Consider the following 256,810-nt stretch of genomic DNA (forward strand, 5'->3'; position numbering starts at 1 on the left):
GCCTCTGAGCTTATGGAAAAGCTGTGCAAATCCACAGGCAGATGGCAGTAAAAAAAAAGTAGCTTGGGCTTCTGCTAGGCCTGTTGCCATAGCAACGGGGGAGCCAAGATACTGTCTGGCCCGCTTGGTTGAAAGGGAAACAGGTTCAGCATTGGCAAAGCTAAAGAAGACCTAATCCTGTCTTCTGTGAAATCTTCTTGCTGTGCTGTTTGCTCCTGAGTATCTGAATATTTGCACTCGCGATTTCAGCATTAGGCCTCCCTCTACTGAGAGCTACCTGTGCAAGGCCTGAAAAAGTTTTTTAACCTTCACAAGGCTAGTCCAGCGACTCACGGGATGATGTCCAAACTAAATTGGCCTTTTTTTAACTGATGAAGGTGCCACCAGTTATTTTGCAGTGGCTCCTATGAAGAAGGCATTGCAGCCACATTGCTCAGTTGGTTATCTTGAATCAGCGACAGGTGCTTGTGTATAGGCCTGTAATTTAAGGCTACCGTTCTAGGCACAATGAATTGGAATGATGTGCCAGGAAATTTCATTTCTGCAGACAGCAGCTAAGATGTTAAACAGGTGTCTGAACTGGATTGTCTGTCTCTGTAGCTCTCTAACTTACTCTGCTCTTTCTCCAAGGCACTCATGGTAGAATACGTGGCATTATCAGATTTATCCTAATATGACATCTCTGAAGTAAGTTAAACTCGGAGTAGACTTGCCCAAGTACACAACACAGTAAGAATTGGAACTCCCTAATCTGAATGCAGAATGTTACCCATCACACCAAACTGGTTTCCGGTTTGTGTGTAAAAATGTTTAGGGTCTGATTTTAATATCCAGAGACAGTTGTATGTTCTGTTCTATCCTGGAAAGAAGAGTCAGGGTTCAGTGTAAGAGATTTGTAAAAAAAAACCCTCCCAAATTCAGGCCTTGGGATCTTCAGTTATAAAAAGTATTAAGGCTGCAGAAGGGCAGAGTCTTCTCTGTGTGAGATGCTGGGGAAAGAGAGAGAAAAAGAGAGAGATGGTCAGTCAGAATAGAATACAAGCAGTGGCGTACCGCTAATGGAGGACACAGGCCATTTTGCCACGTGGGAGGGCACTGTATGCCGGTTGGGTCCCCAAGCCTGGCCTTTCTGGCGGCATGGTGACCCGGCTGGCACCCGGTGGCTCCCCCCGTGCCAGGGCACTGCTTGCCGGCTGAGCTGTTTACCATAGGTGCAGGCTGACTCCCTCCCCCTCCCCAGGGAGGATGAGGAGGGCAGGAGCTGACCTACTGCCGCAGTGCCCATTCAAGCCATCCGCCATTCAGCCCTGCCCTCGGTGCCCTGCATGCCCCGGGGAGGGCAGGAGCTGGCCTGCAGGGAGACCAGGGGGTTGGGGCTCATAGCAGGCAGACCAGGTGGGCACCACAGTGGCAGGCCGGCCCAGGAGCTGGCCTGCTGCCACGGCACCCATCTGAGTTGTCCCTGAGCCCTGCCCCCCCTTCCCCCGCTGGGGCGCGAGGGTGCTGGGGGGGCACGGGGAGCCGGTCATGCCCTTGGTATGCCACTGAATGCAATGATCTGCCTTGGTATAAAGCAGTTCAGTGTTAATACTCGCTCCAAAGTACACATGGTCCCTCTAGCTGTGCAGGAAGAAAAACAGGTGGCATGTGACTGCATAGAACAGTGATGGTGAACCTTTTTGAGACCAAGTGCCCAAATTGCAATCCAAAACCCGCTTATTCATCACAAAGTGCCAACATGGCAATTTAACCTGAATACTGAGGTTTTAGTTTAGAAAAAACAGTTTGTCCTGAAGCCCTTTTTTGGGAGGGTTTAATCTGGGGTATTGCTAATGCCATTTTACTGAATTACTGCTGCGTTTTAAATATTTAAACTTTTAAACTTACATTTTAATTTAATGGGGTTTTGTTTATATACTGTATATGGAATCCATGTTGTACACCGCCCAGAGCCCTTTGGGGATTGGGCGGTATAGAAATCCCATAAACAAACAAACAAACAAATAAATAAATAAAGCGCATATTACTCAGGAGTAAGCTTGGTGAAGCAACCGTACAACACTTCGAATGGGTGAATCATGACCCTAGGAGGGTTTACTCAGAATCAAGGCCAGCCTAGATATGTGTGTGTATGGGGTGTGTGTGATTTTCTGCTCCCCCACATGACGAACTCTGTGTGCGCGTGCCCACAGAGAGGGCTCTGAGTGCCACCTCTGGCACGCGTGCCGTAAGTTCGCCACCACTGGCATAGAACTTGTGTTAAAAATCCAGCCTGCCAGCACAGAGCCTCTTCCTAAGTCCTGGACTCTTGTGTTTTCCCACAGAGATAATACAGGTAGTAATCGAGGAAGGGCTTTTTCAGTGGTGGCACCTTGCTTTTGGAATGCCCTCCCCCTTGAGACTCACCTGATTTACTTTACTGGCCTTTAGGTGCCAGGATAAAATGTTTTTACCTGTGGTTCTAATTGAGGGGTTCTGTCTTTTATAGCTCGTTTTATGATATGCTGGGAGCCCAAGGACTGTTTTATGATTATAATTTTAGGGCGTGGAGTGTCATTCCATGATTTATTCTAATACTTACTTACAATTAATACTTACATTGTCTTTTTATTTTATCATATTGTTTTTAACGAGGCAAGCCTCCCAGACCAGGTCTCCGCAAAAGATGCACAGAAACATGTCTAAACACAAGAAATAAATTTTTCACAACTCGTTACAATCCTACAAATGTAGGAATATTATTTTCAAAGGTCCTCAAAACTCTGGCTGAGAACCAGATCCAGGAATCAAAACAGTCCATCAAAAAGTGAACTGGGTTCCCAGCAGGAAGGGGGTGCTTTTGGACATCTTGAAGGATTCTCTTGTTTTGAGAGACTTTTTAAAGTTTTTTGGATCCTGGTCATTTTAGCAGAACTTTGGAAAAGGGTTCCCCCCCCCCTCCAGAGTGTGTGTGTGTGTGGGGGTGGGGGGGGGGGAATGCAGCAAGCAAATCTACCAAGGGAAGGAAGGCCCTTTGCTTTCCCTGCCCAGCTCTTAACCGGGCGAGGGCCCAACTCAGCATGGCGCACGTGCTTTGCTCTCCCTCTGCGGGGCGCTGGCGAGCACGCAGCGGCCCGGGCATTTGCAGCGGCAAGCCGGCTTTGGGGCTGCGGCTTTATTTGTAGTCGCCCGAGTCCGCTGAACTCCGATTGCAAAAGAGGCGGCGGGTGGGCGGGCCGAGCCAGGTATCCAGCCAGCCAGGAGCCCTGGGCGAGGAGGTGACCGCATGCACAAAGTCGCCGCCGCCGCCGCCACCGCCGCCTAGGCTAGGCTGCAAAGCGGTCAGCAGTTCCTTCCCGCCCGCGGCCTCCGCCTCTTCTTTGCGGCTTGCAAGAAGGCTCCTCCGGCAGTCGGAGCCCGGCCTCCCCGCTGGTGCGGCAGCATTGCAAATGGCCAGCCCTGGCTGCCAGCCGATGGAGGAGCCCAGCCAGCCGCCGCGAGACTCCCCGCAGCCCGAACCCGCGTTGGCCGAAGCGCAGAAGTGGATCGAGGTAAAAGAGCAACATCGGGGGGTAGAAAAAACCCTGCATTGTCTGCAGCAGTGACCCCCCCGGCTTGTAATGCATCGGGATCATTGCAAACCCCCCCCCCCCTCCCCTCTGCAGTGGGGTAGATTTGCAATCGGCTTGCGAGGGCTGAAACTCCCCGCCTCTGCCGTTTCGGCTCTGCTGGTGCAGAGTTGCAATCGGAAACCCGGCGCAAAAGGTAGCCAGGGCTGGCGGGGACTGCAGCGGCCGGTTAAGCCGGTGGCGCACCTCACCGGACGCGGCTGCGAGGAGGATGCGTCTCTTTCCACCTCCTCGGTCACCCTCCCCCGCCCCCGTTAATCTCTTAATCGCATTTTGGCAACGAATTGCGGGGCTGGCGAGTCATAGCCGTGCGTGAGAGCAGGAGGGCTGTCATCGTCACCGGAGGAGGTGTCGGGGGCGTCCGGGCTCCTGATTGATTGATTGATTGGTTGGTGGCGATCAACGGGATGCTCAGACGCAGGCTTGAAAGACAGAGCAGGGCTGCCTGTCGACATGAATTGGATGCACGTGGGGACGGTGGAGAACGAACGAATGTGATAGTTTGTGCGGGGTGTGTGTGTGTTTCCAGTTCTGTTTTGTGTATTTTCTGCCTCCTGTTGCTTGATGGTGAAAAGAGCAGTTTCTCTTGGGGGAACACGGGATAGTGGGCCTTTATAAGATGATCGTTTTAGGACCGATTGGGATTGTCAATTTCAGGTCTCTCTGTGTTGGGTAACTGACAAGATATCTGGTCAGGTAATCAGTCCTTGTTGCTTCCTGTCACAGGCCAGCGTAAGGTAAATAAAGTAAAGGATAAAACATATTACCGGGTAAAACAGCAGATATGTATCCACAAGGAATCCAAGCAAAACCTAGTGGTAAAAGGAAGTTGAGGGGACACAAGGTATGGGGGAATAAAGAAAGCAGAATAAAAACCATAAATACTAAAGGAGGAGAGAAACATTACAATTATAAAAGGGGGATCAACGTAATAAAGAATAATGTTGGTAGTTTGAAGGCTGTAACGATCCAATCCAGTTATTAAGCCTGCTTTATTGAGCGGATCATCCTGCATCGTTCTTCAAATGCAGCTGCAAAGGCCTTAGTCATATTGTGTGTTATGTCAAGATTGGTATCTGTGAGCAGCATGGAAATATAAAATTGTTCACTGCAGCCTGGGAATAAAATATCTGTGTTGCTGAATTATACAAAGAACTCAACTGGCTGTGTTCGAGCCCCTGCGGACAGGCCAAATTGCACCTGTAGTTGGCAAAACTTTGATGCGCCAGGTTTTTTCGTCAGAAGTGGCTGCATTTCTAGCCACCAACTGCGTAGTGGCTGTCTTGCCATTCTGGTGGAAGGCTGGTTCTGGGTGAGCTGATTGGCTTCTTTGTGTCACCAAGAAAACAAACACTGTTTGTGTATACCAACCCTAGTCTAGTACATTTCCTGAGTAACTGACTTGAGCTCTACTAGATGCACAAGGGCAGTCATGTTTGTTGTTCATACACCTACTCTACACATGGGCCCTTTCCTCACTTACCTTTGTCCAAGGGTTGCTTACTTGCCGCGCCAATTCCCAGTCGCAGCGGCATCCCTGGTAGCGCGCAGCCTGAACATCCCCGCGACCCCAGCGGCTCTGCGGCGAGGAGTCATCAAATTGCCCTTTGCAAGAAGCGCCAGGGGATGCCTCCGCGCTGAAGGCGCTGCAGCGTCGAGGCGGCTAACTCGCTCGCCCCTCTTTGCATTAGGAGTGCTGGGGGACCCCGCGCTACTCTCCTCAAGTAGCGTGGGGCTTAAGGTAAGTGGGGAAAGGCCCAGAGATAAAGCAGCGAGTAGTCTAATTTTAATGTCAACAAGTTATGTGGCTCTTGAGCAGTTCCTCTTTCCTATCTTTTGGTGATGGGTGGGAAACTAGTGTACAGATACATAAATAAATAAAAATAAATATTACTGCACTTTTGTGTCAGCCTGCCGTATTTTAGATATTTTGGTACTTGAGAGAAAAGACCTTAAGCTGATATCGAAGGCAGTGAATATTCGATTCCCCTCACCTACATGCCCTGAAAATGGGGTCTCCTTACTCTATAAATGAACGTTGCAGGCACATGTAAAGCAAATTATTCCCATTGCGGCTAGTTTAGAACCTGAGTTCCCTCTGCATTCCACTGTGACTTCCAGCGATCTGTGGTTTCACTTCATACCAGGGAAGAGGCCCAGTTTTTGATTGATAGGTATGAGGGTTTATATATGGTATGATCATGCTGAAGGATCTGTTAGCCAGTTCTTCAAGGCTGCAGGTGTTTCTCGAGACTTTGCTGTGATGTGGGACTTTTTTTTAAATTATCAACAACTGTTAAGAGGTGATGGAAAAGAATTCACAGCCTGAACCTGTTCATGTTTACTCAGAATCAAAGCTTCACTCAGCGTTGCTTACTCCCATTTAAGGATGAAATACTGTTGGTACTCCACTGGTTTGGAACCATGTGATCCGGCCCGATGGGTCATCTAATTATATATTGATATCCATTTGAAACTCAAAATGGACAGTTTATTAATGAGAGCTAAATGAGAAATAGATCATGAATATACACCTCTCCTCCTTTGCAAGGACTGTTCCAGTTACTTATTAAGGTACCAGTTTGAACCCCCAATGGAGATTTGTTTGGTAATATAGGCCATAATTAAACCTCCTCTACATGAACTTTTACCATTTACGTATAATATTGGGGAGCTAAGTTTTTCAAAGTTTGGTTTAGGAAGCATGAAGATGTAACAGATTTGGGCTTCTTGGTGTTAGGTTAGCCAGTTCTTCAAGGCTGTGTTAGATTAGAAGAGTCTTCCACGTACTCATACACACTTAAGTAGCCATGTTGATTCTCTCCCTTCAACAAGACCATGACCCCCCCTCTCCCCACAGCTCAATATATTGTTCAGTTTTTCTACCAAGATGCTGTTTATCTCCTCCAGGAGCAGCAGTGGCGTAGTGGTTAAGAGCAGGTGCATTCTAATCTGGAGGAACCGGGTTTGATTCCCCGTTCTGCCACTTGAGCTGTGGAGGCTTATCTGGGGAATTCAGATTAGTCTGTGCACTCCCACACACACCAGCTGGGTGACCTTGGGCTAGTCACAGTTCTTCTGAGCTCTCTCAGCCCCACCTACCTCACAGGGTGTTTGTTGTGAGGGGGGAAGGGCCAGGAGGGGGGAAGGGTCAGCCCCTTTGAGTCTCCTACAGGAGAGAAAGGGGGGATATAAATCCAAACTCCTCCTCCTCCTCTTATTATTATTAATTTTAAAAAATCTTTTCAGAGGTTGGTGTCAAAGAACAAATAAACAGTTCACACGAAGGAGCAAATGTACGGGAGAGTGCTGAAGGAGTTACTTTGTCAGGGACTTACAGATCTTGGGACACTCTAAGTACCCTTCCATTTGGCAGTCGCATCACTGATGAAGTGAATCTCGTGTCACCTTAAAGACTAGGCTAGCATTAAGCTTACAGGGACCAGCCACCACAGATGTCGGAAGGAAACTCCACTCCACAAAAACTTTTAGTAGAATAAAAATTTGGTAGCCTTTCAGGTATCCTGCTGACTGTTTCCAGCAAGAGACTGGCACGGCTAGCCTTCTTAAACAGCTACGATGCACACAGCAATCCTGAGCAGTGTGGAAACTAACATCTCTGTAATCTTTAGGAAGACACAGCTTGCACAAAACAAATGTGAAACAAACGTGCATTTGTTTTCCCCAGAAATGCATTCATAAAGGCCTTTCTGAACAAACAAAAAGAAGATATCTATCAGTTCGATGCTATGCCAGTTTGGGCTAAAGACCACCCAACTGCTCTATCTGAATAGCAGGCAAATGATTCCACATAAGTTAAAATACAAAGTTCAGTTGGTATCTATTTTAAGGCTGGTTCAGGACAGGCAGCTATTATGTTTCATCAGGCACAGCCCAAAAGAGGGTGGGTGGAGACATGCAACCCTCAAGGCACTTTTGACATTTTAGGCTCTTGAACAAACCTCTGTTATGTCTTCTTAAAAACTGAGGAATCCCCAGTTCATTTGGATGCATCATGAATGGGCCCTGAAGACTAAGCCCAGTGAGGGAAGACTGAGGGACTTGGGAATGCGCAGACCAGAGAGGACGAGGTTGAGGGGCGGGCGCAGTTTCTCTCTTTATTGAGGCTGTCACTTAAAGGAGGGCAGGGGGCTGTTCCCATTGGCAACAGAAGACAGGACTTTCAATAATAATAAGAGTTGGATTTATATTCCCCCTTTCTCTCCTAGGAGACTCAAAGGGCTTACAAACTCCTCACCCTTCCCCCCTCACAACAAACACCCTGCGAGGTAGGTGGGGCTGAGAGAGCTCAGAAGAACTGTGACTAGCCCAAGGTCACCCAGATGGGGTGTGTTGGAATGCACAGGCTAATCTGAATTCCCCAGATAAGCCTCCACAGCTCAGGCGGCAGAGCTGGGAATCAAACCCGGTTCCTCCAGATTAGAATGCACCTGCTCTTAACCACTACGCCACTGCTGCTCCTGGAGGAGATAAACAGCATCTTGGTAGAAAAACTGAACAATATATTGAGCTGTGGGGAGAGGGGGGGTCATGGTCTTGTTGAAGGGAGAGAATCAGCATGGCTACTTAAGTGTGTATGAGTACGTGGAAGGCTCTTCTAATCTTTTTTTCTCCTCAAAGAATTCTGTAGAGGAAAAACTGATTTTCTGATTCATTAATCATAGTATGAATACTTGGGTTTGATGCTGCTGTCACATTCACCTGGACACAATCCTATTTCTGTGGTCCTTCTTCCCTTCCTCTGCCAAACTCGATGGAGCAGAAGCACTCTAGCTGGTCCTTTGTGACTTCAAGAAAGAAGAATAGTTGATGGGTGTCAGTAGATTGCTGCCCTGACATGGATAGCCCAGGCAAGCTTGATCTCATCTGATCATGGAAGTTAAGCAGGGTCAGGCCCGGCTAGTATTCCGATGGGAGATTTCCTAGTAATGGTGAGACAGGCAATAGCAAACCAGCTCTGAACATCTTTTGCCTTGGAAATGCTACAGGCTCACCATAAGTTAGCTGTGACTTGAGGGCAAAAACAAAACAGAAAAACAAAAACAAAAAAAACCCAGAATTGCTGACTGTATTGTTGAAGGCTTTCACGGCCGGATTCAACTGGTTGTAGTGGGTTTTCTGGGCTGTGTGGCCGTGGTCTGGTGAATCTTGTTCCTCCCCTCCCTTGCATGCCACCCCTCCCTCCCCTCCCTTGCATGCCACCCCTCCCTCCCCTTCTCTCCCTCTGCTAGGGTGGGTGGGCCATCTCCAGATGCCGGGCCCCCTCCCCTCCCTTGCATGCCACCCCTGGACACAGTGTGGAACAGACTTCCCTCTTGATACACCTCTGAAGATGCCAGCCACAGATGCAGGCAAAACGTTAGGAATAAGATCCACCAGACCACGGCCACACAGCCAGAAAACCCACTACAACCAGTTGAATTGCCAACATCGATAGAAAATTAGCAATTTGCAAATCAATTTGGTTGAAAGGCTGGCTATAGATCTACATAAAAATATTTCATTGTTCTTGAGTTTAGAACTGTAGTCCAGCAAAGCATACAGCTGTGGGCTTGAAGTCTCTTGAGGGGGTCATGGCTTTGTGGTTGAGCCTCTGCTTTGCCTGCAGAAAGTCCCAAGTTCCATTCCTGACATGTCTAGATAAAATAGATTAGGTAGGTGAAAATGTAAAAACCTTGAGATGCTGGAGAGACACTGCTGGAGTAGGGAACGCTGACCTTGACAGACCAAGGGCTGAACTTGGAGTAAGGCCGCTTCTTTAGCTGACAAATCGTTTTCTGTGTGGGTGAACTCCGCTTCACTGAGGGACTGAGCTACTCTGAAAGGTCTGAGATTTGGTGTACTCCTTGGACTGAATGGTGTTTGGACAGGCAAAGTATGAGAACAAGTGTTTGGTTGCATGTGTAGATGTGGCCACAGGGATAACACTTTTGTGTGGGGTGTGCGCCCTGACTGAAGACCTCATTCCATACTTTGTGGGAATTTACAGGAAAGCGTGTGACGCTAGTTGGGTTTTAACGTAGTTGGAATTTTATCTCACTGTTCATTAGTTTTAAATCATGGTATTGCATGTCCACAGTGAACATTCAGTATTGTGTAGGATAAAAGCTGCTGTAAGCTATGAGGCATAACCTCTGCATTCTGTTCTGGATGTACCAAAAGCTGGTTTCTTGTGGCCTTATTTATTTATTGAACTCTTCACTCCACCTATGGACCTATGATAGCCTACAAAAAGTAAAAGTCAATCACAAGAACAAATTCACTTAAACCATTAAACAAACCCTAGCTGTAATGGCCCTCCTTGAAAAGGCCGCCATTGTATAATTTCTGGAACTGCATTAAAGAGGAATTTTCCTAACTTGTTTCGTGAGACTATTCCATAACAACGGAGCCACTATGGAGAAAACCTTCAAATGGGCAGAATCCTGTGCACCTGACAGGGGACAGCCTAAAGACCCTGACTGGAAGTTTGAATTGGCTGCCCAGATGAATATGGATACAGATACTCCTTCAGAGGTCCTTAAACGGAATCACTTATGCTTTTATTAGAACCTGGTCACATATTGGCTGCCAGTGCATGTGCTGAGAAAGCTATGCGATATGTGTGCTCCGTCACATTTCCTTTCTGATTTTTACAGCGTGCATGTGATTTAACTTGAGCCTTCCTTTCTCTTTTTTAGGTATCAGTTTCCTGGCACTTGTTGATTCCATAGATAGTTGGTTTTAAGGCAGTGTTGATTCTCCCTCTGACCATTCTCTCTTGCATACGTGAGGTCTGGACTGCAGTCACTTGACTGGAGAGAGAATTCAGTTTGAAGCATCCCACCCCGCTGTTTTGCCATGCACTTCCATTGACGTTTTTCAATCCACCCATGCTTCTGCAGGTCAGAACTGATACACACATTCTAATTGGTTTTGTCAGTTGGCCACCAATGGCAATAGGGAAAGTTTTCCATAGCTGCTGGCTCTCTCTCATTATCCATTGGTCACTTGGTTCAAGAGAATTTTACAAAGTTTGAAATAAGAAGAAGAAGAAGAGAAGAGTTTGGATTTATATCCCCCCTTTCTCTCCTGCAGGAGACTCAAAGGGGTTTACAATCTCCTTGCCCTTCTCCCCTCCCAACAAACACCCTGTGAGGTAGGTGGGGCTGAGAGAGCTCCGAGAAGCTGTGACTAGCCCAAGGTCACCCAGCTGGCGTGTGTGGGAGTGTACAGGCTAATCTGAATTCCCCAGATAAGCCTCCACAGCTCAGGCGGCAGAGCTGGGAATCAAACCCGGTTCCTCCAGATTAGATACACGAGCTCTTAACCTCCTATGCCACTGCTGCTGTAAGTTGACTGAGAGCTTCCCGATGTTATAGCCATGCTCCCTCCCAGCGAGATGTTCTCCACTATAAAATCTAGACTTTTTGAATTAGAACATCAGGAATTGATGGCTCATTCAAAAAAAGTTCTGCTCTCCCCTCTCCCTTGGCATCCCATATGGCCGCTTAGACGTGGCCAGATATTTGTTCACTTTTCTGATCCGGAGCGCCGACGTACCATCACTTTGTCCAGATGCAACGTGCTTTGAGGGATGGAAGAGACTCCAAAACACCCCACAGCGAGTATTTTTGCATCTGCACACTGAAAACTGCAGAAGCTGTACACCGTGTTCTGTATTATTGCCCCCTTCATTATCGGGCCAGAACAAAGTTCCTCTCAACCTTATTGATGGGCTGAGAATGCTGGCCAGACCAGCCGAAGACTGTTTATCTGTTAAACAACGAATCCAGTGATTCTCTAGAGCAGTGATGGCAAACCTTTTAGAGACTGAGTGCCAGGGGCGGAGCAAGGGAAAAGTGCGTCTGGGGCACATGTGCGTCCTGCACCCCTGCCACGCCCCTGCCTGCCCCTGCCCTGCCCTGGAACGCCCAAAAACACCCTTGTTACACCCCTGGAACACCTTTGCCATGCCCCCGCAGGGTCACATACCAAGTGAGTTGCACACCCCTCGTCCCCTTGACACTACGCCACTGTTGAGTGCCCAAACTGGGGCGATGGTGCGCGTGCCCACAGAGAGGGCTCTGAGTGCCACCTCTGGCACCCGTGCCATAGGTTCGCCATCACTGCTCTAGAGCAAACGGTCAGGTTTTTATGCATTGTCATAAACAATCTTAATTTTGCTTTGTATTTTGTCTTTCAATTTTTGTCTTTTATTTTAAATCTTTGTACTATGCCATTAAAAGTTATCTTAAAAAAAAAAGATTGAGAGCTTCTGGTCCTCACTCTGCATCAGTACTTATTCATAAAGTACTCTTCCCCATAATGGAGGCCCAAAGCAGCCTACAATACTGTTCTCTTCCATGTTATGTTCTCTTATCCCTTTTTATCCTCATAACCGCCCTGTGAAGTCACTTAGGCTGATTGAGAATGACTGGCTCAAGCTCATTTAGCAAGCTTCGTTGGCAACGTGCAGATTTGCATCTCAGAACTTCATCTGACATTCTAAACATTTTACCTCTGGACTAGGTCTCTAATAGTCCTTGCTGGTACTTATAGGCCTATTACGGATTGATGGTCTGTCCCATGGTGAGTGTACGTTTCCTTCAGGGCACAGTTTCCTTGACAGATGCCTTTCCCCCCCACACGCACTCACTGTGCTGCAGATATTATTATCCCTGCGGTTTCCAAGAACAGAGAAACTGAATATTTTCCTGCCTGTGCAGGGAGAACAAAGGAATCCAGTGTCTGTTTCTCCTGCTTTGGACTTTCTGCTTTCCCCCACCTTCATGCAGGAACATTTCTGCCCACTCCCAGGCCGACATTTTTGGAGGAACGATGGGACTAGTTTTTTTTAAATTTACACTACCATTCTATCACAGCAGCTATATAACATTAAAGCAGCCAATATTTTTTAAGATGATTGAAAAAAAGGCGGCAATGAAGCCAGTGACTTGGACGCAGGTAGAGGCAAAATAGCAGCCAGGATCGGAGCAAACAGTGGGGTCTCCTCTGTGCAAAGAGAGAAACATGGGGAGATCCCACTGTGGAGCAGACAGCCTTGGGATAAGCACTGCATGCATAATGGGCCATAACAGTACAAACAACCCACTCATTTCTCTGTAACCCATAGGAATTCTACACTGTATTGAGGGCCCAGTTTTGCAAGTCGTTTTGCCTGGTATCAACATCTTGGGTGTGGTAGTATGAAAGCATTCCTCGGCTGTTGCTTTTTCTTCTATATGCATGGTGTACAATGAATGACCTGTATAAATTGAGCCACAGAGGAAAATAATCAAATAAGAAGTCTAGTGAGGCACTGGACATACAAAGAAGGACAAAAGAAACCCAAATCATTATACGGTGGCTATCAAAGAAACATGTACTGCTGATGAATAGGTACATGTGTATTAAGTAATGTGCAATCTCTATTACATAAAAGTACAAAAACAGTACAAGACTAAACATAAGCATCTACATGCTGTAAAACAAGTAATAGGTTTACAAGATAATAGTAGAACAACAGTGCATGTGAAGAACTCAGTCCAAGTCAGTCCTGGGTAAACAAAATCATTTCTTTTGGGATAATTCATTTGAAGATCACCTGTTAGTTTTATAACACACATTAAGTCTTACTAATGTCGTAGTGTGAATTGGAGGTTCTGCATCTTACTGTATGTAGGACAATAAGCCACATGTGTAAGCTGGATGTTCCTGCGGTTGCTTACTGAAGACATTTCATTGATGATGCTGGTTATAATGTCAATTTAAGGGAAAATGGCTGTCACTTGAATGCAAAGTTTACTCTTCCAGCCTGGGTCTACCCACACTTCCCACTCAACTGGAATGTATTGAACCCATCTTGGGTCATACTAGTCCCGTGGTGGCGAACCTTTGGCACTCCAGATGTTATGGACTACAATTCCCATCAGCCCCTGCCAGCACGGCAATTGGCCATGCTGGCAGGGGCTGATGGGAATTGTAGTCCATAACATCTGGAGTGCCAAAGGTTCGCCACCACTGTACTAGTCTGTTCCATAAGCTCACTTGTAGATGTGACTCAAGGGAACTCTGGTTGGGGGCAGTTTGCACCTATTGCTGGAAGCTTTCAGTCTGCTGTGTTTTGGTTTGGGTTAAGTGTAACCCGGTAGCTTTAGACTGTAAATCCAGAAACTTCCAGGAGAGTCAGCATGTTAACCACAGTGGCAAAGCATCATTTTCATTTGTTGAGGAGGTCTCCAGGGTATATTAGGAAACTCTAAATTCAAACAGCCATTTAATCTTTGGGTAAATGCTGGGTTGTGACAGTAGATAACCAGATGTGGTTGAAAAAAATGACACCGGTGACCCACCTTTGTTAACCATAACCTTTAAAAAAAACAAAACACCTTTCTAGTAATAAATGCATCTACACTGTGAAGCTTTTCTGTTAATGCAGCCTGCATTATTGAAGGAACAGGTATGGATCTCCTTTCCATTAATGAGTCTCAGTTTCACGGAAAGAATATATCAGCCTTGAGAAAGTATGGTGGGGTTAAGATAACAAAATCGTTAATCTCACATGATGTATTTGGGGTCCTGACCTAGCAGATGGAGAACAGAATACAGATGGGGGCTTCTCCAAGGACATAATGCAGATCTCTCTCTCTCTCTCTTTCTTTCTCTCCCCGCCCCGCTGGACATGCTTCAGTGTAGCTGGCCATTTTTAGTAAGCCAAAGACTCTTTGCAGATCACTACCATGCATCTAGCAGCCTTCTGTTCTCCCAGCAGGCAGTCTTATCCTAGCTGGACCAGACATGGTAAATAAAGCAGGAGAAGGGGACAAAGTGCAAGAATAAGCAGATGTCAGAATACAAAACTGTATAAGCAAACTACAGTCTCGTCCATTATGGATGGAATGCTTGCCTCGGGGCTCTTCACTGCACAGTGGGTTTGTAGGGCGGGTCTCCTTGTGTTTCTCTGTTTACATGCGAGGAGGCAGTTCATAGCCTGGAGTGCAATTTGTCTGCTGAACTCTGCCAGGCCTCTGGCTCTCTTAACTCTGCCCATCAACTCAGCCTTAAAGGCACAGATCTCATCTTACCCAGTAGTCCCAAGATTGCTGGCTTTGTGAAAGCTTTTAAATTACCGTCACGACAATATTGCTGTTATTGCAGTTATATCAAATTTGTAGTCCTTCCCAAGAATAATCCCTTGTTGTGAAGGACATTTTCCCCCATCATGCAGCAGACACCTTGTGCATGATTGGCCAATGTCAACTTCAAAAATATATAGTTCACTCTTACCTAAAGACTGGTTTTGTAATGTAAATTATACAGAGAACATGCACTGTGCCACAAATAGTCATCATACAACTGTGTGCTGTGTGAAAAAAGCAAAGTCGCAATAATAGAAGAATGCCAATGCTCCACACTACATGAACCCATGCTGAAGTTTCAGTCTGTGGAGGAATGCCAGAGCTCTAAGACCAGCAGCTAGCTCCGTGGTGGCGAACCTTTGGCACTCCAGATGTTATGGACTACAATTCCCATCAGCCCCTGCCAGCATGGCCAATGCTGGCAGGGGCTGATGGGAATTGTAGTCCATAACATCTGGAGTGCCAAAGGTTCGCCACCACTGAGCTAGCTGTACCTTCTGTTTTTTTGTTCAAATGCTTTTTCAATCACTTCCACTGCTTACAAATTACATATTCTGGATATAGAGCTTGAAAAGTTCATCCTGTAGCATTGGAATCTTGATTTCTTGTCCTCAATATAAACTTCAAATCCTCAATATAAACTTCAAACAACGTATCTTTGAGACCGCATCACCCCATATGTCCCGGCACGGCCTCTCCGTTCAGTGGAGGCCAACTTATTGGTGGTCCGTGGCCCCTCGATGATACGGCTGGCCTCCACGTGGGCCAGGGCCTTTATGGCTCTGGCCCCGGCCTTAATGGTGGAACGCTCTTCTACCAGCTGTCTGGGCCCTGTGGGATCTTACTGAATTCCGCAGGGCCTGCAAGACGGAGTTGTTCTGCCGGGCCTTTGGAGGAACCAGCCGCTGATGATGCCCCCCCCTGGTCCTTTACATCTGGGCCCCCTGCCATCTTGGGATTTGCCGTTTCTCCCTTGTGAGAGAGGCTGGACGCCACTTTATTATGTTATTATGATCAGTCTTCATTTTTATCGCTGCTTTTAAAGGTTTTAGCTGTTTTCTTTTGTATGTGACTATTTGCTGTACACCGCCCGGAGCCCTTTGGGGATGGGGCGGTATAAAAGTCTAATAAACAAACAAACAAACAAATAAATAAACAAACTTTAAATTTATCATCTTGTATGTATGGGTCAAGCCAAACGGTTCCACAAACCAGTCAGCAGCCTCTATACATATAGACCAGGGGTGTCCAACTCTGGGGCTTCAGACGTTTATGGACTACAATTCCCATCAGCCCCTGCAGGGGCTGATGGGAATTGTAGTCCATGAGCATCTGAAGCCCCAGAGTTGGACATCCCTGATATAGACATACCCTTTTCAACATAAAGAACCAAAGAGATGTGGGCATAAATCTTCCTCATCTTTCTGGACCTCCTTTTAGCTCAAATGCTCCACGAGGTTCTAATGCCTCCCCCTGCTTCTGATTCTCTTGCAGCAATTTAGAATGTAACTTCGGCACCACTTTCGTCTAAACTATTATCATCTGCACTGTTAAACATAGCACTTTGATAAAATAACATTTATATCACCCCGGACAACTGTTAGCAAGACTTGACTTTTTTGTAGGGTTGCTCCCTCCCCAATTGAAAGAAGACGGCAAGCGCAACTTTACAAAAAAAGCAAAGTCTTGCTAATAAGCTTTCCAGGGCGAGGTAAATGCTATTTTATCGAAGTTCAAAGTTTAAAAGTGCGGATGAGAACGGTTTAGAAGATGAAAGCGGCGCTGAAGTAACGTTTTAAAACGCTGCAAGAGAATCTGCACTTCTTTGAAAAGCGGAACAATGCTGTTGTGACTTCTGCCGAAGAGTGCAGGACCACACTTCATTCTTTATGTTGAAAGGGGTATAATGCAGGAGGGCCTTGAACTATACGAAATGGTTGCCCATTATAGTATCCCAGCCTGAGGCCAGCATGGGAAAGATAAATGGAGTAAAGCATTGGATTCTTTTGGGAGTCTCCCTGCCCTCTGGTCTCTGCATGTGGAAGGGGTTGGGTCTGTGCCTGTATTAATTTTTCCTGCTGAGGGCGATCCAAAAATGAACTCTTCACTTGTTTCCTTCCATGTTTATGCATTATAGTGAGGTAATTATGTGTTATGTGTCCATCCTAAGTCGACTTCCACCCTATCTTCTGACTCTGTTGACTTCATTGTGTGTTAACACTGCTTAGGATTGCACAGTTGGTCTATTGCCTCAAAAGCAAGTCCTGGGGTCCCTTATTGTCCTGGGTCCAGGTACAAAAATGGCTTGTGACTCTTGCAGGTGGGCCCTAAGGCCAGAGTGAGTCCACAGAAGTGAGTAAATCTTACTTCAATCAATCTTAGGGTGTTTTTTTTTATTTTAAACCTCAAGAAGATTCGATTGCACTTGCCCCTTTAAGTACTGCCCCACCTGGCAAGGATGTAGGTAAGGGAGAGTTCTTGGGTTCAACTCCACATTACATGTCCAAAGCTCCACCCCCGTTTGTGTTTTTTTTGTATTTTTTAATGTTTTTCTGGTTTTTGACCTACAGGGGGCGCAGTTTTTAGGCTAGCTGCACCAAAATTTCAGAGATTTGCTGGGAGACTCTCCTGATGATGCCACTCAGGTTTGGTGAGGTTTGGTTCAGGGGGTCCAAAGTTATGGACTCCCAAAGGGGGTGCCCCATCCCCATTGTTTCCAACAGGAGCTAATAGTAGATGGGGCTACCATTTTGAGGGTTCATAACTTTGGACCCACTAAACCAAACTTCACTAAACCTAGGTGGTATCATCAGAATAGTCTCCTGCTGATACCACCCAGGTTTGGTGAAGTTTGGTTGAGGGGGTCCAAAGCTATGGACCCCAAATTGGGTGCCCCATCACCATTGTTTCCAATGGGAGCAAATAGTAGATGGGGTCCATAACTTTGAGGGTCCATAGCTTTGGACTCCCTGAATCAAACTTCACCAAACTGGGGTGGTATCATCAGGAGAGTCTCCTAAAGATACATGGAAATTTTGGTGCTGCTAGCTTAACAATTGCACCTCTGACAGCAAGCACCCCCTAAATTTCCCCAGATTCTCCTTTTAAATCCACCTTCTTCGGCATGGATTTAAAGGGAGAATCTGAGGTCCCCAGTTTAAACATTGAAAGTGATGCTGTTTCAGGGTGGGGAAGAATCCACCCCAAAACAGCATCACTTTCAATGTTGTTTTAACTGGGGATCCCAGATTCTCCCTTTAAGGTGGATTTAAAAGGAGAATCTGGGCTCCCTAATTTAAACACCATTGAAAGTGATGCTGTTTGGAGGTGGATTCCAGCTTCACAGCGGCTGCTCATGGGGGAGGGGAGGCGCAAAACTCAGATTTTGCACCGGGCTCCATTTTTGCTAGCTACACCTCTGCCCGGAGGGGAGGGCAAAAGGGACTGCTGGCTGCCATCTTGGAGCCCAGCCTGTGGGGGGGTGGGGTGGGCGGGGCAGGGGAGTCTGCAATCCCTGGCCTTGGAGAGCTGCTTTTATAAGCACTGAGGCTGGGGCAGGGCTTGGGGAGGCATGGCCACGTCCCCAGGGGTGGGTGGGGGCATGGCCCCGCCCCCGAGCCCCCCCATAAAAATCTATACTTACGTCACTGCCACCTGGGCAAATCCTGACCCTCCTTGGAAGAAAAATCAGTGAAAGGAATTCCCAGCTGCCTCTAAGGGATACTTCCAGCAGGAGAGAAAGGCACAGGAGGTCGTATGGGGAGTGTCCCTCTCGAAGGTAGTCTGGTCTCAAGCTGTGTAATGTAGTGAACTATAACCTTGAAACATCAATGTTGGCAGAGTGAAGGGTTCTGTTTTTGTTTTAAATTGGGATAACAGATGGCTAAAAAAGAGCATCTGTAAAAAATAGTTCTTTCTTCCGCAGATTTATAGGAAGATAATACAGCAATAAAATTGCATGTGGTGCCTGATTAATTCCTGGGAGCATTATTATCTTTCTTGAATCACACCTCCTATTCATGCCTTATTGTCATGCTATATCCTTGTCGCTGGAACTTTTTGTTAAGGTTTCTCGGTGCAGGAATGGCTTTCCCATGGGCTAGTATTCCTTAGAAAGGCTGCCAGTTGATAAGAACGCTTCCTTAATGGCTACAGCGGAGCAGCAAACAAGCCCTGTTCTCATCTTGTTTTTACATAGCCGCATATGAGACTGCTTCCCCCAGAGATTTATATTGGCCAAAACAGCAGAATCTTAAAGGAAGACTTGGCATGTGTGTTTTGTAGAGAGGGTTTATGCTAAATCAACTGTGTCTCAACCTTGAGGGCTGGTATGGGGGTCAGTCTTCTTAATCGGAAGTGATAATTCTTGTACACAAAAAGCATTCCCCTGTGGAAAACAGTGTGCAGGAGAAATTCCATGTGTCGTGCTGCGTACGCATGCAACCAGAGACAAATGTTGCTTCTATTATGTAGTAGATTGTAATAGCACATAGGATGTGTCACTTGTGTGGACAGTGGTACTCAGTGTACAGATTCATACTTTGAACAGGTGATGGATCACGAGTGGAAAACCACAATGGAAATTTCTTGTTTATGTATAAAGGAGGAACATGTGGAAGGAGGTAGTGAACCCCGACTCGGACAGTGACTTCTGCAGGGCATGTTTGAGCAGCTGCAAGCTGCCTTTTTCAAGAGAAGAAGAGTTGGATTTATATCCCCCTTTCTCTCCTGTAGAAGACTCAAAGGGGCTTGCAAACTCCTTTCCCTTCCCCGCTCACAATAAACACCCTGTGAGGTAGGTGGGACTGAGAGAGCTCAGAACAACTGTGACTAGCCCAAGGTCACCCAGCTGGTGTGTTTTGGAGTGTACAGGTTAATTTGAATTCCCCAGGTAAGCCTCCACAGCTCAAGCGGCAGAGCAGGAAATCAAACCTGGTTCCTCCAGATTAGAATGTACCTGCTCTTAACCACTACGCCACTACTGCTCCTGAACTATAGCCAATCACCAATGGTGTCATAGAGAGGTCTTACAATCAACGCTGATGGCCTCCCTCCCCTTTTTCTACAACATCTGTGGACCCTGCCGTCCCTCCTCCCCTCCCCCTCTTTTCTTTTCAGGGGATTTATTAGTAGGACGCCATCGATATATATATTTGATGTTAGAACGCTGCATTTTAATAGGGTTGGTTTTAATATATATAGAACCATTATTTAATGATTATTTAAATCTCGATGTTATTGATTTTATTGTGCTCTATCTATTTGTTTGTTCACCGCCCTGAGCCCTCCGGGGGAGGGAGGTTTATAAATATAATAAATAATAATAATAATAATAATAATAATAATAATAATAATAATAATAATAATAATAATAATAATAACCCTGTTGATTTCCTGTCTTTTTTGTGAAGGGGTGTTGGGACCCTTGCAAGAGAGGGCAATGGCAGCAGGCAGCAGGCAGCCTTCCAATGAGACAGTGGCGGGGTTAGTGAGGAGTTCACAAGCTTCCAGCTCCAGTCTTTGAAGAAGAAGAGCAAAGGGAGAGGGAGGAAGAGTTGGGTGAGCCGGAACCTCCTGCTGTGTCCATTTTAGGCCACATGGTCATTGACATAGTACTGAGATGGGTAGAGCTGAGATGTGCCCAGTTACAGGTGTGTGTATAAAGTGCCATAACATCACAGGCAATTTATGGCAACCCCGCAAGGGGCTTTCAAGGCAAGTGAAAAACAAAGGTGATTTGCCATTGCCTTCCTTGGAGATCTCCCTTCCAAGAATTGACCCTACTTAGCTTCCAAGATCCAATGAGATTGGGTTACACCCAGTGGTGGGATCCAAAAATTTTAGTAACAGGTTCCCATGGTGGTGGGATTCAAACTGTGGCGTAGCGCCAATGGGGCTGGGTGGGGCACGACGGGGGCGTGGCCGGGCTTTCCGGGGGCAGGGCATTCCTGGGCGGGGCTGTGGCAAGGACGCTGCCGCTGCGCCGGTCCTTGGTCAGGAAACGAATGCACGCAGGCACAGGCTGCCACGCACGCCGGCGCACCTCCTGCTAGACTGCTTCAAGTTCTGCGCGCTACTGCTGAGAGGAGGGGCGTAACTAAGGCAAAAATCACGTGGCAAAATCACCAATTAGTAACCCCCTCTCGGCACACACAAATAATTAGTAACCTACTCTCGGGAACCTGTGAGAACTTGCTGGATCCCACCTCTGGTTACACCATGCTGTCTTCCATCCCTCCAGGTACAGGTGCTGGCAAATTTGTATTGGCACTTAAATGGAAGTGAAGACAATCATTTTGTCATATTGAGCAGGATACCACCATGTTATGATAGTTCTGTGTCATGACACTCTGTCTATTTCTGATCTTTTGTTCTTGGTAAGTGTGGACCCAGCTCTAAAATAACTCTTATATGTTTGAGTCATCATGACCCTTTGCATATTTGCCTTTTGAATTCAGGGACCTATTATGTCAGCGATCAAGCGGGTGTTGCTAAAAATATGAGGTTTGGGTCCCCACCAATGTTTACCGGCATCTATGGAAAAAAAAATCTCTATTGACTTTGAGCTTGAAGTCACAGGCCATGATCTAGCCCAGAGTTAAGCACCCTTAAGCCAGCTGGCTTCAATAGGATTTAAGTACACATAACTCTCATTGGATTGTGGCCACGCTTCCTATGTTTGGGAGAAAAATTGTCCTAGACGGTGGAGTCATGAGTTCGGGCATTGACGTTCAGAATTTTTCTTCCAAGTGGCATGATCGTAAGGCTTTAAATACTTTTTAGAGGTTGAGTCCAGTTTACAATTTCCTTTGTTGGAATAAAACTGTCGTGGGGGAGATTGTGGCAATTGTTGGGTATCTCTCCTTGTCAAAATCCAGCTGCAAAGTGCATTGAAAGTGATTTCGAGTGCATTATTCTGCATGTGCGAAAGTGCCCTTTGTTGATCATTCTTTGATCGCTGTAAATTTTGACGCCGTTTGGCTCTTTGCATGTGTTTTAGTTCTGGTTTAATGTTGCATTTTGATGTGGTTTTTTTAATGATTTTAAAATATGGTTTTGTCATGTGTGTTTTAATTGGTTAGCTAACCAGAAATACAAAGCACTGTAACTAATGAGACTCAAACATATTCTCCAATATGTACAACATAATATATTACAATAAAGTAACAAAAATAAATAATAAAAATAAAACCAGTCTTGGGTATTAACTGGATAATGTACAATACAGGTTCTTCTTGTAACTCAAAAATTATCTTAAAGTTTTTTTTAATAGCTTTGCACAACAATTATGTTTTTCATCTTCTGGAAGACTACTGCATGGGAACCTCTTTGTTTTTGGTTCACTGATTGAAACTCTTCATACTTATTCCAAAGGTGCCAATCAAGCATGCTTAGAAAGTGGGCAGGGGCAAATAGGACTTTTGCCCAGCAAGCCTTCTGATTGGGCTCTAGGAATTTGATTGACTGGACACATTTTTTAAAGGCTACTTTGGCAGCAGTTGTCACGACAGCACGAATCATCTTCATTGTGTGAATAAAGTTAATCCTTGGCAACCATTTTGTTTCTGGCTCCACCTCCTGCAGCAGCCATTTTATGGCTGTGCCCATCATGCTGGAGCAGAATTCTGAATATGATTATAGGGTCAAAAAGGGGACACCAGCAATATGTACTGAACTGAGAAGTGAAGCTGTTTCCCTACCTTTTTTTCTGGTTTCCACTTGGCTTGATTAAATGGAAAACTCCACTTTGGGTGGCTTTCTTGAACCCTCCTGCTGCTGGCTACCATATTATCCCTGATCCTGCAGATGCTTTCAGGGATTTTACTTGACATGCAGTGGGGTTAAGCGGGGGGAGGGGACGCTTTTTGATCAGTATATGAGGTCAGGAAGGCACCCATACGCCTGTTGCTCGATAGAATGTATAAAGCAGGATTATTCAAAATGGCATTTTTATAAAGTGATGAGATTATAGTTAATACCAGTGGAATTTTAAGAAAGCCTTCCTGTATTATGCTGTATTTATCACATTGTCTTCTAATGTTGTAATCCAGCTGTGTTGCACTGTCTACGACTCTAGTGAATGGCCCTATTGCATTGTTCTCCAGTCCTGTAACCCCCAGGTTACAGTCTCTATTAGACTGTTGTTTTTAGTGCAATGTTTGCTAATGTTCAGAATTATTGTGGAGTAATTATTGGTTGTATATATTATATTGTTTGTGAGGGTATATGTGTGTTTCGTAAAGTCACAGCTGAATTATGGCAACCCCATATAGTTTTCTAGGCAAGCGTTCACCTGCTCCTCATCATGACCCTGGTATTCCTTTGGAAGTTAGCCATCCAAATACTAATCAGGTCTGATCCTGCTCGGCTTCTTAGAACTGACAAAGCCCCTTTCTGTACAAATCACCTAAACGTTTACCTCCGTAAGGTGTTTCCCCCCCCTTCTTTGAGTTATTTGTTGAATTGATGCTTTGATGCTTCTTGCTGCAATTTTCTACAGCACGTATACTCAATGCTTTGAAGATTTTTACCCCCCAAACATTGAAAAACAAACAGAAATGATGAAAATAAACCTGCGCGTGGGGGGTGGGGGTGGAGTGACTTCAGTGACGTGATAAAATGGCGCCGAGGAGGAAGTTAGTGAATGGCACAGAGGTGAGGAAAACACAGTAAATAGATCACTCAGCAAGTGAAGACATTTTGAAAACGTTTTAAACCAAATCATTGTTTTAAAAGGGGATTCATTTAAAACATTTTGAGGCTGGAAATAAAACACTTTTGGGATGTAAGCATGAAAAAATGATGTGGAACTCCATGGAGCAAATGTTTTATCTCATGCCTCAAAATGTTTTTAAAGATTTGTGCGGGAAGGGCTAGCTTGGGACTATCAGGTACAGTTCTTTCTGCTGTTTTAAAAACCTGCAATCTGCCTTGATTAAGTGAGAAAAAAAGAATTATAAATGAAGTCACAGATATGTTACACATGGGGATCCCTGCTCGTTCTTAGAAATAAAATGCTGGCCAATTTGTTATGATCCAGGCCCCACTGACAAGGAGTGATCCCTTTCATGGGATAAATATGCAGTTGCTGCTCAAATTGTTGTCTGATTTAAAAAAAATCAACCATATGAGCATTTGTATGATGTCTAGCAGTGGTTAAAACCAGGAAAATGACCAGAAGCTAAGTGAACTGTGCAGTCTGGAAACAGACAGGGAATCTTTTGGTTAAGCAAAACAGTTGCATATGTTATCGGTAGCTTTGCCAACATGTTGATTGATGGGAAACATTAAGAATGAAGGATAAGGAAACCTTTTCCTGTGGAAAACATCTGCAACGAGACACACCAACGATTGTGTTGGGATTGAGAAGTAGTCATGGCAGTTAAACGAGAGAGAATTTAAATCCACAGACTTTAGAAAAGAAATGACATCTTCATGCCTGGAGATCTCTATAATATATAGATTTGACTTGCAGTGCCATAAAGTGCTGTAAAAGCATCCACAAAACGAACGGGGATACCTACAAGCGTGATAGTTAAAATATCAGATTCGCAGGATCCATTTCTACACTCTGCCATGAAAACTTAGCTTGGGTCTTCCCTTTCTCTCACACAGGGATGTTGTGGGTGGGGGGGAGGTCACATACACTGCTCAGAACACTTTTGAGGACGGGTTAGGTAAAAATGTGCCAAATGTTTGTGAGTTCCCAGAGTGCGGCTGCCAATCAGAGTAGACAATGATGATGATGATGTTATCCATTCAGTCGTTCTTGACCCTTGGCGACCCGATATGCAAACTCTTTCCACATTTTTCGATTAAGTTCTTCTTCCTTCAGCTGTTTGATGCTCATGCCTGTATCAGCTTTTATGGTATCCAGCCATCGTATTCTTTGGTGTCCAGGTCTTCTCCCGCCACTGACAAGTCCAAGCATCATAGATTTTTCTAGTGAATTTGGTCGCATCGCATGACCAAAGTATGTAAGTCTGAGCCTGGTTATTTTCCCTTCTAGTGATGTATCTGGTTTTATGCAGCTCAAGACTTCTGCATTTGTCACCCTAGCTGTCCATGGTATGCGCAGTAGTTTTCTCCAACACCACAACTCGAAAGCGTCTATTCTTCTTCTATCGGCTTTCTTTATAGTCCAGCTTTCACACCCAAATATGGTTATGGGGAAGATGATGGCTTGGACTAGCTTGTGCTTGGTTTTGATGCTGATGTCTTCTTCTCCAAATTTTATCCATGCTCAGCATTGCACTACGTCCTAATGCTATTCTCCGCTTTATCTCAGGAGTTACTTCTCCATTACAGTCAATCTTTGATCCTAGGAAGATGAAGTCCTGGACGCACTCAATGTCCGCATTGTCAGTGCTAATTTGGGCCCAATCTATGTTAGCTGTCGTCACGATGTTTGTTTTCTTCATATTGAGATGGAGGCCCATATTTTCGCTTTCAGTTTTGATCTTCACTATCAACTGTCTCAGATAGACAATACTGATCTTAATAGCGTAGACAATACTGATCTTAATAAAACAATGGTCCACTTCACATGTGACCTCATAGAAAGCATTACAGTCTTCATCAGTGTAGCGCAGGTTCTTGTAGACTGAGCAGGGAATGTCAGCTTCTAAATCCTAGGAGATATGCCCGCTGTACCCCTCAAGTAGTTTTCTCAGGAATAAAGCAAACACAGTTACTCTCACGCACGAGCAACATGACAAATTGGCAGAGTCTGAGTCCCATCTCCCGTCCCGTCTGGTCCCCCCCAGTCTGACTGCATTGGAGCAATGAGTATGACTATCCAAGGCTGATGGATAGTGATTGCTGCTCACTTCTTCCTCGCATTCTGATGGCTTTCCTCCTGGTGGAAATTTTTCCGATTTCGGGCAGCGTGATCTATCTGTGATGCTTTCTCCCATGGGTGTCTGAGTTGCACATGCAATCTGATGGAAGCGCAGTGCTTAACTTTTATTACTGATTTTAGAGCTGAATAAAATTCCCTTGAGGATGAATTGCCAGTTTTCCAGTGCACCTCTTCAGCTCGCATTCTAACTAGCTAAGGGAGAATCCACATGGTTTCACTTGTTTATTTTTCAAGTCTGTGTGTAATGCATGGCAGAGAGAATGCATGCAATTTGCAACTACCTGCATGTCATCTGGGCATACATTGGCACCCTTCTTTCAAATGGTATCTTCAGAGGTTGGTGGAAGCAGCTGGCAAATACATTGAGTGAGCACCAGAGCAGCAAGCGATACCAACCAACTGGGAGAAAATACACCTGTGCCAGTGTGACCCAGAAGTCTAGTTTGGTATATCAAACAATTCTGGCAAGAGGAAGGGCAGACATTTACTGTTTTGCATGCTCAAGCCATGCAAGAGATCAAGAATAACCCCAGATCGCTCTGATGTAGAGAATTTCACACAGCAGCGTTTACCCCACAAACCTCCTGTCCCGCAACAAAGGCTATACCTGTTCCAGGAGGCAGAAAGGGGTGATTGGAATCAACCCCACCAGCAAATGATAATTTGTTAGGGAGGGGGCATTCTGGTGCAGCTGTCATACATCTCTGCCTCCCTCTTTACCAGCTTGCATATAGCTGACTTTCTCCTGTAATCTGTTGTGGAAAGGTCTTCAGGAATATAACGTTCTGGAGTTTTGGCTGTGCTTGCTTTTTCCTTTTCTGTTTGCTTAAAACTTCAGAGGTCACTCTTGAAGAATCTTTGCACTTGCCAAGGAAAATATATGTTACACTGTTTTCTTTGGCAGGTGCAAATATATATATATTATACACACACACACACACACACACACACACACACACACACACACACACACACACACACACACACACACACACACACACAACCTGACATAGTTCCATATAATTTTTCACCATCTAAGAAGGCTTTGGTTTGAAACTGTCATACTTTTAGGGTAATGCTTGCAGTGCGAGGTCTGGGAACCATTTGGAGGCTAATGGTTTTAACTGGCCAAGCAATCTGGGTGCTGCTAAAAGTGGATGTCGCGGCTGTTCGCCAGCGATCCTTGGCATTCAGAAGGCTCAAGATAGGCATATCACAGCTGGGTTGCTTGAAAATCCATGCAGAGCAGAGGACTGGTTGTGGGAGGAGGCAGAGGAGGACGGGTGGGTTTAAAAATAAAATAAAGGCAGACAGCCTGCTGGACTTAGTCATACAGTCGTGCCAAGTGGAATCCATTTTTAACCAATGTAATCAAGCCGTGCAGTCACTTACCAGCTTAAGTGAGTTCCTTTGCAGGAATATAATTGTTCTCTCCAAGGAGATTGGCTTGTGCTTCTTAAAAATCTGGGGGATGATGTTACATTATATACTATGGGGAAATGTCAGGTGAAAACAAGAGTACATTTGTGGGAGGAAGTTTGGTTTTGTCTGGAACAGAACCATCTTCCTGGACTCTTGATTCATTATCAACAACTTTTCAGAGTTTCTTCCATGGAAAATGGAAGCTTTTATTCTGATCGTAACGTTCTGATAACCTCACATCCTTTAGAAGGGTAACAAGGGAGAGTTTTTTCAGATTAGCCTTATTATGAACCACAAGTCGTGGCCCTGGCTGCATGCGTATGAAGGAACATCCATTATTTGTATTTGTTTTTTGTAATACAGACTTTTATTATTCATTATTGTACTATTGTTCTCTACTAATTTAATGCAACTTTTATTTTTGGCTCAAGTTTGGAATGATGTGTAGCAGAGGCGTTCCTCCCATTGGGCAAAGTGGGCAGTTGCCCGGGGCACCCCCTTGTGGGGGGCGCAAAAACTGCAGGTTCATTTGTGGGATTTTTTGTATTTACGGTGTTTTTCCGTTTTTGGCCTGCAGGGGGCGCAAATTTTAGGCTAGCAGCACCAACATTTCAGGGATTTTTCGGGAGACTCTCCTGATGCTATCACCCAGGTTTGGTGAGTTTTGGCTTAGGGAGTTCAAAGTTATGGACTCCCAAAGGGAGTGCCCCCATCCCCCATTGTTTCCAATGGGAGCTAATAGGAGATGGGGGCTACACTTTTGAGGGTCCATAACTTTGGACCCCATGAACCAAACTTCACCAAACCTGGGTGGTATCATCAGTAGGGGCTCACGAAGATACTCTGAAATTTTGGTGCTGCTATCTTAACAATTGCACCCCTGACAGCAGGCACACCCTAAATTTCACCAGATTTTCCTTTTAAATCCACCCCCTTCCTGCCAGTGCTTGTTTTCTTTCTTTCTTTTATTCTCTCAATGCCTAATAAAGGTGATTGTTGTTGTTATTATTATTATTAAATCCACTCCCTTCGGCATGAATTTAAAGGGAGAATCTGAGGTCCCCAGTTTAAACATTGAAAGGGATGCTGTTTCAGGGTCGGGGAGAGTCCACCCCAAAACAGCATCACTTCCAATGTTGTTTAAACTGGGGACCCCACATTCTCCCTTTAAGGTGGATTCCACCCTGTTTGGGGGTGGATTTCAGCATCACTCTTGACCTCCACATGGAGATGAGGGGGGGGGGTACTTCAGATCTCCACATGGAGATTGGGGGCAGGGTAAGCCCTGCTCACTGACCCTCAGCTATGCTTTGCCTCAAACTCCCCGGGGAGTTCAGGGCCAGGGCACAGCTGTATGTGGGGGGGGGGGGGTCCAGTGCCCAGGGTTTGTCTTGGGCGCCATTTTATAATGCTATACCCCTGTTTAAAAATGGACTCTTCGCCCTCTTCTCCTGTTAAGTGCTAAGCAAAACCAATTTTTATTAAATCATAGTAAGGGGGTCTTCTGGTGGTGGTGGTGGTGACCTTTAAAGAGAACAGCAATAACATTCAAAATATTTTTACCAGCTTCAAATACATTTTGCATTATTTTTGTACATTTATGTTGACTTTTGAAATGGGTGGCTAACATAGTAGTAACTGGGTCAGTCTGCTAATGGGAGTGATGGATTTGCCATATCTGGCTTCAAAAACCCCTTTTCCAGCATGTGGAAGGGCTGCTGGTACCCCATTCCTTTGAAGTGAATTGCTTTTGATAGGGAAAACCAAGGTCCACCATACTTGTGATCTTTTAGGTGGGAAAAAGAAATGGGTTGTGAGGAGAGTGGACTAAGGGTAGGATCTTCATTCCTGGATCACGGGTGTTTTAAGTTAGTAGTTTTCAGTCCCGTTTTGGATGTATATTTGCACATTCTTAAGCATTTTTGGCAGCCGTTCCTTTAGTTGCATTTGCATGCATACTTTGGTAAATAAAGGAGTTGTTTTGCGAATGAAGCGGAACATGGTCCTTTGGTCCCATGTATACAGGGTACAGGAGCCGCGTGGCGTAGCGGTTAAGTGCTTGCACTGCCACTCACACAGTCAGGAGTTCAAGCCCCCTGTGGGTCAGATATCCTGGCAGCTGACTCATGGTCAACTCCGCCAGCCATCCATTCCTTGGTCGGTAAATGAGTACCTAGCACACAAGGGGTAAAGAATAGCCGGGGAAAGCAATGGCAAACTACCCCACAAAAACGGCTTGCCTATGAAATCACTGCTTGCAGTGGTACCCCAGGGTCGAACACAACTGAATGGGAAACTTTACCTTTTTTAAATACAAAGTAATGTGTTGGAGAAAAAGAGTTCAAGGTAAAATGCTAAGTATTGCTCATGGCTGTTGTAGATCATTGTTTGGTAGAGTTCTTCTTGTGATGTTAGGCGCTTATATAGAGCTGTTGCATCATAGGTGTGAGATAGTGAATGGAGATCTGTCATTAGGAGGAGGGAGAAGTCTGGTATTGTGGGTTTCCATAATCGAGGAAACTCCTAGGGGCAATTTAAATGCATAAAGGTTGCCTGGTCACCTAGCGTGTCATCGCTGGTGAAGGTGAGAGCCACGGGTAGGGTGGTATGAATGATCTCTTTGAGGGTGGTCATCTCTTGGTCATTCACAAATAAACATTATCCAGTGTCAACCAGCCCACTGGTATTGATGTGTCAACCAGCCCACTGGTATTACTGCTGTTGCCTACATTGTGAAAAATCTGTGTTTCACTGACGTGAAAAACAGAAGCTTTGCTTTTAAGAGATCTTGAAGAAATCCCACTTGTATGCCTGTGTGGCGGGGGAGGAACGTAGTTTTCTGTGCTGAATATGTTGCCTTTCCAAACATAAGCAATTATGTGCCAAGCGTGTCTAATAATTTTATCTCTTTGACATTGTATTAAGTTAACATTTTCCCCAGTAACAATGATTCACTGGCATTGATGGCGTTCACCAGTCCTGCCAGTAGAGTTCTAGCCACTTACGGGGCTATTTATCGTGGCTTTTAAAGCTGCAGCTCTCTTGAAGGCACGTTGTAATACTTGGTATCTTTGGAAGTAGAACAGATGGGTTTGGGGAGGAGAAAGCTTGCAAGACATATGACTTCGTGTTGTGTGGGCTTAGAAGATGTCTCAGTTAAAAACCCCCTCACATTCTGAACAATTGCAGGATCCTTGGGATGCTTGAAACTTAAATCATTAATTATCTGAAAGTAGAGACAGTTTTTGTCAATCTAGTGAAGTTGGGGATTTTTCCCAGGTGCACTATTTTGACAAAAAACTTTAAAACAAGCAAAAAGTTCCCATGAAATTAAACAAATTCCTCAGGAGAAATTTGCATGTTAGTGCTTGATGCTGGATTGATTCAGATCCAACAAACTAGCCATGCACTTTTTTTAAAAAATATGAAAACAATTATTTATAACAACACATAAAAATAGGAAATTATTAAAAACATATAAAAACAGCACAATAACAGACACACACATATGTGTATGTATGTATATGTGTGTGTATATGCATATGTTTGTACAGGTATTGGTATATATATATATATATATAATCTAATAGCATTAGAATGGACTTTAACATTCAGTGAAAACATGATACAGATTTGAGAGCACCTTCCATATTACTTATATCATCTAATAGTCCATTATCAGGTAGCATCCGCTGATATATATCAGATTAACAATTACTTGTAGCTTTACATATTGTCCCATTCAATTAATTCTTCTGCATCTAATTATAAGCCCATTTAGTGCTGCTGCTGCTGTTCTCACTATTATTGAATGATTCAGCAATATACAAAAATATAATTCCGACTTCTCCTCAAACACGTGCTTTGATTCTCTATTTACAAGGGTTGTTCGTTTAGCCATTGTAGCAGATGCTTTTGCTTTTTCCTTCCAAAATCTAACCAGGTACTCTCGAGCCTCCTTTTTTCCTTCCTTTCCTCCTCCTCTGACGTCCTGTGGCTTGGGCTGCATCCACCTGTTGACAGGTATTGTGCAATGATTTGAATTTACTACCATGGAAAATCCATGCCTACCATGGAAAATCCAGTTATGAATGGTTACTACAGCTCTACCATGGCACAATGGCCAACGATGGGTGGATCCAATATGAGCTCGCCTAGCCTACAAAACAGGGTGGCAAATAGGGTTGCCACCCTCCAGGTAGCATCTGGAGATCTCCAGATATTACAGTTGATCTCCTCACAATCAAGATCAGTTCCCCTGGAGAAAAGGGCTGCTTCGGAGGATGACCTCTATGGGATTATACCTTGCTGACACTCCTTTTCTTCCCAAACCCTTCCCTCCCCAGACTCCACCCCTAAAATATCCAGATATTTCCCAACTCAGAGCTGGCAGCCCTATTTGCGAACCTGGTCGTTTATAATTTTAAAGCTGTTGATGGTACAGAAGGGAGCTAAAGTCGACTCGGTTCCCTTCAGTGGAGGGCGATTCCAGGCTGTCCCCACAGCAACTTACTTGACCCCCTGGAACCGAGCTAAGTGGGTGGGATCATCTTGGTGCCTGTTTCACCCCTCGATCGTGATTGGTGCTTGTGTTATGGCGGGAAACGGGAGCGTCCTTTTTCTTTTTTTTTTACAGTTTTTACAGTTTACAGTTACATGCACTTTCTGCCCTTTCTGACTCTCCCGTTCTGCGCATGGCACAAAAGCGGCTCGTGATTGGTTGAACGGATGAGGTGTCGTTTCGATGCTTCCCCGCTTCGAAGCGCTATTGACCTTGTTCCGGCAGAAAAGCGTAGTTCATAACTGCGACAAGGGGGAACTGAGACAAAACAATGTTGAGCTCGGTGGCAGTGGGGATTCACTGAGGTGAACCTAGGTAGAAACCAGTAAAACTCTGTCAGTGGGGAAAGCCCCTTAAAGACTGAAAGATCTATTTCAGCCAGTCATCTTTGCTCCTTTAGTGTGTTTCTTGGGCTGACATTTGTGGTCTTTTCAATTAACATGCAGGTGTTTTACTCTGTGAGATTCTGGCGAATGTGAATGTACATATGGCATCTCCTTTGAACACTGGTGGTACAAGTTCTTTCCTTACCAGCTGAAAAGTCAATAATGACTTCCACCATACCTGCCATCAGCTTCCATGGTTCTCCTCCTGTTATTTTATGCTTAACTTTGTCGGAGTTCATTTCCTTGTACTGTGTTGCTTGTTGGTAAACATATAAAAAAAACAAAACTCCGGGTCCCCAAGAGTCTAAAACAACCGCTGCTAGTGCTCTGTAGGAATGCTTCTCCTGTTTGCCTTTTTAGTAGAGCAGCAGTAAGTTTGTTTATTGCATCCTTGTTGTGGAAAAAATAGTTGGGGATTTTTATTGTTCTGACTGGATTTGTTGATGGAGATAGCAAAGGCATGTGAAGCGTTTTGCTTAATTGCCTCTTTGCATTTTTCTTTTTATGAAGAAAGTTCCTAGTATGCTATACTGATGTTTATAGTTCAAAATAAATGAGAGATTAGACTTGAAAGTCTTCTCTGCTTATCTTCTGACCTAGGAGAGATTTTTTGTCTTTCCTTTCAACAACGATATTTTCCCCTGATTCTGATTTTTCCAGGAACAGACTTGAGTAACTTTCCCTCTCAAATGCTTAACCCTCCTCCAAAAAGCTCTGGATGGTGTGTGCTTCCCTGACAAAAATGGTGGCAGTATTTGTTTCACTAGGTACAACTCATTGCAAAACATTCCTCTTCACATAATTTCCTCTTTAAAAAGCATAGCTTGGCTTGAAAACCGGAAAGGTCCTTTGCGCTTCTGATGATTTCAGGGAATCCTGTAACCAAAATTCATCCCCATGAATAAAGAATGAGTTTCACTTCTTCAATGGGAAAGTCTAAGAGTCGGTAAAGAAAAGTGGAAAGGTTTTGTTTATTTTTTTCGTTTGCCCTTTTTGCATGGGGGCGGGAATGCCAAGATGCAATCAATTGAATTGTCTGAATTCTCTGGCTGGATTTTGGAATGTGAAACTTAATAGATCAAAATGCATCTGTTTATAAAGGGCTTGGACTCAAGATGTGTTCAGCGGGTGAAGGTCTGTTCCTTGTCTCGATGGCATTTCGGATCTGCTTCCTGTCACATTTAAAATCTGCTTCATGTCTGGGTTTTTTGATGGTTTGCTTAATGTGATGGACCTCTTAATAAGCAATAGAACTGGAAAAGGCCAAAGTCAGGCAATACACCCACAATATAAGGGTGGGGGTTTTAATATGACACAAAGCAGCATTCATTTGGAACTTGCTGCAATCTACAATTTCATATGGCAGATTTTAGAATAAAGACTTATTGTTGGTTTTAAATACAGTCCCAAATCTCATCATCACGAAGTTTTTTGCTTCGTTTCTTGTATTCATGCAACAGGTGCCATGGTGAGGGAAGCAAAGACAAAAAATAACGTGTAGCCTTTTTGTCTGTCTAGACATGATAGATGCCCTGGTAACCCTCAGTGCATTCTGATTGCTTCTCTGTGTCATACTAGGCAAATAACAGGAAACTTTGATTCACCATTCATTAAAAAAAATATAACAATATAAAGCGAGATGAACGATCTGAGTGATTAACAGTGCCCTTATACACCGAGTTAAAGTCAATGGCTTAGAAGGGTGTTAACTGTGCTTAGGATAGTTCGTGTCCAGATGGGGCCTTCATGTGAAAGGTTAGGTGAGAATGCTGTTGCAGAATCAAATACAGCAAGTGCCTTCTTTTCAGCCTGTGTACCTTGAGAGGAGTTTCCTGTACTATACAGGGGAAACCTGTTTTGCCACTAAGTTACAGTCAAGTGGAGGTTTCTGGTTATCTCTACTCATTTATGTCCGTATGATTTACATCACATGCAAAACGTTTTAAGAGTCCTTGGTCTAAAGCACCTGCCAACTTACAGGAGACTCCCGCAGTTGCAGAAAGTTAGAGATGCAGTTGGAAAACTTGCTAGTGGAAGCAAAATGCTTCTTGACCTTGGTATGAAGATACTTGCGCTTTGAAGGCTTGGGTTGCATCAGCAGCGGATTATATGTTTGAACCTCTTTAGGCAGCGTGTGGGTGTATTATGGCTAAATGCTTCTTCCTATTCATCAGCATGGGGAGGGGGAAATCCCATTTACATATAAAACCAGGAAGAGGGCCAGACTAGAATGCTTATCCCTGATAACTGTAATTTCTTTATGTGGAAAGGTATTCTTTAACCAGAGGAGGATCATTCTGGCATACAGGATTCAAGTGGCAATTAACGAGCAGAGTCCTGAAGTACTAGAGTTAAATATACCACTTTGAGCAGGTGGGACGTCACCTGTTTAAAACACTCCCCTACTTGTCCTACAAGTAGAAAACTAACGTAGCCAGCACAGTGGCTGAAATGCAGCTGTTCTCTCTGTTGCGCCTGGGTTGGACTTTCAGGGAATTTTTACACAGGGATGTATTTAAAAATGACACCCCGCATCTGTAATCCGGCACTGGTCCATGCTACGTTACCGTCCCATGTTGCATTTATTCAGGCCTGGCGTGCACATGAAGAGTAACCAGAGGGGTAACGAGCAGTGGTAGGATTCAAATAATTTAACAACCGGTTCCGAAAGGACTCAGTGGTGGGATTACAACCATTCTCCTGGAGGCGACCTCGGGCATCCTGATTGGGTGATTTCCCAATCCATTATCAGGGAGGCAGGCACAATTTTTGTTGCCACTTCCTGTGTGGGATTGGGCATCCAATTTGCCCCAGTTCATTTCCTGCCTAATCAGGGAGTGCAGGTCTTGGATTTAGCTCCAATACTTCTGAGTTCCAACCTTTTCTTCGTCTTCTCAACTTTCCTTCATTCAGTGTACCCTTTCTGCGTGAGTCCTACCACTGGTAATGAGGTAGTCAAGTAGTGAGGCGGTAGAATGGGCAGTACCATTTCAGATTGGAAGCTCGGGATTACATTTGTGCTCAAAGTACGTAAAGTAGAAAACCAGCATAATATGTGAAAAAGTAAGGTGTGTTAATTTTTAGTTTGGAGCGGGGTTTTACATGGGGACCCTCCTCCACCATAGTCTGAAACAATAGAGATAATTATACTACATATATGAATGAAGGACCAGATCTGACCAGTTTCTCTAGAGGAGAAAAAGAGAAAGAAGAACCTTCTTTCACCGCCAAAAAGGCTGAACTGAGATTCATAGGACATGCTTGGGCAAAACAGTAAGAAAAGAAAGCAAGATCAAGTGAAAAAACCAGTTGGATCCAGCCCCTTGTCTGTGAAGTTGTGCACTCGAGGAATATTTTATTTATTTATTTATATTTATATATCAAATTTATAAACCGCCCACCCCTGAAGGGCTCTGGGCGGTGTACATTGGGCCAAACATACAATGGCCAAAACAACAATATACCAAATAAAATAAATTAGAGCAAGTTAAGACAAGTTACAAAATTCATAAAACTAGCAGCATCAATACAATATACATAACAGTAAGATTATAAAAATGTATGGCGCCCAATTCCAAGGCCGGGCGGGGATAGCAGTGTCGATTAGATATTATATTGGGCGTGCCGATGATGAAATGGCACGCAACATAGGGGGGTCCGCGGCCGGCCTCATCAAAAGCCCGGTGGAACAAAACTGTTTTACAGGCCCTGCGGAATTCTCCAAAGTCCCGCAGGGCCTGCACATCTGATGGAAGGGTGTTCTACCAGGCAGGGGCCAGGGCCGTAAAAGCCCTGGCCCGGGTAGAGGCCAGTCGCATCATGGAGGGGCCAGAGACCACCAGTAAATTGGCCTCTGCCGACCGCAGAGGCCTACTTGGGTACGGTGACCATCCGTCCCGATTTTCGCGGGACACTCACGCTTTTGCGTAGAGTGTCCCGTGTCCCGCCGGGCTTATGCCATTGTCCCAATTACGGACAATGGCCCGCAGCAGCACACTGCCTTTTGCGGCGGCTCTCCCCAGTCAGGAAACAGGGAAGCGCCCCAGAAGGCACTGCGGCAGCCGCAGTGCCTTCTGGGGCGCTTCCCTCCTGACCGGGGAGCCAAGGGCAGTAGTTTATAGCGGCGCCTCGGCTTGAAACAGGGAAGCGCCCAGAAGGCACTCCTCTGGGGCCTCCCTGTTTAACACTGGGGAGCCCGCAAAAAGGCAGGTGGTGTCATGGGTGTGTGCCTCCCACTTTCTAATACAAAAAATCTGGTCACCTTATACTTGGGACATATGGGGTGAGACGGTCACGAAGATATTGATCTGTTTGTGATCAGCTAATGGGTTTCAGGAAGTTTATACTTGGAAGAACAAGAAACTAGGAGGCCCTTGTCAACAGTCAGCTGGAAGACTTCTATGCTGCATTATTTCAGGCTTTCCCTGGCTGGATTTCTTGTTTTTGCTGCTTGCCAAAATCTACTGATTCAAGATTTCTCTTGGAAGATTCCACTTACGACGATGGACTGACTGAAATGCCAAACAGAAGTGAAGGAAGAAGGAAATGGGTTCCCATTCGTAACTCTCCTTCCTGCAAAAGCTGCGCAGTAAGATTGAGCTTTGTTTTGTGTCTTCAACCTGCTTGCCCAGAACAATGGTTTTCCTGAAGAGTCAGTGCGTGAAGAAGCAGATATTCATATGCATAGCAAGAGAGTCTCAAAGGAGGCAAGCCTTCGGTGTGATTTGTAGCAAAATCCACATAAACCTGTCACACAGTATGCTACAAAATAATTTAGTAGGGAATAGGCTGACTTAGAAAACAATTACAGTGATTGGAGAATAAAGGTAAGTGTTCAACAGGTTAAGTCCAGGTAACTGCAGTGGTCTCCAGAGACTGTGCAAAGTCAAAGTTCCAAGAACTAACAAGATGGGATGTTCCTGGTCTTCCCTGTTTCGCAGAGTAACGTCTGCTTCATCAGTGCCCATGACACTACAAATATAAATTCTCCTGGAGGTGGGGGACATCTTGCTGGATGGTTTCCCAACCCCTTCCTCAGGGAGGCAAGAACTCAGATTCTGTCACTTCCTGTGGTAGGCTTGCGTAGCCATCTTGTGCTCCAGTATTTTTCCTGCCTCAGCAGGGAGAGCAGTGCTTTTTGTGGCCCTCACGGCTGCTTTTGTAAACCTGGAAAACCCACAACAACCAGTTGAATCTGGCCGTGAAAACCTTCGACAATACATTGCCTTTTAACTATTTGAGGAGTTTTTAAATTTTGTAATTATTAAGGATGAGCATGCGTAGGAATAAAAGTACACCTTCTATTTTTTAAAAGAAATAATAGTGGACAGCCTACTTGATGAATGGGGAAGGTTGGAACTCTCAGCCAGCGTTCCTCTGATAGGTGTGTGGAGTGCAAAGCCAGACTCATGCTGTGGGTGACGAGCTTGCAACATCTGGTCTTAAAATCCTGTGTCTGTCTCTTCACCTCTGTAAATCATGCACAGGGGTAGGTTAGCCAGCTCTCAGACTTGCGCTGTTTTCAGTTTTGGAATGAGAGACTGATCTAATATTGTATCCTCTTGGCTCTGGAAGTTGCCAGATAAATCATATTGGTGACTCTTCTCCCCCCCCCCCCCTTTTTTTTCTTTTTCCAAATAATGTGTGGAAACAATAGAATGAACATCATAAAAAGTAGCAGGAGAGCACAAGTTCCCCAAAGGGAAAACGAGGAGGGGAACAAGAAGGTAAAATTAACATTTGGCTGGAGCCTTGGGAAAATGTTAGCAGCAGAAGTCCCTTGTGCAAGCAGACCGTAATCTGAGAAGCGTAAGGAGCCCTTGCACAAGGTAGCTTTGTGCTACCCGCTGTAGATTGCGAAGAGAACGGAGCTTGCTGTGTGACAGACAGGCGAGATATTGGTTACTATTCCGTCCATCTCTTTCTTCCTGCCCCTCCTTAAAAATCTTATAGGGGATGGGGGGGAATGTGAAAGAATGCCAACAGCGTCTTCGTATATCTGCCAACAAAGTGATGTGGGAAGACAGCAAAGACAACGCTCAACCGGAGCAGCAGTGGTGTAGGAGGTTAAGAGCTCGTGTATCTAATCTGGAGGAACCGGGTTTGATTCCCAGCTCTGCCGCCTGAGCTGTGGAGGCTTATCTGGGGAATTCAGATTAGCCTGTACACTCCCACACATCTGGCTGGGTGACCTTAGCTAGTCACAGCTCTCTCTCAGCCCCACCCCACCTCGCAGGGTGTCGAGCAGGAGGGGAAGGGCAAGGAGAGTGTAAGCCCCTTTGAGTCTCCTGCAGGAGAGAAAGGGGGGATATAAATCCAAACTCTTCTTCTTCTTTTGGAAAAAGGTATCCCGTGGCCTTACCTTGTGAAAGCTGCTGTGACCTTGTTGGTCATGTCATTGACACGCCTCAGAGTGGATGTCCAGAAGCCACTGGATCAGGTTAGCAGAAGAGCCGCTCATTAAAATTTTAAGAAAAACAGCCTACTTTTAGAACCATACAGGCCACCAGATGACTCTGCAAAGCCGAAGAAGAGTGATTCTGCGTGATACTTACCTACCACCTAGCTGTTTCAACTGGAGATACCGTGGGGTTGGACCTGGGACTTTCTGCATGCAACGCCAGGTGCTATCATTGTCATCTGCAGTCGCATCCCCAACTTTTAATGAAAAGTATATTTCAAGGTTTTTTTAAACTGTATTTTACAAGCAAATTGGAGAAGGGAGAAACCCTAACTCCCACCCCTCTATAGTCATAGGGAGGAATTTTAGCATTCCAGATGTTATGGATCATAAGCCCATCAGCCCCTGCCAGCATGGCCAATTGGCAGGGGCTGATGGGAATTGTAGTCCATAACATCTGGAGTGCCAAAGGTTTGCCACCACTGCTCTATAGCATAGACACAGTAGCTGAAAGAATACAAAGGAGTAGAAGAAGAGAAGGGAGATCAGTAAAAGATAGAGGTCCAGGATAGTGTGACTGAAGTTGCATGCTCCAGTGAAACATAGAAGATAGAGTGCAGGGTACATCAATTTTCAATGCAATTTCTGTCCCACATATTGTCTGTTAAAGGATGGAAGAGCTGTTTTCCAGTTCTTGAAGTACAAGATTGTAGCAATCGTAGCTGCCAACAGAGTCTTAAAGCTAAGGGCGAAACATCCAATAGGAAGGAGAGTTGAAAGAAAGGAACTGAATTCAGCATGAAGTGTTGACAAGATTGTGACGAAGTCTCTGCATCACCAACTGCTGCTGTTGTCTGCTGTTCTCAGTTGGTGAAGTTGGTATGCCGTGACCTGGGTGTCCCAGACTAATCCAACCTCATCAGATTTTGGAAGCACAGCAGTGTTGGCCATGGTTAGTACTTGGATGGAAGACCACCAAGGAAGTCCAGATTGCTATGCAGAGGAAAGCAATGGTAAATTACCTCTGTATGTCTATTGCATAGGTGTCAAACTCGCGGCCCTCTAGATGTTATGGACTACAGTTCTCATCATCCCCTGCCAGCATCATGCTGGCAGGGGATGATGGGAAATGTAGTCCATAGCATTTGGAGGGCCACAAGTTTGACACCTGTGGTCTATTGCCTTGAAAACCCTACAGGGTCATCATAAATTGGCTGTGATTTGTTGGCCCTTTCCTCCAAAAAAGTTGGTTTGGTGTCTAGGAGGAACAGAGGAGAGTCTTGTTTTGCATCAGTGTAGAAATCTACATCATATATTGCATCTGGTATGACATTTTCTTTGCAGATTCAACTAATTCAAAATTTGATAAAGTCTTGAAAAACGCATCCACACTTTTAGTTGATTTAGGTACATGTTTGATTTCTCAGGTTTGTACCTTTTTAAAAGACTAATATTTTGTTTATTTTCATCTTCTGCTTTTCTCCTCAGCAGTGGTCCATAGTGGCATATCACATCATTCTCTGCTCTTGTATATTACCCTCACAACAACAACCCTGTGGGCTAGGGTAGGATGTGATGTGATAGGCCTAAAGTAACCCAGTGAGTTTCCAAGGAAGAGTGTAAATTTGAACTTGGTTCTCTCCAGCACTCTATCCACTATGCCACACTGGCTGTTAACGTTTAAACATTATAAATATTTGGCAGTCAATGAAGGGCCTGCAGCTCCTTCTTATGAGACATTTTATCTGCCCAAGATGTACTGCACGCAAGTCCATAGTTGCTATATATGACTGATGCTCAGGGCTTTTGGTCATACACATTATCTCCCCCCTCACTTTGGAAATAGTGAGAATTTACAGTGCAGTCCTATGTAGACTTACTCCAGTCTGAATCCACTGAAATGAGTGTGCTTAGACTGGAGTAACTCTCCGTAGGATTTTACCATTAGTTATTTCCAATCTTGCAGCAAACTGCAGTTTGCCATTTTAATAGAACTGGTTTGCTCTTGCCCTGCAGACCTGGATTTCAAATACTCTTTGTTCCCTGTGAGAGAACAATCTAACCCGATCATCCCGAGAATCCCTTAGGCTTTATTCAGTGGTGGGATTCAGATAATTTAACAACTGGTTCCGGGGGGTGGGATTAAAATAATTTAACAACTATTTGTTTACAAGCACCATTTTAACAACCGGTTCTGCCGAAGCGGGGCAAACCGGCTGAATCCCACCACTGGGTTTATTCCATCTGAACCAAGTATATATTTAAGGCCTTACGCGGCCTGGGACCTTCGTATCTTCGAGACCGCATCACCCCACATGTCCCTGTACGGCCTCTTCGTTCAGCGGAGGCCAATTCTACTGGCGGTCCCTGGCTCCCTCGATGATACCGGCTGGCCTCCCACGCGGGCCAGGGCCTTTACAGCTCTGGCCCCAGCCTGGTGGAACACTCTTCCGCCAGCTGTCCGGGCCCTGCGGGACCTTACTGAATTCCGCAGGACCTGCAAGACGGAGTTGTTCACTGGCCTTTAGAGGAACCAGCCGCTGATGGTGACCCCAGCTTTTACATCTGTGCCTTTTGTTATCTTGGGACTTGCTGCTCTTCCCCCCTGAAAGAGGGTTTGAAAATGGAATTGTTGGACACCATTTTGCAAACTAATTCTAGTTATTATGCCTAGTTTTTCATTTTATCGCTGCTTTTAATAGTTTTAGCCGTTTTACCTTGTACATGATGGTTACTATGTTGCACACCGCCCAGAGCCCTCCGGGGATGGGGTGGTATAAAAATTGAAATAAATAAATAAATAAAAATATGAATGCATGATAGCAGAATCTTCTTTTGTAATTCCTTGCAATTTACCCATTCCCAGTTTGGAGCCCAATGTTGCTTTTTTGTCCTTGCGCAACTCATGTCCCTCTTCAAAAGCTCAGATTTTGTCCCTACTGAAATCATGAGCAGCCTGCTTGCCTCTTTTTGAAGTTAGCAGTGATAATTTGGTTAACTAGTAATAATAGAAACTTGTGTAATATTTCTGGCATCAACAAAGCGCTTGTTTCTTTTCACAAATAGGGACCAGCTTGAAATGTTAAAAACAAGTAGGAGAAAAAGCAGCATGTATTGACATTTCTTTCCCTGGTGGAATGTGCCTGCTTGAGTGGATTATGGCTCCGAGAGAGTGATTTTGTTTGAATTGGCTTGGGCAAAAGAGCTGCTTTCAAATCATGGACCTTTGATCCTAAGACTTTAAGTTCTTCTCAATCGTTTTGTTCTTCAAGAGGGATGCTGAGGTGGGGCCATCTGTTGCCAAGTCCAATTTCTTTTGCTGTCATGGGGAGGTAGCTGTAGTAATCTCTCGGATACGATTTGCTTTTCTTGTGGACTATCAAAGGCTCATTCCGCACATGCAGAATAATGCACTTTCAAACTGCTTTCAGTGCTCTTTGAAGCTGTGCGGAATAGCAAAATCCACTTGCAAACAGTTGTGAAAGTGGTTTGAAAACGCATTATTTTGCGTGTGCGGAAGGGGCCAAAGAAGATCTGAACTTTACCTTATCACCAAAAGAATAGACAAGACGGTTGCCCTGGGGAATTACTGAGAGGGGTTGCTATGAGCCCCAAGGAATCTGGGGTTGTCAGAGTTTTCCAGTAATACAAAAACAACAAATTCCGGCATGGCTGTGTTTTTGACAGGTGGAAGAGGGCTAGAGATAGAGGTGAGGGTTGCTTATTAGTGGACTTAACAGTTTTCAGCCACTTCTTGACTGAGATGTCTCCAAGTTGGACTCTTTCTTGTAAAATCATGGACCTGATGGCGCAGAGTACCCTTGTTCTCTTAATATACATATCAAACTTTTGTTCATGTTTATAAATTTTGGCACACATGTTCTTCCTTCCTGAACTGACTTCCCCAATTACAAATAGTCTCTTGTTATCCGGTTTGCACTAGGAAAACGGAAGCCCGTTGTTATGTCTGCGATTCACAACATTCTTTACTCTTGGCATAGGAAGTCAAACTTATTTCATACTGGATGTAGCACCTTCTAACTGTGAAGATTCTGCCGTTGCAAGCAGAATTTTTACCCCCTGCCCTTGCTGTGTTAACACCACACACAGAGCCTTGTTGCTGCCGGAAAAAAACCCCTGTGTTTAAAAACTTGGGTTACTGGATAGAGCGTTTTTTGGACTTTTGATAAAACTTCACCTTTGTCATGAGGATTGTTGCTGAAGGAAAGCTGTGTTGCTCTGTGGTGGTAAAAACAACAGAAGGTCTTTTAACACTTAAAAGAATAACAGAGTCGTGGTGTTATATAGGCAAAGAACCTCTTTCATCTTAGGTGTGAGTGTAGCGATATCTAGCCTTCCTTCCTGAGGGTTCTCAGTGCTTTGTGTATGATGAGTGACCTTTGACATAGTGGCTAAGAGACTGGTATAAATGTCTATGTCTTCAGTTCAAACCCCTGCCCTGAATATACTAGATTCGTAGGCGAGTGAACCTTTTATACTCTCCAGATATGGACTGGTACTTCTATCAGCTCCTCCTTCCAGCATGGCCAATTGGCCATGCTGGAAGGGGCTGATGGGAATTGTAGTCCATAACATCTGGAGTGCCAAAGGTTCGCCACCACTGTACTAGATGGCCTTTGGTGAGCTCTGTTTTCTCAGCCTTTTAACACAGGATATCATTAGTACTATAATATCTAATATGAGAGGAAGTTGGTCAAATCCATCACAATATGCAAAACTCGAACACCCACAGGCAAAATTGTGACTTTTGCATTCTTGAGGGCTCCGTAGGCATGTAGAGAGAACTGGTCTAGTAAACTCACCTAAAGAAACCACAAGAATCAGTGGGAAGTGCACGGGGAAACTGATTTTCTCCTGCTCCTAACAGTTCATAGAATTCCAAAAGTTCTGGGGAGAGGTTCGAAAGTTTCTCGAAGGCCAACAGCCCCTTAATGCCAGTCAATGGGCAAATGACTCATGACTAGGGCAGCAACTGACTAGGGCAGCAAAATGGGTCCTGCCAGCCAAAGCAGAGCCAGTTTCAAGCCCTTGTCTGTCAGCCCAGGCAGAGCCAGCGACAGAACCTGATGCCATGCAGCTGGGAGAGCCATCAGTCACCTCAGAGGAGCTGAGTAACGAACCAGCTGCATGAAGAAGGCAAAGACAAAGGCAGCAGCTAAGTGCTAAAAGGAGAAGTGCCTGCATTGCTGCTCGCTATGGCAGAAGGCTCTGTGAGCTGGAGGCATCTGCTTCAGAGGAGGACTGAGTCATCACAGGATCCATGTCCCATTGGCCATCTTACTTAAGCCCTGTCTTTGGCATAGTTCGGCCTGGGTGGATTGAGTGTATGTACCTGGTCTCCCTCTGACCTCCGGTTCTCAGCCTTCCTGCCTGACCTCCTGCCTGTGCCTTGACTCCGGACTGCCTGCCTGTGCCTTTGTTTGCTGCCTGCCTTGACTCTGCACTGCACTGCTGCCTGCCTTGACTCTGCACTTTGCTTGCTGCAGCCTTTGGACTGCCTGACCATGCCCTAGCTGACACCTGCTGGCAGCATGGGGATGGGGGAATGCTCCAGACCACTTTTTACAACCCCAAAGTTTAGTGGGGTGGTACCACCATCATGAATAAAGCCTGATTGATCCTGACAACAGGGCATATACTAAATGGCTGAAAGACTAAAGATACTTTTTTTTTTCAGAAAAAGAGGGAGGGACATTTTACTTCAAAATAAAGGGAAGCCAGTAAACAGAGGAGTTCAAGTTTGTGTGAACTGGGAACAGGGCCGCAAAGCGCAGCAAGGGGGATGCGTGGTTTGCCTCTTACAGCAGACAAAAGAAATGCTTTCATCTTTGAAGCCACACAAAGATTTGGTTTTGCCTTTGCCAGCTTTTGCAGGCGTGATTTCTCATGTGTGCTGAGCCAGCGGTGCTAGCCAGATGCAGCTTGAATATTTAGGTCATGTGGGCCTCTGCACACTGAATTGGTGTCGTTGGGGATAGCCCTAGCACATCTGTTTTGTCAAACCCTGCGGGGCCGAACACACATTAGTGGGAAGAACAAAAATCACAAGTATCTACTAATTACGGCCTTCTCGGTATTAAAAGAGAGATGTTGAACGTTGATTTTTTGTTGTTGTTGAAAAAACTCATAACTGACAAAGAAAATCTTAACAGATTCCATTACTTCAGCAAAATTGAAGGAGTTCCTTGTTTGGGTTTCTTGCACATTGGCATGCTTTTGGCCTCAGAGTGAGCTTCCATGTAATGTGGAAGGTTTAGAGTCGTGGTGGCGAACCTATGGCACTTCAGATGCTAATGGACTACAATTCCCATCAGCCCCTGCCAGCATGGCCAATTGCTAGAGCAGACCTGGGCATTATAATGACCCAAGGGCCAGCATCTGGCCCGGCCGGATGATTCCTGACTGGCCCCCCCCCTGCCGTGCTGGTTAGAGCCAGGGGCTTGGTGAAAGCCCCCCGCGAGAAGCCGGTTGCCTTGGCTGCTGGCTTCAAGTGGGCTTTCAAAGCCCTCGCCTAATCTGCCTTTTGGGTCTGCCGCCTCCACAATATTTTCTGTTTCTTATGCGGCCCCATGGAAAAAATAATTGCCCACCCCTGTGCTAGAGCCTGGCCAATGGCTAGAGATTTTGAGGTAGGGTTTCTCAATTTCTGCCTCACACAGACTCGTAATATCTCCTGATCGGAAATTAGTTTTTTACAAGCCGTCTTAAAATGTTCCATTCCTTCTTGCTGTGAAATCCTGGCATCAGGGGTGCTGCTATCCTAAAAAAACAGAGAAACCATCACAGTGCAGAAGTGAGGGATAATTCAAAGTATAGCAAAAAGAAATGATTGCTGCAGAGGTACCCAAGGGCCGACATGCCTACCAATGCCATCCTAGCCAGAATCACACATTTCTAAGCCAGTTGACCACTATGGACTTAAAAGGGGGTGGTTCTGTTCCTGCTGAGGCTCCTGCTTCTGCTCGATTCTATACCACAGATTCACCAGCTGATCTTGGACTAGCCTTACTCTAAGAACATAAGAACAAGCCAGCTGGATCAGACCAGAGTCCATCTAGTCCGGCTTTCTGCTACTCGCAGTGGCCCACCAGGTGCCTTTGGGATCTCACATGCAGGATGTGAAAGCAATGGCCTCAAGTTTCGCGGCTGCTCCCGAGCACCTGGACTGTTAAAGGCGCATTTGCAATCTCAGATCAAAGAGGATCAAGATTGGTAGCCAGAGATCGACTTCTCCTCCATAAATCTGTCCAAGCCCCTTTTAAAGCTATCCAGGTTAGTGGCCATCACCACCTCCTGTGGCAGCATATTCCAAACACCAATCACCACGCTGCTAGCGTGAAGAAGTGTTTCCTTTATTAGTCCGAATTCTTCCCCCCAGCATTTTCAATGTATGCCCCCTGGTTCTAGTATTGTGAGAAAGAGAGAAAAATTTCTCCCTGTCAACATTTTCTACCCCATGCATAATTTTATAGACTTCAATCATATCCCCCCTCAGACGTCTCCTCTCCAAACGAAAGAGTCCCAAACGCTGCAGCCTCTCCTCATAAGGAAGGCTTCTAGTCCCTCAATCATCCTCAAGGTTGCCCTTCTCTGCATTTTCTTTCTATCTCTTCGATATCCTTTTTTTGAGATCTTGTGCTAATCATGAACTGAACACAGTACTCCAAGTAATCGTCGCAGTTAAGCTGCAATGGCTTTATATAAGTGCATGACAATCTTTGCAGTTTTATTCTCAATACTCTGTTCTTCTATTGTCACAAATATTACGCCCATGCGTACTCCAACTCACTAGGTGAGTATCATTTTAACATTATCTTACTATCACAAATATACAAAAAATGTTTTAGTAAATTTACACTGTCAGGGAATTATGGCTATAAAACCCTCTAGATTAGGTTTTATTTCGGCAGTCCTTTTGTCAAGCCATGAGATCCTGATATCCAGAGAGAAGGACTATTTAAAGAAGAGCCATTCAAGTGAAACTTGAAATTCAGTTTGGAAACTATCTAGTGTAAGGAAAAACAGTTGTGCTCCTAGAGGAGTAAAGAAAAAAGAATACTTTTGTACAACAATTATTGGCTTGATTGTAAAGGGGACTGCCTTCAAATAAAACCTAATCTAGAGGTTTTTATAGCCATATACCCGACGCCTCTGAAAAATTTTACTTATAAAGCATTTTTTGTATATTTGTGATAGTAAGATAATGTTAAAATGATACTCACCTAGTGAGTTGGAGTACGCATGGGTGTAATATTTGTGACAGTACCTGTTGTACACCTGCCTTATTACTCTGTTCTTCAGCTGCCCAGTGTCCGCCAGATTTCATAAATGCAGCATATCAGATATAGATACAGCCTGTGTAATATTTAACTTGTCTCCTTGCCTTGCTTATCTGGAGCCAGCTGCTTGCATGTTGTTTTAGTTAATGCTTTCATATTATGGCACCATTTTGAATATGGATGGAGTCATTCCACCCGCAGCCCCGCCCACGCATGCACAGTATTCCTATTTTCATCTACGTTAATGTCGATTTCTTCACCCCTGTGAGCTTTCCAGGTTTTTCTGTTACCAGAATGACCTGAATAGCAGCAACCGCACCGTTGCTATAACGTAAGAATCTGGTTTTAGTATTCTGTGGGTTTTAATAGGATATATGCAAAATGAACTGTACGTAAAATTGCTGGCATGCGCTTGATTTTCAAGTGCGTTTCCTGTGGCTACCACGTGCCTATTTATCATGTGAATTGGCTCCATCTTTTGCCAACTTATTTTTTTAAACAAAAATACTTTTCATGAAATACATTTCCACAGTGGTTATTAAAAACAGATGTTCCTGCACACAGGCCTAACACATTTTGACTGTGACGCATTGGATATAATAAATCTATGTGACATACTCCGGACCATTTCCAATTGTAGTTATTGGCTTATGCTGGGTTTTCTCCTATTTCTTCAATATGGTGTCTACTGTAAAAAGAGTTAATTAATGAGCCATCAATTCTACATGTGTTTATCAGGCTTTTTATTAAAACAACATATTTGCAGAGTAATACTAACAGGTGTAAATATGCTCTGGGGTATTCCAGTTTGGAGGCAAGCAGCCATAACCACAAGACAGTAGCCTCATGCCATCAGTTCATCAGACAGGCAATTAACCAGACATCTAAACCTGTAGCTCTTCCTGTACCAAACTGGACTCTTACTGGTTCAGGATATTTTCAGTTGAGTAAGGTAAAATTGGCTGCTGTTAAATTTAGATAAGATTTGGGGTGTGTGTGTGTGTGTGTGTGAAATTTTATTTCAAATTAGGAATTACATATCAATCAAAACCTAACCTAATAATCAGATACGTACTGCAAAATCAACTCTCGTCATAATATTGTGCACCAAACCACCATCCAAACAAAAAAGAAAGACAAAAGAAAAGACAAAAAAGAGGGGGGGAAAGCAAAAAGAAGGAGCATAAGGGATAGAAAAAGAAAGATAAGAAGCGATTTCCAGTTAAAGTAATTTTTTTAAACTCCAAACATTATTTCCCATTTTAATTATTGTTTAACCAAATTCTAGCACCAAAGGTATGTTAACGTATTTGCTAAGTTGTTTGGTGTTGTCACAAAGCGAAAAGAGGTACACTTCAAAATCAGGCAGTTATTTACAGAGTGATGTTGCTGTATCAGTTTAGATATTGTTAACAGATCTGGACACATTTCTCAGGCCCCTTCCACACACGCCGAATAAAGCACTTTCAGTGCACTTTGCAGCTGGATTTTACTGTGCGGAATTGCAAAATCCACTTGCAAACAATTGTGAAAGTGGATTGAAAGTGCATTATTCTGCATATGTGGAAGGGGCCTCAGTCCCTGGCAAGAGATTACAAGTAACTTAATTTATACAATGTGTTAAATACTATCAGTTTTCCTAAGGAATTTATAATTCCAGTTACCGTATATACCGCGTATAAGTCTAATTGACCAGCATATAAGTTTAGGCGCACCTAATTTTACCACAAAAAACTGGGAAAACTTTTATTGACTCGCGTATAAGTCGAGGGATGGGAAATGCAGCACGGGTTGAGGAGGCATCCAGTGGGTTAAATGTTTTTTTGAATATTTATTTCAAAGAAAAACAGTAAACTGGCTCTGTAAAGTGGGAAAAGAGGGTCAATACAACAATATATCAACAATAACTTTAAAGAGTACATAAAAAACCTTAGCTCAACCAGCTTAACTAAGTTAAAACACAAGAGTTAAAAATCGCTTCAAAACTGGATTCTCATCATCATCTGTATGTCCAAAAAAAAAAAAAAAAAAAAAAACAAAACAAAAAAAAAAAAAAAAAAAAAAAAAAATAAATTTTGTGATAGAAAAAAAAAAAAAAAAAAAAAAAAAAAAATCCCAACTTTAGATTTTAAAGAGGGGATATTATCAGAATGTGTTCTGTGTTCCTACTAGCTTCCATTGTAAACAATGGGGATGGGGCATCCCTTGAAATACCAACCCCGGATCCCCTGACCGACTTCACTGGAAACCAGTCCCTGGTATTATATCATAAAGACTCACCTGATGAGATTTCAGCCAGGTTCCAGAGTTTGGTGAAGTTTGGTTCAGAGGGTCCAAAGTTATGGACCCTCAAAAGGGTAGCCCCATCTACTAATAGCTCCCATTGAAAACAATGGGGAATGGGGTCCATAACTTTGGGGGTCCATAACTTTGGACCCCCTGAACCAAACTTTACCAAACCTGGCTGGTATCATCAGGAGAGTCTTCTGAGGATACCCTGAAATTTTGGTGCCTCTAGCATAAAAACTGCGCCCCCTGCTGGCCGGCAAAGTAAAAACACAAAAAAAATTAATGACCCGCATATAAGTCGAGGGGAGCTTTTTCAGCATTAAAAATGTGCTGAAAAATTCGACTTATACATGAGTATATACGGTAGATCTATATGCCTCCTGACACTAATTATCAGAATTTCTTCACCTCTACGGTTACCCTGCGGTGAAATCTTAGCAGTTTGACCTAAAACCAGACTAAAGATAATCTACCATATGATTATTCTTTCTTCATAGGGATTATAAGCAGGATTTCCCCTTTTATCCCTCAGAAGAATCCCTTCCCTCTTTGGGTACTGAATTAGAAGCCTCACTTCCTCTCTCCTTCAGTGTATCATTCCCAAAGATAACCAATATCTTTGTGTGTGTCTGTGTTGAACTGTGACAAAGGAACACAGATCAGACCAGCTATGTCCGTCTGACAGTTCCTTCAGAAAGTAAAGCTTTCAGCCAAGAGTACAGAGTTGTTCACTCAATCTCTGCCTTTCCAAAACTCTGTACCCACTGTTCAGATTTTCTGTTCAGATTAACCATCCATTGATTAATTGGCACTCTCTCCTCCAGCCAACCAGAAGCGATCTCTCTCTCTCTTTTATGCTTCTATAGTTAACTCTTTATATTCAGATTTCTCTGATTAGGTACACTTTAGCGAAGTCCTGAAATTCATCACAGATGCCAAATTAAAAAAGCTTTGAACATCTGTTGTCAAAAGATGGTAAAACCATCCATGTAACTACATGAATGTCTTGACAGGTTCTGCCTGAAATTAGTAATTGTGGATGACTCCAATGGACGTTGTCTGCCAAACCTGATAATGATTTAAGTGGTGGTGAAGAGTGCCCATAAGTTGCTAATAGCCCATAAAATGGGATAATGATGAGAAAATAGCTTCTGCTTATACAGACAAATGGATTTGGGGAAAAAATGACTGCATAGTTTTACTATGTAAAACTAGCAGTGTTCTTGACTTGAGAGTTGGTCCAGTATGAATGGATGGGAAGAATAAAATACCAAGTCAAGACGAGTATTGTTGGACACAACGGCTTGGACCCAGTCAAACATTTTTGCTCAGACACAGCCAGTTCTCCTCCTTATTACTGCCCCTTTCCCATCTGGCTTCTGTTCATCCGGCAGAATCTTTTTATAGTCAAAGGGGAAGGTTGGGGAAGATCCCTTTCTCATTTTGTTCCCTAGCAGAAATGTTGGTTTCATCCATCGCACTGCACTGGATCCTATGACTCCTTTCCACCCAAGTTTTGTCCAGAAGAGAGAGGGATGATTTCCTTCTACAGAGAGACATTTCTTCACCAGAAGGAGGCATTCTCCATCAGAAAAAGAAATTCTAAACTGAAGGAATTCTTGGTGGGAAAGGCTCTTGGGCTCCAGCTCATTGGAAGGAAGTCATGGGATCCAACCCAGGAAGTATGATGCTTTGTTCGTGTGACATGAGCAAGACTACATGTAGTCATTTTGGGGGGAAGAGAGAGTGAGATGTCCAAAGACTGGAGGCAAGCACTGAGAATATTCTGCTGTAGGAGACCCCATTAATGGTGTTTCGTGAAAGATGTCCGCTCTTGGAGGATGCAAGAAGGCCCGCCTTTCCAATAAGATAAACAATTAAAAATATATGTTGGAAAGCCAAAAATACTGTGCATAAATATATATATTCAATCTTGCTTGTAGGAGCAGCAGTGGCGTAAGAGGTTAAGAGCAGGTGCACTCTAATCTGGAGGAACCGGGTTTGATTCCCAGCTCTGCCGCCTGAGCTGTGGAGCCTTATCTGGATAATTCAGATTAGCCTGTACACTCCTACACACGCCAGCTGGGTGACCTTGGGCTAGTCACAGCTTCTCGGAGCTCTCTCAGCCCCACCTACCTCACAGGGTGTTTGTTGTGAGGGGGGAAGAGCGAGGAGATTGTAAGCCCCTTTGAGTCTCCTGCAGGAGAGAAAGAGGGATATAAATCCAAACTCTTCTTCTTCTTCTCTTCTAGTCACCCACTATTACAATTATTTTTTCCTTTGATTGCTTCCATTTTAGTCCTCACCTAACCTCATGTCTTCCTGTATTTTCACTGAAGCAGTTAATTGCAACGTTGTGAATAAATCCAGTTTGTTACTAGCCCACAAAAGTGTTGTTGTGGGTTTTCCAGGCTGTGTGACCGTGGTCTAGTTGATCTTGTTCCTAATGTTTCGCCTGCATCTGTGGCTGGCCATGGCCACACAGCCCAGAAAACCCACAACAACCAGTTGAATCCGGCTGTGAAAGCCTTCGACCACAAAAGTGTGTTCATCACTTATGCCCTAGAAGAGGAGGACACCCCTTTCTCTGCTGGAACACCTTGCCTGATACCCTGGTGTCAATTCTTACTAATTGTAGGTGACAGTGTGGATGTCAGATTTCAAGCTTGGCTTCTTGTTGATTGGAAGGTAGCTTATTGTAGTAATAGACAGGGTGTAAGGCTTAGGTTTCAGAGACTGTATAAGAGACTCTGGCCTTGGGCCACTTGCTATCACTAATAATCTCACTGCATGTTATGTGTCTTGTTGTGTGTTTTGTGAGTTCACTGCTTGTAATTTAATTTCTGAGCATTCAGGGGCTGCTTTGGATTGAGACAATGACATACACAGTCAGTCGCCTAAAGCCTTCTTGCCCCTTCCTCCATTTTCCCAACCTAAAACAGCCTATTAGGGGAACCATGCATGCATGTATACGTTTTCCTGTTAGCATAACTAGCACCTCCTTGATCTGTACGAGTTCTGGAAAAATGTTAAGGGAAGGTTTAAGTGCCTTCTCCCTATGCACCACAGACCCAACCTGAATCTGCTCCTGGGCACCTAGGAATTGATTTCTGTTAATGCAACTTATAGCACATGTCTAGTTGCTGCAATCCAGAGAGGACATGAGAAGGTCATTTGTGATTAGGCCCTCAAACTAAACTGCCTGACAGATTTGTTGGGAGGATAAAGTGGGAAAAGAAAACTTGTGAATTGGTACCTTTCCTCTTATAACTTGCCAATGAAAAGAGCTAGAATGTATTTTTTTAAAAAGTGAAAGCTGGGAACTGTTAAGCTGTTTCTATAGATTGTTATAATGTTACTATGCTATAGCAATCTAGTTATTATTGATTTTTTCAAAGCCTTTAAAAGCCACTGATCAGGTAAGGGAGGAACATGGGCAGGAAATCCAAAAATATGCACTGTTTCCACCCGTATAGACTCCAGCAGCACTATAGCGTTCCCAAAAAGATCTTACCAAACCAGGCTTGGGGAAGATTACAGCAATGCAAGGGAAAACACAGGTGCAGGACAAACCGTAGAAGAAATCATGCCAATATTCCTGCTTTGAGTTTCAGCAATACTGTACTCTATGAAAGCCAAGATAGAACATAACATGTGTCTGGCAACAGCCATGGAATAGGCAAAATCGGTAGACCCTTTGCAACTCTGGGCGATTCCGCACATGATTAAAAAAGGTTTGACCCAGTTCCCTAAGAAGGGTACTAACCTAGGCCAAAGCCAATGTTGTTCCCCACTGCAACCAGCTTGATCCCAGCTCGGAGGGCAGAATCATCCTGTTCCTCTTCGCCGCTCCGTTCCGATTGGCTACTGTTCTACAGCCATGTTCCGTCTATCCCCACACACGTTATAAAAAAACTGCCCCAGGAATGGAGGGACAAAGGTGGCGTTTTTTGATTGGCCAGCTGTACGTATGCCCGAAACACTCAGCTTTAATTCTCTGAATGGGGGACTCCTGGCACCAGAGATTCCGCACTTTACTGGAATCGAGCTGAGTTCGAGCATGGTTCCCTGAAAAAGTAGTAGTTCCCAACTGGAGTCGGAAATTTGACCGTTACACGGGGCAAAGCTGGTACAAAACCACGTCGATCCCAGTGGTTGTGCGGAGCATTTAGGTCGATTGCAGCTTGAACTTAGGTCGATAAAGCGAGTGCGGAATCGACCTCTGAAGCATTTCTTCTGGGTTCTTCTGGGTATTTAGAAACTCTTGATTAATTCTGTGAACAGCCTCAAAATATTTGAAATAGCTTCATTATCTAATATAGTGCACAGGTGGGGAAGTACTGAGGTTGGAAGGACATGTACAGCTGTGCTCCCTGTCTGAATTTATACAGGAGGGTGTTGGCTGATCAATGTGCCCAAACTGATGCCAGTGTGGAGCTCAGTTAAACTCTCTCTTTCTCTTTTTTGATGAGTGCTAAAAAGAAGGCCAGTGCAATGCTAAGAGTCACATGCATTTTGGGGTTTCCCCAGAGCCGTCGCTGGAACTGGGACAAGTAGCAAAGAGAGTGAACAGTGATTTTTAAAAAAATATGCACACAGAAATTAAGGGAATCGCTTTTCAGGTCTTCCTTGCAGTGACTGGGTGCATATGGCTGACAGGGTTTTTCATAGATGCTTTCTAAGATGAAGCTGCCTGTCTTCGTTTTTAAGAGATGTTGGCCTCTCTCTCTTTGTGGGGAGGTAATGAAAACATCTGGTATCAACTTTACTTTAAAAAAAATATTATATATTGCCTTCAGGAGTGGATTATTCCCAACTGTGTAAACAGAGTTTTATGAAAAGTGTCCCTTTTTCGGCAAATGTTCCAGTATACATTGTCTCTGAGCTCGGGATTAACATGTGCTGATTTTGTTTGTGTGGGGGTCTGTACATAATATATGATGTGAGCAGAAACATTTGCAAGTTATTGAAAATGTGTTTAATTAAAATGTCTGAGACTGAAAGCAAAAAGAATCTTAAATGAAATGTGAGCGGTGGTTTTTCTAGTGTACCGATGACAGATAATTGTTTTGCTTTAACTGGAATTTTCGCATACTCAAGTCTTACCGATCTTTGTAACAGTTTTACGTTACTTTTTCTATCTAGCTTTTGACACAGTTTCCAAAATACGGAGAGCGGGTACACATTTTCCCTTGGTGTTCAAACATTTAAAAAGCCATGTAACATCTTAATCTATCATAAAAACATGAAATAAAACGGACATTTTAATCAGATGCAGTCTTTCTTTTCTCTTCTCTTTTTGTGTGTGTACATTCATGTACATAAATATATAGATTTCTTTATCAATATGTTGATAGTTCTTTATGCCTTTTGTTATGTGGTAATATGTTATTTTTGCTCTTTTGCTAGCGGTACAATTTTGTGAAAATTTTGTTAAGCGTTAGTAAATATTATTTTAATTTTCACCAAGTAAATTGTTGCTCATTTTACTTCTCCTGGTGACCTAGATTTAAAAGAAATACAAACTTTCTGACACTTATACTAATATTTGCCCTGTTTGGTCATTCCTTGCTTATACTTACAAGCAAAATCTGGAAAAGGAGTCTTCCACAGAATACACTGGAGCCCTTGGATTTTATGCCCAAGGCCCATCTAACTTGGGCTTACTTTAAGGTGACCAGATGGTCACCTTTGTGAACCGGGACGGGGGGGGGGGTACGCAGCGGCAAACGGCAAGCCCCAGAAGGCTGTGCTCCTGCGGCTGCGCGCGGGAGGCTGCCGCACTGCCTTGCGCCCCAGAAGGCAGTGCGGCAGCCTCCCAAAAATCGGGACAATTTGAAGAACCCGCGGGATGCGGTACAAATTGTTTAAAGGTGGTAACTGTCCCGCCAAAAGTGGGACTTCTGGTCAGCCTAACTTACTTGGAGTGTCCCAGCATTTACAGATCCATAGGGCCATTAATTGCATGGCTGTTGGTGCCCAGTTTTTATTAGGTGCTTTTAAAAAACAACAACATATTCTCTTAGATGTTATGATAAAAATGTGAAAAAGTTTTGCTTAAGGATGTTGCTGTGAAAAACACTGTTTAGGAGGAGTTCAGAATATAACCAGTCATGTGCCACTGTGTGCCATGCTGCCATCTTTAATGGTAATTCATTTGTTAAATATTTTTAAAGTGTGAAGGACAGACAGACAGAAACAGCGAGTTTTTCATGAGACGATGGTGCCCAGAATACAAAACAGCTGACTTTATATCCCGACTGCCAATCCCTAAATAATTTTTACCTTAGAGGGGTAGGGTAGTGGGCAAACTAACTGGGGCTAATGCAGCTTAATTAAAATTTCTGTGTATCTATATCAGTGGTTCTCAACCTGTGGGTCGCGACCCCTTTGGGGGTCGAACGACCCTTTCACAGGGGTCGCCTAAGACCATCGGAAAACACATATTTCCGATGGTCTTACTTAGGAACCGAGACACAAATAATTTTATGGTTGGGGGTCACCACAACACGAGGAACTGTATTAAAAAGTCGCAGCATTAGGAAGGTTGAGAACCACTGATCTATATTAATATAAACCTCGTTGCTGCATTTCCCCGAGTTTCCAAGACTTGAGAAACGTATATCATGTGGTTCTTCAGCTCATCTTGCAGGAAGTAGGCCCCCCTCTTGTGGGGCTTGAACGTGTGAGGCCTGCTTCGAGAGAAGCAAAAAATAGATGCAGGCCAATGCTGTCCAAGAGAAAGCAAAAACTTCTCGAGTGTATTTTGTTTCCTATTTATGTACTCTGTGTGTCCCACTCTGTAACAGACACTTTCATGCCTCTGACATGTGGAGCCAGCTGCTTTCCTTTCTATATATCCTACAAGTGGATTGTGGAAGGGAGCCAAGCGATCCTCTGTCAGCTCCCATGCGGGTTTGTGCCTGCCAGAATTACAAGGGCTAATAATAAAACCCAAACTTGCAAACTAATCCACAGGACATTTTACTAGGCTGTTCTGCTTAAATTCCCCTATGTGGGATGTTAATAGTCCAAGAGAGAGATGGAATGCCAGCGTTTTAAAGGCTTCCCTCCCAGTAACTTATATTGGATTTTATGTTTATCTGTATTTGAATGTCATGTTGTTCACCGCCCAGAGCCCTTCGGGGGTTGGGCAGTATATAAGTTGAAAAAATAAATAAATAAACAAATAAATAATCTGGAAATCATTCCTGTTTGCCACAAACAGGCAGGTAGGTGTTTGCAACCAACAGATGTACCCATAATGCAAATTTGGATTTATGTAATTTTCAACTCTCATATGGAGAATATCTGGACGAGAGAATGTGCAAGGGTAACGTAATAGTTTGGGGTTTAAAATTTAATTTGTATTCTGTGAGCACTAAGTAAGAAATGCCCTCCTAGGCAAACCAAAGTTTGCTAACTTTCACCGTAGCAGTAAACCCGTTTACATTTTTGTGTGAAATATCCAACAGAACAAACGAACTTTTCCCTTTGACGTCTGAAGTCAGTGGTGGTTTAGTGTCGGAAAATGCTATCTGTCAGATTTTGTGTCATGGAAGCATTTTCTGTTACTCGGGGCAACACAAGCAATCTACCTGTCAAAAACTGCTTAGTCAAGGGCAGCTGTTCTTTGTTTCGGTGACCAAGAAAAACAGCTGATGTCACTTGGGTAATGTGCATATTACACAGCTGTCACTCCATGATGAAGTAATGCATCAGAGTACATGCAGTGTGGCCTTTTCAACCAGTCATTCTACACACACCAGGATCTGCACTACGGAAATCAGGAGAGTAGTGTTAATTTGATCCCGCTAAAAGCAGGTGGCCTCTTTTTCTACAGGTTGTTAGCTTGATGGGTATGCAACTGTCAGGAGAAAGGTCACAGACTCAAAGGTATTACTGATACAAATTAAATGGTTTATTAGAAGGCACTATTGCATAATTTTTCTACAACAGTAAACTGCAAATTGAATCTGATGCATGGTACATGAATAGATATGGAAAATCATGGATACAAAACCTTCAGAAATGCGTATGTGGCTGCAGAAACGAATATGGTATACATGAACAAGCAGTGCATAAACATGAGCAAAAAGTCTACAGTATAGCTTTAAACTGGTCCCCGGTAGAGGACCTACTACCCGTTTCCCCAAATATAAGACATCTCCTGAAAATAAGACGTAGTAGAGGTTTTGCTGAAGTGTGAAATATAAGGCACCCCCCCGAAAGTAAGACATAGCAAAGTTTTTATTTGGAAGCATATCCGACGAACAGAACACAGAAAAATAAGACATCCCCTGAAAATAAGACATAGCGCACCTTTGGGAGCAAAAATTAATATAAGACACTGTCTTATTTTCGGGGAAACACGGTATGTAGTAGTGAGATGAGCCATAAACATCTAGGCATTATATGTACTGGTGAAACAAAAAATGGCAAACAATGCATGTTAGCTGTTCCAAATATCGAATAATGCTTCCTACTCTGTTGCCTTCCTGCCCTTCTACTTAGGGCACAGTTTCCCTATAAACTAGCTGCAGCAGTTTCGTAGCTACCTATCCCAGGCTCCAGGAAGGTTGAAGAGAAAGGGCCTTCACAGGCTGGTGTGCCTCTCAACCTTCAGTCTCCTGAGAATCAGGAGGAAGGGAGGTCAGGGTGAGGCTGGGCCTTTTGCAGCCCCAGAACCCAGCATCATCAAAGCAGGTGTACCCTGAGCAGCAAAATGCTTCACTGCTCTTAAAAGGAAAGCCTGTCATGGACTTCTCTATATTTGTATGTCAGACTGCACAGGGAGGCCATTGAAATTCACAAACACCAGGACAACTTCAATAAGAAAGAAGAGACTCTGAAAATCAGTAAAGCCTGGCTCCCAGTACTTCAAAAATGGACTGATAACCCCACCTGCAATACAGTGCACTCAACCACACCTTTGCATAGCAAGTTCCACCCAAACACTTAATGATTGGTTCCCCACCCTGGGACATGGACAATATACCACACTAAACTTTCCCTTTTCACTTAGACACAGTGTGAAACAGACTTTTCTCTGTGATACACCTCTGAAGATGCCAGGCACAGATGCAGGCGAAACGTTAGGAGCAAAATCCACCAGACCACGGCCACACAGCCCAGAAAACCCACCAGAACCAGTTTTCTATATTTCTCTTGGGCAGAGGCAGTATCGTGGTGGTATCCCATTTCCAGATGGAGGCAGAGACAGAAGTGTGGACTTAATTTTCCCCTCATTCATTGTTTAATTTATGCCCAGGGGACAAGAAAATCCCATACCCATATCTTCCAGTAAACCAATATGCCACTCATAGGTCTTCTCATCATACACAAGACTTGTCTTGTTTGTCAGAAGTCTCAACTAGATGTGACATCATCCTTGTGGTGGCCGCCTGAAAGCCAATGCCAGTTGGCAGTCATTTAAGAATGCCCGTCTTGATTAGGCCTGCAGCACAGCTCTTGACCCTCCCCCTTTCAGGGGCCAAAGCAGCAACCTGGGTGGGGATCATTACACAACCACCATATGATGCATAAACCGTGATCATGGGTACATAGAGAGTAGACTATGCAGCCCATCACTTTATCTGCCATGATACCAATTGCAAAGTCAGAGTGATGCCTTGGAACATGTGTTGAATGCCCTAGTTGGGTTGACAGTATTCACAGTGGCGTACCTAGGCAAACTGGAGCCCTGGGCAAAACCTGAGTTTGATGCCCCCCTATGGGCAGCCACCCTCCCCCACCATGACCAAACAATGATTTTTTTCCACCAGGTCGTTTCAAAGTCACCATCACATTATAGAACATGCCCCAACTCACAAATCTGAACACAGCAAAGGGCCATGCCACACAGCAGAGATATTTTTTTGAAAACAATTTCAAAATGCTTTTAAAATGTTTAATTACTGCAATGAAAACATTTTATGGTGTTGTATCCAGTCCCCCAATTGGGAGAAACAGCATCACTTTCAATGTTTTTTTAAACGAACTAGGGACCCCAGATTCTCCTTTAAGGTGGATTTAAAATCTGGGCTCCCTAGTTTAAACAAGTGATGCTGGAATCCACCCCCAAACAGCATCATTTTCAACGGTGTTTACACCCTCAAAGGTGTAGCCCCCATCTCCTATTAGTTCCCATTGAAAACAATGGGGGATGGGGCACTCCCTTTGGGAATCCATAACTTTGGACTCCCTAAGCCAAACCTCACCAAACATGGGTGATATCATCAGGAGAGTCTCCCAAAAAATCCCTGAAATTTTGGTGCTGCTAGCTAGCCTAATAACTGTTCCCCCTGCAGGCCAAAAACTGAAAAAACACTGAAAATACAAAAAATCTCACAAACAAACCTGCATTTTTGGCGCCCACCACAAGGGGGCGCCCTGGGCAACTGCCCACTTTGCCCAATGGGAGGAACGCCTCTGGTCACTTATGTTTGAATATTTCCTATTAAAATGGGGTTTGGGAGCAGATAGCCCTGTTGGGGCACAGCAGAGCAATTCCTATTTGCTAGTGGCAGGGGACACACTACACAGCTGCGATATCATGAGGACACTGCCTCAGACCATGTACAAAATGTCTTTTGAAGGAGACAGCAATTGCTTGACCATGCTGGGTATGAACTATAACAGATATATGTTGGGGAGGACTATGATATTTCACACAGTGGCACACTGCACTTTCTACTACACAGCCTGGGGAGTACCAAGCTGACTTACAAATGTTATTTTAGTTTTTCACATTTGACATATCTGCCTGCTAGAACAAAATTAGGGCTGACCTCATTTTCTGATGTCAAGCGGGACAACGGCTGGAAAAAAAACAGATCTCAAAAATGTCACCAGTTATTGGATCTGACAGGTAACTCTTTCTGATGGTCAGTGCAACAAAATGGCTTCTCAGCAGAAAATCCAATCATGGTGGGAAACGGATGGGAGACAATTTCATCTGGGTAGCTGAACAGAAATCACCTTGCCGTGAGAATCTGCATCCAGTAGAAAAGATTGTGCACTGGAGCCAGAACGTCAATGTTATATTTGTCCTGAAACCGCCCTCTCCACCTGTTTGTAAAAGTGGAGGGAAATGTCAGATGTATACACTAAAGATTGACATTTGTAAAGCAGTTGGGTGCTGTGTGGTTTCTGGGCTGTATGGCCATGTTCTAGCAGCATTCTCTCCTGACGTTTCGCCTGCATCCGTGGCTGGCATCTTCAGAGGATCCTCTGAAGATGCCAGCCACAGATGCAGGCGAAACGTCAGAAGAGAATGCTGCTAGAACACGGCCATACAGCCCGGAAACCACACAGCACCCAAGTGATTCCAGCCGTGAAAGCCTTCGACAATACATTTGTAAGGCAGGTTTGAGCCCCCGGTGTATTCGACAAGTTGTGCAGTAAGAGGTTTTCCTGTGAGTCTGTGAAAGATCCTTTTCCTTCCCAATGCCATGTTTGTCGTTAATATACCTAGGCAGGGAATGTGACTGATGTCAACTGTCAAAGGCACTCTGCAGGTGAACTGGAGCATTGTTTCCTCTTATTTGCAGTAGAAAATCCCGTGTTCCTGCATTCCACATGTACAATGACAGGAAATTTCATTATGTGGCATGAAACCAATGGATTTCCCTTCTCTGTGAAAGATTTTGGGCATTGCATGTTTTGAGGAAGAAATACCCAGTTTGGAATCCACAGGCAATTTCCCCTCTCCATTGTGTCGAATAGGGAACACTGTTGCCAATACAACAGAATGGCAGTATTTGCAGTAAAGAGTTGTACAGGTAAACTGGTGTGCTTTTTTGATTGCCAGTATGAGCACGCAAGGGGAGTGGGAGAGACTCAGAATGTTCTGCTCTTTGAGTTCTAGAGGTATTTTGCAGCCCTGCGGAGTTCTCGTAATAGGCAACGCTGTTCTGTTTCCTTTCATACTTTTCTCCATATTGCACACATTACACAGTTTCTAAGCCTCTTTCGACTTATTTTGACTGCATTTTTCTTTGTTGTAAATAAATCTGGTAACAGCTGCGGGCAAGAAAAGGGTTAAGATCCCAATCTTTGGTAAGTGAGCATACTCAGGAACATTTTGACACAACATCTGACAAGCAGCATTTTCTGACATTGCACCACCTAATAATTTTCCATGAGGAAGAATAGTAATCTGAGTAGTTTTTAAGGAATTTTTTTGCCCTTAGTTAGAGATGAATGGGTGGGGGATAGAAAAGGAGACAGCTGCTACTACAGTCTTCTGAAGCTCATTGGGGGTTCTCCTATGCCGGTGGTTCTCAACCTTCTTAATGCTGCAACCCTTTAATACAGTTCCTCATGTTGCGGTGACCCCCAGCCCTAACATTTATCCATTTTACAGATGGAGAACACTGAGGCAGAGAGTCTTAGGCGACCCCTGTGAAAGGGTCATTCGACCCCCAAAGGGGTCGCGACCCACAGGTTGAGAACCGCTGTCCTATAGGGTTGTATATATGTCACCGTGAAGAGAACCTCTCTATGCCTCCACCTGTTCTCTGCTTCTATGTTTTGCAAATAAATAATCTTCTACAAAGCTGTTGCAAATCTGTAGTATTCTCTCCTCCAAGGAAATAGACTGGGTAAGTGCTGGCCAGTAGAATACTATTACTCTCTGCTCAGAGAACTGGGGTGAATGTAGCACTCTGCATTATCATTCATGATGGAGGTCCATCGTTGCTAGCAGTATTTTCAATAGTTGCACAAGTGAAAGCAAGTTCACCATGACTAACTTATTATGGCATCCTGAGGCTCTGGGATAGTAGACAACCAGGAAAACTTATGGTGTCAGCAAAAGCCCTGCATGCCACGTTTGGCTGTGGCCCAAGAGAAGTAGAATAGGTGGCATTTACATCTGATCAGATTGGAGCATGCATCGGCGGGCACAGCCAAAGTCCCTGGAATAGTTGGACTTCTGCAGCAAGAAAGAGCCGTTGCAACTCGGTCAATAACTTACTTTATAAGGGGAATTTTTTTTTTAGAATAAATGTTTGTATACCTTGGAAATGATCATAAATTTCTTGATGTCCAGGTTTCGCAACCAAAATTGGATTGTCTGCTCCAATCTGATCAGATGCAAATGCACCCTAATCTACTTCTCTTGGGCTGCAGCACAACACTGAAACAAATCCCGCTTTGTGGATTTTCTCTTCTTTCACTTCACCACCTACAAGATTGTCATTAATTTTCAGATGTGGTCCCTGAATAGTAGCTATTTTGTGCGCCACTTTTTTTTACTGCAGCATATTACAAGCGCTACATATACATTTTTATTCCGTTCCTGCTCCCAGGAGTTCAGCCCACCCACCCCCCATTCGCAATTTTTGTCCTCACAACAACTGTATGAGAAAATGGTTCAGGGTCCCTCAGTGAACTTCATAGTTGAAGGGGGATTTGAGTTTAGATCTCTTGCTCTAAGGGCCTAACTAAACTGAAACCAGAACTAAGCTGCCTTTTCCATCTTGGTAGGGCCCTGATTCCATCCTGGGCCCTGCCTCTCCTCCCTTCTCCTTTGGCCTTTAGACCGGGCGCCTGTGTGTGTGTTTTTACACAACCTTTGTTGTTTAATCTGTATTTATTGTTTTAATTGCTGCTGAATTTTAATGAGTTAGATTTTATGTTATATTGATTTACTGTTCTGGAAACAGTCATGTTGTGAGCCACCTCAAGCCCTTTGGGGATGAGGCGGCCTATAAATTTAATAATAATAATAATAATAATAATAATAATAATAATAATAATAATAATAATAATAGCTAATAGCCAATGTGTCTAATAATAGCCAATAATACTGGAAAGAAACTTACACCGATCACGAGGATTTAAAGTTGAACTACGTAAAGACTCTGGCACAAACCAGTAAAGGATGGTCCCAGTGGTGAGTTGGCACACTGGAGTGCAGTGCCTAAAAGATCTTGAAAGCGGCACTTTAAAACAATTAGGCGCTGACAAAATCACCATATGTCAGCTGCAAAAGGTCCACCCTACTCGGCTCTGCACGAGCTATTATTCGTCCCGATACATCCCACAGTCCTAGATTCTCGGGACGTGCCCGACGCGTGATGTAATCCAAAATCCAGCATACTCATCTTGTTTTGCTGTGTATAACTGTTTTTTGTAATAATAATATGTAATAATAATAATAATAATAATAATAATAATAATAATAATAATAATAATAATAATAATAATAATAATAATAATAATAATAATTTGTCCTTGGGTCTTCCTTGGGTCTGACATTTGGAAGTTCAGTCAGATATGCCTTGCAAGTTCTGTGCTAAAAACCTAGTAGTTTCCAGTCATCTAAGCATCTGATTTACATTGGGATCAAAACGTACTGTGTCTCACCTCCCATCTGTAGTCCCTAACCGCTCCCCACCACTGTGCAGAACTTCCCAAACACTGGCTACCTGGGAGACTTTCCCCGTGCTGGGGGGCCCTCGTTTTTATTTCATTAAAATAAATACTTCCCCAGCTCTATTTGTGTTGTAGAGGAATTAATTGAGGAATTAAGCCCCTCATCCTTAGGAGAGTTGCTCTTCAGTAGAGGTATCATGCCCAGCTATGCTAAATACTGGATTTCCTACTTACGCTGTAAAAACTAACTACAGTTGTTTTAGGAAACCCCATGGCATGGTATCTATAGCTACGTGGAGGTAGGCAATGGCCAACTACCTCTTGTCTGTTGCCTAGAAAACTATGAGGAGTTACCGTAAGTCAGTTATGACTTGGTAGCACTTTATGCTCACACGGCATCTATATGAAAGAAGACAATATAGGTCAGTGATGGTGAATCTTTTCGAGACCGAGTGCCCAAATTGCAACCCAAAACCCACTTATTTATCGCAAAGTGCCAACACAGCAATTTAACCTGAATACTGAGGTTTCAGTTTAGAAAAAAGGTTGGCTCTGAGGTGCGTGTTATCCTGGAGTAAGCTTGGTGAAGCAACCGTGCAACGCTTCGAATGGGTGAATCATGACCCTAGGAGGGTTTACTCAGAAGCAAGCCCCATTGCCAGCAACCAAGCTTACTCCCAGGTAAAGGATCACGTTTTAGTTCTTCTCGCCCCCCCCCCCACATGATGAACTCTTCACGTTTTAGTTCTTCTCGCCCCCCCCCCCACATAGAGGGTTCTGAGTGTCACCTCTGGCACACGTGCCATAGGTTCGCCACCACTGATATAGGTATTCTTGGGGACTTGAGTGCTCTGTCTTGAGTGGATGTATGCTCCTGTTTAGTTGTTGTGGATAGTCTTCTGCTGCAATGTTCTCTTCCTTTGCCACTAGGCAAATAGCAAGATCACTATTTTCCAAGCAACTCCAAAGTGTCTAGCACGAGAAGGAAATGTGCTGACCAGTGGAGGACCAGCAGAACGAAATATGCTAGCCATGATGATATCCTTGGAAGCGACAGATGTCAGTGGGGGGGAAAAAATCTAATGTGTCTGACCGAACATGCCTCAGTGCCTTGATCCAGTTCCATAAATTCTGCGATCGCCTTCATTTCTCCTCCGTACAAGTAAATACTTTAAAACGATCAGTTGAGTTATGAAGTACCACAAATGTATCTGTTGGACAGAGGGAGGATGCTTTCTTTCTGGGAAAAGTTCTAAATGAACTGTGGCAGATGAATGTTGATGTTATGCATTTTTTGCTAAGCCGACTCTCCAGAGAGGCAGATTGCTCGAGAAAATAATATTTTTGTGCGCGTAAAAGCAGTACAGTACAGTCCTCGCGCTTCTTTCAAGTGGAACTTTTAACCAATCTCCAAATGTAGTAATAATCTGAAAGATGAAATGGCGATTGCTGAAACAGAGCACCGATGTGGTATTCAGAGCATCTGTTAAGTGCTCTCTTGCACTCAGTGAGACGCAGAAATGTTTTCATCAGGGATTGCGCGCGCTGATTCTCGTTTGCGCAAGAGATTGCCCAATCAGCTGGGCTGTTTGAATTGCATTGCGCGTTGTGTCCTGTTTCATGTACCCCCATGTTCTGTTGTCACTCTGTTACTGCTTTTAAAAGAAAATGGGGTGATGTTGCACATTCCAGACAGTGACTTGAGTTGTCTGGAAAAATTAGATTTGGAAAATGGTTTAGTGCCTGAAATAGTGTCATCTTAGCATGTTTATTTTGACTTTTAATTAGTAAACTGAAAAAAGCGTTACGTTTATACTAGAACTGAAGTATTTTAGTAGGAAAAAAAATAAAAATTCCCTATATGTTAAATTCAAAGTGTTTTTTGGAAAAAAGTGTTTGAATAATTCTTTAAAAATTTAAATTGCTATAGTACTTACTTCTCTTGTGTGTGTGTAAAGTGATGTCAACTTGGAGCTGACGTCGCAGTCCTATAGGGTTTTGAAAACCAGGGGTGTTCAGAGGTGGTTTTCCATTGCTTTCATCTGCATAACAACCTTGCAGTGGTGTACCGCCAATGGGGACATAGGGTATCCCATGTCCCTGGGTGCATGCCACCGAGCCCCGCCCCCCTGGCCTCCCTGCAGGCCGCCTCCTGCCCTCCCTAGAAGAAGAAGAAGAAGAGTTTGGATTTATATCCCCCCTTTCTCTCCTGCAGGAGACTCAAAGGGGCTTACAATCTCCTTGCCCTTCCCCCCTCACAACAAACACCCTGTGAGGTAGGTGGGGCTGAGAGAACTCCAAAGAACCTTGACTAGCCCAAGGTCACCCAGCTGGCGTGTGTGGGAATGTACAGGCTAATCTGAATTCCCCAGATAAGCCTCCACAGCTCAGGCGGCAGAGCTGGGAATCAAACCCGGTTCCTCCAGATTAGATACATGAGCTCTTAACCTCCTATGCCACTGCTGCTCCCTAGGCTCTGGGAAGGGCAGGAGCCAGCCTACAGGGAGGCTGGAGATGGAGGGTGTGGCTTGGTGGCGGCCGGCCCATGAGCCAGCCTGCCACGGTGGTGTCTGTCTGTGCAGCCCCCAAGCCCCACTCTCTCTCGGTCTCCCTGCTGGCTCCCATTAGTGGGGCACGGGGAGGTGGTTATACCCCTGGGCACCATTTAGGCCCGGTACGCCACTGCAACCTTGGACTTCCTTAGTGGTCCCCCATCCAAATACTGACCATGACCCACCCTGCTTAACTTCTGGGATCTGGTGAGATCAGGCTAGCCTGGGCCGTCCAGGTCAAGGTGCTACGTATGTCTCTTACATTGTTTAAGGAATGAAGCTGAAGGCACCACAAACCGCTGACACGTTCTTTTTAGTCCACCCAGAGAATTGTATGTGAGAGGCCATGGACATAATCAACCACAAGGTCCACTTGCCGTATCATTACTTGCATTGCTTGTGGGTGCCCCATCAGGTTTGTTTTTACAGTATGCATTCTGTTAAGTAAAAGGACACCTATAAACAAGATTTTTAGCCCTAGTTTTGATTTCATCCGCGTAGGGAATCAAATGAGCTCATAACTTGATTTTAAAATGTTGATTCATGTATGCATTTACTGCTTTATTTCCCTGCCCTTTTTTGAAATTACTAAGACATGCATGTGCTCTCTTGCATGATTCTTGCACGAGCATGTGCTCTCTTGCATGATAATCACCAGAGCAATACTAATTACAGATTTGAGATGTGAAGCATACCTAATATATTGGGGGATCTTTCCAGTGCTCCGGGGGCAAAAAGGGAGGCATGTGTGCATTTAGCTTCCTTTGCCCCTTCTGCTCAACTTTTGTGCCCAAGTTAAAGAACCTCTTTTGAGACCCATTTCTCCAACCTGATCCCTGCAGTATTATTTCCATGGCGCAGTGACTGCTTAGTACCAAAAAATAATTGTCTTAAGTTCTTCTATTTTTGTAAAGATCTGCTTATTTTAAACACATTGTGTCACTGGAGTAGAGATTAATAGACCTTTTGATATCATTTGTACATTAGTAAATTATTAAATGAGAGGCAGCCAGTGGTGGGATCCAAAAATTTTAGTAACAGGTTCCCATGGTGGTGGGATTCAAATCTTTAATGGCGTAAAATGCGCCAATAGAAACTGAAGCTGGGCCCGGGGGGGCATGAGGCGGGGAAACGTGGCCAGGCATTCTGGGGGCATGGCATTCCTGGGTGGGGCTGTGGCATAGGATGCAGCCACTGTGCCGGTCCTTGGGCGGGAAACGAATGCACGCAGGCGCAGGCTGCCACGGACGCTGGTGCACCTCTTGCTAGACTGCTTCAAGTTCTGTGCGCTACTGCTGAGAGGATGGGCGTAACTAAGGCAAAAATCACGTGGCAAAATCACCAATTAGTAACCCCCTCTCGGCACACACAAATAATTAGTAACCTACTCTCGGGAACCTGTGAGAACCTGCTGGATCCCACCTCTGGAGGCAGCGCAGTGTAGCAGTTAAGAGTGGTGGTCTCTAATGTGGAGGACTGGGTTTGATTTCTTGCTCCTCCAGATGGAGCCTGCTGGGTGCCCGTGGGCCCGTCACAGTTCTCTCAAAACTCTCCCAGCCCACGCAGATGCAGGCAATGGCAAACAACCTTTGAACATCTCTTGCCCTGAAAAACTTACAGGGTCGGTCTAAGTCAGCTGTAACTTGATGGCATATGCATACACAAATTGTTAAAATGCAAGAATGATTCTGTTTACATACAACGAATGCCTTTTGAAAAATGTGAATTAGAATTTCCCTTGCATACCAGCATCTCACATGTTGCGCTTAGTCAAACATGTCTGCTTCGCTCTTATTTTGGGAAAGAATGAAGACAAAGGCGGGAGGGAATACCAGTGAGATTTATCCTAACATATAGGATGATGCTTCTGCTACAAATTTCCCTGGGGAAGTTTTATAGAGGTATAATTCCTTCCCTCTTTGCAAAGTGCTAATGGGCTGTTGGGTCGAGTTCACAAACTTGATCTTTCAATTGTAAATAATTATAAACCAGCCCAAACTATAAACTTGGCCATCTGGTCTCTGTAATGACTTTCAAAATGGCACTGAGTACTTTGTGGAGGAACATCTGAAAAGCAACTTTTAGCAAGGGGGGGACATGTCTTCAATCTGTGGATTCATGGCAGTTGTGTAACATCCATTTCAAGTGAGTCAGTTAATTTCCCCTAGCATAAGACTGAAGTGGGCAGTGTGAACTGAGTAAGCATAGGGAAGCTGGAACGAAAACATTATAACTGCTGGTTCTGGTGGGTTTTCTGGGCTGTGTGGCCGTGGTCTGGTGGATCTTGTTCCTAACGTTTCGCCTGCATCTGTGGCTGGCATCTTCAGAGGTGTATCACAGTGTGTAACAGACTTCCCTCTGTGATACACCTCTGAAGATGCCAGCCACAGATGCAGGCAAAATGTTAGGAACGAGATATACCGGACCACAGCCACCAGCCCGGAAAACCCACCAGAACCAGTTGAATCCGGCCGTGAAAGCCTTTGACAATACATTATAACTACTATTCACTTCAGAATGGAGTTCTACTTTGGGCTACAGTTTCTAAGGCCATCTTGGTCAAATGATGAGTGTCATCCCCAACTATGAATGGCCGTAACAGCAACTCATGTGAACCCAACATTATATTTTCACTTCACTTCAACCAGGGATGAAACTCTGCCTGGGAAGTCATTGGGGAGCAACTTTGGGGGTCTTTTAAACTTCTCCTTCCTCTTATCAGCAATAGAAGCTCAGTACTGGGGAAAATCGCTGAGATTGAGGGAGCTTTTAAACACCTGACTTTACCACTGAACTCTTTGGTCATTTATGCATACACTACTTATCCCATGACTGAGAAGGAGTTGGGTTTTTTTTACTTCCCTATCCAGGCCGATCCGCCATTTTGCCCACTCACCTCGTGGTTGCCATGCAGCCTTCATTTTGGGAAGTTGCCTGCAAGACGGACCTGTTCCGCCAGGCGTTTGGCCAGCCTGGTTAAAAATACATCTGCCATGTCATCTGGCCTCCCGTGGGCACAAGGGGGGGGGGAGGGGGGTAGCCAGACGCCGTCCACCTTTTTAATAGGTTCTGTTTTTATGTCATTGGTATTTAAATTATGTTTTAATGTATGTTTTAACCTTGTTGTGAACTGCCCCGAGCACCAATTAGTAACCCGCTCTTGGCACACACAAATAATTAGTAACCTACTCTCGGGAACCTGTGAGAACCTGCTGGATCCCACCTCTGGTCAGACATCCACCAGCAAAAGCCTGATTGGAATCCTTCTGGCCACTCCTCTTTCTGGTCCTGGGAATTACACTTCTTACTTGAGAGGATGTATCCAGACATAGTGAAAAATTGCAAGAAAATGTTTCCTGAAAACTAGTGAACCTTAATGAATATTAATCATCCCAGCATATTTCACTGGGAAAGCAGGGAAAAGAATTATTTTACAGGTCTGCCCAGGTAGCTTACATTTTCCAAATTTCTCAGTTAAGTTCAAGGAATGGAGGAAGGATGAGGAAAAGGTCTTTGGTAATCAACTGCAGGATGCGGTGGCGGGCAAGCAAACACTTCAGGCCGAGGTTTGTGGGTCTGCTAAATCACATTCAGAAGCACATTTAATCTGTCCAAACCTGCTTTTGTTTAGGCAGCCTGTAAACTTCTTGACATAAAACAAACTTTAAAGAAATATCTGGCTTTGAAATGGTGACCAAAGACCACAACGTAATTTTTCATTATTAGCTTGGGAGTAAATATATCGGCGTTCTGACTTGTGGCTTGGAGAAGTGACGCCAAGCAAACATCTTTGGCTCTTATCTAAATAAGTTAGCGAGATTCAGCTAGTAAAATGAGGATTTTTCTGTCAAGCAACAGAATTAAATTAAGGTAGTGTTCCTATATCAGTGATGGCGAACCTATGGCACGGGTGCCGGAGGTGGCACTTGGAGCCCTCTCTGTGGGCACTCGCACACAGAGACCTCATGTAGGGGGTGGAAAATCACCCCCCACACACACACACACGCACCTAGGCTGGCCTGGGCCACTGAGCACGACATGCGTGCACCACGGTGGGCAGGGAGGACTCGGCTGGCGGGCCTGGTGCCTGTGCTCCGGGTGGCTGCTGCCCGAGGGGGGGGGGCGCAGAGGAGGCAGAGATGCTAGAGAGGCACAGAGCAGTGCACACGGGACTTGCTGGAGGCTAGAGCAGACTGGCAACTGCTTGAGTGGGTGGGGCGGAAGAAGAGGGAGCCAACCATTTTTTTTTCTAAACTAAAACCTCAGCATTCAGGTTAAATTGCTGGGTTGGCACTTTGCAATAAATAAGTGGGGTTTTGGTTGCAATTTGGGCACTCGGTCTCAAAAAGGTTCACCGTCACTGTCCTATATGATGAAATTATAGTAGCATGAGTGAATGTGGGTAGTAGATCCAGAAGGGGACGGCATACACTTTGGCCAATTACGGACGGAGGAGCTTACCTCCTCTCCGCCCCGTCGCGGCATCAGGGGTGCTCCTGAATCGCTCTTGCTTTCCACGGGTAAAGCCGAGAGCAAGAGCAGCCGGTGCATGGCAACTTCCTTGTACGTCAAGTTTGCCGTATGCCACTTCTGCTCCCCGTGCGTGGCAACTTCCTTTTACGTCGGTACAAGGAAGTTTGCTGCGCCGGGGTTCAGTTGCCAGCATGCATGGGAGTCTCTTGCGTAATTGGCCTTTGGGTCTTCCGTCTTCTCAGAGCGGCTCTGCAAGATCTTGTGGACATAAATGCCGTTTTCTTTGCATGATTTGGAAACCCTGCTTTTTTCAGAGCTCTTGATCACACAGGGAGATTGTTACTCATATACATCCAATGGGCTGGGCGGGGCACGGCGGGGGCGTGACCGGGCATTCTGGGGGCGGGGCATTCCTGGGCGGGGCTGTGGCAAGGACGCAGCCGCTGCGCCGGTCCTTGGGCGGGAAACAATGCACGCAGGCACAGGCTGCCACACACGCAGGTGCATCTCCTGCTAGACTGCTTCAAGTTCTGCGCACTACTGCTGAGAGGAGGGGCGTAACTAAAGCAAACATCACATGGCAAAATCACCAATTAGTATCCCCCTCTCAGCACACACAAATAATTAGTAACCTACTCTCGGGAACCTGTGAGAACCTGCTGGATCCCACCTCTGCATATGTTCTGATAAGCTTGAGGCTGTGCAGAGCGTGATGCCATCATCTCAAACCCCCACCTCCCGTGCACAGGTTCTGACATCTACCAACACTGAAAATGCCTAATTGCTGGGTTCGGTGTCTTTGTCATACTCTCTAGCATGGTTAAGCAATAAAAATTAAAGTAGTGCTGTGCAGAGATCAGCAGGCGTAACTACTAGTTGTTCTTGTTAAATTCCAAGGGATAATCTGCTGTAATTGGAAACTGAGGCTACGGGGGCCCTTGTGGGGGAAATGTCGGTTCCCATCCCACTGGTGACTCTGAGGACACCACATTTCTTTTCTTCCATCTCCAATGCAACTGTTCAGCTGGCATGTCTCATACAGTAATGATACACGTCTCAGTCCCTGAAAATTTAGTAGCCTGGTTGCGCACAAATGCGTTAAGAGAGACCAGGATAATAGCTTTATTTTACTGGGGCGGGGGGGGAGGGGAATTGGCAAGGAAAGCACTGAGTGTGTTTGTTAATTAACTGCGTGTGAAGAACATGTGTTTTCTGTGTGCCATCCTAGACCTAAGATACGTTTTGAAGCTGCATGGTGGCTTCCCAGCCAGTGTGCTTCTGGCCTTGCGATGAGAAATAAAACCTGGACTTCCTTAGTGGTCTCCCTTCCAAATACTAACCAAGGCTTCCCCTACTTAACTTTCCAGATCTGACAAGGTCAGGTTAGCTATAGTACATGGAGGGGAAAGGAGAATTGGGCAATATCTTCCCTATCCCTTCCTGATCTAGATGATGCTTCTTAGAGGCGTGGAGGGGGAGGGGGAGTGGCGCCCAGGGCAACACCTGCTGTGGGCACCCCCGTGCCCCAATACCTTAGCTGGCGGGAGCCTGCCAGGCGAGGTGGGGCCGAGGGGAGGGATGTGTGGGGCGATTCTCCGCCCCCCACGTGATCAGCTGGTGTGTGCCCGGGGACATGTGACCCCACATGTCCCCGTGAGCGCTCCACCTCTGGTGCTTCTTGCCTCAACAGGAGAGCAAAGAGGGTGGTATTTCCCAGTTTTCTCCCCTTCATCAGGACCCCTCCCATGCCTTGTTTGTGTTTTTTCCCCATCGGACGGCTCCCATGGCTGACTTTCCAGATCTGCTTTTTGGAAGTCTGGAGAAGTGACTGATGGAACAGGGAGGTTCAAAAGACCCCAAGCGACTTTGTGGTCATGATTCACGGGGCCCGACTGAATACGCTTTGTGCTTTTACAGTATGCTTTTTTAAAATGAGTGCATTGAGAACTTCTAAAAATAGAAAGGGTAGCCTCAGGTAATGCTTTCTGGTTTGGCCTGGCACCTCCCCCCCCTCCGCCCTTTGTATTATTTTGGATGCCTTTGGGCAGCCTGTCCTGACTCCACACTGGACGGCAGAAACTTTAATTAATTGATTTCTGCAGATCCTGCTCGATGTCCATCCATGTGTTAAGAATGCAACGCTGTTGTGCTTAGTTATTCTCCTTTCTCTCTCTGTCTTTATCCTCCCGGTGCCGAGTACAAGTTGTTATATAAAAACAAGCGGGCGGCAGCATAAACAGGAATTAAGGAAGAAGAGATCCCATTTCTAAAAGCAAAGTGAGAAATTGCCCTGTTTTGTTTCTTTGCATTGACACGGTTTCAGAATTACGGCTCGCGGCCCCATCGCCACTGGCATGTTACATAATGGATGAGTCTGTGCTAACAGAGGCAGCAGGTGTTCCAACAATAAAAAAGAACCAGTCATTGTTTCGGCCGGCATCTCCCCACCTCCCCAGCCCTACCCCCTACGCCCTGCCAACAAAACCTCCCTCTATCTCGAGCAGCAGGGAGAAATAAGCTGTCACAGTAACTGCCGCTATACAACATCGCAAACAGTCTCGATTGGCCGTGCAGGAAAACAAATTGCTGTGCTTTCCCGTCTCTGGCTATGTAGGAACCAATAAGTAAGGCAGTGTTTTCTGGGGCTGTATTGCAAGCCCACAGATAACTGCCGTCGGCCCGCCTAATGAAAAATTACATCCAATTATTCCCTTCATTGTGAAATGGGTGCACACTGGGGAGAATCGTGCTAAGTAACTGCTTCACTACTACTTCTTCTTTTTTTAACATGCTGAAAATCTGCCCTATCTTTGCACCAAATGCACCAAAAATGTTGTCAGGAGAGGTGGAGCAAATGTAACCCCCATGCTCAGAAGGGGTTGACCCAGTAAGGGGTGGAGACTCAAAGCAGCAAGAGGCTGCAGCAGACCTCATGTGGTTTGGAGGAGACAAGGCTACCAGACTCAGACCTTGATCGGTACAAGGTGTTAAGGGTTTCTTTTTGTGGTTGTAATGGGTGAGAGTTCTCCTGGAAACCTTCATCATGTTGAATCCTGTTCATCAAGCCCTTGGAGTCTTCAGGAGCCAACCCACTTGCAAAGAAGAATTGGACTTGGCAGTATTGGTAGACTGTAAATATAAGGACTTGAAAATGCAACCTGAACAGGACCTGTAAAGTGTAAATGTTAAATTTTTTAAAAGTGTTATTTGTTAAGAGAAGTAACCTGTTTTGTTTAAACTTAGTTCTTTGCAACTCCTTCCAAGTACTGCCCCACAGAACCCACAAGTAGAGGTTACACAAACAACAGGAGTCAGTTGATGTAGTGAGAGAACAGAAGAGGAGGAGTTTAGATTTATACCCTGCCTTTCTCTCCCCCAGGGGTGTACTTGCCAGAGAGACGTCTGGGGTCACATGTCCCCAGGAACCACCCATGTGATTACATGGGGGGCCCCTCAAAATTGTGCATGCCACATGATCAAGCCGTGGTCAAGGGCTGGGAGCCCGCATGTTCCTCTGGCAAGTATGGACACACCTGCCGACAGTAGCCTGCGCCGGGTTGCGGCAAGCTCCTCAAGCAAGGCAGGTGTGGCCTCCAATGAGGGTGTGGGGGTGGCATCAGCCAGCAGGGGGCCGGGAGCCTTCTGAGGGGCGCCTGGTGGGTCTGCAGCAGGTTGCCGGGCCCCACACCTTTATCGGAGGCTGTACCTGCCTCGCTTGCCCTCCGATAGAGATGGGGGGGGGGCAGCAGGCAGCAACTCCCAGCCCGGCACCGCCTGCTGCCGCCTGCCAGCCCCTCCACCAATAGGGGGGCACAGAGAGGAGCTTGAAGGGCACGGGTTTTTTTGCCCCAGCCCCCATTTCTTGCCTGTACGCCTCTGCTGTCCCGTAAGGAGTCTCAAGGCGGCTTGCAGACTCCTTTTGGCTTCCTCTCCCACAATAGACACCTTGCGAGGCAGGTGAGGCTGAGAGAGTTCTGAGAGAACTGAGACTAGCCTAAGCCCAGCTAGCAGGCTTCTCGCGTTGTCTCATCCGACTACCAATTCTATTGTCTGAGCCCACTTCAAGAATCTGGAGAAAAGAAAGAAAGACGGTATAAAGGAGGAAGCCGCTTCTCTGTTTTAGAGACTGAATCAATGTTGTTTCCAAAAGAACACACAAGACATTTTTGTGGCAACGATTTATGAGGGTAATGATGACTTTGAACCCTAACCTTTTTATTTGGATTTCCACATTCTTCCCAGTCAGTATTAAGTATGGTAATTCTGGCCTCAGGAAGGATTCTGTGGTAATTTAAAATCACAGTGTGGCTAATCTGTGAAATACTGTATTGGGTTCCTGGAAAAGATGGAGACGCATTAACAAAAGAGAATGAGAATCTGCGAAAGCTTGCTGTTTTGCAAACGCTTATAGGCATTTCTAGTTCCTTTTGTGTGGGATGGCTTGTGTGTGGGACAGGCTGTTGCTCAATTATTGATCATGATAGGCTATGCTGCAGTCCGCTCGCTACTTCCTGGGGAAGTGAACAGAACAGTCACAGGGTAGATACATTTCCTGCAGTAAGTAAGTCCTTCCTTGCCTGTTGATTTCAACCTCTGAGACTTTAGGTTAATCTCTGTAGCTATTTTAGTTCACCACAGCAGTCTCTTACTTGACGAGAATCTTTGCTGGAGGACAGAATGCATGTTGGACCCTTTTTCTCTGAGGCCAGAGAAATATGGAAGCCATTTCTTGCAAACCCAGCGAGGAACGGACACTGGTGTCAAGCGTGATTCCCTGTATCCTTTCTGAGACAAATGATCCCTTCACGGCTGCTTTTCATATAATGCAGGCCGAATACATTTCAGGAAGTAAATACCTTTCCTTCCTCGCTATCCGTCTCCATCAGAAACTAAACGGTTGTGCCAAGTAACAAACTGGAGTCTAATTATGCTTTGGCGCTGCTGAGTCAGTTGACTTAGCTATCTTGCGGTTTAGGAAATATTTCACCTGGGGACAGCATCTGTTTGGTTATTTGTAACCTTTTGCTTCTCTCCCCTCTCCTTTACCTTAAGCTGCTCTGGCACCTGGGGCTTGTTAGCTTAATGCAGTGGATCATGTCAAGCCTCAGTAATATGAACTGATCCATGCTGAAAACAATTGTGTAATATGGCTTTGTTTTAGCAATCAGGCAACTGCCGCGTTTGATGCTGTTAATTTAACAGTCTCTCTCTCTCTCTCTCTCTCTCTCTCTCTCTCTCTCTCTCTCTCTCTCTCTCTCTCTCTTATAACGTTTTGCATTGATTTTATTGTATTCTATTTATTGTTTATTGCAAGCTGCTTCGAAAGCCCCGCAGGGATAGTTCTAAATGGGGGTATTCCTGTCGTGAAATAGCGGCCAAGGGACACCGAATGCTGTTTTGCAAGTGAGAACTTTTTTCTGGTTGGCAGTTGGTTGAATGGGATGGTCATTTAGGCTTTATTGCCACCTGCCAGCACGGCTTGAGGGCAAATGCCCTTTGCCTCTTATTTGGTAGTTAGCATATTGGGAGTTTTGCGGAATCCTTCAGTGAGCTGGATCCGTCCCAGTGGCTCGTGGTTGCTCAGAGCCAGATGTGCACGGTCCTAATTGCACATTAGGTTTTTCCATGTATCTGGCACTCTGATTTCCAGACAGATGTCTGCTGTTGGTTCCTGCTAAAAATCTCAGTTCGATGGGGATTTCAACATTCCCCACCCCGATTTTCTGATCTGCAATGACTCCAAAGGACTGCTGTTTGTCTCATTGGGAAAAACTATAGTTACCCCATGTATGTATGGGCAACCCCCAACAGAGCAAATAGTACTGCACCAGGACTATTTCAGGTTGTGAAGACTGGCCATTGCTTTCACATCCTGCATGTGAGCTCCCAAAGGCAACTGGTGCGCCACAGAGAGTAGCAGAGTGCTGGATTAGATGGACTCTGGTCTGATCCAACAGGCTCTTTCTTATGTTCTTATGACTTCTCAGCTGGGATATATCAACGGTTGTCTGAGTGACATTGTTTGAGAAGACCCAAAGAAGACACATGGCAAAAGGAACGTTTAGTCAGCCCTCCATGAACAGGTTGAAGGAGTTGCTAGGGGGAATGCAGTTGACCTTAGAGAGTAATCCCAGAATGCTAGCGAGAGAAAGATTGAGAAATGTGAATAACAAAGAAATGGGCGCATGTATATATAAAGGCACAATTAGGTTCTCATTAGTGGGTGGGCAAAACATAATAACGGTATTTTCAGGTTTGGTTTTAATAGACCCAGAAATAGTTGAAAAATCTGAACTGCACGCCTTGCAGGCAGGTACACAGTTAAACGCTGGACCTGCCCAGGCTGAGTCCAGTTGAATGCTTAGCTTGCCCTGGCCGGGTTCGCTGTTCACCTGTTGGGGCACGTAAGGGAGGGAGGGTTGTTTTTTTTAGAAGGGTGGTAGGCCAAAGGGATCCACATATCCAGCTTCCTTTTATTGCCAGGGTAAGTTTGGGTTTCCCCCCCCCTTATCAGCTTTGCCCACCCCTAGTTCCCATAAGTATTCTTATATCCATAGCCTCGTCAAATAACCCTTTGTAAGGTTCATATTCAGTGGCTTGTCATAACTCACCCTTAATACACTACTCTTCCTGCTCTGCATACTAATTACCTTAAAAAGTACATTCTGACTATGATTATTGTTTGCAGTGGGCCAATTCCATGGTTGAAATGAAATATAGCCTGGTTAAAGTGTGTGTGTGTGTGTGTGGGGGGGGGGTATCCCAGTTGGTAAAGTCATTCAATTTTCTTGTGCGAGTTTCAATGTGATGACAAATTATATTTAGCTTTGGTTCTTGATTTTAATCATGATATCACATGAAAAGCAGCCTCTTCCTGTTTTGTTTTGTTTTTTGTTTTTGCTTCATAAATCTTATCAAAGACTTGGCAAGTAGCTCAAACGTCAATAGAGCATAAGATACGATTCACAGATTCTGTGTGTTTTTTAAGGACATAACAAAAAGAAAAGCCTGCTTGTAACTCTGGGCTCATAGGGGCTTCCTTCAAGGATTCCACACTGTCCATATAACTTAATATTATCAGTCCATCACGAGACTAGGAAGTAGATGCTCTCAGACGCATTCTATTTATCACACGCCTCGGTATCAGCCTTTCACCCTCTGTTTCCCTTTAGCAGCGCACGTGTCAAGTATAGGAGAATGGAATAAGTTGGCCTACAGCAAAGAGTGGGATTTGCTGTGCACCTGCGTTGAAGGTGGATGGATAGAGGGGATGGTGCCTTCAGTCAAGAGGGTAGGCAGGATATCCATATTTCAACAAATAAATTGCAGGACTTCGGCCCTTTGTGGGGAACTAGAAGACATGTAGCTGCTCAGGGGTGCCAAACCAAATGCATTGACGTGATAAACTGGGGGGAATATTTTTCATAGGTGCAGGGCAGAGGTGGGATCCAGCAGGTTCTCACAGGTTCCCGAGAGTAGGTTACTAATTATTTGTGTGTGCCGAGAGGGGGTTACTAATTGGTGATTTTTGCCACGTGATTTTTGCCTTGGTTACGCCCCTCCTCTCAGCGGTAGCACGCAGAACTTGAAGCAGTCTAGCAGGAGGTGCACCGGTGTGCGTGGCAGCCTGCGCCTGCATGCATTCATTTCCCGCCCAAGGACTGGCGCAGCGGCTGTGTCCTTGCCACAGCCCCGCCCAGGAATGTCCCGCCCTGGAATGCCTGGCCACACCCCCTTCATGCTGCACCCAGCCCCATTGGTGCTACGCCACTGTTTGAATCCCACCACCATGGGAACCTGTTACTAAAATTTTTGGATCCCACCATTGGTGCAGGGACTTCCATTCAAAACAGCTGCACTGGGGCTCACACCTGATTGGTCGTTAACCTGGCAGTCCTGTTCCTCTAACCCCAAACCGAAGTGGGATATATTGAGATATCATTGATTATTTTGCCAGGCATAATTTGACAACGGGCACACTTTGCTGCTCATGAATGACCTTTTTAGATGTGTTCCAGAATTGCCCCCCAAAAGACTTGTGTTGCATTGCTAGGAGTTTGTGTGCTAAGAATATACTATCTGATGAACTGTTTCTTTCAGAAGAACATTTTTGAATTTCATACTCTGAGCCTGGCCATTAGACTGGGAAGAGCGGGGTATTAAGTTTAATAATAATAATAATAATAATAATAATAATAATAATAATAATAATAATAATAATAATAATAATAATAATAATAATAATAATAATACATGCTCAAATGTCCCCAATTCTTTTTTTCTTTCTTTCACAGCAAGTAACGGGGAAAAACTTCGGAGACAAAGACTTTCGGTCTGGACTAGAAAATGGCGTTCTGTTGTGTGAGTAAGTAATATTAAATGCTGAGCTATTAAACTTGTTTGAGGCCTAAATCACAGCACCATTAGGAAAAAACTGTGGGTGATTCAGTTAGCTCCTTGGCCTGACCTTTTGAATGTTTCCTCCCCTGTCCATCAACATATTCTGGAGAAACATTTTGAAAGGAGGTTGCATTAAAACTACCTAAAGAGGAAAGCTATTTTCCCAGGCACTTATGTTTGAACCCTCAGTGAAGAATCATCCAGCCTCAAGCCAAAGGAGCCCCTTGTGTGAAGATCTCCATCTTAAACAAGTTTAGCCAAATAAAACAACCAAAGCTCATCATTAAATGTGTGACATATTTAGGAATTAGATACTCATGGTGCGCTGTCCAAGCATCCCCAAAAGTACACATACACATCTGGTGAGAACTGAGCCATTTTTGAGATGATCTATCTCTTGGCAGGGTTCAGCAAGAAGCACTCGCCAATCTCCTTTATCATTATTAAATCACACGCTTCTCTTGTTGCCTGTATCTTCATAGCTGCATTCTTCACAGCTTCAGAAACCACTTTTGGATTAGGAGCAACATTCCCTGTAAGCTGCGCATGTGCACTGTATTGGCGCTGCACGGATAAGGGGCTATCCAGAAGGGGGAGCTCTCCTGGGTTGCTCACACTGTTTTGTTAGTTCCACGCAGCAACCAGGAACTAATCGAGGGACTATTGTTTAGGAGCCTTTCACCAGAATATTTTTCCTTTGTGCATCAGGTTGTGGTGGTAGAAGTCAGTTCCTAGGGCAGTGATGGCGAACCTATGGCACGGGTGCCAGAGGTGGCACTCAGAGCCCCCTCTCTGTGGGCACGCACAAACAGAGTTCATCATGTGTGTGGGGGGGGGGGAGGGGGGAATTACCCTAGGCTGGCCTGGGCCACTGGGCTCAATTATTAGCATTAAACCTAAGACCTAGTTTTGGGGAAGCAGTGTAGGTAACCCTGTTAAGCACTGTTAAACCCCACTGATTTTCATGCGAAGAACTAAAACGTGAACTAAATACAAAGACCTGGGAGTAAGCTTGGTTGCTGGCAATGTTGCTGGCTTGCTTCTGAGTTAACCCTCTTAGGGTTGTGATTCACCTGTTTGAAGAGTTGCATGGTTGCTTTAAAGCAGAGCCACCTTCTACCACCAAGCTTACTCCCAAGTAACGCACGGCTCAGAGCCAACCATTTTTTCTAACCAAAAACCTCCGTATTCAGGTTAAATTGCTGTGTTGGCACTTTGCAATATATAAGTGGGTTTTGGGTTGCAGTTTGGGCACTCGGTCTCAAGAAGGTTTACCATCACTGTCCTAGGGTTTATCTCTCCAAGGAACAGAACTGAGGGAGTGGAATATCCAGGCAGGAGTTAACTCAAATCCTCAAGACTCCCACAGACTTTTATGAAACTGGTCTGAGACCCATTTGAGAGAGCCAAAAGTTGTTCCTAATAAGAGTGGCTGACCTTAACGGACATGTGAAGAAGTTAAGTGTTTTGAGCAGTGGTCAAAGTTGTAGTTGTAGTGGGGAGACAGCAGTGGGTGGTGCGGCCTCTACCCAATAATGTATATTTGTGCCCACAGCACCCTCCATTACAGAGTTAATGAATTAATAACCTTATCCGATTTCAGACATTAACCAGGGGTGACCCTGGCAAGTATTTAGATGAAAGACCTCCAAGGGATACCAGGGTTGTGACACAGAGGCAGACAATGGCAAACCACCTCCAAATGACTCTCCTTGAAAACCCCACCAGGGATTGCCATAAGTCAGGATGTGGGGAATCCATTACATTATAGATGCCAGCCAATCAGTGCTGTGCACATCTAGCTTTTGTTTTAGATTGGCTCAACTGGTTCCCCCTGAACTTGAATTCTACTGAATGTGCTTCCATAGTAGCTGGGTTGCTGAAGTTGCATGCATCTGTGTGCATCCTTAAGCATTTTTCCTCTGTCTTATTATTCATTCAGATTCCTAGCACTTTGGGTGTGTTATAAAAGTGCTTGTATGCGGTAATTTGATGTTTGAAACTTTGGATAGTGTGTGTCCCTTGTTGAACATCTGGCCCTTGGCTGGTTGCACATTTGGAAGGAAAGTGCTGCACGAACAGGGAAATAAGCTACTGCCGAGCTCGTATGGTTCCATTAATTTCACTCTGACCAATTTGTGGAAGAAAAAAATCCTTCTTGCCTGAAAAACTATGCCTGACCAGACCTGCTTGGAAATGCTAGCTCTTCCTATGGCAGTGGTGGCGAACCTTTGGCACTCCAGATGTTATGGACTACAATTCCCATCAGCCCCTGCCAGCATGGCCAATTGACCATGCTGGTAGGGGCTGATGGGAATTGTAGTCCATAACATCTGGAGTGCCAAAGGTTTGCCACCACGGTCCTATGGCAACTGCTCTGACGGGCTGCCACAGAACAGGAAATTTGCAGCTGATGTGTGACTGGGTGGCCAAAAGTTGAGGCAGGAAACCAAGACATGTTGCATGGAAAACCATAATGTGTAGTTTGACTCTCACAGTCTTGCATTCTCAAGTCAGCCTTGTGCCTGACTGGTTAATCTGGCAGCCTCTATATTGCATTTTGGCAGAGCTTATTCCTTTATCATAACGGAGGTGAAAGATGTGTTACTTTAAAATGCCTGTAGTAATCCTCTGATCCTTCACTTTTTTTTAGAAAAGTGAGCCAGCAAGCTTTAGTGGTTAAGAAGAAGAGAAGAAGAAGAGTTTGGATTTATATCCCCCCTTTCTCTCCTGCAGGAGACTCAAAGGGGCTTACAATCTCCTTTCCTTTCCCCCCTCACAACAAACACTCTGTGAGGTGGGTGAGGCTGAGAGAGCTCTGAGAAGCTGTGACTAGCCCAAGGTCACCCAGCTGGCGTGTGTGGGAGTGTACAGGCTAATCCGAATTCCTCAGATAAGCCTCCACAACTCAAGCGGCAGAGCTGGGAATCAAACCCGGTTCCTCCAGATCAGAGTGCACCTGCTCTTAGCCACTGCTCTTAGCCACTGTACCACTGCTTGAATATAATCTGGAGAACTGTGTTCAATTCCCACCCACCCACCCCTGGGGCCCCCTGCTGGATGACCTTGGGCCAGTCACAGTTCTCTCAGAACTCTCAGCCCATGCAGAGGCAGGCAGTGGTAAAACACCTCTGCCTTGAAAACCACAAGTCAGTTGTGACTTGACAGCATACATACACAGCACATACAAAGGCAGGGTATAAATGAAGTGGCTAAATAAATAAATATTTGTAGCAGATGTGTGTGAGAAGCATCCAGAGACTTCCCCGCATGCTGAATAGCCAGATTAGTGGGTGGGTGGGGCATTATGGTACCATGTTCCCAGCTAGAAGCAAGCAAATGAGCCTCAAGAGAAAATCGGACTGTAAATATTGTAATAACTTAATTCAAATTTCTGGTTTGAGGGTAGTGATGGAAACAGCTGAATCCTAAAGAAGTTAGCCCAGAATAGAATAGAATAGAATAGAATAGAATCTTTATTGGCCAAGTGTGATTGGACACACAAGGAATTTGTCTCCGGTGCATATGCTCTCAGTGTACATAAAAGAAAATAAAAGAAAAGAAAATATGAATATGCCTACAGTATGTGTGTGTGTGTGTGTGTGTTTATTTATTTATTTGTTTATTATTAAATTTATACACCGCCCTCCCCCTAAGGGCTCAGGGCGGTTTACAACAAGCAATAGTTACATCATAAAAGATGATAATACACTTTAAAATACAATATGTAATCATAAAAATAAACAACAGCAGCAGCTCAGAAAAATGGATAGCATCCAGTAATCAAAACTCCCTCTAAAAGGGAACAACAGAGCCCCAGATTGTTAAATTAAAAAGGGGGGGAGGGGAGAAGGAGGGGGCACCAATCAGCGGCTGGTCTCTCCAAAAGCCCAGCGGAAAAGCTCAGTCTTACAGGCCCTGCGGAATTCATTAAGGTCCCGCAGGGCCCGTACAGTATAGTAGAGCTTCTCCACTTTCACACTTAAAGGAATAGGGGAGGCATATTGGGATATTTGACATAAATTTTCCAAGCGTCGTAAAATCTCATCCAGTGCATGGGATATTTTTTTTATTTATTCAGGGAATTTTCTGCCAGCCCTCCTAGGGAACGAGCCCTGTTTAAACATTCCCTTGAAACAATTCAAAGGAGTGGGTTTTATATAAGAGGCTGCGCTTGGGGGCTCTTGTGGAATGGGAGGTCTGCAGGACTTGCCATCTTGTGTGTATTCTGCTCCGTTTCTCACATATTTGGTTCCAAGCTTGTGACCGGGAAAGGAATGTGCACTGCAGCAGCATAATCGAACTGTGAGCGCGACAGCCTTTGGAGAGGCCGTTCTTCCTCTTTCTGGGCTTAAGGAGAATGCACTTCTGTTTTTCATAACATGACCGGTTCGAATTGTTAATGCAGCTGTGCTTAGGCGCGAACCTCTTTGTTTTTTAAGGAATGATTTCATGGCTTCTGGCACAGCGATTTGGATTGACTATTACTGCGCACAGCAGTTTCCGCAAGAGCCAGAATGAGAGGCAGTTCCCATTGTGTTTCTTTGAGCTTTGCTTTGAGTTAGTGTTACTGGGAAAGAGATCACAGTTACTCAGCGTCTTTCTGGTTTTCTCCCCATGCTGCAATTTTGCCAACTTTCTCAGTAGAGGGTTTTTTTTTTTGGTTTGCTGGTGGTAGAATGTAATTGCTGCTGAGTATGGGTGCCTAAAGGCAGTAATACCGTGTTTCCCTGAAAATAAAACAGAGTCTTATATTAATTTTTGCTCCAAAAGATATGTTAGGGCTTATTTTCAGGGGATGTCTTATTTTTTTCCATGATTATGCGCCCCCCTCCCCCCCACGTGACCAGATCAGCTGTGCCGGGGAATCTGTAACTAGGCTTATTTTTGGAATAGGGCTTATATCTTAAGCATCCTCCAGAAATCCCGAAAAATCATGCTAGGTCTTATTTTCGGGGAAATCAGGTATCAGGTAAATCTAGTCACCACCTTTCAGTAGTTTTTCTGATGGGGAGGGGGGCACTGGCTTGTATCTTAGAAGTCAGCTTAGCAAAACTTAAAGCCTTCCTCCAGCCTCATTTCTGTTGGAAGAAGTTTCCTTAGGATGGAGAAAGGTTTCAAACTTTACCGAGCCACCTGATAGAATACATACCACTGGGTGTGATTCTATGGATTACTGCTTACCGTTTGTAGTAATACTTTTACATTGTGGATTTCCTCTAACTTGCTCTATGTCAGTGGTGGTGAACCTATGGCACTCTAGATGTTCATGGACTATAATTCCCATCAGCCCCTGCCAGCATGGCCAATTGGCCATGAACATCTGGAGTGCCATAGGTTCGCCACCACTGCTCTATGTCATAGGCTACCCCTGAACAAAGAATGGAGATGCACAACACTGCATCACAACATGGGGTAAGTGATATCGTACAGCTCAGACAGAAAGGGCTGAACAGATGCAGGTTTTTTTAGTGGCTCCAGGATTTGTGTGTCATACAGCTCTGCCCTGTACTACACTGGATAGCGTGCTGGATTTTTTTTTCAAATTGTCATTGAGATATGAGTCTAACTTTATCAAAGCCTTTGGCAAGTAGCTACTTGTCTAGCTCAGAAACTTGTTGAGAGATTAGACAGAAGTTTTGTATTCTCAATGAAAACTCAGCAATGAATCCATTTTCCTTACCTCCTTTAGAAACTGATTTTGGAGGATAGCAGTTGCAGCAGACAAAAGCTCCTAATCTGTACTCCATACTTGTTTGTGCTGCAATGCTCCACATAGGTCCTAACGCTTGCCTCCCCCCCCCAAAAAAAAATTCCACAGCAACAATGGGAAACAAAATGGCGGGCACAACTACAAAAAGCCAAGTCTTGCTAATAGCCATTCAGGGCAATAGAAATGCTCTTTTCCCAAAGTTCTGTGTTTGATATTGTGGGGAATGATGGTTCTGAAGAAAGCAGCACTTAAGTACGATTCTCTAACATGAAAAGAGAACTGGAACTATTTTCAGCAGCGAAAACACGCTACTGTTACTTCTGTTGCAGAACACAGATGGTGCTAACTCAGGGGTAGGGAACCTGCGGCTCAAGAGCCGCATGCGGCTCTTCTGCCCTTGCACTGCGGCTCCACGAGCTGAGCCGCCGGCCCCATCCTTGCCCGCCCTGCAGGCAGCAGGGCCAGAGCACCTCCCAGCTGCCCGCTGACCCAGCCAGCTGGGGCTGCGCCACAGAGCTTCCCCCCTCTCGCCCGCCCGTTCGAGGCGGTGACTTTCTCCGGCGCAGTCGGCGAGGCTGCGCCACGGGCTTCCCCTCTCGCGCGCGCCGTTTGAGCGGGGCGGGCGCTTTCCCGGTGGCTGGCGAGGCCGAGCTGCTGGCCCCATCCTTGCCTGCCCTGCAGGCAGCAAGGCGGACGCACCCATGCGCTTCTCAGAATGAGCAGAGTAAAAGGTAAAAAACCCCAATATATACAGTGTTATCTTTATTTTAAATGTCCAAAATTATTTGCGGCTCCAAGTGTATCTTTTCCCGTGGAAAACGGGTCCAAATGGCTCTTTGAGTGTTAAAGGTTCCCTACCCCTGTGCTAACTTCTTCTTGTTGAATGGAGTATAGCGCCTTGCCTCCTCACTTTTGGAATAAATGCTTTTGACAGGATAGAGTGGCCTTGTGTATTCAAAGTAATAGAAGCAGTAATTTCAAAACATAGATGAGTACACATGACATACTCTTCACCCATCTTCCTATTACAGTATTCAGCCCTCCCAAATAATAGCTAACTGGGAAATAAATGTTCCCTCTGTCTTAGGGCTTGGAACATAAAGCCCCTTCACTAGCTGGCTTGTGTTTACAAGGGGTGTGTGTGTGTAAAGTAGGATTACTAACAGTTTCAGAACCATTCTCTGTATGTAAACATGTAAAAACCCGTGGAGAGATTATTCAGAAATCTGAGCATCTTGAAAAAACAGAACTGTTGCAATTTAGTGATAGATTTATTTCAGGAAATGAGACCAGGCTTGAAGTCAAAAGATTTGGCACCACCATAGTTCTTATACTTCCTGAAAGGATGATTTGTTGTACAAGAATTAGAGACCAGAAGACATCTAAGAAATTATTCATTACTGTGTGGAATTAATGGAAATAAGCCCAAGGGTTCTTTTAACCCAAATTTAGAAAAGTAGACATAGCTAGTCAGACAAATGTTTATGGGATACAGCTCTAGCAACTGTGTTTTAAAAATGTACAACTCAGTTAAACACTTATTTTGTAAGATGAATGCGATTGAAGATGAACTGCTAGTAACAGGTGGTGTGGCGAAGCAGCTGTGAGTTGGGATGCTGAAATCTCTGCCACCAACACACGAGGCAGCTCATGGCAAGTCATTCCCTTTCAGCTTCTGTACTTTCTTTAAGGTGGGATAATAATGTGCTCTTTTGTGTTGCTTTTGTACAGATTGCTGTGAAGCACTTTGACCATCTACATATCTAATTTCAGTGTTCCCCCAGTCTGCAGATATTTAAATCTGCAGATAGGGGGCACACATATCCCAACTCTGGCAAACTTAGGGGATCCTCTAGGTCTGCAGAAAAATCTGGAATTAAAAAAGCAACAACTCAGGATTTAACCCCCTCCCCCTGATTTTTGAAAGAGCATTGTCTGTGCCTTTCCAAAATGGCGGTAGCCACTGCTGCCAAGATCTGGGGTTAGCCATCAGGCTAGCGGGCAGCAGACACTGGGAGCAGTTCTTGGGCTGCACTACCACTGCACCACATGCCTTGAGCTGTTGCAGAGACGGCTGCCGCCACAGTTAGCTGAGTCTGGCCATGCTGCTGCGGATGCAGACACTGGGAATGTCAACTGGGCTGCGCTGCCACAAACGCCTTGGACTGCTCTGAGAATGGCTGGACCTGTACAGTGGTGGCCATTCCTGACACATACAGTCAGGCCTGGCCAGGGAATTCTTTCCTCCCCCCATGAGGGGAAGATGGCACCCCCCCCCCTGAGTTTCCTGGGCCCTTCTTGAAAGTGATGTGAGATACTTGTATGCTGCCTCTGCTGCTACAAATTCTGGCTGGCTGCGGCAGTTCTTTGCAACATAATTTAAAGCAATCCAAACAACTGTGCAATCTGAAAAAACAACAACCTTTCCAACTAGTTAAAAGTAGCAACAGCTAAAAAAGAAGTAACCAGAAGCAGTCAACAAACAAAATCATAGTGTAACCAAACACAGAAAACAAGGGGAGGAACAAAAACCATACACCAGTTTTTAAAAGCTAACTGTATTGGGGTGGGCAGGGGGGTGGAATTGCCTTGCATCAGAAAGCAGGCAAAAGATAATGCCAGAAGCAGAACATTAGGGAAATGCTGGGGACACCACTGAAAAGACTGTCGGTTGTGATGTTGCTCACCTCAGAAGACAGCAGGATACAATAAAAAACTGGAGATGACGAGTTTTCATTTTTGAGAAGGATTATATGGGGCCCTTGTACAAATGCCAAGAATCAATAATATGAATACTTAACTCTGGCAAATTCCCTGCAGGCCAAAACGTGAAAAAACACAAAAAAATTAAAATGCGGTTCGGCTGCTGATTCGAATCCCATGGGATTCGGACGGCTCGGATTTGGACCCTGCTCGTCCGAATCCATCCAAATCAGCACAGGTTCGGTCCGAACCCAGATTCAGGCCGTCCGAATCTTCAACCCTATTCATAAAGGAGATTTTGCTCAGGAATCCAGCGTATCTGCTTTGGCAAATTTTGCAAGCCAGTCACTTACAGCTAGATTAACCCTGCTGACAAATGTTTGAACAGCTGGTTTTAATTCTACCAGTTTGTTTTAAAGTGGTAATTCACTGTTAATACCAAGTAGTCTCTTTAAAAAAGTTTAATAACTGATCAAAACAGTGCTTTTAAGTGGCATTTGAAACTGAACGTTGAGAGATTGCAGTTAACAGAAACAAAGTCTGGTGTGATCTCTAAAATTTGTAGGGAAAGCTTTCCTTCCTTGTAACTTGTGAACTGTGTTCTGTTGCTTTTATTACTAGGGAGGGTCTGTTCAAAGATACCTTGGGCTACACCATGAAATAAGTCTGAGTTATTCTTTCTCTATAGTTATAAAAAGATGTCGTGTACATTTAAAATCTGTTCACTATCCATTTTTCAGTGCAACACTGAAAATCACAAGGTTTGGTTTTTTTGTCTGATTAAGATTGTTGTGAATTTGTGAGGTGTAAATGAAGCATGTATAGACCACTATTTATATATAACGTACATATGCATTGTGGGGTATTTCGTCTTAATACATACAACATCCCTATTCAAAGCCAGTTTATTTAATTTATTTATTAATAGCACTAAAGCCCATTTTAAGGTAAAATAAAATGGGCTCTAGATGGGGGAAGGAGGAAGGGGGACCCCTGCCCCCACCTGAGCCTTTGCCCCAACCCCAATCAGATTTACCCAAGGCTGTTGCTCCTCATCCTGCCAGGTGGATCCTACTTTGTGTCTGGGTTGGGGGGATGGTGGGCGGGGAAATGGAGAGGTAGGTGCCAGACCCCAAGGAGAGTGGTTTGTCACCACTTCCCTCCAGGCTTGGCTTGTTGCTGGGGGGGAGGGTGATGGAACAATGCAGGGGTGCAGGGTGCTGGTGACCCGCTTGTTGTTTGGGGCGGGAGAAGGGAGGTGGGGAAATAGGAAGTCTGCTGCCTGACCCTGTGGGAATGGTGGCTTCCCTCTGGCTTGTTGTTTGAGATGAGGTGGAAGAGAGTTGTGGGGCAGTGGGGAGGGAGGTGCCGAGCCCGGCTTGCTTTTGGGTCAGGGGGGAGACAGGTGAAGGAACTGGTTAGAATTTTAGGGATGCAGCTCCAACCAATGGGCACCAAATCCTGTGCACTCACTGGTTGGAAGTGTTGACTCATTCCAACACTTAGTGAATTATTTTAAAGGATTGAAACATTTACATTCGGCCTTTCCTCTTGGTTCAAGGTTGTTTAGTTTTCCTTGTGGGAGACTAGAGGAAAGAGAAATAAAATGGGTTTCAGAATCAATGGCAGAATTCATTGTGGAACTTTGACTGCCAGGTTATGTTGATTACATACATGGTTTGCTAATTGCTTGGATGTAAAAAATCTTGTAACTACAATTTAATGCCAGCTTTGGAACATTTTTCAGCTCCATTCATGCGGCTCTACTGGTCAACTATTATCTTCTGTTCAGTCTGTGATCAAGTGTATCTGGTCCTTAATTGGTTAATTTGCTACCGTGTATGATTAACAATAGTTCTGCCAAACAGCTACTCAGCTCTTAGCAAATAGCCACTCAGCTCTTTGTTTCTGCAAAATACTTTTGCTTTCCTGTGCTGCTACGTAACAGCCTAGCTTGTGTGAGCCAGAAGCAGGTAGTTTTGTCTTTGTTGGATGAACATGAGTGACCCGTGTCATAAGGTGACCAATGGCTGGCAATTTTCTGAGATTTCTTAGGCTGTATATTGAGATGCCAAACCATTATAGGCTTCATGGATTTGGCTCATCTCCCGTCTGGAGGGAGACGTTGAGTCTCATTAAGGATGGAGACCAAAGTTCAGACAAGGACATTGGAAGTGGTTTTGTCTGTGTGTGTGTGTGTGTGTGTTGAGCTGTGCTTGTAACCTGCTACATTTTGTTACTTGAGATACAGTGAAAAACTAATAGAGTTTGGCATAAGGTCTGCAAAAGGAAAGCTGTACATCAAGTGAAAGCTACGCAACGTCTCAGCCAGAACGAGCATTCTATGCAATAAACGTTGAGAAATATAGTTGAAAGGCTGTAGCAGAGGTATAAATAGCTCTTTTCTACTAAAGCTGGGCTCCAGAGAGTGAGTTTGGGCCTAGCAAAAGGCTTGGGCGTGCTTAGTGGAACTGTTGACCAATTTATTTGAATGGCAGAGCCCATACTGCACTGGGCTGTATTGGAAACTCTGATCAGTATCCAAAGTGGATTTACCTACTGAAATAGGAGGAGATGAGCGCTACTATTTAGGTAAGGGGCAGTTAGCTAGGTGGTTCTTTTGAATCAAGGGGGCTTTCCCCACTTACCTTCTGCTGCATGCTACTCCGGGAAAGTAGCGCGGGGTCCAGCGGCACTCCCCACTTGCAAGGGCGGCAACCACGCAGCCACCCCGACGCTGCCGCTCTTGCACCACCTCAGTGCGCGTCATTCCTGGCGCTGAAGAAACGGCACCTTTTGATGACCCCGCGCGGGGGTCTTGGGGAACCCCGAGAGCACGCCAGGAATGACGCGCGCTGAGGGGGCACGAGAGCGGCGCGCAGCAGAAGGTGAGTGGGGAAAGCCCCAAGGTTTGTGACGGCAGGCCCACTTTTACTTAGGAGGAAGCGTTGTTCAACTCTGTCAAACTTAGTTCCCTCCTTCCTCCACTTACAATGTTTTTGAAAAGACAGTCAACAATATTCCAAGAGATGAGTAAGTGTTCCCCGCCTGCAAACCACCTGTTAACCACCCATCCTTCTTGAACCCTACACAACCCGCTTTCTCAGTCTGACAACTGAAAGAAAAGGGGTGGGAGAGGAAAGAGAGGGTATATAGGAGAGCATTAAGAATGCATTCTCTCTCTAGTGACAGCACTCCCGTGTCTTCTGCATAGAGTTCATCTGTGCAAGGAACACCTCTGAGCAACCTTGACAGTAAGTCCACAAAAGCCATTGACCCTGTTAGTCTGTCCTCCCACACAAACATATGCCAGTTATTTTGGGCATGTTAATCCAGAAAGGAGAAGAAATGCCCCAAAGTTGCTTCTTAAAATGAAGGCCTACAGAGGGAAGGGGGAGGTGACAGGTTAATGATGTAGAAAGCAGAAACGCATTTGCGTGGGCCTTTAAAAAGCTGGTCAGATTGGATGTTTATCTCTGTTTTTACTTTGCCTAAATTCTTCTCGTTCATTACAGTCATTTTTTAAAGAACGGACGGATGCTTTGCAGGGCAGATATGTGCTCATGGGGCACTCTTAAAGAGCCTTCTCTTGCTCCTAGATGATTAAGCAGCAAGGGGATGTTTGGGGAAAGTTCCTTGGAAAAATAGGAAATGGGTGACCCAGAGGTGGGATCCAAAAATTTTAGTAACAGGTTCCCATGGTGGTGGGATTTAAACAGTGGCGTAGCGCCAATGGGGCTGGGGGGGGGCACAGCAGGGGCGTGGCCGGGGATTCCAGGGGCAGGGCATTAATAATTTCTCTGTTACTGTAAAAAACTCTTACTGTAAAAAAAAAGTTCCTAATTTCCAGCTGGTATCTTTCTGTCCATAATTTAAACTCATTATAGCAAGTCCTATCGTCTACTGCCAACAGAAACAACTACTTCTCCTCTAATTGACTGCCTGTCAAATACTTAATACTTTCAAATACTTAGTTTTGTTTCTAGAAATCAAAAGAAGGATACTTTCCTTAAACAAGGAACTTTCCCATATTTCTAAAACATGTTTTTAAAACAGCCCAATGGGGAGAATGATCCCCTTTTCTACCTTCGCTAACCAGTCACATAGGAAACAACAGGACTTTATGATTTTTGGACCTAATGGAATTTCTAACGGAAAAGCAGACCCAATTAGTAACCCCCTCTCGGCACACACAAATAATTAGTAACCCACTCTCAGGAACTGGTGAGTACCTGCTGGATCCCACCTCTGGGGTGATCCCAGTACATAAACCAATCTTCGAGATGTGTAGACTGTACAGTTTATGTTTGGCCTCCCTTGGGTGCCTCCTGCCTAGCAGAAAGACCATGGAGGAGTGCAGAGCAGAATATGTAGATTGCAGAACACACACAACACACACTCCTAATTGCACAATATATAGATTTATTCAGGGAAGATCACTCTTGTGTATGTTTCCTGTGGAATGACATGCCCAATTTGGTTTTCACTTAATTTGAATTGGATTCCAAATACATATGTTTGTGTATTTGTAAGCCTTCAAAACAAATATGTATGCTTTTCTTGATTGGGTGACATTCGAAATAGGGCTTTAGACCTTTAAAAAATCAGAAATAAAAAAGCTTTAAATTGCAATCCAATGGGCAGTTATTCCCATGAAGTTTGTTTAGTACGGGAGTAGCGCTGCATAGGATTGCACTGTTAAATTTCCTTGGGTGGAGATAGGGAGATTGAATTCAAATAATACTAGAAAGCTCTGGCTTAATCATTCCCTTTTCCCTACTGTGAGGTATCTGGGAACTCTGATCATGCTAATACAAAATGTTTGCCATTTTATATTTCATATTATTGATGATTTGTATAATTATAACCTTTTATGTATTAGTATATTGTTTTAAACCAGGGGTCAGCAACCTTTACCACACAAAGAGCCATTTGGACCCATTTTCCATGGCCCCAAAGATCTACTGAGCCGGAGAGGCGGCTCCACATGCAGCCACCTCCGGTTCAGCCCCTCCACTCACCTTTCCTTCCAGCGCTGGGAGGCTGAGGCGCCAGGCAGGGAAACCCCCTCTGCCCAACAAAGCAGGCAGCCACCTGCTCCCATGGGGCAGAGGAGGGATGGCGGCCAAAGCCTGCCCGGTGCCGCCACTCTCAAGCTGAAGGAGGCATGGGCGTTGGTCAGGGAAACCCCCTCTTCCCAACAGAGCAGGCAGCCTCCTGCTCCATCGGGCAAAGGGGGGATGCCGTCTGCAGCCTGCCCAGTGCTGCCGCCTCTTGTGCTGCAGGAGGCAGTGGCGCCGGGCAGGGAAACCCCCTCTGCCTGACGGAGCAGGCAGCTGTCTGCTCCATGGGGCAGAGGGGAATGGTGGCTGTGGGGATGGCAGAGGGGTGGCGGCGACTGCTGTGGAGAGACTCGCCCACGGTACCCTTGAACCTCCAGGGGACGGAGGGCAGCGTGGGCATGTCCCTCCAGCCCTTCAGAGCAGTGCTGGAAGGAGAGGCGAGTGGAGGGGACTCGAAAAGTGGCGCCCTCACGCACGGAGCCGCCTCCGGTTCAGCCCCTCCACTCACCTTTCCTTCCGGCGCTGCTCTGGAGGACTGGAGGGACACGCCCACACTACCCTCCGACCTCCAGGCCACACAGAGCCACAGTATAAGTCTGAAAGAGTCACATGCGGCTCCGGAGCCAATGGTTGCAGACCCTTGTTTTAAACACATTGTACGCCACCTTGAGTCCAACATTGTTGCGATAGGTCGGGATATAAATCAAATAAGTAAATAATTAATAAATTGGGGAAGTGGCCAATCTTGTGAGGTAATCAAAATTATAGTAATTCTACCTCTTTTCTAAGACGTTCAGGGTGGAATTTGTGTTTGGCCCTTTCCTCTCCTTTTAATATTCTCCTCCAGGCAGCTCTGCGATACAGTATAGGCTGAGAAATAGTAACCAGGTGGCCATTGAGCTTTGTGAATGAATGGGAATTTGAACTTAGGACTCTCCACTCCAGAGTTCTCATGTCTACCACATACTGGCTTCTGGGGGGTGGTGGTGAAGCTTGGCAGCGGGTGGCACAGGAGCCAGCCTGCTGCTGCGGTGCCCATCTGAGATGCCCCCTGGCCTCTCTACTGGCTCCCATAAGTGGGGCACGGGGGAGAGTGGCGGGAACAGGGAGCCATTAATGCCCCTGGGGGGCCATTTAGACCTGGTATGCCCCTGCTGGCTTCCACACTTGTTTTCCTACCTGGAAGTGTTGCTCTACCACAGTGGTTCCCAACCTGAGGCACACATACCTCAGGGATATGCGCTGGAGCATTTGAGGGTAATCAAATTTTTTTATTAGGTTTGCTACTATGGGGGTGTACAATTTTAGGGAAATGGGTTGCCTAGGGGAACACGAATGAAAAAAGGTTGCTCGACTACATAAGCTCCTCTCTCAGAAGATATACTGTATTTATAGTGTTGCTAGTTTTCACTGTGTTCTGCATTCAGATCACGGCTGTTGCGCTCTATGTACCAGTTGCATTATTGTATTTTCTGTTCGATGTAAAAGCAAAGGACAGATTTGTATCTGAACAAGAGTCCTCCTGCTTTCTTTTCAGTTATTTTATATGTGAAAAGAGAGATCTTTGAGCATTTAGTGACTCAACAACTCTCTTGAAATAGTCAGTTTGCTTTGAAAGTAATATGCTAAAGAGGGGGAGAAATGCTGAGACTATTTTGTTGCTTCTTCCTCCTCCTGCTTCCGCATAAGCCTCCTTCTTGGTTGTGCATCGTGATGGCCTAACCACATTTTTCATTTCCTCTCATTACAAGCCTGGAATCTTTCTTTTCTATTCCTCTTTGCCTCTAGCTTAACTTGCAATGGGATGAACACAAACATTTTTATTTCAAGCAGCTTCCAATGTTTAGCTTTTGCATTAAGACCTCCAGGACTGGGCTGTTGGAGAGAGGTGTTGTTCGTACCTGAAACCTGGGAGAAATTCTGCAATTAACTGTGCAATTCTAAAGACAGTTACTCCTGTCTAAACCTGTTGCAATGAATTGGCTTAGACTGGAATTGCACTGTAAGTTTCGTAGTTTATGCATCCTTACAGATCTTCAAATTCTCATCTGTATGCCTGATTCAGCTGTCTTTTCCTTTGTGACGAATTAGGGCAATAGGATAAAGAATTAGAAATTCTTTATGAAATGGTGGCTAGTAGTATTATCATTTTTCAGGTTAGGAAAAATAAAAGGGGTATCTCACATACATGTTCATGGAACGGCCTATAGTGCTTGCAGAAAGAAATTGTCTGATCAGTCCCATACTTTGAATAAGTATGTCTGATCAGTCCCATTGTCTGATCAGTCCCATACTCCCAATAATTGCTTCTGAATGCTGTACACTGGATTTTGAGTGACTTGGGCTTAATACCGTGTTTCCCTGAAAATAAGACCTACCCCGAAAATAAGCCCTAGCATGATTTTTCGGTATTTTTGGAGGATGCTTGAAATATAAGCCCTACACCCAAAATAAGCCCTAGTTACAGATTCCCCAGTACAGCCCCCACCCTGCGCCCCTGCCACGTCCCCACCCACCCCCGGAATGCCCCCGGAACACCCCTGTTCCCTGGGTGCTATGCCCATGGGGCGCAAAAAATAAGACATCCCCTGAAAATAAGCCCCAATGCATCTTTTGCAGCAAAAATTTAATATAAGACCCTGTCTTATTTTTGGGAAAACATGGTAGTACAGTGATGGCAAACCTTTTTGAGACCGAGTGCCCAAATTGCAACCCAAACCCCACTTAATTATCGCAAAGTGCCAACCCAGCAATTTAACCTGAATGCTGAGGTTTAGTTTAAAAAAAAAAAGGTTGGCTCCCTCTTCCTCCGCCCCACCCGCTCGAGCTGGGGCCAGCCTGCTCTAGCCTCCAGCAAGTCCCACGTGCACTGCTCTGTGTCTCTCCAGCATCTCTGCCTCCTCTGTGCCTCCCCCCTCAGGCAGCAGCCACCCGGAGCACAGGCACCAGGCCCACCAGCCGAGTCCTCCCTGCTTACCGCGGTGCGCGCACGTCGTGCTTAGCGGCCCAGGCCAGCCTAGATGTGTGTGGGAGGGGTGGGGGTGATTTTCCGCTCCCCACATGACAAACTCTGTGCATGTGCCCACAGAGAAGGCTCTGATTGCCACCTCTGGCACTCGTGCCATAGGTTTGCCATCACTGCGGTAATAGATTCAATAGTGCGTGTATCCCGGTAGGCATATTGGACACAAACATCAGCTTCCCTCCACTCTCACCTGTGTTTTTTAAAAGCAGGATCCCACCTTTCTGGATTCAAAGACATATTTGAATGCCTTTGGCCAATATTACAGGCATCTCAGAGACCACAGGAATGATATTTCCAGGGATCAGGGGCAGGACTTCGGTAAACAGCTATTGAATAGCCCGTGCCTATTAAAACCAGAACGACGTACGCAAATATACTCCGTGCTCATTTATGGAGCTTGCTGAACTTGGCTTTATTAGGCTCAGGATTTTAATGCTTTTTGTGCAGAAAACACACAGGAAGAGCGGAGGAACACTAGTATGCAGTTATCACTTACGAACTTTGAAAGTTATCGTCACTGGTTAGCTTTTGGTTACCTCTAACCATTTTATCACAATGAGGGTTGGAAAGTGGAAACCTGGGAAAAATGTCTAAGCTTCTGAAATTAGAATGTTGGTCCAGTTTGGCCACATTTATGTAAGTTTACATGGCAGAGGTTTGGGGTTGTATCTGTCACTACACACTGTGTACTGTCCAAGCTGGTCCTGTCGGTGACCCCATCTGATCCAGACACATAGACAGAACGTGTTCATTCAACCTGATGGTCCAGCCATCAGGAAATCAGCTATATACTGCCTTTGCTAAGCATTTTCTGTCATCAATGAACTCTTGCTTCTCTGGTATTTAAATTGTTTCCAAGTTACTCCCATGTATTATCCTCGCAGGCACAGCTGAAGAAGCCAATGCAGTCATAGATTATAACTGACTCGTCTAATTTTTGCCCCTGGTTAATTTGCCTTCAGGTTTTAAGGTATTAAGGCCTTGGCATGCTGAGAGAAAACCTTGTGAAGTTCAAGTCTTGTGACAGATAAATTATATGACAGACTGTTTTTTTGCCTCAGGTTGCTGAACACCATAAAACCTGGATTGGTCAAAAAGATCAACCGATTGCCTACTCCCATTGCGGGTCTGGTGAGTATCTGTAACCGAGAGGTGTGTGTTGACTTGCTTGCATTCAAATGTTGTGACAGTCGTTTTCCCGACACTTGTTCCAAGGTAATGCAAGTACGTCTTAAACCTGGTCAGCATCACTTTTGAAAATTCGCTTTGCTTCTTGTGTTTCTCTTGGGAGAGATTCCAATTAGGGCTGCTGTCTGGCCAATTTTGGTCTGACAACATTTTTCCCATGATCCAACTGTTTTGTTTTTTTAATTAAGGCATGACAATGGCGTGTCTGCAGGTTAAAATATTAAAGATGTTGATATGTGTGTTTAATATTTATATAAATGTGTAGTACATGTTTTTCCTCCTCCCTTGGAGGTGCAACAACCCTTATTCCACTCTTACCTTCTCTATTCTTGTGAAAGCACTGTAAAATAGTGAATTTTCCTCTCTCTCTCTCTCTCTCTCTCTCTCTCTCTCTCTCTCTCTCTCTCTCTCTCTCAATATGTGGCTCTCATTTCTAAATTCTGGTACTTGTGTGCTGTTGCTCTTAACATTTCTGAGTGCACAATTTCGAATTCCTTGTTTTTAACGTTCTGTAACTTTCCAGGATAAAACCATCCACTCATGATATATGAATTTAATATACTGTTGCCGCAAAATGATAAAAATGACATCATGCGGAGAAATTAATAACCCAGAAAAAAGTATGGCTGAAGAGACAAAATATATAATGCCAGTCTATTCTTTTATTAGCTGCTTCATACTTCTAACACCTCAGTCTTAATCGTTAAAGTCAACATGAAAGACTGAAGATGGCCTCAAGCCAAGGCTATAACTAGCGCTAGGCATATTACATATGTCCACATAGTGAAGGAGTTGTTAGATTGCAGTGTCTTGCATCCAGATAAATGTTCACATAGCGATGACAGGAGTGAAAAAGGTTTAAGTCCATTTAACAATATTTCTTGACCCTCATCCTTTGCAGCCCTCTTCCTATCCTTCCTTTTCTTTGGCTTTCAAATTGGAATATGGGGTGGGGGGGGGAGGACCTGCCCCCCATTTATTCAGTGAGGTGTCATTTTTATTGATGCCACTATATTAATAATAGATAAATCGTAACAATAATATAGAAAATGGGTGCCTTTGTCATGTGACCTACAGTGATGCTGTGAAAATACCATGCTGAGGACTTAGCAGCACTTGCCTGCTTAGGTTTCTGGGTCAGTTGGATTGACATGTTCAGGGAATTCTGTGCTTCCCAAGCACTTCCAGGTCAAATTCAGCTCAAAGCCCATGTCATGTGAAGAGAAGGGACTTAATCTGTCTCTCCTTCCAATCCTCCCCACCCAATCCTGACCTGAAGGCCTCAGGGGCCTAACTATTGATCCTGTTGGGGGGATTTAGCACGTACAGATTGGCTTCATTTCTCCACAGCGACAAAGGATGGCTTCTCAGGGTTTTTCCAGGTTAAGAAAATGGTGCCATGGGTTGTGGGGGGAGGCTTGGGAGTCTTTCTTAGGGTTGGTCCCTAAGTGCCTGGCTAAAAGTGACCATGGTACTACCTATGACTTAAACTGCAGGCGAATCTCTTGAACTTAGAAAGGTAGTAGCCAGACAGAGAAATGTTGAAATTTGCCCCCACTTGCTGTTGAAAATGCCTGTCTCCCTCACCTCGATCAATATTTCTTCTTACTTTTGGTCTTTTGGCTAGCTGGAAAAAAAAATGTAACTAGATTATAAAGGTGCCCCTCTTCTTCCTTCTCCACGTTTGCTTTGAAGTTTTTTTCTCCTGAAGCTGTCCGATAGACCCATGCCCTGCCATACCAATCTTGTTATAACGTTTTTGTAAACTACTTTCGCTTCTTTGAAGTGGTGGGGACTAGGCAGAATACAAATAATTCAGGTAAGTGAAATCAAGCGAGGGCATCAGGCATTAGAAATAGCAATTGTGGTGAGAATGCAGGGGCGTGCAGATGAATTTCATACTTGCATACCCTCATATCCTTGAGGGGAGAGATCGTGCCTCAAGTGCCATATATAAATTATAACTATTCCTCCACTGAAACTATACTCTTTACTATGCCTGGGGAAATAAATAGCATAGACCAAAATTCTAGCACCTGTGCCTGCAAGCTTAGCTATCCAGAACCTCTCTGGGACGCTTCTTTCTTTATCGACCATCAGATCTTGTCTATTGTACGATCTGTGCTTGGCTTGGGGGAGCAGTATATAACCACTAGTGTATAACCACTGGATAGGATATGTATGACTCACTGCATCGTGCAGGAATGAAAATGACCCCTGGAAAGCCATTTTTTAAAAACTTCCTACTGTGGGTTCATTTTAATAAAATAACCTCTGGATCGTATCATCTAAATCTGGAAGGCCACTTTGGAAGAGCTCTGAAAATGGTCTTGAAAAAAATGTGAATTGATGGTCAGTAAATCAAATCCCATGCATGCATTTAATGGAATTTAAGGGGGTGGGGGGGAGCTGTCAGACAGCACATTTTGAGTTTCAGTATTTATTATAAGAGCATTGGATGCATACATCAGTAAAAATACTTCATCTGATAATTCATGGATTTTGAGCCACTGCTTTTCACAAAATTATATATGAGGTTTTTCTCTGCAGGGCCACTAAAAAGGGTGGGCTGCAAAGAACTCATATTGGAAACAGGTGGAGGTCTCTAGACATCTTATAGAACAAATTTAACTCTTGTGTCTCTGGGTGTCGTTCTAAGTATGGAGAAGCGTTTCCTAGCTGAATTCTGCTTCGAAGTCACAAACCTCTCCCCACAAAAGAATCACTGAAAGAAACAAATCTAGAGTAAAGACGATCGTATGGTCTCTACGCTAATAAGAGATCCCAGCTCAGAATGTACACATACGCACATACTGTAGCATGCTACAGGAACAGCCCTTCTGATCTAGCTGATGTTGAGTAAGAGAAAGTAGCATCTGTGGAGAGACCTCTGTGGGGTATAATTCAATAGAGTCTACCATCCACAGCTGAGGTTCTGATGTCTGTCATCTGGAGATCAGTTGTAATTTTGGGAGATCTTCATTCCCCACATGAAAGTTGGCTACCCAGAGAAATTAATGTCATCAGATGTTTGGTCTTTCTTAGGTTTTTGCCACTCTTTCACCACCCTCCTTTTTCATATGCACTCTACATTTTAGTCGCTGGAATTTTCTGGGACATCGTTGAAGCTGAGATGGTGGGGAGTGGGGGAGCTCTGCTTCCCGCTTCTTCCATTCTTTCCTCTTCTTTGCTCCCTGTTTCTCTGAGCACCTGGCTTCATCTGGTTGTTCTTGGTGCTTTTGACCCCTTTTCATGGCCCTTGCTGCTTCCACCCCCCTGTTCCCCTTTTGTACTTACATTTATCATATTCAAGCAGGACTTGTTTCCTCAAATGAGAGGAGATGGGGTTTCAAATCTGCTTGGAAATCTAGTTCTGGGGCCTGGAAGATGTTCCCTGAACTCTGCAAACTCTGCCAGGGTGGGAATGGAAAAAAAATGAGAAGTTTCCCCCCTCCCCCCAGTTTTTCAGTTTCTCTATATGGGAATACTGCACATTTTAGAGAATGCTAAAATACACACACTGTGGATTATTTTGTCTTTTAGAATGAATATAATACTTTTTTAAAGAACATGTTTTAATTATAATATGTAGTATAGGGTTTTTAAAAATTAAAGTCATTCTGTAGAATTAGAGCATAGGTGTCAAACTCGTGGCCCTCCAGATATTATGGACTACAGTTCCCATAATCCCAGCATGATGGTGGCAGGGATGATGAGAACTGTAGTCCATAACATCTGGAGGGCCACGAGTTTGACTCCTATGAATTAGAGGATGATAATTCCTGTCTTTATTGCAGATGTATTCTTGAACAGTGAACAAAGTGTAGCAGCTAGAATGTTGGAGGATGATTTGGGAAAAGCAGGTTTGAAACCCAACTTTTCCATTAAAGCTTTTTGAGTGACTTTGCAGTGGGGTGGGGATCAATGCTGTGAGCTTCTTTGGGTTCCCATAGGGGAGTAAAGCAGGGTATAAATAAATAAAATAAATAAAAGTTCAGAAAATGAGAACATGTATGACATATTTTCAAGCATATATTTGTTTAAAACGACTATACTCTGTCTCACCAAAAGATCTCAGGAGATTTTAAAATTCATCTGCCACCACTTGGACCTTCTTTCAACCATCTGAAATCATTTAACTGGAGATACCAAGAACTGAACTCCAGACCTGACCACCACCTCCCCTGCCCCAGATCTAACAAGGCTGAAGTTGATTCTCAGTACCTTATTTGCATCTCCTACTTGCTTATTCATGAATCTAACAACAATTCAAAAGCTCTACACCCTAGAATAAGGTTTAGAACACCACTTGTCATAGACTCTGCCCTGCAAAGTGACATATGATGTTTCCTGGTCCAAAGTTCTTGTGCCAGATGCTCCAAAGTGTGGCACCCCCAGAAAAATGCATATGCAGACACTGGAGAGAGCCTGCACCCCAAAACAATATTTGGACCACCCAAAATCACGAATCCCCACATTCCAAAGACTGTTTGATGCCTGCAAGAAGGTTGTCTGGTACAAACACTGATTCTGGCACTACTGGAACTGTGGTGGTCCAAGGCATACCACTGTTTCAGTTCCTTGTTCAGATCTTCACAATACAAGTTTCTTGGTGGCAACCCAAATAGAAGCTTGTGATGCCAGAACCAGTGTTTGGACCAGATGCTTCTGTATGTCTTCATGCAGGGTGGGGGGCGTGATTTGAGGTGGTCCAAAGATTGTTTTGGGATGCAGCTTGGCCCAGTGTCTTCATGTGCATTTTCCTGGGGTCCAGAGGGCAACAGGGCGGGGTGGGGCACGACACCCCGGGTGGATCAATGGCAGAGGCATGGCCAGATTGTGGCGGGGACATTCCAGGGCGTGGTGGGGGTGGGTGGCGCTGTGGCGGGGATGCAAAGTGCACGTGCACCCCAGGCGGAGTTTTCCCTCACTCCACCTCTGTTGGGGTCACCTCATTTTGGAGCAGTTAGCTCAAGAATAGGGTTTTGGACCAGGAAACAGCACTTGGCTCTGCAGGGCAGAGACCCCTAAATGTTGGCGAGTATGATTTGTGGTAGTCCAAACCTTATACTGGAATTAAGTGTTTTTAAATTGTCCTCAGTATTTCTACTGGATTCACAAACAAGGAACTAGGAAATGAATAAGGAATTGGGAAAACAGCACTTGGCCCTGCGGGGCAAAGTCCCCTAAATGTGGGTTTGTATGATTTGTGGTAGTCCAGACCTTATATTGGTTTTAAATTGTCCTCAGTATTTGTTACTGGATTTACAAATAAGGATCTAGGAAATGAATAAGGAATTGGGATCAAACTTCAGCTCCTTCAAAATCTGCTGGACCCATTTTTTCTGCTCACAGACAAATTGTTAGAAAGGCAATGGAAAAGAGCCATTTTTCTCTCATTTTCGTTTTAAAAAATGGTACACCTGAAGTAAACAGCTATTTTGTGTTAAGTCTGGTTGTTTCCAAGATCTGTTGGCGCTGACCAAATTGCCCAACTCTCCCAGGCACAAGTTTATTTGGTTTAAAGAGAAGGCAGCACTACTGAGTTGCCCCAAGCAATGGTCCAGAGGAGCAGTGTTGAGTCCTTGGCCTACTCCCAAAAGTGTCATTGATGGTTAATTGGAGAATATCCTTCTTTTGGACTCTGTTGTTTTCCCTTCAATAGACCAAGGAGCTCAGCACAACTCCTTTATGTTTCTGCCAGCCTCCAGAAGGAACATACACATTAGAGCCAAAATACTTAATTTCTTTATGAGAGGATTCTAGCACTCACCATGAATAATAATCTACCATCATCACTACCACACACAGTGCTGGGGGAAAAAACTTTCCAACAGCATCAAACTTGGGGCAAATAACCCACCTGGAAATGACCCAAGTTAGCTTGTATGGTCTTTAGTTGATGCTTCATTTTTGAAACCATCCTGTACAGACATGCTGCATACCTTTGGACATCATTCTGAATAAATTTAAACCATTTAAGTTACCAGGGAGTGTTTCTGTAGGAAGGTTTTCTGTTTTCCTTTCAAGTTTTCTTCCCGATTCTGAATAGTGACACTGTGAGAAAATGAATTCCTTGTTTCGTCCTTATCTTTTGTTGGACTGGATTGAGTGGCATTTGTAGCATTACTTCAGTTCCTTATGCTATTCCTATGGGAATTCAGACGTGTACTTCAGAGGGTGTGTGAAAAAGGACTCTGAAATAATAGTAGGAAATGGCAGAGGCAGAGTTGAGGGGCTGACCTGTTGCTGTCTCTGGCTCATGACTCTCAGCTTTCAACTGTAATGAGGAAAGCTCTGTGTACTACAATATTGGCTTGCAAACAGGCCTTTGCAATACTTGTGCATAGAAACGGGGAAGAAAAGGGTGTGTATTTAAAAAATATCTGCGCATTTTGTAAACGATGGCACCTTTGAAGAAAACTGTAGCAGAATGGATAATAAAGAAAAGTTCCACAGAAAACTAAATACTTATTAGATTATTTTCTTAGGAAGCTGATTTTGGCACAGAAATCAGCGGGAATTTGGTTAGGAGGGGAAACTTGTTAGGCGTGAGAATTGCCTGTCTATTGCGGGTTTGTTCTAAAATCTGAGCAACTGCAAATAATTTCTGTTGGTTTGCTTTTTGGTTTATGTGCGGAGTCAAAGGTATTTGCAGACTTTGTGTTTGTGTGTCAGATGTTAAATAAGTGCAAAAAATTGGTTAAATCCCATTCTAAAATAAGTGAAAAAAATCAGACCGCAAATTTCTTTGATAATAAACTACATTTAAATCCAGGCCAAAACACTAAAATGTTAAAAATTTGAACGGCCGTATGGATATTGGCAAATTATCAGGTCTTTTATTTTTGTTTTGAAAAGAAATAGATACTGGCACGGGCAGTTGTTTCTTTTAGCCGCGATGGATATCCATTGTTTTTGCTTATGGATGATGATTTATTAGGTTTTTCTTCCAGAATATCTCCCAAGTTGAATTGTTTTTGTGTTAAAGCAATTTACAGTTATTGTTAGTTACAGTTATTGTTAGTAATATTGCCCATGGCTCTCCCCGAGTGTGGTTTTATACCTTTGCAGAGAATGAACTGGATTCAGACTAAATTTTCCATTAATGGAAGGGGAGCTGTGATTTCTTGCAGTTCTTCCTTCCTGTGGCAGACCCCTAATTTACCCCTAATTTGTCCCTCATGCCATTCTTGAGGATCTGCTGTGCCCCACGAACAGCATTTTTAGAGATCAGTGGATTGTAGTTGGGGAGGAGAGGTAGGAAAATGTCTGTTCTGCTGGCAAAAGTTCTTATCACATTCGTGGAAAATTTAGTCTGTATTTAAACCAACTTCATCCAACTCATCCTAACTGCTGCTTTTATTGAACTCACTTTTCTCCTGGAGGCAGAGGAGGAAACTCTGGCACTTATCACAAGTTACAGTGAACACACGTATAATCCATGTAAAGTGCACACTGGATTATTCTTTACATGTGCACTGAGTAATTCTCATGTTACAGTCAATGCATGTATGTAGTAATGCACTGCTGACCCAGCAGCACCGTGGTAGAACGTTGGGACGCCAACGGACCTACGGCCTTCTGGTCGCACCGCACCCCCACTCCTCATCCCCCTATGAGTCACGGGTCATGAACTGTCTGGCTCAATCAATCGGGCTTAGGGACAATGGTCTTTGCCCCCCAGGTGTGAGGATTAGGCTCAGACGCTTTACGCTCCTCCGCGACGTAGCCAGGTGAGATCATGCATCACATGATGATCTCCTCACCTCCCGGCCTCCGGGCTCTCCGGAACTCCCCGGTCCTCCTCCCTACACGCTCGAGCAGAATAATAATAAAAGGTGCTGTGGAACCGCATCGCGGGAGACTCGCTTAGGAACACGACCTCCTCCGCTCCCCGGCTGCTGGCGTTTACCCCACCAGATGCTATCTCCGCCTCAGTCTCGCTCTTCTACGCTGACCATTACGGTCGCATCATGCTGGTGCCGAAAACCCAGGAATCCTCGAACCTCCACCCTGCTCACCGTCGCCTGGGAAGGGTCAAGCAATAAGTCCGGCTGGATCGGCGAGCATCCAGGGACCCCGTTCGCTGTATCGCTTCGTCCTCTGGATCGGCGTGATTCAGAGACATCATCGGCCCTCTAGGACACTCTCTCGTCCGGACGGAACACCGGTGGAAGTATGGGAGTTGAGCTTGCAAAAGCAGGGGCTTATGACAAGCACGCTGATCTAACTGGCGAAAGCAGTTTTACGCGGCAGGAGTCCCCGTGAAAGAGAAGGAGCCGCGCAAATTGGTTGAGGAGATTGAAGCTCAGGCGTCCATGGTACCCAGAGGGGGGACATTGGAATCTTAAGGACGCTGGGAAAACATCGGGCGACTCTTACGATACAGAGCCTCACATGCAGCGCCCGATGTCGCTGCTACTGACGATGGGGGAGACAATGTTTTGTCGCCATCAGCCCGTAGACCTATGGCTCCCTTTGCTTGCAGGGTCACTCTCCTTTTCGATCTTTCACCTTCAACCTCAACCCCGAATTTTCTCCTATCCCACTAAATTGGACGCCTGTCCTCCTTCTGCCCCCCCTTGTTCTTTCACCATTATTTCAAACTCTCCGCTGTTTCAGTCATTCTCCCCTCCTGCTCCTCGGCCATTTTCCGAAGCCACCGGTGCACCTTCCTCACAGCGCCATCGCATCGGCGCTGGTTTTAAAACTCTCGCTTAGGAACGTGATTAGCCGTACGATCTGCAGAAGAAAGAAACTCCTGACGGAAGACGATGCCGGAGTTCTTGCATTATGCCCCGCCCATTTCACGGATAAATCGAGGGGAGGGTGTGGCTGCCATTCGCTGAGTTGTCGAAGTACCGCCCTTTGAACTATAACATCCTCACTGAGCTCCGCAGCGACGCGAGACGAGGGAATCACCAGCCCATTACGCGGAGAGGCATGCTGGAGGCAATCGCCAGGAATCACCTAATGGTTCCGGACGACTTGAAAACCACCTTTCGGTGATGCGCCCTGAGCTTCCAGCACAATTTGTGATCTGGGAAAGCGAAGTTCCGCCAGCAATGCATCATAGGGGAGCCGCCTCGGCTGCTCTTCTACAGCAGCCGCCAGCTTTCCGTTTCCATGTTTTCGCCAACCCCAACGATCAGATTGTCACTGCTCAGGCCACCCACTTCACGATTACGTCTTCTGGAGTGCGCTCTATATAAGGTATGGTCAAAGTTTGCCTCAACGCCGCCAGCTAACCCAGAGTTTCTTCTACCATCCAGCAAAAAACCCTAAGAGCCCTATGCCGATTTTGTGAACAGGCTCCAGGAAGCGCCAAGAGGCAGGTAGATAGCTAAGAGGCCCAAAACGAAATTCTCATAAGCGCCTCGCATGAAGAGAACGCCTCCAATGCGAGGTGCCGCAGGGCAATCACGGCCTGGGCAAAATCCTGAACTGGCCGACATGCTAAGGCTTGTTAGGACATCGGATCTCCTCCGGCTTCACCAAGCTAGCTTACCTCCTCGGGCCAGAAAGCACTCTCCATCAAGCGGGAGCAGTCTCAGGATGACTGCTTTAACTCCGCGCAGACCCGACACTCCTCCGGCGAGTGTAGGCAGCCCGGTGGGGGGCCTACAACCCGATGGAGGAGGTCCTCCTCAGGAAGGAGAAGGCCACCTAAAACCGGTGCCCACGCTAAGCCAGAAAGGCTTCCCACTGGAGAAACGACCGCCTCGTCGAGGGAAAACTCCTCACCGGCCGCCTCCCCAGCCCAGGACCAAGGAGGAGAGTACCAGAGCAGACCCAAAACACCAAGGCCCCTGCCAAAACCACCACCCTCGCGTGGCAATCTCGCTTCGCATGCACCCAGGCCCATCTCCTTTAAGTCTCCCCACGAGGTCTCCTGTTAAGCCCCAACCCAGTATGATTTGAGCCCATCCCTACCGGACTATCTGGGCTGGTGTTGCTGCAAAAGGCCTCTTGCCCGTAGCCGAACAGGACTGTTCATCGCCCCGAGTAATGTCCACTCCACGCTTAATTGCTGACCCAGACCCATCTCCAGGTCTGGACAAACATCCCACAGGAGTTGCCTGTCGGAGCCATTTCGCCATGGCCAGTTGATTCTCTTGCCCCATGCGCTGTCCCCGCTGCCGCACCCAATAAAGGCTAAGCAAGCCCCAGCAGCCAACATGGCGCATTCTCTACACCACCGGCCGCAGCGTGGAAACGCTTTATCGGAGCTCCCACCATACCCTGGAGCTTTCGCCATGGCCGAAGGATGTAAGTTCAGGGCCTGGTGGACAACGGGCCGATGTTACCGTCTATCAAGAGCAGCCGAGTGGGTCTACCAGTGGGTCAATCGCTTCTGCCCGACATCCTGGGGTGGGGGAGACAAACCGCTGCAGACGGAGCATCCCGGGCCACACGCGTCAACAGCGCCCAGGGCTCGAGCTGCAGTCACAGTCCTTCCATCGCTTTAGACATCCATGTCAATCTTCTGGGGAAGGACCCCGCGAGTCAGGGTTAAAGCACGACTCTGGTCTGGGATGGGTAAAGCCGTCACAGATCATTGATCCCAATCGTGCCTTCCTCAAAAATCGGGCTTTCTAAATTCTTAAGAAAACTCGTTTCCCCTCTCCCTCCTCTTCTCCTTCTGTTTTTCTAGAATTGACCAGTAGAGGCTGGAGGGCCAGACCACGACCGGCCCTCCCTGATTTAAAATCTGGGCCCGCCCTGATACTCACAAAGCACTGTCACTGTGACAGGCCCCAGTTTAAAAAAAAGGGCTGCCGCCATTATGCCCCTAATACCCAAACCTCGCTTAAGTTATGAGAAACTGCCCAGCCTGGCAACTTTATCAAGTACCACGTTAAAAGGCCAGGCGCCAGCCGGTTCCGCCCCTTAAGGAGCCGGATGCCTCATGGGCTGCAATTCCCCAAGATAATTCGACCGTACCTCTAGCACCATCCAGCCTGCCATTAGCCACCAAGGTCCACGGTAGAGATGCAACCCTCCTTGCAAAGAACCCCCCCCTCTTTTTTTCCTTTGTGTGTGCGCGAGAAATTCCGGCTCTAATCGCCTTGATTGTTTCATTCTCCTCGATGCACCTTATTCCCCAAAGAGGCGCCTCCAAAGCCCCCCCTTTGTGTTGCTGATTAAGCATGCATACCACAACTCTATAGGACCGCGCTGTTCGTTCCTCTCGAGGCGTTTCCGGACTTCTGACGCCCTGGCACTCCTGATGACGGCTCTGAAGCCAGCTAATTTCACTCAGGGTCGCCTACCTCCTGCCACTCCCTGTCAAACAACAACAACTAAAGAAAGAGGAGTAGGCGGCCCCAGGAGGATTGCATTAAAAGCAACCTTCACAGGCTGCAAAACAAGCCTTCTTATATTAAATTCTAAACTCGGCTTAAACTGATCCCTATCTCCGCCATCGGCTTCTAGAACTGAGCCTGGCGGGATTCCGCCCCCCCCCCATAACCTGGGGAAAGGGGTGTGTGTTTTCAGTCCCTCTTCCTACAGGTCCCTGTGGGACTGGACCCGGGCCATGACAGGCCAACCCATGGAGATGGCTTCTGTGAGGAAACCAACTCCCATCCCGAGATGGAACACATCTCTCTAAAGGATCCCCTTAGCCAGCGGTCTCAACAGGGACGCTGCCGCTAACGCCCCAAAGACCCGGTCAATGACCTGGGGAGGCGTCCAAGGCGACCACCAGCCAAGCTCCTAGAGTCAGCCGCGCCCCAGCAAGACTCACCCCGAGACACCCGAGAACCTCTGTGCCGCCTTTCTTTGGCATCATCACCGCCAACCGGCGGCCACCTCATCCTTGCCTGCTTCCTGCTGCCTCCCGCCCGATGGCGGCTGCCACCCTGACGAGCTTTGCAGCCTGACCAACATCTGGGGAGCAGCTTGCTGCCGCCGCCAACGCCTCATCCTTCTGCTCTGGACAGTACCTAGGAGTCGGGGGGAGCCTGCTAAGCTTCCTGCCTGCTCCTGGCTCGCCAAAGCGCCTCCTGAGACTTCCTAGCGGAGTCTGGGCTAAGCCCTATCATGAATGCCTCATCCATCAGATACTCTAAGCAGCCTCACTGGGGACCCGGCTGCCCAAACCCTCCCGGCTGGCGCTCTCTCCTGGTCACCAAGACTGTCGCTAACCACGCACCTAACACCTGCGCCTGCATCACCGCACAGCCAAACGGGGAACCGCCCGGGCTCATTTGTTTGCTCGGCCAATTGGAACTGCACACACATGGAGGACGATTTCCCGTGTTACAGGAAATTGAAACATCCTGCTCCCCAGGGGTTGGTTCTGGACCCGCGGGAGAGAACATTCAACTACATTCCGCCCCTCACTTCCCTGCCGGGAACTCTTTACATTTGCCTCAGTCGCTCTCACCATCGCCCCACCCCAGGCTCCACCCCCCGGAGTTCGGACGCCGCCTCCGCTTCTGCCTTCGGTTCTCCTGTCGGAGCTTATCGTCGCCTCTCCGCCGGAGTTCACCTCCCCGCAACTTCCCTAGTGGGAGTCCCCGGACTCGCCTACAATGCTACATCATTGGCCGGGCTGGCCTGCCCTTGCTAAGTCCATCAACTTCTACCTCCACTGCTCCCCTGGACGTTTGGCCTCCGAGCAGCAGGAACCGCCACGACCCTAGACACCCGTGTCAGCTATTGATTACTTGTTGTTATTGCACCAAGGTTGTGAGAATGTACATAATATGTGTTGTTTTAATCTTTCTTGATAATTCCCAATTGATTCAAGCAAGCACGTGAGCAAAAGCAAAATTAATCTGAAGTATGATGTTTCTGCCCCCATTGGTGGTCAGCCCTGAGCTAGCCGTCGAGGATGGTTGAGTGCTGGCCAGCCAGCTCTTCTGCATTGGTTTAACTGTGCCTCGCTATCGGATCTTGTTTCGCTCAATGTGTGTCTAATGACACCGTAACATGTGTAAAAGCCCCCTCGACTTCCCCTTTCTTTACCCCGCAATCCACAGTTCTAATGTTACACAAGCAGCTCGCCAGCTTGACCAGACGGCGGAGGGAGACAAGCCGCCCCTTAAATCGCCCTTAGCTGCTTCGCCTCCCTTTTCAAAATGCGCGAGGAGATGTAGTAATGCACTGCTGACCCAGCAGCACCGCAGAACGCATCTTTCAACGACCACGGCTTCTGGTCGTGCATCTACCCCACTACCCCTATGAGTCACGGGTCATGAACTGTCTGGGTTTCCACCACCGCTAGGGACAAATGGTCTTGCCCCCAGGCAGGATAGCCTAGACGCCACGCCCTTCTCCTCAAGACGAGCTGCGGAGACTGCATCACATGGATGATCTCCTCACTCCCCGGCTTCTCCGAACTCCCCCGTCCCTCTCCTCCTACACTGGAGAGTCATCATCAATAAAAGGTGCCAGGAACCGCATGCGGAGACTCATGGAACACGGACTCCTCGGTCTCCCCGCTGCTGGCGATCTCCACCAGATGTTATCTCCTGCCTCGCCTCGCTCTTACGGACCACGTGGTCGACTACACATACAGCTGGATGTGTGATAATATGACCTCACATTTAACCAGCTAGTGGAATGGGTCTCTGCAACCTCAGTGGTGTTTCTCTCAGATGTTCAGATACAATTCCCATCCAGCCCCTGCGCCACCTCATGGCCAATTGGTCCATGGTGGCAGGGGCTGATGGGAATTGTAGTCCATGAACATCTGAAGAGCCGCAGGTTGCAGACCCCTGAAGTGATTCCAGGTTTCACTTTCAGAAAGTGAGCATCCAGGTGCAGGCTTTTTTTCCACAACCAGATTATGTAAAGTAATAGGGCAGGAGAATGTATGTATGTTTGCTGTAATATGTTAACAGGGCATTTGTGATTTGGCAGGGGAGATTGTTTCTTGGGTTAATCCCAAATAGCATGCACAAACAGCATGCACAAACATGTACCATTGTTTCCCCTCTGCTGTTTTTCCACTCTCAAATCCCCCTTTCCCTGTGGAAGGGAAAGATATGGGGATCTGCAGTCTGCCCAGGCTACTTTAGATTTGCACACAACACAGAAAAGAATGGCATAATTCTGCATATTGTGTGTTTGAGTCTAATGACATAATCCTACCCAGATTTATTGAGAATACTTTCCCTTTAATTCCCATGAAATTTATTACTTGGTAACTGTTTAGGAGTGTAGTGTTATTCTCTGTAATTCTTGGCACTTTGCATCCCCACTCTGTGGGTGAGATGGAATGGTAAACCCATTCCAAACTTGGACGCGGCTTTAGTGGTTTAGACTTTGTCATTGCTAACCAGTTATTTCCTATGGTTGACTCAAGTGCTAGCCTCTGAAAGGTCAGCTTAGAACCAAACCCGTAGTTTAGAACTGTGAAAAATATTTTTGCTGTTCAGCTGGAATGCATGCTAGCCTATGGCTTTTGAGAAAATAACGGCGAAATTAAAGCAACGCAGCCTCCAAATGAGTTCTGTTTTGTACATGTGCCTGCTCGTTTTATACCCAGTTCCTCCAGAGTCATTTCACAGATTTATTTTCCGTTCCATCTCTTCTCCCCCTCCCCATTTCCACTTGATTTATGACTCTTGAAGGGATGAAGCAGTCATACATGCTAAATCTTTTCCTGTTCCTCAGTTGTGCCATATGTTGTCTTCATACTCATACCTCTTATATGAAAAATGCAAAAGTATTCAGAAAAGTTTCCTTTGTATGGTCCTCCCTTGAATTGTCGTAGAAACATACCCAGTGGAGGACCTATGTCAAACATAAGAACATAAGAACTAGCCTGCATGATCAGTAACCAGAGTCCATCTAGTCCACAGCATTCTCTGCTACTCGCGAGTGGCCCACCAGGTGCCTTTTGGGAGCTCTCACATGCAGGATGATTCTTTCAGGGGATGGGGCGGTGTACAAATGTAAATTATAACAACAAATAAAATAAATAGAAATAAATGTGAAATGTAGAAGCAATGGCCTAAATGCTGCTGCTGCTCCTGAGCACCCTGGTTATTCGCTAAGGCATTTGCAATCTGAGATCAAGGAGGGATCAAGATTGGTGTGCCATAGATTGACTTCTCCTCCATAGAATCTAATCCAAGCCCTTTTAAAGCTAACCAGGTTAGTGGCCATCACCCACCTCTCCTGTGGCAGCATATTCCAAACACCAATCACACGCTAACGTGAAGAAGTGTTTCCTTTTATTGAAGTCCTAATTCTTTCCCCAGCATTTTCAATGAATGTCCCTGGTTCCTAGTATTGTGCAGAAAGAGAGAAAAATTTCTCTCTGTCCCAACATTTTCACCCCATGCATAATTTTATAGACTTCAACTCCTTATCCCCCCTCAGCCCTCCTCCTCTCCAAACTAAAAGAGTCCTCAAACACTGCAGCCTCTCTCCTCATAAGGAAGGTGCCTCCCAATCTCTTCGAATCATCCTCAAGGCCCCTTCTCTGCACTTCTTTTCTATCTCTTCTCGACATTATCCCTTTTTTGAGATGTGGCTGCGACCAGAACTGTTCACAAAGTACTCAAGTGCGGCTCGCACCACTGCTTCATATAAGGGCATGACAATCCTTTTGCAGTTTTATTATCAACTCCCTTTCTCCCACTATTATCCCCAGCATAGGGGTTTGCCTTTTTTTTCATTGCTGCTGCCACAGGCATTGAAAGTTGACATTCCCATGGAACTATCAACTAAGACGCCCAAATCCCTTTCCTGGTCTGTGACTGATAGCACTGACCCCTGTAGCGTGTATGTGAAGTATTTGCTGTGTAGATTCATCAGCTTGAAGAGCAAAAGTTGCAGTTGACTGCAGAAATTAGTAGATACTTTTTTATCTATGAACAGGGAGAAATGTAGGGAAATAAATTGTTTCTGATTATTGTTTCAGATGTTTTTAATGTAGTCCTGGCACACTGCTTATTAGACATCTTGTCCTGTTGATCAAATTGATTAACACTCTTTAATCTTGCGTTTCAATGAGAAGGCAGACTATAAGCATAGGAAAATAAAATTAGAAATAAATAGCACTTGAAAGTTGGGAGAATTAAATCTGAATTTGTTAAATCTGAAAGTCTGAGGTAGATTGGCATATTTATTGGAGCTGTGGACTTCTTCAAGAAAATTGTGTTACCATCTTCTGCAAACTCATCATCATTTCATCTTAAGAAAATACATTCAGTGTTATGAGATACCAACTTTACCATACCATTGAATCACAGTTAAAAAGCCCTGTGACATTCACAGTAACGAAGAAGAAACAGATATAATTATTATTTTCCTGTTACTTGCCAGTCATTGTTGATGTGAGATAAGCAAATATAACATGATCTATGTATATGCATTTGTGAACCTAAGTTACTTTTGTAGTAAGTGTTTATCCTCTAAATGTGACTGTTGAGAAAGGGAGCTTAATTGCTCTTGTCACCTACCCTTCCTCAGTTCCTCGGTATCTCTAAATAGGTGTCCTTGAAAAGTTCTTAGACATAATTTTTCCTCACAGTGAGGTTGGCACCCCTGTGCCGGCATCTCTGGGAGATTTGGGGAGGTGAACCTGAGCAGATAGGAAACAGTGTAGATGTTGTGACTAAGGTTGGAGATTCGGATGGTCTGAATCCAGGGTTCAGACTGAACCCATACTGATTCGGACGGATTCGGACTAGTAGGATCTGAATCCAAGCCATCCGAATCCCATCCGCATCCTTAAACTCATGGGATCTCGGATTAAAGGCAGACCTTAACAGTGTTTTCTTTAATTTTTTTAGGTGTTTTTTCATCGTGCTTTGGGCCTGCAGGGGTGCATTTTTTAGACATATTGGCACCAAAATTTCAAGGGTATCATCAGGAAAATTGTTCCAATCGAGTACCCCAAATCAGTAGGTGCAGGCTTGTGTCAGGGGGGGGTCAGAAGTTAAGGGATCTCATGGGGTGCTCCATCCCCATTGTTTCCAATGGGAACTAAGGATGGGGCACCCTTGCTGAGGTGGGTCCATAACTTGGGCCCCGGCGACCCAAACTGCACCCTCAAACTTCTTGCGGCATTTGATCGAACCTCGTGTTAATAGCATCTAAAAAAATGTGCCCCTGACAGGCACCCCCAGAAATTTGCCCAAGATTCTTTTGTTCCTGCAGTGACTTAGCTGCATTTGCTGCCAATGGGGATTTCTGGTGGAAGGCTGTGGGGTGCACATTACTTGAAGGTACAGTCACAAAATTTTCAGGGGTATCTTCAGGAGAGTCTCCTTTACTTGACACCATCCAGGTTTGGGGAACTTTGCTTCAGGGGGTTCAAGTCTATAAGACCTAAAAAGGGTAGGGCCCATCTCCCACTGCCCCTTGAAGCAAAGTTCCCCAAACCTGGATGGTGCCAATGATTCGAATCTGGTCAGAATCCGAATCGGAACGAATCCAGCTGGTATCGACCAACTCTAGTTATGACATCACAGTACCCCAACGCTGTACAAATCTTCCAGATCTCTATGGTAAAGACCATAGAGATTGGAGAACTATTTTGAATGGCACAGATGCTGTAATGTCGCTTCCAGGTGGTGATTTCACAGAACATACAGTGTTGTTTCCCCCTCAAAGCCCATTTCTTAAAAAATGGTTTAAATAAATAGATAGTTCATCCCATTGCTTCATTAATCAAGGGTAATAATGGTAGAAGTAGGAGTTTGCCTACTAAAGACCAGCAGATGGTAAGGCCATGGCAGAATTTCTCTTGCAGATTTTCATAATGATGATGTTGATGCAGACATATTGTTGGATATCGGAGATCAGTGGTGAACAACTTGGAAACCGTTCTTTAGAAAATGCAGTCCTTCCCACATAGCCCCTCTGCTCCCAAGAGCAAATTCCTACGTCCCCTTTAATCACTACTAAACAGTTTATCAGCACTGTTATAACTGGCTAACCATTTGAATTTCAGATTTAAGGGAATTGTAAAGAGAGACGTCCAACAGTCTTTTTTCATTTCAGGCACAATTTAGGTTTCATCTTAGGCTATTGGAACCTGCTGTGCCCTACTCAAAACAGGGGTTAGCATCCACCCCTTCCCCATTTCTATCCAGCCTTTCCTGACAGCCTCCCTCTACTTTAAAAGTGATAAACACCCACTTTGGGGAAAGGGAAGGAAGTATACACCAGGGCAGAGAGCTTTTTAGAGGAGATAGGCCTAAGGGACCTCTTTCTTTTGAATCACAAATCTCATCTTCTCCGGCCATAAATTCCTGCCAAGGAATATGGAATCTGTCAGGTTCTATGACTCTTGTTTCAGCTCAGAAGGAATAGCAGATTGCAAATCTCATATTTCTTCGGAGGAAGGGTTGACCATGGATGTGAAATTACAAGACAGAGAGGCCATAAATGTTTGCCCTCAGGTGGTTACTCTTTTCCTCTTCCAAAACGTTGTTCTGCTAAAGAAGGGAGGAATTGTCGGAGATGCCTTTTTGTGTGTGGGGACTGAAGAATGATTGGGGGGGGGGGTTGCATGTGTTTTGGATTTTTGAAGAATGTAACAAAGATTCCAGGCTCCTTTTCTGTTGAGATGACGGAGTGCTTCCTTCTTTATTCATTTGTTCTTAACTTTTTTTTCTAGGATGAGCCCACTAGGGGTCTCCCTTCGCACCTGCAAGCACTCCTTTCGCAGAATAACGACTTTCTAACCACTTTTCACAATTGTTTGCAAGTGGATTTTGTTGTTCCGCACAGTAAAACTCATCACTGAAAGTGGAATGAAAGTGCATTATTCGGCATGTGTGGAAGGAGCCTAGTATTGTTTAGATCCATGGTGGCGAACCTTTGGCACTCCAGATGTTATGAACTACAATTCCCATCAGCCCCTGCCAATTGGCCATGCTGGCAGGGGCTGGTGGGAATTGTAGTCCATAACATCTGGAGTGCCAAAGGTTCGCCACCACTGGTTTAGATTGACCAAGATTTTCCTAAACCAGGATCTGAAACCCTTGTGTTAAGGGAAGGGGGGGTGTCAATCCAGGGGGTGGGGTGGAGCACATTTGTAGGATTGCCAGGTCCGGGTTGGGAAATACCTAGAGATTATGGAGTACAGAGTGAGGAAGGTAGGGTTTGGGCAGAGGCGGAACTTCAACGATAGAGTCCATTTTCCAAAGCAACCATTTTCTCCAGGAGAACTGATCTCTATCACCTGGACATTAGCTGTAATCTGAGATCTCCAGCCAACACCTGAAGGTTGGTAACCTTAGCGTGTATTCAAGATTGGCTTCTTGTTTATTAACCCCACTGAATCCCTATGGGCTCTGTCACAGTGTTCTCTCTTTCTCTATTTTGTCCCATCAGGCCATCTGACGTATGGCACTCCCTGGTGGGATTTTCAAGGCAAGAGACCTTCAGAGGTGGTTTGCCATTGCTTGCCTCCACATCACGCCCTTGATATTTCTTGGAGGTTGCCCATCTAAATATTAACCAGGACTGACCCTGCTTAGCTTCTGAGATCTGACAAGATAAGGCTAACCTGGGGCCATCCAGGTCAGGGCGCTCTCTTCTTAGCACTTTATAAATAAACCACAACAGGGAAGGTTTGTGCAAACCTTTCTGTCTGTTTTGGTTGCTCTGGGTCTCCTTTCCCCTTTCCATTCTGTCCTCCAGGGCCAGTTCCAGGTTTTGGTGGGCCCTGAGCAGACGGTACCCAGGAGCCTCCATCTACCCACCACCTCATACTCTTCCTTCCACCTCCACATCTCCAGGCTTCCCACTTGCCTGTGAATCCTTCTCTCACTTGCAAGCCCTCTCACCACCCATGCTCAGTCCCTGCACTATTTGCAACCCCTTCCTCTTCTGAAGTTTAGAAGCAACTTGCCACTTCCCTAGAGATAACAGCCCAGAACGGTATGTCAGTTCTAGAATGGCCTCCTATCTGCATCATCTGACCAATCCAGATCAGAGAAGAGTTTTTTCACTCGCTCGCTTCAATGTTTTCCCTTCTGCCGTACTATGAGGTAGATATAACAATCTAGAAATATATATGTTATATATGTTATATATCTTATATATGTTATAAGGAGCAGCAGTGGCGTAGGAGGTTAAGAGCTCATGTATCTAATCTGGAGGAACCGGGTTTGATTCCCAGCTCTGCTGCCTGAGCTGTGGAGGCTTATCTGGGGAATTCAGATTAGCCTGTGCACTCCCACACACGCCAGCTGGGTGACCTTGGGCTAGTCACAGTTTCTCAGAGCTCTCTCAGCCCCACCTACCTCACAGGGTGTTTGTTGTGAGGGGGGAAGGGCAAGGCGATTGTAAGCCCCTTTGAGTATCCTGTAGGAGAGAAAGGGGGATATAAATCCAAACTCCTCCTCCTCCTCCTCCTCCTCCTCCTCCTCCTCCTCCTCCTCCTCTTCTTCTTCTTCTTCTTCTTCTTCTTCTTCTTCTTCTTCTTCTTCTTCTTCTTCTTCTTCTTCTTCTTCTTCTTCTTCTTCTTCTTCTTCTTCTTCTTCTTCTTCTTCTTCTTCTAGAAATGTGCAAAAGGGTGTGTTCATGTGATGCAAATCAATTAGAAACATTAACTCACCAATTATTCTGTTGTCCTAAATCGGCAAGTATTAGAGTCAAATACTCTAGGTTGCTTTCTATGATACCTAGCGAGCTGGATGAACTAAGCAGACTATGGTTTTTATTAAATAATTCTGATGCTACATTCTGTAAAATGGCTGCGAACTTTCTGCTGGAAATATCCCATAAGCAACAGTATGTATGAATCAACTTCATTTGTTATATGTTGCAAGCTTATATTTTGATGCGTTTTTGATGCGATTGTATACTGTTTATGCCAAATAAAGGCTAAATGAATGAATGGTATATCAGTTCTTTCCCCATTCTCGTGTTTTTCTTGCCCTCCCTTGAGTACTAGCCTTGAGTACTAGTTTCTTGCCCTTCCTTGAGTACTAACCATGATTATGCACATTTGACGGGTCAGAAATTGGAAGTGTGGTCTAATATAAGACAGTCTTTCCCCTTTAATGTAATAATGACTTTAACTGGAAGCCGTTTTGGTAATCAAAACGGAGGAAAGAGCTGAGGACTGCAATGGATAAACATGTCACTGAAGGGAAAACAGCTCTCACTGTTTCTTCTGGCCATGCTGGCACTGAGGACCCTGGAAGGGTCACAGAGCAAGCTTAATGAAGAGAAACATCTGATGGGAGCTGCTGTGGCTGAAGCCGAAACAACGTTATGAAATGCACAGCTTGAAATGTCCCAAATTCTGTTCTGTTCGCTAGGCACCAGTGATGAAAGTAGATTACGTATCTTTGCTGCTCCTCTAGTTAATCTTGGGGCTGGGGTATACGCTTTGGATCGATGTGGGAAGATCACCGTGAGGCTCTGTCTATATACGTTATAAGGTCTCATTCACAGTGGGAAACAACACCAGGGTTTTTGTGTCACACTTGCCTCGGGAGTTTTGTGACCAGCTCTTTCTGGGTTAAGTTGTATTTCTTGAATAATGAGGAGCCAACAGCAGCTCCATGATGTGATTGTAGGATGACAAAACTAGGATTGACCAGGGGCGTAATGCCCATTGGGCAAGGTGGGAAGCTGCCCAGGGCATCACCTTGTGGGGGGCACCAAAAATGCAGGGTTCGTTTTTGGGTATTTTTAGTGGTTTTCCATTTTTGACCTGCAGGGGGTGCAGTTTTTAGGCTAGCAACACCAACATTTCAGTGTATCATCAGGAGACTGTCCTTATGCTACCCCCCAAGTTTGGTGCAGTTTGGTTCAGGGAGTCCAAAGTTATGGACTCCCAAAGGGGGTGCCCCATCCCCCATTGCTTCCAATGGGAGCTAATAGGAGATGGGGGCTACACTTTTGAGGGTCCATAACATTGCCCCCCCTGAACAAACTGCACCAAACCTGGAGAGTATCATTAGGGAAGTCTCCTGATGAGACCCTGAAAGTTTTGAGACTGTGCCTTCAGAAATGTCCCCCCCCCAGCCTGCAACCTCCATTGATAGCAAAGCAGAAAAGTCAATGCAGAACAAAGATTCTTGGGCAAATTTCTGGGATGTTCCTGCAGGGGGCGCATTTTTGGACGTATTGGCACCAAAATTTCAGGGTATCATCTGGAGACTGTCCTGATGGCACCCCCAAGCTTGGTGCAGTTTGGTTCAGGGGGGACAAAGTTGTGGACCCTCAAAAGTGTAGCCCCCATCTCCTTAGCAAAGAATGGGGGATAAGGCACCTCCTTTGAGGGTCCATAACTCACCCCCCCCAAAACCAAATTGCACCAAACTTGGGGAGTGCCATCAGGACAGTCTCCAGATGATACCCTGAAATTTTGGTGCTGATACGTCCAAAAATGCACCCCCTGCAGGAACATCCCAGAAATTTGCGCAAGAATCTTTGTTCTGCATTGAGTTTTCTGCATTGTTGTCAATGGGGGTTGCAGGCTGGGGGGGCACATTTCTGAAGGCACAGACTCAAAACTTTCAGGGTCTTACCAGGAGACTGCCCTAATGATACTCCCCAGGTTTGGTGCAGTTTGGTTCAGGGGGGCCAAAGTTATGGACCCTCAAAGGGGGTACCCCATCCCCCATTCTTTCCAATGGGAGCTAAGGAGATGGGGGCTACCCTTTTGAAGGTCCATAACTTTGTCCCCCCTGAACCAAACTGCACCAAACTTGGGGGGGGGGGGTAGCATAAGGACAGTCTCCTGATGATATGCTGAAATTTTGGTGGTGATGTCTAAAAATGCACCCCCTGCAGGCACCAATAACCTGGTGCAAAAAATATTTTTGGTTGTGGTGGGGTGGCCGCCCATGGGGGGGATCATCCAACAAAGGTTTTGCCCAGGGCTCCAGTTTGCCTCGTTACGCCCCTGCCTGTGACCACAGTGGGGAGGGAGGAATAGGATTGGAAGATACTAGCTGGGAAACGCCTGCGGATTTGGTGGTGGAGCCTAGGGAGGAGAGGGTCCTCAGTGGGGCACAGTACCATAGACTCCACCATCCAAAGCAGCCATTTTCTCCGGGGCAGTGGTTCCCAACCTTCCTAATGCTGCGACCCTTTAATACAGCTCCTCATGTTGTGGTGATCCACAACCCTAACATTTATCCATTTTACAGGTGGAGAACACTGATGCAGAGAGTCTTAGGCGACCCCTGTGAAAGGGTCGTTCGACCCCCAAAGGGGTCCCGACCCCCAGGTTGAGAACCGCTGCTCCAGGGGAACTGTAATTTCAAGGGGTTCCCCAAGCTGGCTTCCCTAGCAAAATCAGTTGCAGTGGGGAAGCTACACCTGCTTTTCCTTGTGTGCTGTGGTTACAAACAGAAAAAACCCCAGCGTATGTCTGGGAGGCACAAAACATCAGTAGCATGTGTAAAACAAAGCCTCTGTATTGTTCCCTGACAAACACAAGGGCTTAATAATGTGTAGATGGACCCTGAGTGTATCGCTCAGCTTGCTTTGTGGGTTGTTGACTGTGTGTAGTGAGGTGTAACACGTGCTGATTTGGTGGCTCCCAGGAATATCAGAAGGGAATGTAACGGACTCTCAGTTTGGTAGCGTTTAGATTGCTTGCGTTTAGATTGCTTGCGTATTTCTTGGACTAGGAATCCAGCCCTGGACACCCTGCTACACCAGATAAATTGTTTATGGATTAGGCCTTGATAGTGCTGAAAAGCTGTAGGAACATAAGGAATATATTGTATACATTGGCCAGCATATGCAGAATTATCATATGGTACAGGGCTTATTTCACGCAGGGAGCTAGAATGTTGGGGAAAGGTATGACTAAGCTAAAGCGAGGGCATTTTTTAAAACATGAGAGGCACTGAAATGTAGAACACTCCCCATACACTTAGTATTCTGAAGTGATCCGTTCTTCATATCGTTCCACAAGTTTTAGTTTAGCAGTGAATGTGGGTGAAACGTTTTTTATGAGATTCTATATGTCTGGTTGTTATGCCACCCCTTCCTGCCCAGTTGTCGCTTTTGGATTTCGCTGTGATTATCTGGGTTTGATGAAATCCACTCATGATCCTCAAAAGCTTACATGTTCATTCTTTTGACAAAGCCTGCATAAAACTTCAGCTGTTAACTGATCTCAGATTATTATTTCTAATATTTTGATACTGCTGTGGTTACACTTTAACTCCATTCATGTTGTAGGTGGTGTCCCAATCTTACCTTCTCGGTCTTAGTTGTGTGTAGCTTTTGCTCTCTTGCTGCTAGCAAAGCCAGTATTGGATTGAGCTAGTAATTTTGTCCTGGTTGGCCTCAAGTGCTCTTTTGTCTATTGTCTTTTTAAAAATCTAATCACAAACTTAATTTTTCACAAAGGCCATTACACAATCTCTTCAACCATCTAGCCCTTCTATTATTTTGTGCTTTAACATGCAAACTGATTTGAAGAATTAAAATATTGTGAGGCCTTACTTTGGGCATGGCTGTTAAAATATGCTTAGGCTTCTCTGGAGAATTGCCTTGGAATGTTTTTTCTTGAAATGACAAAAACCAAAGTGGAGGGTGGGCGGGCAGAGAATGGTAGCAGAAGTGTGGGTTCTTCGTTACATACACAAAAAACTTCTGTCAGCAAAGTTGTGATGTGCAGTTTCTGCAAAAGGTCAGGCAAGTTATACATTGTTGTTCACATGGTTTATTTTATGTATCATGTCGGAATTATGATAGTGATTCAAAAAGGCACATAAGATAAAATCATTTTGCTGTGCAAAATTTAATATAACAGTTTAAAGATTTACCACAAATATCAAGGTTGGTCTGGAAATAAGATGAAAATATGCTTCTTATTAAGTAGAACAAATAGTGATGAGCAGTGATTAATACTCCATAATCTGTAGACTTGAATCTGCACTCGTTCATGTTACAGAGTACACAAATCAGGTCTGGGGTCCCCACTTCATGTAACTGGGTCCTTACTTCCCATGTGCAGGGAACCTGATTCAGAGCAGGACCACAGCATGCATGGAGAAAAAGTTTCAGCAGTGTTTTCTCCACTGAAAGTTTCTTGGATGAGAAGCTATTAGGCCTCTTGGGGAAACGCATGCGTTCTGTGGGATATGCATGGATTTCCTCAGTGGGCCAGATGACTCTACCTCCCCGCAAGAAGTGGTTTTGATTCTTTTATTATGAATGGATTGTTGAGTAGGGTTGATAGTTTCTGCTTAAGCAGTGGTTCTCAACCTTCCTAATGCCGTGACCCTTTAATACAGTTCCTCATGTTGTGGTGACCCCCAACCCTAACATTTATCCATTTTACAGATGGAGAACACTGATGCAGAGAGTCTTAGGCGACCCCTCTGAAAGGGTCGTTCGACCCCCAAAGGGCCCGCGACCCCCAGATTGAGAACCACTGTGCTTAAGTGAGGTTCCACAAGGATGGAGGATATGTTAAGATGGCCCAATCCTAGAGGTTGACAGATAAAAGTAATTTCCAAAATTGCTTGAATGACTCATTAGTGGTTTGGCCAGATGTTCTGTCAAAACCCTAGTTGACTCTTAGACCCTTTCCACACGGGCGGTAAAGAGCACCCCAGGGACGCTAAAAACAACGTCCCTGGGGAGGGATTCGCACGGCCGCTGCCACTGCATTGCAGCAGCACCAGCCTCGCAAACCCCGTGCGGCGCGAAGACGCTGCTTCCGAACCTCGCTCCCCCAGCGAGGTTTTTCGAAAGCAGCATCTTCCAACCGCTGCCGTGCGAACGGCAGCAGGCTGGAAGGCACCATTTTCCCCACACCGTCCCTGAACGCTTACCTCGTCTCCTGGCTTCCTTTCGTCGCAGAGGCCAGGGGACACGCCCCCCTGCCCTGTGACTCCAGAGCCGTCGCTCCAGCCTGCGGGGGCGTGTCCCTCTGCAACGAGCTGGAAGCCAGGAGACGAGGTAAGCGTTCAGCGGTGGCGCAGCCTGTGCAAAGGCTGTGCTGCCGCCCGCCGCCCTCCCGGGACCGTCCGTGCGAACGGTCCCAGGGGCATTGTATATGCCAACGCACCCCCGCACCGTTGCGGTGTGGAAAGGGCCTCAGAATGGGCAGCTTACTTGAGCACTTGACACAGTAGCTTCTAGATGTTTTCTCCTTGTTGCAAGAATGCAGGAGCTGGTTTAGTGGTATTTTCCATCAGAGGGTTTTAGTTAAGCAGATGCCAGAAAATACCTTTCACTTCCACAGATCCAAGAGAGCAGCTGCCAGTAGACATAGATTGTGTCAAGCTAGATGTGACATTTGCATGGCTTGGTGTTAGGAATATGTTCCTGTGATGGTCTATGGCCGTAATAACAATTGATTGATTCTTCAGTCCAAGCAATTGATGAGCAAAGAGAAGAAAGTGAATGAGAAAGGAGAGTTTCCCTCACTGACAGAAGCAATTAACTGTCATGGCATTCTTGACAACTTCCTATATAACCTTGAGGAAAATGAAGGTAGAAATGTTTTCATAATAAAGGAAAAGGTATATTTGAATGACTTGCAGGAGAGGGCAGAGGCGTACGGCGTATAGGGACATAGGGTCACCCATGTCCTTGGGCCCAGGCCACCAATCCCTGCCCCCCAGCCTCCCTGCAGGCCAGTTCAAGAACTGGCGCTACTGCAGGGAGGCGGGGTGTGTGGCGGTGGGCAGCCGTGATGCCCACGTGAGCTGCCCACCGTCGCCGAGCCCCCCGGCCTCCATGCAGGCCAGCTTTTGAAAGCTGGGCAGGGGTGGGAGGCACGCCCCTGAGCATGAGGGGGGCACCCGGAGAAAAAGTTGTCTCCAGGTGCCATTTTCCTGATACACCTCTGTGAGAGGGGAATGTCATGTTTTCCTAGTCCCCCTTTCGTTTTCTTTTTACTCCATTTTCCTTCCTCTCTGAATGTACTCCCCACCCACTCCTTGTCCCTGATCTTCAATACTTCCCACTGCTACCTGCCTCCCAGATCATCTTTGGAAATTACAGTAAAGAAAATGAGCACTGAAATCTTGCAAGTTCACCTCACAAAATCCTGGCAGCCATTTTAGATTTCCTGGGTAACCACAAACAAGTTCAGTGATATGGTTGCCTAAGTAATCCAAAACGACTGCTGAGAACCTGTGAGAGGATCTTGAGAGATCTCTTCACAATTTGTTTTGAGTATTTTCTTCTGCCCTTTTTGTTAGAAACATCTCCCCTTTCAGTATCAGATATATTGTGCAATGTAGCTGCAATGTTTATTCACACTGACCACAATCTATTTTCTTTGCTATGGAATGGCCATTCTCTTTGAAGCAGAATAAAAGTAACAGCAGAATATCTTGTTCCGTAACATCAGTTTTTTTAAAACGTTGTTGGACAAGCTATCGAAGTTGTTTACCGGAACGCTTTTCCTTCCACTTTTTTTTTAATACAACTCCGGCATAACAACAGCAAAGCCATAAACGAAGAAAACATTTAAAGCACGGCAGGCCCACTGCAGCAGGATTTGGGTTTTGTTTAGTCCGAAATCAGACCATTAGAGATTATTGAAACATAGCCTTTGGCACGCAAGGAGGAGATGTTTAATTTTAAAAGAGGAAAGGAATTTGTTGCTCTTCCCCTGAAGAGGTCATGAACTTGAGCAGGAATGAACCATTCTTTGGCAGCTGTAAATATTTTGTAGCTTGTCTTTGGGGAATAAAAACTTGGTCCTGGTAGAACAGCTACTGCCAGGCCTTTGGCCTTCACAGATCGGCCCTTGCTGCCTTTGAGGTCCGGCAACACCGGATGCAATAGATACTGTTGAAAGCTTTCTGGGCCTGCCACCCAGCTGTATAGGAGGACAGCTATCCTCACGTTGCTCTTTGTTCTATTTGCTGGAGAGAATATTGATATTGGCCAATGGTTCCTGTTTATTGGCTTTAAATGAAAGATAACATTGCTTAATTTGACACACACAAATCGGGAAGGAAAAATGGACGGAGATAGTCACAATTAATAGCCGCCCCATGTTTACAAGAGGCTTTGTTAGACTTGCCAGCTGGCAACACCCTTCAGTTTTAAGTATTTCGTGCAGTGTTTGTTTCCATCTTGAAATTTCTGCTGCTTTTCTCGTGAATTTTTCAGCTACGAAATCAAAGATGGCGAAGAGAATTCGAGGCAACTCGACTTTTTCTCTTTTTCATTTTGCCTTGCATCATCCCATAGTCAAGGCAGATTTTTATTTGCTACTAGCCAAAGGATTTAACAAAATAACAGCATCTAACTCAAAGTTTGCATCTGTTTTAATGCCGATATGATTAATTGATTAGGCTTGGACTCCAATTATCATTTTGTAAGCAAAACATCCTAAATCGCCTAAGAAAACATTTTGTTTTAGCTGTAATTGACTTTACATTTGTAATGTAATGTAATGTAAGGAGCAGCAGTGGCGTAGGAGGTTAAGAGCTCGTGTATCTAATCTGGAGGAACCGGGTTTGATTCCCAGCTCTGCTGCCTGATCTGTGGAGGCTTATCTGGGGAATTCAGATTAGCCTGTACACTCCCACAAACGCCAGCTGGGTGACCTTGGGCTAGTCACAGCTTCTCGGAGCTCTCTTAGCCCCACCTACCTCACAGGGTGTTTGTTGTGAGGGGGGAAGGGCAAGGAGATTGTAAGCCCCTTTGAGTCTCCTGTAGGAGAGAAAGGGGGGATATAAATCCAAACTACTACTCCTCTTCTTCCTCTTCTTCTTCCTCCTCCTCCTCCTCCTCCTCTTCTTCTTCTTCTTCTTCTCTTCTTCTTCTTCTTCTTCTTCTTCTTCTTCTTCTTCTTCTTCTTCTTCTTCTTCTTCTTCTTCTTCTTCTTCTTCTTCTTCTTCTTCTTCTTCTTCTTCTTCTTCTTCTTCTTCTTCTTCTTCTTCTTCTTCTAATATTACCCAGGCCTTGTAAATATCAATTTTCCTCCTTCATACAGTACAGTTAAAGTACTATGGGAGTTTCTTTTTCTGTCATGTTCCCATGCCACTATAATAAAACTGGAATTCTTTGTTAGAGTCCTTCTAAACCAAAAGGGAAGATGACACTTAACCAGGACTTGCATAATTCTAAGTGATTCTGGGTTTCAAATATAACCACGGTTTGCTCCTTATGCAAAAGCAAATACACTGTACCTGGAATCAAGGCCTTGTTTTTTCCTTGATGAGTGTGATGTTTTCAATAAATAAACCCATGTCTAATTTTTCTTTACATATTAAATGGGGTTGAGAAATATCTGGAGGCAGCGCCTGAGTAGTCCAGGGTTTGGGGAAGGGATTGACTTTCTGTGGGGTTTAATGCCATAGAGTCCTTCTTCCAGAGTGGCCATTTTCTCCAGGTAAACTAATCTCTATCACCTGAAGATCAGTTGTAATCCCAGGAGATCTCCAGCTATCACTGGAGCTTGGCAACCCTACATATAGATTGATATATACAGAACTGTATCTCAACCAGACGTCGCGTTGAATATATGCAGAAGAAAATTTCAGCTGGGAAAGCGCTTAGAATTCTCTTGCACGTTGGAATCTGTGCTTGGAATTATTCTGAATCTTGGCCTAATGTTGCACTGGAGGGCTACAAGAAATTGTAGTTTTCTTTCTTTTCTTCAGTTTATTACAGCAGCAAGCCCCATCCACAAAGCTACATGGAAAAGAGAGATGGACAATTTGAAACAGATCTGCAATATCCTGAATATAATTTTCTCCCTGGAAGAAGAAATTCCTACACTTAGCATTTGCCTTCTGTGACTTTTGGGTGGGGGATTTACTTCAGTGAAACTGGGAGCTCTCTACAACTTCATTCCTGGGTTTTTTGCAGTGTAACTGGTAGTAGCTACAAGCTTGATGTCAGCGTGTGCGCACACTGATGGTTGGCATGCCAAATGCCATAGCAATTAGTGAACTGGTCACTGCACACTGGGATAATAAAGAATGCAACTCTTGCGAAACTGTAAAACAACAGAACAAACAATGTGGTTGAAAAGGGATGGCCGAGGTTGAACAGAAGGACAGTTTAACATGGTGATCTCCCAAACCACTAAATGGAACGGAGGAAGATTTGACATTTTTCTGTCTTCATCTCTCTCTCTGTCTTTCTATTCAATATATTGAGTGATACTAAAAAGAAGATGCAAAACCATCTTGTATCATCCTATGGTCAAGGCAGATTTTATTTGCTACTAGCCAAAGGATATAACAAAATAACAGCCTCTGGTTACAAGTTGCATCTGTTCTAATGCCGATATGATGAACTGATTAGACTTGAACTCTAACTATAATTTTATAAGCGGATAACCAAAACATATCCCAAATCACCTAAGAAAACATTTTATTTTAGCTGTAATTGACTATGCATTTGTAATATTACCCTAACATTGCAAATATCAATTTTCCTCAAAAACCTCTGATAGATATTATTGACTCCAGGTTAATAGGTAAGGAAGAGTTGCATAACTTGATTCTTTCCATGTCATGACTAGCATGACATCTCAGCCCATATCTTATTTATTTTTTCAAAATCACCTCTTGGGAGAATCCAGGTGAACAAAATTTATAGCTGTCACTATCCAGGCTCAGGATAGGAAATAAATTTTAGCCTGACACAAAAAACGAGTTTCTATCACTAAAAGAGCTGCACTGTAATAAAGACTTTGAGAACAACCATAATAATAATGTAATAATGTTTTAATCCATAGAAAATTATAAACTGCAAAGCTGGTGCACTTTATTACTTCAAGCATCCTGACTGTATCCTTCTGCCTATGACTTCCTAGTATTAGACCATGAAAGCTGTAGGCCGCTAAGGAGCCTTTTCGGGTGGGGAGGAGATAAATTATTTGGGAACCTTCTCCTCAAAAGCCCTCCCTCTATTAAAAAAAAATAATTATGAGGTCTCAAGATTTTGAGTCGGCCTATTTCCTTGTCTCCTTTGTTGTCTGTTTACTTTAACTTACACTGACTGATTATGCACAAGGTGTCTGGTGCGCGATGGGGGCAAATGTCCATTGCAGCAAGATTTCTTGTATGAACAAGTTGCCTTCAAATGCTGTGTCCCCCCCCCCCCCCATTATTTGATGACTTCTGTAAGAAGAGAAGAAGAAGAGAAGAAGAGTTTGGATTTATATCCCCCCTTTCTCTCCTGCAGGAGACTCAAAGGGACTTACAATCTCCTTGCCCTTCCCACCTCACAACAAACACCCTGTGAGGTGGGTGGGGCTGAGAGAGCTCCGAGAAGCTGTGACTAGCCCAAGGTCACCCAGCTGGCGTGTGTGGGTGTGTACAGGCTAATCTGAATTCCCCAGACAAGCCTCCACAGCTCAGGCAGCAGAGCTGGGAATCAAACCCAGTTCCTCCAGATTAGATACACGAGCTCTTAACCTCCTACGCCACTGCTGCTCCTTAGTTGTAAGGCGACCAGAGATGCGTGCTAGCTGGCCTGACATGCCATGGATTCTTTTATGTTGTGTGCTTTTGACAACCTTCCAAAACCCCAGTCTGCTGAACTGTGGCGAGTAGTCAAGGAAACTGCCAATGCCCTGTGGGTCGCTTCAGAACATCCAGTTACATGTCACTGGTTGTTGACAGAAGTTCAACAACTGTCCTGCTATCTTGGCAGATTCTTGCTTGCCCCTTGTCTAAAGCGTTGCCTGCTAAAATAATGAGGCGAGCCTCGTTCTGGTGCACATGAGCTAAAGGTTAGATCAGTGAGGTGAAAGACAAGAGCAGGTGACATTTGCATGATTGAATTTCAGTCATGCAAAAGTGGAACCTGAGAACAGAATGACAAGCCAGAGAGATCAATCAGGTATATTCAGCTCCGTAATTATTGTTCTAGGACTTTTTGATTCCATCAAAACATCATGCCTTGATTGCCTCCTCTCAGTGTAGCCTAACCGAAAGGACTGCCAGAGATTGCAAAACCTGTAAGGGAAGGAGTCTATTGTAATGTTGCCCTAACAGCGCCTGGTTCCAGCTCTCCTTATTCAGAAAGCCCCCTGCTTCGAGCAGTCCTCCTTATTCAGAAAGCCCCTGCCTCTTCCAGGCCTTAAGGATTTCCCCTTTACATCTAATCCAGATTTTTGCTTCTGATTCCCCCCCCCCCCACACACACACACGTCTCCAGCCCCATGGAAACTGGATCAGACCCTTGTAATAATTGCTGCCTTCCTCATTCCTACTCATCCTTGGCTTTGGAATTGTGACCGTGCACCCTGGTCTTTTTGACTCATTTGTCATTCCCAGTCTTAATCTACATGCTGTGTCCTTTAGACGTATCTTGGATTTATTGCTTGAAGTGCTGTCTGAATTCCCATGACACCCTTGCCAAACGGCCCTTTTTGGAACTCGCAGCCTTCAGGTTGGTTTAGGTCCAGGATCCTATTGATCTTTGGACCCCAGGAGGCTATAATCTGCCCCAGATAATGTTCCAGTGCAGAAAAGAACGAGGAATATCAACTACTCTCACCGCGGTCCCGTCTCCTTCCTCCACTTCTTTAATTCTGTATTATATGAGATACACATTCTACTGTAGGCGGTAAATGTTGTGTGAGTGCTCCAATTAGTGAGAAGTGTCTGTGAGCTCCTTAGCATATTGCCTGATATCCACATACTCTTCTGATTGCACGGTTGTACTTTGGTTTGTCTCAATAAACGTTCTCTAATTATCACACTTAATTCTTGTCACCCTCTTCATTCCAATCCTTCCTTGGAGCCCTGTCACTTTCTCAAAAAGGTCCTTCAAATAGTGTGCAGGGGTCTAAGTCCAGAAATGGAGGTCTCTGTCCACTCTGAGCCAGGTGCTAAATGTCAACAGCTCCTGCCAGACCAGGAAGCAAGAAAAGCAGAGGGGAAATATCTCAGTTTGCGAATTGGCCCCGCTCTCTAAAACGTGATGTATGTACAGACCGCCAGTGTTTATAGTTTTCTCTGCAGGTGCTGGATGAGCCATGTACAAAATAGGTAACTGGATTGGGATGGTCCAGCGCTATATGTACAGGTGCATGTTTTCTAGTATGGAGCTTTGTGAAGTTCCAGTGTCAATGAAAACTGGGAAGAGCAATGAAAAGTAAACAAGACAACACATGTTGGATTGTTGAGACTATCTGGTTGGAACTGAGAAGCAGGGAATGGCTTCCCTATGTGACATTTGCTTAGAACGTGTGGCACTAACAGGACCTAGGTTTTGCATGGGGGATGGGGGGTGGGAAGCCTGATGCAATTGGTTTCTCCAGATTACTTGACCCCTGGCTAGTAGGGATCTACTGGCTGGCTGGCTGGCTGGCTGTTCAAGACCCCCCTCCCTCCATCCACCTATCTTTTGTGAGGACAGTGTTCCTAGGCTTCAAATGCCATCCTGCCTACAGTGCAAACTAGGATTTGCAGTTGGGTTACTAAACAGGGTAAGCCATGTAGGCGTGTGGCTGCCCAGCAGTAATGATCATGTAGAACCAAACCTCATTGAAACCAGTGAGACAAGGAGACTGAGGATTTTTTTTTTCAAAAATCATGGCATTGGGACTTGAAAATCCCGTGAGATTGTGCTGTTATGGTTGGCCACTTGTGAGTTTTCAGTTCCTACATCTGAGCTCTTCCATCTAACGGGATTCGCCGTCTCTCCCTCCTGGGAAGGATTTTTTAAAAATGGGGTTTTAGCGGATGCCTCTACTTATTATTATTATTTTTACTGCTGTTTTTAAAGGTTTTAGAAATGATATTTATAATTGTGTCGAGATTTCATGTTGTGCACCGCCCTGAGCCCTTCGGGGATGGGGCGGTATAAAAATCTAACTACTAAATAAATAAATACATAATAAATTAGGTAGGTAGTCATTTTGGTCTATGTCAGGGGTAGCCAACCTATGAGGCTCCAGATGTTCATGGACTACAATTCCCAACAGCCCCTGCCAGCATGGCCAATTGGCCATGCTGGGAGGGGCTGATGGGAATTGTAGTCCATGAACATCTGGGGCCCCATAGGTTGGCCACCCCTGTTCTATGTTATAACAGCAAGATCCAAGTTCAGTAGCACCTTAAAAACCAAGAAGATTTCCAGGTATAAGCTTGTGAGACTCAAATCTCTGCGAAGAATTAGATGAAGGGAGTTTTACTTCTCTAAAGCAATCTTGTTGGAAATCTTGTTAATGCTGCCAATCTCAGTTCCTGAATAATTAAATATCTTTGGTTGAAATCAAGCATTGTGGTATAATAAAGGTTATACTGAAGCTGTTTCTTTGCCATTGACTTCCATGTACCCTAGTTAGGCTCAAGTATAAGTGATAATAATTATGGAAAGAGTGGAGTGAACCCATTGCTTGGTCGCTGGTGGCAAGAATCACGGCCTCTGTTTTTCCTCCTTTGCTGTTGCATAGTTCTGTGAGGGCATGTCACAGTTCATGTGCGTTTGAATAAACCTGTCAAGAGGATGTCTTAGGTCTGTTTGTTCCTTTTAATTAAAAACAAAAACCACCCAGCCCCCCTGCATTAACAATTTGTATCTTGACTCTTTCATGTTTTGATTTATTATGTAACTGAGCTACATGTTGGTTCCAGATTTGGGAGATAAAGAAACGGGCAGTGATCCCGTTCGGGTTGTCACTGAAGAGAGACTGGGGACTGGAGATGATAATCTTTGATAACCGGGAGCTACGGTCTTTGTTTGCCTTTTTCCAGGACAACGTCGCCCTGTTCTTACGAGGCTGCAAGGAACTTGGCCTGAAGGAATCACAGCTTTTTGACCCGGGAGACCTGCAGGATGCGTCGAACCGAGCAACGGCCAAGTAAGTTAAACGCCTCTTTCTTTTCTGGAACGAGACTAGTATCTGCGCTCGGTTGGTAATCCTTGTTTTGCTGTGTGATAAGGATTCTAGAATTACAAGGCTGCTGGCATTCTTGGCACTAGTTTGTTTGTATAGAATTTAATGAGTCTATTGTAATGATTGAAATGATTAATAAATATTAATCCCCTTCCTTGCATGCCACCCCTCCCCTTCCTTGCATGCCACCCCTCACTCCCTCTCCTCCCTTACTCCCCTTCCCTTGCATGCCAGCCCTCCCCCTTTCTCCCTCCCTCCACTAGGGTGGGCGGGCCATGTCCAGATGCTGGGCCCCCTTCCCCTTCCTTGCATGGCCCTCTGCATATCCCCCCTCTTTTTGGGGGGGGATATCATCTCCCTGTTACAGAATCTAGTAATGCCCCTATGAATCTAGTAATGCCCCTATACTGAGAGATGCGGGGACTTTGAAAGGGTCCCAGTGGTGGATCGTCGCCCAGTCTTAAGGTGGATTGAACCGTGGCACCACAGCCATTTCCCCTTCTCTCTTTCGGTTTGATTCCTTCAAGAGCGAGGGAGAAAAGGACGAGGATAAACCAGGAAGGGGCAGAGAAGGAGTGCATGTAGTTAAATCATTGTTTTTTTTCAAAATGTGGGTGAGGACCCAAAAGCAAGTTAGGATTTTGTCGAAGGCTTTCAAGGCCAGAATCGGCTGGCTATTGTGGGTTTTCTGGGCTGCGTGACTGTGGACTGGTAGTTTTATCTCCTAAGACTTCGCTTGCATCTATGGCTGGTATCTTCAGAGGCATGTCATGGTGAGATGTGTTTCTCTTTCTGGCCATGACATGCGTCTGAAGATGCTACCCATAGACCCCTTCCGCACATGCAGAATAATGCACTTTCAATCCACTTTCACAATGGTTTGCAAGTGGATTTTGCTATTCTGCACAGTAAAATCCAGCTGCGAAGTGCATTGAAAGTGGATTGAAAGTGCATTATTCTGCATGTGCGGAAGGGGCCATAGATGCAGGCAAAACATTAGGAGCTAAAACTACCAGACCTGGAAAAACCACAACAGATGCTGCACAATATTTATAGTGAATATTGTGAAGCTGCAGCTTCTCACAAATAGGTGTTTTACCTGCAGCTGTAATGTTGAGCAGTCATCAGCATCTTATGATGTATGTTTTATACGTGTGTGTATGTTTTAATGCTGAATAAGTTTAATTGGGGTTTGCAAGCTGCCTTCAGTCATAAGGAATGGTGGGGTGGAAATATTTGAACAAAAAAAATATACTCTACAATGATGCTGCAGCTAACAAGATACATCAAGGGCAACGTTGCTTTTTAAAAGAAGTGAGCCAAGAAGTGAGAGGATCATCTCACGGCAAGAGTTCCCAATTGATTCTACCACTGCAGTGAACATATAAAATTGTCCTATACCGCCGTGAACATATAAAATTGTCCTATACAAAGTCAGCCCATCTGTCTGTCTATGTCAGGGGTGTCCAACTCTGGCGCTTCAGATGTTAATGGACTACATTTCCCATAAGCCCCTGCTGGCGTGGCCAATTGGCCATGCTAGCAGGGGCTGATGGGAATTGTAGTCCATGAACATCTAAAGTGCCAGAGTTGGACACCTCTATTCTATGTCATTGCTCAGAAAACCCACAACAGCTAAGTTGGGATTCTCCCTGCAGGTGGTTACAAGCAGAGGTGGGATTTAACCAGTTCTCACCACTTCTCTAGAAGTGGTTACTAATTTTTTCTGAGTGCCGAGAAGGGGTTACTAAAGCAACCTCCCTGCCCAATAGGGACTGGAGGTGCGTGTGTGTGGCGGCGCCACTGTTTGAATCCCACCACCATCGGAACCTGTTATTAAAATTTTTGGATCCCACCACTGGTTACAAGGCCAGGAGGAAGGAGGAGGAACTGAGTGAAATAGGGAGAGGAGGAGCTGGGCGGTTTGATGGCAAACTTGGATGTGCTCTTCATGATGTGCAAAATGGCCATGAAATATGTAGTTCCTTAATAGTGTACATTTATAAATATTCAACCTGAAGATAAAATACAAACTTGTTTAGAGATAGTTGATATGAGATCCTTGCGTTTGTTTGAAGAGGGGAAAGTTTCAGGCAGTTACTTGGCAAATGAGTCCTAAAAGTAAATTTAGAAGGTGGTGTCCCTTCTAAAAAAAAAAGAGTATTATTGGGTTAGATTGAGGTTTAAGTTGCCTACCCCCAAGTCTCTGGTGTGAGAACTGTGCACTGCCATTTGCAGCAATAAATATTGAGTTTGGAGGTTCTAGCAGGGGAGCACAGCTGTTGTAGACCCTTCACCGAAGAATGGTCCACTCCCTCTTTCTGGAATGGTTGTCTCTTCCACTGAGTACACAGCTTTGGGAGAGATGCACATGAAGCAGTGAGGGAGGTAGAGGACACCCGCCTAGCCAGCCAGATCTGCCAAATCAATCCTCAACATCAGCGGGGTGACAGACGTTGCAGCCAGATTGCCCTCACGTCCAAATATTGAGTTAAACTGAGATGATCTGAGGGAAGATCCAGGTAGCACTCTTGCTATGCCAGCACAAGCAAGCAATTCCAGACATTTGCTACTCATCCATCCTTGGAAGACCTGAAGTTTCTGATCAGATACTAAGGGGAATGAGCAAAGGAAGACTGATGCTATAGGAAGGTGGGTGGTACAGATGGACTTAGCAGCCACAACAAAGGACAGGTGAGAAGCCTAGTGGATTCTGAAGCTAATGTTGTGGTTGATCCTGGGTAGAAGAAATACCACTAGGACACATCTGTGGTAGCTGGTGGGGATGCGTGTGAAGGAGGACCTATCCGCACAGTGCATCAAAGGTCATGGCACTGCCGGGCCCAGGAGCTTTATGACTTTGCAAAATATTTACTATCATTTTAACATTTTGCCCAATCCAAGTCCTGATTAAAATATAACCAGCAGCATTAGAAACAAGTGCCAGGTCAAGATTGAGACGAAAATATTTGTTCAAAAAAGGAGCTTCAATTTATGGCACGCATTTACATTTATGCTATCAGTGCTTCTAAGCAGGCAGAGAAATAAAGCACTTTGTTATTGCAGATTAAAGGGGCTTTCAAGATGCTTTATTGTACTCATTAAAGGATCCTCAAAAGCTGATGGCCCTGTGATTAAACAAACCATCCGTCTGTTTAACTTCTGATCAAAACAGCAGACTGTGTGTCTCTGTATCCATGAGAGACAGAATGAATTCAGACAAAATATCTACCCCTCTCGCTCCCACAAGCACAGCAACAAACACTTTGGACCCAGAGCACTAGAAATAAATAAATAGCATTGCTTGTTGCATTTCTAACTCCTGTTCCTCACAGGTATTCTGGGATAATAGTACCGTGCGGTAAACCTTTATTAGGCACTAGCGGGGCCCGGCCACTTGTTGCTGTGGCAATTGTCCTTCTCATCACAGTCCGCGACCCACACAGATGTCCATGCAGGTCCAATGATCCCCAGCATAGCCTTTTGGGAGCAGCAGTGGCATAGTGGCTAAGAGCAAGTGCACTGTGATCTGGAGGAACCGGATTTGATTCCCAGCTCTGCAGCTTGAGTTGTGGAGGCTTATCTGGGGAATTCAGATTAGCCTGTGCACTCCCACACACACCAGCTGTGTGACCCTGGGCTAGTCACAGCTTTTCGGAGCTCTCTCAGCCCCACCCACCTCTCAGGGTGTTTGTTGTTGGGGGGTGAAGGGCAAGGAGGTTGTAAGCCACTTTGAGTCTCCTACAGGAGAGAAAGGAGGGATATAAATCCAAACTCCTCCTCCTCCTCCTCCTCCTCCTCTTCTTCTTCTTCTTCTTCTTCTTTTTCTTCTTCTTCTTTTTCTTCTTTTTCTTTTTCTTTTTCTTTTTCTTCTTCTTTTTCTTCTTCTTCTTCCTCTTCCTCTTCCTCTCCTCCCCCTCCCCCTCATTCTTCTTCTTCTTCTTCCTCTCCTCCTCCTCCCCCTCATTCTTCTTCTTCTTCTTCTTCTTCTTCTTCTTCTTCTTCTTCTTCTTCTTCTTCTTCTTCTTCTTCTTCTTCTTCTTCTTCTTCTTCTTCTTCTTCTTCTTCTTCTTCTTCTTCTTCTTCTTCTTCTTCTTCTTCTTCTTCTTCTTCTTCTTCTTCTTCTTGTGATTTTAGTGGTGACACAGGTGAGTATTGGTGTATACTTCTGCCCTTCCCGGAAGCCTTTTTGATCCTGCCTGTCATACTGGAAAGGATAATCATGTAACTCTCCAGGCAGGGTTTGGAGTTGGGACGAACTAGCCATGATCAGTTGGAGATATGTGATGTGTTTGTTTTGAAAGCTGCCACTAGGGGGCAGTTGGGTTAGGACCACATCACTGAAGAGAGCAGAGTTTAACCTTGTGCCATTTTCCGCAGACAAATTGCCCCTGAAGGTGCTGCTTACCCGAAAATGTAAGAGTTCATGCCTCTTTAAGCATAAAAAGGATGCAAAACATTTGCTGCTGTAGTTGGCAGGCAGTATGAAGCATTTGGATTGGCTAAATATCAGGAATTGATTTTCTGGTCATGCTTGGCCAACCGACCAATGGGTTAGGTCCCACGAAAGATTTCCATGTGTGCGATGCTCCTTGCAAAAACTGTGAAATAACTCCTTTCTGTCTTCTTTTGCTAGAGCACTGCCTTTTCCACATGAAAAAGACATAGTCCAAGGCATTCCTTCTGATAAAGTTTCAGAATTAAGTTAAACTAAAGAAGAAGAGTTTGGATTTATATCCCCCCTTTCTCTCCTGCAGGAGACTCAAAGGGGCTTACAATCTCCTTGCCCTTCCCCCCTCACAACAAACACCCTGTGAGGTGGGTGGGGCTGAGAGAGCTCCGAAGAGCTGTGACTAGCCCAAGGTCACCCAGCTGGCGTGTGTGGGAGCGTACAGGCTAATCTGGATTCCCCAGAGAAGCCTCCACAGCTCAGGCGGCAGAGCTGGGAATCAAACCCGATTCCTCCAGATTAGATACACGAGCTCTTAACCTCCTACGCCACTGCTGCACCATGTGAACCATTCCATTCTTCCATATGCACACTGTTTTTTTTAAATTACAAATTTCAAACACTAGGTATTGCTGCTACTGTTGCCTTGGTTGTGCCAACAGAAGGATGCCAAGTACATTTTACTTCCTGTTCATGCACTGCTGGATCCGCCTCAGTATTTTGTTCATGGTGCTCTTAATTTCCAGCACAAACCCAAATTCTTCCTCTGTTTCTACCTGTGGGCATTGGGAATTCAGGGATGGACTACTCCTTTGGAATGTTTTTTGGTACAGCCACCCATAATCTTTCTCCAATCCTTGCCAAAAGATACTGTTTGAGCTCCCTGGGCCCCCCCCCCCCCCCCGCCCCCAAGATTCTTGTGGTATTGTGTAGTCCAGCAATGTGTATGGCAGCAGTCCGTGGGGGCCACTCTTCCTTTTCTGCCCCTTCTCTTACTTAGGTGTTCCTGTGTATCCCAAGAAAATGGTGATTCATGAGACCAAATGGCTCAGAGCTTTAAGGCTATGTTTGTTGCCCTGTCTCCCTAGCAACTACACTTCATTTGCTCTTGCAGCGTTCAGAAATGTGTCCCCACCCACCACTGCACCCTCTGCATCTCAACAATGTAAACACTCTTATCTGTAGGGTCTCACGCTGTGTTTATCTAGACTTAGCTCAGGCCCTTCTGAAGAGTCAAGTGTCAGCCAAAACCACAGAAAATTGGCTGCTAGAGGAAGGTACGTTGACATCTTCCGTAATCCCAGGTTCTTCATGACTTGCTGTGATTTCCCACCACATCTTACTCCAGCTGTTGGCTTCCTGACGAGCTGTCAAAAAACAGTAGACTTCTGTCTGAGGCACTCATTCCTCGCATGAGAACCTCTGGCCTCCCATGGTCGAGCCAGATTCTACTGATCAAGAAGGCTGGTCTTTTGGCGGGATCAATGCACTCGTTTTGGTTGGAGTGGAGTTGGTGTTTGCAGACTAAGTCAAGAACGAGAGGAACTCAGTCTTGGTCTTTGATAAGCAGGTTGCCACAACAGACAAGAATGCCTTCTGTCAGCTGCGTTTGGTTTGTCAGCTCTCCCCTTTCACAGGCTCTGCTAGTCTTATCACTCTTATTTGTGCTCCCGCAACATCACTAACAACTCTATGTCCCTTGAGGACAACCTGGAAAATATAGCTGGTTCTGACTGCGACAGCTGGATTGTTGTCAGGAACTAGCTGATGGGAACACCTCTCGCCTGTTTTCGAAATGATATGTAGAGAGTGGTTTCTGAACCTTTGCGCTCTTTCATAGGGACGTATTTGCAAGACAAAATCTCCCTGTAAATCTCGGTGTTCCAACTATGATCCTCAGGTTGCCACCTTCTGGCTTCTCCCCCCAAGGTTATCTACCTGGCCATTCCTTTTCAGTAATTGCTCTCACTTTGCGGAATGGGCTCCCTAAGTTGGTGGGGAGGGCACTGTCTTTAGAATCAATACAAGCTGTGGTAGGATTCAAATAATTTAACAATTGGTTGTTTACAAGCACCATTTTAACAACCAGTTCTGCTGAATCCAACCACTTAATCCCACCTGTTGTATTTAGCATGAGTTTCAATGGCAGGCATTTTATTATGGGAGGCTGATGAAGGGGATTTCACTGTATTGTGGGTAGGGTTGCCAGCCCCACCCCGCACACTGGGGGGGCCAAGGGGCAGGTGGGGCTCCCAGCTCCAGGTTGAGAAACTCCTAGAGATTTAGGGGTGGAGTCTGGGGAGGACAGGGAACTCAGTGGGGTACAATGCCATAGACCAAGGGTATCCAACTCTGGCTCTTCAGATGTTCATGGACTACAATTCCCATCAGCCCCTGCTAGTACCGACAGTTGGCCATGCCTGTAGGGGCTGATGGGAATTGTAGTCCAGGAACATCTGTAGTGCCAGAGTTGGACACCCCTGCCATTGGCAATTGGCTAAACATCCACCCTTCAAAGCATCCATTTTCTGCAGGTAAGCTGATCTCTGTCACATGAAGATGTGCTGTAACTCTGGGGGATCCCCAGGCCCTACCTGGAGGCTGGCATCCCTAACTGTGTATGGTTTCAATTTAGAATTGTGAAGTGTCATGAGACACAAGGGGAAGATGGGGTATAAATATGACCAACCAATTTATGCGTAACACTGTATGCTAGAATCAGGGCATATGAGTACAAAGTGATAAAAGGCCCTAAAATATAGATTTAAAAGCAATGTCAGAAAAAGGTGTTAGAATATCTAAAGAGAACAAAGACATTGACGATGATTGTTGGCCAGGGTTGGGGCTATGTGATTGGTGGCACCAAACTTCCCAAAACATGCACGGGAAAATCATGGCATTTTCAGGCTGTGCTCTTTGTCAAGAGTTGTTTTCCATGGTTTGCACAGCAAATTGTGCCTCTGTTTAAGCGGAGGACAAATACCTTTGCCTCCGAACGAATGGGGAGAATTTCTGCTGTTGACTTTTCTGTGCACCTTTTTCGGAGGTTCCCCTTCCCCAATGGATGATTGTGTCTCCTTTTAGTTTTGCATTGCTTGGGCACACTCCGCTGCTGTGGTTCTCAGATTGCAGGACCTCGCATGTGAGATGTTCACCTTTTTGAGGTGAGAGAACTGCCCTAAATCATAAGTAAGGCCTGGTAAAATCTGTGCCAAACCTGCAAATGAACTGCAGCTCAGTTGAGTGTGCCAGGGTAGTTCTGGTCAAATGGACACGCTTCTGCCATCCCTGCGCAGCTGTGAATCAAGAATGTGGCAGGAGATAGATGGATGATTGTAGCCATTTAGCTGGGATCCTAGGTGTGAACTGGGTAATTCAAAGTTTCTTTTAGGGTTGGTAGATTGGAAAAAAAAATTGGCCCCAGTTTGGGTTCGGGCCCAGTTCAGATGTGTGGGGTCGGATCTCCCGAGATCCGAGCCTGCCAGGCTTGAATCCACCCGAAGTTTCTTTTAGCAGGGGTGGATTTTAATGTTACATTGACAGTTGCCAAGTTTTTCCCCAGTGAAGATTAAAAATGATCAGTTCTGGATGGTTCACGCATACACACACACATATATAATATTCTTTTATTTTGGTCTTAGTTATAACACAGATCAAAGCTGAATTGGCTATAGGAGCAGTATCATTACAGTAAATAAAGAACTCCAGCTCAGCATCTTCATAGTCTATTTTTAATACAAGATTTGTCTATCATTCAATAATAATGACATATATTGCTAAAAAGTCAGCAAAATCAGCAATCTACAGTGTTGCTGAAGATCTTTGCTTCCATCTGTCTTTCTTCTCAGGGCCATATTTCCATTAAAATTGTCTAGGTGCCTCCCTTAATTGTTTTGCTCCAATAAAGTTTTAGCTGCATTGACCACGGCAACACTGGGTGCTTCATGCTCCCAGACGAATGAATGATTGCGTTCCACCTTCCCAGAAATTTTTTTTCATGTGTTTCTAACCAGCAGACACATCCTGCAGCCTTTTGTCAAGGAAAACATGTGACCTGCTGCATAATACAAGCTCTTGGAAAGAGTTTCTGCTTTCTGATATTTCTCTCTCCTTTCTTTTTTTGTGTGTGCTTATCCAGGAATCTTGATGGTAGCAGGAAGCTGAAAAATGTAAGTACGGAGACTCCAGCATCTCCCTGTAGTTGTGTCGTGAACAGATTAAACTTGGGACTCTTCTAGGCAAATGTAGTTGTGTGTCTGGAAAAAAAGTGCTCTCTTTTTGTGTGTGTGTGTCTTGGCATGTGCTTGTTCTCTCTTCAGTTCATGCTCGGTGGTGCTGTTGCGGAAACTTCACTTTTGCTGTCTCTTCAGTTCGAAATAACCGCGAGGCACCAGCGGACTTTTGCTGCTTGGCTCCAAGAGGGGGATACTTCGTAAAACTATATTCGTATCTTTCCCAGCGTCTTTATTTTTTGTGTGTGTCTGCAAAGAAGCAACACGGATTTCTGTTCAGCTTGTGCAGTTGACCAGGAAATAGCATTGAGGACTAACCCTAAATTGTCTTGCATAACTGTCATTTTTCCCTGTGGCTGTGACCTTGCCTTTGTTTCTGGCGCACTGCATGCGGGGTTGCCGTTTTCAAAGCAGCCCTTTCTGTTCAATCATCTTGTCGATTGCAAACAGTGGCAACCTGGGAGCTCGGGAGGGGGCAGTTTTGAGTGATATAATGAAGGTTTTTAAAACCGAGTTGATCACAGAGTTTAATGAACAGCCAAAAGTCAGACAAAACTTCTGGCTTTATTGTCAGTTGTCAAGTACTGAATACAGTCTTCAGTTTGTCTTTGGCTGACATTCTCAGACAAGCTAGGGAAATATCAAGACCTTTCTGTAATAACTTTCCAAGCCCACGTTATAGCTCCAGGTAAAAAGAGCATTGTTCCTATATCCTGCTTTTCCTGGCATCAGTACTGTAATAATTTATTCTTCAACAGTGCACAAGTTTAGAAATGAACCTTTTGGAATAGTTTCCTCCTCCAAACCTTGTAAAAGACTATTTATTTGCATTTCCTCTGTTTTTCAGTGCAGTAGAATGACTGTATGAAGTTAATTTTCAGAAAACTACTGATCTTCCATCATAGCTGAAAGAGTGTTTCAAGAAGGATCATTGAAGCTATTTCAGCTGAATCCTAATGCAGATGTAGTGGCAAACTCACTGGGGCTAGGGTGGAGGAAAAGTGCTTGCTTTCTAAAACTTTGAAAGGATGCTGGCTCAGCTTGGGCAAACAATTTCCAAGTTGGGTACTGTGTGGTTTCCAGGCTGTATGGCCGTGTTCTAGCAGCATTCTCTCCTGACATTTTGCCTGCATCTGTGGCTGGCATCTTCAGAGGATCTGATGGTAGGTAGTAAAGCAAGATCAGATCCTCTGAAGATGCCAGCCACAGATGCAGGCAAAACGTCAGGAGAGAATGCTGCTAGCACACGGCCATACAGCCGAGAAACCACACAGCACCCCAGTGATTCTGGCTGTGAAAGCCTTCGACAATACAATTTCCAAGTTATTATCAAAGGCTTTCACGGACGGGATCACTAAGGTGTTGTGGGTTTTCCGGGTTGTATGACCGTGTTCCAGTAGCATTTTCTCCTGACGTTTCGCCTGCATCTGTGGCTGGCATCTTCAGAGGATCTGATCTTGCTTTACTACCTACCATCAGATCCTCTGAAGATACCAGCCACAGATGCAGGTGAAACGTCAGGAGAAAATGCTACTGGAACACGGTCATACAACCCGGAAAACCCACAAATCCTCATTTCCAAGTTGTGGTTCTGGAGTGGCAATTCTGTGCCTTCAACTGGATTGCTGAACTTTTATTTTACCTTTATATCAACGAAGCGGTATATCAGCTATTCCTTGTCTGTTTACGCCAAGTAATGTCCCAATGAATTCAATAGGACTTATTTTCAAAGGGAGTATGCGTAATAGTGTAGAAGACTTACCCAGAAGTAAGTTTTGCTAATTGGGTTGCATGACTGCACACCTGCTAGGGATTTTATTGATTTCTGTGGGACTTGTGAAGGCAGCAAGAAATTAATCTCCTCCGGGAGTGGATTTCAGACTGTAGCTGCATATGTATAACTCAGCAAACAGGGAAGGTCAACTTCTCCATCCTCACTGAATAGCAGCAACACCAGAATGTGGCCAGGATTCAGCCCAACTGTTTGTGTAATGATGTGTTCTAATTCCCCGTGCTATGGCGCGCCAAAAGATAAGATGATTTTACACTATTTTGGAAATTTCAGGTTTTGTCACATAGATAAACATTCGAAGAAGGGAGATTTAGAATAAGATTCAGTCATTGTCTGAATATAGGCAGAAACTCACCCACACCAAATTTCACTGTTGTAGAAGTTGGATGTATTCTGAAAAAAAATTGGCTTCCTAAGCAGTAGAGTAATGGAAACATTTTTTTTTCATTTCCCATGGTTGTATATATATGTGCTCTCCATTCCACACCCCCTCCCCCAAATGAATTGGTTACAATATGTGGAAATTTCCTCTTTGTGATCTGATTGTTATCTCAAATGATCCCAAGCCCCAGCACCTGGGTTACCATAAACAGGAAAAAACACTTTCATTAATAAATACTGGAGATATAAACAGGCTATTAAAATTAATGAACGTGTATTGTTTTTTTGTGAAGCCAACGCTTGTTAAAATCTGTGCGTTAAAACTCCTATCCAATTGGAAGTCATCCATGCTGGCTTTTTAAAGTCTCATTTCATTTAACTTTTGAACTTAAAAGAAAAATCACAGATGCTGCTTTCTTCCAAAACTGCAGGCCCTTGTGTTTATTCCCCCCCAAGCAATGGTGATTTGCCCCCTACACCCTATACGTCTCAGAAAAGCCACAATGGAAGTCATAGAGGAGTTCGTTTGAACAGAATGTTGATCTAACCGCTCTCAATACAGCCAGTTGCAAAAGCACTAATTTTTCTAAACCACGGCTATGAGATTTGGAACAAGCCATGTGCTCGTCCATTCTCTGCTCTTTTTAGTGTGCATCACTCTCCCCCCCCCCCCCAAGTTTCCATTGCTGGCTTTAATAATGCTTACGTCAGCAGTGATGTAACAATTAACCAGAGTTCCCATGTGTGCTGGATTTTTTCTCAAGAGTTTTCTTCCAAAACGATTCTTGTCCTGATTTACTTCACTCATTTTTTAATTAGGTGCATTGACATTTTATATGGAACTCACTTCCAACCACATGTGTATATTTCTCCCTTAATTTCCTTTGAAGCTTCCCTTGCATCTGTTACCCAAATTACTTTCAAGTGTGATGCAGGGTTTGAAGTATCACCCAATTAGGATGTGGTAGACTGGGGATGAAATCTTTGCTGGCTGACCTTGGGTCGCTCACTGTCTCTCAGCCTAGCCTACTCCACAGGGTGGTTGGTGCGAGAATAAAAATGGAGACTGGGAGAACAATATTGTAAGCTGCTTTGGTCCCCATTGTGAAGAAAGGTGGAGTATAAATGTATAAATGAGTAGATTAGCCAAGGTTTGAAACTGGGCTTTCCCCACTGTAGGACCTTTTGCACTCACTTGGTCTCTTCAGGCCAAGTGTACATGACCTTCAGGTCATATTCTCAGTTGGGCATGTTTTTCCCCCTCTTCAGAACTCATCGTGCCACAAGTCAGAGAAGCCCTGCTGTTTCCAAGAGTGGGCAAAGTGCAGTGTTTCCCGGTTTTGCACAGGGAAAGCGAAGCACACCAGTATGCGTTTTGCTCTGTTTGGCTTTTCCGATCCTCCCTGCCTTCCCCTGCCCAAGCAGGAGCCATTCCACTGGCATTTCTGGGGGATCAGTGGGACTTCTTTTTTAAAATTTTTGATAGTTTTGACCTCTCACTCCTGTGATCAAATTTTGATACTTTTGACCTCTCACTCCTGTGATCCAACGGCCTTTAAAAAAAAAGAGCTGGCAAACTACATCCCAACCTAGAAGCAGGGGCCAGGCAAAATGGCAGCCTGGCTCAGGGGCAGCAGCAGGACACCTCCTTCGGTGTAAACAAGAAAACACAGGGAGATCCCACTGTGAAGCGCAGAGCTACACTGCAAACTGTCAGTGTACAAAGGAGCTAGAATATCCTCGTGCTGTTGAGGCAATGCTGGAAAAGGAATTATAATCCAATATGTTTAAAGTAGCTCCGTATGCTGTATAGTAGTTCCAGTCCCCACAGCAATGGCACCAGCCATAGTAGAGAAGAAGAATGTTGAGTTGCAACTGATACTTGGACATCCCAGCCGCGGGGTATTCAAGGCAAGAGAGGAGCAGAAGTGGCTTTCCTTTGCCTTCCTCAGCATAGTAACCCTGGTCTTCCTCAGTGATCTCCCATCCAAGTGCTGATCATGGGCAATCCTTCTTAGCTTCCAAGACAAACCTGGGCTGAAGGCAGCCACAGGAACCTAAAGTTTTGCTTCAGCCTTTGCTGCTTGAATTTTTCCCCCCTATTAGTTCACTTACTCTGTTGTCTAGCTCTGTGTCCCTCCCTTCGAACCAGCGAATAGATTAGAGGCGGTTGATTTGTCTCCTGGGTGCCTTTCCCAGGCATTGAGTTTCCATGCGTCCTGCAGCCGAACAGCTGTCTGCTCTCGCTGCTGCTGCCAGGTGCGCTTGGCCGCTGCATCCTGAGCCACCTCCTTCTTGGCATCTGCCTGCCTTCCCCCTCCCTGAGCGTGACTTTCCAGCATGGACTTTTGCTAAGAGGTAAAGGACAAAAGAGGAAAGGTGGTTGCACAGGAGGAAGGTGCCGGCAGAAGACTGGATAGGAGACAAATGGCTCAGACTCTGGCTACAAATTGTAGTTTGCAGAGACGATAGGAGAGGGAAAGAGGTTCAGTGGGACTTCCCCATACCATTTTGCTTTGGTCTCTGCTGTTTTTTACTAGAGGGAAGGGGAAGTTTTATTACCTATCGGTGCCACTGTAATGCTTTTAATTAACTTGATTCTGGGCTTGAGCCAACCTCAGATGCCGTGTGCACAATAAGGCCAGGTCCTTCTCTAGCGCTGCAGCAACTGAGTGGAGTGCTCCCATGCCTTCCTCCCACCATACTTCAAACAGCCCCCTGTTGGCACTACTGGAACACCTGGATTGGAATCCTGGAAGGGCACCAGCTGCCGCAGCTGTAGGACCACCCCTCCGCCTCTTCCCTCCGCCCCAGAGTGGTGGGTATCAACCACTGATGTCATTGCCCAGTACCAACGCAACAGGGAAGACACCAGGGAAGGAAATTTCCCTGCAGGAGCTTCTTGACGAGCCATCAATCGCAGTGCTAACCAGTGACAGCCAAGTGGGATCACAAGGCAGGATGGGAGTCAAGCAAGGCATGGAAGGAGGAAAAGACTGGGAAGGAAAGACAAGGCCGGAACTATTGGCTATTGTCAGGCTAAAAGGAGGTGGCCAAAGATGGGGTAGAAGATGGTGTCGGCCCAGGCAATAGGGATAGGACCATGGGGGTGGAGTTTAGTTGAATGGTGGGAAAGGGAGGGGAGATGAATAGGGTTGGAGATTCGGACGGTCCAAATCCGAGTTCGGACCGAACCTGCACTGATTCGGATGGATTCGGACAAGTAGGGTCCAAATCCAAGCTGTCCGACTCCCATCTGATCCGAATCCATGGGATTCAGATCAGCAGCCGAACCACGTTTTTATTTCTTGGTGTTTTTTCACGTTTTGGCCTGCAGGGGGCACATTCGTAGACATATCGGCACCAAAATTTCAGGGTATCATTGGGAGACTTTCCTGATGGTACCCCCCCAAGTTTGGTGCAGTTTGGTTCAGGGGGCCAAAGTTATGGACCCTCAAAAGGGTAGCCCCATCTCCTTAGTCCCCATTGGAAAACAATGGGGGATGGGGGCACCCCCTTTGGGGATCCATAACTTTGGCCCCCCTGAATCAAATTGCATTAGACTTAGGGGGTATCATCAGGACAGTCACCCGATGAAACCCTGAAGTTTTGGTGCCGATACATCTAAAAAGGGGCCCTTCAGGCACCCCTAGAAATTTTCCCAAGATTCTTTGTTCTGCAATGACTTAGCTGCATTGCTGTCAATGGGGAATTTCTGGTGGAGGACTATCAGGTGCACATTTCTGAAGGTACTGTCTCAAAACTTTCAGGGTATCTTCAGGAGAGTCTCTTGATGACACCATCCAGGTTTGGGGAACTTTACTTCAGGGGGCAGTGGGAGATGGGCCCTACCGATTTTGGGTCCCATAGAATTGAACCCCCTAAAGCAAAGTGGATTCAGTCATTGTAGAATTTTCATCCTTTTCAACCAACACTACCTCAACTGTGACAAAGACCGCTAAGAGGTGCAGCCATTTCATCAAGAAGAGTTTGGATTTATACCTCTTCCTTTCTGTCATGTAAGGAGACTCAAAGGGACTTACAAACTCCTTTCCCTTCCCCTCCCTCACAACAGGCACCTTGTGAGGTAGGTGGGGCTGAGAGAGTTCTGAAGAACTGTGACTGGTCCAAGATCACCCAGCAGGAATGTAGGAGCGGCGAAACAAATCAGTTTCACTAGATAAGAGTCTGCCACGCATGTGGTGGAGCGGGGAATCAAAGCAGGTTCTTGTTGTCCAACTTTGAACAAAGATTTTCCACCGGTGCATCTAAAGGCATCTCAATACCAAATCCAACCCTGAATCCAGATTGAATGGGTCAAGGGCAGATATGTCATCCAGGAAGCCCTGGAACTGCTCCACCACCACACGCTCAATCACCTTCCCCAGAAAAGATGAATTGGAGACTGGCTTGTAATTGACCACCTCATCCCTAGCTAATGAAGGTTTTTTGAGCGGAGGTCTAATAACTGCCTCCTTCAAAGTCTAGGGAGGACTCCTCAATCAGGGAGGAATTGACTATTTTCACTAAAGGGCTTCAATATCTTTTCCCAGCAAGGTTTAAAAGTCTGGATTGGCATTGGTCCAGAACCTAAGTAGCGGCCCTGATGCTCCCAGGATCAATCGGAAACTACCCATAACAAAATGACAAACGGGCACTTCTGATGCATGAGCTACCAGACCTGCACTTAACTTGGCCTCCATCAGAATAAATGAGAGAGATTTTGTCAGCAAAGAACCTGCAAAAATATCACAGGCCAGGACGAAATTTTCATCACCAGCAGGGTTGGACTTAAGCTTTATCAGGTCGTGAACCACTTTAGACAAAGAAGCTGGTGATGCAATGTTGACAGAGAAGAAAGTCTTCTTTGCTGCTGTTACCATCACCTGCACATGCTCTGTCTGATTAATGGGCTCTGTGACATGCTGTCTGATTAATCCTGAGTCTTCTGCCAATGTCGCTCTAGTCATATTCCAGTCCACTTCATACCACCTGTTTACTTGGCAAAGCCAGGAGCTGGGAGCAGAGGCATACCTTGGGAAAATGGAGCCTGGTGCAAAAATCTGAATTTTGCACACACACACACACACACACACACCCATATGAGCGGCCACTGTGATGCTGGAATCCACCCCCAAACAGCATTACTTTCAATGGTGTTTAAACTAGGGAGCCCAGATTTTCCTTTTAAATCTACCTTAAAGGGAGAATCTGGGGTCCCTAGTTAAAACAACATTGAAAATGATGCTGTTTGGGGGTGGATTATCCCCCACCCTGAAACAGCATCACTTTCAATGTTTAAACTGGGGACCTCAGATTCTCTCTTTAAATCCATGCCGAAGGGGGTGCCATTAAGCAGAGCAACTGTGCTAAACATGCAATATGGCTAATTCAAATTCGTGTCTTTTGAATTCTTTCAGGTTTTAATCACCCTATATTGGCTTGGGAGAACTGCAAACAGCAGCACTTCATATAGCGGAGCAACGCTGAACCTGAAGGAGTTTGAGGGATTGCTAACCCAGATGAGAAAGGTAAGCTTTGGAGATAGAAATTGATTTGGCATTCAGGGCTTGCATCGCTTCCTCAGATTGGGGCTTACATTCCAACCAGTTTTATTGGGGGAGGGAGGTGGCCCTTGAGGTTTGAGAAACAACTGGACGGTGGATTGTAATATAAACGAGCCAATACAAAAGTATTGCCTTAATCATCTGCTCTTCCAGAAATCAAAGGGGCTTCTTTGTCTGGTGTGATACTAATGATGGAACTATTGCTAGTATATGCTGGTGCCCCCTCCCTGCTAAACTGAACTTTGATATGATTTTTTTCACTGGTTGCTTCCACAGGGGATATATTCCCCTGTACAAACAGCAGGTTACCCCCAGGGCTTTGGGGGCCAGTCACATAATGGTGAGCCCAGTCCAAAGTCAACTTGTGTGGCTTCCATATTTTTCCATGGCAAGCCAGACTGAAGAGAAATCTTCTTCAATCAGGGGTCTGCAACCTGCGGCTCTCCAGATATTCATGGACTACAAATCCCATCAGCCCCTGCCAGCATGGCCAATTGGCCATGCTGGCAGGGGCTGATGGGAATTGGCCATGCTGGCAGGGGCTGATGGGAATTGTAGTCAATGAAAATCTGGAGAGCCGCAGGTTGCAGACCCCTGGCAGCTCATCTGGGAAATCTTGGACTGGTGGCAGGCAGAGTGGCTGTGTGGATGCTAAACCTGCAGGCAACCTGGGGAGGGATTTAAACAGCCTTCAGGTGTGCTGATGGTGACGGGTGGTTTAACCTTAATTTTATAGAGGCGTCTGCTAAAGAATGTAGTGGCTAGATTTTATCCCGTATCATTGCAAAAATTGGATTCTGTGTCTTAGGTATTACCTATGTTTGACTGCTCTGGAATCTACCTTCTCATCAGGGCTTGCTCTATCAAAAGGTTCTGTGGGCGGAAGGAATTTTCATCCATAGAACACAACTTCTTTCCCTCCCTTCTAGCACTGCAGTCCAAAATATCCCCCCCCCCCACACCCCAAAATCCTTCTCTTGGGAAACACCAGACCCCAGGTACAGCATGAGAGAAGAGTCAGATGAATTCCATGGAGGAAACTATCCCTCTCCCCCTTCCCATTCGGCACAGCAATTCTCTAGTCAGTGGTTCCCAACCTGGGGTATGTGTACCCGCAGGGGTACATACCAGAACATTTGGGGGTACATGAGAAAACATATATAATGGAGAAAAAAGGTACGTTAATGGCAACAGCGTTAAGACAAAATACAAAGTCAAAAGTTGTGAAATTAATTCAGTGTTATGACAAGTGGCAGTTCAGGTTTCCTTCGTTGTTAAAGTTTGAGAAAAGCCTGCGTTCCTTGGCTTTGTTATTTTGGTGAGCTTCCCTCTGCAGTTCACATGCGCCTTTTCTCAGGCTCATGCTCTCCTCCTCATTGTGAACATTCGAGGGCAGACTACCTTTGTGCAGTGTTCGGTGTGGTGGTTGTTCCGCGTTTTCTCTACAAACTGCAGTTTTTGTCATCATTTTAAGCTTAAAATTAATGTAATTCTGGTTGTTCTGTGGGGTTGGGGTTAGGGTTAGGGTTAGGGTTAGGAAAATGGGCTGCCAAGTGGTACTCAAGTGAAGAAAGGCTGGGGACCCTGCTCTTGTGGATCCAATCTAGGGAGTCAAGTCAGTCATTCCAGCAGCAACCAGGTCGACTTGAGAGTGAAGATGATTTGTCATAGAAGGGTTGCTAAACTTCCTGCAACCCCACGATATGTTCATAATATGTGGAATTGCTGCAGAAAGGCATCCTCTTTGTAGCTATTATGACTATTTTTATTGCGTGTCTGTGGATTTGATTTTATCCAGATGGCTGCGATAACCGTGGCGTTACGGAATGCTGCCCGGCAGATTATCTGTTCAAATGTCGTCATGCAGATGCAAGCAAAGCAATTGATGCCTGTGTTTCAAGTGCAGCTGAAACAATAAGATGCAACCTCCGTGGCGGTGTGCTTTTTCTAGGAACTGCAGTAATAATTATTTTTATTTATATAATGCATTTTAAAGCACTCGGCATCCGTTGTCTGAGCAGCCGTTTCATTTGCTTTGCAAGTTCCTATTCCTAGCTTTTGGGGGGAGGGTATGGGAGGCCATGACAGAAACAGAATGATAAAAACTCTCTAGTGCAGTGATGGCGAACCTTTTCGAGACTGAGTGCCCAAATTGCAACCCAAAACCTACTTATTTATTGCAAAGTGCCAACACGGCAATTTAACCTGAATACTGAGGTTTTAGTTTAGAAAAAACGGTTGGCTTCGAGGCGCGCGTTACTCAGGAGTAAGCTTAGTGAAGCAACTGTGCAATGCTTCCAACGGGTGAATCACGATCCTAGGAGGGTTTACTCAGAAGCAAGTCCCATTGCCAGCAACTGAGCTTACTCCCAGGTAAAGGATCATGCCCAGGCCAGCCTAGACGTGTGTGTGAACTCTGTGTGCGAGTGCCCACAGAGAGGGCTCTGAGTGCCACCTCTGGCACCCCTGCCATAGGTTCGCCACCACTGCTCTAGTGTGTGACCCACAGATTTGTTTGTTTGTTTATTGCTGTGGAGTTACGCCTGGCCCAAGAATCATCTGGAGGTGGTTTGCCACTGCCTGCCCTTGCGCTACCCTGGTAGTTCTTGGAGGTCTCCCATCCAAATTACTAGACAGGGTTAGGACTGAGAGTGTAATTGACCCAAGGTCACCCAACAAGCTTCCGTGGAGTGAGTGGGGGCTTGAATCTGGGTTTTTCAGCTCCTGGTCTGAAATATTAATGACCATACCCCTCTGATCCTCATTTTGACCCCATTTCTCTCCCCCTCACCCCAAGCAGAGACAGAAAATAGATTATAACATCATTATGTTTTTCTCCACTTTATGCTCAAATGAATAACCCTGTGAGGTAGGCTAGGATAAGAGAACAGTGAAGAAGAAGAAGAAGAAGAAGAAGAAGAAGAAGAAGAAGAAGACGAAGAAGACGAAGAAGACGAAGAAGACGAAGACGAGGAGGAGGAGGAGGAGGAGGAGGAGGAGGAGGAGGAGGGAGTTTGGATTTATACCTCACCTTTCTCTCCTATAAGGAGACTCAAGGTGGCTTACAAGCTCCTTTCCCTTCCTCTTCCCACAACAGACACCTTGCGAGGTGGGTGAGGCTGAGAGAGTTCTGAAGAACTGTGACTAGCTGAAGGTCACCCAGCAGGAATGCAGGAGTGCAGAAACTCATTTGGTCCACCAGATAAGCCTCTGCCACTCAAATGGAGGAGTGGGGAATCAAACCCGGTTCTCCAGATTAGAGTCCATCTGCTCTTAACCACTACACCATGCTGGCAGTCAGAGGGAATGTCTCTCATCGCCCAGCAAGCATTCGTGGGGATTCAAACCTGGGTCTCTAAGATCCTAGTCCAGCATTGTAATCACTACATCACAGGAGCTTTGAATCAGCTATATCCTGCTGCATAGTTTACACTGATAGCTGCCGTGCCACACCCACTCTTGACTGGCATATTCTTTGTATCCCGCTGCCCTTATAAATTGCTGGCACGACAGACAAAACGGAGCTGAACTGAGCTGCTGTTCAGGAGACAGGCTAACAAAAGTGAGCCTTTCAGAATGGAGGCTTTTATTCTGCGGTCCCTTCATTCTTTAATTCATTCAAATGTGGAAGGGTTTTATTTTTTAATAAAAAAAAAGAATCTGCTTTGTATTTTTTGAAATCTTCTATGAATGAAAAATAGTCTGGGTCAATGACTCACTGGTCTGATTTTCATTGCTTTTGCTGTTGAATATTTTTCCATAATAGTCAACACACTATATCTTTCCTCCCCCCCCCCCCCGCCCCCCAATTGGCCATTTGCCAAAGGATTAAATCTATTCACTTGGTATGCAAGATGTGGAGCTTCGGGGAATTTGGGAGAGATTTCAGATTGGTGGGGGAGGCAAAAAAAGGGGAGCTTTCATTGGATTGACTTTTTAGGTCTGGAATTCCAGCTTTATTCTGGTTACATATAGTGTGCTTTTTAAAAAGGTTGTATAGTGTGTGATTGTATTGTTATGAATAGAAATGACTGTGCATGGCGTACTGTATTTCACTGTTTGTAGTGTGTTTGTACCAAGATTTCTCTCAGTGGGTGGCCTACCACTGGGAGCTGGCTCCAGTCGTGAACAGGGTGTACTGTCCCACGTCACGTGGCATTTTGGGAACACCATTGAAAAGGCAGATAATTACGAGTGATGTTATTTAGTCTGTTACTACCGTGGGGCATCTTTTGGACTGTGTCTTGCTGATGGAGATAATCAGCCAACCCGAGAGAGGACGAGGTGCAGAGAAAGGATATTGAAGAGATAGAAAAAGTGCAGAGAAGGGCAACAAGGATGATTGAGGGACTGGAGCACCTTCCCTATGAGGAGAGGCTGCAGCGTTTGGGACTCTTTCGTTTGGAGAGGAGACGGCTGAGGGGGGATATGATTGAAGTCTATAAAATTATGCATGGGGTAGAAAATGTTGACAGAAATTTTTCTCTCTTTCTCACAATACTAGAACCAGGGGGCATACACTGAAAATGCTGGGGGGAAGAATTAGGACTAATAAAAGGAAACACTTCTTCACGCAACGTGTGATTGGTGTTTGGAATATGCTGCCACAGGAGGTGGTGATGGCCACTAACCTGGATAGCTTTAAAAGGGGCTTGGACAGATTTATGGAGGAGAAGTCGATTTATGGCTACCAATCTTGATCCTCTTTGATCTGAGATTGCAAATGCCTTAACAGTCCAGGTGCTCAGGAGCAACAGCCGCAGAAGACCATTGCTTTCACATCCTGCATGTGAGCTCCCAAAGGCACCTGGTGGGCTACTGCGAGTAGCAGAGTGCTGGACTAGATGGACTCTGGTCTGATCCAGCTGGCTTGTTCTTATGTTCTTAAATCTGAGGAAATGGCACAAGAGATCATGTAAACAATGGCTATAAATTGGCACTGCTCACTTAGGTAAAATTGGGGTATAGATGGCACAGGAAAGGAAGTCTCAGCATGTAAATGAAATCCGTTAGAACTTTCTGTGGGAGTTCATTCAAGAGGTGATGTTCAGAACTACTTGGACCCCAGACAGACCCATCCATTTGGGTGGAAATAAATAGTGGAAATCTAACTCCTCACTGATCAACCACACCTCCTGGGGTTTTGTGGAATTAATACAGAGCAGAGATGAGTGTGAGAAGAATACGATGGAGTTCAAGCCCTTGTTTGAAACGAAATAATTTCCAAAAACATAGCAATGCGATTAATAAGGCCTGAATAAGTGAGAAGAGGGCTTTGCGGAGGGGAGATTTAGGTGGCTATGTTACATATTTTGGCAGAGGAAGAGTCATTGGAGGGATTTGGGATGATTAGAGAAGCTGCAGAGCTTAGGAATTGTTTCTAAACTTATTGCTTGTGAGTGACTCCACAAATATGACTACCCCACGCTTAAAAAAAAACCTATCGTGCATGTTCATACCTAGGGGAGTTAGTCATTTGTGGGCACTTATAAAAACAGTTTGTAATTGTGGAAAATAAACAATAAAGGGAAGTGTGCCGATTTTTTGAAGCTCTCCTGGTTGAAGCTCTACCTGTGTTCCTTTCCTAAGATGATTCACACCCTTCTGAGCCCATTGACTTCAGAGGAAGGATGTGATTCTGCTTAAAATTGAAATTCTTAATCCAGAGACTCATTCTCTGTGCTCTGCATTTCTATGCAGGTGGGTCTTTATGGGCCTAGTATTTATGCATTTGGAATTTATTTTATTTTACATCCCCCTCGGAATGAGCCCATTTAACAGTCATCTATTCCGCAGTTCTTGTTGCTGAAAAGAGAGCAAACATGACGGCTCAGATTTCTTCCTGTTAGAACTATTAAATCCTGCTCCTTTTGATCTGTGATTGATTTCTGTTGCTGTCTTCTAGCTCGGCCTGAGCAACTGGGGGTACTTTTTTTTAGCCGCAAACTCTTTACTGACTTTCATTGCTAGTTTTGTTCCCACTGGGAAATCCATAGGACATCCAGTATTTTAATCGTCCTGTCTCATAGGTAAAACCCTTGTCTCTTTCCCTGCTTCTCGTTTTCCACTCGCTTTCCACTGTCCTTTCTGCTGGCATTTTTTCCTTTCCCAAAAGAGTCTTGCAACGTAACATACTGAGTTATGAATCAGGAAATCCCACAGTTTGAATCCTGACTCTGACGGAGGCATAATCCATTCTTTTCAGAAAGCCCCTCCCCTTCCCCAGCAACCTGACCTATAAAGCTGACCTATTTTACAGGGTTGTTGTATGGATTACAAGAAAACGAAGCCTGAGAGGCACCTTTAGTGTTCTGGAGCATTGCATGAATGCTAAGGTTTCTTGGGGTTTTTGAGGGAGGAGGAAATCTGCCAATACTGCAAGGGTGTGTCCATAATCACAGGGAAGGGGGGCACAAAACCCTATTCAATTTTGGGGAAGGCTATTGTGTGCATGTGTGCTAGGGATGCCAGGTCCCTCCTGGACACCAGGGGGCGATGGGGGGCAGGGTTGCCGGATCCAGGTTGGGAAACTCACGGAGATTTGGGGGCAGAGCCTGGGGAGGGCGGGGACCTCAGTGGGATACAATGCCACAGAGTCCATCCTCCAAACGACCCGTTTTCTTGAGGGAACTGATCTCTGCAGTCTGGAAATGAGCTGTAATTCCAGGGGATTCTGGCACCCCTTGTGTGTGTAAAACAAACAAAGCAACGCAAGCTAAAGCAGGCAAGGGCTATATGGATAGGGTCCACCTTGATTCTTAGTGACTGGAGCTACTGAGGAAAAGAGAAGGCTTGTTTCTCCATGTTTGTGTTGCTCCCGAATCACATCCCTTCACTTGGTTCTATCTGTTGATCAGTGGTGGGATCCAAAAATTTTAGTAACAGGTTCCCATGGTGATGGGATTCAAACTGTGCCATAGCGCCAATGGGGCTGGGCGGGGCATGACAGGGGCGTGGCCGGGCATTCCGGGGGCGGGGCATTCCTGGGCAGGGCTGTGACAAGGACTCAGCTGCTGCACCAGTCCTTGGGCAGGAAATGAATGCACGCAGGCGTAGGCTGCCACGCACGCCAGTGCACCTCCTGCTAGACTGCTTCATGTTCTGCGCGCTACTGCTGAGAGGAGGGGCGTAACTAAGGCAAAAATCACGTGGCAAAATCACCAATTAGTAACCCCCTCTCGGCACACACAAATAATTAGTAACCTACTCTCAGGAACCTGTGAGAATCTGCTGGATCCCACCTCTGCTGTTGATGGTTGCTCCTCACACCTCTTGGGAAACAAAGAAATGCTGGAGGGCACTACAGCCCCACACTCAATCCAGCACTGACAGAGTCTGACAGTGTATCCCACCCGACACTGGTCCCTGTAGTATGCAATCATATTGTCCTTCCGGTGTATGCAACAATTGTTGGTCATAATAAATTGTATTTCAGTACTGGAATACCAAACTGTGTGTTTGGAGAAGCCTGCAGTGAAAGAAGAACACACACACACACACACACACAGTGTGTGTGTGTGTTTTGAGTTACATGGCCATGGAAGAACAAGCGGGCTTGAACTATTGTCTTCCTCTGTTGTTTAGATGGTTGGGAGAACCCTCACAGCCTGCTGGCCTTGGGGTGTGTGGCCTGGAAAGCTGCCATCTTATGCACTCTGAATTGCTAATAAGCCCCACGAAACCCCTGGGTGTCAGCCATTGTGGGATTAGGCTATGAGAATCACAGAATCATAGAGTTGGAAGAGACCCCAAGGGCCATCAAGTCCAACTCCCTGCATTGCAGGAACACACAATCAAAGCAGGCTACCAGTCTTATAAAAACTCTCTATTGATTGAGAGTGGCACGTCCAGGGCTCTGGGCTCCTTTCAGTCTTTCGTTGTGCACCTGGAAGCATGAAAGCAACAAGTGCAAGGGTGTGTTGTACGGTGGTCTTGTCAAGTCCCATGGTTGGCTTCTGTTCCTTTTAGAGCGAAACTCAGGCTCATTCTGCACATGCAGAATAATGCACTTTCAAACTGTTTTCAGTGCTCTTTGAAGCTGTGCAGAATGGCAAAATTCACTTGCAAACAGTTGTGAAAGTGGTTTGAAAACGCATTATTTTGCGTGTGCAGAAGGGGCCTCAGTGGCAAACATAGGTTTGGGTTTGGTAATGTGTGAATCAGCCTGAGATTCATGCTTGAATGAAGTGGCAAACTTAGGTTTGGGTCTGCTAATGTGTGAAGCAGCCTGAGATTCATACTTGAATGAAGTGGCAAACTTAGGCTTGGGTCTGGTAATATGTGAAGCAACCTGAGATCCATGCTTGAATGAAGTGGCAAACTTAGGTTTGGGTCTGGTAATGTGTGAATCAGCCTGAGATTCATGCTTGAATGAAGTGGCAAACTTAGGTTTGGGTCTGCTAATGTGTGAAGCAGCCTGAGATTCATACTTGAATGAAGTGGCAAACTTAGGCTTGGGTCTGGTAATATGTGAAGCAACCTGAGATCCATGCTTGAATGAAGTGGCAAACTTAGGTTTGGGTCTGCTAATGTGTGAATCAGCCTGAGATTCATGCTTGAATGAAGTGGCAAACTTAGGTTTGGGTCTGGTAATGTGTGAAGCAGCCTGAGATTCATACTTGAATGAAGTGGCAAACTTAGGCTTGGGTCTGGTAATATGTGAAGCAACCTGAGATCCATGCTTGAATGAAGTGGCAAACTTAGGTTTGGGTCTGGTAATGTGTGAAGCAGCCTGAGATTCATGCTTGAATGAAGATTTCAGTTTGAGGTAATTCTGTTCGTCTGTTGCAGCAAAATTAAACAGGAATCTGGTGGTTCTGTAATGAAATATAAGCTTTTCCTGGAGCATAAGCTTTTGTTGCCTAGAGCTCACTTCATCAGGTTCAAAGCCAGCTTGGTTAGCAGGGGATGAACTCTAATCTGGATAACCGGGTTCGAGTTCCACATCTCTACATGAATCCTGCTGATTGATCTTGGGTGAATCACAGTTCTCTCTGAACTTTCTCGGCCCCACTAACCTCACACATGGTTGCGTGGAGAGGAAAGGAAGGGGTTCGTAAGCTGCTTTGAGATTCCTTATTCTTGAGAGAAGCTGGGTATAAATCCATACCCTTCGTCTTACTAGGCAGAATTTTTTTGTGGAGGTATACCCCAAAACAAACAGTAGGTTTAAAGGGGCATGAAATGGAGGACGTACATGGTGAAATATAGTTATTTGAATTTCAGGTCTAATCTTGAAAAATTCAGACACCATCAGCTAGTTATGCTAATAACATCCCAGAACTTGTCCTGTAATGAGTGACAAAGCCCAAGTCTTTTTTTAAGCCTTGAGATGTAAAATTACTATAAAGAAGAAGAAAAGAGTTTGGATTTATATCTCCCCTTTCTCTCCTGCAAGGAGACTCAAAGGGGCTTACAATCTCCTTTCCCTCCCTCCCTCCCTCCCCCCCTCACAACAAACACCCTGTGAGGTGGGTGGGGCTGAAAGAGCTCAGAAAGACTGTGACTAGCCCAAGGTCACCCAGCTGGCATGTATTGGAGTGCACAAGGTAATCTGGTCCCCCAGATAAGCCTCCACAGCTCAAGTAACAGAGCCAGGAACCAAACCCAGTTCTCCAGATTAGAATGCACCTGCTCTTAACCACCTCACCAAGGTGAGGAGCTGTTCACTGCATCTGGAGAAGCATCTGGTCCACCATAGCTTATGGAGAAATAACATTTTATTTGTTCTTTACGCTGCCACAAGACTCCTCTTTGGAACTGAACCTGAGTTTTCCTCATAGGTTTCCTAATGACTTAAACGCCAACTGGTACACATTGTGATGGGAAACTTAGATTTGCCTTAGAGGGCGCATTCACAAGTACTCATGTCATGGATGCACTTACAGGCACCAATTTTTTTGAATTTGCACTTTTTCTTTTTAGATATGCACCTGAAAGCCTTTTTTTTAAAACCCATCCCTACTAACTGTTAAACTACAAAGTATGTTTCAAGTGGCAGCTTAATGCCTAAGGCTGTCTGTTTCCCTTGAAAAGCATGACCTCCTTATGAGTAGGACACCACCTGGGTGATTAACTCATCATCTTCCATGGAAGGTGTGTGTTATCCTGTTGACCATCCTGTTTTGAAACAATCCCGGGAAACATTTCTCACCCCTGGTTTGTCAAAATTCTGCCTTTAAGTGTGATACTAAATGGAGTGGATCCTACCATTCCACTGAGCCATTTGTTTGTTTGTTTTATTTATGCCCCATTTTTCCTTTTGGCTCAAGTTTGAAGCCTGCCTTTAAAAAAAACTTGATAAAAATTTGCCTTTGAGCACAGGCACTTATTTCTATTTGTCTTGGCCCGGTGTTGTGGCGGACTGATAAGACACCGTCTTAAAAAACAAGGGGGTAACATTCTAATATCACAAAGCCGAGGATGGCTTCTGCCGACCTTTTCCCTCTGTCGGGGCTCTCAATGTTTTAGTATGTGCGGCTCGCACTGGAAAGAATTTATAATCACCGGGGCTGTCAAAGACGACCATTGTTCTCCGTGCTCTGAACATGTGGGTCAGCTACAAGTGCTTTCCCATCCCCTAGAGCCAAGAGCTGGCAACCAGCAGAAAGAGCGAGGCTGAATTCTTTGGAGGCATCAGGAAAAGCGTTTTGCATATTTTATTTTCTCCCCCCCTCACTGTGGAGTGGATTGCTTTGGGAAGAAAGGCATCGCCTCTTTCAGAACAGGAATTTCTCCTCAAGGTAGAAGGAGAGCTGCTGGAGAGAGCGCACGGCTGCTGCTGCGTTGTTTGGATAGTCGGCGGAGCGAATGACCTCCTCCGGGGTCCCAGCCGGATATAATAGCTAAGCCGAAGAGATCCATCCCTTATGAAGATGTCCCACTTGGCCTGTTAACGTGGCCCTGAAATTTTTTCCCTTGTTTGATATGGACAATGAAGAAGCGGCAGCATTTCAGGTTGAATTTTTTTTTGATTAAAACTTTTTGGGCTCACACATAAACTGGCATCTCATTGAAGTAGGTTGTACCCTGAAAAATCTGATGGCATAATTTAAGTGAGTTGGTCATCTTAAGATCCCGCAGATTAAAACAACTACTCTTCAGTAGAATATGTAAACCTGGCTTCTTCTCTGTTACAGCTATCTGGGTAAATGGGTAAATTGTGTGTGTGTGTGTGTGTGGGTGTGGGTGTGGGTGTGTGTGGGTGTGTGTGTGTGGGTGTGTAGGGTGTGGGTGTATGTGTGTAAAACTTTTGTTAAAACTTCTGTTTAAAAACTTTTGTTAACGAGTTAATCCTTCGTTATTTTACATAAGTCTGTTCATATCTAGCATTCTTTTTATAGGGAGAAGGGATGCAGTTTTTTTGAGTCTGAAAATGATGAGAGCATCTTCACCTGTTATGTAGTACATGTGTCCTACTATTTTCCTTGCTAAGCTAGATAGCAGTTTCTTTTTCTAAAGGGTTGGAAGTGGTTTGAGAGAGCAATCCTTTGTGTGTCTGTTCACTTTTTTGGTCCTGCTTCCACCTCTGATTAAGCAGGTTTTTGAAACTGCTGAAACCTGTTTAGTAAGTGGTCTGAGTGGGCGTGTTGGGGATACCAGTTGCTCTTTCAAACAGCCTTCTGCTCTTCAAAAGCCATTGTCTGCTTCGGGCGCTAGGTTGTACAGGTTTTGGTAGTGTTTTCAAAAACCTGCAAAACCTATTTGACCAGAGATGCATTAGGATCACCGGAGAGAGATTGTTTTATGGGGAGTGAATTCTTTTTAAAAAGCTGTGGTCTATCTCTGCCCATAGGTATGTGGGCATTCAATGCAGAAAGCAGCCTTTTAAAAATGCCTTTTTTTGTTTTCCTTTTTCCCATCAGGAGACTGAGGATGTCGAGAGCCCCAAACGCAACATCCGTGACAGTGGCTATGTAGACTGTTGGGACACGGAACGGAGTGATTCTCTTTCTCCCCCTCGCCATTGCAGAGATGATTCTTTTGACAGTCTGGATTCCTTTGGCTCTCGCTCCCAGCAGACACCGTCTCCAGATGTGGTGCTGAGGGGAAGTAGTGATGGTAAGCAGTGGTTTCTGGGGCTCCTGCTGTGATGCACACCTTTTTCAGGTGGAGAGAGCTCCAAGGACTGCTCATTTGCCACTTGAAAGGCTGTTTTCAGTTTGGGAAACATGGTGTGCCTTTCGAATCCCACAAAGGGGGGGGGGGAGAGAGAGAGAATCTTGTCTTGAATTCTGATTTATGACTTGTGAGTTCTTGATGTAAAGTGGCCCTCTTTGTATTTGAAGTCTTCCTTCACTCACTGTTTGGGAAGGCTTACATCATAGCTGACTAGTTTATGAATGTTTCTTTGCTCTGGAGTGTAAGATGATGTTGGACAGACATCAGTTATGTTAACGGAAGGAGGTAGGACCCGACACGATGAGAAACTGAGGTTGATCAAAATATTGCGTGGGGTGCAGAATGCTAGAATGGAAAAAAAGTAGATCCTGGGAACTGACAGCATCTTGAATCCACAGTGTAGAAAAATAGCACTGTTGTAAAATGTATCGCCTCACTATTATTATTATTATTATTATTATTATTATTATTATTATTATTATTATTATTATTATTATTATTATTATTATTATTATTATTATTATTAATATTAATATTAATATTAATATTAATATTAATATTAATATTAATATTAATATTAATATTAATATTATTATTATTATTATTATTATTATTATTATTATTATTATTATTATTATTATTATATTCATTCATTCATTCACTTACTTACTTACTTACTTACTTACTTACTTATTTACTTACTTACTTACTTACTTACTTACTTACTTACTTACTTACTTACTTACTTACTTACTTACTTACTTATTTAACTTAATATACCGCCCCATCCCCGAAGAACAGATTGTTGGAAAAAAAGTATTGTTTGTCAGTTTTGCTGGGGGTAAAGTGTAGACGACTGGGGAAGGCAATGACAAACCATTCCATAAACATAGTCTGCCGAGCAAATGTTATGATGTGACGTCACTCCATGGGTCAGGGGATTACCTTTGCTTTTGCCTTTACCTTGTCAAAGTGCAGTCCTAAGAAGAGTTGTGTATTTCTAATTCCACTGATTTCAGTGGCTTTAGAACAAGGGTCTGCAACCTGCGGCTCTCCAGATGTTCATGGACTACAAATCCCATCAGCCCCTGCCACCATGGCCAACTGACCATCGTGGCAGGGGCTGATGGGAATTGTAGTCCATGAACATCTGGAGAGCCGCAGGTTGCAGACCCCTGATTTAGAGGGATGTAACTCTGCTTAAGATTGCACACTCAGAGTATGACCACAGTTGTTTCTTGTTTTTTCTTCTTGTTTTTTAATCTTTCAAACCTGACTCTTGAGTAATTTTAAAAGTAGATTTTTCCCCCACTGATCTCAAATTCTGCTCTGGGGGGGATTAGATTTAATGCTCCCGCAACAGGGTTCTACCACTACCTATAATGATAATGTTCAGCATGTTCCAGTTGTGGCATGCCTGATGTACAGTCGTGTGTGTATGCCGCCGTTCCTCAGGAAGCTCCGGGTGACATTATTATCCTCCCTGCTACCCTGCAGTGTACATTAGGCTGAGACTCAGTGGCACAAGTGAGTTGTGTAGTGGAATGGGAGTTTAAATTTGAATTTTCCACTCTCCGAGGCCTTTTTCTCGTGACTTCCCTTCAGCATGTGATCATGCTGAAACAGTCTTTATTTTTTCACCTCACCAAACACCTTGGCAATTATCCACATGGCCATGCAGATGTCCAGCCTCCCCTTCAGCCATTTCCCCCTCCTCCTCTATTTTTGAAAAGAATTTTAAAATATTTTTTCTCTATCACATTAGTGGTGTAATATAAAAGCACAGACACAAGGCAAGCAATTATATCAGCTTTGCTAAATGAGCGATGTAATTTTAAGGCCAAGATGCACCGTTAGGAATGAGTGAAAGTTTGCAGAAGTTTTTAGATTTAAAAATAAGAGAACCCCCAAATCTGTATTTTAAACTTGAAGAACAATAACTATTTTAGATAGTAAGGCCCCTTCCGCACACGCAGAATAATGCGTTTTCAAACCACTTTCACAACTGCTTGCAAGTGAATTTTGCTATTCCGCACAGCTTCAAAGAGCACTGAAAGCAGTTTGAAAGTGCATTATTTTGCATGTGCGGAATGAGCCTAAGACTGTCTTATTCGGGGATTTTTTAAATATATGGTTTGTTTTGTGTACACGGGTCTATTGGCTGTAATAAAATTTAACTAACAAAGGGAGTTGCTGTTGCAGAGTGAAATTGACAAGGGACGGCTGCAGTAAAGCCCTATATTGTGTTTCCTCCTGCAAAAGCAACTTCCCTTGTCAATTTCACTTGCTTTTAACTGCAAGCACATATCTTCGCTTCAATGTGACATTGCTCAGTCAGAGTGAAGTTGGCAGAGCTGATACAGTCGACCTGGCTTGCGTCTGTGCCCTTATATTGCATCACTAATGCCACAGAGAACATAAAAGAATAGTCCTTTTGAAAACAAAGGGAAGGAGAAACAGCTGAAGGAGAGGGGTTTTCTTCTGTGTCACGGGTGACATCCCACCACCATTAGAAATAATGTTTTTAGCAGTAGCCATGGGGGTAATAGAGGTATACCAAATGGTTTAGCAGAAAACATTTCCATGACACAAGTTTTGACTGCTGGGAAAATATGTGAACAACTGCATGCGGAAAAGGCCCAAGTGTAACACACTGTCCATTGCACAGCAGAATTAACAAATGCTGACTTCTTTCCACTGACCATCTATGCTTCCTGTGGAAGAAGGTGGCTGATTGGGGAGGGTCCCTCTTCCTGCTGCAGATGTCCAATTTACCTTCCCCACTGCTTTTGGGGCTCCACTGACACCCCCTCCCCATTGCTAGGGCATGAGTTTGTAGGAAACAACTTACTGTAGCGACAGTAGGGAGACAGCAAAGTCCCATGGATGCTAAGGAGCCTTCCCCTTCATATTTGGTATTACTTGCAGTAACAAAAGCACAGAGTCTGTGTTTTTAAACTTCAAGATACAGAGTTTTCTTCTATTAGTTATGATCAAGTTCTTTCTGCTTTTTTGACTACACCTTGTCTGTCAATAGAAGGCAGTGCAAAGCGGAAAATGGAAATGCTGAGTGAATGTAAAACCAGGGTAAAATAGCATACAATGATGATTTAGCTCCCCCTCCAACTGAAGTCATTGCTGTGACATTCGTTTGTGGTCTTCTAGATACAGACACTGGCAGCAGCAGTGGCATAGTGGCTAAGAGCAGGTGTATTCTGATCTGGAGGAACCGGGTTTGATTCCCAGCTCTGCCACTTGAGTTGTGGAGGCTTATCTGGGGAATTCAGATTAGCCTGTACGCTCCCACACACGCCAGCTGGGTGACCTTGGGCTAGTCACAGCTTCTTGGAGCTCTCTCAGCCCCACCTACCTCACGGGGTGTTTGTTGTGAGGGGGGAAGGGCAAGGAGATTGTAAGCCCCTTTGAGTCTCCTACAGGAGAGAAAGGGGGGATATAAATCCAAACTCTTCTTCTTCTTCTTTTTAAAAATTGTATGTTAGGGGTAATCTCCCTTTTGTGATAAATTTCAGGCCTTGCTGTGCTATCCTTGTGGGAGTGCTGTACTTGTCTTGAGAAGGAGACGCAGTGGAGTGGCCAATTCTTAAGCTGATGTGCTTCAATCTTCCCATCCCAGTAGTAGTAGCAAAGGGAATGGGGCTGACCGGTAGAAACTCTGCTCCTATCAATTATGATGTGAGCCACTACTAGTTTAAAAAAGAAAAAAAAATGTTGATTGTAATAATGTTTGTGGTAGACTCCACTGTTACAAAATATTTTCCCTCTGCTTTAATAATAAATAGGAACCAAATTAAGTTAAAGGACAGTAGATTAAGGACAGGCAAAGGCCCCTTCTGCACATGCAGAATAATGCACTTTCGATCCACTTTTCGTGCACTTTTCCAGCTGTAATTTACTGTGCGGAATAGCAAGATCCACTTGCAAGCAATTGTGAAAGTGGATTGAAAGTGCATTATTCTGCAAGTGCGGAAGGTGCCAAAAAGAGGTATTTTATTCAATTGGCTTAGCGCTCTGAACCCATAAGCCAAAACTCAATTGTTGCAGTTCTTGTTCTGGAATGCTTTGATTAAATATTTAAACTTGCCCATTCTTGTTTTCTTTAAAAAAAACAAAAAACAGGGAGAGGAAGCGACTCTGAATCTGACCTGCCACATCGAAAGATTCCAGACATGAAAAAAGACGATATGTCTGCCCGGCGGACCTCCTATGGTGAACCCAAATCAGTTGTGCCTTTTAACCAATACCTCCCCAACAAGAGTAACCAGACTGCCTATATACCGGCTCCTCTTAGGAAGAAGAAAGCCGAACGAGAGGAGTTTAGGAAGAGCTGGAGCACGGCTACTTCTCCTCTAGGAGGAGAGAGACCTTTCAGGTAAGGCTTTGGCCTGGGTCTTCCTGATCAGATCCTCTGAGACGGAGCTATCTAATCTGAACCAAGTACATCTCTCGTTTAGAGCAAGCCGATATTTCTCCTCTTGGTTGGTTAACTGGAAAATAATACGCAAATGACTATGGCCTTAGGAAGAATGTGGTGTGGATGACTGTGCTATTCTCAGCGTATGGTGTCACTGAGCTGCATACAGCGCATTTCTCTTCTCCCCCATGGGGGTAACTCTGCCCTGAGAATAAGGTTTATCATATATTTCGGGTTCTCGGAACCCTTGTTTTTAGCAAGGCATTAGTTTATGCCCATGGTGGCGAACCTTTGGCACTCCAGATGTTATGGACTACAATTCCCATCAGCCCCTGCCAGCATGGCCAACTGGTTTATGCTAAGGTCATAACACCCTTCTTGAATCCAGAGTCCTGGTTCAGATGCTTTATAACAGCAATATTGTGGCTCTTTGACACATGATCTGTGTCTCTTCTGAGCACTGTTGGCCAGTGTGGCACCTGCCCCATGTTTTAGCAAAGTAGGCAAAGTCCTTGCCTGGTGGTGGTTGCGTTGAACAGGTGGCTCCACCTTGAAACAGCCACCGCCAAAGGAACTGGTAAACTGCAAGTCTCTCTGAAGTGTGACCTCATGCCAGGGACGGAAGTCAACGTGGCTCTTTTGGGAGGCTTTCTGTGAGCCATGGAGTGAGCCCTGCTGCTTTAAAACCTCTGTCAGGTGGTCCTCATGGATACTGCTACCCAGCTTTCTGTCCATTCAGCCCCCACCCCCCAAATCCACTGTCAGGTTCCACTGGAGTCCAGGGCTACCTGCCATTCCAGTTGGGCAAACGTCCCAGGACAGAGCCTTAGAATAATGCAAAAAAAAAGGGATTTCTCTTCCTCCAATGTCAACCCTCCACTCTGCCAATTACCTGTTCCCACCTGCTGGGGAATGGACCTGACTCTTCCTTCCAGGCTGCTCTTGGGCACTCCTTTTAAATGCTTCTCCAAGGTAGGGCCAACCCTCAGCCAATCCTCCCTCTCCAGCCCAGTCCTGGGAAATGACACACCCCTGGGCCAATGGATTCGTGCCTTGATGAGCTCTCTGGCCCTTCCACTTGGACAGTACCGGCTGCCCCGCCAAATCTCAGTGCTGCCTGCTCTCCCTGACCCATAGTCAGAGCTCCGCTGGGTCTCAGTGCCAGCGTCATCTCCGGTAGAACTTAGGTGGGTTGGCTTCTGCTGCTGGGTGGGATGCTGAGAGGGTTCCGTCAAGGCCATGCCCCACTGTGACCTAACAGACAACTTGCCCAGCATTGGGGCTTGCTGGCGCAGGGCACGTTCAGTGGGGCTTGCAGTCCCCCGAGGCGAGTGCGGAGAGTGGGGGCATCAACCCTGGACATTCACCTTTTGGTGAAACCACAACATTTGGTACTGCGGTTGCTCAGCATGAGCTGTTACGGCTCTGTCTCATGTCGTCAGATGCATCTGAGAGGCTGAGCTCTAACTCCCAAGAGCTTGTGTGGAAATGGATTTTGTCGGGCGTTGGGGTGCCCCTCGAATCGTGTTTTACTGGGAATGAACTGATAACAGTTCTTGTTCATCTTGTTTGAAACTGGCCTGTCTTTGTAATGTATTGCTGAAGGCTTTCACGGCCGGATTCAACTGGTTCTGGTGGGTTTTCCGGGCTGTGTGGCCATGGTCTGGTGGATCTTGTTCCTAACGTTTCGCCTGCATCTGTGGCTGGCATCTTCAGAGGCGTATCACAGAGGGTGTTACACTGTGTGTAACAGACTTCCCTCTGTGTGTAACAGACTTCCCTCTGTGATACACCTCTGAAGATGCCAGCCACAGGCGCAGGCAAGATTCACCAGACCACGGCCACACAGCCCGGAAAACCCACCACAACCAGTTTCTTTGTAATGTCTCTCCGCACCCCTGTTCTTTCTTTTGCGAGTATAATTGACCCAGTGGATGTACACCTCCGGGGATCTGTTAAAGCAGGGATGTCCAACTCTGCCACTTCAAATGTTCCTGGACTACAATTCCCATCAGCCCTTCTGGCATGGCCAATTGGGAATTGTAGTCCGTGAACATCTGAAACGCCAGAGTTGGCACCCCCGTGTTAAAGTGAGCTCAGACTCACAAAAACATCTGCTGGAATAAATTGTGTTAGTCTTGAAGGACTCCTGTTTTGTTTTGTTCCTGAAGGCTAACATAGCTACCCCCTCTGGTATTTTCATCCAATTTCTCCCCCCGCCTCCAGTTCCCCTTGGCTCCCTCCCCTCTTTGCCTTGGTGTCTTCCACTGTTCAAAACAATAGAGACCTAGACTCGGTTTCTGTGCTGTGTAGCTTGATGATGCTGTATAAATAATAATAATAATAATAATAAGAAGAAGAAGAACAGCAGTGGAAGAAGCAACAGCTGACTTGGGAATGTGCCCGCTTCCTAGCAGTGATATGCATGGGCACAGCAGCCCCACTTCTTGACTGCTGTGTTGTTGCGAGTCACTGCTGGGAATCGGCGTCGGTCAACTGGGTCGTCCTGGGTCAGGCGTTGCTCCCCCTGTGCCGCTGCATCTTCTGAGCAGACTGTTTCAGAATGTCCGAACCAGGACTCAGTCGTGTGCCTGGGAAAGCTTCGTGTAAAGTATTCACATTTTCTTTTCTTTTTTAAAAAAATGTATAATGTGTTTCCAAGTAAAAGAATCGTGGCTGAATCTCTTCAGGATCGAAGCAGGGGCATCTTTCCTGTTTTGTGCTGTTTTCTATTGCGGGGGGTGGGGGGGCTCTTTTTAATTCATTGCTGGAGAAAATTGCCTGGGTTTGCTTTGCCTCAAGTAGTAGTGGCAGATAAGAAAGAGGGAGGGGCTGTGGAGTAATCTGCCGGTGTGTAACTTGATAGCAAGAGCCATCCTGAAACGATAGAAGAAGAACAAAGCGAACAGCTGGCCCAATCTGAAGAGGAATCCCTGAGCGATGGAGGCGCCCCTGTTCAGACCGACCGAAGCTTAGCTGCCACAGACTCTTTCACTTTGTCTCCGGCTCATTCCGCAAACAAAACGGCCGGGCCCAGAAACTCTGAGAAAGATCCCCAAGAGCTCGGAAAGTTAAGACGGCTTGAACAGGCCGGTATTAAAATTGTGCCAGCGGCACAACGCTACGGCAGCAGGTCAGCCCCACGCTGTGGGACTTTCTGTGCGCATGTGCCTCGTTTTTAAGCGTGCCTTGTGGTTTTTTTCTCGGTTTGCCTTTGCGTCATTTCCAGTAACACACAAAAAAATCAGCCTAATTAAAAAAACCGTTTGTTCTCTCGTAATTTGTTGCACTAGAAGAAACTAACTGATGCTTGGCAGCTGTGCATTGCAAACTCCTGTAGTGTTCAATACATTTGTTGTAACTGGTAATTACATGGTAATAGTTCTCGGCTGGGGCAAAAACATTGCGCTCATTCCTGTGTCCGTGTGGCAGTTTCTAAATCTTCCATTTTTTCTTCGACTGGCTGAACTGTGTGCTTAGATTTGTATTAAGTGGATGGGGCAGGACAAGCAGTTGCATTTAAAAATGTCAAATTGAAAGCAAGAAATGTCAAAATAGGAAGCACATAATGGCATTATTGTTGGCAAAGCAGACGACCTTTCTGGGTATCAGTTTTCCATCTGCAGTACACTGTGATAAAGGTCGCTTCCCCACTTACCAACTGCTGCGCGCTACTCTCGCCAAGTAGCGCAGGGTCCCGCGGCACTCCCCACTACAAGGGCGGCGACAACGCAGCCGCCCCGATGCTGCTGCTCTCGCGCCCCCTCAGTGCGCGTCATTCCTGGCGCTCCTCAAAGCGGCGCCTTTTGATGACCCTGCGCAGAGCGCGGGTCATGGGGAAGCCCGGGAGCGCGCCAGAAATGACGCGCGCTGAGAGTAGCGCGCAGCAACGGGTGGTCGATGGTAAGTGGGGAAACGACCCTAGATTATCTGTTAGGGCAGGGGTGTCCAACTCTGGCGCTTCAGATGTTCATGGACTACAATTCCCATCAGCCCCTGCTGGCATGGCCAATTAGTCCTGAAGACAGCATGGCCAATTGGCCATGCTATGCAAAAGGGGAAGGTACACAACCAAAGTGAAAAGAAGAAAACTTGTACCAACCAGGCTACAATAATTACTTCAAAATTTTTGTCTCCCGCTGGAGTAGCAATTTACTTATAAGCAACCAAAATAATTTTACAACACAATAACAAGATGTTTTGGAAAAATTATTACATCTCTCCCACTGGAGTAATGAAAAAAAACTTTTTGTATACAGTTTAGAACGGCACAGCAGTATAATCTTAATACAAGGTTAACAGCTAGCCAGATTCTAGATAAGAAACTGGCCTCGTTATACTTCAAGGCTGTTAAAGGCAGGTCAAGGCTTTTCAAAAGTTCAATAGTGCTTATAATCAAGGAGGACAGCGCTCTGCAATTGGTTTATTCTTATGCTTGTTTCGAGAAGCATAAGAATAAACTAATTGCAGAGCGCTGTCCTCCTTGATTATAAGCACAATTGGCCATGCCAGCAGGGGCTGATGAGGATTGTAGTCCATGAACATCTGAAGCGCCAGAGTTGGACACCTCTGTGTTAGAGGATCCATGTGTGTTGGTACAGGGAAGATCCACACCTTTTTCAGGTTTAGGTTTCTGACCCTCTTCTCGCATACTTGGAGAGTGTGCTTTGAAGAAGAAGACTTGGTTTTTTATACCCTGCTTTTCTCTATCTTTGTGGAGTCTCAAACAGTTTACAGTCCCTTCCCTTCCCCACAACAGTCACCTTGTGAGGTTGGTGGGGCTGAAAGCGTTCTGAGAGAACTGTGACTGCACCCAGCAGGCTTCATGTGGAGGAGTGGGGAATCAAAACCAGTTCTCCAGATTACAGTCTGCAGTTCTTAACCGCTACACCATGATGGCTCTCTTTGTGCTTCTTGGTACATGTAATCGCCATTTTGTTTGAAACTGGCAACACATAGATTTTTCTATGTGCAAACCTGCAAAGCTACATTTTGGGTAGCATGTAGAGTTGCTAGAAAATACATTTCTTGCTTGTTTCACCCAAGTGATGTTCACACATACCGAGAGACACAATATAGTATCTCCTGGAAAAAGCTTCTGGCTTGGAGCAGGATTGGATAATGTGGTAGTTCGTTCTTATGATTTCTGCTATTTTACAAACTCAGCTTGATTGTGTGCCCACGCCGTGCATGTTGACAGATCACTTGCAGTCTGGAGTAGCCTGAAGACAACAAAATAACTTCCAAAAAGGATATGGCAGAATTCCCCATAGAAGGCTTTCTGTTCAGACTTGGATTATTTATTTATTTTATTTTATTTTATTAAACTTATAGGCCGCCTTATCCCCGGATGAAGTAGTGCGACCTTTGCATAGTATCTGATGATAAGTTGAGTCTTCATTCTATTGAGATGCAGCTCACAGCAAGCAGCCGCTCCAGTGGAACCAACATCATTGGAGGGGTTTAGTTGCAGTACTCATGGTTCCCAACCAGTGGTGGGATTCAGCCGGTTCGCACCACTTCGGCAGAACCGGTTGTTAAAATGGTGCTTGTAAACAACCAGTTGTTAAATTATTTGAATCCCACCACTGTTCCTAACCCCCCAAAACCCCTTGAATCTTCAGGTAAAATTATCCTTGGCTCAGGGTCAGTTCCAACAATATGGTGGTAACAGACATAAGGATTTAAAAAAATGGCTGTGTGACCATAGCCTTCTCATATGGCTATGAGAAGGCTTGACAGCAAAAAAAAAAAGAGAAAAAAAGAAAGAGCTTGTGGATTTGGAATTTGCCTGAGCTGGCCGGGCATCTAGAATTCACAAGGCTTCATCATAGGGAAGATATGCAAGGCTGTCCCAGATACGCATAGATCAAGGTATGTGAGTGGTTGATGGTTCTTCTGACACCTCTTGTTGTCAAGAGACTTGACGTCTCTTCCATGTTGCTTTTCTTTTGTGGAGCAAAATCTTCTGTGTAACCAGAAGTTGTCTCCTAAACCCACACTATGGCAAAGCAACAAAGTACAAATCTTGGATGTCCACCAGTATGATAATTAAAAATGGACATGTGTGTATAGTATATGCCAATATAACGCCTGTTCATCAGTTCAGAATCTGGAATTTGAATTTAAGGTCCTCGGTAAATGACTTGACCAAGAGAGTTGCATTGGGCAGAATGTCCTTCACCACGTGTTTGTTGGAGGAAGATAATGGCTTCAGGCCGTAGCTCCGATCTTGCAACTTCAGATTTTCCTTTCCAAGCTGCAAACAGATACGGGCAAGTCAATTGTTCAGCCAAGGAAGGGCAATTCTGAAGTCCTCTTCTCTACACAACTCCTTGTGTTTTCTTTACTAGAACTCCTTGTAGTGCCGTTGGGCCAAATAACATTGGGCATCATCTTCCACTGTAAGCAGTTCTTTCCTCCTCTGTTGTCCTCAGAAGTATTTTCTGTTTGCTATCCCCCCCCCCCCCTCTATTTTATCCGGACAATTAACACCCCGTTAAGCAGTGTAGACTGAGAGAAAGAGTTACAGTAGAGCATAGGTGTCAAACTCGCGGCCCTCCAGATGTTATGGACCCCAGCATGGCAGGGGGTGATGGGAACTGTAGTCCATAACATCTGGAGGGCCGCGTGTTTGACACCTGTGCAGTAGAGCAACAGTTCGAACACGGGTCTCTGGATCCCGGCCCAACACTCTCACCAGGTCAACACACCTCTCTCTAATGGAATAACAATTATTTGCCATTGCTTTTGAGAAAGAATTCTCCTTGCATACAGTTGTTATGGCTTCTGTGTATAAAGAAGAAATTTGCCTACAGTGGAAACTCTTAAGAGAAGGAATGCAACCAAATCTTCCTCCTTTACGCCATATTCTCCAGCCCAGTTGCTCACGTGTGCCAAACCGGTCAGGATCTTGTGTCTGAATTTGAAGCTGCTCCTTTGTTGACATAAAATCAGTCCCCCTGACTTTTTTTTTAATTTCAAAGCTGTACTCTATTGCCTAATGGAGGAATTCAAAATGGGGCGACCCCCAAATTCACCTTCAGACGTCACGAAGAAATTCAGCCTTCGCTCCGCTGCTTCCTTTGCCACTTTTTGAACATCGCAGCTTCCACATCTGGCATCCCTATGTCAGTTTACAAAGAGAAGGGAAGAAACAGCGCCAGATTACATTTTGAAAAAAAATTGTGCTTCTGCTTTCAAAGCTCCTGCCAAAATATGACAGTTGAAAATAAAATTCACAGTGTGTGTTTCAATGTCATATTCTTGGGTTATGCTGCCAGACTCCTGAACACCATAAGAATTGTGGCAGCTGAGAGTTCCGTGCCCGTTTTCCTAGAGTATCCTAATAATTCTGTTGCTTATACAGTGAAAGGAGTGCCAGCAGTGACACGTTCCTTGTCAGTACTGTTTCTGGACAGATGGAGATCCTTCTGTTGCGTAAAAGAACCGTCGTATTGAATTTCTGCACCTCTTGTAGAAAGTGGCCTTGGGTGGTTTGGTTCGTGCTTGTTCAGGATACTGGGTGTTCGTATTCCAAAAGGGAGTCGATTTCGACCCCTTTGTAAAGAGGAGTCCCGCAAACGCTGCTGTGGCAACAGGAAATATTAGGCAGCCTTCACTCTGCAGCCATTCTAAATCAAGGGAAGCCTTTTCCGCTCTCAAGTCTGGCTCATTGGTAACTCATTGGTTTTTATGGTTTTATAGATGTTGTAAATTGTTTTAAATTAACTTAGTTATTATTGTGTAAAATGTTGTTTTTGTGTTTAATGTTTTTAATGTTATTGTTGTTGCCGGCCTGCTGCACAGAGCCCTTCGGGGATGGGCGGTTTAAAATCTGATAGATGGATGGATGGATGGATGGATGGATGGATGGATGGATGGATGGATGGATGGATGGATGGATGGATGGATGGATGGATGGATGGATGGATGGATGGATGGATGGATGGATGGATGGATGGATGGATGGATGGATGGATGGATGGATAGATGGATAGATGGATAGATGGATAGATGGATAGATGGATAGATAGATAGATAGATAGATAGATAGATAGATAGATAGATAGATAGATAGATAGATAGATAGATAGATAGATAGATAGATAAACAAACTGTTGATTATTGCATTTGTCATTTTCTGTGCTGGTTGTCAGCGTGACCATAGCCTAAAAACTTGGACAGAGGTGGGTGCATTCTGACTTTGCCAAAGATGATGCCATGTTCCTACCTTTATGAACTACACAATAAATTTGTCTCACTATACTATAGATCCTAGAACAGTGGTGGCGAACCTTTGGCACTCCAGATGTTATGGACTACAATTCCCATCAGCCCCTGCCAGCATGGCCAATTGGCCATGCTGGCAGGGGCTGATGGGAATTGTAGTCTATAACATCTGGAGTGCCAAAGGTTCGCCACCATGGTCCTAGAAAGACGATGAGTTCTAGCTGGAAGCTGTTTAGGTTCTTTCTGGCCCGTCCCGCATAGGCCAGTGAAGCGGCTGCACACCGGCATTCATGATGCCGGTGGAGCCCAGGCTTCCGTGCGGGTGGCCCCAGAGCTGCCGCAGCCCACAGAGGCGCCTCCACATGGAGGTGCCTCCTGTTTTTAAAAACCTAGCTGAGGGGACACGCCCCTGCAGCCAGGGTGACGCCCTGGGGGCTGGAGGGCAATGTGGGCGTGTCTCCTCGTCCCTGAGGAGCTGCGCAGGGAGAGAAGGTAGGTTTTTTAAAAACCAAAGGTGCCTAAAAGTGGCGCCTCCAGCCCGGTGCTATTGGTTTCCCCACCAGTTGGGGGTGGTGTACGGTGCTGCCTCATTCTGGAGTTGGCAGCCGTGCAAACTGTGCCCCAGGAACGGTGTTTTTACTATGCTTGGGGTGCTGTTTTTGGCCCGTGCGGGCCTCTGATTAAAAAAACCCAAACAGTTTAAGTATTTGAAAGCAAAGGAGATCTCTTTTAAGTCAGCACTGCCTGGCACTCTACATGTGTTGCAATAAAAATTAAAGACTCAGCATTACCCGCTGTTTCATGCATGGAATTCTGGCTCCTTGGGCATGGACTGCTAAAGGATGAAGGCTTCCTTTAAAACTAACAGCACGCATGAGCACATTTGGTTGGCTGTTTTTGATGCGTGGAGAGGTGTGTTGTTCTCTGTGCCACATCTGGGTTTTCTATTTGATTTTGCTATGTATCAGTCAAACGCACGTGTGTGAGACAGGTGACCCAACTCCAGACATTATCCTCCGCAAAGAGAACCCCTTTATCTTGTGCTATCAACGAAAGGATCCTGGCTCTGAAGATGAACAAGAGGAGAGAATCCCTGATCTAGAGAAGGACGATTTTGCTGTGCGGAGAGCAAAACTAAATCAACCCAAACATACGTTGCCTTTTAGCCTGAGTCTGCTGGGACCCTATCCAAAGAAAGAGCCAGGTAAACTGGAAGAAGGAAAGAAGCAGAAGACGAAGCAGGAAACGGCAAGGTGTGCTTTTTCTGTCTTTGATTCATCCTGAACATTTAAACTAGTTGAGAAAAAGTGAATGAGTTTTCTTTCCTGCGTATTGGAAGTTGAATTTGCAGGTGTATCTGACCGTCAGAATATGCCCATGCTGATTTTTTGTTGCGGTTGGATTTGTTGAATTGTCAGGGATTTGTTTCTCTGGGAGACTTCAGGTTTAAGAAAAGTAAATGACAGTATGTTGAGGCTAATTCAGATCAGGCAAGAAACCAGTTTAGGGTACGTTATAATACATGGGCATGTCAAACTTCCATGGCTCGTATGTGATAAGCTCCCCTCTTGTGTTGGAAAGAAAAGCTTCTGATTCAGAGCTGTTTGACTTTTACGATAGGGAAGAAAGGGAGCTGTTTTGGACAAACGTGGGATAGATTAGATAAAGGACAGTGTTTCATGGCCCTGTTGTAAAAACGAGAGTTCTTCACAAGATACAGACTGCGGAGAATTGTAGGAGTTGTAGGAAACAGGCAGGTCTATGTCAGCAGGACTTGTACCCTGAGGTTATCTACTACATATAATTGAGGACTTGGTAAATCTTTTATTTGAACCTCTGAAAAGCCAGTTCTTGTACAGTTTAGTTTTTCTCAATGAGCTGTACAAAATTTATGCTAAACCCCAACATATTGAGATAGCGCTGCAGGCCTCCATCCATCAATCCTTCGATATAGTACTACCATGTGCACTAGAAATCATTTGCAATTGCATTTTCTTGTATAGACAAGGCAGTCCTGTCGCCAACGAGGGCTACAGCACAACAGTAAAGCAACACCTCATTCCATGTGGATGCAGCTCAGATTGAATTGTAGGGTTGGCATAGACCAGGGGTCGGCAACCTTTAGCACCCCAAGAGCCATTTGGCCCCGCCTCCCCAAGCCCTGCCTTCAGCCAAGCGGGCGGGATAGACAGCGGCGGTGACGGCAACGATGGCAAGTTGCATTTGGGATGTGGCGAGTGCGCCCCCTTCCCCACCCCTCCTTCCTTCTTTCCTCCCCCCGGCATCCTTTCCTCTCCTTCCCAGATGCCAGACGAGGAAGGCGTCGCCATTGTGGAGCCACAGTAAAAGGACAAAAGAGCCGCATGCGGCTCCAGAGCCGCAGGTTGCCGACCCTTGACATAGATGCATCATACTGGTAGGGCTGATGAACAAACTGGGCACCTAAGTTTGCATGTACTGCTTCCAGTGCTTCCTTTTGAGAGTTGTAGTGGCAGCATGAAAACCACCTATATGTACCTTCCCAGACTTGAATAAAAGTTCTTAAATTGTGAAGATGAATGCAGTTTTGATCAGAGCAATAACAAGGTTACTTGGTGCTAGAATTAGAGTTTGATTGGCAGTACTTTAGGAAATCAAGGATCAGTTTGAGTAAGTTTGACTATCCCAGTGGTCTTTTTATGTATGCTGCCAATCTGTGTCCTTCCCCAAACACCCCTCGCAATACTTACCAATAAGTATAACGTTAACCTTTTTACAGGGCATAAAAATTATAGATTTTGCTTGTTTGTTCTGTAAGACATAGTTAGTAGGACATATTGTCTTCTGTTCTGGTAATATTAATTACATCTGTATGGATGAATCTCTCTCCTAGAGAGCTCAAAAGGTCTTTTGAAGTATCGGCTGGTTTCATCTGCTTTTGGACATATGGAGTAGGGCTTTCTGAGTGGCGACAATAATGGCCATCAGGATTTGAAGTCTCCAGTCTGACTTATGAGTAATGTCTTGGAATGGAATCTGTAGAACATAACAAGATTCAGGAAATGTGGAGCTTTGCAGGGGTTGTATACGTGATGGAAGACAAACTCAAATTCACTGTAGTTTGGGAAGTGGACCTCATAATTATCAAAATGAGAGATTGTTAATAAGGTCAACATTGTTGCAGAAATGCTTCAATGGGTTTACTTTGTGTGGGCTAATAGTGAGTAGATTGTCTGTTGAGAACGGGACTGGCTGTAGAGAAGGGCGAGGCCTAGCATTTGCCAGGGCCCTCAAGCCAGGAAAAGGGTCCCCTTTGCCAGCCATGCTGTTCTTTCCCGTTGGTGTGGCTCACCCAAAGAAAATTACAGGGAATAGGTGAGCGTTCTTAGTTTTTATTCCACTTCGAGATAAAGGAATTTATTTACTTACTTACTTACTTACTTACTTACTTACTTACTTACTTACTTACATACATACATACATACATACATACATACATACATACATACATACATACATACATACATACATACATACATACATACATACATACATACATACATACATACATACACCGCCCTCCCCCGGAGGGCTCAGGGCAGTGAACAACAAGCATAAATAGAGCACAATAGAATCAAGACTAAAATCAGTTAAATAATAATTAATTTGGCTCTATATAATAAACCCCACCCCATTAAAACGCAGCACACTAAATCAGCATAATAGATGGCACCTACAATCAAATCCCCTAAAATTGAGGTTGGTTTGCTCAAGGATCCCCAAAACTGTGGTGTCATTACTAGTTGGCAGTAAACATAGTTGGCAGTAAACATAGATTCTACCGGGTTCTACTAAAACGCCAGTAATAGATCCATGCTTCCAACCCCCGCCTCCCCCCTCCCACGTGGTCTCTTTCTCTCCATCTCAATTACCATTTCATTTGTGTTTTGTATGTTGGACTTCGTTTTTGGCACGACACATTTCATTCTCTGCTTCTCCAAAACTGTCCTCCTGTCGCTGAATCTGGACTCCACATTACATTAGCGGGAACAAGGCTTCCTCAAAGCCCATGGCGTTGCATGAAGAGAGACCTTTCCTGCAGCCTCAGGTTGATGAGCCTAAGGCAAAAGGTGCAGCGGAACATCAGAGTGTTCAAGTGAAGGACCGGTCTCAACAGAGATCCCAGGTTACCCTCTCTCAACTAGACTTGTCAATACTTACAAAAGGTTCTATAACACAAGAGGACAAGGAGACGTGGGATCGGCTGAAAGTTTCAGGAAAGACCAGGTAATGTTTTCATAACGGGAGGAGAGAGCATTTTCTTGTTCCTAAAACCTTTTTGCATTTGTAGTAGCAGCATTAAGAGGTGTTGTTTCACTTTCCATATACCAAAGTTAGGTTTCGGTAGTATTCAGTCCACGTGCGTAAATGTTACATTCAGCAGGCTGCGGGTTATGTAGTAAAAACCACTATTAATCCTGCTGACTTTTAAAAAGAATTCCATTGTCTAATTATTAGTCATCTGCGGATGCTCATTCTGCTTCCTGGATGATTGTGAGATGGGGGTCTGTCTATAACTAACCAAGGGAGGTGTGGTTGTTTTCGTTTTTCATCAAGCTAAGAATAGCTTCATGGCTTTTTTTGTGTGTGTGTCTTTCATTTGATCACATATGTTCAGGAACCAGGAATCTCCCTTATCAGGCATATGATTTGAAGCTTGAAATGAAACACTTTTTTCCTTCTTATCATGTCAGATTCAAGTTTTCCATTTCAGGCTTTTCTTTTCTTGGCACTCCTGGGCAGGAAACCACTGTTTCAATAGGCCTTGTTCTCCCCAGCATTTCATGGGAACGTGTCTGAGTAATCGAGGCTAGACGATAGTTCTCTATCTTCTGTGCAGAGACTGGAGGCACAATCTAGCAAAAGATTGTCGGCGCATAAAATAAAATGGCTGGAGCCACTTCCAAGTCGAACGGCCCAGATTTGTGCCAGAGACATTATGCCATCACTTGGCACCAAGCCCATATGGTTTGGTTTGCTGTTCTCCAAACATGGCGTCGAATCAGTGTTTACAGTTTTGTAGAACTGCTTGGTTTGGTTTACTTTCTTGAGCATCAAAACATGGTGTCATGCGTAAGAGCTGTCGTTCTGTTAGATCTTTTGTCAGGTAAGTTGCTTAATGGCTGCTTTTGATCTGCCCTTTTTGTTTCCACCTTGCTTGTTAGTGATGAGGATCTGATGGACACTCAAGATTATTTTCTATCCTCTGAAAAGTCAGTGGAGGCTGCCAGCCATAATGATTTTGCAGGCCACAAAGCAAGAATGTGCAAGAAGGCCACCAGCCCCAGGCAGAGGGTTGTGCATTTTGGGCCTGTGACAGAAATTGACCATCAGGAGCAGGAGAAAGTTTCCATTGCTAGTGCGGCGACTAAAGATGACCTTGAAGAGGAAGCCAATAGGGAAAGAGCTGACACTCTTGAGACTTCATGCTCTGGGAGCCATGTTGAGTCCACTGGCAATGATGAAACACGTAGACCACACTTTGATGCCAGGTATCTAGTTCTGAAAAGATAACTTATTTGGTGGTTGGGGTAGAAACGTGGCCCATTGAACCTTGGTTAGTATACTGATTTGAGTAAAGTGGATGGTGGTAGATCCCATCCAGTGATTTACAGCCTTCTAATTTATTGAGAGGAGTTCCTTGGACACAGAGGCGCAGGGGGGGAGAAATGGCGCCCGGGGCAACACTTGCTCTGGATTCCCCCCCATGTAGCCAGCTGGCATGCACCCAGGGACATATGACCCCATGTGCCCCCATGAGTACTCCGCCTCTGCTTGGGCAGTGTTATATGTGGATAGATCTTCTGTCCATTCTGGGTCCATCTCCTACTTATAATCCAGGCCAAGAAACTTACCACTATAGGGGAACATGGTAGAGACCACACAAACACTGTTGGCTTGTGAAACCCCATTGTTTGAAATGCTTTTTTCCATGCTTACTGTTCAACAGATATAGTTTACAAGTTTCCTTTGATGTACTGTAAAAAAGCTAAGTATACCAATGAATGGAAGAGCAAACAAGCAACTGGATTTATCTTCCCTGATAAACAAGGCAATAAACGCCATTAATGGATCTTAACCAGCGATGGGGATGTAGCCAAATCCCCTGAAAATATCCTAATCAATGTTTACTGGGACTTTCTTAAAGCCTTAGATTAAAATTACTTCTGTTGACATTTGGTTCAATTTTTAAAAAATGTTCCATTACTCCTGAAATGATAGCATAGTGTTCAGTGAACATCAGACACTACAACATGGCATTTGTCTTTGCTTCAAGACAACGTTGCTGTTCCTTTCTCTGGAATCTTGTGAAGCCTGCAGATTAAAAGTGGGCTGCTGTTTGTTTCTGTCATGTAAAAGTGCTTCCGTTTTCTATGAATCCAAACACAAGGTCCAGAATATATCCTATCAGCCCATTATTGTAGCAAGAAGTCTATGTTTGTTCTACTATTAAGAAGCTCCGGCATTAAGTCTGAAAGAAAAGATGAGCAGATCACAGACCTTTCTTAGCCCTTCCATGTGGTTTTCATTACCTTTCTTCCTTTTTCTCCTCCTTCCATCCTTTACCGTTAGCAAAATCACATGGTCCAATACGGATGCAGATAATTCACCCATCTCAGATGTTTGTGCCGGTTCCCAGAAGCAAACATCCAGCAGTTTGAATGAATGGCGTGAAAGCAGTGACGAAGAGTTGGATGGTAGCTTCCCAGATATTGAGAGAGATGACATGCTGGCTAGGAGATTTGGAACGTTTCAGAAACGTACTAGTCCTGTTCACACGTCTTATCCTCCTGTTTTAGTAGCTGGTTATCATTCATTGAAACAGCAAGGACACACTGATCTTTGGAAGAGTTCGCACAAACCAGAAAGGTCAGAAATAGGAAGCCAAGAGTTATGAGCATCTTATTATTGATACAGGCTATGTGCTTCCTTTGCATGCTGTCTGTGCAGTAATATTCCACTTTTTAACCAAAAAAGAAACGTTTCTGATTAATTAAAAGCTACCCATGACAGTTGCCATGTATGCACTTGTGTCTTCTTCACATTGAGCGTTCATTACCTTCAGGTTTGATTCTTGGATGCACACACGTTTTCCCCCTCCTGAACTCACCACGCCTCAGATCAGAGAATCTCCGCAGTTTCTGAAACCTCCGAAAGAGTGATTTTTCCTCTCCTTTCGCAGAGAGAGTGAAGGGAATCAACATGTATTTCGCTTTCTTTGGATTTTCTGGCTCGTCCCGCCTTTCCTCGCCCACACAGTAGCAGTTCCTCCCTTCCTTCCAGGCACCACTTCAGAAGGATTGAAGGGCTGGATTTTTAAAAATTTGTTTCCATGCTGAGGGTCTATTGCTTGAGCAATAGTCCCTTGAAACTGACCTGATACTTACATGGTCTATGAACCTAACTGCTAGGCCAGTGGTTCCCAAACTTATTTGGCCTACCGCCCCCTTTCCAGAAAAAATATTACTTAGCACCCCCTGGAAATTAATTTTTTTTAATTTTAATAGCAATTAAACAGAAAGATATATGTGTTAATGTTTCTACCTGTTGCCATCACAGCCCCCCTGGATCGCTGCAGCATCCACCAGGGGGTGGTGGCGCCCACTTTGGGAATCACTGTGGTAGACCAAAGACAGCACCCCAGAAAAAGGCATCAGACATCCACCCCAGTTGGAGAATGCATGGATAAACCAAGGAAATGGGGGGACGGGCAAAATGGAGGATTGGCTCGGCTGGGAATACTTTGTAGGAGGAGAATCCCCTGTTTAAACAAAAAAAAATGTGGGGAAAGCCCACTGTGAGGCAAAGAGCCGCAAGATAAGCATTGCCTGCGTAAATGGCCAGTGATTAAATATTTAGAATGCAAGACAGATGAGGAAATATTAGTTTTGTTTGGCTTAGGATTGTCCTTTGGATATAGCAGCTCAGGAATGACCATTTCAGGCTGTATTTGCTGGAAGAAGCTTAGAGAACTTCCAGCGTTTTGTCATCCTGGGGGAATTCTGTGACGATCACTAATTGCTTCTTGCCAAGTCTTGCATGTAAACTTTTAATTTGCGTGATCTGATTTTGCTTCTTCGTAACCATTTTTTAAAACAATTACGAAGCGTTTCTACAACCGGGTTCCTCACACGTTGGACGGAATAATATTTATGGATGCAAGGATTGCAGATCTTTCTCATGTACCCCTCCCTGAAATAGACCTAGGGAAAGTTGAATCGCCATGTGAGTCAGGAGGCTGCAATTGGGAGGGACAAAGAGACCAAAGGAGCAGCAGTGGCATTGTGGTTAAGAGCAGTTTCATTCTAATCTGGAGGAACCGAGTTTGATTCCCCGCTCTGCCGCCTGAGCTGTGGAGGCTTATCTGGGGAATTCAGATTATCCTGTGCACTCCCACACATGTCAGCTGGGTGACCTTGGGCTAGTCACAGCTTTTTGGAGCTCTCTCAGCCCCTATCTCACAGGGTGTTTGTTGTGAGGGGGGAAGGACAAGGAGATTGTAAGCCCCTTTGAGTCTCCTGAAGGAGAGAAAGGGGGGATATAAATCCAAACTACTCCTCCTCTTCTTCTCCTTCTCCTTCTTCTTCAAATCACCTTTTCTGTCAGTAGAGATGAGCTGATGGAAAAGGAAGCAGAGGGTGATTTTGCCATCTTTCCACAGTAGCCACCTGATCCACACAGTTATTGAACTTGTCCAGAACCAGAAAGGTTTGTTGCAAGGAGGGGTATGTGGGGAAAATCTTCAGCCCCTTGCATCTGCAGATCACTGGACCCAACCCAGTGTCTCGTGTGCCTTCAGCTCATTACGTGGGGCTGCAATCACTGTGCTTACATAGCTGAGATGTTTTCATCAGTGACCTCCAGTGACCTTTTTTCCAGTAACGGTACCTCCAATTGCCTTAGCAGAAGTTCCCCGTTGACTTGCGTAACTCAACCTTTCCGTGGAACACCTTCCCCTGTGTCTGTAAGTGCCACTGTAACATGTGAAGATGACCATGGGAAATCAGAAGTTCACGATGAGTGCAAGAATGATCCAAGAGGTGACAAAATGGGAGTTAGAAATCCTGGGAAAGATGACATGATGGTGAGAAGAACCATAGCTTTTTCCAAGCAAACTGAACCTGATGTTAGACGGTTCCTGCCGGTTCCTTTCTCAAAGCAGCAGAATGGTGAGGCGACAACCAAACAGCTTGTAAAGACTGAACAGAAAGTGAAGAGGTCAGAAAGATATTCTGTAGTCTTGTGTTTTCCTCTATAATTTCCCCAAAGGGACAGGATTTGTATTGCCCGTCTCTGTTTCGGTTCTGCTTCGGTTTCTTGACATGATGCATTAAGCTTGTAAACAGCATTCCAGCTGATCGCCTTTGATGAGTAGTAATCTATTCCAGGTGATCAGACAAGGGAATAGCCAAACCTTGGTTTTCTTTTATATCATGAATGATACACATATGCACATACAGTATAAGTTCATAATGTTTACAGAATTGCAAATGTTATGTGTTAAAAAGATAATTTGTAGTGATATCTTCTGAGACTACCAGTCATTTCCTCTCTTGGGCACGCGTAACGCGTTATACTTTAATGGAGCTTCTACCTTCTTTATGATTTCCAATTTCAGAAGAACCTATTTAGAATAGTGGATTATCGAACCGATCCTAGGAAAATATGTCAAAAGAATGGTATCACAGTGAACTTTTTTGGTCAGGAATGATATCCGGCAATCGACCTTTATTGGCATAGTCACACAATAATTAAATACAATAAACCCTTTTATGCACGTTTGTCAATGACGAAATGTAAAAAAATTGCTACAGGCTCCAGATTCTCCTTATGGTCACAGTTCAAGAGAAATATAATGAATTGAGTGTCATTAAGCTCTCCAAGACCCATCAGTAAGGGCTCTAAATATTTGCTCCTAGGCTTGTTGTATAGGGGGAAATACAACAGAACATGAAGAACAGACTCTTCACACCCAATTCCACAGGTACATGTTCTTTCATGATGGGGAATTGGGTGTGAAGAGTCTGTTCTTCATGTTCTGTTGTATTGCCCCCTATACAACAGGCCTAGGAGAAAATATTTAGAGCCCTTACTGATGGGTCTTGGAGAGCTTGCTGACCCATCAGTAGGAACCTAAATATTGACTCATCAATGGGAGCTCTAAATGTGTTGCTCTAGGCCTGTTGTTGTATGGGGGGCAATACAACAAGGCTATGAGCTGAATGAGTACATGTTCTTTCATGATAGGGGTGGGTTGTTGAAAGTCTATTCTTATCATTCTATTATGTACTATACAACTAGAGAGAAAAATGTTAGAGCCTGTCTCAGATGTATTTCTATTTCTATCAATGGGAGCTCTAAATATTTGACTCATCAGTAGGCTCTAAATATTTGCTCCTAGGCCTGTTGTTGTATAGAGGCATTACAACAAGTGGAAAGACAGACTCTTCACACCCAATTCCACAGGTACATGTTCTTTCATGATGGGGAATTGGGTGTGAAGAGTCTGTTCTTCATGTTCTGTTGTATTGCCCCCTATACAACAGGCCTAGGAGAAAATATTTAGAGCCTTTACTGATGGGTCTTGGAGAGCTTGCTGACCCATCAGTAAGGGCTCTAAATATTTGACTCATCAGTAAGGGCTCTAAATATTTGCTCCTAGGCCTGTTGTATAGGGGGCAATACAACAGAACATGAAGAACAGACTCTTCACACCCAATTCCACAGGTACATGTTCTTTCATGATGGGGTAGGTGTGGCATCTGGAGCCTTCCTGTTCTGTCCTTACTAATGAGCCTAGAAAAAATATTTAAAATTGCTACTGATGGTCTTCAGAGAAACTGCTGACCCATCAGTAAGGGCTCTAAATATTTGACTCATCAGTAAGGGCTCTAAATATTTGCTCCTAGGCCTGTTGTATAGGGGGCATTACAACAGAACATGAAGAACAGACTCTTCACACCCAATTCCACAGGTACATGTTCTTTCATGATGGGGAATTGGGTGTGAAGAGTCTGTTCTTCATGTTCTGTTGTAATGCCCCTTATACAGGAATGATATAATGGTACATGAGTAATGCAGAGATACCCAGAGTATTTGGATAATCAGGAATGGTGTTCACAAAGAACTGGGTTGTCCTAAAATGGATTACCCAACACTCTGACTTGATATAAACCAGCTTCGTGTGTGTTCGTGTTGATGCATGCATTCACCCATGATTTTTTGAGAATTGTGATAATTGGTTGAGAAGAATCTTTATAGAGTCTTTGAAAGGCAAGTTCGCGGCACAGCTTTATAAAATCAGATTGTCCCAGAGTGGAAAGATGGTCAAATGCTTTGGTCTTATGTTTGTCGCTGCCATCTGTTGGTTTGGGTGGGACCACATGGGTGAACTTCAAGTACATTGTTTCCCCTGACGGTTTCAAGAGAAAAGTGCGTGCAGTATTGAAGGAGCAGGAAATAATTACTCTGGCTTCATTTTACAAGAGCTGGCAACCATATCTATCATAATCTATTTCAATAATGGCTCACTCTTTTTGTCTTCTGGCCTGGTGAGCTGAGCAGAGGACAGCAGTGCAGTATGGGAAAGGCAGGTGGGAACACAGGTCTTACTCAGTGCTCTAGCAAAGCCCGTGGACCCTCTTGCCATAGATCCTGTGGTTGCCAACTCCAGGTTAGGAAACTCCTGAAAATTGTAGGGATGGAGCCTGGAGTGGGCGGGATTTAGGAAGGGGAGGGACCTCAGTGGGGAGCCACTCTCAAAACCAGCCATTTCCTCCAGGAGAACTGATGTCAGTAGTCCAGAGATCAGTTGAAATTGGAGGTTGGCAACACCCCCTCACTTCCTGTGCCTTTTGTGATGCTGATTGGCCATATATCTGTACATATTTATTCAATAAGTTTGTAACTGGACTTTCTTTTTGGGAACTGGAGGAGGGGAACTTGGGATTCCTTGCAAGTCTCCCTCCTAGGAACAGCCATTACAAAGTCTTGCTTAGCTTTAGTTGCTATATCAGATGCCTTCATATTATGTTCTGGGCCATGAGCTCTTAGTGCACAAAAGATCTATCGGTATAGACCAGGGGTCTGCAACCTGCGGCTCTTCAGATGTTCATGGACTACAAATCTCATCAGCCCCTGCCAACATGGCCAGTTGGCCATGCTGGCAGGGGCTGATGGGGATTGTAGTCCATGAACATCTGGAGAGCCGCAGGTTGCAGACCACTGGTATAGACAAAACAAATCACTGGATAAAACAAGTTAGTCTGGTTCTGTGGTCAGGATAGGCATGGACGTATAATCACTTTGGAGTTCCAAACACTTCAAACTGTACTAGTCTTCATCCTTAGGGTGCATGCAATCGTGACATAATTGTGTATGTTATCTTCAGCTCAAGTTAGAACTTCATAACTTGCTATATAGGGCATGTTAGTATGCAGTTGTTCATTGCAAGCTAAAACGGAATTGCTTTTTCTAGTGTTGTTATGACTGTCACAGTAGGCACTGAAAAGTATCCGGAGATTTGTGCAGAAAGCCCTCAAAGAGTTGCATTGCCACTAGAACACACCCTGGAACAAGACAGGCAGAGTCCCTCTAGCGTAATACAAGAGGATGCACCTGTTGCTGTTTCTAAGGATACATTTGATCCCGAACTGGTCCAGCCAGAACATTTGTCTTCTGAGACGCAGGAAGGTCTTGAAAAAAACAGCAAAGAATTCCCTTTGCTCAGAGACAAGCACACACAAACGTGAGCGGTCACGTCCCCTGTAATTTGCATTGGCTGAAGTCACTTGTGGTTGTGTGGTTATATGTGAGTGTGCATGCCGGGAGGGAATCTGTTTTGGTCTTGCCTGATTTATTGGATTACGATTTAGTCATTTTTACACCAGTAGTGTGTCTTCTGAAACGAAGGCAATCTAGAGCTGTCAAAGAACTATTTGTGTATGGAAGACATGGACGGGAGATCAAGAAGACACACTTTCTCAAGGAATTGAAATAATGATGAGTCTTCCTTACAGATTCACAATTTGCCTTCTGATGAATGGAATCATGGATAATGTGTTGCACAATTGTTCAGGAGTACAGACCAAATGTTGGATGCGTGCAGTTCTGCATAGAGATGTTCCCTTTAGTTTATGCCTACTACTTACAGCACATGCTTCATTAGGCTACCAGATAATAGTGGCTTCCCATAGGTGACTTTTGTGCATGGTGTACTCTTTCATGAATGTTGATTACTCACAATATAAAACTGTTGTAAGTTCTTGTATACAGTCTAACTGCACATGCGTTTCACTCCATCAGACAAAGTATACTTGATTAATATCAGCTTTTATGAGAAACTGCTTTCCTCATGCAGTTTCACAGTGTGGTTCAACTAACTGCATTTTGAAATTGTGTAAATTGTTTGTGAAAATAATTGTGTTACAAAGTTGTGCAAAGAATTAAAGTGGTTTGACTTGTGCTCTTTTGAACTCTTTCAGCTGCCTTTACTGTTGAAAACGTTTGAGTGCAAATGAACATGATCTATTTTTGTGGTCTTCCTACTTTACCCCCCCACCCCAAGTCTCTAATTTTATATTTGGTTTTATAGATTCGGCTCAAGAACTCCTGTGTCTGATGACGCAGAGTAAGTTGTTGTGTGCTCACGGGGATGCTTTGAACAGTTCTAAACTGCATGCTTTCCATACTTACCACTAATTGACAATGCAGCTGATTTACCATCGTTTCTTTCCATTGTTCTAATGCGGAGCTGTTTGGAGTTCATGTGCTTTAACTTACCTTGTCGTAATATATGCTCTGTTGCATTGAAGCAGTCGTGTTTTTAAAGAAAGCAGCAAAGCATGCAAATGTTGCTCTGAAAGCTGGCATCTTTTAATTCATAGTGTGCTCTTCCTCTCTCTCTCTCTTTCACAAAACTTCTGTGGGTTTGTAAGGTTACATCTGTAATTAAGGAAATCAGAATTAGAATGATGGTGAGCACATTGCTACCTGAAACCGACTTCCATTGGGATCAAACTCAGGTCACGAGCAGAGCTTTGACTGTGGTCCTGCAGCTTACCACTCTGTGCTTTATTTTATGTAGTAACCAGAAATATAATACGTGATGGATGGCAGAGGGCATGTTATACTCTGCAAATGTACATTCATTTTGCAGCAGTTTTATAGCCATGTATCTGTCATGGCTTCCCACAAAGAATCCTAGGAGCTATGGTTTGGTAAAGCTGCTAATAATTTTCTGTTAAAAATCCCTACTTGCTCCTCTTTGGAAACCACAGTTTCCTATGGCTCTGCTCTTCAAGTCGTTGCCTGTAGTGTAGATATGCCCCAGGGAGCTTTAGGAAACAGTAGCTCTTTGTGGCTGTTTCACCCGAGCGTCTGGCAGTTCTGAACCTTTTCCATACTTGAATCAAATAAGTAAAAAAAGAAAAGAAAAGATGCATCTCTTTTCTGGAGTTAAGCTCATTTTTTCTCCTTAAAATGACTTAGAGATTGGAATTGCAGTCAGAGCAATCAGCTACCTGAGTGGCAGATTTTCACCCAAAAATGTTATTTTGATAGTACGGTAGCTCTGTCTTGATGGTTTGGCAAATGCTTAAGGAAGATGATAGCCAGAAATGGCTTGGCTTAATGCAGTTTGACTCTCTACCCAACTGCAAAGTGTGATTGGCCTAATTCGCCACAAAGTCATTATTTTGACACGGGGTATTTTTTTTCTCTCTCTCGGAAAACAGTTGTTTAAATCTGTAGAGTCCCCTGATAAGTGGTACCTTTAGTCAAAAGTCAACTTACAGGTACCAACATTAATAATTAGCATTTTAATGTTTTTGAGTGTTCAAAACACTTCATGTTAGCCAGTTGTAAATCATAAAACATCCCTGAAAGATAGGTCAGCATTAACATGCCCATAAATCAGATGGGTGTGTATGTGTGTTTGTTAAGACTGGGAGACCGTACCTTGCCTAAGTTCTTCTAAGCTGTGTTCATAAGTCACAGTGAACACGCATTCAGTCCATGTACAGTGTACACTTGTTTTTCACTGCATGTGTTAGGTAACTCTCATGTTACATTCAACACGTGCACAGCTGAATGTGAGATACAAACCTATAATTTATCCAGGCACTGGTCTCTGGTTTCAGTTACAAAGCGAATGAACGTGCCTTGGTTGTTTCTTACAAATAGATATATGCACGTTTACTGTAACATATGAACAGGGCTCTGGTGTGTTTGGGGCAGAAGTAAGATTCTGATGCAGGATTTCCTGAGCAGTCTCCTAGCTACTATGCTAAGTAAGCTGTCAACATCGGATTATCTGGTGGAAATAGAAACCCAGCACTCTCTTTGGGCTAAAAGACTAGTTAGGCCATAGAATAGTATTTGTGGTCAGTGATTCATCTATCTCACTTTATGATGTTTCTCTTTATGATGTTTAAAATGCAATGATATCATATCAAACATTATGGTCTTACTGAAAATTAGGAAGGAAAGGGGACGGAGGTGCTGTTATTAGCAGCGGGTTTGCATTGGCCATTTTGTTAGGTTAATTCAGCATGGCTAAAATTGTTGCTGGTCATTGATGGGGTATTTTTATTTGTTTTGTCTTTCCATGATTTCTGCAGTTGAAGGGTCACACAACCAAGTTCAGAAAGACATTTTTCTGAATCAGGGCTCTAGCATTTTTAAATGGTTTAACTGTTTGAATAATTTAAATGCTTTTAAGTGTATTTTAGTGACGTATTTGAGCTGCCCTGAGCCCACCAGGGGAAGGGCGGCATACAAGACCGTACCCGAGACTATAACAAACAATCAAATAAATGGCAATAAATAAATGGCAAACTGCATTTGATTTTAGTGGATCTTTTATTAGTCGTTTATTGCTGTTCAGTTTAATGACAGGTGACATTGTCGGGAGTTTTTGATCTCACATTTTCCTTGCATGTCATTTCAGTCAACTGTTATGATAGAGAAGAGGTTAGTAAGATTTATGGACAGACAAGAAGTATGTAGGAGAAAGACTGAAGAGTGATGCTGCAAATCATGGTGCCGGCCCACCTTAATTCTGCTAGTCTGTTTGAAGTAGCAGCAACCAGCATGACTTAACCCAATCAAGATGCAGAGTGAAATTCTCTAACGGAAGACATGCGGCTGCTGCCCAAATCAGCAACCTGTGTCAGGCGCCTTCCCATCCTCTCCACGTCTCACACAGCTGTGTCTCTGTCCCACCATCGTTCTGGTGTGTGTTGCCCCACCTTCACCAATTATTTGGGACAGAGGGTGCTTGTAATGACATGGTAACATGAAAGAAGTTGAACTGGACATTATGGAGAAGAGCTGAGAATTCAACGCAGGGCTGCCATTTTCAGCAGCAGCTCCATGTTCTTTGCAATGGGTAGTTTTGCCCTGAAAGAGTGAATAGCAAGAAACAGCTATTTGAGCACCAGTCGCCTAGGGCTGATTCCGCATGGGCCAAAAACAGTGGTGTGAAAACAGTATAAACCCTTTTACACCGTTTTCACACTGTTTTCACACTGCTGTTTTTGGCCCATGCGGATTCAGCCTAGAAGTGCTTTTAGAAAAGTAATATCCAAGGTGACGGTACTTCTTAAGAACTTCCATATAAGTAAGAAATTGGGGAGGATTCCTCAGTGCCTACCCCAATGACTTACCACAAAATGCCACAGGCCACAGCTGGCAATGGCCCTTGTGAATAATAGTGGAAATTCCAGAATCGCAGTTGTCCCTTTCTGCTAAATTGAGATGGCTAGTCCATGATCCATTATACAGTGAAATTCTCCCAGAATTGCTTTGCATTTAGCGTAGGACACCTAACCAGAGCTGATTCTATTCACAGAGAATCACAAATAAGTGTCATATAATTTATTTTTAGGGGTCTGTGGCTCAGTGGGAAAGCCTTTCCATTGCATGCGGAAGGTCTTGGGTTCAATCCCTGTCATCTCCAACTAAAAGGTTCTCCTTTTAGTTGGTGGGCTGCTGCCCGTCTGAGTAGCCAGTATTGGCCTGGATGGACTCACGGTCTGATTTTGTGTCAGGAAGCTTCAAGGGTATTGCTAATTTATTTGCTTTACTTTTTCCAAAACCTTTTGCCGTGTTCACTTCTTTCTCAAACGGCCATCATAAGTAATGGTATTCATTCCATAAACATGCCCTGGAAAATAACCAGAGGTGTATTATGTCTTTGGGTTGTACTACATGTGCTTTTGTCTTGCCTAACGTTAATAATGAGTTTCTAACTTCATCATGCCAAAGAAAATAAATAATAATGCTCTGTGATCAGAATATTTACTGTCTATCTAACAATGCATTAATACATGCTGTTGGAACCTTGGATTTTTACCAAAGAAAATAACAGCAAAATGCTCGTTCTGCATGTGCGCTTAACAGGGGTGGTTCTCGCGGCTTACTTGCCATTGGTGTTATAAACTACCCGTCGGCTGAAGTGTTCCTCTCAACTGTCTCTCAGCATTGCGGAAACTTGAGCCAATTGTTGCAGAAAACTTTGCTTAGAGTAAAGTATTTCTTGACCTTCTTATATCCCACATTCAGAATAGAGGTGCTCAAACTTTCTGCCTTCAAGAATATTTTTCCGCACCAGCTTGCATGCGAGGAAATTTATTTGCCTTTGATGTAGAGCCTTGGTTTGCCGCAGTGGATTCTTAGAGGATATTCTAAAGCACGTGATTATTTAATGTTGAGCACGAATGAGACTTGGTCAACCTCACAGTCACTACATGAGAACTGAAAATGTGACTTGAAACGCTCCCGAAGCTCTTCTGTAGTGGCGTGCTTCTGCGGAAGATCAGGAGAGGTGAGCGTGCTGTCATTCAGAGGAACTTGTGTGCCGTGTTTAGTATTTTCATGGAGAATCCCTGATAAGTTTCCACAAGTTCCCCTGAACACAGTTTATAAACCACTGGCTGACATAAAGCCATCGGTTTATGACAGATCATTATAAATATTAATGCTGAAATGAGGGACAGATGAGAAATGTGACCCTTTTCTGGATATCTAGGACTGTCTTAGATTTGCAGTAAATACCAAGCAAAAAGACGCTTCTAGCTTTTCCTTTGTAGTGCATTCAAGTGATGCACCACAGGCAAGCTATCTGCATGTACGTTTGTATGTCTGATGCTAAGCACTGCACATACACATAAAAAATGGCTTTTCGCGTAACAAGCATACATCCAAAGCGACCGTGACAGATGTTTAAGGTTTTAAGCAAAGATGTGTTTGATTTTGCTCTAGCGCCCTCTGGTGGCTGACCTGTCCCACGTTCTGCCCATATTAATAACGGGGATCTCTCTTCTCGCCTTCATTCAGGAGCGTGAGCATGTTTGACATGAGGTGCTCGGACGAGGCTGCCGTGATGCAGCCACATAGCAAAGCTCGCCACGAGAAACTGCAGACCATCCACCACCAACTGAAGGAAGATGAGGATCAGTGGCAAGATGTGAGTAGGAGACGGGTGCAGGTAGACAAACCCGAGCCTTTCCAAGTGCGATTCGGACTAAGCCGTGGAATAATCTCCTTAAGCTGCGTGCGCAGAGAGCGGCTGCCCTGTTCCACCAGAAACCACTGCTGAAGAGATTTCTGTCCCTCCCATTCTTTTTAGGAAATAGTTGATACAATTACAAAAGCTTTTTAGGTATGCCTGATGTTTTTTTGGGGGGGCCCCCCCCCCCCACCCCCCCCCCCCCCCACCCCCCCCCCCCCCCACCCCCCCCCCCCCCCACCCCCCCCCCCCCCCACCCCCCCCCCCCCCCACCCCCCCCCCCCCCCACCCCCCCCCCCCCCCACCCCCCCCCCCCCCCACCCCCCCCCCCCCCCACCCCCCCCCCCCCCCACCCCCCCCCCCCCCCACCCCCCCCCCCCCCCACCCCCCCCCCCCCCCACCCCCCCCCCCCCCCACCCCCCCCCCCCCCCACCCCCCCCCCCCCCCACCCCCCCCCCCCCCCACCCCCCCCCCCCCCCACCCCCCCCCCCCCCCACCCCCCCCCCCCCCCACCCCCCCCCCCCCCCACCCCCCCCCCCCCCCACCCCCCCCCCCCCCCACCCCCCCCCCCCCCCACCCCCCCCCCCCCCCACCCCCCCCCCCCCCCACCCCCCCCCCCCCCCACCCCCCCCCCCCCCCACCCCCCCCCCCCCCCACCCCCCCCCCCCCCCACCCCCCCCCCCCCCCACCCCCCCCCCCCCCCACCCCCCCCCCCCCCCACCCCCCCCCCCCCCCACCCCCCCCCCCCCCCACCCCCCCCCCCCCCCACCCCCCCCCCCCCCCACCCCCCCCCCCCCCCACCCCCCCCCCCCCCCACCCCCCCCCCCCCCCACCCCCCCCCCCCCCCACCCCCCCCCCCCCCCACCCCCCCCCCCCCCCACCCCCCCCCCCCCCCACCCCCCCCCCCCCCCACCCCCCCCCCCCCCCACCCCCCCCCCCCCCCACCCCCCCCCCCCCCCACCCCCCCCCCCCCCCACCCCCCCCCCCCCCCACCCCCCCCCCCCCCCACCCCCCCCCCCCCCCACCCCCCCCCCCCCCCACCCCCCCCCCCCCCCACCCCCCCCCCCCCCCACCCCCCCCCCCCCCCACCCCCCCCCCCCCCCACCCCCCCCCCCCCCCACCCCCCCCCCCCCCCACCCCCCCCCCCCCCCACCCCCCCCCCCCCCCACCCCCCCCCCCCCCCACCCCCCCCCCCCCCCACCCCCCCCCCCCCCCACCCCCCCCCCCCCCCACCCCCCCCCCCCCCCACCCCCCCCCCCCCCCACCCCCCCCCCCCCCCACCCCCCCCCCCCCCCACCCCCCCCCCCCCCCACCCCCCCCCCCCCCCACCCCCCCCCCCCCCCACCCCCCCCCCCCCCCACCCCCCCCCCCCCCCACCCCCCCCCCCCCCCACCCCCCCCCCCCCCCACCCCCCCCCCCCCCCACCCCCCCCCCCCCCCACCCCCCCCCCCCCCCACCCCCCCCCCCCCCCACCCCCCCCCCCCCCCACCCCCCCCCCCCCCCACCCCCCCCCCCCCCCACCCCCCCCCCCCCCCACCCCCCCCCCCCCCCACCCCCCCCCCCCCCCACCCCCCCCCCCCCCCACCCCCCCCCCCCCCCACCCCCCCCCCCCCCCACCCCCCCCCCCCCCCACCCCCCCCCCCCCCCACCCCCCCCCCCCCCCACCCCCCCCCCCCCCCACCCCCCCCCCCCCCCACCCCCCCCCCCCCCCACCCCCCCCCCCCCCCACCCCCCCCCCCCCCCACCCCCCCCCCCCCCCACCCCCCCCCCCCCCCACCCCCCCCCCCCCCCACCCCCCCCCCCCCCCACCCCCCCCCCCCCCCACCCCCCCCCCCCCCCACCCCCCCCCCCCCCCACCCCCCCCCCCCCCCACCCCCCCCCCCCCCCACCCCCCCCCCCCCCCACCCCCCCCCCCCCCCACCCCCCCCCCCCCCCACCCCCCCCCCCCCCCACCCCCCCCCCCCCCCACCCCCCCCCCCCCCCACCCCCCCCCCCCCCCACCCCCCCCCCCCCCCACCCCCCCCCCCCCCCACCCCCCCCCCCCCCCACCCCCCCCCCCCCCCACCCCCCCCCCCCCCCACCCCCCCCCCCCCCCACCCCCCCCCCCCCCCACCCCCCCCCCCCCCCACCCCCCCCCCCCCCCACCCCCCCCCCCCCCCACCCCCCCCCCCCCCCACCCCCCCCCCCCCCCACCCCCCCCCCCCCCCACCCCCCCCCCCCCCCACCCCCCCCCCCCCCCACCCCCCCCCCCCCCCACCCCCCCCCCCCCCCACCCCCCCCCCCCCCCACCCCCCCCCCCCCCCACCCCCCCCCCCCCCCACCCCCCCCCCCCCCCACCCCCCCCCCCCCCCACCCCCCCCCCCCCCCACCCCCCCCCCCCCCCACCCCCCCCCCCCCCCACCCCCCCCCCCCCCCACCCCCCCCCCCCCCCACCCCCCCCCCCCCCCACCCCCCCCCCCCCCCACCCCCCCCCCCCCCCACCCCCCCCCCCCCCCACCCCCCCCCCCCCCCACCCCCCCCCCCCCCCACCCCCCCCCCCCCCCACCCCCCCCCCCCCCCACCCCCCCCCCCCCCCACCCCCCCCCCCCCCCACCCCCCCCCCCCCCCACCCCCCCCCCCCCCCACCCCCCCCCCCCCCCACCCCCCCCCCCCCCCACCCCCCCCCCCCCCCACCCCCCCCCCCCCCCACCCCCCCCCCCCCCCACCCCCCCCCCCCCCCACCCCCCCCCCCCCCCACCCCCCCCCCCCCCCACCCCCCCCCCCCCCCACCCCCCCCCCCCCCCACCCCCCCCCCCCCCCACCCCCCCCCCCCCCCACCCCCCCCCCCCCCCACCCCCCCCCCCCCCCACCCCCCCCCCCCCCCACCCCCCCCCCCCCCCACCCCCCCCCCCCCCCACCCCCCCCCCCCCCCACCCCCCCCCCCCCCCACCCCCCCCCCCCCCCACCCCCCCCCCCCCCCACCCCCCCCCCCCCCCACCCCCCCCCCCCCCCACCCCCCCCCCCCCCCACCCCCCCCCCCCCCCACCCCCCCCCCCCCCCACCCCCCCCCCCCCCCACCCCCCCCCCCCCCCACCCCCCCCCCCCCCCACCCCCCCCCCCCCCCACCCCCCCCCCCCCCCACCCCCCCCCCCCCCCACCCCCCCCCCCCCCCACCCCCCCCCCCCCCCACCCCCCCCCCCCCCCACCCCCCCCCCCCCCCACCCCCCCCCCCCCCCACCCCCCCCCCCCCCCACCCCCCCCCCCCCCCACCCCCCCCCCCCCCCACCCCCCCCCCCCCCCACCCCCCCCCCCCCCCACCCCCCCCCCCCCCCACCCCCCCCCCCCCCCACCCCCCCCCCCCCCCACCCCCCCCCCCCCCCACCCCCCCCCCCCCCCACCCCCCCCCCCCCCCACCCCCCCCCCCCCCCACCCCCCCCCCCCCCCACCCCCCCCCCCCCCCACCCCCCCCCCCCCCCACCCCCCCCCCCCCCCACCCCCCCCCCCCCCCACCCCCCCCCCCCCCCACCCCCCCCCCCCCCCACCCCCCCCCCCCCCCACCCCCCCCCCCCCCCACCCCCCCCCCCCCCCACCCCCCCCCCCCCCCACCCCCCCCCCCCCCCACCCCCCCCCCCCCCCACCCCCCCCCCCCCCCACCCCCCCCCCCCCCCACCCCCCCCCCCCCCCACCCCCCCCCCCCCCCACCCCCCCCCCCCCCCACCCCCCCCCCCCCCCACCCCCCCCCCCCCCCACCCCCCCCCCCCCCCACCCCCCCCCCCCCCCACCCCCCCCCCCCCCCACCCCCCCCCCCCCCCACCCCCCCCCCCCCCCACCCCCCCCCCCCCCCACCCCCCCCCCCCCCCACCCCCCCCCCCCCCCACCCCCCCCCCCCCCCACCCCCCCCCCCCCCCACCCCCCCCCCCCCCCACCCCCCCCCCCCCCCACCCCCCCCCCCCCCCACCCCCCCCCCCCCCCACCCCCCCCCCCCCCCACCCCCCCCCCCCCCCACCCCCCCCCCCCCCCACCCCCCCCCCCCCCCACCCCCCCCCCCCCCCACCCCCCCCCCCCCCCACCCCCCCCCCCCCCCACCCCCCCCCCCCCCCACCCCCCCCCCCCCCCACCCCCCCCCCCCCCCACCCCCCCCCCCCCCCACCCCCCCCCCCCCCCACCCCCCCCCCCCCCCACCCCCCCCCCCCCCCACCCCCCCCCCCCCCCACCCCCCCCCCCCCCCACCCCCCCCCCCCCCCACCCCCCCCCCCCCCCACCCCCCCCCCCCCCCACCCCCCCCCCCCCCCACCCCCCCCCCCCCCCACCCCCCCCCCCCCCCACCCCCCCCCCCCCCCACCCCCCCCCCCCCCCACCCCCCCCCCCCCCCACCCCCCCCCCCCCCCACCCCCCCCCCCCCCCACCCCCCCCCCCCCCCACCCCCCCCCCCCCCCACCCCCCCCCCCCCCCACCCCCCCCCCCCCCCACCCCCCCCCCCCCCCACCCCCCCCCCCCCCCACCCCCCCCCCCCCCCACCCCCCCCCCCCCCCACCCCCCCCCCCCCCCACCCCCCCCCCCCCCCACCCCCCCCCCCCCCCACCCCCCCCCCCCCCCACCCCCCCCCCCCCCCACCCCCCCCCCCCCCCACCCCCCCCCCCCCCCACCCCCCCCCCCCCCCACCCCCCCCCCCCCCCACCCCCCCCCCCCCCCACCCCCCCCCCCCCCCACCCCCCCCCCCCCCCACCCCCCCCCCCCCCCACCCCCCCCCCCCCCCACCCCCCCCCCCCCCCACCCCCCCCCCCCCCCACCCCCCCCCCCCCCCACCCCCCCCCCCCCCCACCCCCCCCCCCCCCCACCCCCCCCCCCCCCCACCCCCCCCCCCCCCCACCCCCCCCCCCCCCCACCCCCCCCCCCCCCCACCCCCCCCCCCCCCCACCCCCCCCCCCCCCCACCCCCCCCCCCCCCCACCCCCCCCCCCCCCCACCCCCCCCCCCCCCCACCCCCCCCCCCCCCCACCCCCCCCCCCCCCCACCCCCCCCCCCCCCCCCCCCCCCCCCCCCCCACCCCCCCCCCCCCCCATACCCCCCCCCCACCCCCCACCCTCCCCCCCCCCCCCGCCCCCCCCCCACCCCCAACCCCCCCAACCCCCCCCCCCCCCCCCCCCCCCCCCCCCCCCCCCCCCCACCCCACCCCCCCCCCCCCCCCCCCACCCCCCCCCCACAGCCCCTGCCAATTAGCCATGCTGGCAGGGGCTGATGGGAATTGTAGTCCATAACATCTGGAGTGCCAAAGGTTCGTTACCACTGTACTAGAGAATTAATTATATCCAGTGGTTAGTATGTTGGACTAGAAAGAGACCCAACTCTGCCCTGAAACATGGATTGGATCCCATAATCTGTGGTATCCCACTCATTGTGTCTCAGCCTACCTTATCTCATAGAGTTATTGTGAGGAAAGAAGAACCATGTATACTGTACTGCATTTCTTAGCAGAATATCAGGATAAAAATATACTTGATAGATAAATGTGCCACTCTATAGAGATTCTATGAGAATGCATAGAGATGAGTGAATTTGCCCCTTTTGTGATATCAAGGAATTTATTTCTCATCATGTGCAGGTGCTGGTAAAATGTTTGATAGAATGAAGCATTATCAAGTGCCAAGAAATGAAGTCTAATACATTTTTGCAGGCTTTTAAATCAGTATTTTTAATATGAATGATGTATGTTGTTTTGATGGCATTGTTTTTACTCATAAGCTAGCTTGAACAGGTCTCCGGAGAGGCAGGATTTAAATCCCGTGAATGAACAAGTGAGTGAGTGAGTGAGTGAATGAATTAAATAAATAAAGAAACAAACAAATGGATAGGTGTTTAATATTAAATAATAATGGGGCAGTTTGGGCAACCAGCTGACTTGCATAGTTCTCTCTGTATTACCAGAGTTTGATGAGGGTGAGTTTTTAACCATGTGGTCTCCCCGCCTGCGATACACCAGAGCTTTACGACATGATTCTGCTAATCAGAGAGTCAGCATGGTGTAGTGGTTAAGAGCAGGTGCACTCTAATCTGAAGAACCAGGTTTCATTCCCCGCTCTGCCACTTGAGCTGTGGAGGCTTATCTGGGGAACCAGATTAGCTTGTGTACTCCCAACACATGCCAGCTGGGTGACCTTGGGCTCGTCACAGTTCTTCGGGGCTCTCTCAGCCTCACCCACCTCACAGGGTGTTTGTTGTGGGGAGGGGGGGAAGAAGGGCAAGGAAATTGTAAGCCCCTTTGAGTCTCTTTACAGGAGAGAACGGGGGGATATAAATCCAAACTCTTCTTTTTATTATTATCGTGTAAATATTATTTAGATATTTATTTATACCCTGCTTTTCTCCCCAATGGGAACCAAAAGGAGATCGCAACCTCGTTCTCCCCTCCTCCATTTTATCCTTACGACAAGCGCCGTATGAGGTGGAAAAGTTAGATATGAGTTCAGTAGGATCTTAAAGATCAACAAGATTTCCAGGCGTTAAGCTTCCGAGAGTCAGAAGCTCCCTTCATAGGATAGGCTGAGAAAGTGTGATTGGCACAAGGTCACCCAGCAAGCTTCCATGGTGGATTGGGGATTTAAACTTGGGTCTTGCAGATCCTAGTTTAACACATTAGCCATTACACTGTGCTTGCAACTAAATATAGTCAGTGAACTAAACAATAGATATTGGATATGCCCAGAGGTGAGATTCAGCTGGTTCGCACCGGTTCTCCCGAACCGGTAGCTAACCAGCTGAATCCCACCATGGTACCACCCCAGGTTGGTCGCAGATCGGGCCACCATCCCAGAGCCACGCATCCTGATCATTGACCGCCCTGGGGTAGTGCCATGCCACAGCCTGCTGGTGTGGCCTGCCCTGCTGGCACTCCAGTAGGCCTCCCAGCCCTCCCCTGAAGGCCGTGCCGCAGCCAGCCCCCTGAAGCCGCCACCTTCCCTCACCTCCCCTTGCCCAACATTGGAAAAGGGGGGCGGGGCACAGCAACCAGGTTAAGGGGCACAGCAGGGAGGGAGCAAAACGGTGGTTGATCTGCTTGGATCCAACCACTGGATATGCCTTTGCCAGGATCATCAGTGAAATAAGTAGAGATTCCTGTCTTGCTCAAGTGTATTAGAGCTTAGTCGTTTCATAGCAATCTTCCTTCTGTTGTTCCACACCAGAGAGAAGCGCGAGAAAGAGCTGCATGAGGCATACAAGAATGCCAGATCACACGAAGAGGCGGAGAACATCCTCCAGCAATATATCGAGAGATTCACCATTAGCGAAGCTGTTCTTGAGCGCTTGGAGATGCCAAAAATTCTGGAGAGAAGCCATTCTGCCCAGCCAAACTTGACATCCCCACCTAATGACCCAAACCCTCTAAGATACTTACGGCAACAGTCACTCCCTGCCCCCAAATTCACTGCCAGGGTAGAGGCGACCATTGTTCCCACCAGCATATTGGAAGCCAGCGTTTCATCAGGCCGTACCTCTCCGAGCAAACCTTTTGTCTCCAAGACCCTGCCTATGCTGACACCCAAGCCTTACTCACAGCCTAAAAACACACAGCAGGTTTTGAAAAGCTTTAAGGTAGGCCAAATTTCATGGGTTCTAAGACCCAAAAAGCTGCCAGGGTGGACTGGGGATTTAAATGTTACACACATCAATAAGAAAACACGATAACCGATGCCGTTGCTTAGGGCTGCAGTGTTTGGTGATGAGGCCGGTTCAGTGAATTGCTTTGAAATATTTTAATTGATTAACGTTTATCGCTTTTGTTTACTTTTGTTGGAAACTTATTTTTAATGGAAGTTATGTACCCCAATTCCAAGCCTCTAAGGGCCAGTCTGCATGCTACAGTGTGTTTGTTGGTGAAAGACGTGAGAACTTTTATCCATCCATCCATCCATCCATCCATCCATCCATCCATCCATCCATCCATCCATCCATCCATCCATCCATCCATCCATCCATCCATCCATCCATCCATCCATCCATCCATCCATTATCTATCTATCTATCTATCTATCTATCTATCTATCTATCTATCTATCTATCTATCTATCTATCTATCTATCTATCTATCTATCTATCTATCTATCTATCTATCTATCTATCTATCTATCTATCTATCTATCTATCTATCTATCTATCTATCTATCTATCTATCTATCTATCTATCTATCTATCTATCTATCTATCTATCTATCTATCTATCTATCTATCTATCTATCTATCTATCTGTGTTGGATTGATATCCTGCCCTATTCCCGAAAGGGCTTTGCATAAGACGTTGAATGGGCGTTTTATGCCACTCAGTCGCCCGCCGCCCATTTTCTCCTCACAACCACAACATCTGGGTAGAGGTAACTTCACCCTCCCTGTGGAGCCAGCGTTGCCTCTGTTCACGAAACCATGTTATCTATATGACTGCCTGTAAGATTGTCAACCTGTGTGTAAGTGACCCGAGTCGCTGTTTGTACTGCCCTGTGGGGTTGCTACTGGCTCTGTTTGCAGTAGTATCATTTCATGCGCGGTCATGTAAATATTGTGATTTTGTCGACTGAACCAAGAGTGGCTCCACAGTGCAATCTCTAGATACAGGAATGGTCATGAGGAAGGCTGAAGTCACTTCTGCCCATGAAGAGAAACGGGCACGCGTTAGTCCGGGAGGCGCAAAACTCCCATTGAATGGTTGGTGTAAAGTCCTCACGCCATCCACCAACACTCACAAAGACTTTGTCATGTGTCTGCCGGCCTTAAGAATTGCTACAGCAGTGTGAAGTGAAGCCTCAGACAAGCACCCCCCTGCTACGTGTGTAAAATAGGCGGGACATCAGAACAGTTTCAGAAGAGGGTTGCCGCATGCTGCCGTGTGCTGAGTCATTGATGCTCCGCCAAGAAGTCTTTGCCGCTTTCTCTGCTGAAAAAGAAAATATCACAGAGGTCGTCTCGGTGCTTTGTGTTGACGCTGTCCGTTTCCGTTGTGCCCCACAGATAGATGGGAAGGTCAGCATGAACGGAGACACTTTCAATGGAGTAGAAGAGGAAAAAGAGAAAGAATGCACCGCATTCATATTTGCCCCTTCCCCAAGTCGATCGCCAAAGCCTGACGGGGTGGTAGAAGCTGATGGCGCTTTGGAGGTGAAGCCAGACTCCTCTAGCACTGAGCTAATTCTGAAGAGGCTCCTTGAGCACAGCCAGCTCGGAGAGCAAACCGTAAGGACCACGCTAGGGAGCTTCCAGACATCCTCACCGATGTGTTTTAGGTGCCCCTTTAATAGTTCTCCCAACCACACGGGAGCTGCTTATCCATGAGAAGATCTAGCGGGGGAGCCAATGTGGGGTCGTCTTTGGAAGACTGGACTTGGAAGTCGGATGCCCTGGTTCAGTTTCTCACTTGGCCCTCAAGTTCGTGAGATGATCTTGGGCTGATGAGTTTTCCCCAACCTAATTTGCCTTGCAGGGTTGTTGTGAGGGTGAAACAGGGAGGGGCGAGCCACACGTTTCACGTTGAGCTCCTTGAAGAAAGAGCAGAGTAAAAATGCACTAGAAGGGTCTGCAACCTGCGGCTCTCCAGATGTTCATGGACTACAATTCCCATCAGCCCCCGATGGCCATGCTGGCAGGGGCTGATGGGATTTGTAGTCCATGAACATCTGGAGAGCCACAGGTTGCAGACCCCTGCACTAGATAATCAGGTAGTTGGGAGGAATCTTAAGTGATCGAATGCATGGGTAGCTGGGGTTTTCGCATTAACTGTTGATTTAAGGTGAAAGTTCCATGCAGTAGGTTCCACCTACTTATTTGTAGAAACTCCCCATTCTTATATGAGGGAGGTTATGGATTCCCAAGTGCTGCAGTCACAATACCAAATGTTCCTGCAAGTTTAAATCTTGGTTGGCTATTTTGCAATCTCGAACGTGTCGGTAAAAACTAAAGGAAACGGTGTCGCTTTATTACAGGTCCAAAGAGGGCATTTGCCTAGACTATAAAACTAATCACGTAATTCTTTTCAAGCTTCCCAGGACTTAGTTTAAGAATGTTAAAGGAGTTTCGTGGCTCATGCTGTGTCTGCCATACTTATAATTTGCCCAAAATATACAACTTTCTTTCTCCATGCTGAATTTTCTTTCCGTGGCAGAGTCAAATTTCAATTCCTGTAGCTTTTGCAGTGTTTAACAAGCCATTATAAGAAAACCAACTCTAGGAAGCTGTCCTCACACAGACAACTAATTCCAGTTAAATTTAAATTGAATTCATTTTTAAAATATGTATAGAAAGTAAGAACATAATAAATTGTTCAGCCAGTGATTTTTGGTTGGCTGTGCAGCACTGTAGTTCAAATCTGGGGAACTGGTTTCTGAAGGCATTTAATAATTACACAGAAATGACTTGAGATTGGGGGGTGTATAGTGAACCCCAGGTTTTTTTGAAACCCCCTTATGCATGGATTCTTACCTCAGGGCTCTCCACTGCACAGTGGGCTTGTAGTGGGGTCTCCTTGTATTTCTCTGTTTACATGTGAGGAGGCCTACAGTGCAGTTTGTTTGCTGAATTCTGCCGAGCCTCACCTTCTCCCAATTCTCTTAACTCCATCCATCAGCTTAGCCTTAAAGGCACAGATCTCATCATACCTGGTAGTTTCAAGACTGCTGGCTTTCTAAAAGCTTTTACATTACTGTTATATTGATATTTCTGTAATTGCAGTTATAGCGATATTGTAACCTTTCAAAAAATAATCTCCCCCCGCCCAATGAAAGAGGGAAAGCAATTCACTGGACCACATCCTGCTGAAGAAGGGGACCATGTGCTATAACTGATATCTCTCTGCCCATTCCACACACATACCCGTCCTGGTTTTTAAATGCCTTAAAAGACAGTGATTTTGCAGTGCATCTCTTTGTATCAATATATCACTATAATAACAACAATTAAAGTAATTACAAATCTGAAAAGAGGGGAGGGGAGAGGTGCATACGGAGAAGAGAGAGACTTGTTTAAAAGTAGAAGCTTGGTTCAAATACATTTTAAAGAGCCCTCCCGGTCATTGGGAAGGGCAGGAATAGAATGGGAGAGGTGGGGTGGAGCCAAAAGCAGCCCCTGCTTGTACTGGCCCTCACAAAAGCAACTCTCTATTATTGTTATTTTGAGATATTGATATGATATGAATATTTAGAGATTCAGAAAAGAGCCGGTAACAAGGAAGGGGAGGCGAGGAGGAAGACGTGAACTGCAGGGTGAAGCTAGGTAGCTTGCTGTGGGCAGAGGGAAGATGTCATAAGAACATAAGAACAAGCCAGCTGGATCAGACCAGAGTCCATCTAGTCCAGCTCTCTGTTACTCGCAGTGGCCCACCAGGTGCCTTTGGGAGCTCACATGCAGGATGTGAAAGCAATGGCCTTCTGCGGCTGTTGCTCCCAAGCACCTGAACTGTTAAGGCATTTGCAATCTCAGATCAAAGAGGATCAAGATTGGTAGCCATAAATCGACTTCTCCTCAATAATTTTGTCCAAGCCCCTTTTAAAGCTATCCAGGTTAGTGGCCATCACCACCTCCTGTGGCAGCATATTCCAAACACCAATCACACGTTGCGTGAAGAAGTGTTTCCTTTTATTAGTGCTAATTCTTCCCTCCAGCATTTTCAATGTATGCCCCCTGGTTCTAGTATTGTGAGAAAGAGAGAAAAATTTCTCCCTGTCAACATTTTCTACCCCATGCATAATTTTATAGACTTCAATCATATCCCCCCTCAGACGTCTCCTCTCCAAACTAAAGAGTCCCAAACACTGCAGCCTCTCCTCATAAGGAAGGTGCTCCAATCCTTCAATCATCCTCATTGCCCTTCTCTGCACTTTTTCTATCTCTTCAATATCCTTTTTGAGATGTGGCGACCAGAACTGAACACAGTACTCCAAGTGCGGTCGCACCACTGCTTTATATAAGGGCATGACAATCTTTGCAGTGTATAGTGTGCATACTGGCAATTCTGCCCACTCTGGCAATGGGCAAATTAACAGTCGTGCCAGAAATGGTTGGTTTGCTGCAGAGACAATGGAATGTTTATTTATTTTATTTATTTATGCTTCAAATTTCTATCCCGCCCCGTCCCCGAAGGGCTCTGGGCGGCGTACAACATACAATGAGTACAATCATAAAATCATAAATAGGCTAAAACTTATAAAAGCAGCGAAACTAGCTACATATTAACATTAACTTCCCTAGAATGTGAAACCTATGCTCAAGGAAATGCATCTGTACAAGAAATGTTGCCACAATTGACATTTGTCCTCATTGCGCACCAGACACCTTGTGCATAATCGGTCAAATACTCTTTTTTTAAAAATAGAATTTAGGGTGCAGTGAGAAATACATATTAAATTTCAAATATTTATTGCTGTTTTTATACCTTGATAACTCTTCTGAATTGCTGGACTGCAGGCAGCTCGGACTACAAGTTTACACAACTATGACATATATGTTCCAGTTAAAGCATATCTGTCAAAAATGACACCCGGGGCAAGCCAGGGCACCACACACCCCCAGCTGTCCCCTCCCGCTGAGTGGGGCACAGTTGAGGGCTGGTGAGCGAGACTTACCCCTGTTTGCAGCCTCCATCTGGAGATTGTTCATGGGTCAAGCCCCACTTGATCTGCCCCCCCTCCCCACACCTGACCTCAACATATAAGAGAAAGCAGCTGTGACCTGTTCAAGACTGGCTGAGCTAGGCTGTAGGCTTAAAACTGGAGCCAAGCCTAGCCCTAGTCACACTTGGACTGAAGCCAGCTTCTCTGGAGCCTCTAGCTTTATAACGCTAGAGGAATTGAGAGGAGCCAAATTCAGTCTGGGCTCAGCTGATGCCAGGTTTGGATCTAGCTCTAATCTGTAGGCTGCAGTTTAGAACTGGGTCCAAGCCTGACCTTAGTTGGGCTCAAATAGGTCCTTGCTGCTCCCCTCTCCTCCTGGAGATTGGATGTGGCACACCCAACCTCCACATGGAGATGGGGGCAGGGTGAGCCTGACTAGCCATGTTTACAGTATCCACATGGAGATTTCCAAGGTGAGTCCTGCTTGCCAGCCTTCAAATGTGCTCCTGCACAGGGAGTTCTCAACCAGGGTGTAGTTGGGGGAGCATGGGACAGCAGCAAAATGCTCCCTCCCCAGAAGCGAAGCCTGGGCTCGAGACCCCTCCTTCCTTCCCTAGATACGCTACTGGTTCCAGTCTTCCTTGCCACTTGATATACATAGCCTTCAGATACAAAAGGGAATTTATCCCATAGTAGTTTTACTCCAGTTATAGTCTCAAGGTGGAAGGCACTACAACCTTTCTGAACCTGATCAGATCTGGATCGACATAATGCCTGGTTAAGGAAGATTTCCCTGAAAACCCTCCAGGAACCCATTCAAATTGTATGATGGAAGAAAAATGGGAGATACATGAATTAAATACTGATGGTTCAGATAAGGTCATTATGGGCTCTTAACAGAAAAAAAAGAGAGACAGCTGAAATCTGCTTGTTTTGACATGTAAGCCATTTCTGCATAGAATATATGCATCTGTACAAGAAATATATATATATTTGTTTGAAAATTATGGGTGTGTTTCATAGGCTGATTCCACATGGGCCAAAAACAGCGGTGTGAAAACGTTGTGAAAATGGTATAAAAGGGTTTAAAATGGTGTAAAAGGGTTAATACTGTTTTCACACCATTTTCACCATACATATACTTGTTTGAAAATTATGGGTGTGTTTCATAGGCTGATTCCACATGGGCCAAAAACAGCAGTGTGAAAACGTGAAAATGGTATAAAAGGGTTTAAAATAGGCTGATTCCACATGGGCCAAAAACAGCAGTGTGAAAACGTTGTGAAAATGGTATAAAAGGGTTTAAAATGGTGTAAAAGGGTTAATACTGTTTTCACACCATTTTCACCATACATATACTTGTTTGAAAATTATGGGTGTGTTTCATAGGCTGATTCCACATGGGCCAAAAACAGCAGTGTGAAAACGTGAAAATGGTATAAAAGGGTTTAAAATAGGCTGATTCCACATGGGCCAAAAACAGCAGTGTGAAAACGTTGTGAAAATGGTATAAAAGGGTTTAAAATGGTGTAAAAGGGTTAATACTGTTTTCACACCATTTTCACACCGCTGTTTTTGGCCCATGCTATAGTTATTAATGAAACACCCCTACATTTTCCTTGACTGTGTTCAGTGTAGTTCTTGTGTTCACCATAGACTGTTTGCATTTCCAAGAGAGGAAGTAGAGGATAACTTCAGTAAATGGGAGAGGAGGACAGAAGAGGTTGTTCTTGACTGGTGCTGGGAAACAGTTTATCGAAATGGCATCCGAGCGGAGCTGCTCAGCATGTGTAGGTTAGGATGTTAAAATAGCCCTAGAGCATGCTAGGCCAAGTGACTCCAGTGGTGATGTCTGGTCTGGAGGGACCACTTGGCCCTTAAGAACATAAGAACAAGCCATCTGGATCAGACCAGAGTACATCTAGTCCAGCATTCTGCTACTCACAGTGGCTCACCAGGTGCCTTTGGGAGCTCACAGGCAGGATGTGAAAGCAATGGCCTTCAAATGGCCCAGACCCAGACCGTGGAGACAATAAAAGGTATACATGCTTGCTATTAGCATAGCTTCAGTCCAAACCAAATGACCCTGCTGCCACAGCCATATCTACAGGGTCACATTGGCTCATCTTCCCCTGCTGGAGAGTCCTCCAGGGCAGTCTGTCCCTGCAGCTAAAGTGCAGTCCATTTGTGGTGAAAAGATTAGATTGGAAAAGAGGGAAAAGAAATCCAGTTCACAGATAAGAGTCTGCTGCTCATGTGGACGAGTGAGGAATGAAACCCAGTTCTCCAGATTAGAGTCCACCAGCTCTTTAACCACTACACCACCCTGGCTCTCAGGACCTTGACAGGGGATCTGGACAGTACGGGGGAGAAGGTGGCCCTTCCAGTGGTGTGATCCAAGTCATTGAGTTTAAAAACAGATCTTTGAATTGTGCCTGGAAACAAACGGGCAGTCATGTAGATCTTTCTACCTCACTATGTCTTAGATTGCCCTCTGTTCTGTAGAACTGAGATTTAAATTTCTATCCAGGATTTTAAATGGGATACAGTTTTTTTATCTTTATTAACCTTTAATAGGCATAAAAAATGGGATACAGTTTTATTCTGACTTCGACAAACCAAGCTTTTTGCTTTCAGACACTAGCTCCTTTGCACCTTGTAGGATGGCCCTGTTTGCATTGGCAGCCCCCAAGATCAGAGCCAAGGAGGTATCAAAGGAAGCCGTCTGCTCAGAATAAACCTCCTATTAGCGTGATCTTGCACCGTCAGAAGGGTTTTAACAAAGCCTGTTCAACTATTGGGAAGAATTGTAAAGTGGGAGTCTTGTAATTGTTGATTTTATACTTCTCTGTAACTTATATTGGGTTTTTTAATCTATTTTTTAATTTTTAATTTTATGCTCTATATCAAGGATGGCCAAGCTATGGCACTCCAGATGTTCATGGACTACAATTCCCACGAGCCCAGTTGGCCATGCTGGCAGGGGCTGATGGGAATTGTAGTCCATGAATGTCTGGAGCGCCATAGCTTGGCCACCCCTGCTCTATATTGTATAAGACTATACAATAAAATATTCAGTAATGCTGCTGCTGCTGCTGATAGAGATAATGATATAGATCTTTCGACGCAGAGATGATACAAACCCTGTATCCAGTCCCAGAAATGTAAACCAGTTCAATATGATTTTAGGGTTTAGGTCTTGACTGCTGGATTCAGCCAGAGAAATAAAAGCTTCAACACAATAACCCGGCTTCCCTTCTGGTATTACTATATATCTTCCTTGTGGTATATTATTTGCAGTTGCATCCGTTTAGCTCAGTAACATAAACTTTCAGTGCATAGGCTGTGGAGGTGACTAATTCAAGTTCTATTAAAGCCAGTAGGTACAAGAGCTACTCCATAGTTCAATACGTTGACAGTCGACAGAAAGGCCTTTTAGGGAGCAACTTCTGCCCTTGCATGATGACAAACATATATGCAAGTTTCAGATGCTCATGAATTAACAGTAATGTGAATGTTCTTTGCAGGGCTCCCTGTTTAAAGAAGTTAAACAAGCCAACCAAAAAGATGGAATGGGTTCAGAAGAAGCATCTCCAGGTTTGTTGTTTTCAAGAAGCATTTTAAGACCAGCCAAATGTTCATGCATTTCCCTTTCGGGTCTGAGTTGGTTCAAACAGTGTGGAGACCAGGTCTTTGTCAAGCGAGCCTTGAGCTTATGCATCCTCCACCCTTCGTGGCAATTGCTTACTATGAACCATGATTTACGTATGCAAGTTTGCATGTAAACACAGACTCAAAAACACACATGGAACTCCCTTTTATCTTGCAAGCTCAGCATCATTTCTTGTGGCTATTGGCCGCTATCTAAGGTTTTTGGCAGAAGTCTTTTGCATTGGGAGGAGAACTCAGTCGAAATCAACTCCACCCACTCCCATAAACAGAAATTCTGTCCCATAGTCAGAATTGCATGGCAGAGGCTCCTTCTGCACATGCAGAATAATGCACTTTCAGTGCACTTTGCAGCTGTGCAGAATAGCAAAATCCACTTGCAAACAATTGTGAAAGTGAATTGAAAGTGCATTATGCTGCCTGTGCAGAAGGGGCCTGAGTATAGCCACTAAGTCCATGTGTTTTTTCTCAAGCCCACCATTGGGTACCATGAAGATTCCTCATATGTTGTATATTATGTTTTCTGATATTGACTTGTCAGGAAGGTGCCCACATTGTTCAAATGCAGGAAATTATGCAAGCCAGAACTTTCAAAGGCTGGCTAATTTTATGGGGAGGATGTTGACTGGTGGTAAAACATCTGTCATTTGTGTTTTGAATGAGCTTCTGCTTTTTATAATACCCTGTTTCCCCTAATATAAGACATCCCCGAAAAATAAGACATAGTAGAGGTTTTGCTGAAGTGCAAAATATAAGGCATCCCCCGAAAGTAAGACATAGCAACGTTTTTGTTTGGAAGCATGCCCGACAAACAGAACACAGGAAAAATAAGACATCCCCTGAAAATAAGACATAGCACATGTTTGGGAGCAAAAATTAATATAAGACCCTGTCTTATATTCAGGGAAACACGATAGCTGTGATTAAAAATTGGGTAAGGCGCCTTGAGTTTACTTGTAGAGAAAGGCGGGGTAAAAGTATTTTCAGAAATAAAAGTATTTATTTTAATAAGTCTTGCAGGAGGGTGCAAAGTGCAACTTTGGGAGTGGGAGCTCTGGATCCCCATTATCGTCAGCAGCCTACCAGCCTGCTTTTCTCAACATAAAACTAGGGAAGAGAAAGCGTCCAGAGAGACCATAAAATCCTGGAAAAAAATTCCTGGCTCAAAACACCAGTAGGGGCTGACCTGGAACCACAACAATACCACGTGGAATTGTTTGCAGAAAAAAAAAAGGGAGGTGCAGCTTGTTGGTCACCCAGGGTGAGTAGTAAATGCCCCTGGGTGAACAGTTGAGTAGAAAATTGCATAAATAGTATGTGCACATTTAACTTTTAAAAGGTATGATTCTGAAGCAGAAGAGAAGTTGTGTAGCCATTAATTTATTACCTTGTATCGTCGGACACTTTCGCACGTGCAGAATAATGCACTTTCAATCCACTTTCAGTGTGCTTTGCAGCTGTGCGGAATAGCGAAATCCACTTGCAAACAATTGTGAGAGTGGACTGAAAGTGCATTATTCTGCATGTGCGGAAGGGCCCTAAGTAGTACCTGTGTCTAAGGCAGGGATCCAAAATGTGGTGCCCTCCAGTGTGTTTTCCTGGCACCTACTTGTTTCTTCCCTAAAACATGTTTTCCCCAAAACAAAAAGCCAGGCCTGGCTGTTCTCTACCACAAGGGCGCCGGAGGTCCAGAAAGACCCAGGAGGTACCACACCTTTGGTTGCACCCATCTGGAAATATCTGTCACCATCATAGGATGCTTGGCTTGGACCCTCTCTACATTTTGTGATTCTGAGGTATTTTGTGGTGGCACAGCCCAGTGGCACCCAAAGATTTGACAGGATTGAAGAACCCTGCTCTAAGGCCTGACTTGGACATATAGTTGAATGTGGTGCTAATGCTGAGTGCTGAAGCGGTAGGTGGGACCGCACCACACCAAGACTGCCAAAGCAGGATCCATTTTTCAAAGCTCTGTATCCTTAACAACAATAGAGTTGCCAACTGCCTGGAGAGAAAAAAAGATCCTTCAACAAGGGCTTATTGTTATTTACCAGGTGACGTTATTTCTTTCCATGTCATGAAAATGTTCAGCTGCTCATTTGCACTCATTAGGTCTCTATTAAAGGGATGTTTTTTCTCCAGGCTTCTTTGCAACCCTACTACAAATGGAAAACAAGCACCAGACGTCAAGATTTTCAGAAAGAAAAGTGTCTATTTTAATAAGCCTTGAGGGAGGGTGCAAAGTGGGAGGGGGAAATCAAATATTCCCATTATTGCTACCACCCCGCCAGCCTTCTTTTCTCAGCATAAAACCAGGCAGGAAGAAGCACCCAGAGAGACGGTAAAATCCTGGGAAAAAATTCCACCAGATTTCCCTGATTGGCCAGTTCTGACTCGCAGAAAGTTGGGGAGCAATAATTACATGACCCGTACTCTTGCCCCCTCAGGATATCTCACTGTGCTGCGTGTAAGGACCATCCCTTAGTTGGAAATTGTAGCATAAAATTATCCATTGGTACATTTTCACCAAACTGTCCGTGCCGACAGTGCCCTCTAGAGGTATCATGAAAAAAGAGATTTCTATCTTCATGTCAGTGATTCTTCAGTAATTAATTAATAATGTTCCTTGTTGTATGCAGTGTCTTAAGTTCCTAACCCGCTGGTCCTTTAGGACTCCAAGTAGGTGTTTGCTTTTTTAAAGAACGGAAGCTGTCTCAACCTGACCAATCAGATAAACATGTTTTATTCTGTTAGTTTCGGCTGGCTGTACTCTTTCTAGAACGAGCGGCCATCGCTGACTGAGTCTTCAGTTTATGTGTCATTTCTGAGGGGAAGAAACTTCACCCACCTGGAAAAATTAGTGTGGCGTGGCTGATTTAAATATTTCATGTTATGTTTGTCTTTTGGGCCCCTTAGCGGAGTTAACTTCGGATCGTAAAGATTTCAGCGCAGCCGCTTCATGTGCCGGTCCTACAGTAGCCACTGTGGAATTCTCCTCCCTCAGTAACCACTCCAAGGAGATGGGGTCAAATGAACTGAAGGAACCCGAGGCGCCAGGTGTTCAGAAGGTACCAAGGAAGACTACAAAATGACTATGAAGGAAGCTTTGCTAAGTTGCGCGTTCTCTTTCCATCGTCTGAAGGGGGAACTTGCTCACTGTTCACACAGGAGATTGTGTACCTACCAAGCAGAGTTCCCTAGCTCAAAACACACACACATGATGCAGCTTTATATTGTGTCAGACCTTTGGTCCATGTGGTTCAGTCTTATCTGTTCTGGCTAGGAAAAGCTGAGGGTTTCCCTGTCACATGCTACCGAAATCTTTTAACTGGGTTACCAGGAATTGAACCTGGGACCGTCTACATGCAAAGCGAATGTATTACTGATAAGCCTCAGCCCCTCCCATAATGTCACATGACATTATCTCACCCTGTCAGACCACTTGTCAATCAAGGTCAGTTATTGTCCACTCCGACTGACAGCAGCTGTCTGGTATTGAACTTTGTATTTTAGACATGGAGAGCAGAAGCTAAGCCTCTCCCTCTTCATCAAATTTATTATTATTATTATTGTTGTTGTTGTTGTTGTTGTTGTTGTTAAATAGACCGCCCTATCCCTGAAGGGCTCAGGGCGGTGTACAGTAAAACCAATAACAGACAATATTACATAGTGTAACAAAAAAGGCAAAAGTGCATTAAAATGCATTAAAACAGTAGCAACATCATAACACACAAAAACCCATATATTAAACCCATATTTTTGACCTTTTACTTGGGCAGGGGGAGTGATTTTAAGGGCTCTTCTTGGTTTTTTTCCCTGTTACTGGCAAACGTGTGTATTTTCATATTTGTTATTATGGGATTTACTTTGTGATGTTATATGTCAGCTACAAATTGATGCCCTTTCCACCACCAGTTTTCATATGTTGACCATTTGCTGTTGTCTTGGTGCTGACACCTGTTCTTCAAACCATTGACTTAGGTCATGCCCTTGGAAGCTCCTGAACAAGTTGGGAGCATCGTATATCGGTCTCTGAACAAGACTCCTGAAATGAGCCAAGCTGTTTTGCAGAATTCTACCTTTCTAGGTAAGCTAACAGGAATGTGGTTTGCATTCGCTCTGTCTCTACCTGACCTCCTCACAGCGTGGTTATGGGGATATGATGGGGAGGTTTAGCCATGTGCTCTGCCCTTGAGTCTGGTGTGGTGGTTAAGAGCAAGTGGACTCTAATCTGGAGAACCGGGTTTGATTCCCCACTTATCTGGTGGACACTTATCTGGTGAATTGGATTTGTTTCCCATCTCCTCCATATGAAGCCTGATGGGTGACCTTTGGCTAGTCAAAGTTCTTTGGAACTCTTAGCCTCACCTACCTCACAAGGTGTCTGTTGTGGGGAGAAGGACGGAAAAGGAGTTTGTAAGCAGCTCTGAGACTCCTTACAGAGAGAAAGTCAAGGTGTAAATCTAAACTCCTTCTCTTCCTATTCTTCTTCTTCTTGGAATAAGGTCAGGATAAAATATGCACAGGGAGGAAGATTATGATACTGAACTTCTATTCAACACTTTAGAATGTTAATGCATGCATTATCTCTGTAACCCCTTGCAACAACCAGACTACACATTACAGAGGGGAAACTGAGGCAGAGAATGACAGGTAGTTACTGAGAAGTTATAGGGACTGGGCTTCTCTTGACAAGTGTTCCCACACACAGCTTCTATGCTGTAGTCCACACCTTTCTCATTGTTGACAGTGGCTACGATATGTGCCACAGTTGGTTTGCCAATAATATTCCTGACTCAGCAACATAACACACAACTGAGCAGTGAGAATTATTTTGGAGAAAGGTGCACCTTTTCCCAGGTCAGCACTGCGCTGAAGTGGAGGGGACACTGTTGGGGTTCAAAGTCATGGCTGTGGCCGTGTCATGTGGATTCTCAGAAGGGAGCCCCTTCGAAACACGGGTTCCTCGGTTTCTATTCCCTGCTTTCTCCAAACTAAATGCACATCAGATGGGCTGCAAAAGTATGAATAATGTAATGGAAAAATAACTGACCGGTCATAAGAAAGCATCAAATGAGCACGTTATAATTTGCATATCCTCTTGCCCCATCTGTTTCCTGGAATAAAAATATTTTTGCTGTTGTCTGAAAAATTCCAGCTGTGCTCTCGATTTATCTTGATCGGGGTAGGGAACCTGCGGCTCTCCAGATGTTCAGGAGCTACAATTCCCATCAGCCTCTGTCAGCATGGTCAATTGGCCATGCTGGTAGGGGCTGATGGGAATTGTAGTTCCTGAACATCTGGAGAGCCGCAGGTTCCCTACCCCTGATCTTGATGGAAGGGGGCAAGCAGCCAGGCAGCTTTTGCATGTTCTTTGCAGTCTTCATTGGCTTCCTTTCACACTGTTGCCTTTCTTGTTTCTGTTCTGCCGTCCCCTCTAGCGTCCCCCACCGCTGCCAGTGTTCCACTTAAGGTTCGGAACTCCTGGCGGCGCCACCAATTTTTCTTGCAGTCAGGTAAACGATGGCCTTGGGTGTCACCATCCCTCTCGCCGCTCTGAGTAGATGCCTTTTTAAAAACATGCCATAAGCAACAGCGTGGTCCCTCTCCGTTCTCCTTGCTGTGGTAGAAAGTTGCTACTCCTGTTGCCCAGTTGACAAAGAGCTTCTATCCAATGCATAGTGGTTATCAACTACTGCTTGATGGTTTCACTCCAGAGTATCCTTAAAATGTGGAGATCAAAAACATTTCACCCAAAATGTCAGGGCTCTGTTGATAATTGTGGTACTGGAATAGATTAATCCCTTTTCCACATGGTACAACATAGAGGAGAGTGAGAAATTAGACATGTTATATTCAGATGTTGCTAATGCCTGTGACCAAAAGCAGTAGCTGTTGGAGCCTATGCTCTGCCTCAGAAAAAGATGTGAGTATGGCCAGTTGAGGTGCAGCAGTTGAGAAAATTGTATGCTTCCGCATTACAATATAGTCCCGAGCGAAGAAGAGAATTATCATTCATTTTTTACACACTGCCTTTGTCAAAACCATTATTTTGCGCACTATTGAACATGGTATGTTGTATAATTATACTGAATGCCAAAGTGTATTTTTTAACTTCCAAACGGGTAGAGACAGGGGAACAGGGCTAGGTAGGCACTAGGATTCAGACGGAGCATTCTACAACAAAGAAGGTCTGGCATGTTGAATTCTGTGGCGGAAGAATACACAATCCTACTAATATCTTTTTCTGAAACAGACTATAGTAGTAGATTTAGACTCTAATGTACATGGATGTTAACTCTTATTTCTGTGTTTAGAAAGTTCTGTTATTGAAGAAGGATACAGTCTGCCTGTTAGATTCCTCTGGATCTGTGCTTGTTTAATATGTCCATAAATTATTATGTAAAGTACTATAGTATTTAGATGACTTCTTTCTGTGATCCAAATTTGGTTTTACGGTTTTCTAAGGAAATAATATGCAACCGGCTTATATTTCAGAAAGTTTAACTATAACCTGTTTCACTTTCCAACAGCCAACACTGAAAGCAATGAGAAGTCAAGCGTAAGTTTCTTTTTAAAAATTTCTTGGAGTTGTTAAAAGTTTCAGGATTAGGGACGTGCGGAACCTTCATTCTTCTGAGATTTCCATCTAGGTACAACTCTCAAACACATCTTTCTACTCAGGGTCCAACACCTTGGAGTAGATAGCCTCACCAAAGTCTGCTGGGCATTGACTTTGATGTGAAACATTTTTCTTTGTGGATGTGCATCCATGATAGTGACATCCCATATGCATGTGTACAGATTCTCGTACTGCAGCAGTAATGTTGTGAGAAAGAGAACGACCACATCCCCATTTTCCTCCAGTCTGTGGTTCCCCTCCCCCTCTTTTCTTCTCAAGGGGCTTCCTTCTCCTCAGGCTTCTCCCTCAGGGGCAAACTGGCCTTTGCGTTTAACCAAGACATTCCCATTGGGCCACTGGCCTTTGCATTTAACCAAGATATTCCCATTGGGCCACTGGCCTTTGCGTTTAACCAAAACATTCCCATTGGGCCACTGGCCTTTGCGTTTAACCAAGACATTCCCATTGGGCCACTGGCCTTTGCGTTTAACCAAGATATTCCCATTGGGCCACTGGCCTTTGCGTTTAACCAAGACATTCCCATTGGGCCACTGGCCTTTGCGTTTAACCAAGACATTCCCATTGGGCCACTGGCCTTTGCGTTTAACCAAGACATTCCCATTGGGCCACTGTCCGGAAGGCATCACTAATAGCCAGGAGCAAGCTGATCCAAGTGGCTCTGTGGTGTTGGCAGAACTGCGGGGTTCCCTTGGCTTGTAACCAGACTGTGGCATTGCCGTCATTCCCTCAGACTAATTCCCTCAGACGTCATTCCCTCTGAACTAAGCAGATCCATTGGCACAGCCAGCCCCACACGAGCCACTTGGCTCAGTTGGTGCAAGGCTTTTATCAGTGTCAATATTCATTGTGGTCGTAGATCATCATAAGGTAAATAAAATATAACCAAAAAGATAAAATGTTTTAAAACTGTAAATATACATCTAAAGGAATCTAGTGGTGAAAAGAAAATTGGGGGCAGAAGAATGTATGGAAACATACAACAATAGTTTTGATAAAAGCATAAGGATTAAAAAGAAACAAAAGCTTTAAAAGCTATTGAAAGGACTATAAAAAGCTATAAGAAAGGGGATAGGCATAGAGGAACAATAAAATTGTTGAATAAGAGGCTATCTCGGTCAGATAATTAAGTCTGCTTTGTAACACAGGCCATCCTGTGGTGTAAGTCAGGAGCTTGGTAACACTATGGCCCCTTCCACACACGTAAAATAATGCGTTTTCAAACCACTTTCACAACTGTTTGCAAGTGGATTTTGCCATTCCGCACAATTTCAAAGAGCACTGAAAGCAGTTTGAAAGTGCGTTATTCTGCATGTGCGGAATGAGCCTTAGTGTTATGTCAGGTTTGGTATACCAGGGTTGTTTTAACATCCCAGTCCACTCCTGTTATCCACAAAGTCTCAAGATGGATCAACTGATTTGAAAGAATTCTGGATTATTTCTAGGCACAGGACTTTCTAGATGAGTTTTATTTATTCATTTATTGTTTTTTAAAAGCCAACAGCTGAAAACAGTTGATTGTAACGTAGATATTTTCTGGAACGTGTTGTCATATTTTAATGGCCTCTGTCATCTTACCTCAGCGTTTTGGTGGCTGGTCTTGGGATCCTGAAGAAGAACGGAAGCGACAACAGCGATGGCAATATGAACAGGAACGCTTACTTCAGGTAACTTCCGTTTCCTTGTGTCCTACTCTTCCTCCGAGGAGGTTGATGTTGTGTTCACGGGCTACCCTGCTTTGTCCTCACAAGAACTTTCAACTCAGTGGCTTCTGAAGCCATTGTTCACCAGGCTTAACAGTTGCTTAATGTCTTCTCTTCCTCATCTGCTGGTGGGCACTGGCGTTGACCACCATTTCCCCTCTCTCTGCCATCCACTCTTGCTCCTATGCCCAGGGGGTGGAGTGGAAGATTGACACGGAGCAGTGATCCTCAGATCTAATGTTCATTATCCTGCTCCAAACGGATCAACACTAGTTATACATTAGGTTTGCAAGGGCTCTATTGAGTTTGGGGAGGATGAAGGGCCACCAGGGAGGAAACACCACAGGGTCATTTTGGAACCCCTGGAACTGGTGCTGTGCAATAGGATGTATTGTTGTTCAGTTGTTACTTCTTCTGGAACAAATATTAAAGCCTTCTTTCTGTAAAGGTAAATGATTATGGGCATACTTTGAACAGTGGCCCCTAGTTCTCAGACCAGATAGCAAGAAGTTAAAGACAGAAGCTCCACAGGTCAGCAGAAACTGTGGCCATTGTTACCCCAAGCTAAACTGCTGGTTGCTCTAGAGCAGGGGTCTCCAACCTGTGGCCCTCCATATGTTTATCGACTATGATTCCCATCTGCCCCTGCCAGCATGACCAATTTAAAAACTTCTGAAAGCAAAGCAATACTTTTTGAGATCCAAGGATCATCTTTTATCTGCAGGCTGCAACAGGAGCCTCTTCTTAATATTTTCTCTCATAACACCACTTTCTTTGTCTTCACCCTCTCTTTTCCTAAACACCTGTATTTCCTTTTTCCTAAACACCTGTATTTTAACGTTTCTCTTTTTTGAGAAATTTTTGCTGAAAAGAGAAAAGAAAATGACAATGGAGGTATCTTTACAACTTGCCTTGCATCAGGGTGTAACCCACTTGCAAGGCAGACTGTTACATGAATGAAGGGCTGTTGCTTTGATTTCTGACACTGGAAATAAACTCTTGGAACATTCAGGGTCTGATTAGATGATATGTTAAATGTGAGTTGGGCGAAACCCCATCCCAACTTGCATTTAACGTGAGATCTTAAAAATAGTAGGGGAATTAAATCATCTCCTGAGCAGAATATAGTGGCAAGAGGAGCTTTGTTATTCCATTCATTCATTCATTCATTCATTCGATTTATACCCCGCCCTCTCCTGAAGGGCTCAGGACAGCTAACAACAAATAAAAAACTAAACAACAACAAAATATTAAGCAATAGCAAATCAACAAATCCAGCAGCAAAGCAATTACATCAATAACCTTATCCATTTATCAATTATCAGCACATCACCAATTATGGTGAACATCATAACCTAATAACAAAGACATCATAACATAACAATAGCATCATAGACATAACAGCATAACAGCAAAAATGTCAACAAATATAACAATTGCAACATTATAGTATAATATAACAATGACATAATATAACAATAATACGACATCTTTAATAACAAAATCAACAGGTATAATATATTGTCGAAGGCTTTCACGGCCGGATTCAATTGGTTCTGGTGGGTTTTCTGGGCTGTGTGGCTGTGGTCTGGTGGATTTTGTTCCTAACGTTTCGCCTGTATCTGTGGTTGGCATCTTCAGAGTTGTATCACAAAGAAAAGTCTGTTTCACACTGTGTCTAAGTGAGAAGAGAAACTTTAGTGTGGTATATTGTCCATGTCCCAGGGTGGGGAACCAGTCATTAAGTGTTTGGGTGGAACTTGCTATGCAAAGGTGTGGTTGAGTGCATTGTATTGCGGGTGGGGTTATCAGTCCATTTTTTAAGTACTGGGAGCCTGGCAAAACCCACCTGCAATACAATGATAACCCCACCCGCAATACAATACAGTGTGAAACAGACTTTTCTCTGTGATACACCCCTGAAGATGCCAGCCATAGATGCAGGCAAAATGTTAGGAACAAAATCCACCAGACCACAGCCACACAGCCCGGAAAACCCACCAGAACCAGGTATAATATAATTACAGAATAAATAAACATAGATAAATATAGATGGCGATTTCAACTACAACGTAACCTAGGACTAAACTACTGCCACTGCAGTGCTAGTATGATACACTATAGACTATGCTAAGGCTAGTAATTCCCCTTACCCAACATTACCTGCAACTACTAGCAATAGACAAAAATTCCTAACTAGATGCTAACACTACCTGAAAATACACTTCCTTCCAATTCAAGGTAGAACAAAATGTAACAAAGAACACGGAGCTGCTGCCAAAACGGCAGCCCATACTGAGCACGCTCCCCCCTTCCAAAACATCTTGTCCAGTGTAGCCTGTCCATATGCCATTGTAGTTTGTATTTCTCTGTTCACATCTACACATCATTGACCACTATTAGTAGGAACAAGTGCAGAATTTCCATTTGTGCGGGAGATCTTGCACAAGCGTAAACCCAAGAAAAGGCCGCAATAACTGCTTGCACTAAATCATAGTTACTGTATCTCCAGCTGGGTTTGAATTGGCACAAGATTTTCTGGGCACTATAAAATATAAGGGAAGGAAGCATTAGGTATAACGCAAAATCCTGTGTAAATGGAACTGTGCTTAGCCAGTTTACGTTCCTGCTTGTGCAACACTGAAGCCAAGCAATAGTGTCAATGGAATGGGGTAAGTGGGGGAAGAAAATTCAGGACATGGCTGCCATTTTCAGTGGCAGTACTGAATAATCCATCGTTTTACATTTAATTCCTATAGATAAGCCAAATATTATTATCTGGAAATCCGCGTTACCTGTTAAAAAGCCTGATAAATAACAAATGTGTCTGAGAATACGTTTTTGGCCTGCAGCTCTCTCTCGGGTCCAAGGAATTGAAAAAAAAGAAGTCTCCTTTCGTTCAGCCATATTTCTTGTTTAATAGCTTATACTGGCATTTTACACAGGAAAGGTATCAGAAAGAGCAGGACAAGTTGAAAGAAGAATGGGAAAGGGCCCAAAAAGAAGTAGAAGAGGAGGAGCGCAGATACCACGAGGAGGTACATGAAAGAGGCAGAGATACTGGTTTTTTAATAATATTTTTATTGATTGTCTGAAATGTAATTGAACAGAAAAAAAGAAAATACAGCTACCAATAAACTCTCTTTCTCTCTTTCTCTCTCTCTCTCTCTCTCTCTCTCTCTATCTATCTATCTATATCTATAGATATATATAAACTCTAACACATTGGATCTTAAAATTACAAGACGAATATCATTCAGAGAGAACATTACATAGCTTTAAAAACTGTTACCTCCTAACCTTTAGTTTCAAAACAGGAATAAGTATCTAATAAGCATTTACTTATAGCTTAATCAATTAGAAATTAATATTCTTACTATTGTTATTATCCTTGCATAATCAATTTAGCCTCAAGAAATACAGTTCCCATTCCTCATCAAACTCTTGTCTTGACCATCTGCAAGAATGGTTAACTTGGCCATTGTAGCATATTCTCTACCTTTGTCTTCCCAGAGTTCTGTGTTAAGAGCTCTTTCAGTTTTCCAATGGGATGCAACTGTTACCTTTGAAGCCGAGGCAGAGAGGTGGGCTGCCTTGATTCATAGGCAAGAGGGCAGCTACCTTTTTTTTCCCTTTCCTTTTTTTCTGCTGGAAAATTGCTTTGGTCAGTTTGAGTTCCATCTGTTTTGAGGACTGATAGCTTCTTTCTTAGAAGATAATGCATTAATTTTGAAATTAACCTTTTTCACGATTGAATTAGTAAGTATATGGCAACCCTTTCAAATGCCTAATACTATAGACATATTTTTAAAGGGCTGTTGGTAATGCTGGTAGAAATGCTGTCAAGTTGCAACCAACTTATAGCAACCCCAGTAGGGTTTTCAAGGCACGGGATGTTCAGAGGTGGTTTGCCGTTGCCTGCCTCCGCATCACAACTCTAGACTTCCTTGTTGGTTTCCCATCCAAATGCTAACCAAGGCTGACCCTGCTTAGCTTGTAAGGTCTGATGAGATCAGTATAGCCGAGGCCATCCAGTTCAGGGTCAGGGCGTTTATTAAAATCTACAAAATTAGCATATCTTGTAAGAAAACATATCTTGTGGGGAAAAATGCTTGCTAGTGATATTCAAAGGAAATGGTTGTTTTCTGTGATACTATGGCCCCTTCCAAACATGCAGAATCCTTTCAATCTACTTTCAATCCACTTTCAATCCTCTTTGCAGCTGTGCGGAATAGCAAAATCTACTTGCAAGCAATTGTGAGAGTGGATTGAAAGTGCATTATTCTGCAAGAATTAATGGTACAACAGTAATTTAGTATCAAAAAGACTATTTGCTCTGATACCTAAATGGCACTTCCTTGCTCAGAGGCGGCTAGCCACTAAGTGTCAGGGAAATGCTTTGCATTAACATCACAAATCCAAATCCAAATCCAAAACCTTTATTAGGCATAAAACTGGTGTGAGTCAAGAATTTCAAATACAATAAGAAGATCATTATTGAACATCACAAATCTGAGCTAGCATGACCTTTGCTCTCATCCAGCAGGGCGGTGGTATTAGTTGTTTTTCCAGTTGTGTTTTTACTTTCACGTATTTAACATGTCGGTGGAAGGAGAAAGGAGGCATTGTTGACAAACAGTATCGTCAACAGTCAGCATGGGGTATTTTGTCATTTCATTTGGCGGGCACATTACAACATCTGGATAGCAGCTAAGATGCTAGTAAAACTTTATACCTACCTGACTGTCCATCATCAAATACTTTTTGATGACCAGTCATTACTTAATCAGAATAATAGCTTCCCCGGCTACCACGTTGTACCGCTGTACTTAGATGCTCATTAGATCTGTCTTCTGCAAAGTGGACTGTCTAGACTTGGAGCCGAGCGCCTATGCATCCAATTTTTCTATGCCGAATTTCTGCAGATTTTGCATTCTGTTGTTAGAAATTTCAGAACGAGAGGCCAAACCATGCCTTTGGGTTATAAGTATGGCAGCACATACAATTATGAATATGAATTATCTTCTTTATCAGCACTGGTAATTAAGCTTCTTTTTTAGCACGTGGTAAATAAGAATCAAAGTAACTTGTTATTTCTCCTGAAAACACCCCAGACCCTAGGTTCAGAATAGATTATCACCAATATGCTTACCTTTGGTAAATTATTTGAAGACCAAAATTGTGGAGACACGCATTTTAGTGCCTGTTTTCAAAATCTGGAATGCCAAATAATATATAATTTTGTAATCAGAATTAGGGTGGCAAAGGTGAATGAACAGAGGCAAAGGAAGCAAAATACCCAGCAGGGTGAAGCAGCAGAGATTATTAACTGTAAGGGTTTAACTAGTAGCTGCAGATTACTCACCTTGGTTTATGGATGGTTCTGACAAAAGGACTGTACCATATCAGAGAAGGACGCGCTTGAATCAATCCTTGGGCAAGTACAGGGGTCTGCAACCTGCGGCTCTCCAGATGTTCATGGACTATAATTCCCATCAGCCCCTGGCCATGGTGGCAGGGGCTGATGGGAATTGTCGCCCATGAACATCTGGAGAGCCGCAGGTTGCAGACCACTGGCCTAGTAGTTACTGACTGTGGAATTGTGGGACTGCCTTTATGCTTCTTCCTCATAGATTTTATCTGAGGTTCCATCGATAATCTTCTTTTTTCTTTAGGAACGCAGGATCATTGAGGACACTGTGGCTCCATTCATGGCCACTTCAAACTCCACCGAACCCTTGTCCACGTTCTCCTCTGTGACCGATGCAAATGGGGCTATGGTGGGTTCTACTGGGAACTACTGGAACATAAAAGAGAAGCAAGGCTGTTTAAAGCTGGTTTTTCTAGAATATATAGTGAAATCTTAAGAGGATCCAAGAACAATGGGAAAAGCAGTTGTTGGCTGAGCTGAGTTATTCAAAAGTAGCCTTCACTTTAAACGCATAGTTTGGGAAATTAAGAACATAAGAAAGAGCCTGCTGGATCAGACCAGAGTCCATCTAGTCCAGCACTCTGCTACTCACAGTGGCCCACCAGGTGCCTTTGGGAGCTCACATGCAGGATGTGAAAGCAATGGCCTTCGCTGCTGCTGCTCCCGAGCACCTGGTCTACTAAGGCATTTGCAATCTCAGATCAAGGAGGATCAAGATTGGATTTTTTTTCAAGCCCAACCCGGCAAATTAATGGAACTTAAGCAGCCAGCTGAGGTTTGGATTGCATATGGCTTTTAAAAAAAAGTAGAAAGCTCCATTGTGTAACAACTGTGGCTCAATTCGTATTTCATAAAACCTACTGTCAAATCACAATTGAATATGCTCAAGCGTTGTGTTTTAGTAGACAAACTACGGGTTCCAATTGTTATCGGAATCCGAAGCCACGCGTGAGTGCATTTGCAAGCATGGTTTCTGCGAAGTGTGGTTCGGTGGCTATATCTATTGACAAACCACAATTGTGTTCATTGCACTGCTTCCAGACATTATCACACCATGGAAGCAAGAAATGAACTTGTGAAGCCGAGGACTGAAAAAATGGAGAGCAGCCAAGCATCTCTACCCCATAGATTGCTTTTTATGGAAATGAAAGTCCCAGGTTGGGGTGTGACTTAAGTTCTAATCCGCTTTCCTTCATGTATAGTAATTCCACAATACTCAGACACTCTGTACACTTTTTATGGGGTTTATTTGAGAACCAAGATTTGTGTCTATAATAATCTTCTGTTGTTCTCTCTCTCTCCAACAGAACGTGCTAGATGCGAGCAACTCTGAAGAGATCGATCAGCAAATGGAAGACAAAACATCGAAGAAAGGGCTTTGTGGACAGGAAGACATGCCCTTTTCAAAAAACAAAGAGTATGAAGGGTGGAAGGAAAATATGAGGTCTGTGTAAAGCATAGTGTTCCATGGGGGGAGGCGGGGCTGTCCTGCACAGAAGCGACTTCAAGTGTTGTGTATCATTAGAATGCAAAAGCCCTGTTTCCGATTAAATGAAGAAATGCGGAAACATGAAATGTGTTGTGTTGGCACTTTCTGTTCCTTCTGCATCATTGCTACATCATAACCTTCTCCGAGAGAGAATTCACACATGCATATCCCTCCACTCAATGACTCGGATCCAAATTTTGCTTTCCACCACTATGGATGTGCATTTCCACTGGTAGAAATGGGGAGTAATTTTAATCAATTTTCTCCTCCCCCCCAAAAAAAATATCCCTCATTTCGTCCAGTTCTGTTGGAGGGGGGCGGGACCTCTGAGTGCATCATTTAGAAATGGCACAATGAGTTGCAATGCAAGAAGGGTGGTGTAAAAATTGCCCCCTTGTCTGAGTTCCACTGTTACTTCTTTCAGTCCTAGCCAGCGAATGGATCAAAAATCCACTTTCATGTCTGAAACTACAGTCAGCAGATCGGAGACCAAGCAGACAAGTGTCGGAATAGGATGTTGTGGGTTTTCTGGATTGTATTGCCATGTTCCAGCAGTATTTTCTCCTGCATCTGTGGCTGGCATCTTGAAGACCCGCAACATCCTAGTGCAGGGATCTGCAACCTGTGGCTCTCCAGATGTTCATGGACTACAATTCCCATCAGCCCCTGCCAGCATGACCAATTGGCCATGCTGGCAGGGGTTGATGGGATTTGTAGTCCCTGAGCATCTGGAGAGCCGCAGGTTGCAGACCCCTGTCCTAGTGATTCTGGCCTTGAAAGCCTTCGACAATTCAAGTGCCTTAATATCACAGCATACTCAGCGCTGTCCAATGGAGGCAGTTTGTTGGTCCATTTGTGATTTGCCAGATGATTGAGTGATGTGAATCAGCTTTCATTAAGCTGTCATCATAAGGTTATGTCTTCATTTGTTTCTAAGGTCATACTGAGGAATTCTGCCTCTTAGGCAGTATTAGACAGATGCCCATTCCCCGTGAACAAGAAGAGGGTGCCTATTCTATAGGAACACTCTTCCACTTACTGTGGCTTGCCAGCCACAACTACTGCACTCTGCATGCACATACACCCACTAGTTTCTGTCCCCTGTGCAGATCAAAGGAGAGTCTATCATTCTGCTTGCTATTACTAGCATGTTTGTTACTGAACGGGTTAGAAGTGTCAGGTGAAGCTGTATCTGGAAGCAGAGAAACAGAGTATCTGGTCCCAAAAATATAGACCTGTTGGGTTGGATCCAGACTCAGTTTTCCAATGGCAGAATGAAATTTTCCTGCAACTCCTTTCCCACTGAATCCCACTGATCTCCACAAACTCCTGCTTCTGGGGGACAGGGGACCCCAAGGAATGACAGGAAAGGGGGGGACGGTCTGCAGCAGAACGGCAAGATTGGTGAAAATTGCCAACCTGGTTTGGATCCAAACCCATTTCTGCATCTGCTCATTGGTAGCTAATACACGTGCCTTATTATTAAGCATTTGCAACTTTAATTTGTTATTGTTTCTGCCTTTCTTTGTAAGCAGCATAAATAAACTTGGCTATCTAGAAGCAAGTCATCCGAGAGGAAGTGAGCCGGATAATCTGACAGCCGTGCTAGGGTGCAAACCTCCAACCAGATTGACTTTGCCATTATGTCAGGGTATGTAAAGATGTTTTTAAAAATTCTCCTTCAAACTAAGTCCATGGATGCCACACAGAGGAAGTACCTCTGAATGTCTCTTGCCTTGAAAACCCTATAGCACTGATGGCGAACCTATGGCACGGGTGCCAGAGGTGGCACTCGGAGCCCTCTCTGTGGGCACGCGCACACAGAGTTTGTCATGCGGGGCTGAAAATCACCCCTCCCCCAGGACACACATCTAGGCTGGCTGGGCCACTGAGCATGACGTGCGTGCACCGCGGTGAGCAGAGAGGACTGGGCTGGTGGGCCTGGTGCCTTTGCTCCAGGTGGCTGCTGCCTGGGGGTGGGGGGGCGCAGAGGAGGCAGAGATGCTAGAGAGGCACAGAGCGGTGCGCGCGGGACTTGCTGGAGGCTAGAGCAGGCTGGCCCCTGCTTGAGTGGGTGGGGCAGAGGAAGAGGGAGCCAACCGGTTTTTTCTAAACTAAAACCTCAGCATTCAGGTTAAATTGCTGGGTTGCCACTTTGTGATAAATAAGTGGGGTTTGGGTTGCAATTTTGGCACTCGGTCTTGAAAAGGTTCGCCATCACTGCCCTATAGGTTAGTTGTGACGTGACAGCAGTTTACACCACCAGAGAAAAGGCTGCCTTGTCATCTGACAGCCATAACAATATATTTTAAGAGGTTCATATAATTTTAAGAGGCTTTACACAGAGCTGCATTTTAAAATGTGTCTTTCGAGTGGCAGTTTAACCCCTAACTATGTGCTTCCTTTGGATCTTTCTTTTCAGAAGTGCCACAGACTCCACAGTTATTAACTAAACAGAGCCCACATTTCTCAGACACAAGACAGCAGACTTCACCCTCGGAGAATAATTTAGGTTTGCCAGACAGTTCCATGAAAGAAATTAGGAGGTAGGTGATGCCAGCATGGTGTAGCAGTCACCGTTCTCTCAGAACTCTGCCAACCCCACCTACCTCACAAGAGGTCTGTTGTGGGACGAGGAAGGGAAAGGAGTTTGTAAGCCACCTTGAGTCTCCTTACAGGGGAGAAAGGCAGCATATAGATCCAAACTCTTCTTCTTTAGCTATAGATCCTGTTTACCATTTTCTGCTGAAGGGCAGAGCTTTTCCTGTTAACATGACACCACTGTTCTTTTCTCCCTTGTACTTCAGGGCACGCTGTCAAGAGAGTTTCCGGACTGAACCACAATCGCCATGTTCTCTGGCAGTGCAAAGCCAGTCACTCAACAGGTATGGGAAGTCCTATGAGCTGATTCACTGCTTTGGCAAAGTTATGATTGCCAACCAAGATTTCCTGTTTGGTGACGGCACTTGATTTCACTTCCTTTCTTGCAGTGTAATTCTAAGCAGAGGCAGACCCTTCTAAGTGTGTTGCATGAGCGTAGAAGGTTGTAACTCTGCACAGGATTATACGGCAGCCTACTTAGGTTCTTAGGAGCTGTGTGGCATAGTGGTTAAGTGCTTGCACTGCCACTCACACGGTCAGGAGTTTGAGCCCCCTGTGGGTTAGATATCCTGGCAGCTGGCTCATGGTCAACTCAGCCATCCATTCATTTCTTGGTCAGTAAATGAGTACCTAGCTCATAGCTAGGGGAGAAAGCAATGGCAAACTATCCCACAAAAGAGGCTTGCCTATGAAATCACTGCTTGCAGGGGTACCCCAGGGTCGGACACGACTGAGGGGGAAATTTTACCTTTACCTTTACTTAGTTTCTTAAACATATTTCCTGCATTGAATTTTTATGACCTGGTTTTACAAGCAGTCAGAGCTTTCTTTAATGGCACTTTCAAACATGTAGTCTGAGTCCTGCAAAAGATGGTTGACCTAAAATTTAGATTATTTCTCTGGTTGATTTAGCTGTAGCATCCTCATAATCCATCACGAAAATGGAATGCCTAGAAATGGCTCTTGTTAGACATTGGATGAGTTGATAAGTAAACACAACTGTCATATTCTGTTGTGTGGATGCTTTATTGAGCTCTGGATCCCTGCCTATATATTGAGAGAAGAATGACATGGAATTCACACAAAGTGTGCAATCTGCTCATTGTCCACATTGGGGGGGGGGGGGGTCTAATAAAATATATATATCTCCCATGTATAGAGATTTTCCTATACATTGGACCAGTGTTTCCCAACCTTTTCGAGGTCAGGGTACCCTTGACCTCACTCTTCATATCTCACGGTACCCCTGCCACCGCCCCCCACCTTCCCTTCCCATTGCTCCTGCTTGCCACCCCCCACCTTCCCCTCCCAGGGAGAAGGGAAGCACTGGGGGGGGGGTGGCTGCTGACTTTGCGGCAGGCCCTGCCCCATGGGCCAGCTCCATGTCCTTGTTGGCACAGGTGGGAGACATCACAAAAATGAGAGGGGGGGCGGTAGTGTTGCCGTGGTACCCCTGGGACATGCTCACGGTACCCCAGGGTACCACGGAACCCTGGTTGAGAATGGCTGCATTGGACTGTTCCCTGTACTCTAGCTTCTGTACTCAAATAAAAAAAAACTATTGCAGAAAAGCAGGTTTGGGAGCCATGGCATTACTAAGGCCCCTTTCGCACATGCAGAACAATGCACTTTCAATTCACTTTCAATCCACTTTGCAGCTGGATTTTACTGTGCGGAATAGCAAAATCCACTTGCAGACAATTGTGAGAGTGGATTGAAAGTGCATTATCCTGCATGTGCGGAAGGGGCCTGAGTTAAACCCCATTGTCCGGACACTGCTAATATTTTCATTCTTAGCAGGGGCTTATTCTTACTGTTTGTCAAAGACACCGAAGTTTCTCACTGCAGAATCCGTTCCACACATTCACAAAGTACCCGCAGATCAATCAAAGCAACCCTGAACACTCAAAAATATTTGTTCTCTGTCTTTTTAGGTCTGTCAGTGGAAGGAAGCTCTGCTCTAGCTGTGGACAGACTCTGGGGAAAGGCGCAGCCATGATCATTGAGACCCTTAGTCTTTATTTCCATATCCAGTGCTTCAGGGTAGGATTTTATAATACATTCTACTTGAGTAAAGGTTGCTTTCCATGTTACCTTATTGTTCTGGAAAGAAGCTCCTCCTCACTGGAATGTCTAGTACAGCCTTGCATGTGGAGAGCTTCTGAGCCAGCACCAAATGTTTTCAGAAGGGCTCTGTGTGACAAGCCACCCTGGCAGCAGTGGCATACCGGGCCTAAATGGCGCGTGGGGGCATGACCGCCCCCCTGCCTGGCTCCCCGTACCCCACTTATGGGAGCCAGCAGGAAAGACGGGGCTCAGAGGGCGGCTCAGATGGGTGCTGCAGCGGCTGGCTCCTGGGGTAGCCTGCGCCATGGCGCCCGCCTGGGCCACCCACCGCAGCACCCTGTCCTCTCGGCCTCCCTACAGGCCAGCTTCTGCCCTCCACAGGGGCCAGTGCCCCCCCGCCCCATGTGATGAAACAGTGTGTGCCTGGGGACATGGGATACGCCATGTCCCCATTAGCGGTAAGCAGTGGTGGGATCCAAAAATTTTAGTAACAGGTTCCCATGGTGGCGGGATTCAAACTGTGGCGTAGCGCCAATGGGGCTAAGCGGGGCACGACGGGGGCGTGGCCGGGCATTCTGGGGGCGGGGCATTCCTGGGCGGGGCTGTGGCAAGGACGCAGCCACTGCGCTGGTCCTTGGGCGGGAAACGAATGCACGCAGGCGCAGGCTGCCACGCATGCCGGTGCACCTGCTTCAAGTTCTGTGCACTAGTGCTGAGAGGAGGGGCGTAACTAAGGCAAAAATCACGTGGCAAAATCACCAATTAGTAACCCCCTTTCGGCACACACAAATAATTAGTAACCTACTCTCGGGAACCTGTGAGAACCTTCTGGATCCTACCTCTAGCGGTAAGCTACTACCTAGCAGGGTCATATCCAGGTTCTAAAGTTAGGCGGAGCGAGCACATAAAGAAAGACTCCATGACACATTCCAAGTAGTGGTGCAGGCCAGAGCCTGGAGAGGAAGAGCCCGACCCTAGAGACGGGGCTTGGACTGGAAGTGGAGGGGGGGATTTTTGAAAAGGTGCCAAAAATGTCACTCCCCTTGTGCCCCCGTTATCTATGCCACTGCACCCTAAGGATTCACAGGGGCATTTCCATGAATGGAAGGATTTCTGCCTGCTGTGCACAACTTTCTTGCCTCTCCCTCCCTCTGCAGCCAAAAATGCCCCCAGAAATGTTGTTCTTGAGTGACAAGGGACCCACAGGCTGCAGTGAATAGGTGTGTGAGTGCGAAAATTGTGCTACACAAGGAAAAATCTTGCCATCCATGGGAACACTGTTGTATCCCACCTGTTAGAGACTTGAGACCAGTACTTCCTACCATGTGGATAAAGTTATCATAAAACTGGCCCTTCTTTTTCTGTCTGAATAATGAAGCCCACACCACATACTTGCACAGCTGGCGGATTGATTCATTCTTCCCAGCAAGTTCTGGCAGTTGTCATGTTCAATGGGATGGGAGAATAAGCTGAGCATTCCTGGTCCCTTCGCCAAAACACTTTCACGGTTAAGCTGATAGAAAGTCAGTGTCCGCTTGGGATGTGGACGTGCCCCGCCAAGTCCCTCACTGTATCCACTCTCTCTTGCCAAATAGTGTGGAATTTGTAAGGGTCAGCTTGGAGACGCAGCCAGCGGCACAGACGTCCGGATTAGAAACGGTCTTCTCAATTGCAACGATTGTTACATCAGATCCAGAAGTAAGTAGCAAATGGCTTTCTCGATTTGATGTGGCCTGTTGTTGCTTTTTCTTTGATGTTTCTGCGCTGAATCCTGCAGCTGTTTACAAGCCTGTCTAACACAGAGGCCTGTTTTAGACATAATACAAAACCATTGCTTGTTTTAACCGTGGTTAGTTTGTGAAAACCAGATGCCGCAGAAATGCCGTTGCTCAGCCCCCATGTCTCAGTAGCCAGGGAGCATTGGAGGGCATTGCCAGGATTAAACCTGTATTTGTACATCACTCAAAACCATAGCTAAGCCTAACTGTGGTTAATGAACCAACTTCGAACTATGGTTCCAGATCCTGGTTTGACAGACTCTAAATAGCCATCGTGGCATTCAGATGAGCACGCTTAACTAGCTGGTTAGTTTTGCAGGTTGTCTGAACTGAGTCATACCCTTGCCCTGATTTCATGTCCTTCGAAAACACTTGGTATCTGAGCCAAATTTTCCACACACAAAAATGGCACTCCCGAATGCTCTTCTGCTTTCTTTTTTGAAATCGTGCAAGGGGATTGTTAACATACTTTACAGATCATTCCGTTTGCACTAGAGATTCCTTCTCCTTTTCAGTTTCATTCATGGCTGGAAGAAATAGATGTACTCAGACACTCGATAATCAGTCCCAGAGTTGATGGGATGTTAATTTGGTAGGTGAGCAACCTGATTTGCTCTCTCCGCATCCCTAAAAATGGCACATGGAAGGGGATACCAGTATGGGCATAATGACACAGAGCAGGCTTTTCCCAGCAGAAAGTAGCGTTACCAAGGCAGGCTAAGTGCAGCCACAACAGGCTTGGCACAGCAAAGGAAAACACCACACCACAAACTGAATGTACTTCCAAGAAGACTTTATCTTAGGTGCAGGTATTTACAGTGTAGACACAAATCAGCAAACAATTGGACAGCATGCTCCGCAGCAACTCAAAATTCCCTAGACACAGCATACATGTACAGGCTCTACTTTTATACACCAGTTAGCCTATCACAGTGAAGGTCAGTGATCTGGTTTGAACTAGTTCTGTACAGTTACATCTGGTGCTTCTTCAAACAGTAGCTGTCATTTAGATCATTTTGATCTGTCTGCTCACAAGATGTATACCAGTTAACTATATTCCCTGACACATAATCTGTCTGCATTGATATGCGTGGCGTAGTGGTTAAGTGCTTGCACTGCCACTCACACGGTCAGGAGTTCAAGCCCCCCCCACCCGGTGGGTCAGGTATCCTGGCAGCTGGCTCATGGTCAACTCAGCCATCCATCCATTTCTTGGTTGGTAAATGAGTACCTAGCTCATAGCTAGGTGGTAAAGAATAGCCGGAGAAAGCAATGGCAAACTACCGCACAAAATCAGCTTGCTGATAAAATCACTGCTTGCAGGGGTACCCCAGAGTCGAACACGACTGAAGGAGAAACTTTACCTTTTACTTTGGTAGGTGAGCAACCTGATTCTCTCTCTCTCTGCATCCCTAAAAATGGCCCATGGAAGGGGATACCAGTATGGGCATAATCTGTCTACACTAATATGATGAAAGAATGGTCAGGATGATGGTAACTTCAAGGGTGTTACAGAGTAGACACTCCACTTCCTGCCCCTTTGTTAGCTTTGACACTGGCACAATCTGTGAGGAATAGATGGAGAAATCTGCCAGCTTCTGCAGGTCTTGGCTTTGATGGGGGTGTATTTCCTTTCCAAAATCAGTTCAGGCAGCTCAGATGGGATGGAGACTTGATATCAGCCCACTTGTGTAAAAAATTTGCCACTCCCCACTGGCTCACTGCACTGTGCAAGAAGAACCCAGAGTAAGTTTTTGGGCTACACCAGGGGCGTCCAACTCTGGCCCTTCAGGGGTGTCCCAACTCTGGCGCTTCAGATGTTCATGGACTACAATTCCCAACAGCCCCTGCTGGCATGGCCAAGCAGAAGAGTTGGGACACCCCTGGGCTACACCTTTTCCAGTATTCCTCCTGGACCAGTAATCCTTCTTGCGAGGGGAAAGATTTCTGCCTGACAGCCCAGATCAAGGCTATCCATAACTTCAGTCCTGAGCACGTTATGAGTAATGAAAGCAATCACAGCAAACGTATTGTTTGTGGGAAACACTTTCTGCTGTTCTACAGAGGGGAAGAATAAGAAAGACAAGTCCTAGACCCTTTCCCCACTTACCTTAAGCCCCGCGCTACTTTCCTCAAGTAGCACGGGGTCCCAGGGCACTCCCCACTACAGGGGCAGCGACAGCGCAGCCGCCCCGATGCTGCCGCTCTCGCACCCCCTCAGCGCGCATAATTCCTGGCGCTCCTCAAAATGGCGCCTTTTGATGACCCCGTGCAGAGCGCGGGGTCGTGGGGATGCCCAGGCGCTCGCCAGAGATGCCGCGCGCTGAGAGCAGCACACAGCAAAGCGTGGTCAAAGGTGTGTGGGGAAAGGGCCCTACATAGCAGCTTTTGTGGCTCAGAAACAGTTCCTCTTCCAGAAAAATAGAGGGCGCTGTTGTACAGCATCTCAGTGTGTACAGCTCCTGTCGTTCTGGTTAGCTGTGTTATTTTCCCAGATGACTAGAAATGCAGAAGCAGCTATTTAGATAACATAGATTTGATCCCTTTAAACCTTCATTTGCCTGTGTGACTTGGCCTCTTGGGCCCTATCACTCCCAAAGGCTGGAGAGGCAACAGGTAAGAGTGGTCTGCTGGAAGATTACCTGTTGCCTCCTGCTTGCTGAACAAGGGGAACTTTGGTTGAATCCTGCAAGACATCTTTAAGGCAGGATGTACTCTGGATGTCTTTTCTCACGTGAATGGGGTCTTCTGACGTAGCATTCTTGCTTGTTAAAAGGTCTGGAATCCATGCCCTACGAGGAGAAACGTAGGGAGCTGGGTATGTTTAGTTTGGTGAAGAGAAGGTCAAGAAGGGGACATGATAGTCATGTTTAGATATTTGAAAGGGTGTCATGTTGCAGAGGGAGCAAGCTTGTTTTCTGCTGCTCCAGAGTCTAGGACCAGGAATAATGGGTTCAAGGTGAAAGAAAAGAGATTCCACCCAAACCTCTGGAAAAACTTCCTGTCAGTAAGGGCTGTTCGAAAGTGGAATGCCCTACCTCAGAGTGTGGTGGAGTCTCCTTCTTTGGAGGTTTTTGAACAGAGGTTGGGTGGCCATCTGTCAGGAGTGCTTTGATTGTGTGTTCCTGCATTGCAGGGGGTTGGACTTGATGGCCCTTGGGGTCTCTGTGATTCTGTGAAATTTAAACTAAACTGACAAATTGTGAAGATTCTAGATTTTTTTGTTAAAGGAGCTCACGCAAGATTGGAGTTGGACCACCTGTAGGTGAAATAAACATATAACCTAAAAATGTAAAATAGTAAAACAATTTACTTACTGTTAAAAGGATTGTGTAATTGATTTCCAAGGCTTGGAAAACTTGCAAAGGGTTCCCTATTTACTCCGGAGTCATCTGTGCCTATGGAATGTACATTCTCCAGTACCTATCTTACTGTTAATTGTCTGTGCACAAGACTGATACCAGAGGATGCAAGCATATTAATTTTTCTTCACAAAATGAGTAGCAGTACTAATAATGTATAAGAATATGTGTTGGGCTAGATCAGGGATCTGCAGGTTGCGAGCTTGCTGATGTTTAAACAATAATGTTTTGATAGTTTGAATGTCTGCTTTATTTTTAAAAAAATTAAATCCCTAGCTTCACAGAGATGGCAAACCTATGGCACTCCAGATGTTCATGGACTACAATTACCATCAGCCCCTGCCAGCATGGCCAATTGGCCCTAGAACATTTTTGTGCCACCAGAATAATTGCCGTGGTTCCCGATTTGGAAAACTTGACTATATTAAAGCTCTGTGTGCAGATCTTTTGCAAATTTATTCAGCATATCCAGGACCACAAAGCCCACAGTGTTAGTCAATTCACACATTTGATACCACAGATCGGGTTTGGGGTCTTCGTTCGCTTTAACAGTCAGACATGAGCTGCAGCTTCTCTTCAATTCCCACGCATGTAACTCCGGATTCAGATCAGAATCAAAATTCATGTGGAAAAGGGTCTTTGTCTCTCCTCATGCCACTTTCCTGACTTGAAGTGGTGTGGGGTGGCTATTTGGCTGTCTGGGAAAACCCTCATGGATTCCGACCTGTGTGCTCTCTGATACTTTGACCTGGATAGCCCAGGCTAGCCTGATCTCATCAGATCTCAGGGCACTTCCGCACATGCAGAATAATGCACTTTCAATCCACTTTCACTGTTTGCAAGCGGATTTTGCTATTTCACACAGTAAAATCCAGCTGCAAAGTGGATTGAAAGTGCATTCTTCCACATGTGAGAAAGTGCCCTCAGAAGCTAAGCAGGGTCCGCCCTGGTTAGTGCTTGGTGGGAGCCCACCAAGGAAGTCCAGGGTCACTGTGGGGAGGCAGGCAGTGACAAACCACCTGTGAACATCTCTTGCCTTGAAAACCACAAACCAGCTGAAACTTGACAGCAAAAAAAAAAAAATTCTCTGAACGCTGTGTGCTAGGGTGCAGAGAATGGGAATTAATGCATTAGAAGAGAGCTCAAGCAACCTGTAGGCTGTTGCTCAATCCCTAATCTCCATTTTAGTCATGAGCAGCCGTGGCGTAGTGGTTAAGAGCAGGTGCACTCTAATCTGGAGAACCAGGTTTGATTCCCCGCTGTGCCACTCAAGCTGTGGAGGCTTATCTGGGAAACTAGATTAGCCCGTGCACTCCCAACACACGCCATCTGGGTGACCTTGGGCTAATCACAGCTCTTTGGAGCTCTTTCAGCCCCACCCATCTCACAGGGAGTTTGTTGTGGGGGCAGGGGGAGGGAAAGATTGTGAGTCTGCTTACAGGAGAGAAAGGGGAGAGTATAAATCCAAACTCTTCTTCTTCTTTTGTTTATCCATTTAGGATAGGATATAGGCAGGCGGATCTCAGAGGGTTTTCTCCCCCAAAGCATACCTGTTAGCAACTATGTGGTTTCTGAGACAGTTAATTCACTAAATATCCCTTTCTTTTTGTGTGTGTGTGCCTATATATACAGCTGCTGGTCAGCCAACAACTTTGTGACATGGATCTTTGTCTTGCTTATAAAAGTACTCTGCAAGAAGGAAGGTCATGACTGCTCCTACGGCTGCTTCTGGACAATCACTCATAAGAGCTTCTCCCCACAGACTTTGCGGCTCTCGTCTCATCTTGAAAGGCTGGCATAAAAGATTACATCAGCTCCTTTCCAATGCAATACCTATTTTCCTTCCTTAATTCACTTGCATTATGTGTATGAGGTGCATCTCTGGACACTTAGCTCCCTTTCATCCCACGAGGCGCGCTCTGGGCTGTCAGTGATGCGTGGATGCAGAGCCTGCTGTTTTTCTTTTTTCTTTTTTTCTTTTCTTTTTTGGCAAGTAACAAGGAAATAAAGATGCAATAAAATCTGCTCTGTTTTAATACAACTAGGAACCGGGGTGTTTTACGTTTACACAACCTTTGTAGATGTTCTGTAATATGCCAACGTATTAATCTATTTAGGTGCATTTGGGGGGGGGGAAACGAGCATCATAAAAAGTGACTTTTCTGTTTATTATTAAAGCGGTAACTTGTGTTTTTTTTATATACAAAGACACTACTTTGATAAAACATACTGTAATTCTACGACGTTTTACTATATTACCTTCAGTGGAGGGTAGGAATTCTATGAATAAATTATTGCTTTAATCAAGCAATTGGTGTGTGCATAAGATAATGTTCCTAATGATAACAAAAAATATATTTTTTCCCAATGAAGGTCTAGCCACTAAACTTGTATAATAATACCTGCATTCATCAGGTATGGTAATACCTGATTGCATATGACCAGGGTTGGCCACTTGGCAGCCTGTAAGGCAGAATAGTTCCTTGAAGCGACAGACGTGGCCTCTAGTGGCCCTTTCCCATTTTAATCAAGAGTGACAAAAATAGTTGTCCAGAGATTCACTGATAGTACAATCTCTGTCCTTTGGAGTCTGTGTATGATGGCCCCAGTGTACATGCATTGCAACTTGGAAAGCTTTCCCGCTAGGCAGCACAGATGAAGTAAAATAATTTGGCACCCAGCTCTCAATGGTTATGAGGAGATTATCATAAACTTCTGGCACCTGCCCATTGGCTGGAAAATAGAACAACCAGCCAACAAATAGGAAATCCTTCTTAACAGCAGTACTGTGAAACTACGTAATGCAGATGCTCCCCACAGTGTGCACAGGGTCAACCTACAAGCCAAGGCAGTGATGGGGAAAGACCCACGTGACCTCACACTCATCATCATAGCATCATCATAGCAAGCCTTTATTGGCATAGACAACAGTACAACAATAATAAAAAATGGATTAAAAAGCATATACAATACAGGAAATAAATATTAGGGCGAAGGAAATCTACTGGCGTTTAGTAATTTCCAGGAGAAAGTCTGCCACTATCATACAGAGAGAAGGATCAGGATTGTCCAACAAGTAGTGTAATCTAATTAAATCGGGGAGATGGGGTAAATGTAAAGGAGTGAGATTCACATACTTGGATCTGATTTCCTTGAATCTGAGACAGTGTAGTAATTGGTGGGCCAGAGATTCAACTGAGCCATCGTTACATGGGCACAATCTTTTAGCCTTTTCTTGCTTATTAAATCTGCCATGCAACAAGGCAGAAGGCCTAACATTAAGCCTGGCGAGCATTATGGCTCTCCTTTGAGCAAGGTTTATTAAGCAATACAGGTAGTGTGCCAAGTGGCCCCGTTCAAATGGGAGAGAAAAATACAGGGGGGAGCATGTTTTCTTGGCTGCGGTGATTAGGGTGACCTCACACTCAAAGCTTTCCTCATCATTAAAGGGACAAGAGGGAGGCTGTGCACACGTAGGTATCCCATGGAGCCGTGCAAGTTTGCCCTTTCACTCTGTAAAGTGGGGGCACTGGTGAAATATTTGAGATTTTTGTTGACTGGGGCAGCTAAGGAACTACTGGTTTATTTCTTTCCTGTTTTCAGAAATACTGCTACATGTGAGGAAACTTTTGTTTTTTATCTTCTGTACCCCAATGATATTCATTGTATTGAAATAACTTGAAAAAGGAGAACCCTGAAAAGGGTTTTTTTCCGTCTGCTTTCGGCTGACATACTTGGAAGTCCATTTCGTTTCCTTCAACAGAATATACTTCTAAACAGGTGTTTTTATGACGAAGGGATTTTTTTCCCCACACAGGGCTTAACTATCCTTATTCCTGAGGTAACGGCACATGCTATTTGTTAATATGCAGAATTGGTCACCATGCGAGGATTTGCCAAAGGCCCTTTCCTCACGCCTTCAGCCAAATGCTGCAAATGGAAGCCAAGCTGGAAGGGGTTAATTTAACAGAGAGCAATCCCTGGTTTGAACATATGAACTCCATCTCTGTTTGCCATGATCCACACACACACACAACTCTGAAATGGACCTTATGTTACTATGGCAACTATCTGTCCCCAAACTGTTTGCTTTATTGCTCTAATAACATAAGTAATAGTGGCAAGCAGGGTGGGGTGGATCTGAAATGTGGATATTTCCCCTGCTAACATCTACCCCTTACCAAATCCAATTGTGGTGTTGTGGAAAGTGACCACCTATGTCAGTGGTGGCGAACCTTTGGCACTCCAGATGTTATGGACTACAATTCCCATCAGCCCCCGCCAACATGGCCAATTGGCCATGCTGGCGGGGGGTGATGGGAATTGTAGTCCATAACATCTGGAGTGCCAAAGGTTCGCCACCACGGACCTATATTCCTCTCGGATAGTTTTCCAGTTACATATGTCACTGAAGCATTGTGGGAATCAGTCCTATTGAATCAGCAGTACTACCATGTAAGTACCAGTTTTTCTGAGCAGTACCAAGAGTATTTTTAATGCATTAAAAATGGGAAGATCCATCCAAAATGGGACACTTGAATTTGAATTTAAGTGTGTTCACTACAAACAGTACTGTGAGTTTCTAGTTATCATTATTTCTATTTTCTTACTTTGCTGCCACATGGTACAGGAAATGGAGCAGGATCTGAGTCCAGGAGCTGAGATTATGAGGTTTAGCTGACATACTGTAGTAAAATACTAGTACACTCTGGGTTTGTGAGTTTGTGCTTCGGCTGGCTGGTAGGCAAAACAGTGATCTGAAAAGCACACCTGGCTAACAACTGAATGTAGTCTTTTGAAAAGAAATATATTTATGCTGCCTTAAGAATAATTAAAAATGCAAAATTAATTAAGATACCTGGTTGTATATGACTAGTGTACACATCAGTAGTTTTTTGATGTGTTAGTGAAATGAAATAGTGCATACTTAAGTAAACAATAAATATTTTCCAGGGCCCAGGAAGGTGAAAATGGCACATGGCTATTAACTATTTATTTTCCTGCCAACACGTATCTTGCATGCAAGTGTGTATTCCAGGACAATATTTTCCTTTGTCTCCTCCAAAGCATTGGTACATGCTCTCGCTGTCCACTTTTTAAACCTGTTGCAGTCTGATGGGGCGTCTCAAATGTTATTAAAATGGTGCCTTAGGAAATACAAAGCTGTTGCGATCATCAGTGGCATACCAATAAAAGTTTTTCAAAAAAACCCCAAAAGGGTCATTCCCAAGGACAGAGATTGGTAGCGTTGTTCTCAAGGGAGCTGCTGTATAAACAGCACAGTTGTTTGTGGCATGTACGGCTGAGTCCCGTGTTATAGCCATTAGTGTGATTTGTTCAGATACATTTGGATAACCTTGATGGTGGCACGGTCCAGTGAGAATACCACTTTGCAAAACCAGAAATACAAGTTATGTAAATGAAAGCCATCTATTCCCTACAAATACTTCTCCTACCCCCCCCCCCTCATTTGTTGACGGGTGTGCGTTGCTTTAAAGGCAGTAATTCCGAAACTGTGTGCCAGGACACAGTGTTGTGTCACTGAAGAATGGCTGGGGCATTGTGAGAAACTGATTAAATAATTAAAGGCGCACATTCACACACGTAAATGAGAGGTTGCGTCTTGGCATGATTCCCTGCTCTGGCCATACCTCCTTCCAATTAACCTTGCCGGTTTGGGAGATTCTGCTATATCTCTGCATTAGCTGTTTCTTCATGCTGAGAAACTGCAGAATTATTCGCAGGCTGCTTATTGCTCCTCTGCATGAGTCTGCGCCTCCTTCCAATCACAAAACTCAACCGGATGAGTACACAGAACGATCAGGAATGGGCTCTGTAGTAGTGCACTGCCGACCCAGCAGTGCCGTAGTAGAACGTTGGGACGCCAACGGACCTGCGGCCTTGCCGGTCGCATCGCACCCCCACTCCTCATCCCCCCATGAGTCACGGGTCATGAACTGTCTGACTCAATCACCGGGCGCAGGGACAATGGTCTTGCCCCCAGGTGGTGGATTAGGCTCAGACGCTGCACGCCCTTCCTCTCAAGACGTAGCCAGATGAGATCATGCATCACATGATGATCTCCTCGACCCTCCCCAGCTCTCCCGGAACTCCCCCCGGTCCTCCCTCCTACAATAACAATAAAAGGTGCCAGGAACCGGCAGACGACCACGGACTCCTCCGGGTCTCCCGCTGCTGGCGATCTCCACCAGAATGTTAATCTCCGCGTCTCGCTCGTTCTTACGCTTGACCGCTGTGGAGTCGCATTCTAGCAAGCTGGTGCCGAAACCCGGGGAATCCTCGAACCTCCACCCCTGCTCACCGTCGCCTGGGGAAGCGGGCCGCCGCGATACCGAAGTCCGCTGGATCGGAGCGCATCCAGGGACCACCGTTTAGGTATCGCCTGGATCGGGCGCATCCAGAGACATCGCGATCCTAGAGACACTCTCTCGATCCGGCGGAACACCGGGTGAGTATGGGAGCTTGCAAAGCAGGGCTTATGGCCGACGCTAACGCTTGACGAACTGGAAAGCGTTAACGAGGAAATGCGGCAGGGTCCCCGATAAAGAGAAGGCCATGCCGCGCTGGTTGAGGAGAGATTGAAGCTCAGTGTCCATGGTACCCAGAGGGGGGGACATTGTTGAATCTTGGCACTGGGAAAACATCGGGCGCACTCTTCGCGACAGAGCCTCTCGCGCCGATGTCGCCAAGCTACTGACGTGGAGACAATGTTTTGTCGCCATCAGCCTACAGACCTCTCACCCAGGCTCCACTTTGCTTGTAGGCAGCCCTCCTTTCGATCTTTCACCTTCCAATTTCAACCCGGAATTTTCTCTATCCACTAAATTGGACGCCTGTCCTTCTGAGCTCCTTCACCCATTTCAAACTTTCTCCTGCGGCTCAGCCGCCGCCTCTGCTCCGCCTTCATTTTCTCCGAAGCCACTGCATCCTCCGGTCCAGCGCCATCGTAATGGCGCTGGTTTCAAAACTCTCGCATGAACGTGGCTAGCCAATGCGATCTGCAGAAGAAAAGAAACCCTGACGGAAGATGATGCCGTAGATTCTTGCATTGTGCCCCGTCCACTTCACAGAGGATACTGAGGGGGAGGGTGGCGTCATCCGCTGGGTTGTCGAGTGCACCGCTCCCTAAACTATAACATCCTTTACCGAAGCTCCGCGAAAAGCAATGCGGGACGTAGGAGTCACTAGCCCTACGCGGAGAGGCATGCTGGAGGCCATGCGCGAAGAGAAATCCACCTAATGGTTCCAGCAGATGACTGGAAGACCACCTTTCGCATGCTCCTGAGCCCTGCACAATTTGTGGTCTGGGAAAGTGAGTTCCGCCAGCAGTGCTTCAACAGAGCAGCCACCTCTGGCGCGTTGCCAGAAGGGCTTCCATTGGAGAAACGACTGCCCGTCGGGAAACTCCCGCCCGGGCGTCTCCCCAGCCCAGGACCAAGGAGGAGAGTACTAGAGCAGACCCAAACGCCAAGGCTCCCCTGCCAAAACCACCCCTCGCGTGGATGCACTCCAGCCCATCTCCCTTCCCAAAGTTCCCCACGCAGGGTTCTCGTCACCCCAACCCAGTATGACGAGCCCATCCTACCGGGACGCTATTGGGCTGGTGCCTTGCCAAAGGCCTCCGCCATGAACAGGGACTGCTTCATCGGTCCGAGTGATCGACTCCACGCACCAAGGACCGGTCCATCTCCAGGTCTGGACAAACATCCCACAGGAGCTGCCCGCCGGGAGCCAGCTGCGCGGGCCAGCTGGATTCTTCTTGCCCCATGCTTGCCCGCTGCCGACTGGCAAAGGCCTACGAGCCCCAGCAGCTAACATGGCGAGGCCTACACCCACCCGTCACGTGAGCGGTGGAGATGCTTATCCGGGAGCTCCTTCTGTCCATATCTGGGAGCTGCGGCCGCATAGAAGGGTGTGTAAAGTTCCAAGGGCCTGGTGGACACCGGCGCTGATGTTGGCTCGGGCTATCAGAGCAGCCGAGTGGCTCCGACCAGTGCGGCCGCATCGAGGCTTGCCCGCTACATCTGGGAGATAAACCGCGAGACGGAGCATCCGGGCCCGCTCACCGGTCCAACAGCCCAGGGACTCACAGTCCGCCTCCGGTATTTTAGACATCCATGTCAATCTCTCTGGGGAAGGGACCTCATGAGTCAGAGTCAAAACGACTCTGGTCTGGGACGGGTAAAGCCGGGCTCACAGATCGTTGATCCCAATCTTGCCCTCCGAGAGTACCATTTCTAATTTCCGCAAGAGGAAACTGTTTCCCTCTCTCCCTCCTCCTCTCCTTCTGTTTTTTTCGACCAGTAAAAGGCGGGAGGGCCAATTGGCTGACTGGCCTCCCTGGATTAAAAATCTGGGTCCGTCCACTGATATCCGTAGCACTGTCAGGACAGGCCCCGGTTTAAAAAGGGCTGCCGCCATTATGCCCCTAATACCCACAAGGTTGCTGCAAACACAGATCCTCCTCATGATTTGGGTGGGTGAGGTGTTTGCCACGCTGGTCCGCCCCTTAAGGAAGGCGGTCTCGGTATTCGAGATAATCTTCGATCACAAATTTAGCACCATCCAGCTTCCTGCATTAGCCACCGGGGTCACGGTGTAAAGTGCAACTCCCCTTGCAAAGAAACCCCCTTCCTTTTTCCTTTGTGTGTGCGAGGAATTTGCCTCCTAATTGCCGGATTGCTTTATTCCCCGGATGCACCCATCCCCCCAAAAGGTGCTTCCAAAGCTCCCCTTTGTGTTGCTGATTAAGCATGCATACCCACAATCCCAGGACCCCGCCTGTTCCCTCCTCCCCTCGAGGCTCGGACCCTTGCCTTGACGCACCCTGATGACGCTTCTGAAGCCAATTCCTCACCAGGGTCGCTCTACCTCCTGCCCTCCCTGTCAAACAACTACAAAGAAAGAGGAGTGTTAAGGGCGCCCCCAGGAGGGTTGCATTGCAAGCAACCTTCACAGGCTGCAAAACAAGCCTTCTTCAGCTTCCTATATTAAATCCTAAACACCTCAACTTTCGATCCCGATCTTCCCCGCCATCCGGCTCTAGAACTGAGCCTGGCGGGACCCGGTTGTTGCCTCGAATTAAGCCTCACCATGCGTCCTACCCCAGGCTCCACCCGGGGAGCCCGGACGCCCGCCATGCCGCCGCTCCGCTCTTTGACCCAGCTCCTGTCGGAGCGGTCGCCCTCTCGAAGCAGAGTTAGTCTCCCTACGCAACTTCCCTGAGTGGGAGTCCCGGACTTCGCTTCCTACAATCACCCTAAGACTATTGGCCCGGCTGGCCTGTGCCCTTCTTCGCGAAGTCCATCAACTCCCACCTCCACGCTCTGGGCGCCCTGGCCTCCGAACAGCAGGAACAGATCAAAGCGACCCTAGACAATCGTGCAGCTATTGATTACTTGTTGTTGTTACACCACCAAGGTTGTGAGAATGTACATAATATGTATTTGTTTTAATCTTTCTACAGATAATTCCCAGTTGAGTTCCGCATGAAAGTGCGTGAGCTGCAAAGAAGTTGTATCTAATCCTGAAGTATGATGTTTTGCCCCATTGGTGGTCAGCCCTCTGGAGCTGGCTGCCGGGAGGATGGTTGAGGATGCTATTGTACAGCTCTGCATTGGTTTAATTGTGTGCCTTATTATCGGATCTTGTTTTACGTTCAATGCGTGTCTAATATTGCCTGTAGCGCGTGTGTAAGAAGCCCTCGATTTCCCTTACCCCGCAACCAAGTTCTAATGTTACACAAGCAGCTTGGTCAACTTGATAAGCGGCGGAGGAGACAAGCGATCCCTTTAAATCGCCCTCTAAGCGTTTAAAAGGAGGAGATGTAGTAGTGCACTGCCGACCCAGCAGTGCCGTGGTAGAAACGTTGGGGCCTTAGCGGACCTGCTGGCCTTGCGGTCGCGCTCGCCACTCCTCATCCCCATGAGTCCCACGGGTGACTCAATCACGAGTACGCGCAGGGACAATGAGTCTTGCCCAGGTGAGGATTAGGCTCCAGGCAATGCGTGCAGCTCCTCTCCGCGCGCATTAGCCAGATGAGATCATGCCATCACATATTGATCTCTCCCGACCTCCCAGCTCTCGGAACTCCCCGGTCCTCCCTCCTACCAGCCCCCAATAGGATAACAATAAAAGGTGCCAGGAACCGGCAGACGAGAGACTCGCTAGGAACACGGACCTCCGGTCTCCCGCTGCTGGCGATCTCCACCAGATGTTATCTCCGCGTCTCGTCTCGTTCTTACGCTGACCGCGTGGGTCGACTACAGGGCTCTTCTGAAAATGGCTCATTCTTGTACACTCTGCGCACAAACATTTGTGGGATGTAAGGATGAAATGTGCTCCCCCTTTTTTAATATCCTGAAAGCACACCTCAGCTCTCGGAAGTTTGGGGGAACCTGCCTTCAAGGTGTGAGTACTAGGACTAATTTTCAGAACCCGGTTGTGCATTGGGATGCTGAAAGGTGGGCATTACAGTTTTCCAGCAATGGCTACAGACCATTCTTCTTGAGACTCCTGCATGTTCAACTCGACGAGTCAGCAGTGCAAATGGCACAACCCGTGCTAGTCTCTTGCTTAGCCAGGTGGGTCATGTGCTCTGAAACACATTGGAAACACATTCCCTCCTTGCATGCCACCCCTCCTTCCCTCCCCTTCCTCTCCTTCCCTTGCATGCCACCCTCTCCCTCCCTCTGCTAGGGTGGGTGGGCCAGGTCCAGATGCTGGGCCCCCTCCCCTTCCCTCCTTGCATGCCACCCCTCCTTCCCTCCCCTTCCTCTCCTTCCCTTGCATGCCACCCTCCCTCCCTCCCCCTCCCTCCCCATAAGGGTTGCTGGAGGGGAGTCTCCTGCTTCAGTGAGAAACCTGGCAACTTCTATATATTTTCCAGTACCGTAAAGCAGGCCTCCAGGACAGTTTTTCAGAAAGTCTTGTTGTCTTCCATGTATCACAGGTGAAACTATCTCAGAGTTGCGAAGTGCTAGCTAGTGAACTAGCTAGCTAGCTAGTGGAGGCCAGGAGGAAGGAAACAGTAAAGCCAGACTCTTGAACCCTGCTGTTGTAGCCACTTGGAAGTATCTGCACACTTGGTCTGTATTGCCTGCTGCTTTCACTCCAGCCTAACAGGAAAGCTGATGTACATGTTGCCTCTTAAGCCAAGGAAGATATGCCAGACGTTGGCTCGGCAAGATCAGTGGGGTAGATTCTACCCCTATCCATATTTGGTCATTGACTGTAAATAAAGTCTTCTTCTTCTTCTACCCCATCCTCCCGTTAATTTGAGCAACATCTGAAGCCTTCTTCCAGCCCAAGGATTCTTCCTCCCATTTAAGTGGCTCTTCCTTTAGTGGCCCAGCTGCTTATGTTGGAGGAAAACTTCCGGGAGGAAGGTTGAATCCACTCCAGTTCTGAACTCCCGTATCACGGCCAGCACAACATTCTCACTGTTCATTCCACAAACATGCATTTTGGGTCCTGTGGTTTGGGTTGGGCATTGTCATTTGATGGATCCAGGGCTAATATGTACACCTTGTTTGCAGGTTATGCAAGGAACCATAGCTGACTTGGGGATATGCTCTGACACAAATACGTTCTTACCTGTGTTTTCAGGGTGGGCAACCTGAGTGCATGTCAATGATGGCTCACTTGGGTCGAATCGCCACTACCATCTTAGCCAGGTTTCAGAACATAAACTAACCAGGTTTGAGGGACGAATCCCCACTACTGTCTTAGCCAGGTTTCAGAACACAAACGACCGTTAGATGGTAGTGGGGATTCGACCTTGGTTTAGCATCCAGTGCACAGTTGGGTATGCTTAAACAATGGGGCTGATATGTACCGAGCATTGTGTGGTGTTGTGTTTCTTGTGCATAATCCTGTAGGAAGTTCTCTTTGCGATGTCTGATTGAACGGAACTTGTGAAGGAGACCAGCGGGCTCTTGCATGACTCGTTTCCGAGGGGCTTCCACAGGAGATGTTCCTGGTAGATTGTGATTATTTTTGCTTGTACAGGAGAATAATGTTGATCGAGTTGAAACGCCAAGCTGTGCAAATCTCTTTTGTTGGACGAGAAGGAATCTGACGTCCTGCCGGTTTTCAGCAAAAGTGTAATTGTAGCCAGAACTTACATGCTAACAGCATTTTTTTTCATGCACAACGTTTTGCATGAGATTCTGTGGCAACGCCACTCATGAATGTAGCTGACCATCTTTTCTTACCCCCTTCCTTCTGTGTCACTGTAACGTGGCAGTGGCGAACTCAGGGGCGTAACGAGGCAAACTGTAGCCCTGGGCAAAACCTGAGTTGGATGCCCCCACCCCCCCATGGGCAGCCACTCCACCACGACCAATTTTTTTTGCACCAGGACATTGGTGCCTGCAGGGGGTGCATTTTTGGACATATCAGCACTAAAATTTCAGCGTATCATCAGAAGACTGTCCTTATGCTACCCCCCAGGTTTGGTGAGCTTTGGTTCAAGGAGTCCAAAGTTATGGACTCCCAAAATGGTTGCCCCATCCCTCATTGTTTCCAATGGGAGCTAATAGGAGATGGGGGCTATAGTTTTGAGGGTCCATAACTTTGCCCCCCCCCTAAACCAAACCTCACCAAACTTGTGGGGTAGCATAAGGAGAGTCTCCTGATGATAAAATTTTGGTGCCGCTAACCTAAAAACTGCACTCCCTGCAGGCCAAAAATGGAAAACCACTAAAAAATACCCAAAAACGAACCCTGCATTTTGATGCCCCCCACAAGGTGGTGCCCTGGGCAGCTGCCCACCTTGCCCAATGGGCATTACGCCCCTGGGCGAACTTGACATGCATTGAAACTTGAACAGCAAGCCGATGATCACAGCTCCAACTCCTCCGTGTTAAGCGAACAGTCACCAGCAGAGAGAGGGTTTTTTTAATTTTCTGACTGCCAATTCTTCCTCTTGATACTTAATTTTGGATTTCGCTCCCCTTTCAGCCTTCTTTTCTCAACTCTGTTTTAATTGTCACATGTTTGTTCTTGAAACAGGCTGGAGTGGTGGGGCGGAAAAGTAAAACGAAACTTTTGCTAACCACGGTGATTTGAAATAGCCGATGTGTTTCAGAGAGTGTTGATGCGCCAATATAATAAATGTAACAGAATTTTTTTAGCTGTTTCAAAAACTGTATTTACCTTTTTGTTTCTTTAGAGAGCAGGCATAACCATGTCATTATTTTTATACACTTCACTCTCAGAACTTCATAGGGGGTCTTTATTCTTCTTGTATAGGATTAATTCCATACCCACTGTAGTTATTGATATGGTGATAGAAAAGTTGGTGAGCCAAGAGAAGGCTGCTTTATATGCCCGATCACTGAAGGACAACTGTGTTCAACTTGGAGAAATGTTGAATATCAATTACACTAATTTGCATCGATGATATTTATTCTAAAATGCCTCTGGAAAGTAAGAAAATTGTCTAAAATTCAACCGCTTTTATAGTAAATGTTATGTTTATAAATAAAACCTTGATTAAAATTTTGTGTCTTTGTTGTTTGTAAAAATGAAGGGTTTTTAAACATTATAAAACATTATAGGAAACTAAGATTTTCCCCATCTTGGTGGTGGTCTTCTTCCAGAAGCCCTGGCAGTGCTGAACTAAGTCAAGTTATACCCTAACTAAGTCAACTAAGTCAAGAGGAGCAGCAGTGGCGTAGGAGGTTAAGAGCTCGTGTATCTAATCTGGAGGAACCGGGTTTGATTCCCAGCTCTGCCACCTGAGCTGTGGAGGCTTATCTGGGGAATTCAGATTAGCCTGTACACTCCCACACACGCCAGCTGGGTGACCTTGGGCTAGTCACAGCTTCTCGGAGCTCTCTCAGCCCCACCTACCTCACAGGGTGTTTGTTGTGAGGGGGGAAGGGCAAGGAGATTGTCAGCCCCTTTGAGTCTCCTGCAGGAGAGAAAGGGGGGATATAAATCCAAATTCTTCTTCTCTTCCTCTAAGTCCACGTGAAATTGCCCTGTAAGAATCTTTTCCCCCAGGATGGTTAAGAATTTCGTTCTGCATGTTCTTTGTGAACTGCCGCACCACTCAGTGGTTATGAGCAGGTGGACTCTAATCTGGAGAACAGGGTTTGATTCCCCACTCCTCCACATGAGAGGCAGACTCTTATCTGGTGAGCCAGTTTTGTTTCCCCACTCCTACATTCCTGCTGGGTGGCCTCAGGCTTGTCACAGTTTGTTCAGAACTCTCTCAGATGCACCTTCCTCACAAGGTGTCTGTTGTGGGGAGAGACAGGGAAAGGAGTTTGTAAGCTGCCGAGTCTCCTTACAGGAGAGAAAGGTGGGGTATAAATCCAAACTCTTCTTGATGAACTTTCTTTGGGTCTGCAGTTTCATCACTGATCCCCTACATGTGAAAAGCTTTTTTGCAGTGGCTTTTGGCAATTGCCCTTGGGAACCCCGAGGTGGGGTCTGATGCCCCTGGGTGCAGAGGAGCAAGGTGGGTGGAAATGCTTCACAGCAAGGAGGCGCCAAAGGGTACCACTGTCGCGTGCCCCAGACGCAGTTTTCCCTTGCTCCACCTCTGGGCTTGTGAGAGTGTCTTGAATCAACCTCTGTCACGTAAAAATAGTTTTGTACCTGAAAATGAATGATTTAAGCTTAGTGACAGAGCTTGAATTCAGGTTCACGCAATGTATAGGATGGTCATCGTAGTCTGCCCCTCTTAGCCTTGCACACTGGTGTTGACAGAAAGTGTTGCTGTTTATTGGACAAAATTCCAATGGGGTCAAAACTTCCAGTGGTAATCAGGTTTGTGGGTTCATTTTGTAAGCAATTAAAAAAATCAGCCAAAGAAATGACTTACATTTTGGTATAGGTTAAAGGACTCTGGAGAGGCAGCAGAAAAATCTAAATAAATAATAAAATACATCAAATGTATACAATGATATGAGTTTGGCCTAGGATGTTTATCAGGCTTTTATTTATTTATTTATTTATATTTCGAACTTGTAGGCCGCCTCTTCCCCAAGGGGCTCGAGGCGGCTTCCAACATGGCTGTTCTCCGACAGCAAACTCAACAACACAATTTAACACTCTTAAAACCAGCAGCAGTCACATAATTTAAAACAACTTAACAATATAGCTGTTCAAACAGTTCAATCAGCTCGAACAATTCAACGGTCTGAACAGTTTAAAACAGCTTAAAACAGTTTAAACAGTTTAAGGCAGGCGCCCATTCCCAAGGCTAAAAGGGAGGAAAATACATAGTAGAGGGAAAGAAGGGAGGGAGGACAACAGTGGGCTCCCAGATGGAATCAACAGTGGTAAGCCACCGACCGGTGACAAAGGATGGAAAAATGGCAACCTCGGTTTTAGTTCTAATATTTCAGTGGGGGGCAGTAAAACCGCGGCCAGCCTCCCCGAAGGCCCGGTGGAATAGCTCTGTTTTGCAGGCCCTGCGGAACTCGCCAAGGTCCCGCAGGGCCCGAACTGATGGAGGTAGGGCATTCCACCAGGCAGGGGCCAGAGCCGTAAATTTTCTTGATGAAAGAAATCTTGAAACTGAAGAGACCTGCTTTGTATTTTATTTTTTTTCTAAGTATTATGAAATCAGATAGCTTTGTTTCAGCAAGCAAGTCCGTGTTGCTTCAAATATCTGTTGGCTGCTATGGCCCCATTCAAATCATCAATATTATAGCTAACCAGGGCCTCTGTTCAGTCCATTTTTATGATATCTTACATTAGATTTGTTCATTTCTCAATTACGCATTTATAAACTGTGGTGCAAACCACTTCTCAAGACCAGGGAGTAAGATGGAGCTCAGTGGCCCTGTGAGGAAGAATATCAGAAGCAAGGACATAGGTAAAGGGGGGGTTTCTCGGGTTCAACCCCCCCATTGCATGTCCGAAGCTCCACCCACCATTTGTGGGGTTTTTTTGTATTTTAAAGTGTTTTTTTCGGTTTTTGGCCTGCAGGGGGCGCATTTTAGGCTAGCGGCACCAAAATTTCAGGCTATCATCAGGTGACACTCCTGATGACACCAGCCAAGTTTGGTGAAGTTTGGTTCAGGGGGTCCAAAGTTATGGACCTCCAAAGGGGATGCCCCCATCCCCCCATTGTTTCCAATGGGAGCTAATAGTAGATGGGGCTACCCTTTTGAGGGTCCATATCTTTGGACCCCCTGAACCAAACTTCACCAAACCTGGGTGGTATCATCAAGAGAGTCTCCTAAAGATACCCTGAAAGTTTGGTGCTGCTAGCTTAACAATGGCACCCCTGACAGCAGGAAAATTGACCCCCCAGATTTCCCCAGATTCTCCTTTTGAATCCAACCCCTTCGGCATGGATTTGAAGGGAGAATCTGAGGTCCCCAGATTAAACCTTGAAAGTGATGCTGTTTCAGGGTGGGGGATAATCCACCCCAAAACAGCATCACTTTCAATGTTGTTTTAACTGGGGACCCCAGATTCTCCCTTTAAGATGGATTTAAAAGGAGAATCTGGGCTCCCTAATTTAAACACCATTGAAAGTGATGCTGGTAATAATAATAAACATATGTTAAGAAGGTTACTCCAGGTTACTCCAGGGAACAGACCCTAATATTACATCATCAGTTGTCAAACTCGCGGCCCTCCAGATGTTATGGACTATGGTTCCCATCATCCCCTGCCAGCATGATGCCACGAGTTTGACACCTATGTAGACTAACAAATAGTAATTTGTGGCTCAATAAGACACCCATGCCGATGTTTTGGCAATATGCAACTGTATTTAAATGTAAATTATTTAGTTAAAAGTGCAGGTGATTAATTAAAATGTTTTACTAATTGGACAGACTGAGCGATAAATAAATGTACGGCATAAAGTAAGTACTGATATCGGCTGGGCTTTGATTAATAATTTCACCAGCCCAGAATCTCAAAAACACAGTTTGGTGCGTATCTATACCACCTAACCAACAGTTCCAAATAGGATTACTTCTGAGACTAACTGGAAAGGCAGGCTCCGTCTCTTGGGTGTCTGACAAAGTGTGGTGACAGCATGCATTAAAGTAATGACAAAGGCTTCAACTTTAAGACAACATGTGTTCTAGCTTTTTTGTTTTTAATGTAAAGGGTAATTGGAAGACCCAAACTAGTTATTCTTTTGAATTGGAGCCCAGAATGAAAACACCATTAAGGTTGGGTTGTTGTTGTTGTTGTTTAAATACAGTTCTAATAGCGCTGCTTCCAGCAGAAAATTGGCTCCTGTTCCTAGGATGCTGAGTTGAGCTTTAATTGAATTTTGATGAGATGATGGATGTTGTACTTTATTCCAAGTCTATATGCTAAATTAACAAGACTGTCTGCTCAGTTCTCTCTTTGGAAACCAGAATGGGATGAGTTGCCTCTCATTCTCTCATTCAAAATATGATTAGCTTTGTGAAGCAAAATCTTACTCAGAAGTTGAAAGACCATTTTTTAAAAGCCATTTTAACTAAGGTTAAGACAATGGTAATGTCTTGCTTTTAGAAACTCACAGTCTTACCGGAGTAAGTCACATTGGACTCAAAGTCCCACAGGACTCCTGGTAAAATATAGTTAGAAGAAGGTTGTGTTTCATAAATCACAGGTAAACCAGAAAGCAAAGATACTTAGCACTAAAACTAACTGTAGATTCACATACATTAAAGCTGAAGGAAAATCCAAAAATAAAATCCATGTACTACCTTTTATTTAGAGCAATTGAAATAAAATACAAGCTTTTAAGTTCTTCAAAACTGTTATCAGGATGGGGGGGTGGGGTGTCACGTCTTTCAGGCCATGATGTTAAGGCAGTAAAAGACAGGGTTTTTGTTTTGAGAATTTGCTATGGACTAACATAGCTGCTTATATTTTCTTTTTCAGTTGCAAACAAAGGCTCTAGGAAACATAGATTGGATGTTTCCAGTTACTGGATATTGTGTGATCCTTTTGGTCATGGCATAAAATTAAAATGAGAATACCAATCAATTGAAAGAGATCTTAATTTTATTTATCCTTAATCAAAAATAAATGTTTAAATAATATGTATATTATCTACCCAACCCAATTAATAGGTTGCGGTGACATATCTCCCTGTTTTGGTTGATATAAATGTTTATATTAAATATCTTTGCAACCGGGTCAAACAAAATACAAGATCACAGAAGCAAACTTTAAGTCCGATGACATCACATAACTGAAGTCATAAATATCAGCAAGCAATCAACATTAAGCACTAGTAACCATGACAATCACAAAAGTCTTGATAGATCCTTGGCTCCTAGCCCATAGTTTGCAGCCTGAGGTCTAATAGCCCAAACTAGTGTTTAGCAGTTCAGTCCCGGCCCAAGATGCCTTGCGTAACTTTAGTTTTTTCTTGTTCCTTTGAACAGTGCATTGTTTGCTTAAATCGTGTTAGTATTTTAAAAGCTGTTTTGGCGTCCCATTAAGGAGAAAAGTGGGATAAAATATCCTAAATAAATAAAACAAGCCGTTGGGGTGTGTGTGTGTGTGCTTGTTAACTTGTGGGTGGGATCCAAGTTTACCCCATTGCTGAGTTTGGTGCAGCTCCACACCTCACCTCTGAGATCAGCTGCAACCCAGAGCAACATCTGGCATCCACCACAGCAGCCAAGTCCAGAGCGGTTCCAATCACAGCTAGGCCTAGAGCACCTCCTGGTGTCCCAGAATGGCTCCCAATGGCCATTGCCATTGCAGAATCATGGCATGTATGTTGTTTGTAAACAGCACTTTTTATTTGGGGGGAATTAAAAACCCCTCCCAATGCATTTTTTAAGATTTCAGACTTTTCTGCAAATCTGGGGTGAGGGAGGTCCCCAAATTCTGCAGGAAAATTTGTATAGTTTCCTGATCCACAGATTTAGGTATCTGCAGATGGGGGTTGCATGTCACTATTAGATATATAGATATCTATTGCAGCGGGACAGATTTAGTGGAACAGAATTGTTGGACCCAGCCTGTTGTGTTCGATATAGGGGGGTGGATCCTCCTTGCTTTACAACTCTATTGCATGTAGTGGATTTGTTTATTAAACCCCCTTCGGGGGTAGAGCGGTTTATCAAATCGAATAAATAATATAAACAATAATAAAATATGTATATTCTACATTTCCTTTTGACTCCAGTTTGAAGCCTTCCTCCAAATCTAATCACAGACTCACCGAGTTGGGAGGAACTTCTAGGGTCACCTAGGCCAATCCTCTGCATAATACAGGAAATTCACAACTACTTCCCCCATGCCCCCAGTGACCCCTACTTCATAGCTAGAAGTTGGCCAACCCGCACCCCCCCCTCCAGTATCCCTGGCCAAACTGGCCTGGAGGAAAATGACTTCCTGATCCCAAAGTGGCAATGGGCATTTTCCTGGGCATGTAAGAGAGAGCCAAGCACTGACACAATCCTTCCTGTCCCCCGTCTCATGATCTGCCTAAGTTCACAGAACTTACCTGTGAGATGGCCACCTAGCCTCTGCTTAAAAACCTTCAGTGAAGGAGAGCCCACCACTTTCCAAGGAAGCCTGTTTTACCAAGGAACCACTCTGTCAGGAAGTTCTTCCTAATGTTGGCTATTCCACTGGAGAAGCAACCATCTAAAATGTAGGGAAACTGGAGGAGGGCCACTTGGAAGATGACTATATGCACTCCATCATGAAATTATTTGGAAGTTCTATCACTGGAGCAACATCTTCAGGGAGATCTACCTGACCTCCTCATTGCTGATTTTCAGAAGCCAGTTGAAGACAGTCTCATTTAAGATGGCTTTTGTTATTGGCAGCCCTAATGGGAGTGTTTACATTGTAATTTCTATGAGTTTTCTAAATAGTGTCTTTATAATGTTTTATTTATTTTGTATGCTGCCTTGAGTTCTGCAGGGAAAAAGGGTGGCCAATGAATGTTGTAAAATCAATTGAAAAAATATCTGTGATGTCTGATTTGTGACAGTCTGATTCCAAGATCTGTACTTGCTGCTGCGATCACCCAGTGTGAGTGTGAACCAGCCCTTCGTTTTCCATGTTTCCCTCAAATAGTATAGAACAAAGCCCAGTGTGCTCCCTTCACCTCACTTGTCTGCACAAAACTCTTGGGCTGATTCCGCATGGGCCAAAAACAGCAGTTTGAAAACGGTGTGAAAATGGTGTAAAAGGGTTTAAAATGGTGTAAAAGGGTTTATACTGTTTTCACACCGTTTTCACACCACTGTTTTTGGCCCATGCGGAATCAGCCTTGGTTTTTTCCTCCCCATATTTGTTTCTTAAAAAGGATTTCCATATGTTAAAATACTCCTTGTCTATTTCCAAAAAAATCACAGATTCACATACCATCTTATTCCCCAACGAACTTGTCTACAACAGCCGGTTCATGCGTTACAATGAGGGCTTTGCAATTATTAACAAGATATACCTCAGCACTACCCTGTTTCCCCGAATATAAGACATCCCCTGAAAATAAGACGTAGTAGAGGTTTTGCTGTAGTGCGAAATATAAGGCATCCCCCGAAAGTAAGACGTAGCAAAGTTTTTGTTTGGAAGCATGCCCAACGAACAGAACACAGAAAAATAAGACATCCCCTGAAAATAAGACATAGCGCATCTTTGGGAGCAACAATTAATATAAGACACTGTCTTATTTTTGGGGAAACACGGTAGGGCTGGATTAAAACATGAACAGGCCTGAAACTATGACAACATTGGTAATGCCATAGCATTACCCCCCACAAACACACTGTAAATAATAATTCAGAAACAATTAGTATTTTTTTTTCTATTTAGAGACCTCTCCTAAGAGGCCCTAAACCAGGGGTGGGCAATTATTTTTTCCATAGGGCCGCATAAGAAACAGAAAATATTGTGGAGGGCCGGGCCAAAAGGCAGGTGGGCGAGGCGCTTTTGAAAGCCCCGCAGAAGCCGGCAGCTAAGGCAACCAGCTTCTGCGGGGCTTTCAAAGGCGCCTCGCTCCCCAGCACGGCAGGGGGGCCAGTCAGGGTCATCCAGCGGGCCGGATGTGGCCCGTGGGGCGTATAATGCCCAGGTCTGCCCTAAACGGTAGCGAACCTTGGGTAAAAATCCAGTTCTGCTCAACGATGCCTCAGCGTTCCTGTTCAGCTCCCAATTTTTCTTTGGGTGGTGAAGGCCTTGTTGCGTTGAGCATCAAAAATCCAACATGGAAAAAATAAGAAACAACACAGGCCTCACGGTATACCAGGATAAGGAATCAGCAGTATGGGATGTAGAGATTTGTCTTTTTCCAGACAATTGGTTCCAGCAGAACCAGGAAGATATTGTGGTTGGACAAGAGCTTTGGAAAAGGTGAGTTCAAATTCCTCTCAGCCCAATCTGTCTCAGGGAAGGTATGTATCTATGTACTCAGTAGATCACAAAGGAACTGTGCATGAGGATAAAACGTTCCCACTCTGATTCACTTGTTGGTCACTTGCGTATTGGATCAATGCATTTTCAGTGTGGTTCCTTATTGTTTGAGGTAAGTAAATTATGTAATAGAGCTCCCCTTCATCCTATTCTTTTTAGTTACTGAATCCTATCATTGGTTAAAAAAAAAATTCCTCAGTATAGTAAAGGAGAAAGATCTCCGCTCTTTATTTCACTTAATTCAAAAGAATTGTTTCAATTATTAGTGACTAGCACTTCCTATCATTTTTCCACAATTTTCAAAAAAATTATTGTTCTGCATCCAGTTTTGCTGGAAGCTGCATTTGAAGCCTTGCAGAGTTCTGGCATTTCAAAGCGCACATAATTAACACTATTCGTTACTTACTGTACTGAGCTGACATTATTTGAGCCATTTCTATTTTTGTGTAAAACGTACAACAGGCGCTGAGAGACAAATGAAAAGAACTGGTTCTGGTGGGTTTTCCGGGCTGTGTGGCTGGGGTCTGGTGGATCTTGTTCCTAACGTTTCGCCTGCATCTGTGGCTGGCATTTTCAGACTCCACCCAAACACAGGATTTGCATTCACCAATACTACTGCTGCTGCAGGGCATGAAAATGTGAATCACTCCCTAGACCAGTGTTTCCCAACCGTTTCCCAAACTCTTCATATCTCACGGTACCCCTGCCGCCACCCTCCACCTTCCCCTCCCATTGCCCCTGCTTGCCATACCCCCCACCTTCCCCTCCCAGGGTGAAGGGTAGCACTGGGGGTGGTGGTGGCTGCTGACCTTGTGGCAGGCCCTGCCCCATGGGCCAGCTCCATGTCCTTGCTGGCGCCGGTGGGAGACACCACAAAAATGAGGGGGGAGGGGCGGTAGTGTTGCTGCGGTACCCCTGGGACATTCTCACGGCACCCCAGGGTACCAGGGAACCCTGGTTGAGAATGGCTGCCCTAGACTGATAAGCCCCACCCGCAATACAATACTATCAACCACATCTTTGCATAACAAGTTCCACTCAAGCACTTACTGATTGGTTCCCCACCCTGGGACACGGACAATATATACCCCCAAACATTTCCTTCTCTCTGGACACAGGGTGTAACAGACTTCCCTCTGTGATACACCTCTGAAGATCCCAGCCACAGATGCAGGCGAAACATAAACATTAGAAACAAGATCCACCAGACCACGGCCACACAGCCTGGAAAACCCACCAGAACCAGTTGAATCTGGCCGTGAAAGCCTTCGACAATACATAAAATGAATAGAAGTCCCTTTAAGGAGGGTAACTGTCACTCTTCGAAGATCCAAAAGCAAAGCACTTTTAAAATTTTAAAAATACGAAGTACTTTTGGCAAGATACCAGTCCACAATGCTTTGAATTACGTTCTAGTGAAAACTTTAGTGTTCATTTTACAAGTAAACATAAATACCCTCTGAACTGCCCAAAGGGATTCTGGGAGTTATGATAGTGGCTGCCAATTAACCGTTATATTTAAAACTACTGCACTGTTAGATTAAATCCTCAGAGCGCCTCTCCCATGTGAGCAGCCTCATGAATTCGAAACGAATTGCCCAACTAGATTTGGCAGATCTTAACTGGATCGGACAGCCAATATGAAATAAGAATGTCAGGCTAGGATTTGCAAGACCGAGGTTCAAATCCCCAGTGTGCCACGAAGCTTGCTGGGTCACCTTGGCTGGTCACTCTCTCTCAGCCTCACAGAATTGTTTTCGGGATATAATGGAGAATAGGGAAGGGTGGAACTCATAATGATATGCTGAGCTCCCTGAAGAAAGATGCGAGGGAAAGATACGGTGTTTGTGTGTGTGGAAGGGGATTCCTGAAACTATACTTTCGACTAGTGGTTCTCAACCTTCCTGATGCCGCGACCCTTTAATACAGTACCTCATGTTGTGGTGACCCCCAACCCTAACATTTATCCATTTTACAGATGGAGAAAGCTGATGCAGAGAGTCTTAGGAGACCCCTGTGAAAGGGGTCCTGACCCACAGGTTGAGAACTATTGGTGAAGCATCTTCTGTATTGGATGCTGAAACTGTTTTGATTGCTGTGCTAGCTTGTAGAATCCTGAAAGCTTTGTATCAACAAAAAGCCCTGCTAATTCTCTCTCTCTCTCTCTCTCTCTCTCTCTCTCTCTCTCACACACACACACACACCTCCTACATGTTGCCCTCGGTAATGCCTAAGACCCAATGTGTTGTAGTGCCTAGAATGTCTGGCCATGTTGGGGAGACTTGAATTACAAATACCAAGCTCATCTGCGCGATCTTGGGACAGTCATTCCCTCTCAAGCTGCAAAAAGAACAACTCTGTATGCTGCCCTGAACTCCTTGGAAGAACAGGATAAAAATGTAGTAGATGATCACGACACTGCTCACCGCTGAATGGGCCGTTCGCTTCCTCTGACCGTTCTGAACTGGGGATGGACTCAAAGGTAATACGCAAATGCTGTTTGGGCAGTTTGATCTGTGTGATAGGGGACTGATAACTGTGGGTGAATTCACCGACAGCCATTTCTTCTTGAAACTGCAGAAGAAAACTGAAACGAACGTCAGAAAGATGTCTCAAAGACTCACAACCTGGATTCCAAATAAATTGCCCTGAAATCTATTTCGGAGATAATGTGGCGCTTTCTAATCCTCCTGGGATACTGAAGAAAGATTTCCCAGCAATCTAAGAAAATGCAGAATCTCCAAGATACCAGGTGGCTACCCAAAAGAGCACAGACTTCAGCCTCAAACACCAGAGGCACCGGGGAAGGCACAGCTTGACACCGACCACAGACAACGGGTAACCCTCAGGCTAAAGCCACTAAGGTTCCTTTTCCATTCTGCCACAGGGATAAATGCCATTTGTCAACTGCTGTAACTTGGGATGGCATTGTGAAGAGCACAGAACCTTCCAACTCCCCCAGGAACCTAGCCTTAACAGTCATAGGCATTATTGGGAAAGTACGGAGAGATGCACAGTGGCCCCTGCTCCCCCAACATAAGTGTACATATGTACTGTGTACACACATACTATCACTCCCCCCCCACCTTCCACCACTCTTTTGCCTCATTCCCAAAAGGAATTCTCACCAGTGAGCACCCTATATCCCCCCGCAACATTCCCC

At 45.9% G+C, this 256,810-nt stretch overlaps 1 protein-coding gene across 1 annotated transcript; it reads left to right on the forward strand.

Moving 5' to 3' along the window:
- Positions 1–3,125: 3,125 nt before the first annotated feature.
- On the forward strand, positions 3,126–234,573 carry LIMCH1 (LIM and calponin homology domains 1). The gene is made up of 33 exons (XM_048509079.1): positions 3,126–3,530; positions 78,670–78,740; positions 96,341–96,410; positions 131,063–131,169; positions 139,794–139,824; positions 147,481–147,591; positions 159,492–159,687; positions 163,885–164,137; positions 167,046–167,312; positions 173,380–173,664; positions 176,435–176,677; positions 177,616–177,942; positions 179,024–179,320; positions 181,358–181,669; positions 186,045–186,080; positions 190,790–190,983; positions 196,160–196,189; positions 198,075–198,529; positions 199,937–200,158; positions 207,054–207,123; positions 210,112–210,263; positions 211,177–211,282; positions 213,729–213,757; positions 215,419–215,502; positions 218,484–218,576; positions 221,214–221,318; positions 222,277–222,413; positions 223,994–224,109; positions 224,881–225,004; positions 225,266–225,343; positions 226,994–227,102; positions 228,722–228,824; positions 233,899–234,573. Exons 1-33 carry the CDS (start codon positions 3,429–3,431, stop codon positions 233,922–233,924), a joined length of 4,941 nt encoding a protein of 1,646 aa, XP_048365036.1. The 5' UTR covers positions 3,126–3,428; the 3' UTR covers positions 233,925–234,573.
- The last annotated feature ends 22,237 nt before the right edge of the window (positions 234,574–256,810 follow it).

The sequence above is a fragment of the Sphaerodactylus townsendi genome, linkage group LG10 (genome assembly GCF_021028975.2).
Source record: "Sphaerodactylus townsendi isolate TG3544 linkage group LG10, MPM_Stown_v2.3, whole genome shotgun sequence".
NCBI classification, from domain to species: Eukaryota; Metazoa; Chordata; class Lepidosauria; order Squamata; family Sphaerodactylidae; genus Sphaerodactylus; species Sphaerodactylus townsendi.

Excerpts from the sequence above, each read along its gene's own strand:
- LIMCH1 (XM_048509079.1), top strand. The coding sequence starts at position 3,429 with ATGGCCAGCCCTGGCTGCCAGCCGATGGAGGAGCCCAGCCAGCCGCCG. Across the intron at positions 78,741-96,340 it reads AATGGCGTTCTGTTGTGTGA|GTTGCTGAACACCATAAAAC; the intron begins GTAAGTAATATT and ends TTTTTGCCTCAG. Across the intron at positions 210,264-211,176 it reads AGGCGCCAGGTGTTCAGAAG|GTCATGCCCTTGGAAGCTCC; the intron begins GTACCAAGGAAG and ends CCATTGACTTAG.